General features: G+C 42.4%; 8 protein-coding genes and 1 long non-coding RNA gene across 25 annotated transcripts; 5 read left to right on the forward strand and 4 right to left on the reverse strand.

Annotated features, from left to right (window-relative positions):
* Window positions 1–3,689: 3,689 nt before the first annotated feature.
* ddit3 (DNA-damage-inducible transcript 3) lies at window positions 3,690–7,107 on the forward strand. The gene is made up of 4 exons (XM_053868565.1): window positions 3,690–3,834; window positions 4,858–4,920; window positions 5,206–5,414; window positions 5,539–7,107. The coding sequence occupies exons 3-4, from the start codon at window positions 5,259–5,261 to the stop codon at window positions 6,319–6,321; spliced, it is 939 nt and encodes a 312-aa protein (XP_053724540.1). The 5' UTR covers window positions 3,690–3,834; window positions 4,858–4,920; window positions 5,206–5,258; the 3' UTR covers window positions 6,322–7,107.
* Window positions 6,037–24,982, reverse strand: mars1 (methionyl-tRNA synthetase 1). 2 transcript variants are annotated; one of them, XM_053868562.1, is made up of 22 exons: window positions 24,781–24,982; window positions 23,624–23,714; window positions 23,009–23,081; window positions 22,636–22,767; window positions 21,281–21,356; window positions 20,812–20,996; window positions 19,436–19,545; window positions 19,149–19,265; window positions 18,815–19,018; window positions 16,792–16,993; window positions 16,424–16,498; window positions 16,166–16,336; window positions 15,101–15,196; window positions 14,294–14,411; window positions 13,997–14,210; window positions 11,814–11,945; window positions 10,334–10,438; window positions 9,987–10,182; window positions 9,203–9,274; window positions 9,045–9,071; window positions 8,695–8,823; window positions 6,037–7,754 (listed from the first exon to the last, which is right to left on the reverse strand). In XM_053868562.1, exons 1-22 carry the CDS (start codon window positions 24,881–24,883, stop codon window positions 7,605–7,607), a joined length of 2,778 nt encoding a protein of 925 aa, XP_053724537.1. In that variant the 5' UTR covers window positions 24,884–24,982; the 3' UTR covers window positions 6,037–7,604. The 2 variants fall into 2 exon arrangements, with proteins under 2 accessions (XP_053724537.1, XP_053724538.1); XM_053868563.1 differs by lacking the exon at window positions 9,045–9,071 and having other exon boundaries at window positions 6,040–7,754.
* Window positions 24,983–25,201: 219 nt separating this feature from the next.
* On the forward strand, window positions 25,202–64,744 carry arhgap9 (Rho GTPase activating protein 9). 11 transcript variants are annotated; one of them, XM_053867223.1, is made up of 22 exons: window positions 25,202–25,479; window positions 34,909–34,967; window positions 39,020–39,333; window positions 40,510–40,708; window positions 40,786–41,153; window positions 42,129–42,203; window positions 42,833–43,081; window positions 43,171–43,257; window positions 51,072–51,212; window positions 51,289–51,387; window positions 51,506–51,567; window positions 51,748–51,835; window positions 51,920–52,015; window positions 52,925–53,023; window positions 53,144–53,249; window positions 53,340–53,699; window positions 55,536–55,634; window positions 57,642–57,719; window positions 57,905–57,958; window positions 58,406–58,540; window positions 58,865–58,970; window positions 62,876–64,744. In XM_053867223.1, exons 3-22 carry the CDS (start codon window positions 39,112–39,114, stop codon window positions 63,060–63,062), a joined length of 2,910 nt encoding a protein of 969 aa, XP_053723198.1. In that variant the 5' UTR covers window positions 25,202–25,479; window positions 34,909–34,967; window positions 39,020–39,111; the 3' UTR covers window positions 63,063–64,744. The 11 variants fall into 11 exon arrangements, with proteins under 11 accessions (XP_053723198.1, XP_053723203.1, XP_053723196.1 ...); XM_053867221.1 differs by having other exon boundaries at window positions 25,203–25,479; window positions 40,510–40,717; XM_053867231.1 differs by having other exon boundaries at window positions 25,204–25,479; window positions 40,510–40,717; window positions 53,580–53,699.
* Window positions 64,745–67,001: 2,257 nt separating this feature from the next.
* On the reverse strand, window positions 67,002–96,646 carry LOC128760171 (zinc finger E-box-binding homeobox 2-like). 3 transcript variants are annotated; one of them, XM_053867234.1, is made up of 8 exons: window positions 96,498–96,646; window positions 76,728–77,009; window positions 73,299–73,508; window positions 72,768–72,961; window positions 72,506–72,617; window positions 70,204–71,504; window positions 69,411–69,594; window positions 67,002–68,635 (listed from the first exon to the last, which is right to left on the reverse strand). In XM_053867234.1, exons 1-8 carry the CDS (start codon window positions 96,562–96,564, stop codon window positions 68,103–68,105), a joined length of 2,883 nt encoding a protein of 960 aa, XP_053723209.1. In that variant the 5' UTR covers window positions 96,565–96,646; the 3' UTR covers window positions 67,002–68,102. The 3 variants fall into 3 exon arrangements, with proteins under 3 accessions (XP_053723209.1, XP_053723210.1, XP_053723208.1); XM_053867235.1 differs by lacking the exon at window positions 96,498–96,646 and adding an exon at window positions 80,552–80,665; XM_053867233.1 differs by lacking the exon at window positions 96,498–96,646 and adding an exon at window positions 80,548–80,662.
* Window positions 96,647–105,442: 8,796 nt separating this feature from the next.
* On the reverse strand, window positions 105,443–147,544 carry gli1 (GLI family zinc finger 1). Its single transcript, XM_053868845.1, has 13 exons — window positions 147,291–147,544; window positions 115,367–115,476; window positions 113,031–113,233; window positions 112,498–112,587; window positions 112,231–112,429; window positions 111,736–111,904; window positions 111,481–111,585; window positions 111,159–111,299; window positions 110,926–111,075; window positions 110,670–110,834; window positions 110,350–110,592; window positions 109,958–110,264; window positions 105,443–109,826 (listed from the first exon to the last, which is right to left on the reverse strand). The coding sequence occupies exons 2-13, from the start codon at window positions 115,435–115,437 to the stop codon at window positions 107,371–107,373; spliced, it is 4,299 nt and encodes a 1,432-aa protein (XP_053724820.1). The 5' UTR covers window positions 115,438–115,476; window positions 147,291–147,544; the 3' UTR covers window positions 105,443–107,370.
* Window positions 147,545–151,818: 4,274 nt separating this feature from the next.
* Window positions 151,819–164,292, forward strand: LOC128760735 (uncharacterized). 2 transcript variants are annotated; one of them, XR_008414862.1, is made up of 6 exons: window positions 151,819–151,863; window positions 152,987–153,196; window positions 153,281–153,382; window positions 157,022–157,083; window positions 163,356–163,859; window positions 163,925–164,292. It is a non-coding gene; the product is annotated as an uncharacterized LOC128760735 (long non-coding RNA). The 2 variants fall into 2 exon arrangements; XR_008414863.1 differs by having other exon boundaries at window positions 163,356–163,850; window positions 163,922–164,292.
* On the reverse strand, window positions 161,830–165,302 carry LOC128760733 (inhibin beta B chain). Its single transcript, XM_053868366.1, has 2 exons — window positions 164,830–165,302; window positions 161,830–164,121 (listed from the first exon to the last, which is right to left on the reverse strand). Exons 1-2 carry the CDS (start codon window positions 165,179–165,181, stop codon window positions 163,340–163,342), a joined length of 1,134 nt encoding a protein of 377 aa, XP_053724341.1. The 5' UTR covers window positions 165,182–165,302; the 3' UTR covers window positions 161,830–163,339.
* A 3,756-nt stretch (window positions 165,303–169,058) lies between these two features.
* Window positions 169,059–203,250, forward strand: LOC128760406 (R3H domain-containing protein 2). 2 transcript variants are annotated; one of them, XM_053867810.1, is made up of 28 exons: window positions 169,059–169,295; window positions 169,612–169,662; window positions 185,873–185,970; window positions 186,708–186,849; window positions 186,916–187,139; window positions 187,299–187,340; window positions 187,517–187,603; window positions 187,681–187,804; window positions 188,879–188,957; window positions 189,490–189,549; window positions 189,826–189,966; window positions 190,063–190,171; window positions 190,479–190,574; window positions 190,665–190,714; window positions 191,176–191,229; window positions 193,277–193,512; window positions 193,588–193,703; window positions 193,986–194,084; window positions 194,678–194,968; window positions 196,797–196,932; window positions 197,218–197,375; window positions 198,147–198,286; window positions 198,379–198,479; window positions 198,597–198,769; window positions 198,890–199,034; window positions 199,769–199,863; window positions 200,283–200,367; window positions 201,546–203,250. In XM_053867810.1, exons 5-28 carry the CDS (start codon window positions 186,981–186,983, stop codon window positions 201,932–201,934), a joined length of 3,165 nt encoding a protein of 1,054 aa, XP_053723785.1. In that variant the 5' UTR covers window positions 169,059–169,295; window positions 169,612–169,662; window positions 185,873–185,970; window positions 186,708–186,849; window positions 186,916–186,980; the 3' UTR covers window positions 201,935–203,250. The 2 variants fall into 2 exon arrangements, with proteins under 2 accessions (XP_053723785.1, XP_053723786.1); XM_053867811.1 differs by lacking the exon at window positions 193,986–194,084 and having other exon boundaries at window positions 201,546–203,249.
* Window positions 203,251–203,730: 480 nt separating this feature from the next.
* LOC128760715 (SH3 and cysteine-rich domain-containing protein 3-like) lies at window positions 203,731–210,736 on the forward strand. 2 transcript variants are annotated; one of them, XM_053868331.1, is made up of 12 exons: window positions 203,731–204,716; window positions 206,104–206,182; window positions 207,406–207,562; window positions 207,629–207,726; window positions 208,051–208,132; window positions 208,204–208,301; window positions 209,181–209,244; window positions 209,320–209,357; window positions 209,418–209,521; window positions 209,592–209,643; window positions 210,367–210,504; window positions 210,601–210,736. In XM_053868331.1, the coding sequence occupies exons 1-12, from the start codon at window positions 204,700–204,702 to the stop codon at window positions 210,697–210,699; spliced, it is 1,026 nt and encodes a 341-aa protein (XP_053724306.1). In that variant the 5' UTR covers window positions 203,731–204,699; the 3' UTR covers window positions 210,700–210,736. The 2 variants fall into 2 exon arrangements, with proteins under 2 accessions (XP_053724306.1, XP_053724305.1); XM_053868330.1 differs by having other exon boundaries at window positions 207,406–207,726.
* The last annotated feature ends 61,187 nt before the right edge of the window (window positions 210,737–271,923 follow it).

The following is a 271,923-nucleotide window of genomic DNA, read 5'->3' on the forward strand; positions in this document are numbered from 1 at the left end:
GCAGCTTCAGATTATCAGTGTCCGCCCAACACAAGCTTGGAAAGCTGCTTTTGGAAATAAACAACTGTTTTCAACCATTCTCTGCCTGAATGATTGATTCATTTTCACAACAGAACGAACATTAATGTTCATTCAACAGTCCTGTTGAGAGGCTCCATGACACTCACTGACAATGGCATTAAAAGAACATTTTTTTAAAGCTATTTCACATCACATTTATTTGTAGAATTTGAACTTTTACGTCTGTCAAATACATTTTTATTTAACTATTTAATTTATAAAATAAATATTTTTTTCAACATGCTAAATCAAACATTCCAAGATTGTTGTGTTGTAAATGTCTGTTTAGATGTGGCTGGATTTATCATTAGATTTTCATACTATTAAAACTGAAGACGTTTTTAAATGCGTCGTATCGTGTCATTTTACCAACAGTGGTGAGCAAAACACATTTTCCATGAGAAAATTACGTAAAACTTTTAAATTAAATAATACTACGTCTATTAAATAACACTAATAATATTTAATAAATAATAATGAAGCACTCGGCTTGCGTTTGTCAGCTTGTCGATATTTTCATTTGAGAAAAATATAAAATGTAAGTATTTGTAACACTGTGAAACCAAAGCTTTTTATTTCATTCAGCGACTTCCGTCGACGCTGTTGTTTATGAGTTTTGCGCGTGCGCGACAGCAGGTGGGCGCGCAAGTGGCGTTCACGGCACGAAATAAAACACGTTGTTTCATCAGTTGAACATGAACGAATGACGGAAGACAAACTTTGCTCGGGTTCTTTTATTGATAAGGAATTTAAATTCTGAGTAGAAAGTGAACAAACGTCGTAAAGGAAAAAGAGCCGCAGTTCGGCAGTAAATTGTTTTGGCGAATAGAAGCGGCACAGACGAAAGTAAACAAGGGTGAGGTGGGTGAGGCGGAGGGGGGAGAGGAGAAGGGGGGGGGGGGGGGGTGAAAGTATCCTGAACTACTCAGCAACAGCCACTCAAGTCGTGACGTGTTCACGGCGCCTCCTGCAGCTCTAACTCGGGTCCTAGAGACAGTAAAGCGGCTTTCGATTCGCTCCCCGCCGCTGTTGCTATGGGGCTGTTCACGCGCAGACGTGCCCGACTCGAGTGTGTATGTGTTTGGGATCCGGGCAGGAATCGTCCACGGTGCCTGTGGAATCACCCTCTGACACTGAGTTGTTGTTGTTGTTTTGTTTCTCCTTTTTGCCAAACGTGGTTTGTTTACGTCCGACCGTGAACTCAACAACCTCTCACCTCCGTTTAACGTTTCTCAGGTCTTTGTGAGCCTCAAGTTTGACTTTACTTTTGTTGTTTTATGAGGGACGGACTCACTGAAGTGTTCGAGATTACGATGGTGGCGTGAGCTCGTTGGGACAACTGCTGCATTCTTTTGTGACTGAAGAGAAATTCAAATGTTCAACTTTTCATCTTAACAGTAAACATATAACAAAAGAGTATAATATGTTGAGTCTCCAAACAAAGTAATGCAGTAAATGAGACACATTTTTGAATGACATAATAAACACTGACTGACACAAAGAAACAAAGGATAAAAGAAAAGATAACACAGGTGCAGGATAGTGCCGCAGAAAAGCACCTCTCAGCATGAAGAATTATGAAAGGTCACTCAACAATAAGCAAAATATGAAACTATAAATTGAATAACATGACTATAATAACAATCTGTGTTTTTCCTGATCTCTATTCTAGGTGTTAAACTTTCTTATGCAATAATAATAGCAATACATTGTGATTGATCCATTAATATTCTTGCATACAGGGGAAATTTAAAACATGTTTGATATAACTTTGTAAGAAATCAAATGTCAGGTGTGAACACACACTAAAATTGAAATGCAACATTGTTCTTAAGAATTCTAAATTGAATCTAGAACTACCCACGTTGGTGACAAGTATGTGATTTATTTCATATTTGAATTTATTTATTATTATTTTTTACATGTCCTGCCGTGCCTCGTCTTTGTTCATATTTGTGCTGCTGCTCCAGCAACATTTCAGTTGAAATCACTCACATTGCTTCAACGGCATCTAGCGTTCATTCACTTTTAATCTTAAAAAAAAAAAAAAAAAAAAAAAAAATCATAAACAGTCAACAACCAAACGAATGCGGTGGAGAGGAGCAATGAAATATGACAACAAACCATTCAAGTGGGTAGGAGGGGTGTGACGAGGCCGTGGGCTTCACATGAAGACCCCCACAGCAGCCGTCGCTTCCATCGAGTTTACCAGCATTCCTGGACAAATTCCACTTCAATGATACCATATGTTTATGACGCCCTCACATATTCAAAAAGTAGGTTTTATATAGTTTACATACTAGAGACATAAACCTATCATGATAAATCAAATCTGTTTGATGGATGGATTCCTCAACTTAGATGCTCAAGAAAGCACCACAGCAGTACAAACAAGAAGACCATAAAATATGATGATAAGACTCTGAAATCTGACTGCTATATCATTTTAATATTGTCATTCAGGTAAGATGAACACTTCAGTGATATCTATCAAATCTAAGCAAATATGATCCCTTATTTCTTTTTGGCTCAGAACATGAAAAATTTACTTAAAAGATAAACTAAAACCATAGCTTAAAAACATAACATGAAAAAAAAAAAGAAATATATTAAATATATTATGTACATGTACATAATATATTATCAGTTCATGTACATAATATATTTAATTTTTTGTAACAATTGATTAGTAGTGAAACTAGAATAAAAATAAGAGTATATATATATATATATATATATATATATATATATATATATATATATATATATATATATATATATATATATATATATATATATATATATATATATATATATATATATATATATATATATATATAAACCATCCCTATCGTGACTATTATTCCATATTAGAATCATGAGAGTTTTGAGGGTCTGGTGGGAGGAGGACACGAGACGCTTATACAAGTCTTCTTCCCGTCTGGTGGGGAAACGGCGTGAAACTTGAAAACAAAACAAAAATGTTATTAGCACTGTAAATATTTGTAAATTTTGATATCAATAAATCGATGTATTATGGGTCATAACGATGACGTCAGGGTTTGTTTACCTACCGTCTGACCATGATACACGTGAAATGTACAATACGGTAATAAAAAAAATAATAATCGGTTCATTGAATTCCTACTGAATATGAATATTCCCTCAAAAAAGCGCGGAGAAATATTTCGTCGCGAAATTAATTCATTCTTTGTTTCCCGCGGAAACAAACAGTTCTTCGACATTGAATCAGCGTGCATATATGTATATTTTTAGATTTGGCTGGAGCCAACAGGCGTTAATAAAACATGCTGTGATTCGGCTGGTGTTATCCCCAGCTCGAAACTGGTTGCCAAGCATTGCATCATTCCTTTCATGTGACTCCCATACGCCCCAAATTCGTCCTGGCCGTCTTACGACTGCATCACCGCTGCCTCTCTCACAAACTATATCGACCAGCGCCACACGTCCCGCCACGCCTAGTTTCTCTAAAACTCACGTTCTCATTTGATGTCGTCAAGGAAAATAAATTAGCGCGGCGTTTCCCATTGGCTGGCAGGAATGTCGCTCGCACATTCCACGCTCGGTTAAGGTGCCCGTGCATAGTTCGGTTGGCCACTCGCGGCATATATAAACTCGGCCGGGAGTTTCCGTCCAGCCACACTCAGCCGTCCAGACTGAACAATGGTTAACATGAGCGAACACCATTTTCTACTTATATATCCCAATACGAGCTCAAGACAGTCGAGAAGGCGAACGACGAGACGGAAAAGAGTAAGTAGAAAGCCTTGTCGTTTGTTCGCGTGTCATGCCTGGTTTTAAACAAAGTCGCCTGCCCACTTTTACACGCTATAACTGTCATTACGGTATTTGACAGTCGTTCTAAACGCAACACTACACTTATTTAATCGTTAAACGGTCTTTTCACGTGTATGTCATCCATATAGAAAGTTGTCTTCGGACTTTTGCAGATGTATCTTCGACGCTTTATCTGTGAAAAGTCAGTGACGCCGTTGACAGCGACTCTTCAATTAGATATGTATTTTAACGTCATTTAACTCAGGTCGTCTCTATTTTTACTTCCACATGAGAGTACGAGGGCTCACGATTTTTGTTAGCTTACAATGAAAACATGGTGGACGCTTCCATCACCTTTAGTTCGTTTTAATTCACCTTTATTTCATCAGCGTTTTTGCTTCAGCTGGACTTTCATTTCCATGACGTAACTGTCTTGGCTTACACTGCTCAAAGTCCGAATGAGGAAGAAAAGGTCAGGAATATTGGACTAAAATGTAGATATGACATTGAACAACTTAAAATAAATACATAGTTATGTTTAAAAAAATACGTGTGACGTAAGGTGAAGTCAAGTTCTTGTCTCGTAGCAACCACGCTTACGTTTATTTCCACATTAAATGCTATTGCATTGCTTTAAAACACGGGTTTGAATTTGCTTTTTTTTTTTTTTTTAAACACAGTTGTCAAAACCACTAGATTTTATTAATGAAATTGTTGACTCGCGAGTCTGTGTGCTGGACACATTGTAGACGACAGATGGCGCTGTAGAGAAGGCTCTTTGTTTACTAGAATGAAAACACACTTGGGTTTTTTTCTTCCCCTTTCTTTTTGGGGAAAAGCATTCATATTTCATATATAGACATTTTCTCAAAGAAAGAATTGTGCATGTCTAAGCAAAAAAAAAAAAGCTAAACTGAGCTATGATGATTTGTGGAATCTCCAGTTTGTGTTGGAGATGCTGTTTGAGGAATGAAATTCATGCTGCTTGTTGTCTTGCAGAATTGCTGGGACAAACTGTCGCCAACACATTGGCAGACTTGATTGACGGAGACTTGCTAAAAGGTACGCTTGAACGCAGTGATCGATATTTGACATTTGTGTGGTGTAAACTTGACACAGAGCAACTCTCCACTAGTCGTTTTAGCATTCACTTCATGAATAGTCCTCTTCTGGTCGTGTTTTGCTGCTGCTTAGTGTTGTGATATTTTAGCTTTTGACCGTCTTCTGAAGCCTGAGACTGAAATGTTATGCTGAAATTGCTGTGAAGTAAAGTGGGCGGAGCTAGTGCAACATGTCAGTGGTCGATCAGTGGGCTCTTGAATTCACCTGCGTGCTTGTCTTCCACAGGTCCGGTGTGAGCTGTGTTGCCGACTCTCTGTGCGTTGTGACTGGTAGCCAAGATGACTGCCGAGTGGCTACACCTGCCCCCGCCGTACCCCCCTGGCGTGGGGCCGCTGTGTGGTGCAGAGTTGGAGGCGTGGTATGAGGACTTGCAGGATATTCTGGGCTCTGACACGGGAGGGGCAAAGCTGGCACGTGCCCCAACATGCACAGAGGTCAGTAGCTCAAAGATCTGAATCTTGCGTTCATACTCGTGATGGCTGTGAGTGTCTTCATGTCTTTGTTCTTTTTTTTGACATTTTCGAACATGACGGTAACGTTTGTGTCGTCTACCTGCAGAAGGAGCCGGAGTTCCTGGATGTCCTGGAGAGTTGTTCTCTGACCTGGCTGACGGAAGGCAGCCAGACGTGGGGAGATGGTGTCCAGAGGATGACGCAGCAGATCCACAACACCCAACCTCTTCATCACACCTCATCGTCCTCCTCTTCCTCTTCCTGTATGAGTCCGGCCGCGGCTGAGGAGCAGCAGGCGGAAGCTGAGCGAAGCAGAAGCGGAGATGGTCAAACCGGAAGCAGCAGCGACCTGTTGCCTCCAGAGTTTTTCGAGATGCTGAGTGATGGAGGAGTGGGAGTGGTGGATCCGAGCGGGACGGTGATCAGCGGCGGCTATTACTACCACGTGCAGCAGCAGCACCACCAGCAGGCTAACGGCGCCCATCCGGCGTCGCCTTCGGCGAGCGAGGAGGAGCTGCCCTGTGTGCCCCATTCGCCGTCCTGCTCCTCCTCCGCCTCCCAGTCGCCCTCTCAAAACATCTCCTCGCCATCGTCGCCCGTGTCGTCGCCGTCCGTCTACCCGTCCTCCCGCCTGGGGAAACGCAAGAGGAGCACCAGCGAACGGGCCAACGGTGCCTTGTCCTCTTTCGCCTCCACCGCTCAGCACACACTGTCGACGTTTTCCTCAGCCAAAAAGAGTCGCAAAGAGCGAGAGCAGGAGAACGAAAGAAAGGTTCAGGAGCTGACGGAGCAGAATGAGCGCTTGAAAGCCGAGATAGAAAGATTGGGAGAGGAGGTGCAGCGGACACGTAGAGCGCTGATAGAGAGGCTGGTCAATACCAGGAAATGAAGAATCGGGATGAGAGACGGAGAAGACTGGCAATGAGCAGCGGCGAGAGAAGGCGGCGGCGGCGGCGGTGAGGTTTGCTTTAGGAGGTGTATGAAAACCAAAGATCATTTATTTACAGGTTGAGAGAGAGAAATGCGGCTGAAAATGCTCAGAGAGAAAAGTGATGAAAGTCAGGACAAGGAAAGGCAAAGAGAGAGGCTGCAACAGCACTGCGGCAAAGACAGTTGGAGGGAAAAGAGCTTTGTTCACACCACCGTTTGCAGTTTTAATGAATCAAGAAAAGGCTTCTGAACCGAACGTAGAGCAGGTGGATATTTGTAGTCGGGTGTTGTGTTCATAACTTCCTGCCATTCTGCAATAAATTGTAACTCCTATGTCAAGGGCTAAAATCTGGCTAGAGAGATTACCTGCCCCCCTGTGTGGAGAGAAGAGGAGCTCAGGAACTGTTGTGAAAGTGCCCCTACGAGTAAGAGATTTTGGTTTTTTTGTGGGTGGGGGGAATCATTTTGTAGCTTTTCTTACATTTTTTTATTGAGTGTTTGTCTACTCGGCAAGTAGGACCCGGCTATACTTTTCCAGCTGACCTTTTCTAGCAACACCTCCAGGACCCCAAATGACTATTTTTATATAACTCTGTAATAAGCGCGCTGACATGTAGCAGCCTGTTTTTTTTTTATTATATCTGCTTGCTTTTCATTAGCACTGCTTGGAAAATATGCATGGCTTCTGTCATTATTTATCCGTTATTGTACTCAGAAATTTGTAATAAAAACATCTGCGTTTTCACTGGTTGTTTGCGCTCTGACTGGTGTATGGGAGAACAGAATTCAAGTTAGATTGGGAGAGCAAATTTATTTTCACGAGTCCATCGTGTAACAAAAGGCCGAAAACATGATTTTGGAGGATGTAAAAAAAGGCTTTGAGTGTGCAGCACACCTTCAGAAGGTAATATGGTATTCTGACTTGATCACAGGGAGAGTATAAAATCAGTTTCTTTTGGTGTAGGGATTTAGGAAAAAATCCCTTCATTCTGTAGATGCATTCATTCAGTCTCTCTGTGTGTTTTCATTTCCCCGCCGGCCCATCCAGAATTTCATTAGTCCTTGGTGCCAAAACCACATTGTCTTAGATCCTGTCACGGCTTTGCCTTAAGCTAATACCCTCATCTCCCGGTGTACATCTTGTTCCCATTCTCCAAAAAAAATAAAAAAATGCACACCTCTTCCCTGTTGACTCCCCCCTAGTCTCTGACTAACCTCGATTCTTCCCCCTTTCTCCCCGTCTCACTTCTTCTTGCCTTTCTGGGGAGCGGGTTCTGGGCTCTTCCCCTCGGCCACAGCCAGCTGCTTCTTCAGGTCCAACAGTTTGGCCACTTCTGCTGTGACCACGGCTTTGTCTGCCTTCTGTGCTTTCAGGGCTCGCACCTTCTCTCCCTGTGAAGCAAACAAAAAGGCAACAATCTGTAATATTTCCATCCATTAGCTGGATTTACTAACAAAAGAACAGCAATATAAAACCCAGTGGTTCGGGTGCTGAGATTATAAAGCGCTAAATGCTCAACCAAAGGAAGAATTACACTGAAAAATATGCAAAATAAAATATAAACGCAAGGAAATATTGAGTTATTATCCATTATAATGATCTATAAATTGATTTAAAAAAATTGGAATTGCTTAAATTGGGGAACAGATAAACTATAAATGTAATAACCAGTAACTATGGTGTTGTTTAACATGAATTTACTGTGATAAAGTCTAAAATATATTTTGTTTTAACAAGATGCAAATCAGTACTATATAATGATTAATTACAGGATAATATGTTGCTAATACATCTATAAGAATAAGAATTTTACTTATGCCAGTATATGTGCCCTAAATTCCAGTGTAACCCAATTTTTTTGTGCCATATTACCATTCATATATTTCATACAGACAATATACACTTGAACAATGCAGTGCGGCAGAATCATCGTAGGGAATTAGAGAACAGTGAGAGATTTGAAAGATGGGGTTAAATAAATTCATGATACCAGAATATTAGACTGAGATTGTTAAGCAGGTTCTTTGAGTTAATATCATTTAACATGGTGTAATTTAACATGAAATAGTGTAGTCTACCAGCTGTGATAGCCTTTGGCCCATCGATATGTTCTTTATATCGACTCAGATTCATTTTATTTTTGTTCATCATCATCCAAAAATTGTGTCAGAAAGACCAGATATTATTAAACACATGTTAAACGGAGAAATTTCCGGATCAAACTGCAAACCTTTGTTTAGTTTAGCTTAGATAAAAGGGAATTTGTTCATGGCTGTCAGCTCAGGTCCTTTGAGTGTGATGTGAGATGACCTCGGTGATGACACCTCTCACCTGTTCCGTGACGGCCTGAGTGAGCTCTTTAGCTTTCTCTGGGTCGGCACCGTTCATTGTAGCAGCTGGGGAGGCGGTGGTGGTGGCGGCGGGTGCCGGCGTGGCAGCAGGCTGCATGCCGGCGGCGCTCTGACACATCATGGAAGACAGCGAGATGGTTATTACCTTCACAGATTACTCGCTTCATTCCAGACAATAAGACTGGCGCAGAAAACAGGCTTTTTGGATTCATGCTTCATGAGCAGGGAGCGAATGACACTGGACAGAGGGGTGAAAATCCTGACAGATGTGTTCGAGCTCGGAGCAAAACATGCAGCAACCGCGTGGCCTCCACACAAACAAGCCGGTACCTTTTGTCCCGGCTGCTCGTCGTCAGGCTGCGGGAGGATTATTTGAAGGATACAAGAGCGTCAGGTTTGATAAAGCCTGGGTTTTGCCACTGAAGATTTGACTCGACAGGAGGATGTTTAAGAGCTGATTTTGTTTCAGAGAACAATGACGTACGTACCTGCTGTCCACCAAACCTCTTCTTCAAGGCTTCAATCTGGTCTGACTCCAGCTTCTGGAACAGCGGACTGACCTGAGAATGGAGGGTTGACATGAGTCACTGAGCTGCATTTTCCAAATGATGACATAAGTACAAATAGAAGGAGGTAAATCTAGAAAGTTGTGAATGGCTAAAATGAAGTGGACGGTATATTTTCCCGCGATGAGGCCAGTTAAGGACAAGTGAGCCACATACACGTTTGCATTTCACATATTTTCTGCCCCAGTTTCAAAAGCACAAAACAACCAATGCATCATACAGACAAAGCATCTTAACAGCAAACAAAAACCTACTTAATTATTACTGACTTAAAAAAAAGACAGCGAGGCAAGGAGCCCCAAAACATCATCCCACACACACACGCTTAGACAATTAGCCTCAGTGACAGCAGCTATTTTAGCTCCCAGTTTACGCACAATACGTAAAATAATCCCTCCTTTTGTTCACATGAGGTGAAACAAGAAAACCCGGGACAATGTGACGGTCAATCATTAGTGGCCTGCTGGACACCGGCCTGGCCTCCACAAGCCCTGCAGGGACAAATTGCCGGAGAGAAACCTGGAAGGTCCCAGCCAGCGAGCGGGTCATTATTCTCGCATGTGTCGCGTTGCAACTCCTCCGCTGTGTTGCAATTTTGACACACGGTTGCATCTTCATTGTATCAGCCGGTGTCACCATTTCTAATATTCCCGGCGTCTGCACATGTATGAACCCAGTGAGGGTGTTTTTCTGGAGGCCTACTCACAGAGCCGATGGGGTGTCCGGCACCGAGGACACATACAAATTTGCCGGTGCCTTGCAGCACTGTGTTGACGCAGGAGTGAGGGGCGTTGAGTTGATCCCTGATGGTTTGGCTGACTGTCGGCATGTACGGCATCAGCATCACCGACAGCAAGCACGCGACATTCACAGACACGCCTGTGACCGTCCCTGCTCGCTGCCTGGAGAGGAAGCACAAACACAGCGCTCAGAGAGAACAAACAAAGAACCAGAAAGATAAAGAGTGGCCAAGACAGAGGATGATTAAAAATCCAATCTCTCGTATTTGTCACAAAGAAGTGCAACAAGTCGGCACATCTGTTGCCGTCTTACTTGTCAACGTCTCCCCCCTTGATCTTCTTCCAGGGTTCGTTGACTTGAATGTACTGGTTGCCATGGCGAGAGATGTTCAGTATGTGTTTCAAGGCGTCACGGATCCTGAGAAGATTTGGGCAACTATTAACACCTCAATTATTGAAACCTTATCAAAAGACAAAATTATCAATTTGCATTTTGCGGTTTTGGATTTTTTTTGTTTTTGAGCTCTTTGACACAGTCAGTAAAAAAATGTGAAATAGGAAATGATTACAAGTTAGATGGAAATTGTTGCATCAAGACGATGCAGCCTAATGCCAGTGCCGAATGAATCACCGGGATTTGAACATAGAGAACCAAATGTAGGGGAGGAAAACCTTCGGATGAAGACGTAGTGATGAATGATCAAATTACAATTTCATCTGAAGATGTGTGGTGAAATACTTCAAAACATTAGACTGTGATTCAGCCATCTAATATAGAGGCGCAAGCAGAAACCTGAGACCATTATAAATGATGGCCATTATTTACAAGTTGATCCTGTGACTTTCAGATGCTGTCAAACCAAAACACAAATGAAAATAAACAAGAACAAAACAGAAGAAGAATTGCAATCATAGCTAGACGTTATAAAAACAAACACCAAAGGATTAGAAGAAGATATCTATAATTCATAGAATAAATATGAATGGGAAAATCATGTATTATAGAGGATTATGTCTTTGTAAAACAACTGTGTTTTAAATATGGCATGACACAAATATAAAACATATTTTTAAGGACATGTTTAAAAAAACTCTACATATAAAGTCATGTAAACTTTAAATAACAAAGTCAATAACTGTGGTGACCGTGGAAAGACAAACACACAGCAAACGAGAAAAAAGAGAAAAACAAAATTTAAAAAAGTGAAAATATTAAACATAACTCACACAAAGCAAAGATCATTATTTCAGCTCAATTTTAAACATAATTTGCTTAAGTTCTACTTGATGTTCTTTTTTTCCTTTCCATTCATTGTTTTTGTGAGCATCTATTGTCCCTCAAAATAAATTATAATTGTTTTAGTTTGTTGCTTTAGGATTTATAGAGAAAAACATATATATAAAATGAAATATTGCAATTTTTAGCTATTTTTTCTACAATATAATTCTACTGATATTACAGTAGTGGGCATCCTTACAACATTTTATTTACTTTTTTTCCTTTCCATTTGAGTCTTGTTATTAAGTATCAATACTTAATAGTAAATTAGTAGTAAGTTTTACAGTAAGTTTTCCCTCATCATATTTTGATGAAACGGCCCCTCCAAAAGTTGCACGTTATATATAACGTGACCCCATGAGGAAAGTCAATAGCACAGGCACATGTGGCCCCTCAAAATTACTGTTCCAACACGTTAACTCTGCAGACTTCAGTCTGTCAAAACTAAAATGAGACTTCACCGAAACCCCTGACAAATCATCATCAGACATCAGTGGAGCTGACACCAACTCACTTGACTTTGTCCATGAGCTGGATGTACTGCTGCAGCTCCCAACCCACCAGAGCCAAAAGCTTCTTATCTTCCTGCTGGAGCTCCATCGCCGGCACACAGCCATCAAAGAACTTTGCAACAAACATGCCGGCCCTGGAGAACAAAAGACAGAACAAGAGCAGAAGTAATTGAAGGGTCACAGAGAAGGCGCCCGACTTGGAGAAAAACAATGAGAAGACTCGCCGATTGTTTATTAATTCTAGATCTTGCTGATGTAATGCCTTGCTCTGAAGTCAACAGTGCAGCTGTGGTATGGAACCACTTCACATCACGATGACACATCAGATGAGTCGAGACACAAGTGTCAAATCAAGACAAGAATGTCACAAGTGATGACATGAGCAGCAGAGACCAAACGTGCAAACCATCATCAGGCTTCGATAAATATTTCATGAGCCATAATTGCAGACCTCACGTGTGTCATTTAAAGTGGCAACACGGGGGTTTTTTATTGACACTCGGTCTCACAATAATTCCCGAAACTTCACTTTTTCTTCTAATTTTGAACCATTTCATGTAGGCCATTGCTCAGGTTCTTCATTCCACCCACCACAACCGTACACCACCGACACAAGACATTATCTAAAGTTCACTCCATCCATCCTCTACTGCTTATCCAAGGACGGGTCACACGGGCAGCAGCTGAAGCACAGAGACCCAGACTTTACTCTCCTCAGACACCTCTTCCAACTCCTCCAGGGGAGTACTGAGGCATTCCCAGGAAAACTGAGAAAGAGTCTTACCAGTATTACCCTAGGGCTTCCACATAATAGGTCAGGGAGAGGGAGCCTCAAAAAGTGGGCAAGCCATCTTAACCGGCTTCAACAATTCAACTCCAAGTCTCTCCCAGACAGCTAAACTCTTCACACACCACACAACATCACTCAATAGTCAATACGCGTCACCACGGTCAAATGCATTTTTAGCTTGAAGTAACACAGGAGCTGACTTAAAAGTGGCAACAAAGATGTGTCCTGAGTCCTCCTCGACCGATGAAACAGAGCTGTGCCACAGACACACTCTCCATTCAGTGGCATGACTCACAGAGACATGCAGCAAGAAATATGTGAACAAAATTGAATGAATGTGTTATGTTGTTACAGATAAAATGTCATGTTCAAAAACTGGACATTTTTCTCCCCAAAAGATTTGACTACAGTTCCCTTCATTTGAGGCAGCTGAGGAAAAAAAAATAAAGTAGATGCAGTTCGAATCTCAAATAAAACAGTAAAAAAAATAAATAAATGAAAGACTACTTGGAAATGCATCATTTCTTTTAAAAACGTCCCACTTAAAGCAGCTTGCAACCCAGTTTGTGTGCAGACCCCCCAGTAGAGAATCACTGATTCTAAGGTTTAGAAAAGAGGACATCACCAGGTGTCCATTCGAGTAAGAGAAGAGTCATAGATGGAGATGAGACGTTTGCACTGCAGCTCACTGTGTAGCAAGCTGCCGTACAAAGGGTTTTTGAAATGTATGTTCTGGAACGCTGCCATGACACTGAGATCATCATTGATACTTTCAATAAGAAAGGCATCCAATTACATCGGTAAAAATGCTGGAAATAATATTGGGTTAGAAAAATAGTTTGATATTAGCATCTATAGTGTCTAAAAAAAAAAAAAAAAAAAAAAAAAAACCCAATCTGGACATCGAGCTCCCACTGAGATGATCCAAAAAGGGACGATTTTCCAGGGCAGAATACGTTTTGTCATCGACACCTGCGGCTGGATGCAAACTCAACCAATTAAGCATCAAAGTTGCTGCCCGAGAAACAATTTTGAAGATCAAGGTTCTTTGAAAAAGAGCTTCACAGAAAGATCTTTGATGTGAGGCTCAACCCTGATCTTTTCACATCATCGGAGGCGATGTAATTGGGGCTAAATTACGCCATCCAAAACAAATTCAGAAAACTAGGGTGAATAGCTTTCGTAATAGTTCCAACTCTCTTTTCGACGGTGCAATACTTCAGCTGGATGACACTGCTGCTCTTTATTTACTTTGGGGAAGTTCCACTTCAAATAAAGGTGTCTTGAGGTGAGTTTTCAGTGTGCAAAACCAATACATGTCACCAAGTGATGTAACCCTCCACAGACATCGACGTTGTGTCATAGATTCACTGTCTGCGTTCAATAATGACCAACCTGTTGATGAAGTTGCCGAGGTTGTTGAGCAGCTCCGAGTTGTTCTTCAAAGCCATGTCTGCCCAAGAGAAGGCCGAGTCCTGTCCCTCAGGTCGCACGTACAGCAGATAAAACCGCCACACATCAGAGGGAATCCCGGTGTCCTTGGCCATGTCTCCGAAAACCCCAACACCACGACTCTTGGAGAACTTTGTGTCCTCATAATTGAGGTATTCTGAGGACAACAAACATGAATAATGTGCTTTAAAAAAAGAAGGCAAAATAAATTATAAAAAGAAGACTGCATTAATTTCCCACCGGTGGCGACGAGGTGGTTGACCAGCGTGTAGTTGTCCTGGGCTCCCAGCAGGGAGCAGGGGAACACCACACTGTGGAACGGCACATTGTCCTTGGCCATGAAGTTGTACAGCTCCACCTGGCGGTGAGGTCACACAAGTGCACAGAGGGGATGACATCATATTAGATCATCATGAGATCATCCAGTTCAAAGAGGACTTATCAGCTCTTCCCAACCCCCACCCCTATCTCCCTGCAAATACAGGCCGTCCCACAAACACGGCAGACACTCAATCCTGGGCTTTAGATGAGTCAGGGAGAGATATTCACGAGCGCCTGCGAGGGAGAGATGTGAGCTGCTACCGTTTACATGCGGATTTTTAAGCAAGTAACTAAGTGTGACAATTAACTCCTGTATCACACTTCACACACAAAATTCAAGCGGCCCCAACAGGCCTGACTAAAGACAAACAATGAGCAACATCAGGGACAATGAAAGTCAAGTAATCCCCGAGCAGCTGAAGTTGCCACTGAGAATTAGAGACGTGAAATGTTTCCATTTTCCTGTGTACACAAACAAGACGCCCTCTGAATCTGCCCTATTGTTTGTTTGGGTAATCTAGCCCGAAAAAGTGCATTAGAGAAATTGAACAAAGACTCAGCCAGCGCTGCCTTTCGGCCAAAATACAAAGAAGCGTCTGAGAGTCTGCGCTAATTAACGGAGTAATCGGCTGATGTGGATTTCAGCGGAGCTGGAGGTGACTCTTACGCTAGTGTCTCACTCCTGTTTAGAAAACAGATGGATCACGAGGATGTGGGACCTCGTACCTGTTGAGGATTCTTCCACCACTTTTCCCATTCACTGGTGTAGTTGGCAGTGATGGAGAGATAACCAATGGGAGCATCGAACCAAACGTAGAAAACCTGCAGGAGCAGAAAAATCTATAGTTCAGATTGAGAGCTCCAACACCACGTAGTACGAGTAGGTAGCTGTAGCTGTGTGATTAGTGCAGACATGCATTACAAACATTGGACAGCACAATACAAGACGGAATCCTTTCACCCTGTACCACCTCAAAAAGGCGATGCACACTTTCATCAGCACATGACTATAACGCCCAGTACATCATCTTAAACCACTCAGTCATTTCACGCCTTCTACTTCAAAACGCTGCCCGCTCAATTTTCAACATCATTCAGCGTCAGGACATGAGCGCAGTCGGCTCCCATTATAGGATTGATCTTAAACGTCTGATGTTTGTTTGCAAAGTCACTCGCTGCTTTGCTCCTTTTGATCTTTGAGCTTTTAACGGCTTGTGATTCAGCTCTACTGGCCAACGTCTCTCACCACGTTACACACAGGTCGGTAATCGGGTCTTTCTTGTCCCGATATTGCCCCTTCTCAACCAAGGATAGCAAGGATAGGGTCCCGTAAAACGGACAAAGCCAATAACCATAAAAGTTAAACACGTGTAATATTTACAATCAAAAGCCTTTGTGTGTAGAGAGAGACGCTCCAAACTTGAAAAATGAGGTGGAATGTTATGCAGCCAATCAAGAAGCGACCAGACTGCGACATAAGGAAGCAAAGGGGATGTTATTTATTGATTTGATGGCAATAAAAAACATTGACCTGATGATCCTGATGAGTTTATCTCACACCCAGTTGTTGCTTATTATGATCTGGTGTGACTTCTGGCTAGGAGGTCGAGCTTCATACTTTTTATCCAATTTTATCTCGTTTCTTGAAGCAAATGTAAAGTACTTGGAGTGAAGTGTTCTGTAACCCACCACTATCTGAGTCTTAAATACAAGGTGGCAATGAATTCTAAATTTGAGATAGAAATATGTGATATAACATCAAAAAATGTTTTGTATTTAATACCAACAGACCTTTTCTTTGTAGTCCTCATGAGGGACGGGGGTTCCCCACTTCAGGTCCCTGGTGATGCAGCGAGGTTTGAGTCCATCTCTGAGCCAAGAGCGTGTGATCTGTTTAGCATTGGCTGTCCAGTCTCCAGTGCCTGTGGACTTCTCCAGCCACTGTTCCAGCTGCTCCTCCAGCTGCACCAGGGGGAGGAAAAGAAGGTGCTGGATGGATTTTGCGCCACATTAAACCGGCAAAATGAGAAACCATGAAGTGAAACAAACCTTAGGCAGGTCCAGGAAGAGATGTTTGGAGGAGCGGATGACTGGAGTCTGTTTGCAGACTTTGCACTGTGGCTCCTGGAGGGAATAGTCAACGTTATGTTTTATTTCATTTGTTGTCTTGGTTTTCATAATAATATTTAACCAGGTCATTGCCTTTATTCCAGTTCTATCTTCAAATTATTTTGGAATAACTGTTTGCAGTACTTTCTGCCCTTCGGCATAAACATTAGTTAGAGGAAAAGACGCATGAATTTATGTGCAACGTCAAATGAAGGTCAAGTCCAGAAAAAGAAATTCTAGCCCTAATACCTCTCGAGACTGTAGGCCTAATGGCCTACAGTCTCGAGAGCTTCCACCTACACACCCACCCGGAGCTCCACTGCATTTATGAGGCGACCACACTTGTCACACTGGTCACCACGGGCTTCTGGGTATCTGCAATGGGGGCAGATGCCCTCGACGAAACGATCTGCCAGGAAACGCTCACAGTTCTCGCACCGGAGCTGCTCCACTGTGTCCTCAACCAGGAACTGGCGCTCGTGGAGCCTCCAGAAGATGTCCTGGGCTATCCTGAAGAGACGGAAGACGGGTGAAACGATTCAGTGAAGGCTGCTGTTGGACATTTGCATCCTTTGATCGGATGTTGAGGCACGAACAGAAATCACAGAGAGCCTACTAGACAGCATGTTTCATCTGTATAAAGCCTATATAGTTTAAGGATCATTGAATAATCTACCTTAAAAATGAACAGTCAGTAAAGAATGAAAGTTTTTTTTAATGAGTCCAGTCTAGAGTTTTTACCTCTGTGGGCTTTTTAAATGTTCAAAGACCAGGACTGGCGCCTCATGTTTGATGCCTTTTAAGTAGAATCATGCCAAAGCCAGTTCTCCACAACTAAAGTTTTATCTTTGAAATTCCCTCAGAAACCGCTGCTCGGGCTTCACTCAGAAATACTTCCACCAGGAAAGTACTAACAGTGTATGTAACAAACAAAAAAATCAACCAAAAATATTTCAACTAAGGCAGGGACCTCGACATCACAGACAATCACAGAAAATATTATTAATTGGCGCAATAAACTTGATGATTAACTTTTATTAACTTTAACAAGGAACATTTTCCCATGCGCCAGTTCCAGGTGCACCATTTTTCACAATGTAATGTCATGATGAAGGAGACTAAATGATTGTGCTGATGGATGGAGAAAAGCAGTAGTACATAAATGTTGTTCTGTTACATTATGCAGCAAAGATTTTGCGTCGCACCGGAGCATGTCCAGCCTGATGTTTTTTTGCTTACATGTACAACTTTGGATTGACCAGCAAATGTCAATCTTAACCTTCTCGAGTGACCAGAATTCTGGTAAGATCAAAAGCCTTCTTTGCTCTTGTTGCACTCGCTTTATAGTCCAGTCAACCACATTTAAATCACACCACAAGTTTTGATGGTCTCTTCTAAAAGTTCTAAAAGTCTAAAATCTTTCTTTGATGTGCCAACCTGTGCAGCCGCGAGAGAGAGGGCTTGTCACACTGCAAATCCTTTAAATATTTATATGAATTTAATCCACAGAAATAGCAGTTTCACAGGCCTTACTTTGGATGTAAAAACAAAAGTGTCTTTTAATAGTATGATAGACCATGGTACTTTTAAATTGTGCAGAGTCTTTAGCATTAAAATAAATCATGTGAAGCAATGTGAAGAAAACAGATGAGGTCTTAAGACCAAAACAACAAAATGTGCCCTCAGTCCCCTTTTCATTTTAGGGATGATGCACAGTAGCGGAGGGCTTGCATCGGGGGCAACACGTAGCCCGAGTTGGGCGGAGAGTATATTAAAGATCTTTCAAGGCAAAGGCGATGCCTTATAAACCATGTGCCAAGTCCATAGAGGGCTATGCATGTACTTATAGAACTGATCCAAAACACGGTTTACCATGAACACAAAATCTTTCTCAGTGAAAGTCATTCATCAAAACAGAACAACTGAAATAGAAGATCAGCTTCTGAGTACGACAAGAGTCCTCTGAATGAAGTGTTAACAAAAAAAAAATGTTTTCTTAATGACTATTTCTTTTAAGAAACCCTGGATAGAAACAGAAACGTATTAACCACAGTACTAATCTATGAGACCTGAGATTAAGTGAAAATTACACATCATAGTTGGGGTTTTACAGACCAGACGAGAATCTAATGCAGGATTAGGCTAATCCTCCGTTATGCCACTGAATGTGGTAATCTTATGAAAATGTCTGTTTGCACCAAAGATAGACCAGAATCTCTCCTCATACATATCATTATTTACTATCTACTATCGACTGAAATGCTAAGTTTGTTCCATCATGAGGTCTAGCTGGCAGAGAGCTCAGTCGTTTTTTTTTCGATCTAGACTTACTCGGTCTGCTTCTCAGTGGTGGTCCTGCCAAAGAAGTCAAAGTCGATCTGGAACCACTTGTAGATGTCAGCATGGACGGCATGGTACTTGTCACAGATCTGCTGTGGGGTCAGACCTTCTTCTCTGGCTTTGTTTTCTGTGGCGGTGCCATACTCATCAGTGCCACAGACAAAGAGAAGATTCCACCCGCGTATCCGTCCGTACCTGAGTCGGGATTTTAGAGAGATGTTTTAAATAGCATAAATATACAACAAGTGTTGATGCTAGGGTTCATTTCGTCATCCTTCATCCCCAGCATGAGCCTTTTAAAAAGTGCTTTTAAGTGCTACATTACCTGGAAAACACATCTGCACTGAGGACACAGCCAATGATATTCCCAAGGTGGGGGACATTGTTGACATAGGGCAAGGCACTGGTCACCAAGATGTTTCGCTTGCCCTCCTGTGGCAAACTGGTCACAGAGCAAAGATGAGTATGAAGAAACTGTTTATCATGTCTTGATCAAATATGAGCTCTTTTGGTAAAAGCAGAAAATTAGGGAAACATGAAAGAAGAAGACTAACTTTATAACTTTTTAACAAGATATAAATCTACTGTTTCTAAGTCAACACTGTAACTCACACTGGATGCTTCCGAACAGTTGCTGCAGAGCTAGTGTCTAATCCTTGGGTCCAGGTCGCAGCTGCTGCCTCCATTTCCTCCTCGGAAATCACTCGCTCAGACTCCTCGCCCTGAAGAAGTACCACAATGGTCGAGTATTCAAGATGAGATCAAAAGATACGCACTAAAAACAGGGGTGATTAAAAATTGATATAACTAGAAATGCACAGGCACAGCACACACTTCAGCCAAACCACAATGTTTCACCTAATCTGTGGTTTCCATGCACATAATATGCTGCATCTCATGTCTCTTAACAGTTTAACTTTAACTACAGTATGGACCAGTCTGGACACATTTCGTAGATGCTATTGAAGAAATATTAGAAATAATCTGAATAAATGATCATTTAGACATATTGTATTCTCAAAATCATTACACAAACTGCCAGTCCTTGTGCAATGAAAAACCTTTTCACAACTCTCTCTCCTAAATGGTTGTTTTTCATTGCCTTATTGAAGATTTCACTAATACTAATGACCGCTTTAGAATTTGTTGATGGACCCTAACTGATGCCGGGTCATAGCATTAGTGCTGCCTGTGAGAGAGTGTGTCCGCGATCCGTGAACCCTAATGGGGACGCCGCCACCAATAATGGAGCAAAGGTCTGTACAATATCCAACTATTTTCACCTCGGTGTTTTGCCGAGGCGCCGGTGCAGCGGGAGACCTGCATGTGTTCATGTGAACCAAGGCAGACGACTGGGTCAGAGAACCTATGAGGACCACTGCGTCTAATAAAATAAACACAGATCCAGAGACTCAGAGTCGACCAATGTCATTATCAAAGGTTCCCTGTATTATAAATAACTTTAAAACTATGTACGTTTGTGAACCACACTCTCCACACACTCTCTGCGGTATATCGTGTACGATAAGTTATCACCCATCCCTAAATAGTTAGTTTACTCATGTTACTTTGTTCCCCAATCGAAAGTGTTACCATAAAATCTTCATCTGATTTTAAAATGGTTACATTTCTTTAAAAAGTAACAAAAACGGTGTGTTACTTAGAAGGCCATGTGTATTATATACTCCCATGTTGACACAAGTAAAACTTAACCAAGCATAACCACAGCAATAAGCTCTGTATTGTGGACTTGAGACTGAGCATACTGAACTAGAGACTACAAAAAAACTGACTTGGCCATATGCAAGAATAATGGAAGTGACTTATTTAGTTGCACACTTTTATCAGATAAACTACAGACGCATGGTAATTACTATCAAGTTTCCCAAGTTAGGAGCCCCTCTAGTCCAAAGAATTAAACGTCCACGTTTCCCCACAGATCACACCGGCCTCACTTTAACCTGTTGTGTAAAAGGTTTGACTCTCACCTCAGCAGGGCTGCTGCAGCACGCCTCAGAGGATCTGCCATGGCTGCTCTGAGGGGCCGGTTGTCTCTGCATGTAGCCCTTCAGACCCTGCAGGCCATTTCCCTGTAGCACCTTCTGAGCAGAGGAAGAGCAACTGTGCAGTGCAGCCACACGCTCAAACCAAGTCTTCACTGACTCGTGTTCACCTGGTTTAGGAGACAGAGAAATAAATAAAAGACTAAAAGCCTTTCTTCAGACAATGAAAATAGTGCAGAAAATAAGGAACCAAAGGTGCTGTTTACTTCCTTCCAAGCCATGCGATCAGACACTTCTACCTGTTACAACAGCAACTTAAAATGAAAACCAACATTACATCAACCATCCACACTGTCGGGATTTATAGTAGTTCTGACCCTCTCGGCCTGTTGAAGCTGCTACCTCTCTATCATCAAATTTAATATGGACATACTGTTATCACTTAAACACTCACCCAGTGACAAAGAAGAATCCGAAACTAGAGGACATAGCGCAGCCCATAGGACAATATCTGCAACCGACACAGCATTCTGAAAAACAAACACATTGTCTGAAACAGAGTTGAGGCTTTAAGCTCAACCAGAGGAACTGAGAACCAGGAATACTAACGTCCTTATGTTCCACCTGATTGGACCAACTACACAGGCTTCCTGACATGAGGGTCATTGATTCTTCTGATTATTATTATTATTATTATTACAGTCAACACTGTACTACACGTTGTCAGAGGCATGACAGAGTGGCCAGAGTTGCGTGCTTCGATAATTTCAGCAGTTCTGTGGTCATCTGTTTCGTGCCTCATCAATACCACAGTATTGAATGAGATTGAATTTCAGTTCTTGTTTGGTTATGGTCTCGCTTGAAATATTCCACTTGTGTTTGTGACTGGCTTCTCTGAAGACTGTGAGCTGCTCACATATCGCGGCCATATCTGATGATAGTCTGCTGGACAATACACTGACAGAGTAGTTGAAAGCTGTGTGTTAATGTTAATAACCTGAACAGTTGTTACCAAGTGTATACTACTCTCTTGTTCGCTGGTATCGTTGGGAGGTCGCAACTTTCGGAGACAGGCAGGGGGAGCGAGGCAGATGGGGGTGTTCAGTCATTGTTTTCAAAAATATTTGTAAACACTATTACTTATTATTCACCTTGGGGCCCGGTTTCTATAAGTAAGGAATTTCCTAAGGGGTTTCCTAAGTATTGGATATGGTGGGTGTAAACACTGGGCTTGAACGGACAAAAAGCCTATCCAAAACAGAAATTGTGCAACAACAATGAGAACAAACATATCAACAGAGCAAGGAAGATAACATTCAGCACAATAACATGGCACTCCTCGCATCAGTGTCTCAGTCAGGAGTTAGTCTGAAATCACATGGTTTAGAACTCACAAGTTGAAATGCAGCATCTTCAGGGACAAAACGGTAAACACAAACAAGGTTCTAATTTAAGCTGCTCTAGACTCTTTGATGACTTTTCATTAGTTGAAACCTGACAACATAGTTGCATCGGCCATTTTTTGTAAGCGCAATTCCAGTGTTAAACAGATAATTTAAGCAAGTGGGCCATTTTGTCAACGTCAACCAAATATTGTTTTTAACCTGTCAATTACATTTTTTAATAGTGACTAGATGTTATTTTATTAGTATCTGACAGTTGATTATGCAACTTAACGTTTAAAAATGATGGGAAAGTGAAACTCCTGACAATCTGAGATTTTGGTTTTTAAAAGGCTGTTCAACTCAATTTCTGTCATCAGTCAATGTTTTCAAACAACAACACGGTCACAGGAACACTGCGGTTTACCCCATGTAGAAAGGCTGTGTTCCCTTTCTTCAAGCTTTGGTCCAGGTAGTTCAGAGGCTTTTCAAGAGCTTTGGGGACTTCAGATCTTTTGCCTTGCAGCACTGCCATGTGAAGAGCTTGTTGCAACGCAGGCTGAACAAACATGAGGGGAAAAAAAAGTCAGTTTCATCAAATGACCTAAAAACTTCAATACCAGTTTGTAAACATGAAAGAAAGAATTTTAATTATTTAGGATTTATTTTCACTTCAGCTGCGCATGCAAGCAGAATAATTGGATTGTAAATCAAGAATGGAGCAAAGAGGGAAACGAATTTGGAGAGGTTCAAGCTGACCTCATGAAAACAACACAGTTGTGTGTGCAACTTCAGCCAACCTGAAGATCTGTAGCTTCCCACTCCAGCCACAGTCCGCAACTCTCTTCATGACCACTTGACTCAAACATGAACCTATGGTCAAAGAAAACCAGCACATAAAATGGGATTTTTTCACATTATTTTGGCGGGTTGTTCAACTGAAAACCATTAGATGACATAATTTAACAATTTCACATAAAAAAATGTACTTTGGAGACAACACCAATCCGGCATGTCCCGTTAACAGGGACATTTTCAGAACTTAAAAAATAGAAAAACACATGTTTAAACAACACAACAGAGAATTTACAAAAATCATGCACAAGATAATTCAAAATTATATATAAAAAAATAATTAAAAATAAGATGAAGCGGAAACGTGATCTGTGATTCAACATGCTGCAAAATTCCACACCCACTGTTTACACTGTTGGGTTCAGTGTCAACTTGCCTGAGGTCAGTCAAAACAAGGGCCAGATTAAATTGCATTCTATTGTTATGGTTCTTTTTTGAAGATTTAAACTGGCCCAAATTTATGCCATCCCAAAACTATTTTAAAAACACACACATACATTTCACACTCCAGTAATGTACAGATTGAATCCAAAGAGCAGAACAAAGTAAAGGTCACCCACCGACAGATGACATTGGCACTGAAAAGGTGCTGTCCACTGGGCAAAAGCAGGGCTGGCACAGCTGGGCGGCTGAGAAAAGGGACCGTTTTCTCTAAAAAAAGATAAAAATACTCCTGGTTTGACTCAAATAAAACAAACATGCATGCAGGCACTTGTGACAATTATAGGACTTAAAGCAATCTTAAAAGTAGAAGATAATTAAGTGAATGTGGAGTAATTCCTTGTATGTACGTATGAGCTGGGAAATAATAAACAAGCACAAAGGTTGTGATTATGATCAAGGGTTTGATCCAGTAATCTAAAGTTGATCAGGCTTTGAAACAAAATAGGGGATGTTTCCCAGCATATTCGGGGTTTTGAATGGATGTTTTGTACACGCAGTGTCATGTATACGTTTGTAAACATATTATGTTTTTGCCGTTGTTTATAATACTGTCCTAACAGGAGAAACTTTTCACACTCGCAAGAAAACCTGCCAAATTATATGACAAAAGAGTTGGCTAGAACATGGGGGAAAACAGTGTGAATATAGAAGATTGAAGTGCACTATAATATTTGCATTTGATGAATACAGCTCGAGTGCTTAAGAGGCAATGTCAACGGTTGTCAATATAAATAAATATTTTATTAAGGAGGGGTAAGCCAGATTAAATAAAATACCTCGGCTAACTCTTTTGAAAACAACAGCAATCTTGAAGACATAATTAAGAATTAAGTAATGAAAACTTATTTCTTAATCTGAATCAGTTGTTGATCCTAACTGGTATTTGGGGAGAAAGAAAAAAAAATAATAAATAAAAAAAAAAAAAAACAACTAAAAGCAGACTTTGACAGGTTTCTTAATTATTTAGTTACTTTTGTTTGTTAACAGGAAGGATTTACAATTAATTCACGTGACCGATGTGTTTATAACTAAATCCAAAGTTACAAGTTGGATTACATTCTTGGCTGAAAGCTAACAAAGCAAGGATAGCAACACGTGAAAATGACAGCTTGTTGTGGGGTTGTAGTGTAGCTAGCTTACAACTTCACGCATATATATGTTGCGTTTGTAGTTCGCCCCAAGCAAAACATCGTAGAACAGACTTCATATTATGTTGCTATCATTTGAGCACAGTGAAATGTAATTTTAAATAAAGCTGAGAATGCGTTCTTACCTTCGTGGTTGACATAATGAACCTCACACTTAAACCCACTTTCTTCAGCGGCTGCCAGCACCTTTAGACAGTGTGGGTTGCCTTCACTTAAGTAGAGCTTCATAATGTAAACAATATCTTTAAGCAATAAAATAAAGTATAAAAACTTAGGAGCAAGACAACCAGTCGCTGCGTGGTAACTTTGCCGGTGATCCCAGTCAACACACGCTGATGCAAGCGAGACCGGATATAGACGATTTTTTTGTAGTCTTTCATCCGTGTGACTGTCTTTGAGTAACGTTAATAAATGCCTTCTCTTAAACTACATTTCCCACAATCCATTCAAAGCTAAATAAAGGCGTTTGTTTGCTGTTAGATTTAAACACCTTCGTAGGAATACCGGGCGGAGACATACCACGGCGTATTCGGCAGTCGTAGGCGACATATCACCACCCCTCCCGTCATTTGATTGGTTATATATGAAATGTAGATTGTGGCTAATACGCTCCAACGGAACGCTTGCTATGGTTCGCCCGCTTAAAGGGCCAGGAGGCAGTTCCGTCTCAGCGTGCTGGAACTGGGCAACTTATGGGACCGTTCGCATCCGAAACCGTGAGACTGGAAGCGAATACGTGAACTTTTGAGACCTAACACGGATAGCCGCCGGTGTAAACTCGTTCCTGTTACCGGAGTTCGGAGCTGTCATCGCCTCGCTGCAAGGTAAATTAAGTTCTCTTGATTTTAATGCATCCTGCTAATGTGCACGTTTGCATTTAACATATTTTCGAATCAAGATTTATCCCCATTGTGTATTCTTTCATATCAATGAAAAGTGATAAAGGTGAAACCCCCAATGGGTTTAGCACTAGCTGCCTACTTTTTAACTTGCGCTAGCACATCTGTCGAACCCTGGGAAACACTGTTCCTTTTTATTATGCTCGTGTTGTTTTGCACTTGTCCACTGTGACACGGAATTACTTTCTGCTACCTGATGAAAACCATGACAACTGCAAACTACTAAACATATGGCTACAGCCAGTCATTAAACATGGTGTCTGTGAGAGTATGTACTGAAGTTTAAATAGATCAATATTGGCTTGTTTCCCACTGTATTCTAAATGGTTATGTAATGATGTGCTTCTCTGACATGTTGGTAAAAAGTATTATTAACATTCCAGCTAATCTGTATGTCAATTCATTGTCTTCATTCCTGTCTTGAATTGATCTTATCTGATCTTTGTTAGTTGGAGTTGTATTTTTGCACTTGAAGGCAGTTTCACTATGCTGTCATCTTCATTTTGCCTGTGTTGCAAACCTGTGCAGGAACTCTTAGTCACGGAAATAGGTCATGCACTGCACAGGAAATATAACAAGCAAACTTTTTCACCAGTGCCCTGTCAAACAACAACACTTCTCATGTTGTCACAACCGCTGAGACTCAGCTCGGGCAGTGGTGGTTTTCACGCAGTAGCCTGCCACCATTTCCCCGAAAAAAAAAAAAAGAAGGTTTGTTTCTTGTGAAAACCCTTGTTGTCACTGCATGCCTTTTCTTCTGGTTAAGCTTGGATTGGTCAACCACCAGCTCCAAGGAAAACACTTGCTGACGTACTTGTTTGCCCTTTGGTAATCTTTTTTTAAGCCCAGGGAAAGCGGGGAAATTGTTCCTCCCTGCTCCAGCCAGTGACGACACAAGCCTGAAAGATTATACTCTCCAGTCGCATCCTTGCTGATTAAAAAGTGGCGTGGAGCATGTGCAGCATGAGCTGGCTGCAAGTTTGCCATAATTACTAATGTGGTCCACTGACTTGTGCTGGAATGCTGTGTCACAGAGAGATTTAGAAACTCAGCTGTTGTACATTGTGGAACGTTAGCGGTCAGATTAGTCTGGTGCTGCTCCGGGATATTTTAGCAATCAAGGGAATTACTCTGTATGTCTGCGCTCAGAGCTTCATGTCATATCTGGCTTGATGTGTTATAGCTTTCATGCATGCAATGCCGTGCAGATCAAGCAACCAGCATTGAAGAACCATCCCCATTCATGCTGAGCCTACACCACTGACAGTGGAGTTCAAATAGATAAGGACTATATAACACAACGCCTCAGCAGGAATACACTGTCAATGTCACAGTCGATGGAGCGTCACACATTATTCCATTCTTAATAATCGAATGAGCCTGGTCTGTCGGACGTTTTCCCAGGCTTTTAATCTACCTCCCCCAGAGACCTGAGGCTGGTTCACAACTCAAGCAAACACCACGTGGATCAATATATCCCGCATCAGACCAAACGGATAATCCAAACAAGAACAACTGCGGCTATTGTACTTTGAAAGCACAATACTACAGTATAGTCTCTCCACCTACATTCACATCTGGGCCCTGTTTTAATCCACTCTAATCCCTCATGTGCTTCTCTGCCTTGAGTTAAGTTGACACCACATTCTCGGTGTCACAGTGCAGTGTCTCGTTGAGTGTGTTGTTATTCGAATGGGTAGAAATAAGACTATTTGCATGTGTAAAATCAACTGCATATTCATTCAGAGATTACAGTGGAACTTGTTTGTTGAGCACAAGTAGGTCAAGCAAAATGTGTATTAGTTTAGCATTGGTAATATTGACGTTTTTGGAGTTCATGTTTCATTCTGCTCTTGAACACTGAAAATACAAGAAAAGAATTGAAAATGAAAGTCAGCAGATTGAAAATAGAACAGTACATATCCTGTATCAGCGTGCAATTATGTGTTACTGATGTCAATATACTTCTGAACAAAGCAGACTAGTGGTGTTCTCAAGACCACATTTCCATTCTTGTTTTCAAATTGCAAGTGTATGAAATTCTTGAATTTAACCACTACAAAAACTGCCATCTGAATACCTACAACGAGAGCACTTATTGCTTGTTAGTAGAAATAAATATATCTAAGATGTTGTGACCAGTTTTATAGTGTTAAATATTGTTTTGTATATTTGAAAGGTTTGGTTGACAAATGTTGCAATGTTTGATGTGTCCATTGAGAAATGTTTCTGTTCGTTTTGGGTTGCAATGTTACCGGGGCCTCAGCCATTTCACCCCTTTTTTTGGGCTTGTGCTAAGATAGTGATGACAAACACTCGACTCATGAATCCACTGGCGACAAGTTTAATTGTCGTTGCAGCCCGACTTTTATGCTCTTAATATTTTCAAGATGGAAGGAGATGTACAACGGAATAAAACATGCATGATTCAACATTAAGACATGGGATTTTCTGTATACAATAATATACTATATATGCTTCTGTGTTGTATATTCATTACGCCCTCTTGGTCTTGGTATTTTTGTGCTTTGGTCTGGACTGGGTCTTGGGTAAGGACGTGGTGTTGACTACAAAAAGTGTAGATGAGACCTGTTAATTCAAAATTCATCCTCAAACTTGATCAATGTGAAATCATTTCACATCCATCTTCACACATGGACATCAGACTGATTTTAACTCTTCCCTCTGACCTCCACTGTTTCTTATCTCACTCTGAACTCCAGATGTTTCAAACAGAACTATCAGGAAAAGATAAATTGTACGGAGGCAGTGGCCATACTGTTTTCAAGTCAATTACATGTATCAGTTTTTCGAATGAAAAATTCTGAGAATTGTTTTGGGTTTTCTTTTTTCCGAAAAGGAAAACTAGTGTCCAGTGTGAAGTAGCCTCTGTCAAGCTCCATCAGCAACCTATTTATCTGCTTCAGTACCATAGTATCTAGACAGACTTACTTAAGAATCAATAAATTCACAAAACAAGAAGCTGGTTAGTCTTGAGTCCAACTGCTCCTCGTTGCACCCTCACAGCATGGCGCTCAGCTTCAGCGGTGGAATGGCTCTTTGACTGTCCTGATAGCTTCTGACAGCTCACGCTCATCCCCACTGGATCAATGAAGCTCAGTGCTCTTCATTAGAGGCATCAATGCAGCGCACATTCCCACAGGCCAAACCAAAGCCCACTAGCTAGATTTATATTTCTCTGTTTTTTCCCATGTTTTTTTTTCCTTTCTGTTAATTTTTGGCATCATGTCTCAAAGTCTCGCTTTTAGTAATTGAAAGCTCATTTTATGAACTGCTTTTCACTTGCAGGGTGCCTTGCCATGCATTGCCTTACTTTTAACAGGGCACCTTGAGGACTTGAGATTTTTCCACCAGTGGTTTCCATGGTAACTTCCCTAACCGTAGTCCGAAAAATATTTTCCAATTCAAGCCTTTCTCACTGTTGCTTCCCCGCCGCCATGTTGCAGAGCAAATCCCGCGAATTGGGAGAGTCACATTTCATTGGTCAGAATCGTATGAGTGCGAGCACCTTTTAACCTAAGCATCAACAGGTCGTGTCAAAAAGCTGTAACCTGATAGTGCCTGGGGCCGTCTAACCTCCAGGCGTGAAACTCGCCCTGTGCAAAAAAAAACCCTAGCTAAAAGCCTGTTTCAGGATAACATGTCTGTGGTTGTCAAAACAACATAAATTGCAGTCCGTCACCACCGACTCGTTTTCTCCTCCTGCTAGAAAATAAACCTTTGAATGATGAAGTTGAACGCACACTTGTTTTACTGGGTCATGACATCGACATGAATTCAAAGGTATCTAGAATAAAAATTTGATTGTAGTTGAAGCTCTTTCCATGGATATTGACTCCCAAATCTAGTGTTTCAGGACTCGTATAGTTTTATCTGTTTTGGCCGTGACAAGTTTAATTTATTTAACTTTTTGCTACACATTATATAAGGTCTATATTATAAGGTTATAAGGTCTTTGCTTTTCTGTGACTAAGTTCTCACATCTGTCCTGCCACAAGTCTTTAATAATTCACTCTTATTTCCACAAAAGTCAGCTGCTATTATTGACCTGCGTTGTGGTGATGAATATAACATGAACTATGACAGTGTGGAGACATAGACGCAGTAAATTCATCATCATTGTTTCACTCTATACTTGGAAATGTTTGGTGTACTCTTCAGTCCAGTTTTTCCAGTGACTAATTGGTGACTAATTCTTGAACTATGACTTCATATTAATGATAACTAGTGAGTGGTACCAGTGCAGCGACTCATCATGAAAGCTCAGAATTAGTGCTTTTGTGTGAAGTTTTAATGTGCTTGCATGGGCTTCCTCTGGGCACTCTGGTTTCCTCCCAGTCCTAAATCATGTAAAAGATGCGTGAAATTACTAGCAAGCGATACATTTTCTCCCGTATTAGGATTTTCTAAATTTATTTTATAATAATAAATAATAATATAATGTAATATTTTTTTTAGCATTTGCTATATAAATCATACAAACACATTGAACTGAGCGAATTTGGTGGCGGTATTGCTCTGAAAATGAATTACACAACAAAGTAAACAAAGAAGAAAATTAGCAGAGTGAAAATAAGGAAAGTGAATCACTGTAAACTCAAATAGCATGACCAACAAAACGTGTTTTATAAATTTGATGTTTCTGATAATCCGTCTCAGCAGTAATCGAAGCGACTTTCTCCCCCGGAGAATAGAATACACTTAATTTTCCAACTCTTCTATCTTTACAGCTGACAAACTAATTAAAAATGTGTTGCTTTCTTATTTTTTTCAGGAGTTTGAAATGCCCCCTAAGCAATCCTGCTCTTCTTTGCCTAAGTGGCGAATCACTGGTCTGTCTTGTTTTTTTTTTGTTTTTTTTTTTATGAAAAACCAAGAGGAAATGAGAAACTCTCTGAAGAAGTTTGCGGTGTGTGTGTGTGTGTGTGTGTCGATGCTGGCTTCAGGGTTCATTGTAAACACAAGAATTGCATCAGTAAATGCTTGAAATGATGGCATCACACATATGAAATGCAAGGAGAAACAAAGAGAGCCACACATGGAGACAGAGGAGAGGGTCGTTGGTCACAGAGGTTGTTGTCACGATGATAGTAGCCACTGGGAGCCAATGGCTGCTTTCATGTCGGCGTCTGCTTCTCGATTGGCTTCTTCGCAGTTTACATAGCTAAGCCCTTTAGAGCTACTCAGCCCACCTTTTCAGTCACACACCAATTCAGCAACACACACACATATATTTACACATACTCTCGCAGGCAGGCAGCCGTCACACCGGGAAACGCAGTGTGTGTTTCAGTGTCTCTCTCTGGTCTGATCATCAATAATGCATGGCTTTGGGAGGATGAAAGACTGTTTTGGCTTCAGGCACGTGTCTTTTATGGAGAAGGAGAGGGAGCGAAAACTCGGGTGGTAGTTATAACTGTACATCCATAGACAAAGTGAACGCTCCATCACCCGGTTGTGTGTGAATTGACCATGAAGCTGGACTATATTTGAGTCAAGGCAGTTAACTCTGGTGCGACTCCCAGAATGGGGTGAATGGGGATTGTTGCATCAGCTTGGGAATCCGGCGTAAAACCTTGGCTAAATGAAAGTATGCATTCATGGCACAATAGCGGCTGTCGTTGTGAACGGAAGATAATTGCATTGAAATGCCCAACAAGAGGCTTGAAAGTAAACTGACCCATGATTAAGGAATGAACCTTTTGAAATGAAAAGGCCAATAAAAGAGATGTGTCATTTAGGTGCTAACAACAAAGGCCCCAAGAAAATGCATGAGTACCACAGTGGCAGCTGGTCTGGAGCCTGCCCTAAAGCCACCCACATTTATTATTATTGATGGTTTTTTTAAAGGAACATTTCGTTTTTCCTTTCATTCATCATCATTAATCATAACTGCACTTAAAATATAAGTTCAATTTTTGTAGAAACTGCTTCCACTTCATTACAGTACATACATCTTGTGGGCGCTGGAAAAAGTGCCCCATCCTCACAGATTCTCAGCCAATAATGGCGTGCTAAGTTTTGTGACTGAAACGGCCCACAAATTCAGAATTACTTCTTCCTATAATGGTTAATAATTATTTCTGACTCTGTATTGTAGAAGTAAAATATGGTGTATTTAAACTCAAATATATTGTATCGTTGATTATTCTAACTTGTAAAAATCTGATATTAACTCAAATGTGCGGTGGAAGTTCAGTCAAATGCCAGAACCTTTATCCCCTAGAGCTCAGAGAAGCAGAGAAAAATCAGGTCACGTTTGGATTTAGAAAATAACAAGGAGGAATAGGAGGTCCAGAGAGGGCAGTGGGGAGTTTAAGTCCAGCACTGCCTGGCAAAAGACGGCATATTATTCTGCAAAAAAAGTTAAACTTCAGAGAATTCAAAAGAAAGTACTGATGGAAAGTGTTGGAAGGGTCCAGTTTTGTAAGCTGGTGGTTGTGACCCCATAAGATTCTTTTGTTTAACTGCAGGCAAAATCAGCTGAAAGTCTGGAAAGTTTTGCCATCAAACTGAAGTAAGTAGCGACGGGGAATTTAAAGCAGGAAAATATAGTTATTATAAGTGGATTCATTAAAAATAAAAGAACCTTTATATGTCCCACTGTGGGACAGATTAAGGACACCCAAATCAAAATCTCCTCTAAATCAAATGAAATCTAATTTTGTGTTTTTTTTTTAAGTCACTGCTACTGTCCATTGAGCAAAGTTTGCAAGAATGTTTTGGGAGCAAACATTACACTGAACAATGAAGATGAAGCAATGTTAGCTTCTCTTGATATGAAGTCATCATTAGGGTCCGGTTTTATTTTAATCTGGAAAAAAGTGATTGAGCCAAGTGCTACATGTGTGTTTCCCTTTAATAGTAATTATATTTAGGAATATCTTTTTCCGTGGCATTGACTCACCTTTTCTGTGAGCTCGTGGAGTTTGACTTTGGGACAGCTTTGTCTTTTATGTGTCCTTTTCAGGGTTATCCCGGGAATATTTCAAGGTATTCACTTGAAGATATTTTGGCTCATACCTGAGTGAATGAAGCAACTTTTGCCTGACTGGTGGCTCTTCCTCTGGTGGCACGAGCTCTAAGGATGTAAACCTTCTGTGAGGAAGCAACTGAATGACTGTCACGAATCCCTTATTGATAGGCACATGTAAATACAGTCGATATGTGAGCGCATGACCATGTACTTTGATGTTCCTCATCCACCACTCTGCTCATTCCCATGTTCCATCTCTCTTTGAAAACCAGGTAGTAATGATTATAACAACCAACTGCTCTACGTTGCGACACTGAGAACGAGTTCAGATTTCTCCTCTCACCCACTGATGACTTCCATGTGCTGAGGTTTGATAAGTCACTGGCATCAAACGACCACTTGAGCGGAGCTATTTGAGGTCAGGTCTTATTAGCATATTCGTATGTTCCTTCATAGTTTCATTAGAGGAGCCGGTAAGAGGCGACATGGACATCTGATCCAGCGTGACGGTGGGAATCAGAGCACTAGCATGGAGAGTCTTGTTCATCATCTTGGGGTGATCATGTATGAGGTGGTGTTGTCAGTATGTTTTTTGGTCAGCACAGGCAAACCAGACCACCTTCTGCGTTCCTGAGTGCAGTCAACACTTGAGATGTGTTTGTTTAGGACGTCAACGGTGTCTTACTGAGCTGGACTTTTGGCAAGTCCAATTACCTGGTTTTGTTCTTGGAAATGTGTGAGAAGACTGGAAGTTGTTTGGTCCTATGGAAGATAAACTGTTAACACCCACTGTACATTTACAACTTTTTTCTGTCTAAATTTCTACATTCCATAACAGAATATAATCTAATTTCATTTCAATCAACATCATTTTAGGGACTTTCTGCGCACGGTGTTGATGATGCAGTAACAGTGTTAACAAACTGCCAAATCCTTAGGGTGTTGTATTGTGAGAACTTCTAGTTTCCACCATTGTAGAAATAGCTGTTGAACAAGATGCTAGTCTCAAGATGCTACTGGTATACATGTAAAAGTGTGATGAAATATATATACAGCAGTATACTGTGATACATTAATCTTTACTATCATATCAATATTTCATCTCTTTTTAAATATGTATTTATTATTTGGGGGAAAAAATTGTAAAAGTTGAAAATACAATACAGCGACATTTATTTGCTGTCAGTAATGAAAAGCTGTCAGTGCAAGTTATGATGCTTTCAATATATAACAATGAAGATAAAAGTAGAAAATGCAATTAATATCCAATTAGAGAGAAATACAATTATATTTTTTCAAAAGGAGTATATCTTTGTGCTTCAAAGAGTGTGCTTCACTGTTCTGTCATTTTACCACCAACTATGTTACAAAGTAGATAAAAATAAAAATGAATAATTTTTTCGTTTCATATATTTTCAAACCACTTCCAATGATTGAGGGTGATATAAATATATGCTCTGTCTTTTATCCAATTTTGATGCATTTTGTGCAACCCTTCAAAGTAAGATATTGAAAAATTGCATAGAAAATTGTCTACTACTGTACTGTTTTACTGTATGTAGTCATATATTACATTTCCTAATGCTTACAAAATGTATATTTTATTTCATTATTTTAGAATCTTCTCTGAACCGTGAGATGTATGCTTTTGTTTTTATTGATGAAAATTAATTCTACTTTTTACTTTCTGCTTTCTATTTTTTTTCGCACCTTTTATCTGCCATTTCAGCTTTAAAGAGATTGAATTCACAGACAGCAATTGCAGAACCAGGCATAAGGGTCCTTAAACCTCCGTAATGATAAAAAGCATCTGTTGGTGTAGCTATGGGTAGTGTACATAATGTAGATCTGTTACGTAACCCATCACATGGAAGCTCTGCTGTGCTGTCTCCGCTAACAGCCGACTGTGTGCACGGGTCAATGAGTCAATCAATCTACAGGACTGGTCCTCCATAAATGGACATGAGTTGTTTTATTTTTTCAATAGGTCTGCTATTTCCGTCTGCTGTTTATCTTTCTTAGAGACAAAAATATGCCCCACTTTCTTGAATGCATCTGTGTTGGAGGATGCTCTTACGGTTCCATTTCCGCTCTGCAAAACGTGTTGCAGATTGGAGAAGGTGGGGTCAGCCGGGGTTCAGAGAGTCGAGGGAGGAGGGAGAGATCATTGCACTCTGTAGGATTAACTGTGTTTGTGCTGATGAGAGGGGGGGAAGTGAGTGGTTTGATGCAAACGCCAGACGCACGTGTGCCCAGTTTGGTCTCCTCTCATGTGCTTAAAATGTCCTTCCAGGTGCAAGCTTTCCTCCAAATAGAGCCCAGTGGAGAGAAATGATCTCATTCATTTGCCTTTTCAGGTTGACTTGCTGAGTTAAATCCAGTGTGTGATGTTGACATCTCTCCAATCAGGACCATGGTGAGTTGCTCCTCTTCTCACTATCTCTACGTCTCTTCTGCTTTCACTCACAAGTTCAGACTCTGCTTGCATGTCAGTGCCTCACTCTCCCAAGGCTGCTCACACACAGCAAGGAGGAAACAAACTTCAAGATAAATCCCACTTCCCACTTCAATTTTCAGGATCCCCTGTTGTGTCTCTCATCCATTTTCGCCTGTGCATTGTTCATACCAAACCATAATCCCTTCATTATTCGTCCAAAAGTGCAAACTATTATTGTCTCTAATCACCCTGAGCCCGCACGTGTCGCTGACACCATATGGGCTGCTCCATGTGTATGGTTCTGACCCATCTCAGTACCATCTGAGCAGTCTGGCATTAGTTTCCTGTATGTGCTATAGTCATCCATATCAGTTTCCTTTTTGAGGGAAAGGTTGCAACACTCTGACCTTTTTATCATCAATATTTTCATGAAGTTAGGTTTCTCATTGCTCGGAAGCATGGCCTCGCGTTGCAGTTCCTCAGTCCAGTTTCTGTTGTTTAAACATTGACTCTTTCAATGTGCCCCAGCATCACAGTACATTTTAAATGTATAAGTTTTCACCGCCGCCGTCCCTTTAGTTTGATCTAAATCGATGGCGGTGGTGGCGACATCTTCCAAATAAATGAAACAATGTTGCTGCTATGACCAGCGCTTATCCATTTATAGTGATACATATCATTGATGGACCAATCAGGAGGCTGTATTTCCAGGATTAGGAAGAGGAGGGTGCTTTGTTTGTTTCTATTAAACTCTTTTAAATCAACTTTTAATTTAGACACTCTCTCGATGCTGCAACACAATCGCCACAATTTTTTGTTGACTGTGTGTGTTGTTGAGTTCTGGAATGCTACTGCCACCTTCTGACCATATTAGCGTGTATGAATTTAACTATTGTCGATAGCTGTTAGCTTTTAATGCTACAAAGTTATGCAATTTATATAGATATAGGTAATTCTTTAGGGCAATAACTTTGGTAGGGAAAATCTCAATATGAGCAGCTTGACAGAGTTCTGCACTCTCTCAGTGCTTTTCCTGTTCTAAAGCAGGGTTCTTGGCAGGATTTTTCCTCAGTGTAGGGGTGAAAGATGACAATATTGCTCCATCATGATGACTGACACCTAACTGCAAAGAAAACCAGAAGCATAAGCAGTGCCAAAATCTTGGCGCCGCCTACACTGCAGTGGGGCTGGCGAATATCCCATAAAGGTTTAAGTCGAAGAGCAGAACATCAAACACGAGTTATAGGCGTCGAGAACACATTTGGTGATTAAGATTGTACAATATACGTTTTATTTTAATGGAGAAGTCTATGATCGATATCATTATTTTTCACTTGTTACATGATAGATAATTAATACGTAAAATAAAGTTACATGTCGAATGATGCGACATTAAGTGAGCTGAATTTATGAAGGCCGTTTAGCCAAATGTCTTCAACATGCATTCTGGAATCCAGGGAATTGGCTTCAACAAAACCCGCCCCCCCACACAGCCGCCTCCTACACATCCACTACTCTTCTTGCCTCTTAGTTCCATTCTCATTACCTCTGATTTCCCCTTTGCTACATTTTAGAGCAGCTTTTCTGTCTCTCTCAGAAGTCATCGCTGACTATAAACACCTTTTGGCTTCAAATTGAACCTTAAGTCAGACTTGGGCCACTCAACAAGAGTCACCTCCTGCAAATCTCTCCTATTGACGTCACAGTGTTTGTGCACCTTCCTTTGCTTTTCTAACGTGAAACCATATTAAACCATTGTACTTTTGAGGCTTGCTTCAACTTCCTGTTATCTTGCTCATTTCAGACATCAATACTGCAGCTGGATAAGATTCTGGGAAATGATTTCACTAAAATGTCATCATTTGTTCTTCATCCATTCATTAGTATTAAAAAAGAAATCTGTTCTTTTTTTTTTTTTTTTTTTTGAGCTATTGATCGCAGACGATCACATAACCTCCTTGGTGCAGATCGTAAGCGACATTTCAAGGGTTGTTGTGGTGAAGCGGAGCCAAACAGAAAAGCTCTTTAACTGCTACCTTCACCCATAGCTTTGAGCAGTAGACAAGCTTGTGGGTCCTAGAGTTTGGGGTGGAAAACTTGTGCAGCTCTCAGTAAGCCACCTGCTCCTACTCACTGAGAGAAGCAAGTTGAGGTTGCACAGCTGTTCAAGACCAAACACGCATGTTAACTTTGCTCTGTAGCCTCTCGCTGTTCCCCCAGTAAATGCTGGTGGAGGTTCTGGGGAGAGAAAAGCCTGGGCCGCTTTGCTTGCACTCAAACAATGTGAATAATGAATAATAGCCTCCATAATACCAACAGCTGGGTGTCTTGGTGAATTGATTCAAAATGAATCCAGGATTACATCAAATGCGCATTACAGACAAACTAATTCATTTCAAGTATGTCCGATCAATAGCTTCATCAGCTCTTCTTGTTTCTCCCTGGAAGAGGAGTGAGTGATGATATCTTGGTGGAGCCAAACTGTAAATAATGAACACCTCAGTACAAGTACTCTCACACTGAACTCGTATATCATAAGTTGCGGACTATAATAAAGCCCCCCGAGTCTCAGTAGGAGATTTCTGACATGAATACATTGATGCTGCAGCACTGATATGGACTCACATCTTTATTTAAACTTTGTGCTCTTTTCTTTTCTTCTTTTTTAATGGGAATTGATGCAGGGAATGCTTCTCTGCAATCCTAAGAAATGTTTTATCTACCACAACAGAGACAAAAGCTTTTGTAAACAAACAGTATACCTTCTGGAGAATTCAGACAGGATATGACGCTGTGATGCTATGATGCTGTGGTCAAACTGTGTTTCCTGTTTGACTTGATGCACAACTTTATATGCACTGTTTTTTACTTATATGTTAACTGAAAGAAAGGAGAAATGAAATTCACACAACACCCACTCTGCTGTAAGTCGTCCTCCATACTCAAGAAACCTCAACAGGTTTACGTCGATGCCGCTAAACCACTACCTCCTCTATCCTTTATCTCAAGACTTGAAGTGCATGGTGACTTGTTTTTGGCATTTTTAGTACATGACATTTACAAGCAATAAGAAAGTTAAAAAAAGTTTAAAAAAAAAGAAAAGAGAATAAAGTTGAAGTGATGAAAATTTTTGTCAACAACAGTGCAATAGCTTTACTGCATGTTTCTCATTTGTATTGTATGTTCATTCCTTTCCATTGTTTTGTATGTATTTGTTCTGAAACTCCTGAGGCTGTTTAGGAGGTCTTTCTTTCTTCTTAGAAATGTTTTGACTAACTAGGCTCACTATTTCAAGCATCTGCAGGTCATTTGATGCGACTTTTGTTAGCGTTGTTCGTTGTATTTAGGGCCACAATGAGAAGACTACGATCGACTATTAAATTACTCACAGAAGGGATTATTAGCTGACCAGTCGTGACATCATATTTCAGGAGAAAGTCAAGCTTTTATTCGTGTTAGCTTTAGTTTAATTTCCGATGGCAACGTGAGACATACGAAGCCCAATGACAAAAGACACATTCCTTTCACACTAGTTTGAGCCATTATAATTCATATATATGACATTTCAAAACAGTATTTAACAATTCAAAAGTGTCAAATTTCCTGTTTATTTTTGCGTCCTCTCTATTTTCTGTCAAAAATTTCTGCCTCCTGATATAGGTTTTCGTGACGGGTGTCAGCTCAAACGTGTCGACTTTTGCTCGCGTGCGTGTGGAAGCGCGTTCAGAAAGGCTGCATTACCATGTGTCGAGTGGAAAGTTTGATCTTTGGTTATGTAAGTGGGTCGACGCCGAGAAGAGCCGGGGTGTAGCTCGGGCATGTAAGCTCAGGTGGAGAGATGGAAGCTGCATCTATTTTGGGTCTATGTTCCCTTTGTTACATCCTACGGCCACGCACATCTCTGACTCGCACACTTTCAGGGTTTTTTATTTTTTCCGAATAGATTTGAGGAATGTTTTCAGGTGCTGTTTGGCCCGAATTTTCACCAGTCACTGCAGATACAGAACTAGAGATGACACTCTGTGTTTCAGATAATGGCCTGGCTCCACCCTCACCTGATCTCCGTTGTCATCAGTTTGAACACTGACTGTGAACTTTGCTGAAGAGACCAGAGGGAGGGATCATGTTATCCAGTACATGGAGGCGTTCCGTCGGGCATCAGCAGCCCAACTCATCACCCTCTGTGAACAGCAGAGCGGTGACAGTGTGCGGGGTCCCCAGTGGGACGGTGGTCCTGGAGGCCCAGTATGACTACAACTACCGCGGTGCTGATGGGAGACAGGTGTGCATCAGAGAAGGAGAGAGATTCATTCTCCTGAAGAAGACCAACGCTGACTGGTGGCAGGTGAGACTTCATTTGTTTTTTTATATGTTTGTATTGACTCTGGAGACTTGTTTTACAAAGCATGTTGATATTTTACTGCTGCACAGTAAGTAGTGGTGAATGGGGCTGTGTATTATCTTACGATACAATACAGTACTGTAGGTTCAGCAATGTACTGTAACAAGAACCATCATTTTAAGGGGGGGATCAGATAATGAAGTACAATATCATGTGCATGAAAACTGCTTTATTGTTATACATCACTGGACATCAGTCCAGTTAGACTTCGAGTTAAATTCCGCAGTCCAACAGAGAGTTATTCCCTTCATCAACAAAATTGACAATTAACTCCTGTACACAAACCACCATATTATAAGACTCTTCTGTGCACTTCTTCTCTTCTGAACCCATGATTTGCCATCAGACAAACCATATTCCTTATTACATTTTGTCATTCTGACTCATTTCCACAATTGCCACAGAAATTGTTCTGAAGTTGCCTTTAAATAAGTCTAACCTAAGCAACACTGAATTCTCTGGCGTGTTTATTTTCTTACGCATAAATAGAGGAATAGCGAAGTGCTTCACATAGAACAAGAAACAACAACACCCACATGGTCCACTCTGGCTATTTCTGACACATCCAGTTCATGTGAAAGCCTCAGCTCCTCCCTCTGCCATGAAGTCTTGAATCATTCAGGAACTCTGCCTAAAAAAGAAATTGAAGAAAAGCTGCAAGTTAATGTGCTGTAGAAATCCTGACAAATGAAAACTGAGCCCGAAAATTACTAAAAAGAACTGGTAGAATTCTATCATAATTAATGAAGGGCTCAAATCAAGTATGTTATTATTATTATTATTATTATTATGTAAAATGATTGTACAGAGCAATATTAGGTAAAATAAAAAAGTTAAAAAAGAAACAAATTTATATAAAAAATATCAGATTGAAAATCTGCTAGTTTTCCCTTTTCTTTTAATCATTCCTTGCTTTATTTTTATCCTGGGGATACATTTCCCACAGATTTTAATTGACAATGTATTTCATCTTTTGTCGTAACACACAGGTTCATCTTATCTCACGTTTTTTGTCATCGCAGAATCCCACCAATGATATTTATTTGTTTTTTAAAAAAGTAATTTATGTAATTCTCCCAAAATGGTGCTCTGGAATTTAAAACAATTTAATTCACTCAGGTGCGGAGGATAGGAGCCGCAAGCAAAACAAAGCCACTGTACGTACCCGCCACTTATGTGACAGAAGTGCCGATCGCTCCGATGCCATCCACCCAGCGCATGGTCATGTCCACCTCACTGAACTCAAACTTCAGGACGCCGCCAAAAGTATTGCTCACTCCAAGTCCAACAGACCTGAAGGGGACTAATCAGCGCCAAGGTACACAAGGTAAACTGTACAGCAGAGGTGTTGTCATCTCTTCCGTTAACTTCACTGACACGTCTTTCTTCATTCAGTGAACAGAATCCTTTGCCGCTCCATGGAAAACCTCAACTCCCACAGTGCCTTCCACAGGCAGGAAAACACCAACACCAACAATGGTTTCTCCACGCCTCTCTCTGGTTTCGCCATCATTGCCAACGATTCCTCTTCGGGTCACCTCACCGTCCCGGAGTCCTCTGTTGGCGTCGCAGGTCAAACTCACAGGGTCGTCCCCATGATCACACGCAGCCAAAGCTCCAGCAACCTTCCCGAAAACTCAATGGAGAACCCGTACGATGAAGTGGGCGGGGGCATCAGCACTAGAGTCAGCCATAGATCCCCGAGGAAATCCAGCAGCCAGTGGGACATGGTGGGGTCTGCCTCCAAGAAAAACCACCTCCAGGTAGGACCAGTATTTTGACCACCTGATGCAAACTCTGCGCTCCAACTGTATCTCTGATTTTCTGGGTCATGTGAGATGGAAATAATTTTGCACCGATGAGCGGCAGGTACCGATCCGAGGTTACACGGTCTGGACGCGTCACTTAACTGCCCTCTCCTCTGCCATTGTAAATCTCTGTCATACGCACAAGAGACCGGAAGTTTGATACAATTTTAATCTCCAAAAATGAAGTCATTCATTTGTCCATTTGTGAAAAGTAGATCAGAAGCAATTTTGCAATCCCAGATATAGCCGCTGACGTGTTATTTGATTAACTTCTGTACTTGACCCAAATAAATTCTGCAGAGCTGCAATCATGTTCCTATTGTCATGACGACAGCGCATCACTGCGTTACATCAGAGATTATATAAGGCAACTGGAAGAGAAATAAAGGTTATCCGTCTCTTCCTCTTGAGTCCAAACTAGTTTGAGGCTCTAAAGCTGCTTGTTTAGTAGAAGAAAATAGAGCTCCAATTTGGCTGCAGTTTCTGTGCCAGTCTGTCTAAAGAACGTTATTAATACCTTTGGGACCGATTAGCTTGGCCGTTTTCTATTTCTCAGTTAAACGTAGCATTAATGTTACCCCAATATGTAGATGTCATTATTTGTCAAAGGCAGAAAAAAATAACAGTTCGGGGAAACGCTATACAAAACAATCCAGTATTTTGAAAAGGAAAACAGATTTAAATGCTATGAATGTCAGTAATGTTTTTAAGATTCTAAAAAAGTTCATCTCTTCTAAAACAATTAGATGAATAAACTGCGCAGTTGTTCCGGGCCCCTAATATATATATATATATATATATATATATATATATATATATATATATATATATATATATATATACCTCAACAGTAGTGGCGTCGACTCTGAGTTATCTATCCATTATGATGGTTTGACTGAAGAAATTAACTGACACATTTGCACATGACAGAGAGTATCTGCGGGGCCCAAAACCTCCTCCACCTCTGGCTGTTCCATTCCGGTCCACTGGAGGAGCCACAGAGAAGTAACTTCACAGATTCTTGTGCATGCACGAAGGAATGTCTGCATGCACCTAAATAATGAGAAGCATTGTCCACCTGAATTATTGCTGGACAATCAATACTGATTGTTTTTAATTTACTGAATTCACCGATAAACATGGCGTCATCCACCAGTCACTAGCAGCACTGGCAGAGTGTTACATAACAGGGTTAAAGCAGCTGTCCGGTCAATCAGGGAATTCATGCTATTGCTACTTTTCGTGGAAAGATGAGCTTCAGTACATGTTTCCTCAATTAATTTCTGAGGATTTGTTGGTCTCATGCCTTATGTCTGTCGGATCGGAGTGATAACATGCATCTCCATAACCTCCCTTAATCCAAAAGTGATGAGAGAAATGAGTAGCACAGATATATTTTTCCAAGTATCCACTGTGGAGGGCTCCTTTGCTTTTACATACACAACAGCAAAGCTGAGAGTCTGCTTCCCAGCTTTGAATAGCCGTGCTTGTGTAGCAGCATCGTCTTAAAAACAAAAGTTTTATTTCATATTTTTGTTGGTGAAGCCTGGCTATTTCCAGCAAGATATCAGTTTTGAACAACAAAACAGTGTTTTATTACTATATTTATGTGGTGTGTCTGTCCCCTCCTCCAGGTCCCAACAGAGTCTTATCTCTCCCAGCTGTCGTGGCAGGAATCCCCCCTCTATAATCAAATACAGCAAGAGAAACGTTCCTCCCAGGAGCCTCCGATGCCCAGCCCCGGTCAGCGCCCTCTCCAGATTATGGATCTTTGGGAACAGTACTTGGACCCGTCGTCACTAAGATGCTTCTACGTCAACACTGTCACCAAGGAGAGGTCGTGGAAACCACCTCGACGAGCCCGCGGAGTCAACACCAGCAAAGTCAGCGCAGTCCAAATAAATACTAAGCCATTTCACCTTAATATTTGCAGGTTTCTGTATTTGTAATGTACTTGTGTTTGTGTGTTCAGGAGGTCAGTGTGATGCAAACGCTGCCCAGAGATGCAAATCATCTTTCACTTCCTCTTTCTGCTGCTGGCAATGGAACCATGCACAGGGTAAGGTCCACAAACTGACTACTGCTACTAGAACTAGCCACAAAATTGTGTCTGTGTGGACTGTAAGACAGGGGCCAAACTCTAGGTCTGGGCAGCCAAATCCCTCCAACCAAGTTAGTTTATGTGACTCAGAAGAGCCTTAACATACAGATAGTTTGCTTAAAATTAAATGTATTACCAATTCTAAGAGCTCCAAGAAGTAAACTGTGTGTGTGTGTCTTCCAGTAGAGCTGGTGGAGAAGGGGGACAATATCGCTCTTAACACAGGCTGTGTGCTTCTTTAAGAGGAGTCACCGCCTGAATTAGGGAGAGAAATTAGAAATTGATCTTGGCATTTATTCCCTTAGCTCCTCTCCACATCACTCAGACTGTTATTTAAAGTATTTAAACTACGGGAAGATTTTTTTTTCTCACCAGTATGATGTTACAAAATAGGGAGAGTCGAGGCGTAATTTACAGCCTTAGCAACAGGAATGAATGAAAAGGTACTTTATAAAAGCACAGTAGAGAGAGAGTACAAGTACTTAAACAACTTGCTTTCACGATTTCAAGACCAATTTCAGCAATGTTAAGGCCAGGAATTTCCCATGTTCCCAAGCCAGAGTGGAAGTTATGTCTCCTTGTCATATAGTTCCTCCCAGGAGGATTCTCTTTGAAGGCAGACAGGAACCTCATTGTGTCCTCAGCTCGATGCTCTGTTTTATCATGTTTTTAATCCTGACCCGGAGATCTGGACTTTGCTGAAGTTGTAGGTGATTGTCTCCCGTAGAAATAGAGAATAGTCATCCAAGTGAGGTGGTACAAGCCCTCTACTGCAGGTTTTCATGCATGTCCAGCAAGTCCTTGGGGCACATGCAGAACCTCATGATTCTGAGGTCACGGCTGGGTAGGATGAAAATTTAATGCCCATAATAACAGCTGTTATGCCTTCACACATGTGCCATTAAATCGGACCAAATGGATTTGAAGTCCAAACAGAGCGGAACGTTGCCACTATTTATCAAACCAGTACCGGCCACGATTTGTCACCCAAAGTTCAGGGAGTGTGCCCAGACTTTGCACCAGAGTAAAGCCGAGCAAAGCCAAATTAAAGAGGAGATTACATTTCAATAGTCGCTCTATCATTTACAGGCCAACATCTCAGTGTTAGTGCTGTTTTTATTCTTTTTTTTTTTAGTCTTAATCCACCAGGGGAATAACAAAGTAATGCCGTAGATGAGCGCCGAGTCACAGAGGGGGGGCCAAGGAGGCTTTTAATAATCCCAAACTAAATGTCACCATGTGTAAACCACTCACTGAAACCTGCTATCAGCTCGTCATGACCCCACGGATGGCGTCACTCTTCTCTTCTCCTTGTGCATTCGTTTCCTTTCTGACGCGGAAATACAGCTGTTGCTGCAGATGTGAGGATTTTCGGGAGATCTCAGGGGCAACTGTCAGATTGACCTGTCGTCCAAATCATCGACCACGTCACTGTGGCGAAGCATCACAGGCTGCCTGACTCAGATTGTTAGAGATTAGCATTTTGCATCCAGGGGTTGCGTTACCCCAACATTGCGTCAGTATTTCAAATTTAATGTTGCTCATCAAAAAGAAAAAAAAAAAGTCAGCATGATCAAAGGCTGGATTCTCCCATCAAGCGAGTGTGAGCCGCTGCCCTGCGACCTATTTATGTCACTTGATATTCTCAGGTACATGTTCTATCAAAGAGCTGCTCAGCTGATGATATATAATGCACGTATATGTGCCGCGTGACATTTGCAGAGCGCGCAGGTGATGAAGCCCAAGTGACACGTGATCACACGCGACAGCAAACCGGCGGTGACGCTGTTTGAAGTCTCACCATGTCGATTGCTTCTGATTTAATGTGAGCATTTGCCAAAATATTTCTGATGTAATCGTCTGTTTTACATTCATTCAGATTAACCATCTTAATTTTATGGAACGCTTTTACTTACTTTACCTTTAACACGCTCCAGTAAAGTGCTGCCTGCTGTCTCCAGACAGTCACGAGTGTGACTTCTAAATATGAAATATATGGAGAGCTCACCTGATAAGTGACATTGAAATTTACTGTGTTATCAAGTTGTTTTCTTATTTATTATTGTATTATCCAGGTGAGCAAACTGATTGAGAAACTGAACACACACACACACAAAAAAACTGTTTTCTTTTTACTATTTGTGTTTTGCATCCATCCATCTGTCCAGACATAAAGCCTTTGACATTAGAACAATAAAGTGAAGCGCTCACTGCGCTGTTCGACCATGTGCATCCTTAACCGGCAGTTTCCACCTTTCCTCCGGTGCAGTGGTGCTTAAGACCGGCCGCCGAGTGACACGGCTACATACACAATGGGACGAACAGTAACTATTAGAAGTGAACTATTGGAGCTGGTTGATGTTTAAGAGCTGATTTCTCTTCAAGTCGCTGGTGGTTGGTTAAAATGTGCACGTGCACCGAGCCAATTGGGGCGGCGGAGTTATGCAGAGGAGAGAGAGAATGGATGCAGTGCAGGTTTAAATCTCAGGAAATTAACACTGTAGTCAGTGAAAGAAACCTGTTCCTTCTTCATTTTACCCTCATCCACACAGGCTCACATGAGGAGCAGTCACAGAATACGGTATATTATGATTCAGTTGAACAAATATGTAAATAATCTATACAATTCAAAGACAATTGAAGGAGTCTGTTTTTTGTTTTAATAATTAATTTCAATTTCACACAGGTTCTATTGCTTAACGTCAATTGTGAAAATTGTAAAACAGTTTTTATTTTTTTATACGCTATAATAAAATATTACAGCAGTCACCACAGCAACACAACAACAGGTGACCGCTCAGAGAGTTTGTGTGTTTGCTCAGACACATGAATTGCATTAACAAACGTGGCATACAAGGCTGAAGATGCCTTAAATGATGCAGCTAAATCATCAAAACATGAAAAATTATAGTTCAAGCAAATAATTTAGAGGATGTGCAAAGATGTAAAAGCTGAATGTTGGGAGCTAAGTTGTCAATGAATGTCCTGAGAGGCTGCCAGAAGCCAAAGCCCAAGAACTATCAGTGTGTAGGGCATGACAGGCACGTGGATCGACTAGTTTGGGGAGGAAAAAGAAGAACTTTCACTAACATTCATTTTTTATGTTGAGCAAGGGGCTGACTAACATTGTCCTACTATTTAGACCACACTTAAAAATGTGTTTAACCATGGAAATTTATTCTTTTTTATAATATTCCTCGGAAAATGTAACTTCATGGTGTATATGTCAACACCTCTACTCATAAGTTTTTCCAAGTACAGCATTTCACAATGAAAACATTGCTCCACTGTACAGGTCTCGCAGGAGAAGAGCTGTCATCAAGTCAGTTGTGGTTATTGTTGCAACATTGTTTAACGTTTGAAATTATCAGGTTCAGCTCACACCTTCCTGGTTGAGCTGCGTAATAGAAAAACGATGACCTCGCTGGTGTGGCAGCTTCCCTCTAGAAAAGGGAAGTGCGAGCCGATTCTGACATGACAGACTTTCTTTTTTTTCTCTGAATTTCATTCTGGGACAAATAATGAGACGTAACCATGGACCTGACGGATTCGTGCTCTGATAATAATCCTTTTAAGTTGTTTGACTGGAACTCGGGGACGATCAACTCAACTGCTGTAAGTTTTTGCTCGAGTTGCCAACACGGTTGTACGTGGAGCTCCGGCGGCTTTGTGGAGCGGTTGTCAGTAGCCTGTTATGATTGTGTTGATAAGAAGGTCCAGATATGTTGGACACTTGTGCGCTGCCATTTAAGGCGCATGCAGGACATGTCTGTAGTTTTCCTGTGACACCTGAGAACATTTGGGGGTCTCACAGTGATGGGCAGAGGATGTGGTTTTGGTTGACTGCCTTTGTGGCTAATCAACATCCTGTTTCATATGTTGGTTGATTTTTACAAGGCTCATGTTCAAAATGTTTTTAGAACCTGCTCAGATAAGTGCTTTATTATTTATTGTCCATTAAATGTATCGCTGTTTGTTAACTTTGGCTGTTTGTCCTCCTGTGACATCCTCCATCGTTTTTCTGTAGCTGTCACCAGATTTCCTGTTTGGTAGTCATCCGAGGAGCTCAGATGGTGGCTTGGCTATGAAACAGGTGAATCCAACTCTGCTTGTCACTCTAGTTCCAACCGAACCTGGAGATTTTCACTCTGCAATTTCGACTGTGAAGCCACAGCTTTATTGGTAAAAGGATCGCAGGACGCCTCTTTCCTCTGCTCCTTTATATTAGAGGAGACTTGACACCACTTTTTCTTGCTGATTCTGATCCCTTCTTTTTTCCCTCTCTTCAGTTATGATACTGGCTACATTCAGCATAATTGTCTGAAAACTCACGGAGAAATAAGTTGGCTGGCAAAATAAGTGAAGTTGTGCAATACTGCTATGTCTTCATGAATTATTCAGCCTCAACAGCATTTGACGTAGGTCAATAAGATCCATCAGAACTAGACAAACATCTGAGATGATTTAGAATGTATCGGCTACAAATCGTTCAAGAGTGCCTAATGGCACTACGAGTGCCATTCATTTCTGTTTTTTTTTTTTTTTTTTTACCCAATATTGTTTTACATTTACTTTTATATCATTTATATCATTCTTAGTGAGCTCAGTCAGACAGCTGGTGGTGGTAGCATCACAGAGCTGCTAACACACAAGGCCCGGACCTTTTTACTCTTCTTTAAATAAGCCAACTGTTGTTTTAGAAATGATATGGTGCCATTATAAGGGTTTTTGTGTGACCTTGGACGCAAACAAGCGAAGCAAATCTACATTTCAAACATTACCGTCACTAATACTTCCATGCGTTCTTTGCGTTGGTTTTGCTGTTCACCAATATATCCACCAGGGGGAGCAGCCCAAACTCAAACATTTATGAGAACAACAAACACCAATACAAACATGGCGACTCTGGAAGAAGCATTAATCATGTACCTCTTACACAAAAGACGAAACAGTGGCAGCATTGTAGGAGGCAGTGGTCAGTGAGGCTGTTAGGTATATGGCGACTGGAGGATGGACAGTTTCTGCCATTGTTGTGTCTTCTTCATGTCTCATTAGAGCTATGTATCCGGTTGTATTGCTCCGTTTGGTCTGTATTCATAAGCTTTCTGGAGACATGCAGAAATACGGACAAAATAATCGCAGAGCGCAGACAGAAGGCTCCGTCCCTATCCGGATCCATACGTAATGTTCAGCATAAATGGACCTTAATGGTGGTGGCCTTCTAAGGGCATGGCCACGGCCTTTTAACTGTGGAACTACTGATGAGTTTAAGCTGTTCTCTTACAAGTGACGCTTGCAGACGATTGTTAGTTTGAACAGAGGGATTCCAAAACGGATGTGATCAAGTCTCTTTCCGTGTCGCCTGATAAATCTCCTCGCTTTGGACACGCCTGTCACATCAAGCGGGGAAGAGACCTGGGAGCTGTCGGTCACTCTTAAGGTGACAGGCCAGATGGCTCAGAAGCACGAGATTAATGGTGAGCCGTTCTCATTTTTGCCCTCTGACTGGTTTAATCGCCCTCTTGCTGGTGATCATCTGACCCCTGGCTGATTGATTTGAAAGAAAGACGCCAGCTCATCATTCACAGAAGAGCTTGAAGGAGACTACGTGAAGGACAAAGGTCATATATTGCCGTTGCATTTGCGTGAAATTAGAAATGAACATGGCGCTGTACTTTTTAAAAACACATCTGTCCAATTCAGACCCGGGCAAAGCGAGACCAGAGGGCAATCCGAATAAGACTGAGTAAAGCAATAGAAGTACATTTACACTTTTTTTTCTTATTCCCCATTTCTAAGAACATTTCAAGTCTATTTTATGTGTGTGTGTGTGTATATCCCAGCCTCTCGTCCAATGACTGCTGGGATAGACTCCAGTACTGTCCGCATCCCTAAACAGGACTAAGCCCTGGTTCACTGACTTTGGCTAAATGATGAAGTTTTAGCACATCACGCCTTTTTATCCATCAGATTATTACTATTGACAGATAAATATTTTTTCACATTTTGCCCACATTTCTTACACCATGACACTGATGCCACAGATGTTATGGCGGATGAATATGTAAATAAATTCTACATCAGGGCTTCAATTCACTGCATAAATGAAGCCACATTACACAATCGGACGTCAGAACAGCGTCCATGATGAAGGAGACTAAATGAGATTTCACTGATAGACGGAAATTTAAGATAAAAAAAAATTGGACAGAAACACCAACAATTTTGTGCAGCAGACAGTTAGCCCATCGCTGGATCATACGGAGAGAGGTTTGACTTTCACTCCGACCTGGGAACGTTTCAGGACCCTCAGTGGAAACTTAATTTCCAGTGGTTTGTCCAAGATAAATGAATGAATTCCTCCTCCAAGTTTCCCCCAGACATAAATCTGAGGTGTTTCGTCAGCATAAACTCTGCCTCCTCATGAAAATCAATGATCCCTGGATGTAAAATCTGCACAAATGGCACTACCACTGTAAAGCTGCTGAATTCATTAAAGCCGCTATAGTATTTCCATTCTCCGAGATCAGCGCTTATGCTTATCAAGGTGGCGAAATCGCAACTCATGGTGTTTAAAAAAAGGTTGTTACCCAAGCACTTGGAGCTGCAACATGTTGCATCACAGCGGGGCGTGGGCGCTGGTGCTTATAAGCTCTTTTTTTAGGCCTCCTCTCTTTGCAAGGGAGCAGATTTGCTGGTAGTGTTTATCCCCCATGGATGGAGAGATGGCAAACATTAGCAGGGATGTTGAGACTGATGAGTTCTCTCTTCATTGAGGCGTGCCAGAGCTGCATGGTTTTACATGACGACGCGCATTTGCATGTTGCATGGAATCAGAACCGAGATGTTCGGCAGTTGGAAATTTTCGCGTGAATAATTGCCACCTCTGCGTCATTTTGCCCTTCTAAGGAAGTCAAGTGGAACCAATTGACTTCTCATTCCAGTGTCTGCTTCTCTAGTCAGTACAGAAATCAGTTGAGTGTGGAAGGTGTGAAGACGATGACTGAGGTCACTTGAGGTTAACGCTTCATTTTACTGAAACATCTAAAACATCTGGTCAAAGATATAAGCTTTCATCCATTCATCTTCCTCCACAAATCCGAGACCAGGTCGCGGTGGCAGCTGCCTGATCAAAGAGACCTAGGCTTCTCTATGACCAGTAACGGCCAGGTCTTCTGGGTAAATGCTCAGATAAACTGAGGGACCTAGTCGGAGGGCCTCCTCCCATTTGGACATGCTTGGAATACCTGACCATGGAGGCATTATAAAACTCTCACTGTGGACCGGCAGTCTCTCCAAGATGACTTAGCTCCTAGCCCCAAGGGAGAGTCAGAAACCCTGCAGAGAAAGACCACTGATCAGACCACTGTCAGCACAGACAGACGAATGGTCTCCACTCCAATCTGTCATGCTCACACTCCATCTTTCCCTCACCTGTGAACTAGACCCCAAGATACATGCTCTGCACTACCACATCTCTTCTATCCTTTCCACCCTTTCCTGATTTTTTTGTCCTCCTCATGATTGCTGTTACTTTTTACTTGAACTTTGTGTAGAAATGTATCTCATTTTGCACTGCAAATACTCCCTGAACTCACTACCGGCAGCTGAAGTCCTGATGCCATTACATGTGTGTATAAATAGTCCAAAGGTTTCAATGGTTGTGCTGGTTCTTTGACAAAACCGGACCCCAGACCTTTTATTTTTCACTCACTTGTCAGTAGTTCTTTTGCTTTGTCTGAACCTCCCCCCCTCGTTCTGTCCACCTGAAGAGCATGCAGCGCGCAGTCTCCTCTGACACCTTGTGCACGTTCAACAAAGTTGACACGCAGTCTCGCCAATCTGAACTCCTGCATGACATCAAGCCGCAGCTCTGCCACTCTCAGTCCATGGTCCTGCCTGACAATGGCAAGGTATTCACTCTTAACTCAAGAGCCCCGCGCTACAGTCACGAAGGCTGTCTGAAGCTTCCTCATCTTGTTTCTCCAGCTCGTCCAGCCGTGCAGAGATTTCCCCTGCAACCTCGCCAACATCGTCGTGGAGCCTCCCTCACCGGGAAGTTCGCCCGACAGTGACGGCAGCAGACCGGTCAGTGAAGGAAGCATCAGTGCTTTTAAGATTCCTGCAAAGCAACATTAATGTTAGAGTTGGTTGGTGTTACAAAAGAACAGTGACATTCTTCAGCTGACATTCTCCATTGTTTCAGGAGTTGGAAAAAGCTGGACTCCTCAACAAAACCAAAATCGCAGAAGGTGGACGCAAACTCAGGTGCCTTCTTGTTTTCGAGAACGTCCTCCCACAGTCCGTACTTTCATAATATACAAGCAGCTAGCAAGTTCCTGCCATTCCTCTCACAAGCCCCAAAGTGCACTGCAACGGTCGAACTTTTGATAAATGTTGGCAGGTGACTGTTTAAGTGATATGCCCCCCAAAACTGTCGCCCTGCAGGAAAAACTGGAGTCCATCTTGGGTCGTGTTGGTGGGAAACAGTCTGGTTTTCTTTAAAGACCCGAAGTCTCAGACGCCGTCCAGCTGGGTGGGTTAGCGCTTCATAGACTGAGATCATGGAGTGTTCACCCAAATGCTTTGAATAAAATGTCAAATGGCTGTTTAAAAACAGAAACCAGGCAACAGTCGACCGGAGAGCAGCGTGGATTTACGAGGAGCGCAACTTCACTGGGCCAATGAGCTTTCCAGCAAGAAAAACGTCTTCAAGGTAACAGTGTTTGTAGTTGAGGTACTGCTGTCACTTTTCATATTAGAGGCAATGTTAGTAGGTTTTGTTTAGCATTATAGCCACACTAAAGCTTGATACCTACCCTGGCTTATATATCCTCTTTCAAATAGTAGCTGTTTTCATATGAGGACTATAAAATCCCATTTAGTTTGTGATGAGGAAAATGGCATTCACTTAGCGCCCTTCCAACACAGGTGCTGCTCGAATTGCTTTACATGAAATACACATCAGGTAATGATTCAAGACAAAAACAATACAATAATTTGAAGAATTCAGAAACCAGCCATACACCCATGCAGTCTAGGATATACACACACATACACACATATATGTATTTGAGAGGATGTTGGGGACTGGCTGTTATCGTACAGCCTACACCCGGAACCAGATCAGGGGCCAACATGTGCAAGAGAAAAGCACCACCCAAATGCCCCCTATTTGTGGCCCAGGTTAGGCAGCCCCTAGTTGGGGAATACCCAAGATAAAAGTAGTAGTGAGACAGAAAAGTTCAGTCACTTCTGAGGAAGTAATAATACTGTTGTATGACAGTTATTTTCTGACGTTCTGTTACTTCTGTGTCATTGCAATGTTGTAAGATAAGAGTCAAGATGCCATACAAGGATTCAGAATTGTTTTCAAATCAAGAAAATAAATAAACATTCAGAAATAGATTTGTAATAAATACATTATTTCTGGACTTCATGATTGGCACCATAGAAACATGAAGCTGTCAGAGCACAGCTTGTGGAGCTGCAAATATACGGGTGGAGGACCACATGTGATTTCCGGGCTGCACTTGGAGCATGTGTGCTACCGTGTCACTGAAGACCGAAGTCTGTTTGTGCTCAAACAACATCAAGAGTTGAAGGTCTTTACGGTGTGTTTCAGTTAAGGACGGTCACTGGAAACGAGTTCCTGCTGCAGTCAGAGACGGACTCTCTGATTGATGAATGGTACAAGACCATCAGGAGTGTCATCGACAGACTGGTGAGACACTCAAATTACAATCTGTCAGGACTTGGCTACAGAAGCTGTGCCAGCCAAACCGAGGCCCAGACAGATCCACAGTGATTCCTGAGGGTTCACTGTTGTAATCCCATCCTCCAGGACCGTGAGAACCCTCTGGACAATGTCCTCCTCTACTCTCTGAGGAGGGCGGGCAGCGTGGAGATGCTGGACAACAGTGGAGACGAGGATGACAAGAGGACGACACGTAAGTTCACTTCATTCTCACTCTTTCATTCACTCCATCTTTCCCTCCATCAGTCTGGCTCTATCATTTCTATTTTCTCTCCACCTCCAGGCTTCCTCCACCCCTCCATACTCTCTTCCATTCTCTCCTCCATCCAGCCCACTTATATTTTCTCATGGCCACCGTGGCAGATCATCCCTCCCTCCGTTCTGTCACACCTCCGCCGTCGACCGGCTCTACCGCTCTTCATTCTCACCACCATCCCTTCTCATCTGCTGTCTAGCCCCGCTCGCAATCGCCCTGCACTCACCTGCTCCTCCCACTCCTCCCTCTCTTCTTCTCCCTCCTCAGTCCCCCGCTCGTCGTCCAACCTGGAGAACACGGAGAAGAAGAGGGTGAAGACGCGTCTGAAGAAATTGATTCTGAAGCGGCCTCCTCTGCAGGCCCTGCAGGAGAAAGGCCTCATTAAAGGTACAATTCTGTTTGAAGTTCCAGCTCCTCTAATGCTTCTATCCTTTATTTAGCAGCAGCAGGACTGAGCTTTCTCTTTCGTCCACGTTTGAATTTTACTTTTCCTATCTGAGGGAAGATTAAAACGTTGAGAATAATAGACTGGAAGAAGAAAGGTGGCTTCCCTGACTGCTGGTTACAACATTTTTCCAACTTTACACAAACTCTGGCAGTATTCAAGCACTAGGAGGCGAGATGGGATTTTCTTTTCTTTTTTTTATCTGAGTTTTACCCCATTAACTATCTACTCAACAAAATGGTTGAGAAAAAAAAAGACCTTTGAACACATAATGAAGAGGTCATAACTCCACTCTTACAGTCAAAGTCAAAATAAAAAAAGTTTACATTTTTAAGTCAATAAATTAATTAAAAAATCTAATTTAAAAATCCAATTGTAAATAAATATAAAAATAAAATATGTGTAATTGTCAAAGTCAATTTAAAAACTACGTATATTTATATGTGGAACATTAAATTCAAATAAAAAAATTTAAATGTAAATATGTAAAAAATGTCATTAAAAGAAACTAATTATGAATACACATAAAATTGTAATTAAAAGCAATCAGACTCTAAATACACATAAAAATAAAATCCTGGTGCAATGTTTTTTTGTGACTTGTTTTTAAACAATGGCATCGAAGCCCCGCCTCTCTATTTCACTGAGGCGATTCCCATCTGACCTGGGTGACAAATATTTTGAGTGAATCAGTGTTTATTTCAATTTTATTTCAATACATTTCAGATAAATTACAGACATTTCAAACGTTACGGTTCAATATGGTTAATTTTTTGGTGTTCCACAAGAAGTTCCCCGTGTTCAAACTAAACAAGCGAATGGAGATGTGCAGTTATACTGTGTGCTTTAAAGTCTTGTTACTTCCCTCAATAACCTGCTGTCATAGAAATATGGGTGGTGGTAATACAGAGTTCTGTCTATCATTCTTGCCTTAGACAGCATTATTTCCCTCCATTTTTTTAAATGCACCAAGACATTATATGGCAATGTTTATGTAATAAAACAATGCTGTTGTTTTTTTGAAGCAATATTGTCTTTTTTTTAAAATATTTTTAGCAACAAATACAACCAGTAAACTGTGGGTAGCCGGACAAGAGTATTGCATGCTGGGGGGCACTGAAAAAGAAATGTGTGAAGCACTTGCTCGGCCAAAAACAGAGAAATTGATGTTACGAGAACAGAATTTGATGAAAGATGGAATGCGGATGAATTAAAAAAACGCTTTAATGCTAATGGAAGAGCTAATTACGGTAAATTTAGCTTTAAAAAGTTAAAAGGTTGAACGATACCATGTCAGATTTTAGACTCTTATTCAAAGTTGAGGTTAAGGTTTTAATTTTCATTTTGGTCGCCATGTTGGTTTGTTTTGTTGGCTTTGAATACACATCTTCTTCTCTGTTTGAAACAAGGGTTTGCAGCGCCCCACAAAGGCCTGGTGGGTGCAATACAGCGCTCATGTGGACACACATTTTTTCCAAAGCGTATGGAGCACGAAAAAAGATGGGATCGGTAAAGACATGGTCTGAGAACACCCCATCCACAGGAGAGTAAAATGGTGGTGAAAGTTGGGAGTGAGCAGTTCTATAGAATGTACAGTGGCTGATGTCGGCGAGCTGCTGAGTTGCATCACCACCTCTGCTCAAACCCAGTTTCCTCCTGCAGTGAGAAGCAAACCCATCTGCTTTATTGACACAAATAAAGAGCTCTTACATCATGTCCTGGTACAAGTGCGAGTATTTGATGCCGAATCCTCCTTAAAAGCCGCTCTCCCTCCTCAGATCAGGTGTTCGGCTGTCGTCTGGAGATGCTGTGTGAGCGCGAGAAGAGCACCGTCCCTCGCTTCGTCAGGATGTGCACCGAGACTGTGGAGAGGAGAGGTAGGAGGAATCAAAGAGGTTTCAGCCTGAGAGGAATGTTTGCCAACTCAAACAAACAGAATCAGGAAGCTGACAGCTGACGGAGATCTAAATGGGAGAAAATGGACTTGTTTATTCGGAGCTGCGGATAAATATTTGATCGAGTGAGGAATCAGTCTTTTGACGGAATTGGACTCTCATGATTTTTTAATCTCTGCAGGGAAGCTTCATTTGCATTCTCACGATATAGAGGAGGAGATAGAAAATTAACCAAAAGGTCAGGTCATCTTCATGTTCATGAGTCAAATATGATGTTCATGATGAGTGAGATTGTAAAAGGGAAGTCTGATATCTGGGGCGGAACTGACAGTGCAGAGGCAGAAACCTTCGCAGAATCCAACCCTGGATGGCTCCCACTCATCCACGTACGTTGACTGACAGGTGAATGGAGTGAAATATATAGAAAAAAGAAAAGAAGAAAAGTGTGTCTCTCACACACCAAAGAAAGTCACCAAAGAAAGACTCTCCAGAAACCTCCAGTTTTCTGGGTTAATACAGAGGTATCCACGAGACAGATGCCTCCTCAGCTGACCTCCCGTCTGACCTGAGTCTCTCCTGGATGACTGAGGTCTTCACCCTGCCTCTGAGGGAGACAGAGCCAAGGCCTTTAGCTCAGCTATCTCTTTACCACGACAGGCTGATACAGACTCCCTACACCAGTCAGTGTCACTCCCCCACAGACACCTGAACTGACTGAGAGCCATGAATGTAGAAGAGCTGTGACTGTGATCTCATGGTTCGGACACTCCACATTGGTAGACAGATGCATGGTAGAAAAATGAGCTGGTAATATGCCGCCTGACATTGAAGGTGGGTTTTAACTCAGAAGGCTGTGAACAATTTGGTTGGAAATACCAGATCAGCAATGCAAAAACAATACTCCTCTGTGTAGACATTGTGTTGACTGAGGCAGGTGAAACCTTGATGGATCCACTAGTCAAGGGAAGTAAGAAAATAGTTAAAACTGAAAATGACTGCAGGTCAATTAAGTCCTTGTATTAATGAGCAAAGTTTGGACCAAAAAAATCCAATGTATGTAGTCAAATATGCATCTGAAATTTCAGTTATACTTTATATAAAGCTCTCATGATCCATCATACATTAAGAAGACATCGAAACACATTGATTATGTTTTAAATATGAGTTTATGAATGCTGACAATTATGAATGACCACTTACTAAAAGGTTTGTTTAGTATTCTAGCGTGCAGAATTTAAGTGAATAATGTTATTTGTAACAAGATCAGAGTTACGGTTCGGTCTTCTTCAGTCTTCATTAACTAGATGAAGATATAATTTATTATACTTAACGTTGTCATGAGTCACCAAACATGAGTATGAACACTCAAAACATGTTATATGAAGTCGTATGCATTATGATGTCTTATGAAGGCACTAATAATGGATCACACTGTGGTAGACCAAGGTATTCAGACTCTCTTGAAATGTGATATATTATCATAAAAATCTTGGAAAAAATGTTTTTTTTTTGTTTGTTTCTTTATTTGTTTCAAAAGCTGTGGCTACAATATACAGACATAAGCAAATGCAAGTGTTTTTCTTTCCTTGGTTGTTTACAAGAAAGACTAATAAAACTAAAATGTTGACAGTTTCAGTATGTCAGTTCTCAACATCGTCAGTTTCAAGTCAACAACTTTGGGTTACAGCAACATTTTTTTTGTTAAAGGAAGCCTAAATATTGCACAGAAATCCAGAATTCATGATGACATGAAGATGAGGATTGATGGTTGACGTGATCAAAAATATATCCAGCAAAAGACAAAATAATAGAATTGGATAGAAGTTGTGATTTAAAAAGAAAAGTATTTAATACATCTATATAATACAGTGAAATGTAAATGGTTATTTGGGAGTATAAGGCAGAAACCTTGCTAGAACCTACTCTGACTTTGAGAAAGACTCTTGACAGTCGATCTGCTGTTTAAGATCCTAACTTTTTCCTCCGCAGGTCTCCACACCGATGGCATCTACAGAGTTTCAGGAAACCTGGCAGTGATTCAGAAACTTCGCTTCCTGGTGAACCATGGTGAGAGCCTTACGGACCGTCGCGTGAAAATCCTGATCCTCGCGAGGCCCGGAGCTGTGGTGGAAATGCTCTGGTGTTATTCATAAATAATTGAATTAAAATATTCAAAAATAACGCAGCGCGTCGTCCGGATCTCTGCGTTTCCTCCGCAGGCCTCTGATAAACAAGGTAACTTTATTTTCCAGAGCGAGCTGTGACCACCGATGGCCGTTACATGTTCCCAGCAGAGTTGGTTCAAGGTAGATTTAGACTACAGCCGCCAGCGTCTGCCTGTGTCTCTGCCTGCTTTCCGTGTGCATCATGTGTCGCCCAGCGTCAGTCACAACTCATTCAGCCGCAGCAGAGATGAACTGGTGACGGTTGTTGCGGCCGTTTACTGAATGTGTGTATGTGCGTGTGTCTGCGTTCGTGCATGAGAGCACGCGTGCGTGTGATCCCTGAGGCTTCTCTGCTTCACTTTTCTGATGTAACGGAGCACAGCGGGCTGTTCAGCGGGCGCGGAAATCCGCTGCTGCCACCAAGTGGAAGAAAATGAAAACTGCATCTGATCTTTTTTTTTTAATACTCCGTTTGTTGGTGGTTTTTAACACGTTTTGTTTCGTGCCACTTTGTCAGCGTCTATGTCAAACGGCTTGGTGTCGCTTTCAGTTCAACAATAGAGTTTGAATGTCTCCCGTGTTTGTCAGAGGAGAAGCTGAATCTGGACGAGAGCGAGTGGGAGGACATCCATGTCATCACTGGTGCGCTCAAGCTGTTCTTCCGCGAGCTTCCTGAGCCGCTGGTACCATACGGCTTCTTCACTGACATTGTGGAGACCATCAGTAAGTCTTGGGCCCCTCTCCATATTTGAATGTCAGGTTAATAATCGTGTTTTATTTATGTGTGATTTCTGGTCTTAAATGCTAATTTTGATCAATGAAATGTATATCAGTTTTTCTCAATTGTTTAAGTTCATAAGCATCATATCTTATTGTCAAAAGTTCAATAATACAATACGATCTTGTGTGTTTGTCAGGTTTATGGCAGAAAATATTCTTTGATTGAGTCCTAATGATTTAAAAACACATATAATCTAATCATTGAATGTTGCTTAGCGTTGTGAGAGCTTGAGAGCCAGTGTGACTGTAGTGGACTCGCTATTGCAGAGATGATGGACTACATGGATAAAGTCGACCGTCTGAAGTGTCTCATCCTCAACATGCCGCCTCCCAACTACGACACGCTGAAGTTCATGTGCCGCCATCTGAAACGGTGAGAACGAAAAATTCAATTCATCTGACTCCGTCTTTCTTCTGTGGCTTTCCTGTGTCTCGTCGTCAAGATCAGACGGAAAGTCACGACTTCGGGGTGAAAGACAGTTGCAAGCTAGATGTAAAAATAGCTTCCAGTTATTTTCCTTAATAAGCTCATGTGGGTGGAGACTGTCCCAGCTACACAGGACTGGAGGCGGGGGACACCCTGGACAGATCATCACATCACATAAGCAGACAATGATCACAAATTAACCTGTGTGTTAATTTAAAAGAGAGTGGGGGAGGAAACCTGAGTGCGTAGAGGAAACACAAGGACAACACACAGTTGATGACGAAATCCGTTCAAGATTAAATCATTTAAATTTATTTTTTTTTAAATGAGGAAAAAGTCAGAATTTTATGTCACTGATAAAACTGAAGTTGAGCAAAGAATTTACTACAATTAAAAGCCTTAGAACTGATTAATTCATTGTAAAAGTGGTGGTATAAATTTAAATTTTGAGTCTACAAACGTTTGAATTATGTGATTAAAAAAAAAAAAAATGTTACCTTGGCCGTCGGAATAAATTCAAATCAGGAGGAAGAAAAGTCAACTTAAGGTCCCCAATAGTGTTTTTAATTATATATATATATATATATATATATATATATATATATATATATATATATATATATATATATATATATATATATATGAATGAAACAGTCATTGTATTGTTTGAAAATAATTGGACTTCTTCAGGCGTGAAAAAGACTATTTGGAATCATTAAATACAGAAAAAAATCAAAAATGAAAATGGAAATGAAGTATCTATAAAAGTAGTAAACATTGAGTCATTTAATGTGTGAAGGCTACAATTAGAGACATAAACTTGTGACCAGATTAAAAGTCCAAATGGGACCATTAACAAATGAAGAGGAATCCTGGGAATTAAAAAAAAAAAAAAAACTGCATGTTGGTTTTGCGTTGTTTCGGTTTACCCAGAAGACAAACAGCTTCGCGTCTTCATGACAAACATGAACCAGATGCTGCTGCGGAATCAAATACTTCTATAATCGCTGTTGAACTCTGACCACAAGAGGGGGTCGTTCCCTCGCTCTGCGCCGCCTGGAATCCACCGCAGGCTGCCAGGTCTGTATCGGGACCACGCTGTTGTTAAGTTTGGGTCCTCGTGAAGATGAAAAGGCTGGAGAGAGATGAATGGCGAGCGATGCTGTGCGAGCCAGTTCCTTCTACAGTACATAAAATGTGTGTTTTTCACCGCCTATGTTTTTTTTTTTTTTTTTCCCCTTCCACTGCCGGGTGTTCGTGTTCTGGGGCTGGTGTCGGTGCCAGGGTGTGGTGGGCCCCATGAATTTGTCAACTCCGTGTCTCTCTCTGGTTTCTCCCCGCAGCGGCTCCTCTCCTCCCCTTTCTCTGGTTCTCATTTGGAATCTCGCTGCTCAGTCTCTCTTGTCGCCTCTCCTCTCCTGCTGGCCTGCTACCAGCCTTCCCTTACTTCCCCTCCATCTCTTTTTATCATCTGCCCTTTCCTCCTGTTCGAGCCCTCACTTTCCTTCTTGGGAGGAAGGTCCCATGGGAGCCTTGTGGTTCGTCTGCTGGAAGGCATACCGACACCGCCGCCGCCACCACTGGAACCTCGCTCCTTCGCTCTGTTTGCTCGTTTTTTTCTCTCTCTCTCTCTCTATTTTCCTCCTCGCTTTTTAATGTGGAAGTTTTGAGCAATTGCTGGCTGCTCCTGTGGCTTGGTGGGAATGGCATTTTTAGAAGAATGCCTCATGCTGTGGCTTTAACCCGTTCCTGAGTCCAAAGACGGGACCGGGCCGGACACATCCGCACATGAGCATGTCGCGGCGGAGTGGTGCGCGCACGTGCGGTTGTGTGCGCGACGGCGGCCGGAGAATGAAGATGACAGTCCACAGACGCGCATCATTTCACTCTGTGACAGAGCGTCAGAGTTGGGGCGTAATTGCCAGTGACAGCATGGTAACAGTTAGACAAAAACACTGCCACACATCAGCGGGGTGGCCGCCAGCCGTCAGCAGAACATCTTGGAGGGACGTCGACTTTCTGCTACATGAGAAGATGCAGCTACATTTTCCATCCAAAGTGAGGCTAGAGTTATTGGGAAACCCTTGTAACATGGCGAGTGCATCGACCCGTATATACCCAACTCAGGCTCACCATCCCACTCCTGATGCCATCAGGAGCGCAGCATTTCTGCTGCGGAGGTTCAGCTCTCGTCAGTGACCTTGACTCCAGCGCGCTGGCCTTTTGCTGTGGCGGCGGCTACGCTAGCGCTACGTCACAGATCCTCTATTTGAGTCCAATATGGCCGCTGTTGCCAGGTTTCCCCAGTTTCATTTTGGGAAAGATGTTTCACTCTACTGGATTGTTGAACTTTGAGAACTTCAAGTTACCTTTGACCATCCTTTCAGAGCAGGCGCGACCAGAGTCGAGTCGGGCCCCTTGGTTGAATTTCACAAGGCTCCTGCCTCTTTCTTTATCTGGATGATGTAAAATTTAAACTAAGATAAAGAAATCAAGCATTAGCAATTTTAAACCAGGACTCTGTGAGTCAAAGTTGAACCTCTGGGCAACACGTTAAACCTGCATTTAATTTATGTGGGCATCAGGTACAGCGTTTGGCCTCTGCATATGCTGACCTCATCGATCCTTTGGAAATGTTTGGGCACCTCCGATGTTGCGTTAGCTTAGCAGGCTAGAGCTAAAAACATGATGAATTTACAGGTCCTAAGTGCGTTCGACTGTCAACACCAAACGCGACTCAGCAGCACTCGTGTCCGAGTAGTCGCTGGTTCCCACAACCAAGTCATATTTAGGAAGTAGGTCACTCTGCTGGGGGCGTGTCTGAAGTCATCGGGGAGTCAACATGGCGGATCAGAGAGGGAGAACTGCAGCCCACTAGCTACAGTGGAAGTCTGTCGAAGCAACAAACGATTTGGATGTGGCACCATCAGGTCCATCAGTTTCTCTTCCAATTCACGTAAAATCTGGACTCTTGATTGGTTAACGTGGTGCCATGTCACCAGAGTTCAGTTGTTCAACTTCACCAAAAGGTGCAGCAAATGTCGCCAGAAACATGTCGCTTGAAAACCTGTAGCTCCCTTATTGTGGCACGACAGTAGGTCGCATCTGATCTCGCTGCCTTCACATGTAAGTCAGTCTTTTTTGCCTCCTAAATTGAACACTGAGTCAGAACAATGAGAGATGATTCAACTGTTTGTCTTTAAAGACAGTGGTACTGGAGGTGCGGTTCTTGATCAGGGACCCCCACTGACAACCATGGAGCAGTCAAGTTAAACTGAAGGGCTTGATCCCAACGACTCCACTCTGACTGCAAGCTCCATAATGTGCTGCAACAGTTAAAACTTATAATAACAGCTAAAATTCTCACTTGAAAACTATACTGCCATTTGAAATCTGAAGCATCCCATCCAAATTTTCAGAAAGTAACCAGTCTGTGTACGAGCAGGAAAGGTTTCATCAGGCGTCAGAATGTGTTTTTCGGAAGTAATGATGAAGAGAATTATTGTTAAATGTTTTTTTTTTCCCCCTATAATTTACTTAACCTACTCAGACAAGACAGTTTGGGTCCCATGAGGTGAAGTCATCAGTGTTGTTGTGGCGCTTCACGTTTGTGTAGTTTGAGAATCACAAGAGTAGTTAGTGTGCCCCTCCCAGCACCTCCCCCAGCACTGGTGGCCCGCTGCTCTTCCTCTGACAAACCCGAAACACCGGGGTCCATTCGCGAAAGTTGCTGAAGTGTCTCCGGACCGAGGGAATGCAACTTTCTCCACAGAAAAAATGTTTTCCGTTTCTGAAATGTTTGGTGTGGCGACACTCAAACCTCCCCCTGTTTTTTTTCCCTCTCTCCGCAGAGTTTTAGAACATTCAGACGCCAACCGCATGACCACACAGAACATCGGCATCGTGTTCGGGCCGACCCTGATGCGCCCTGAGCGTGACAATGGCAACATGGCGGTGAACATGGTTTACCAGAATCAGGCAGTGGAGCTCATCCTCAGCGAGTTCGACCACATCTTCGGCACCAGAGGCCCCTCCTGATCCACCCGGTGCGGGAGGGGTGGTGGGGTAGGGGTGGGGGTTCCGAGCGCTCCTGCAGATGGGCCAAAACACAGCCGTCGTACTCGCCCCGCTGACTCATATGGTGTAAAAATGGATTTGAAACAATAATTACTGGGTGACAAAAAAAGACATGAAGCTGCTAATGGTGACATCTGGAGTCCACACTGGAGCAAAGAACCGGGCTGCTGGTTCTGCAGATGTGAAGCTCCTGATCGACATTTGGACGGATCGAAGCCATAAAAGTCAAGACTCTTCCCGGCACGTCACATTAGTTTTATATTATCGTCTGTCATGTGTCAGATGGAGGACGTTCCTCGCGGCCGCACTCACAAACTTAGAAACCATCTTACTGTGAAACCAGCAGCGGAGAGACCCGACCGCTGCTCACGTTGTAAATGTTTGTGCTGAACTGGAGTATAGATGTTACATGTTTTAGTGACCTTTTGAAGGAAGCACGTGTCAGAAATCATTTCATCACAAACCCAACGTTATCTGAGGAAGCCGCCAGTGTGCATTAAAAAAAAATCATCTTCATTAGTAATGAATATGGAAATTATTTTGTAAGTAATATACAATGAACAACAAAATGTTATCATTATATTAATATATCTAAATTTGAAATTGTCAAATATATATATATATATAATTTTCTTTTAAGTGGGGAAAAATAAAGAAATAGGTTGCCAAGTCAAAAAATAATTTGTAAACAATTATTTATCTAAAATAAAGTCAGTATTGTGTGATAAATCTAATAAAAATTCTAATATTTTTTGGGGGAAAAATCTGAGACCACATTCTGCTGATAATCCAAGATGTAAAAAAAATAAAAAATAAAAATAAATTTTCTCGTCACTTAAAGCTGCTAGAGTCTCAGGTTTTCAGTGGTCGTGACCAGGATGGACGAGGTTTGGATCCAGATTTTTACTTTCAATTCTCATATGGCGACTGAATTAATGGGACCGAACGGATTATTCAAAACAACACTGGACATTTTTGTCCAAAAATGATTGCGTTACCGCTCAGAAATAAACATTATTTGCAAATTTGAGATTAAAATTAGAATAAGTCAGACAAATATTGTAATGTAGATGTGGAACATAAAACCTCATGTTACACAGCAAAAAAAGTGAAAAACAGCAGTGACATAGTGAGGTTAGATTAAAATGATCACCATTTAAAAAAGAAAAAACATTGATTCTCTATTGTAACTCAATTAAAGTAAGACAATACATTTAGATAAATATTAAAGCATTTGGGAAAACATTTTAACAAAGTCACTTGCTAATATATATATTATGTATATCTCTATACATAAAAGTAAGTAAAATAATAATGGATTCAACTGGACACAAACTCAATCCATGAACATTTCAGTCACCACCTTGAGTTTCCTGTTTGAATTCGCACCTGGTGAGTGCAACCGAAATTGTCAAGGGATGAATGTGCCATGAGGGCGACTACGTTCCTTCCCGACGCTCCGACAGTAGCTGTACGAACCTTTTGTCTTGCCCTTCATCCTTTATTGTCCCAAACATTTCTTTCATCGGTCGTGTGACTTCTGGTGTCTCCCTGGTCAATTCTTACGTTGCTGAGTCATGATTGTGTCGTCGCTCACCACATGGACCTGGTTTAACTGCCCTACAATAAAAAAAAGAGAGAAATCATGTGACCAGTCGTGATCTTTGTGCGACGTGGACTTGCGTGAGAGATGGCGGGACGTGTGCGAGGGGCGGTGGCAGCGTCCTTGGCCATTAGTGCCAACGCTGCTTTTAATAATGGGAACTGGAAATGCATATACGCTTTATCAGGGAACAAAAGTGGCTTCTCCAAAAAAGCGCTGTGGTTTTCGGTAATTTCATATTGACTGTGGCTTTGGCTGGAGACGAAATAGAGTGACTGCGGAGAGGAGAGGGGCCACTGCAGGTTTTCAAGCGTCGCCATTTGCTACATGTGAAAACGCCTATCTGGAACTAGTTTTAGCAGCACGAAATTGTCAGACTAGTTCCGGAGTTTGCATCGCTAACTAGTAGTTTACTTCACATTTGACTATAAAGGAGTGTGAAACGTGACCTGCAGTGGATGCCAGATGTGCCCGGGCGATGACATCACTTCCGGAAGTCGCAGTCAGACAAAAAAAGATGAAACTTCAGATGAAGTTCAGATGATGGCACACGTGAGAGATTTCAATGAGCAAAAGATGATGCAGACTGCTGTCCGTTCAACTTCCTGGTCTGACGGCGAATGTATTGTGATCAGCTGACATCAAACCAGGAAGTAGCCCCAACTCATTCCGATGGAGAAAGGCTAGTCATTTATGCACTTTTTGTTTTGCTATATATGAATAGATTTATCTGATGTGTCTAGCAAGAAGTCAGTTCTGGTCTTTGAGCGATGGTAGTGTCAAAGCAATAACCTGTGCCGTACATGTCGGACATTCACGATGCCTTTGTCGTCAGACCAAGAAGTAGAACACATGCTTGACAAATACCGGCTTTTTCTAATGCAAATGTCCTGAGTGTTCCATTTGCTCAATATGAATTAAATTTAGACTCCCAGACTTCACCCGGCTACAATCCATTGGTTGGGACGCGTTTGGTTCCTATGCCAGATTTTGAACCTGGCTAAAGGGAAGCAAAGTATCCAAGCTGAAAGTGAGTTGAGCCAGGAGGCAAAGTGTCCATGTCTGTTTCCACCTACGTACATGGTGAACTAGACTGGTAGCTCTGCCATCTGTCAGGGACCTACAGCTAGAGGGCAGCGTATAAACAACGTTTCTCTAGTTGCATGAGGGATATTAGGTCTTTAGTCTCTTCATTTAAGTAACATTCTGTACATCTGAAATAACGGCAGCTATTTTTAACTGTTAAACCATGTAAATATGATTTTGAAAAAAAAAAACACTTTTATCATATTTTAATGTATATGTTCGGGGACAAAAACACTGTTAAAATGAGCGCTACCCATTAAGAAGTAAGCAACTTCTAGTTTAACTAAGAATTCGAATCATTGTTGTGCTTTTGCGCTGACCTCACAAGGGCCATGTGAATAGAGGGAAATGTCTGTCGCCTCTTAGCAGTTTCACTGAATTTGCCTCCATCAGATACAACATTTTGGAATCTCCCAGAATAAAGGTTGTGGTATTCGATAAAAATAAAAAAAAATCTCAATTAAGCGCTGTTTAATCATATAAGAATATTTGCAACAAGAAGGCACATTTTTTCAATTTGAATGAATTCGGTAAACAACAAAATATTGTTTATTTTGCATCAGTTTGACAATAGCACAATAAATCATGATGGTGTCTATATTCAAGTTTTTATATCACCTTATTAAAACTGAAGCTCTTTTAATGTCTTGAAAATATTTGTAGAAGAATTTCAATTTCATAGTAGTGGAAACCCTGGCCATTGTGTAGTGAAAAACCTCCTTGAACAAAAGCAAACAGAAGCTTTAGTTTGCTTTTGTTCAGGGATTCCTCCATGTTTGTTGTTGTTGTTTTCATCCTAGCTGCCACGTGTCTTGTGCATCAGTGTGATCAGTGGACCAGCAACTCCTGCACTTACAAAGCTTCCCTGTTGGCTGGAGAGCAAACTGTTTAAATTAAATTAAATTACATTTGTTGTAATTAATTATTTGTAATAATGTTGTAATTAACTAATCATAATTAACTTGATAAAGTCCCACCACTACCCAGAATCTAACTAAAAGTTTATTAAACGACAAAGATCAAACATGGTTTTGCGCAAGTAGGTGATCTAGTTCTCGGCGCGTTCTGTATATCAAATATACTAATTCGGAGTCAGATGTTGAATGAAGTGGGAACACGACCACGGTGTTGTGCGTGAGGGCTTGTTACAAACACTGTCGCTTGCCTTTTCTCTTCAGTTTGAAGAACTGAACTGTTCCAAGTGTCTGTGTCTAAAACATTGTAAAGAGCTCAGCAGTGAAGTCTGCAAGTCTATCGCAGTTTTTTTGGGGGGAAAAAAAGAGACTTTGTTAGCGAAGTCACCAGGACACTGGTCATAATTCTGTACAATTTATTACAAATATGCACAAACATGCAAAAATATATAACATTTACACTGAAAATTCTGTATAAAAACAGGAGGTGAATATAAAGATGGTGAGTGAGCAGACAAGGTGAGGAACTGCAGAGTGAGGCTGCACTTCAGATCTGTGAGAGTCACTGTCACACCTTCTTCTTCACCTTCTTATCTGCTCATCACTCACAAGGCACTTCTCAGGCGACACCAGAGTCAAAGCAGAAGTTAAAGTCCTGAGTCTCGGCCGTCTCTCCGCACCTCTACGGAGAGCGTGACACATCATCGTGTGAAAGAGCGACCGCAGCACGTGTCCAGCGGCGAGTAGAAGCAGACAGTTTTGCTCAATTATCATGCGGACATTCAAACAGTGCAAGTTTCTATTTTCCAATCCTCACTCATGAAAGCTATTTTAAAAAAAGTGCAGTCTTCTGCTTTATGTTTGCAAAATGAATAAAAACGATCCACATGCTTTTCATCACAAATACAAAGGGGTTTTTTTGTATCACATTAATGCTCGGAGACTTAAACCAAAACAAGAGAGACAACTTGGCGCGCAGTTCCGACCCACGTCCAACTGCTTTTTCAGCTTTGAACCAACTTTATGTAAAAACATTAGCCAACAGAAAAGAACCTCCTGGAGCCAACATCAAGGGAGGAAACCGAAGCTCCTGGAGTAGACCAATTATCGCAGGTCAGTTTGTGTTGAAATGAAATTCTTAGTTCAGAGAGGCGTCGCTTACAGGCCACTTCTGTGGTTTTCTGAGCAGAGGGAGAGCCTTAGCCGCTCTACTTGGTAGCATGTCGACACATTTTGCGACAAAAGGAACTTAATATTTATGAGAAAAGTGTCACGTAAATGGTAAATCCATCTTTGTATATTTTCAATTTTAAGGCTTTTGTCCTGTTCAAGGCCACGTGGTGAGATTATAGGGATGAAATGAGTATGAGATTATATACAACGTGCGCTGTTTTGAGCTCAAGTTTTTATCCTCGGTAGTTCTGTTCTGTCCAGGTTGAGTTCACATTTGTTCAAGTTGCCGTCCCAGATTTGCTCCCGATGCTTCCTCACAGTGCAAGTTGCCGGTTCCGCCTGTGACTCTGACGGACTCTCCTCCGCCTCGTCCTCCGCACCGTCGCCGGCCTCGGTCTCCTCCTCCTCCTTCAGATTCTCCGGCGCTCCGTCCAGACTGGAGTCGCTGAGGAAGGAGTGCGGGGTCTGTGTGTCCTCCAAAGACATCGGGGTCTCCAGCGACAGGTGACCCCCCAGGCTGCCGCCGCCTCCCGGAGTGAGGGGGATCTCCTCGCTGTACTGGTCTGGGTCCTGGTCTTTGCTGCAGTAGGCGTAGCGGTGGTTCATGTGCTGCGAGTAGGAGCCCGAGTGGGAGAAGCGTTTGCCGCACTTGTCACATTGGTAGGGTTTCTCTCCGGAGTGCAGCCGGCTGTGCTCGATCAGGTGGTGCTTGTGCTTGAAGGCCTTCTTGCAGATCTTGCACTCGTGTGGACGTTTTCCTGCGAAAACAGAGGCGTTGAACTCAGTCACTGCAGGGCCAAAGTAATGGAATGCAGCAGAAACTCTTGCAGTGCCTTATTGGACTTGAAGTTTCATCGCAGAACACTATGAATTCTAAATCAGTGGCTGTATTTGGCCCCCGGACCTATCGTTTGACTCGCCCGCACATGGACAACTGTGACAACTTGCAGTGATCCCTTCCGAGCGGCCGTTGTGGCGCCAGTATATACGTGATGGTGCACGACCATGAAACCGACCTTCGTGTACCGAGGAAGAACACAGATATCTGGGCGCCAACATGCTTTAGCATGGCACATTTGTCCCAGCTTGAAAGTGACCGCACAACAAGACATCAGATATTCCACACCTCTTAAAGCAAACTAACCGAATATAAGATGCTCTGTTTTTCACATACTTCGAATGCTTAATCTATATGAAGCTATATATTCAGGTGCACCTAGTAGTGAGAAAATACATTACAAAAAACACTCTGGGAGCGCAGACCTCTGCCTAGTGTTAAGGCCCTTTATTTTACCGAGATAAGTCGAACCTATTTTAGCATCTGAAATGTCGTTGATAGTAAGGAGCTCAATGGGACACAAGGTGGCAGTGGAGTTCCAGAACTTGCTCGTGCAACACGCACAGAAGGAGTGATTTTAATGTAGACCAGCACCAAAAAAAGTGTGTCTCTCAGGTGAGAATTGGGTTCATGTGAGTTGTTTTTGCAGTGGCAGCAGTACACAATACACTGTTGGCGATTTTAAAGCGACGCACCTGTGTGTTCGTATTTGTGCCGCAGAAGGGAGCTGCTCTTCTGAAAGGTCTTTTCACAGATGTCGCAGGCGTAAAGCCCCTCGTCGGTTTTCCTCAGCCTCTTCCTGCCAGGCCCAGCGTCACCCTCCAAGCCTTCTTCCATCAGCGCCAGGTAGTCCAAGGCTCCTCGGCTCAGCACCTCACCCTGCACAGGACACATTCTACCTTAGGCCTGGGTGATATGGTGTTATGTTACGTTACGTCTGGCTAAGTTTAAAAATGCATGTAAACAACCCGTTTGACTGTGTAGGGAAAAATTGGAAATTTTGTTGGTCGGACTACACTGCCACTTATTTCAACGAAAATGATTTAAATGATCCCCAAATATGTAGGAATCAAACAAATAAGTAATACACTTAAATGGAATGGGGGTGTTGCAAATAAATACGTTAAAAGAATCTAATACAAATGAATTCTGCTGTTTACATTTGGACAAACCACACACCATCAGTCAATGTGTTCAATGGTGTAGCACAGTGTTGCTAAGTGACGCTAGCACAGAGCATTGTTTTGAGATAGCTCTGGAGACTGGAGGTTTCGAGGAGCGACTCAAGCATCATACAGTATTGTTATGGTCTTCTCAAGCCTAGGTTTGTGCCGCTGCTGCAAACAGCCCTGCTGCGCCTCATCTCCTATTTGGAATCTGAAATACTGCCCGCTAAATGATGCATTTCTCCAGAATGAGCGCCTGCCGGTCTTGTTGAGTCCGCCATGTTTCAGATTTGTTATCGATATGCATGTTATCGGCACTCACCATGAGGGCTTGTCTCTCCTGGTGGATCTTCTGCAGTGCCGCTTCGGCCTCCGTCTCCATGATGTAGGACATGGATGAGAGAAATCCTGGGTTATTCGCTGGTGGGCTGAATGGAACCGGCGAGATGCCGTGGGACCCTGAGAGCCCTAAACCAGCCTGGTTGAGGATGTTAAACCCATTGTAGAAGGAAGCTGGAAACACCGGTGAGCCACTGTAGAGCGGGTGGTGGGGAAGAGACGGTTGAGGAGCACTGTGATGTTTCAGCTCAAAATCTCTAACTTCTTGTCTGCTTGAGTTCCCATTGGCGGTTTTACTTTTGGTTTCAGAAAACGGCTTTCTGAGCGAGAGGTCCAGAGGTTCGTTCTGAGCTGACCAGGGCTCCTGAGGTGAGGCCAGTTCAGGGGAACCCAGTCCAGAGGAAGAGACTCTTCTCCTCTGCCCTTGAGGTGAAGAATTGTTATGGCTTGGGCTTGTTTCTTTTTGGTGGAGCTGTAAGGACGAGTGGCCAGGTTGAATGGGGGAGTGCATCGCGACCAGAAGCTGCTGCGGAACTGAGCTCCAGGTCGGCTTCTCTAACGGCGAGCGGCTCCCTAGGAAGCCGTTGGCGCGGTTGCCCGCTCTGCTGTTCTCAGCTCTAAGGAACAGCGGCGGCGAGTGGGTGAGGTCTTTGCTGTGAGGAACGTCTAACGGATCACGATTCATCTTGCACAGGTAGCGCTCGTGCTGCAGAAGAACTGCCACGTTCGGGAAAAGCTGCGAACACCAGCGGCAGCTCACCCCCAGAACACCTCGTTCCCCCTCACCAGACCTCACCGGCGAGAACTTCCTATCAGCATTGGTGATCCCCTTCCCCTCCTCCACACCTTCTCCATTCTCTGTCTTCAAGTCTCTGTGCAGCATCTCCTGCAGCATCTGTTCAAATTTCCTGCCGGAGTGAAGGTAAGGGAGCAGCGTGGTCCCCTTGAAAATACTGGCCCTCAATGAGAGCTCAGCTGAAGGGTCCCAAAGCTGCGCCAGGTCTGACGGGAAGCCTCCGGCGCTCTGATCCTCCTCCAGAACTCTGCCTGACTGTTTGGGGTTCTTCTGAGATTGCAAGGCCACAGGTGAGCTTTTGTCAGTGCTGTTCCTCCCCGCGCCCACAGAGGGAGATGTCGGGAAGAAGTTGCTTTGGTATGAACTTTGGCTGTGCCCGTTGAATGTTCCTCCGTTGCTGAGGCACTTTTTGCTGCTGAGGTGAGAGCTGTAGGAGCCCGAGTGGGAGAAGCGTTTCTTGCAGTTGGAGCACTCGTATGGTTTCTCTCCTGAAAGACAAAATAAAGGCCGAAAAGATAAGTCTCAGGCCAGCGAAACGGGATGAAACAAGAACAAAGGAAACAAGGCTTGTATGAAGAAGAAAAAACAGGGCCGTTTCTGTGCACTTGGAGTAATATTGTGACGCGAGTCTGATGAAAATGCGGGAATAGTTCATTCACAAGATTGAAACGTGTCCCTCTGGACATCATGAGGAGAAGAAAAAGAGATTAAGAGTTGCTTCCACCCATCGGTTAGTCAACATTTTTGGAGGCTTTCCAAGTCAGAAAGAGCAAGCAGACAAGACTTAATAGATAACGCCTACTGAACTGATCGTGTTATGATCAGCTGTGGCGACAGTATTTCATCAAACTGAATAAAGGGGCCAGAATATTATGCACATTGTAAAGAGCGTCATTCGTGCAAGTGGCTTGGAGCCGAACTTGAGAATGGACCATCCACCAGCATCGATTAGGGAATATATTTGGCCATTTTCACTACTACTACCTTTTCATATGTGTCATAACAGCGCATCAACTAAGTTATTTGGTACTTTCTAAACTGTGTTCATAAAGCTCTTACCGTCCGCATTAAAACACTTGCTGACCTCAAATGGCCCACAGGCCTTGGGTTTGACATGAATCAATAAAACAATGTGTTCAATGAAGATAATGCTGCACATTCAAAGTCAGTTTAACAGCAATGGCAGTATTACTTCTAAACAACAGAAATGCTGAGAAACATCAGTCACTTGGAAAGAACTGCAGTTTTTTCTGGATGAGTTTAATTGTAATTAAAAAAATGAATCAACAGCATGTATTCCAGATGTTAAACACATGGAATATTGACTTTGCTTAATTTGAAATAATATATTATTTCACCTTACAAAAGTACCTTGATCCTTGAGTCTGTTGTGTATCAACTAACATGAAAACAGTTTTAACAGAGCGGAAAATTAAAAAAAGCATTGAGTGAGGTGGACGGGTTCGAAAAGCAGTGGGTGTTTTCTCACCGCTGTGGATGCGAAGATGTTCTTTGAGGTGATGCTTGTACTTGAACGCCTTCCCACACTGCAGACATTTGAACTTCCTGCTCTCCATGCCGGGATCCAGGCTGATGGTGCTCTAGAGTGACAGGCATTCCAATTCAATTTCTGTGAGGATTTCAGTTCTCACGCATTATTTAAGAGCAGCCAATATATACTTGAGTTTATCAGTCGTCCATCAATCTCTACTTCTGAAAGGAGAAGTCCGGAAACTTTGTGCTGAACTCACCTTCTCCTGCACTTGGTTGTGAAGCGCAAGGTGGCGCTCCATCTGTGCCCGGTGCGTGACAGTGTAGCCGCACAGTGGACAGACCATGTGACCGCTATCTCTCTCATGGCAGTATTTGATGTGATCCCTCAGCAAGGCACCACGCTGGAAGGTTTTGTGGCAAAAAGGACAGGCCTGCTGGCTCATCCTGGCTTCTGGAGAGAAAGGAGGAGCGTTAGGGAACCGAAAAGCTGCCCAGGCCCCTGCTTCAAGTGTGGCACAAACATGTCTGCCCCTGGCCTCCTTCCTGTTCTACAATCTGCTAAAGTGACTTTGACTCTGAGACCCCTTCCTCTCAGAGGAATTTTATTGGGCTCATGTTGCAGAAATGGGACCACATTTCATGAAAATGTATCACTTGGCTGTGCAGCTTTTATTCAAGAACATAAAATGTCAACTAAACTGAAGAAAGGGATCCCATTTATCCCGTTAATGTCATGATAGCATGTTTAAAAAATAAATGAATGTTAACATTGTAGTTCCTGTTCTGACCTGCAGACTCAGGTGAGCAGTGCTGAGCACCCGGGGACCAAATGGCAGGTGGAAGATCTTCATGTCTGCTGTCTGGTTGGTTGATGTCCGGCACACCGTTCTGAATCCGGTGATCTAAGAAGCCAGATGAAGACGAGGTCTTCCTCAGACGGGCCAAAAGCTCGTAGTGTGCCAGGTCTTCCAGCTCATGGTGGGAGTCCGAGTTCTTGCCTGCAAGACAAATGCACTTCAAATCAGGAGCTGTCACACATACAGTACAAACAACATTCTTAGATTCGTTGTTGCTGCTCTTTACTTTCGATCATCCCATTTTGTCCTGTTAAAAAATACTCAATAGTACTCCATCTTTACTTATATACCAAAATATTTATTTCTCATAATATCCACTCCATGTCTGTTTTCACTGTTTGTTTATTTACAGAACACACGTTTTCTTATTATGTTTTGATGATTTAGTCATTTTTTTTCCCGATGTGCAAAAAAAAAAAAGACTAGATTATTCACATCATATTTTAAACGTGTATCTTACGGGGGTTGGACAACATAATGGAAACACCTTAAAGCTAAATACGCTTTAAGGTGTTACCATTAGTTTGTCCAACCCCTGTGAATTATGAGCATTATGTCATGATATTCAACCCACTATAAGTAACATTATATTTTATTGCTTAAAAATCTTTTTTTTTTTTTTTTTACCATTTACGTGCACTTTAATCCCTTTGATATGGAAGACCATTTAGTTTTGTTATTGTATGGATTACAAGATCATACTTTTCCAAATGTATTGTAATCCTTATGTTGCTAATACATAAAGTTTACTTTCAAATTGATGAATATATTGCAAGTTCTAAACTTCATTTAAGAGTCCAACAATATGAGACCAGGCTGTTTTAGGTCGGGACTATTCATCACAAGACGCAGTGGAAGGAATTACACATGATACGTTTCACCTCATTACAATTCCTCTGTTTAAGCACAGGGTCGAAGAGAAGCCGCTAACTCAGAGCAGACAAAAGCAACAAACAGTTCACGTGAAACCGCAGCCAGTCCAACGAAAATCTGATTAATGTTGACATAATTGAACGGCTCTTTTTTTCCTTAACATCTGGCAAAGATTGTTAATTCAATCTGTCACAAGGTCGGCGTTTTGGAATAAAAAAAAAAAACAAGTGCGGTTTTATGATCCGGGATGAACGTGTTTGACATCATTTTTAGCATGTTTCGTTGAATTCTTGCAGCCTCTGTTTTGCTAGTGTCACTCATTAAGCTTCAGCACTGAAAGAATCAGAATTCTGGGATTTTACAGGGAAAGAAGTATTTATATTCACTTCTTCACACGGACGTCTCCCTGGCTGGAACCAGAAGTTGGAGACTGTCAGCAAAAGGCGGACATCATAAGAGGTTATCCAAAAAATATGAGACATTCTGAAACAGTGCACTGGATGAAAAATGTTTTTTGTCATTTCTTGGTCATTTAAAAACACAATCTTGCCTTTGTTGACAGGGGTACCGCACACATTCTGCTGACAGGTTAACCCTGGAAACCAGCGCATAAACATTTAAACTCTACTTTTAAATGCAAGACAAAGTTATAATCATCTAGATATCCAAACAGCAGTTTTCATACAGTGCATATTTTCCAGATATCGTGCGGCTATGTTAATATGTTTGTAGAGGAATGAGGCCACTGACGTCTGAGTCAGCGGTTAAATGGGCGAAGTGCTTTAAAGAATTAAACATTCCCGACCTCTGACAAGCAGACGTTTTGACTGTTCTGCCACTACAGGAGGCATGTCAAACGAAAGGCCCGAGGGCCATATCAGGGTGCAGCGACAATCGTATATGGCCCACAGGCAGTGAAGCATCTGAACTATCTCAAATGAAAATAATAATGAAGAATAAATATATTTTAAAACATTAAAAAAGCAAATAGCAAATGCAAATGAACAAAGCACAATTATGCCACAAACATTTAAATGTGAAAACTGTTTTTTCCCGATCTAAATATGTTGAAAATATAGGACACTGAGACTGTCCTACACATCCTAAAATATATATAGACTATAAAAATATATGCTAAAAGGTGAAAAAAAAGAATGTAATTCAGATGTAATGTTATGTAATTTACAAAAGAAACCATTTATTATTTTTAACTATTTTTACCGATTCACCGATTAGCATTAAATTCTGTTGTTTAAAAAAGACAGACAGTTATATTTCTTAATATCTGTGGGAAAAATAATGGCAAAATAGAGAGTGGTATAAGTAATGAAGGTCCTTCATGAAGGTCAAGTGAGACATTTAAAAAAGAATAAAACAACAAAATTTAAAGGCTACTGACCTTCCAGAATACAAATCTGACCCCCCTAAAAAAGTGCATTGAACTTCACACGTCACAGGGGAATGATGGCCTTCTTGTTTCAAGTGTGCTCAACATGTCTAACACGACTGCAGCTGGTCAGGAATGTGGAGAATTCAGCCTTCTGTCAGTGAAAGACATCATCATTGGCTCACACGTCAGGATCGCGAGCGTTGTCTGTCTTTTTCAGGGAACATTTAATTTCCAGGAGACACACGTACTGCGTCGCCATGGTGACACAACTCCTGCCAGATTTGAATCAGCTCATTGAAAACCTGTCGTTGATTGATGCATTTTTTTCAGCCTTGGTTCTGCGTTGCTTCAGTTGAAATATATTACGAAGCTGTACATTTCAACTCATACGAATAAAAATAAATCAGAAAAGGAGTAGCTAAAATGTATAAGGAGCCATTTCTCATTCTTGCCAAGCGGAGAGGGTAGAACCTTCAGATGTACTTAAGCGTGAGTGGATGCCTCCCACCTCGGCTTACAGCAGTCAGCTTCACTTTTGGCGACGGCAGGGAAGATTTTCAGAATGTTTGCAGCTGTTGGCATGAAGTGAGACACTTTCTTCTGTGGCTGAGGGACGAACCCGGGTCGTTGGAAGCGCTGCGAAAACTCAACGCAGGCGAGGCCCGGTGGTACCAGGCGAGGCAGCTAAGTGATTGTTAGTCGGCGAGCCGCGTGAGTCTTTGATCTGGCCCGAAGAAAAGGCAATGCCTCGCGTCGTGCTGCGCTGATTTCACCGCCGTAACGTCACCTCTTTGATGCAGGGAAACATTGTGACATTGTGTGGGATGAGTTCTTTTGTCATGCTTTCAGAAGGCTGCTTTTTCAAAGGAGACGGACGGCTTGTATGGGAGATGTGGAATCACAAGGAGCTGATATGAAGGTGTTTCTGCAAGGCTTTGAAGGTGTCATGGAGTGGAGCTGTGTTGCATCACTGTAAACATGTTTCCACACACGAGAGGGCCTGGAACACCTTCACGCAGGTCTGTGCGCCATTGATGCCCCAATATGTAGCAAACCAACACAGCGAGGAAATAACGTTTCTGATTTGATTCACTTACAGAACATGGTCAGTGGGTCCGGGTACCGCTCTCTGTCACCGGCAGCCGCATCTTCATCCGGGACCCCGACCTCTGGGTCGCCCTGAGACCAGCAGTTCCTGCTGCTCGGGCTCAGACTCTGCGGCTGGGTGGACAACGCTGGACTGCCAGGCTCCTCGGTGCCCTCGCTGGGTGTCAGGCTCGTCTTGTCCAGGGCCTCCTGGCAGTCGGGATGCTCCAGGTTCCATAGCCCCACCTCATCTTCGCCCTCGGACCCCAGCGAGCCCACCTGCTCAGCATCCACTGTGAAATCACAGACCAAAAAAAGATATTTTATTAAATTGTCACACAATATAAAACCAACAACAATCGATCGAAATGATCATTTCTCTTTTTTTTAAATGCGTATGGTAGTAATTCACAGCGATGCAATTCAACGCTCCCTTAATGGGAAAAATAAATAGCATATTGCGATTTAGCGTGGTGCCCGCTGCCGCTGAAATAAAAGAGAGCAGCACTCTTTCCCATGGCAAAGACAATATATGACAATCACTACCACATGCCGGGGATTTGTGCTGCAGGCTCCGATTTCCAAAAGGCTTTTTTTGAGGGGTCTCTGTTTTCCTCCCGCTGATTGGCAATATCTAATCACAAGCAAGTACCGGCCATTTAAGATCACAACAAGAGCATCCCTGCCAAGAGGATCTTTGAAAGGAACATCACAAGAGAAGACAGAGGATTAAGCAAGCTCTCGTTTTTTTTCACAGGAAATGATGGGTTTCTAATCTGATCAAAGTTACAACATGACATCGACATTTATGTTCCTGTTTTTTTTTTTTTAAACAAGATCAGACTTCAGAATAACTCCTCACTGCTCATTAAGTTCATGTCGTTTTTACGGTGCAATTATTAGTTTAAGTGTTGAGTGTGGTGCTTTAGTTCAATGAGCTGATAAAACAGTGGAGATCTGCATTAGCACTCAATTTATTTGTTATTTTATTTTATTTCCATGCCAAAATCTCACACTAAACTATGATTAATTCAGGTGAATGAAAACAGCATGTTTTCCTCCTATTCATTCAGAATATTTTGGTTTAATCCTATAATATTTTAATATATTTATAAATATATTTTGAGTTCTACAATTGGGCAACGAAACTGAAGTCAATTCGAGTAAAGTATATGGTTAAAAACAGATAAGGCTAAAACTGTGATCCCCTTTTTCCTCAGGTCTGCTTTACCTTATTAAAGTTTTTTTTTTAATATGAACGCTTAACTTGTGTTTCTATTACACAAATAATTCTATATGGTTAAGTGTTAAGTACATGAAGACAATTTTAAAAAAATTCTCACTTATCGCTGCATTCGATCATAAACTATGAAGTCCAAACAATGTACACAATATTTTATGAGGAATGGTTTTAACCCCCACACTTGAAAATTAAAGCAACTTTGAACCATGTGCTAAAAACTAACTGCATACTCCATGACAAATTGTTGTTGTTTTTGCAAACAATAATTTTCATTGGAGCGTGAAATACAAATCTAACAATTTTCATAATAATAATAATGGTGCTAGTTTTTCTCTGACATTTTCATGTCGCTGAATGATAAAAGCTGTTGCAGCGGTTGAGCCGCCAGCGTCGCAGGGTGTCCCGGTCCGCTCGGACAAACCACACTGGGCCCGAAAGAAGAAAAATCTGGTCCAGATTAGCATCAAATTGGCTCTAATTTCCCCTCCAATGAAAGTGAGTGACAGAGAGCCCGTATATGACGCTATTAAATGTGGGATGGCTTTCATTAGCTGTCCTGCTGATTTATTTATTTGGAACGCATCCTTCAAGAAAGTCTTTTGGTCTGAGTCTTTGAGGGCAGCGACTCAAGAAATTCGTGAAATGCTCACAAACCAAAGCAGCCGAACACTATCTCACATGCACAACTGTTCTGCGTGGGAAGACGGTGACTCAAACTGCGCTGCATCATGATCTGCGCCCGCAGCGTCGGCGGCTCTGGCTGATGCTTTGACAATGCTGTTTCCAAATTTCAATGTAGCAGCCCTTTTTTTTTTCGTGCGTATGTTGACTCATCAACGAAAAGTGGTCCAGGGTTCCCCAACCGTTTCAAAAGTGCTGACCTTTGCATAATAACTCCGTCACGTGTGTTCTAAGACTGATTTGCCCACATTAAAGTCAGCCATGTTTTTGTCATGGGGGTGACCCAAGACAGATTTGACCAGCGAATCGACGTCGTCTGAGGGTTTCTGTCGTAGACTCACAACGCGAAACACACCGCAAGTGAATTACATCTGACTGAAAGAATGAACACACAAAAACAAAGCGGCGAACTGCTGAGGGAAGAATAGTTTTGTTAGCATTTTAGCTAACTTTAAAAAAAAAACAGTTATGTAACAGCTTAGAAAATTAAAATAATAATAATAATAATGAAGCAAAATCCTCTTTCACAGTCCCTTCAATTCAAGTCACATTAGTGGTAAACAAAACAAAGGAATAACCAATTGAGGAAAGTGGAGTGTAAATGTTGTCGTGTCTTTGCCAAACTAAAAGCTAGTCCAGGAGCAACCCAAGCTACGATGCTACATAGCACAGTGGTCACCTGAACAAGCTAGAAAGTAAGCTAGCTCTAGACCAAGTAGACAAAATGTCCTGGACATAAACCCCAGAAGAACCAAGAAAAATGTACTTCTGAGTATACTAGCATGCCGTTACTTTTCAACATTTGAAAAGTAATGGAATTGACAGTACATAGACATTGACGGAATCGACTGTACGCCTTGTAAAATCGTTCCATTCAAATACACACAGGCCCAAACTAAATAGGAACGTCAGTTACAAGACAAAGCAGTTTTAAATTTCATCTAGCTCACGAAAACTCTTGAGCTAAAACTTGATGAGTGAATTCATTACAAAATGTGCAGGCACAGACTTTTCTGACAGCTGGAGATTGAAAAAGAAAACATTTATCTGCCATTTCAGTTCACATCCTGGAGGGCATGGCCACAAAGTGACACGCGGAGAGGCGGTTTACTTTACGACTCACATATGTGATCTGGTCTTCAGTCGCTCATTATGTGGCAAAATTGTAAGCACACGACAATTACTTAGAAATTAACTTGTTTGTTTCTTCCAGTCCTACGACAAACACATACAGCTTGCTCTCTTTTATTTATGGAAAACACCCAATTAAAATGTACAAGTAACTCAATACATAAAAAACACACTTGGATTGAATTTGGATTTATCACATGACGGTTCCTTTCCGAAATCCTCGGGCACTAGCTGCACTGTATTTGCACTAGAGTAAAAGTAGTGTAGTTCTTAAAGGATATCATCCAAACAAATCCAATAAAATGCATCTGTACTGACAAACACCATAAGAACTAGCGACAGGACCAGCTCAGATTCCCCTTGTTGCCTGTCAAAGACATAGCAAGTGATTTGAATCGACAAGCTGAGAAAACTGAACAACCCTCCTCCAAGAGAGTGAGTGGCATCTATGAAAAAATGGTTAGGGAGACCCTATGTTGTTGATGTTCAGCCATCGCCACTGTCGATGAACTGTGACGCACAAAAGAGGAACAAGCGCAGCTATGGTAGGTATTTATTACAACTGACTGCTATTATTGAGTAGACAATAAACACAACACACAAAATCCAACTCATTACATGAATCTTATCAATAGTGTTAGGGATTTGAACCGTTTTGTCATCACCTTGTTGGACTCGACTTGCGTCTATTATCAACGTGTGTTATCCGTAGCTACGTTCTTCAACATCCAACACATTTCTTCCATTCAAAAGCTTCTATTAGAAAGTTACTGTACCTACTGAAGCAGCTGAGAGACAAGACAATCCAACAATCATCTGAGGTGCATGTGGCTGACAAAACTTCCTCAAAATAATTTCCATAAATCAAACGGATTACAGGCTGAAGCTCTTCGCTGCTTGTTGTCTCACATTAGTGCAAAGACAGAGATGAGGACCGCAACCACAAGCTAACACCTCCCACCTGATCGCCTTCATCTCTGCAGCGGACTGTTTCTGGTCACATCAGACCTTTTGACAAAAGTATGCTTTTGGTTTTTTTTGGGTTTTTTTTGCACCTGTCGAAAGTCACGGTCGCGGTGAAAACACCAAAAGAACACCAGTTTCCAAATGATTAAATGTTATTACAGTATATGTCAGAGTTCAGAGTGTTCAATTGCTTTGATTGTCATATAGCAAACATTGCGATAAATAAAAGTTGCATTAGATGAGTAAGAATTTTGTTCTCGTAACTCATATGTTGACTGTAAATAAAATTATTTTAGGTGATCATGAAATGGAGGATATGCAATGTCTGTACGCAGTGAAGATTTATTCATAAATGGATAAATGTAATACGTGAAAATGGAGGCATGGCGTCGTAGACTGAGATCACTAGTAAACAGTCAAGTACCTAGTAGTAGTAGTAGTAGTAGTTAGCATTTTGTTATGTCAGGCACACAACTTCAAAACATTTCAATTAGACCAGTTGAATTTTATGAGATATTAGGGGAAAAAAAGCAGCTTTTATTTCAACCACATGACATAAATTTGATATCTTTTAAGATTAATTTTTATTGGGAATTTATTGAGTCATTAACAGCATGATTTTGATAGGATGTGAAGTTGTGTAATCATAGCAATTCTGTGGCAGATGAGAGGAAGCCTGTTCACTCTTATCTAATGATGTCAGTACTATTACTCCGATTACTAGATATATGTTTCAGAAAATGTTTTCCGCTCTCCTCATTGTGTTTTAGCTTCATGCCAGAGAGACAGACGCTCAAACCGTTGCAGTATTTGCCATGAAGAACACAAGAGAAAGATCAAAAAGGCTCAGGGGTTAAGAACTAAAGTGTCCAAATGAAAACACAACTCTCAAGGGTGAGTCGCTCAGCACAAACTGTGGTGCACACAGAGCAACTACTTGTATACTCTACACTAACTGGGCTGCAGTGGCCGACCGCTGCAGTTGACAAGAACAAGATCAAACGCATATTTGACAAGAATATTGTGTTTATTTAAAGCTCCAGTCAGATCGAGGGAGCAGCCACAGCAACAAAGTCACGGCCTGGTGCCTTCAGAAGCCCCACTTGTTAGGAGAAACCCCCCGACTGCCCACCATTTAGACTGAAATCTCTACCCCGCCGAGGGGTGATATCTACTCTGCAACAACGATCTGAAAACAATACGCAGTTCCAGACAAACAGAAAGCATTGTTCTGTTGCTACGAATGATCTAAATTAGAAGCCATGTGACAGACAAAAAAACAGGCATATTTTCTTCAAAGCCACCAATCTGTAATTTGTCAACAAGCTGCCCTTCTAGCTGCGACCGTGATGCTGTCAGACTTCACATCTGCACGAGCAATAAAATTTAATAAGAGTCGGCACAAATCAACACGCATGAACCCCAAACACTAACTGTGATGTCACATTTGTTTTAAAATCAAATCATGCAGGATGCATTCTCCGCGAGCAGAAAAGCTCTGACGGACACACTCTTCAGGCAGAAAGTCGTTTTTAGAAACTAAATAATGATATTTATGTATTAAAAATGGCATTTCCGCTAATTCAGTAAGATTAAAATACACCAGCAGTGAATTTAACTTTCCAACAGAATTTTATTTCTACAGTGTTTTGTCTGAACCGAACACTTTAAAGGTGTTGTAAATTAACTGACTTCTATAATGTAACAATAAATATATTTGGAATTCATTACAATGAAAAGTGAGTTCTACAAATGATGCAGGAAATGAAAACAAGAATGTGAGCTCATAACAACACACAGATTCCGTTAGTAAACAATTCTAGTATAAGCAACAGAGACTTAAAAACCATAAATACACACCGATGAATGAAGACCGAGCGTTATCCGTGAAAATATGGAGTATATTTGCGAGTTAGAAGTGATACTCGTGGAGCGGTGAGGAGAGAGAACGTGTGTCAGCCTTCGTCCCCACTTGCAGAATCCCACCCGGCGCATGTGTCGGTGAGTCAACTGCACACACTCTTGATATGATTTCGTGACCTTTTTCTTTCACACAAGATCATTAAAAGCGACAGTAGTTAGTGCCAGATAAATGCTGGCAGTTGCATCGATCATACTTTTCCATCTGTCTCCATTATCGCTTACAAAAAACAACCTGAGTCAGTCACTAACAGGACAGAGGAGGAGAGAAATCACTCTTTGAGTGAATCGGTATACAATTGACATTATAGCTTCAACTGTGTATTGCGCCACTAGATGTCACTCAAGTTAGGTTGAAGCTGGTAAAAAAATGGTATAAAAAATATTGGTAAATAATATAGTGATGAGCTCAGTGCTGTATATAGCAATCTGTTCTGAACATGACTAACCCATGAACATTTTGTTTTCAACTCACCTTAAAGTCAAGCTGAGAAATACAGCAAGTGAGATCAGGTGTGAAAGAAAAGGTGTGCAAAGAGCATCTGTGGTTTTCTCCACTCTTCCTATTGAGGTTTTCCTGTATGCTGCTACCTACATGTTCATGTTTCACCTGACCTGCAGACCACCGCTGCGACATTTACTCGTGAAAACAAACCGTAGGAGGTCGACTTGTGCAAGTGGCTTCTGCAACTTTTGGTCTTTAAGCTGCAGCACCAACTCACGGAGGGAAAACACCCAGGACAAGTCAGTGTTTCACATGGTATTGCAGGCACCTTGCGTTACCTAGTGAACAGTCGCGGGATAACAGGCCACGAGAAAGTTCAGTCATCATCCATCATTACAAAACTGTTATTAGAGCTTAAGGGGCTTTCATTTTCTGCAAAATCATAGTTCCTGGTGTCACACTCAGTTTCCCTGAGTCATTTAGCCGACGGCAGTTCATTATTCGGGTTGACATGTAAACTTAAAGGTCAACTAGTCAGTTTCATAGAAATCTGTGACACATAATGTAACCATCACTGAGCTACGGTTCTCCATCTTTTTTGTTTTTGCTTCATTCATAAACAATTGGCATTTTACCCAAAAGACAGGCCACTAGTTCTTAAACAGGGCCACTAGCTCTCAAACATTTAGTATCAAGCTTAGCGCTACATTCACAGAAATGGAATCTGCTGCGTGCAAACGTTGGAAATAAGTTGAGCAGTTGGTGGTTTGACTCATTTGTTCAGTTTTTCAGGAAAAAAAAGGTTGTTTATTTAAGCAAAATTAAATGACCAGTTAATGGCAAATGGAAACGGAACAAGCAAGAATGAAACATGAAGTTAACATCATCTGTGTCATACGATTTATGATATGATGTTTAAAACAAGGGTTAGGAGTGATTCAAAATATCGGATAATAAGAACATGCGCTTCTCTGGTTGAGTAGCTGCTTCCAAAAAAGCTATCTAAAAAATACTGGAGCTTTGATAGCACTCGGTACTCGGGTATATTTTAAAATCCATATAGAGATGCACAATGAAACGGAAAATATACTTCATATATATTTACTTGAGTTCAATGAAAAATGGAGTCATCTTTATGCATCTTATCTTTGTATATTTTAAACGTATTATTATGACATATTATTAGCCACGAAGAATACAAATAAAATGTTTTAATAAGAGACTTCTGAAATATTCAAGAGATAGATTCATGAACTACAGACTCCAATTTACACGCGTACGTCCATATCTGGATATTTCATCTGATATATGTGAGTGTGTTTTGGGCACAGCTCAGGTAACTATAAGTTCATCATCAAGTTGAATTAGATAAGGTGAAGGACCTGGTTTGTATTTACTATTTATTTGACTCCACTGTGATGTGCACCCAAACCCTCAGATGTCACCACGACGTCGGCGTACAAGTGATTCTCTTGGTGTGTGTTCTTGCCACCATGTTCGGGTGGAGTGTCAGCGCCATCATGTCCCGAACACATCTGCTGCACTGATCTCAGTGCTGATGTTGGCAGCGGAGGCGAGGAGAGACACACGTTCATTGGAACTGGCTCCCCGCCTCTCCATGTGGCCTCCGCTGGTTTCCGTGTAGCGAAGGATTGTTGCAGGAATGCAGTAACGGTCACAGAGGGACCCACGCACTCACCACACTGTGAATCAAAAGCAAAACTCTACTTCATTAGACGCCTGTCATTGTGGAGTCTCTCACACCACTCTATAAATACCCCTGTCTCCCCTCTTCCAAATTTGTTTTCCCTCTTTTTTTCTTGAGACATGAAAATGCTCAGGGACTGTTCCAGCTTTGTGATGTGGCTTTTTATTTGGTTCGTTGGCACAAGAAACCACACAATAGTGGCTCCTTTTGAATATTAAAACATTCTCTGACGAGCACAAAGGTTCTGAAGTTTTTTAATAGGGCTGCACGCTAAATAAAACTTCTCTTTGAGCTTAACAGCTACACACTGTGGGATTCGGTCTGTTTGACTAAAGCTGCGACTCGCAGGGACTTTTGACAGGAGATTTGTCTCTGGGCGGAGAAAAAAAAAGGCAACAAATATGCCTCTTATCTCGTCGGCTTTGGTGACTCCAGGCATCTGTGAATGGGATCTGGAGGTGTTCTGCTGGATGTGGTGTGTGTTCGCTGAATAAAACACCAATCCAACGACTCACTTCAGCTGTAAAATGCATGGGTTAATAACTCCTCTGTTATAAATGTGACGTTCAGGCATCGGACAAGCTCAAAAACGAGTGCATGCGAGGATAAAGAGTTGAAGTAATGTCATTCTTTCAAGGCATTTTTATGAGCTCGGTGGACCATGAAGCTCAATGCACTTTAAGATCCTTCTCAACCAACACTTTTGATTATTTCTGTGTCAGCCTTGTTGCTTCTGAACTAGCACTTTACAGGGTTAATGAAATGTTTTAAGAAGAGCTTTCATTCGACTTCACGGAGCTCTTCATCACGTAATGTGATTTAGAGGTTTCTACAGTGGAGTGTGAAACAATGCGGCTCTGCAACATCTGCGCCTCTCAACTTGAACGGAACCGCAACAGAAGACGGTATGGAAACAAACAATGGGTCACCTAAAGTGGAATGCATCCTCCATAAAAGTGCACCACTAAAGTAGCTTGTGGCCTGAAGCCTTTAATGTGCTTCTAGCTTTGTACTCTCACTGCTGTTGAATTTTACTGAACCAGTTGAACTAAAACTTGATCTGGTATCAGAGTACCACCCACTATGCCCTTTTCTTTATTGCAATAATGTGCAATATTATCAATATATACATAACAAAACAGATTCTAAAAGAGAATTTTAATCATGAACGCACTCAAAATTTAGTAGTCACTCTCTGTGCATGTGCACTTTTATCTAAAAATCACATCTGAAACCAATAGAAACCTGTACATTCATCTTTATCTATCATTTCCTGTGTATCAGAATGGCAGCACTGTGAGTCAGTGACTTCACAGCAGCCTGCAGCCTCCCGACAAGAAGGCCTCTGCTCTGCGCCTCCATCTCCGGCATGCAGGGAATGGAAATAAATGAGTGTTTATCATGTAACGTAACGTAAAATAACATGACAAGTTAAGAAGTCAGGTGAAAAGCAGTGTACATTGCAATGGTATGTCATCATGGTCATGGTTATTTTTTTCTACTTCCTCAAAATCAAAATAAAATTAGATTAAATGTTATATGTTGTTTTAAAATGGCTCAAAAGCTTGAAAGGGTGTCAAGGACTACAAAAATGGCTGTTGCCAGGCGCCGTCAAGTGAATTACATGTCATCACGGCAAGACATTTGCTGCTGCATCTCAACTGGTGAACATAACTTTAGGGGATAGAGGATGATTTAAATTTTGTATGTGTGACACAGTGTACGACGTTGAGTGCTCCATATGTATTTTATTTTATGTCAGCTAATGACCACTAAGCTAACACAGAAAATCGCGATATTATGGATGAACATCCTGTATTAAATACAAATTTCAACTTATTTATATGGTTATTATCAAGAAAAATGTCATGAAAAAAATGACAATTCAAGGTTGTCATGGGTCGCTGTGGGCATTTGAATTCTCCTCCTCCACACCCCAACATTGCCTATGGCCTATTTCTTTATCTTTAAGATTGTTTTCCAGAAGGCCATGTACTGGTTTGACACACCCTTGCTACAACATACCACCAACCAAAGCTCATGCCTCTCTCAACTGATCCTCATCTAACTGATGCTTAGCTCTTTAAAACTCTTCCACTTGTGTCAAGGAACTGATGATTTGAGTCTGTTAAACTTAACAATTTATCGTGATCGTAAGAATGTTTTAAACACACTTTGCATCACAGTAATTTCACTAAAATAGAATCATGCACACTGAGGCCTTTCGCTCCTTGTGTTCGCCAATGAGGTTGCACTGTTGTACCTGCCTGGCTGGTTAACACACAGAAGGGGCGCCACCCTCTGGCACCATCACAAACTGCAGTCACTTGATCAGAGCTGCTGTCGCACTGAAAACTTTAGACACTTCACAACCTTCTATTCTGTCCCCTGCTCACTTGAATTGCTTTACTGTCAACCTCCACGTACCATCCCCCTTTTCTTTCTCTCCACGGCCTCTTCTTCCTTTCATCGAGCGCACATGATAAAGAGGGACTTGTAAAAAGAGGAACACACACTTCAAGTTGTGGAGCGAGGCCTGAGTCGTGTCACGTATTAGCTCAAACCTATAGTCACAGGAAAATTAGCTTCAGCTTGGAGTGTGTGTTGTGGTGCACGTAAAACCTGAACAATCGCCCTGACAGAAAAAGAAAGTAATTAAAGTCATAGAGGAAAAAAAAAAGGCAGAGGCAGCAAAATCGAGAGTGTGTGCATGTCTTTACTGACCTGCCAGAGAGGGAAGAAAATGATGGAGGGACCGAAAAGTGGGGAGAGAAAGTGGGCGAAACCTTAACCAGAGAAATAATGTATATATATAAAAAAGCCTCAACAAGAAGAAAGGTTTGAAAAGCAAACTCGGGCAGTTTAAGAGGACCTTTGATGTGTATCAGAGGAGGAAAGCAGCCTCGCGACTGGGACGACAGTAATTTTAAGTCGAAGCAGAAGGCTGGCGGACTGGCTGCCTCGCTGGCTGGCTGGCCGACTGCCTGACTGACTGACGGAGCTTTGATGGCGCTGCCTGTTTGAAGTGGTTTTTCGGGGGATGAGAGCAGTGTGTGGTGTCAGTGGGACAGAGGAGGGGCTGGAAAGGAGGAGGGATGGAGGGGGGGGACATGATTGCAAACGTACAGCGATGGAGGGGAGGCAAGAGCTGGGTGGAGCGAAAGATGGATGGGTGGCAAGAGAGAAATGAGGGTCCACATGGAAACAGGGATGATGGAATTAAACAACAAGGAGTTCTAACACACAAATAGCAGCAAGATAAAAGCCGGCGATGATGCAGATCTCAAGATGCAAAAAGGAGGTGGCGACTGAGTAAACCGATGCAGATCTGCCGTCCCGCCGCGAGGCCTGGACACAATCACACCTTCCTATTTCTTGTATCGTTTAGATGACGTCACCGCCCTGTGATATGCTGCCCAGTTGCCTGACTTACTTCTGCTTTTATTCCACATGCAGGATTTAAGCAGTGGATAATCATAACTGTAACAGCTCTCCAGGGGACCATGGCTGACCACACAGCAGACAGGGACAGGAAACGTACATGGGGTTTGAGGAGATAAGAAGACAGGTGCTGGAAACATGACGTGCAGTTAACATCTCCTCGCCCTCAGAGACACTTGGACTTTATCCTTATTTGGTGACTTGTGCTTGTTGACCTGATGTCAGTTTAGCCAGTCAACGAAGGTAGCAATAAAACAAATTTAAAAACGCGTAACTGACTGAATGAAATAGGTGGAAAAGAAGCACACAGTGAAATCAGGAATTGTGTTGATTGAAGACGACAAGTTCACACTGTTTCCATGTGGTTACACTTTCAAGCAAAGAAAAAAAAAAAAAAAAGCTTTCCTCTGGCATAAACATTAAACCAGCTAAGCTGGGTGTTTCCCGAATGTTGAACTGTGCTGCGCTACAGTTTGGAGGTCATTGTGTTAAATCCCACCTCAGGTTACTTTCACCATCGCTGACAGTAGTTTGGGTGAGGAAACATGAAGAGTAAACCAGTCAAGGACATGCCTTCAGTGACAGTAGAATAGAGCTTTAAGTATTGTATTCCATCAGCAAATTCCCAACAAATATTGCTACATCATAAAAGAATCTGAAATTTAAAATTTAAAATTCAACAAAAACAATTCTCATAAACAGAGCAATAGAAACCATTTCCTCCACACAGCCTGGTCCAGGCCTTGAAGTGAACGTCTTTAATCTCTATGAGCAGCTTCCTGTCTGCAAGATTGAAGTCCAGCTCTATCTTAAGTTCAAGACAGCAACGTACTTTTAAACACATGGGGACAAAGATAGTGTTGAACTCTAATAATAGCAAAAGAGTTGTAGTTTGTCTGTCCACCCAGCCAAAAGTTGCCATGACAAATGACGTAGGAGCCAAATTGGGATTTGGGTGTTTAATAGGAACATTCTGGGGCAGTAGGTGAGCAATATATCATCGATGTATCCCTTTCTTTTTGTTCAGATAATCCCATAAATGACAAAGGCGTGTTTCGCAATGATAGGCTACAAAAAATGACCAGTCATTTTACAATGAGATATCAAAACGTCACTGCTGGCGAACACTAAAACATTATAATCTGGAATATTGCCTTTCTTGTCTTCTTCCCCCCGCTTTTTGTCTGTTTCGTCTCATTTCTCTCCAATGCGTCTCTCGGCTCTGCCACCCATATGGGCCTTGTAATACATGACAGCTGAGGCATCGTTTCCAAATTTAATTTGAGGTGTGTTAAACAGCACATATCTATAAATCGTGTGCCGAGTCGGCAAAGTCTGATCCTCTTTCTTCTCTCCAACATGTGCATTATATCAGACACATGATACAGAAGGAAGATGTGATCTAGAAATAGACTAAACGGGAAGAAGACAGTCCAAAAAAGCAGGACAAAGGGAGAGTTATTAATAACACTGGAAATACCATATGCCATGGATGAAAATTGATTGGTTTGTAACAGCCACAGCATATACAGCGTATGAGCTGCTTTCAATCAGACGAAAATCGCCTGAACAGGAGTGAGAAGTCACAAGACGCACAGTTGGTGCTGAATATCTTAAATATGTTGAACAACACCAAGTCACGCCACACTTTTTTATCACACATCACATTAAAAAGTAAGTGATCTTCTGACATCCACAAGTGTCTAATCCATTCACGATCTTTGTTCATTGTCACAATTGACACAAGACAAGATACAAGTTACACAGTCAGAGCTCAAGAATACGGCTCAATGGGTTCGCTTCAGTGACTCACGTCACAATGGTACACACCACAACTTTTAGTTCCCCTTGACATTTTGACACTCTGCGGTAAAGTTACTTACAGTGTAAAAACAATGACAACCTGAACTTGAATGAGTGAGAAAATACATTTTGCTACTAGCTAACTGGGGTTAATAATATGTGTTAACTGAATTGTTTTTTGGAGACTTCGGATCTACAGCTAGATTCAAATCCAGCCACACTGCTAAATACACACTCAAAACATGTTCTTGTTAAAAAAAAAGTCTGTCTTTTAATGCGTGAAAACAGAGTTATGCCTGTATAAGTGGAACATTTGCCAGGAGCTAATTAATACTAACACACGCGCCGTAACGAATCTAAAACCTCCATTAGTCACGGAAATGTGGACTAAAAAGAAATTCCTGAGATGCAGGTGGTAAAGTATTCATCCTTCAAACCTTCCAAAATTCACAGAGAATTTTCTGACTCACATCTTTGTTTCTGAGCTCACACATATAATTATTTCATTAATAAGTTACGTTCTGTTCATTGCAGTTTAGAGATATTTAGTGAACAATTCAATAGTAAGCATGTACAGAATGACTGACTTTGTATGTGCATACGTTCAATTTCCATCACCATTATTGTATTTTTTCGTGTCACACTTTTGTTGCTTCTTATGAGCCATATTCCACTACTGTTTTTGGAACACTTATTTTTTTAGGAGTTGAAAACCGTCATTTATTTTCACAATTATTCAAATGTGAATATTTTCATTATTTTTGCGTCAGTTTTATATATATGACGTTTATTTTTCCACAGTTCTTTTTCACAAATACTATTTATTGACCTATCTATCTGGCGTAGATTATTGCCATCAGACAAAGCATTGTGTGTCTATGATGTCCTTTACTAACCAGTAGGACAATAAGTGAAGTCTTTCTATGTGTCGCGAGTCTAGTTCAATAATACTGCAAAGGGTCTGACGTGTGGCGGAGACAAGCAGCAAGGCTGGGGCCTGATGAGCAAGTAATGGAACAGGCATGTGAAAAAATTCCAGAGGCTCAATCTAGGGATTCCCCATAACTGTTGTGCAGATCAGGAGATAAATTCATCTAATTTCTGAATCATAAACAAGATTAAGCAACAATAAGTGCCTTCAGTTCCCTGCCTTTGCACCTCATTCTCCATCCCCTGCTGGGTCACGCCAACTAGCTGCTCCCTCTGTCTCCATCCCTGTCAGCCGCATCAGCTCTCCACCGCTGTCATCTTCTATTCTTCCACCTCCTCACTCCACCTCTGACGCCTGAGCTGAGCCCCTTGACAAGTCCTGGTAATAAACCATGGTGCCTGGCCTCCTCAGCGCTGTCTCGCTCTCCACACCCTGGTCCCAGAGCGTCGATAGATCTGCAGCTCAGCTCGTCCAAAAAAACAAAAAAAGAAGAGGCCCAACCCCTGCGCTCTATACAGTACAAGCATCATTCTCGTTCCAAACTTTTCCTCCTTATTCTGTCTCTTTGCTGCTTTTTGTGTACAGTGTGATATGTTTGCTGTGGCAGCTCAGTGCCAGAAAAAAAAAAACCCCACACACACACACGTATGCTCACACATGCACAGCCACAGACACACAGCTGGGGCCCAGCTGCATACAAAGACCAGGGTTTGGAAATCAATGAAGGAGAAAGTAGAAAAGGGGGAAAGGAGTTTAAATAAATTGGCACTTGAAAAAAGAAATAAAATGAGCGAGGGAAGGGAAGAAAGCCCTCTTCAAAAAACAAAACCAAAAAAAAAAAGAAAGAAAATAAAAAAGCTAAATCAACTTAGACTCAGAAAACATAAAGCGGAAAGAGCTCAACTATGTTCATGAAAATCTGATTTCAGAGCAAAGGTTTAAGTGATCAGTCGTGTCGCTCTGGAAAATATGTCCGCTGACTTTGACAGGGAAAAACCCTAACATACCAGCGAGCAGATTTAATATTGGAAATATGAAGCCTGAAGCTTGAAGGCGTGTTGCCTTTAATTAACACTGGAAATTGTATTAGAGCTCACATAAATCCAAATTAGATTGTATTTGGGGGGTTATTTTCTATCAGTCACTGAACGGCTGATCATAATGAGAGCCTTGAGATACAGTCTGGAGATTGAAGAAGATTAAATGATCAGTGACAAATATACATCAGGGTTCTGTTGAATTCTAACAGGTTAGAGCTCCGCCTCTGTAGAGTACAGCTGAACCAAATAGCCGTCTCAGTGGTGCACATGCAGCCTGCATTTCCCAAGGACGCCCCTGGCTCACCTAGTTTTGAAAGTCCTGAGGGATACTTGTGGGTGCTATTGCTTAATGCATGGCAGCCATCATCTTGCCTTCATTGCCAAAACTTTACAGTTGACATGTAAAAAGGACATTATTGAGGCCAGAGAGCACTGTCACCCCTGCTACTGACATCCCACCTGTCAGACATCTGACTTCAAGATAAGTCCACATGAAGTCTTTGTGCCTGTGCCAACTGCAAGGCAACAGGAGAACCCATCCAGGTCTGCCTTCATGGTCCAAAAAACAAAAGCTTGTTTGTATTCCGATTGTTTAAAATTCAGATTTGACACGAATAATAAATATCTGAATGGATGAAATCCAAGATGGGATCGCAACAGAGCGAGACAGTAGACCCAAAGACGTGACTCAGACCAAACAGGACACACTATTTTCATTCCCCATCTCAAGGACTTCCACAGAACATGGTTCAGACTGGTGAGGCCATATTTGGGTGTCACCACAGAGAGTGCAGACTTTCACCAAGCAAGGAGACAACTGGTCTAATACAAAGACCACAAATGCTTTTTTCTCCAGTTGCCTCTTCCTGGATACTGATTGGACACAGGCGATCACATGACCTCATTTGCCGAGGTGATAATACGACCCATGTGAGTACATTATGACTTGGAATTTGTAATGTCAATGTGTTTTAAGTGACAGAAGCATGAAAGTAATTCTATCCTGTTCACAGACCAACTCAGAGATGGAGAAGTCAAGCTCACTCTGGCACGGGAATGTCTTGTGATCTTGCGGTCGCTCGAAACGTGAGGCAGCTTTGGTCCACCTTCCCGGTAAAAGTACATGTTTCTGTGTACTGTTGAAGCGGGGGCAACACAGTGCGATGGTGTGTTGGTGAATTCGTGCCGCAGTATCCCCTCTCTTATTTCAAACATCCCCCTCTTCAATCATGTTCGCACGACTGCTTTCAATCTGCCAGGAATGAGGAGAGGTCATTTCCTCACTTTGCGCGATATTGGAGAGCCATTGACAGTTTTATAGCAGGAGACGGAGACATAATCAATAGGCGCCGTGGGTTGAAAAAAAAAAAGTCTATGTCTATGTTTTTCTTCTCCTTCTTTCTTCTGGTTTGGACTGGATCCTCAAATTGCTGTCTTATGAGTCGTGCCTGCCAATTTCATTCGGTTTTATCAAGGACCTTTAACTCGAACACAGCATCGTCCGGATTCTCCACAAAAGCTTTGCACACTGACATGTAATGTTAAACACTCGCGCACATGCAACACGCTGCCTATTGAGGCTTTGATTTATCTGCCACAATACGTACTGATCCGCAGTAAAACAACTCAAAACTGTAGTACTCTAACTGCATCTATGAATATAAAAGCATCATGCTCATTGAACCAAACTACTGCTTCAATTAATGAGTCAGACAACATGACTTTGGAGCACTTTCAGACAAATAGACAGGAAAAGAAAAGCACATATCCTTGCGTGTGAAACAAATACTTAGTGGACAATACTTGAAAATGTGTTTTCACTTGTGAAGACGGCTCAGAGGACAGGAACACTCATGAATATTCGTCTCTCTGCAGTAAAGGTGTCACACTCAATCCTAGAGAGCGCCAAAGTTAAAAATGCATTTTAACACTTGCGCACATCAGGACTGACATGTATTGATATTGTTATTGCATTGCATTACAAAGTTAACGACAAGCCTCTTCAAGTCGCACTTTGGGAAGCTGTTTCCTGGATTCTATTGAATATACATCACACTAACAGTGTGATGATACATTGACTTTCTTCATCGTAAAGTTTGGGCTGTTAATTGAGATTGTTGCAGCACATTATGGGGCTTATAGGATGGATGATGGGTACGCTAATTTCACAACACGCCGTTTTATAAAAGACATTACATGAGCGTCACCTCATTTGACTCATTGGTATTTGCCATGAAATGAATTTGCTTTTCTACAGCCATCACTCTTCTCGTCCCACCGATTTTTGAATATAAAAGTAGGGATTTTTATTTCCCAACAGCGTTCATAAAAGTTACAGCCTGTTGTTGTGCAGTGATCCTGTGTCACCAGTTGGAATTTGTGGCATTTTACAATCATTTTTAATGGGAATCAGCAGTGAAAATGTGGTAAATACGGCCGTCGCCAGGCGGATCAGGCCAGTGTGGCCAACTGCAGCTGATAATCACTCCATGCTCATCTCTTTGACTGTGTTCTCGTGATCAAAGCAAGCTGAAGTGACAAATAAGAGCGGATTTGTGCGACAAACAGCCGTTAAAGAAAACTATTGCTTCAGAAAAACAGGGCGATTAGTAAAGCATGTGCACATTGCTATGCGCCCACACTGGTTCATACTGTAGGTTGTCACTGTGTTGTGTTCAGCAGAAAGCGTCCGTATGAGTTTGAAACGTGGATGTGTTATATTTAAATGTTTATCAATATTTATCAATTGTATTAGTCCCTACAGTAAGGGGCATCACATGATGCATGCTTCTTTTTCATTCTGGTCAATTACCTCTTTGTAAATGGACTTTTAATTGATTTAAAAGTATTTCCCCAAGCTTTTTAAACTTTTCTCATGTATTTACAACACAACCTACAAGCCTCGGTTTCTTGAATGGATCGCCTTTCATGATGCAGACCAATATGCGATGATGTTAGAGCGCTTAGAAGCTACTGGATTCCACACAGTAAAGATTCTAGCCACCACCTGATGGGCGACAGCGTCTTCGTGTGCCTCTGGCCCGGCAGCTTTCACACCAATGTGATGTTGTTGATTTGTGAAATAGAGTCCGGTGAGTCGACAAACTGCCACTTGACATTCAAAGGTGAGAGGTGGCGTGTGCTCACATTCACACACACACTCTTGGTCACCCGTTAACAGTCAGCTGCCAGAGAGGAGCTCGACTGAGCTTCACACCTCCCGAACTAAAATGAGGAAACATTTACAGCAAACTAATAAACCATATAAGTAAACAGGCTCCTTGCAGCGAATCGCTTTGTGGCAGTGAGACGTCAGATCAGAGACAAACAAGAACACTGTGTGGTTTCTAATTGCTTTCATGGACTTTAAATGAGAAATGTCTGTCTGACTTTGAGGACAAAATGTTCCTCTAATTCTAAGTCCTTTCTTGGATCCTGGTGTTATGACCAAAGTTGGTTTGATATGCTCATCCCGTGACTCTTCCCTCAGTCCCATTCCAAGACAAGACTAATTAGAAACGGAATCAACGATGCCACTCTGATTATAAAAAAAAAAAAGTTAATTTCATGTATTTTTTGGTCAGATATCCTGTTGCTCATGATCCAACTTTTTCTTTCCTTTTTGTATTTTATATGGCTTCCTCAATTCTATAATCTTGCTTTTTTTTTCCCACTGAAGATCAAGTTGTATGAAAACCGTGTTATAAGGCATCTCATTATATTAGGCTTGGTTTTCCAGGTAAGTGATGTTTAACAAGGAAAAGTAAATTACTAAATGTTTCATTGGATTATTGACTCCATTTGGAACGTTTATTTATCTACTCATTAATCCAACTCCAAGCTTTAAATGAAGACAGTTTCACTATGTGTTTTTTGTTTGTTTTTTAAGAATATTGCTTTATCACCTTTAAAATACACTTGCAGTTTGAACCATGTATAGATGAAACACAGAAGTAACATTTCTGTTCCTAAAGTCAAAAGTGTCAGACTTAAATAAAGTGAAAAACAACGACCTAGACATGTATTCATTTGCAAAAGAGGGACAGCTGTGGATGAATCACAATCTATATGTTGTTCACTGGGGCTACTGGCGAGACCAGAGATGAAAAAGTTGACTTTGTTTCACAGGTGGGTAACAAGTTAATAACGCAATACAATAAGTAACCTCACATAAACTTTGTAAACATGCGTGATCGGTTTTTTTTTCATTATTAAAGTTAAGAACAATTTGAAAACATCAGCAAGGAGACTCGACAGGACGGTAACGTCACACGTTAAAGAAAGAACGCCTAAGCATCTTTGCTCCGCAGCTTCACGAGGGTGCCGACTGGTCCCAACTCTTCCCTGATCCATGTTCAGTGTGGGTTTTCAACATTAAAAAAAAAATCCCGAGGCGAGTCATTCCTCAAACTCCCTTGTAAGCGCAAACATTTACGCGCTAAGTTGTACCCAAACTTTCCACGCGCTCTTACCTCGGTTTCTCCTCGGGTTCGCCTGTTTCCTCCGTTTGCCCCGACTTTCCCCTGCCATCGTGTTCATTTAAACTTGTCCCGGTTCGGTTGGTCGTGTGCTTGTCCGGAGCGCCTGTGTGAAAAGAATGAATGATGGTGTTGCTCATCGGCTTCGGTCACAGTGGGACACTCAGATGGGACTCGGGGCTGTGGGGAGGAGTGATGTCAGCGACAGAGGCTGGCCCTGAGGTCAGCCTTGGCATCACTCTCTCTCTCTCACACACACACACACACACGCTTTCACTCACACACACCTCTCTCTTTAACCAAGCGCTTCAGATCGGACCGTTATTTTGGATAAAGTTGCTGCGCCTCCCTTCCAAAAAGGGAATCCCGGGAGCGCATGTGGAAATTCCCTCATTCATTGCTCCATTTTACAATCTGTACCCATGGAAACATTTATCTTTTATACTGAGCATATTAAGTATGAACCTGTTTTGAAGCTCATGAGATCTTACGGTTTTAAAAACCGCGCGTAAAGACCTGTTTACTGAATGGAAATGAGCCTTAACAAACCATTAGGATTCTTTTGACCTTTAACGTGAGCAGGTATATCGTTATTCACGTGCAGTCTCACCCCTCCCCCTTTATGCCGCCCACCCCTTCATGTTTTATAACTTCTTTACAGGTCGCACCTGCGGTCGGGGACCCCGGAGTGGACCCCGTCCTGCGCCCCCATTCACCCCTGGATGGCTGTAGGAAGTGGTGCATTGGCAGTCCTTTGTTTGCAACCTGCACGGTAATCTATTTTGCAACTGAAAAAAACATCCGAAATAAAAGTCTAACGGTGCGTTCAGGACCCCCACCTTGGCTTCTCTGGAGCCCCCTGCCTTTCTGTAACCTCGCTGGACAAAGCCGGCGCATAATGTGTCCTGCAGTCAGCAAACAAACCGGGACGTGAGACAGATTAGAGAAGCAAAAGGCAGATTAACAGAGATGATGTTTCAGGAAAACTCTCTCTAAGACTGTTTTATCACAGCAAGGACATGAGTGCGCAAAGTTTGAGCCGCTGCTGCCCAGTCTTTCAGTTACCTGCAGTAGGTGTGGAAACACAAGTGACATCATCATTTTGTTTTTATTTATTTATAACAGATTCAAGGCAAATGATTTGCCCGTCTCAGTAGTAAAATGTAGAGCTGTAGTATACAAATATATAAATTACAAATGCTACAATTCAGTTCAATCTTGTGCTTGGGTGAGTTTAAGAACACCTGAGCGCTTTTTATTATTTAAATGAAGTCCTTTTCCCACTTGTTCAAGAAAGTGAAAAGCTGTAATGTATTTCATGTTTTGACGTTTTTGACTACATTTAGTAGTTTTTCATACTAATACTCTGCTTTCTTTCACAAGCAGTTATTTGAGTTCTGTCCTAAAAGAATAAAGCAAACCTACTTGTTTTGTTTGGTTAATAAAGCAGTGCAAGTTTTGCTATTTTCTCCCATCATTTCTTTAAAAAAAAAAAATCATTTCTGCAAACATGCCACTGCTTTTTCAATGAATAAAGAAGCCCATTGTGACGCTAAATGTCCATCAATAATATTGTTAATGTTCTTGATGTTTATTTATTATCATATTATTTGTATCTGTTGTATTAATGGTTGCGATTATGTTTACCCTACTTTTTTTCCTTTTAGTTTATCAAACACTTTCAAAACGTGCGCTCTTCACATGTTGTATTTAAGCACGTAAATAATGTGTTCACATGCACTTTCATGTGAATATGCTTCGTTGTTTGTTTGTGTGTTCAATACAATCTTGTTGAAAACAGTTTTGCAAAACACCTTTGTCTCTGTATGGCAACGTCACCGAAAATCTGCCCGTCAAAAGCAAACTTCTAAATGTTTTATTTGTATTTTGGGGGTATGTATTGTACCCCAGACATCAACGATGAGTTGCAAAAGAGGTTCTGCCCATTTTTTTGTTGTGCAAATGGGAAAAACATGCAGATGTGAGACGCCATCAGTCATAGACGGAAATGCCCTTCAGCCCCACCGCAAGAAAACTTGAGAACCCTAGAAAATAGTTTACCAACACAGGATCGGCTCCAGCTCACATGGCACAGAGGGGAAAGATGATGAATATGAAATAAAAAAACAACTGATATTATGGTGCCATTTCAGGGTTTGTCTTGCATGTGTCATTCAAGGCAGAAAAACACTTTTCTGCCAACATGATTGATTAGTTTTGCCTCAAACAAATGAAATGTTTCAGTTAGCAAACCTCCCTGCCTTTGTGCTGTTCACCAAAGAGAGATGTGTGTTCTGTTTTCACGATACCTCTCTTGTGCATTTGCACTTTAAGGGTGTCCATGTTGGCTAATGGCTACTGAAAAATAACAATTGTCGTCACTGTGATGCTGTGATTCAAAGGCCTGAAGTGTTCTTAGTCTGTGTTGTGTCTGTGGGCAAACATTTTGCTTTTTCTAGGATTTGCGAAGCAGTTTTTTCAGAAACACAGTGACGATATCTTACACCTTCTGTATTAGCTTTGATGACATAGTGGAAGAGCCATGGTTGGCTGCTAAGAAGTCAGACAAGTTGGTGAGAGTTGTGTTTCAGTGCGCCTAACTCGGACACTTCAGAGTGGACACTGATAGACAGCGAGGTGTGAAGGCTAAATACTTGTATTTAAAAGCCATCATGTTGTGCTTGAGAAAGTGTGGTGGTGTTGAGAGACACCATGCGTACACGCTTTCACACACACAACACTGCTGGCGTTTCCTAGCAGAGTCTGGTAGAGAAAGCATCCTGACGGTGGGGAGGGCGTGCAGGGATATAGAAAGAGGGACAGCAGGGTCATCACGGCCTTTTGTGCTGGGATGGATGGAGGGAAGAAAGAGGGAGGAGAGGTGGGGGCAATAAACTTACAGATGAGGGTCACAAAGGTGCAGAGGTGCTTCAGAGGTCCTGGGAGCTTCTTTTGGGGGGTACATTCATATATGCTGGCATAGGTTTTCAAAAGCTTTGTTTGCTGCTTGTGCCCAGATTCTTCTTACTGTTCATCCCAGTAAATACTGGACTGAATGGTAGGTCATCAGATCACATGACATTCAACTGGACTTGGATGGACGACTGTTGCACATGCAGATGGAGACGACGAGTGAATATTTGTTTGGGTAACATAAATACATGTATCTCTCTCTTACACTCATTCACACACACAGAGGAAGCGGTCCCACTGGGGTTTTGTCCTTGTCAGTGGTCTATAGGTTCAAAGCTTCTACCACGGGGAGGAGAGCCCTTAAACAGCATATTAAGCAGGAGTTAATTATATGCCAACCTGAGTGACAAAAGGGAAAGAAAAGCCTCGCTGTGAATGGCAGGACAAGAAAAGAGGAAAGTCATTATTCTACCCACCTCTTTGCATTTGAAAACCTCTGTTCTTATTTCGGTATTTCCATTTGTAACTCAGCAAAGTGGGGATCACGCTGTATAGAAGGCTAGCGCTGACTTTCCATTAACACTGCTGGACAGTTGGAGGCCCCATGTATGTATGTGCTGGACACACCTGCCAGCACATACATCAGCAGGAACTTTAGTTATCGATATCATTTTGTCTATTCCATCACCTGAAATTCCCCCTCCAACTGCTGAACTTATCTCCAACCCATTCACATTAGGAAACCCATTACCGCCACTTTAAAACTTTCAGGCATGACCTAGAGACTATGACCCTTGGTGAGGCGCTTCGCAAGTTCTCTGATCCAACTCAAGTCCCCTCGACTAAGAACACAACAAGAACCCCATGAAAACCTCAATTTCAGGCAACAAATGGAGCAGGTTCCTTTAAGAATCGTGGCCTGAGATGTCACACTCCAAATAACAACTGGGTTTTCAAACACCTACTCAACTATCATTCTACCAGCAGTGGCAATAAAAATAAATGTTACTCCAATCTAAACTAGGTGTTTTTTGTTGTTCTTTGAGGTGTAACATTTTAACTCAATCTGCAGTTAAAAGAATTTCCAGTCATGGTGTTTTTATTACCTGCCTTAAAGAATGTTTAAAAGATCCACTCCAATGTTAAAAAATAACTTCTATTCACTGTTGGAATTCCTGCCACAAAGGGCTGTTTGATGGAGGGCTGCCGCTGGGCCCCAGGCCAGATGTTGGACATCCTGACCACATGACAAGTTCTGTTGTGGTCCATGCAACGCTCAACATTTTTAACATTTGTCTTTTAAAAGTAAATGAATAAAGTTCACTTAATTGTGACAAAATGTAAAGGGGAAAAAAATAAAAAAAAGGTGTTTGTCAAAAGAGGAAACATGGTGTTAAAAATAGAAAATGAAATTTAATAAAAAATAAATAAATAAAAAGTCAATATGTTTTTAAATTTTGCACAAACAATAAAGGGGCAGGAGTATACAAATAAACAAAGACCGGGCACGACTGAACATTAAACGTGAGTAGTAATGGAAAGGTGTATTTATATACACAATTTAATGTTAAATAAAGCAAAAACCAGCAGACAAAAGAATGATGGAGTATTAGTTCACTGTAATGCAGCTAACTGTAGGAGCGGGATTTCGTGTGTGTCGCTGGTGATGTCACATGACACTGAAATGAAATGCTTTATGTTTGTGTTATGAAACAAAATATAGTAAAGTTAAATTAACCATGACTCAATGACTTAAATATATTAGGAAATTTCATTTCCTGAGAGAAATATTTAATGGATAATTTAATAATAATTTAAGGGGAAAAATAAGCAAAAGTCTATTGACGGAAAGTTGTATGGTGTATAATAATCTTTAATGAAAGTGAAATATGAAAGCCACTATTATTTTGCAGTTTCACGTAAAATCCATCGCAACACAGAGGCCATGCAGGAGCTCTTGCGGGGCCCCATGATTATTTTTTGATAGCAAACTTAGAAAGTGGAAATATAATAAAAGTAAAATGCTATACTGAAACCAATGTCAGTGAATGTACATAACGTCAATGTAAGTTTTTTGCATTTCATTTTGTGTTTTATGTTGACTTAAGTATTTTTATAGTTTGATAATAAATATTTTAAAGGACAATTATTACGAGAAAAATAAGTTTGAATAGTAAAAGTGACTTTTAAAAAGGGTCAGAATCTTTTGTTTTTCTCAGTGTAGTTCTTGCTAGAACTTGCTAATTTACTTTTTTGTTTTTCTTTTTTTTCAGCCAATAATTTGACTTCCTGGGACGTTATTGTATTCCAGGCGCCACTCCACTTGCTGTATTGATAAGACAGTGTTTGTGTATTGATAGCTGCAGTTGTCAGCCAGGAGGAAATATAGTAACATTTGAGATAAGGATGTCCGTTAGTGTGGTCGTGATAATAATATCATGGTGAGACACAAACGGAAATCTACAATGAGACGGCTCACCAAAGTGTCATTTCAGTTGATGGTGTCTCTGGGAGCTAGTGCAATGTTCTTACCTTACTGACAGGCGTCCAAGGAAAACAGTGCCATAACAAGGTGAGGTCTTCTTACTGAGATATGAAGAGGAGACCCGCCTTATTTAGACACCGTTTTAGTTGCAGAAGCAAAATTAGGATGTTAATGCAAATGCTGACACATTATTTGAATATCATTTACAGTAATGCTGTGACATCTGGTCATGTTTTACATGCTACTGCTCAACCAGAGGGACAATTGTAGCTCCAAAAGCTAGATGCTGGCTCGGTGGAGTGATGCACATTTGTTGGTTTTGAGCTTTTTAAATCCAGTATCCCCTAACATGAGTGGATTTTCAGCCTCGCGACTGTGGTCACATGATGCTGTGCGTGTCCTGGCTTCACACTGACGTCACTGAACGTAATTTCCCTGCACCCAAACCTGCTTTGATCCACACATCCGACGCCAGTGCGTCTCCATTAGGTCAGACGGCCGTATCAGAGATTCTGACATTTTTATTGCCTCCATAGGTCAATCACCCACAGACATTAGTGATGGTGTTAATAATAGTGACCTTCTGATCTGCCAACAAGCTACGAAACATGTGTTTATACAACCAACCACACAACCAACGGCTCAGCTCATATTTGCACAGAGATGCATCTCTTCCGAGCCATAAAGCGCTGCGTAAAAATGGAGCGGTTTCAAGCCTCCTCAGAGAAACAGTGCAGCACACATAGCAGGCCTGTGTGTGGCGTAGTGATGCTCCAGTGACAGACAAAGAGGACAACATGACGCAACTGCTGTGCGGCCCGGAACTTACATGTCAATGATCAATGTAATGGAACTACCTAGTTCAGCTACCTCCAACAGGACAAAAGGCAAATCTCACAACACTAATGCAGTATAATGGAGCAAGGGAGGCATCGGCCATAGTTTCTTATGTTTTAAAAATGGTAGCCACGAATGGAGGACACGCCCATATGAAGAAGTCAGGCTGCGGGAAATAATCCTGATCTTGTGTTTGTTTGATATAAACAACCTCGCCACACCTTAACAGGAATCAAACTTGGTGACTGAGATGAAAATGTTTTTCTTCCACATTGCATTTTTAAATCAAATATTTTCTGCTCTCTCACTCTTTCTAGACTGTATTGCAAAATTAAAATCAAGCTAAAATTTATCGCTATTTGGCCAAATAAATGTCCAGGTCTAGGTTCATTTAACATTCAGAAGTGATTTTTTTTCCCTATATTTTTCTCTTACAGAATAAATATTCTTCAATCTTTGGTCCTTCAGTCGCTTTTTTTCCATGTTTACTAAGAAAAAATTAAAATGTGTTACTTCAGGTTCAGACAAATGTAGCTTTTTTTTTGAGTTTCTGAAATGTGTACTTTTGTAACTTTTTTTAAAGTAACCATTCTTTCTTTTACTTTAAAAAGAAAGTTTCAAAAATGTGATCTATTACATTGATCAAATAATAAAACACATAAGACTGTTTTTCACCACATAACATTTAACTTCCACATAATATGTCTCATGGTTGTTCAAATCAAATGTCATCATAAGATTTGCACATGTTCGAACCAGTTCTTGAAGATATTGATTTTCCATTATGAAAGAAATGACATGAACAATAATATTTTAATGTCTTTTCCATAAAAGTCACTAGTTAGGCTCTCAACAGCCCCAGCGAAAAGTGACCTCCACACGTTTAATTCCAATCTCTCCACAACATATGAAATATTTGAGGGAGTTTAAACAAACTGCCTGTAATAATTGATATTTCCCGTCATAGACTGTGACCATCGATTCTCCACAGCTGCAGAATCATTCAACGTGACCAATGTGTTTTTCGTAGTAAAAAGTTAAATATGTAACCACTATAAATATCCCAAACTTCACATAACACTGTGGGAAGGAGCCTTAAGTCCCAACTCTGGTCCACGCCGCCGTATCCTGTTGTGGCTTCACGAATAAACATGACATCACATGAAGGGGTCACCAGCCAGGCTGGACACAACCAACAGCTCTTGCACTTTCCATTCACAAACGTTCAGCCTCACTTCTCTTTTTAAACGCTTGGATGTCATGTTGATAATATTTTACAAGCAGGAGTTATGCACTTTTCCCTCTCAAAGCATTCACCGGCAGCGGTGCCAGTCCTGACCACAGAGAGGCCGTCCAGGTTCTGATGTCACCGCGGAGACGCCATATTTAGCATTCATTAACTTCTCCACTGGAGCAGCTCCTTAATACGTTTGTGACGGATGCAGTTTCATCATATTCATAGCGCAGAGCTTTTTAATCTGCTTGTGGGAACAGGATCAAACAAGTTACATTTGGATGCTGGTGGGCTGGTTCATTTGGAGTGTCACAAATTAGGGGGAGGGAGCAGAGTGCGGCAGGATATATTAACTTCTTTAAAGGGGTGACATGTTATGTGCACCATGCAGGACTGGAAGTGCTCTCATTTCAGGAAAGTTAAGTAGGAAAAGTACAGGCCAACAGCCCCAGTGTGTTCTCAAGCTGCACTGCTCTCTGTTGGAGGATGAGGCTTGGTGCATTAGAGCCCAGATTCAAACTATTCTTCATCAAATTATTATTTTATTTTAACCCCCCCCAAAAAAGAAGCTAATTTCTTTGGTGTCTTTGCAGTAAAATGGATCAGAAATGTAGAAAGTTTTTTTTCTGTACAGTGTCACCACTCAACCTATTATTTTGAAAATAAATAAATACTACATAGAATTTAGCATTTTTGTGAAGACACAAACAAGTGCACACATTTAAATAGAAAGCACATAACTATATAAATACATGAATGAGAGGGATAAACATCAGGCTAAAACTGCAAAAAAAAAAAAAAATCAACTTTATGTTGAAAATGCTGCTATATTTATGGGAAAAACAATCTGTAACTATAACAAGGAAAGTTCAAATATTATATTTTGGAAGTACAATAGTTAATATGACGCCACAACGAAATAAAATAAAAGGCAATTTGATTTAATTTTTTGTGCTTGTTTCCTAACTCTTTAGGGAAAACCTTTTCGAAAGAATGAAACATTATCAACATCAAGAAATATTACAACAAAAAAGCAAAACTGATGTGAAGCCAAACTGTAAAATATATAAAAAATAAAAATACATTGTTAAAATGTACCCCTAGCAAGAAAATCAGAGAATGTTACAAAAGAAATTGAAATAGATTTTTACACCTGTTTAACCCCTAAAATAATAGAAAAATTACAGAATAACTGCAAGAAAAAAACATCTTAAAGATAACATGAATTAAAATATTAAATGAAGAATTATTAATGTCTTCTGCTCTGACTGGTCTCAGTTTGTACAGTTATTACAAAGTAAATTCCCCATTTGGGATTCGTAAAGTAAATGTATGGAGCTATCTACCTAGAAGACATAGCAATTCACATTGAAGATATTCTCAAAATAGTGAGGAAGAAATTTAAGACGACCAAAGCACAACACAAAAATATCAGAGACTCGTGATAGTTTCCAAACTAAACAGGTTTATTCATGAACATGTAAAATATAGCACATTTGTATAAAAATGTAGAAAATTGTACACAAAATATAACACTTTTTTTGTCTATTGTAGTTAATGCTACTTTTACAGATTTATTGCTAAAGGTGATGTTCTTTTGCCAGCAAAAAGGTCAGAATGAAGAGTTACAAAACAAACACACGCACACACACACAAACACAAAGAACTTCATGAAGTTCGTTGATATAAAAGGACCATTTTGTACAAAACGTCTTATACATTCTATAGCTCCGCACTATGTCCATGTCTTTTTTATTGCCCGTTAGTGTGTTAGAATACTTTGTGCTTCTCAGTCAGTGTCTTTGGTAGGTTGTTTGTGTTCAAAGGGGCTGGATTAGAATTCAGGCGAACCATTGTTGTATGAATATTTCGTCATACTTTTCAACGCAGCACCGACCGGTTCTCATTAGCTAAAACAACTTGTTGAAATATACGACTCAAGCGAGAGACGCCGCCTTCCTCACACTGAACCATGTTTCATGTGAAACCACAACAACACGCTGTCTGCTTGTGCACAACACAACTCCTCAGCGGCACAAACGTACCTCAGCGCAGCCATAAAACAAGTATTTTACAGCGGCTCTTTCTCCCCAGCTCCTGATTTGCTTACATCTTTGGGATTAGTGAGGATTCACGGCGGCGCTAAGCTGTACCTTATTCTCGAGCGAAGATAATTATCAGAAGACACATGGCAGTTTTATTGACCTATGCCATGTAGAGTTGAACATCTGAGCTAAACTTTCATTATTAAGGCTCCAAGTGGAAGGAATAGCTGCAAAGAAAAAGGTTTGTCTGCCATACTTGTACCTTGCAAAGAGAAAGGCACAGACTTATGTACAGTTAAAACCAACAGCTGCTTTCAGAAAATGTACAGTAAACACAAGGAGTGCAAACTCTCTGTCAGGAAAGGCAATCATCAAAGTGTCACACACGAACAAGTCCTGAGGGTTTGTGTGTAGGTTATACGTGCACGTTTATTGCGTGATGTCTATAATACTGATATGCCACGGTGTTGAACTCAAAGTATATTAACGCGTACATCGCCTCTTCTCAAGCCCCGTCAGGTGATCTAGAACAAGACAGATTCCATCGCTGTCTCATTGTCATGTACAAACATATATATAAATGTATATAAAAACATCTATTTACACAGATCCTTCTATTCTCAGCAGACGCTTGCCACTGGAATGCCCGTTTGGAAATTCCTTATCTGCCTGTGACAGTAAGGCACAGAAAAGACCAAGTTAAAACAGAGGTGACACGTCACAGGAGGGTCACTATAGGCACCTTTGGTTTGAGTTTCTCTTGGCCTTCGAGCCAGATATTCATGCTTGCTGCCGATTTTTTTTACTCTCTTGAGTTAAAAACATACCTGTTGTGAGAAATAAAGGACCATTTTTTAAATGTTTATGAAATGGTAAAAATTTGGCAAAGGCCTATCAAAGATGAGTGATCAAGAATTCTGAACTTAAAAATGTTTGAGATGATCTTGAGGCAACAAAGGGAAACTTAAATAACCTGCTCAATTATTTTTGGCAATGATTTTTAGCAAGCTGGGAAGAATATGAATCTAAACACCTTCTGTGGCAAACTGTGTTGCGATATTGATCCATATAACATTTCATTGATAGTTTTTTCAGTACCCCCCCCCAAAAAAAAAAAACTGTTTAACTCACAACGAATGAAATGATAAAACGTGAAGTGACTGTGGGCTCAAGAGAGGACCCTCAATGATGCTGAGAAATCATTTACGAATACTGAATGTGTTTCTTAATAGGATAACCCATTTATGAACAATTATAAAAGGAGCCTTTATAAGGAAGTGTTTCCACCATTAAAGTATCCCAGTTCAAACATGACCTCAAACTTTTGACCAACAAAAAAACCCCTCTATTTTTCTATGACAGTGTATTTAAGTATTTGTTCTCTCCAGCCAGTGAAGTCAACATGGATGTCATGTCACCCACAGCCATGTTGGACAGACTGGAGCCGGCGGCCAGGGTGACAGAAGTCTGGGGTGTGGTCAGTCGTGAGGACGAAGTACCTGGCTGACCCTCCAGAGGATTAATCGGGCTGAACGAAGGCGGCTCGGTGTCGTCGATGATGGAGGTAAAGTCTATGCGAGCGTTGTCCAAGTCCAAGTTTTCTAAGGCATTGGAAATGGGCCCCGACTCGGAATAAGGCGCTTTCGTGCCACTGACTGGATCCATGTTTGACCCCAGGCCGTGTGGCTGGTTTAGGCAGCTTTGAGGGTCCATGTGTTTGTCGATGTTGATTTGACCTGAATAGTACAGGCTGTTGTTATTGGTGGGTGAAAACATGTCCTGCTGCGGTTGCTGCGGGTGCTGCACTGGAGGCAGTCGGACTCCTCTTCTGGGGCTGGCAGTGGAGTGGACGGGACTGAGCTGCGGCGGACTGCCTAAAAAGCTACCGCCCACTTGTGACAGGCTGTTCTGCCGACTGAGCGGTTTCCGCCCTTGAGGAGGTCTTGGAACCACCATTTCCTGATTGTAGCACGACCCTTGGAGACTTGCTCCTTGTTCTTTTGGTGTCACAGAGCTGGGCGCCTGAGGGCTTATGAGCATGTTCTGATTGGGGTATGAAGGATACTGCTGGCCAGGGTAGAGATTCTGGTTATGGTGCTGTGGACTGTGTTGCATCATGGACGTTTGCCCGGTCATGTCCATGCTATCCGACAGGGGTGGAGGTTTGATCCCGCCCGGCTGCTCCTGCTGCTGCTCCCACATGAGTGCCTGCTGAGACTGCACATAGTTCCTCACCATCATCTCCTTCACCTGCATCATGGGGGTTTCTGACCGCTGGCCTTCGGAAAGAGCATTTCCAGCACAGCCTAAACTCAAGCCCCCGCCGCCTGAAAATGAGTTTGGATTCTGTCCTTGAAAGTCGCAACTGGGAACACCAGAATTGCTCATCATCGGGTGCCCCGTCTGCTGGGGGTATCCTTGAGTCTGCTGCTGGAGCATCCGCTGCTGTTGAAGCTTGGCACTCTGACAGGCGTCTCTACCCCCCATACCAGGATGGAACTGCTGCTCGGGCTTGATGTTGAGCTTGTGGGTTCCATCCATGTTTTTATAGAGATTGTTAAAGTGGGCCTGTGTTTGCTGTGAAGGCACATCTGAGTAGGACATCCCTCGCTGGTTCTGAAGAGCATGGCTGTGTGCGTCACTCCATTGCCCAGCAACTGGCCCACCAGAACCACCCTGCCCCAAGGCTGGATAATGAGGAGCTGAGGGACTGAGTTGGCAGGTGCTCATACCATACTCCGCCTGTTGGAGAAGTGTATTGGACACGCCCTCCGCGTGACTGATGCCGCCCGGTCGGGAGGAAACATCCCCTCCCTGATAATGTCCTTGCATGAACCCTTGGTCTGGACAAGCCAAAGAGTCATGGCTTGGCGACAACTGGTTAGAAAGCGGTGCAGCGCTCCCACCAGCATGATTCTGCTGCTGGTATCCCATGAAGTTCCTGTCACTAGGGGGCATCATCAAAGACCTGTCTCTGGCCTCTGCAGGTCCGAGGTGAGACTCCATGCCCATGCTCTCCATCATAACGTTCTCCGTAATGCTCGGTGGTCGGGGGGAGTACAAGTGACGGGAGAGGCTGGTTTCGGAACCACGGTGCTGCAGTGCATTCCTGCGTCCCATCATGGACACATTATTAAGGCTGCTGAAGCGTTTGGGGGGAGCTTGCGGATCAGCTACCGATCTCACCGGATCGCTGGCTCGTCTGCTGCTGTTGCCTGCTGCTTGGTGTGGATAGATGACTCCTGTACCATACTCGGTGTTGGCACTGTGTCGACGAGGACCGCCTTGTTGAAGGAAAGGAGGCAAAGGCTGCCCGTGAAAGTCGCCTAAAGCCCCTCTTCTCCCTGGGGTGACTGGTTGCTCCATGTTGGGTAGAGGTGTCGGTGGTGGGCCGCCTGTGGCGGCAGCATACTTGGCCTTGAGGCTGTATTGCTGAGCAGGTGTTAGATTTGGCAGACCTGGTAATCCTCCCGCTGCTGGACAGGGTGCGCCCCGGCGATTGGTCTCTGGAGACAGCGAATCTCCTCCACTCTGATCCGGCCCAAGGAGATGACACCCAGCCCCGGCGCCGACACCCCCCATTTGGGACACCTCACTCGAGCGTCGGCTGGAGAGATACGGAGACACCATGGAGGAGCGACGGCTCACGGTATAGGCAGAGCTCAAGCTGCTGGTTCCACTTCCTCGCCTGTCATTGGCATTGCAGCCAACTGAGGTCCCACCTCCTAAATCATGACTGGAGAGCTCCATTACACGACGGTTTGAGATGAGTGGAGAGGGTGCACACATTCCCATGTTGTCCCCGGAACCTAAGGATATAGACACATTTATTAAATTTTGGGAACACTATCAACACACATTAACAAGAAAAGGCACAAGATTGAGACATTTTAGAAAAGAAATATGATTGATAAGCAGGGTTTTCGATCATGAAACTTACAAGGAAGCGCAGGTAGCTTGGTGTTCAGGCACCGTGAGGGCGGAGTAGGCCGACGTATTTGCTTAAGCTTGTCAATCTTGAGGTTCTCCAATCTCTTCAGAGCCTGGGCTGACATCCCGACAGTGCCAGGATCGCCTCCCCCTCCCCCAACTGCAGCAGCAGAGCCGTCCTCCAGAGCTGTGAGATCCTCCAAACTGCCTCCTGCGTTGAGGTTCATCTCCACCCCACTGTCGTTGTTGTTGGTGCTCCCCAGTGGTGAACGTTCGCTACTGCATGAAGACTGACCGCCAGGGCTGGGCTGTGACTTCTGGACATGACGACATCAGGTGGTCATTCAGGAGCTGAGTCACAGTTTACATTGGTGGAAGCAGTGTTTAAAATGCATCTCTCACCAGAGCGGTGTCAGGTGCCAACAGCTTGCAGTCCTCTCTACGGGTCTCCTCTTTCTCCAGCAGCAGTTCGGAATTGGTGCCATTGGGAGTCAGAGCTGATCCCGGCGGTCGAGGACCAGTGTCCCCCCGATGCTTCTTTGTGATGTGGGCTTCTGGGCCATGCACCGTCTTCACATGTTTGCGTAAAGAGCTGGGGTCTGTGTACCTCTTGGTGCAACCGGGAATCTTGCAAACGTATGGTTTCTGCATGCAAGACAATGCATCAGCCAAACCAAAATGTATGAACTGAAACTAGCAGCTATGAACTGCATTGATCTTACCTCATTGGAGTGGGTCCGGTTCTGATGTTTGGCCCGGTCAGAAGCGTTGGAGAAGGCCTTGTTGCATCCCTCATGCTCGCAAACATAAGGCTTCTCTCCAGTGTGAGAGCGCAGGTGGGTCTTTAAATTCTCCAGACGGGAGTAGGCTTTATTGCAGCCCTCAAACTAAAATAGAAATACACCAGTTAATTTGAGAAGTGACTCTAATAAAAGCACTATGAGGTGGTAGCGAAGTGAAGTGGGCATCGGGTCTCACAGTGCACTTGTGTGGCTTCTCTCCTGTGTGTCTCCGCATGTGAACGACCAACATGTACTGGGCTTTGAAGGGCCGTTGTTCTCGTGAGCACTCCTGCCAGTGACACACAAACTCCTTCTTCTCTCCGTGGATGTGCTCATTGTTGATGTGCTGCAGCAAGAAACAAACAAACAATTTTTAAAAAAATGCTTCTCCGGATTTGATTTGGTGCACAATTTGTGTTCATTCCTCACATGAACAAGTTGATCCTGCGTGTCGAACTCCTTGTTGCAGCTTTCCCAGCGACAGTTAGTTTCATAAACGGCCTCCGGTTCAGGCTTCCCATCGTCCTTGTCCAAGTCGTCGCGACCGTCCAGCAGACCGAGCAGGGGATCCTGTTGAAAACACATGCCTCATTCAGAATGGACATTTATTTTGCTTTCAAAATGCGCACCGTATACAAACTGAAGTTCAACGAAATAATGAACAGTAATAACCATAAATAACCTGGAGGTAACATGAAACTATCACTGTTTCCCTGCGGATGTTGTTTCTGTAAAGGTGCTGTGAAAGTACCTGAGTACCAGTCGACGACGGGCTGGCCACGTCCCCCTCTGACCTCTCCTCCAGATTTTTTACATTTATCCCGTCCATCAAACCAAGACCAGGCTCAGTCTTAAGCTGAAAAAGAAAATACAGATCTGAATACCGGGACTGACTCACTCTCTGTCATGAAGTGGAGCAGCTCCCATCTCTCATCCGCCGTCAGCTGTCAGGAGCAGACGCCGCACTGATCACCAGTAAAAGTGTCCAAATAAAGTGAGGTCTTACGTGTCCATGTTTGGGTGGAGCAAGTAGGCGAGGATTGTGCGGAGGTAAACGGGAAGCTTGGCAGGGCACCGGTGTGTGTCCCCCCATTGGCGTGCCTCCACCACCTCCATACACGGAGCCCTGTCCCCGAGACTGGCAGTTGATGTTGTTGGAATACCCAAGCGATGGACTGTAGGGGGCAACAACAAATGAATGCAAATGCAGGTCTCTCTTCATAATAATATAAGTCAATAATATGTATTACCACGCCGCAAAAACAGAGATTGCTTGACTGCTACATCAACCACATGTAAGCCCGAATATGGAATAAACAATGACCTGTTTTCACTCTTCATTTGCTACACTTATAAACATGAGAAAAACATTGGGCATCTGATGCAAGGAAAACGATTGACAGAGCTCTTTAGTGTATCAGCTACTACTAGTTGATCTGCCATGCCAAACCTGCAGCAGCAGGCAACCTGACATGACACCCGTCGTGTGTGACTGTCCTACCTCATCGCGCTGACAGAAAGATGCCCGTACGAGCTGGCGCCGTTCGGGTTGCAGCGGGAGTTAACAAAGGCCACGAGAGAGTTGGGTGAGGTCCGGATGACGGTCTGCAGGTCAATGCTTGCATCCGACAGAGGGGAGATTGACAGAGCTCGCTTTTTGCTCAGCTTCAGCACAGAGCGAGGAGTGGAGAATCTGGAGCCTGAGGGGCAACAAGGTGCATGAACTTCAAAGGTCCTTCACAGAATTAGATTCGATGATTTTCTTTACCATCTCCCATCTGATCAGGTCCGGGAAGCTGACAGAAGTTGTGATGGGAGGACATCATGTTGTTCTGGTTGCAGTAGGGAATGTTGTTTCCTGGAGAAGCAGGCCAATCATTTTTATATGAAATACGATTAAAACACATGCAACTAAGGTTGTTAGAAAATGTCGGAATACTGCATCGATACTTTAAGTGTTCTACATCAATATTTCGTGAATTCTTTTAAGTTGTATTTAGGCAACTATAAGTCGACTTCCCCCTTCAACAATGAGAGCTTGCGATCTGAAGCTCTAACTGGATTAGTTTGTAAAAGAACGCCAGTTTTTATGCACATATTATTGTAGTTTTTCTACGTAATATAAAAATACTGGCTCTAGTCAACATACTCGCAATGTATTGTTTCGTCGCTCCTGTATTGGGACACAGCCCTGCTTGCAACTAATGCAGATTACAACCAGTAACCACTGACTTTATAAAGCGTCAATCCAGGAAATACCTGCGTTGAGTTCTACGCATTCAGCAAGGGGCTCTAACTCACCCTCAGTCGGGGGCATCCTGCGGTGGCCCATCATGTTGAGCTGCTGTGGGTTCTGAGGCGGCCTCATGTACGGATCCATGCCAGGGCCCATCCCTGAGCCGGATCCATGCGTCATACTGGGGTTGTACATGGGCCTGCAGTCCTGCGGCGGCCCGGCGAGGTGAGGGCCACGCAGCGACGACACATCGCTGTACTGGTCCAACCTGGTGATGGAGACACGGCAGAACCTTGAAAATGACTCATCTGCTCTGCACTTTTCAAACAGTAAATGTAATCATAATGAATTAATAATATTATCGTTAACATAAGTGAGGCGTACTTCATTTGACTCATATGTGCATACTTGCTTCTTTTTCTGAACTTCATGAAAGACGAGCGGCAGTGATTCGCTCTCACCGCTAGATGGCGCACGCTCACCACCTTGCCCTACTGCTCTGCACTTCATCCATCCTGAGCGTCAGTGGCGACTTCCAGGGTTGCCTACTATTCCATCATATTCCTTATTCCTTCCCTTTTGTCACATCATTCCCTCTTTCCATTGCTTTGCCCAGATGCTTCCTCCATTTCATGTATCTCCCCTTTCATCCTTTCAGATCTTTAATTCTTTCAACTCCCAACTGGATCTTAATCTGTGCTCTCTAATCCACAGTTGCCCCCCTCCCCTCCCCTTGAGATGCGATCCATTTATTCTGAAATACTCTTCATCACCCTTCTGCCTCTGTGTCCGTCCTCCCTCTGTGCTGCTGTCTTTCCCCCTCATCCTGCCTTCTGCAGGGCTGGGCCTTCTCTCTGGGTAACTTGAGCGGGGCAGTCATGCAGAGAGCAGCTCGGCCTGGTCAGCCTGTAATTAGCAGCTGTCAGAGAGAGGCCGAGTCCACCCGCAACCTGGGTGGCATGAGAGAGAGAGGGAGGGAGGGAGGCCGAGGGGGAGAGCTGGCCCACGACTGAGGCCGTCCGGCTTCAACCATGTCCACAACAATCGCAAGAAAAGGGCCTTCAGCGCCGATGCTCTGATTAAAAGTGGGGATTTTTTTGGACCCTCCGGAGGGATCACCTTACTTTTTTGAAACAATGGACGCACAAAAACAAGCAGGACAACAATATGAAAGGTGCAGGTTCGCTGACACCGCCAGGTTTCCGCCGCATAGTTTCCTGCCGGGTCAGATTATCGTCACTCGTCTTCTTCTACGATGGTTTTGTTTTTCTTGTCAATGTCAAATACCAGAAGCGAGAGAGAGATTAAAGAGAGAAAAATCAAACCTTTAACTTCTGGTATTTTCTTCAAAGTTAATCTTGCATTACGACTGTTTCTTGACTTAAAATACAGAAAACACCTATTTTAGTGTATTTATATTGTTAGACAACAGTACACAAAAAGTATGTTTGTTTCTTCTTATGATTTACAGTTTATTGAAGAAATAGAAATCTAATTGTTTCAGACGTTTTAAATAAACGTTTTTTTTTATTTTATAAAATATTTTAATTATATATGCATTTTTTATCATTACATATGTTTTCAGTAACTGCTTCTAGCATAAATAAACAAAATCATAAGAAAAACTTTGCAAGAAACCGCAAAAGAAAGGTTTTGATGTATTTTGATGACTTAATTGTGGCGTTAAATACTTAATTTAATTTAGCCCATTTCAATAGCATTTTACTACTTTACTTTAATATTTTATTTCATGTCTTCCAGTATTTTTCTCAGTGAATCAATTATCTATGTCAGTACACATCATTCAGAGCCAAAAACTAAATTAATTTGACTTTTACACACACATATCTCCACTGAACGGTGTCTGGTCATTCTTTAAAACCAAAAGCAAACCATTTTAGACTATTATATTCACAAGTTGTAATTTCAAAAATTCATCATCAAATTTAGCCTCTAAATCGGCTACGGTTTTCAATGAAATTTCTGTTCAAATATCCTTGAATTTTAAGTTCTTCTTGCATTTTTACGTGACTTTTAGGGTTATTATACAAATGCATTAAAAGCCATAATCCAAATAAAATAATCCCCATGTCGCCACCAACGTATTAGCATCTGATGAAGGACTGTTGGGAACGCATAACTAGCCCAAACCTAATATTGTTTGTTGTTATGAATCCAACAGTTGCTAATAAACACGGAGAACAGGTGAAAGTATGCGAATGGCTCAGTCTATAGTTAGAAAATGTGCCCAGCGACACATTAATAGCTGCAATGGATCCCAAACGTGACAGGTATTTCGGTGACAATGCTGTGTTTAGCCCTTTCTTTCCACTGTGGCGCCTTTTTACTGAATCAAAAATGGTCGATTTAAGAGGCCCTAGCGTGTTCACGGGTGTCTTACCCTCTGGGCGGCTGGTTGGGGGACGTCTCGTAGTGATACAGCCCCTGGTGTGGCTGCATGTCCACTGGCATTGGAGCTCCGACACCCACTGCTCCCCTTACACCCTGGACCTGCCACACACACAGGCAGACACACTCGGTCAAGAACACAGACTTCAGTATGCAGAAGAAAGAGCGCGACACGAAGAAGACAACAAGAATAGTGATAAATAATACCAAAGTCCATGAGAACAAAGAGCGTCCAGATTCATTTGGATCCTTTAACATGGCTGCGGCAATGTTGAACAAGCCACAGACATTATTATCATTATTTCAATGATGCTAGTCAGCAAGATGCAGTTTAAATTGGAGTGAACTTCACAGACCGTAACATTGGCAATATAAATAAACTAGAGCTGATAGTTTGTCAATTTAAATGAATAATATTCAAAGTGCAGCTGAAAAAATGTTTTTTTATGGGGAAAAAACAAGAATTGGATTAAACAGATTTTTTTTTATGTTATATTGTGATATTTGCTCGCAATTAATGCAAAATAAATGTATTCTTTAAGGTTTAAGAAAAAATAGTATGATGATTTAATGTGTAACAAAATTCTAATATATATTTTTTGAAGACTTATAAACCTAATTCGTCCCTTTTTATTGCAATTTGTATGCCAATATGCAGATTATATCACTGACTACCCAAGTTTATATGTTTATTTGGTATGTATTTTTTTATTAGTATATTCATAAGAAATTGTGAATTTTCACATATGACCACTAATAACAGGGTACATTAAGTAACATAAGGCGCTGAATTTGAAGCAGTTTTTTGTATTTTACTATGGGGTTAGGCCAAGGCTTAGTGTTATGGGTTAAGGGCTCTTGAGTCTTTATAGCTGGATAAAGTTAAAGCCACAACTTGATATTTCACAAACCTTGTCAGAAGTTACCATACATGATTATAAACAATAATAACATCTTCTATAAAACCTTATTAATGCCTTAGGAAAGTAGTAATAATGTACTTTAGATGAGATCTTAAAGTAAGCTGCTCATTCTTAGTCACGAACCCTGTTTTACACTTATGAATAGTTGATGTTGATGTGGCTGTATGAAGACAGGTACATGACTAGTGTCTGAAGTCAGGTGTAAGGATTGTGACGCACCGCACTCTGTAATCTCCCTCCTCTTTTAACACAACTTACAAAAACAAACACCGGCGAAAGACGACAAAAACCTGCCACACTTTCCCATCCTGGAAATGTGGCATTCAAACAAGAGACGACAAAGAGAATCGAGACACATTCAAGGATTCCCAGCAACACAAACAGTGAACAGAGCGGCCCTTTGTGTCAGACACATATTGAGTCGTCGTCTTTCAGCGAGAGTGTATGTTTAAGGTAATTCTAGCTGAAGGAGCTCGGGAGCAAGCACCTGCTCATTACGTGCGACCACATCAGGGCTGACACTAATGGTCCCGGCCCAGACATCTGCACTGGGACGCGCGGTTCATCACAGTTGCCACTGAAGGCAGCGGCGGTCACACTCATCCTTAAGTTCAGTGGATTCAATTCAAGAGGAACCAACATGTCACATGACTTGATCAAGATCCTTTATGGGAAACACATAACACTGCAGTTCACCTTAAGATAGACCTAATTCATAATTCATAAAACGGTCAACTTATAAAACATAATGATTTTAAGTTGCTTTTTTTTAAATTAAATTTCCTAAATATATTTGTCAAATATTTTCCAGTTTTATGAATACTCAACAAAACTATATTTTTATGTAAACAAAATCATACAATTTGCTGTTATTTAGACTTCAATTATAATCAACATTGGTGTTATTATTATGATAAATAATGATAATGAAGCCTGTTAATGCTGCTGCAGTCATTTTACATCACTGATGGTGAGGTTATTGTTGGTGACAACAGCCCTAGTTTTGACATCATATTTACACAACAGGATCATCTACTCCAGTTATTCGATTATTTAGGTGTATGGTTGCATTAAATGATTCATGTCTAATTTGTGTAAACTTAATTAACTTACTTGTACTGTGTTGTATATAATTGAGACATTTTACACAAATTCAACCGAAGATGTAAAAATAATTAGCATGTTTTATAGAATTCACCATGATTCAAAATGTTTGCAAAATATTTTGTGTTGTGCTGTGTAATATGAAATAAAATGCAATTATATAAGTGGTATGAGAAAAAAATAATAATTAGTAATACATTAATAACTTTATGATAGGATAGATAATTAAATCAATGTATTGGTTGCAATTCCAGCACAACACAATAACCTGCATATGTCACTTGGGCTGTGAACGGCGCATCTCACTATGAAGTTGCTGCCGTTTAAGCGACAAGTGTTGGAAGGCGAACCTGAGGAACTGCTGTCCGCCAGAGATGAAAGCTATGTGTTCGCGGCGTAACAGCTTCTCAGGACTGTTTTCAGGGTTGCACAAGTGTTAAAAGGCCAGCGGGGACCTTTTTAATCCCTCAGGCCAACAGAGGGATTTGGTACGCAAAGTTAGCAAGCGGCTAAGTGACGTGGGCGGTCTGGTGCTAATTGTGTCGATTCTGCGCCGGCTTTTTGGATGTGTGTTTGATAATTAGCCGGAAGTGCTAAATAGAGATCTCGCAGTGCGCATCAGCTGTCCAGAACTAATAAATACCAGGAGGAGGCGGAGGAGGGGGGGGACCACAAACTGCCTGGTATACACACTCACACATGTATTAGCGTACACACACACACCTGTCAGTCTCGCCGCGAGCGATGATGATAATCAAGTGGCCATCAAGTCTGGAGAGCTTTGGCGAGAAAAGCTGGTGTGAGACTTTACTGGAGCAAACCTCAGTCAATAAAGTGGAGAGAAAGTCACATAGAATGCTGTTATCAGGTGCGTTTTAACGCACAAATCTGCTAGGCATCTCACCATATACTGCAGAGTGAGCTAGAGTAATGTGAGAGAAAGGAAATGCCCGGTTTTTACTACCCTTCACTAAAGTACTGAGGGGTATCCGTGAACCACAGATCTATCTTCCAATTGACTAAACATCACCGTCAAGCTTTCTTCTTCTTAATATCAGGCTGCTCAGCTGCTTGCTAGTGTAGCAACAATCCCTCCAAAGACCTCTTGAAGAGTGCAGAACCTGCAGAAGACATGGCGCTGCCTACAATGTCTTGCCCTTTCGAATCATACGTACAAGTCTGGGGTGAACTGGAAAGCAAATAACGCAACATAATGGCTTGACTCGGGTAAACTAACCCCCCAACAGAGTAACACATGAGTTGCTCACGCGGGTACACCAGTTTAAAGTTTGACAATAGCATATTTACCTGACTATAAAACGCCATTTTTTTTAGATTCATTGGTCCTGCGACTTTTGCTCAGGTGTACATAATTGTGTACGAGTGATAATGTTCTTAAACACTTTTTCACATTGACAGACATGATCAAGGAGTAAACGTTATGTCCATGCTGCGCCCCGATATTCTAGGTTCTGTTTCTGATCAACACACGTAAAATATTCGTAAAACATTGATGTGAGGATAGTGGACTGTAGCGTCCAATGCTGACGCCGAAGGCAGCCTTCAGCGTTGCATGTTGACGCATTAGGTTTTAAATTCAAGCACGTGTCCTTGCGCTGCATATACTGTCGCTGTGAGCAGTGCAACCCATATAGGAAAGACAGTGGTTGGAGTTAGCCATGGGAATGGGGCTCCTTTCATTCTATACTAATAATGTGTATATTTTAAGCCCCTCAAACAGCAATGCGTTTCAGTCTCAGAGAGCTGCATGTGGGGCTACATGTAGCAAGAGACCGTCCGATGTAAATGAAGAGAGCATCCCAATTTCTTTCCAGTGCCACACGCTCCACAGAGAAGAAAATGTTTTTACTCCATTGAAACAGCTATGGGTCAACATGCAACGCGAAAGGCTGCCTTTGGCGTCAACATAGGACGCATAAGTCCACCTCCCAATGTCAATATATATTACGCCATGGGAATGAGGACGGGTTGCAGCGTTTGAGGTTGTACCGATAAAGCATCACAAGAAGGAAAACACAACATGCATCGCAAAAATTGACTCGAGTGTGGTGGTTTCTTGTGTCTTCAGATGGGAAAAAAGATAGAGAAACCAACATAATAACAAAAATAGCAGGAACACTACTGCTGTTCGTGAAACTAAAGCGTGTAGCCCAGATACCTGAGGGAACACATTGAGGGTGAGAGTGCCTGCAGATAGGTGGTATCTATTTATGCCTCATCAGTAAGAGCTAGAATCAGTCCAGTAAATGTCAAAAGTTCCTACCTTTGTTTCTGTTTTTTTTTGCTTCTAGATTGGCAATGTTTTGTTTCAAGTCACGTCAGGATCCATGAATACAAAATCTAGGTCGGAAAAATACAGTAGTTCTTATATTAAGACGTCCGTTTTTAGAGCTTGTACAACTGTCAGAGACTCAGTGAAGAGCTACTGCTGCTTTAAGAGAACATCCCGATCCATGAGCGCCAGTAGAAGCTGCCTCCCGCAAAGGGAGTCTGGAACAAGAGAATGAGTGATTGAACACAATGGCTGCTCATGTAAGTTTATCAGGTATGGAAACAAAAACGTCACAGATCAAAAGGTGTTGATCCAGGTGTTGTGCTATTTCGGGGCAATAATTTGCGAGTGTTTGCTCAACGGTATAATTTCGTGGTGCGTCTGGTTTGAGAAGGAAGGAGATGCAGCGTTTAGAAAAACCTAGGCCATAAATCAGGAAGCTAACCAAACATGGACGGACAGCAGGATGGGAAGCTGCCGAGGATGAGGACAGGATGTCCAGCTTAAGTGACCAGTTCAGGTCGCTGCAGTGGTATGAGGCTCACCAATAACCTTCACACCTAACTGCGCCCAGCACATCATAACTTCTCACCATACCACTTTCCACGGACTGAGAGACCAGAAAAGACAAATAATGGTTAAAAAAAAGTGGAAATACATGTTCAATGAAATAACATGGGATTGAATTAAAATGTCTTCAACACATTTAGGATGACAAAAAGTAAATCAAGACTGGGCTACAAAACCTGCTATATGTGGGTGTGGAACTTTTTTTATCTACTGGATTATTAATAACAGAGTAAAATCAAGTTCAAGACAGGTCAATAGTTTCATTTATATTCATAAAAAATATATCAATTATGACCACAAATACGTTGCCAACATGGACCCCAAATAGAGTCCTTTATTTGGGCATTTTCTTATTCAACTGTCTTTGCTTTGGTAGCTACAGTCTTTATTCTAGTTGTTTTACATTTATTCTTTTCTTTTTGAAAAGTTGTTCCGTCTCAGAACAGACACAACACAAACCAGAAACCAGCTGGGTAGTTGTTGACACAGGAAGTTGGCCCTCAGTGGGGAGGAAGTTTATTTTGCATCTATTCGTTTTTATTCCCTCCGTAGTTTAATGAAGCTCTCAGGTGACAGTGGTGCATTCAGGAGCCACTTTGTTTAGTCTAGGATATTTGTGACATTCCCATAAAGCGTCTTCCCTCCTCCCGCTTGCGAGGAATTCTCCAGAGAGGACAGACATTTCTACAGGTCACTGGTCATGTCAGACAAAGGCCTCACCCGACCCCTCTTATTGGGTTCCAGCTACACTCACATATGTCTTCGGCAATATGAGATGCAGGGTTTGCAAAAAGGCCTGCTCGCGACAAAGTTCATCAGGAGTGTGTGCGGCAGGCAGGCTCTTCCATTGCGTCAACAACAGTCCAAATAAAACAACGGCATCTTGTTGAGCAGTGTAAACATCTGAAAGTATTTTGTTCTCCCCTCCACCCTTTCCCTAGTTGCTACTTTTCCTCCTTGGTCTTATCTGGATATCTCCCTCATTCCTTCTCTCTCTCTCTCTCAGCCCAGTGCCGCGGCCTCGCCCCTCCCCCTTTCTGCAGTCGAGGTGGGTGTTCTCTTGGCTGTTATGACTTGAGAGACGATAATGGCAGCTATAATGTAGCCAGCCGTTCCTGATGTGGCTGGGCTTGTGGAGGATTCTGTTGTGTTAAAGCTGGAGACGGAGCGGGCGGGGCGTGCGGGGGCAAAGGCAGGGCCGGAGCCCACAACCAACCACATCCCAGATCCCAGATCCTGCCTCGTCTTCGCTCTCCTTTTTTCTCTCTTCTGTTTCTTTCTCTGCTCACCCACTGACTTTTTCTAGCCACGCTGTTTTCCTTCAGTGGTAAACTTTGTTTTTAAATTCTGGTTTTGTTTTTGTAACCCCCACCCAACACACTCTCTTCCCCTGCTCCCCATGCACCCTGTGTTTTTTACCCCCCTTCTCCTTCTTTTTTTTTTTTTTTTTACTTCGCTCCATGAATTCCTCACAGCAGCCGTAATGTGATGGGGGCCATGGTGTGACCAGTGAAAGGCCACTGGGCTGGAGACATCACTGTAATGTACAATAAGCTCTACTCACTGACCTGCTGCAGGGAAGATTAGTGTCATATCTACTTAACTACGATGGCTTGGAGTTAGATTTGAACCGCTCTCACTGCCTTTTGAAGGCCAGCACGATGATTTATGAACACAAAGCAATGATAGCGCTCGAGATTAGAAGGGCTCCTATTGTGTCAACAAAGGCACAGATTTAAGGTGATCAAATAAAATCATAAAAATAAACATTTTTGCCACAACTAAAGCAACTCCTGAAGAAGTTGACTGTGACCCACTTTCTACCACCACAGTTAAGTAAGGGACTGTGTTAGAGTTTGTCATATGCGCTATTAGAGTTCTGTAATGCTACTACCACCTGCTGTCTGATGGAGGTCATTGCAGTTGGTGATATTTCAAATCCAAATTATAAGAGTAAAATAAATGTAGGCCCCTAATATTGGGTGCAGCGGCATGACTCGCCGGAGAGGCGTGTTCTCCGTTATTCAACGGGATGGGTGGTATATCGCTAGACTCACTTAAAAATACAGAAAATATGTGTTTGCTCAGATAAAAAATGAGTCATCTTCGTTCAAAGCACCATCCATTGTGCAATGTCGTCATTGCATCACCATCCTCAGTGGATTAATGATGGCTGACCGGTTGCTTCACGGTCCAAGGAAACCGAACACCCGTGGCCCCTCATTGGGTCCTGGTTTTCCCAGGCTGAAATAAAGTATACTCTGTGTAATGCAGTGTACACTTTGTGAGATCAAAACAGTAACAGTTTCACTCTGGAAAACTATGGAAACGTGGTGGCAAGCTACACTTGTACAAGCTCTATACCGTTGTGTACTTGCAAATAGTTCAAAATACTTTGGAGTAACTTGGGTCAGAAAGCTACACAGACACATATTATACCCTGTTCTTAATGATTCCTTTTGCCCTTAATTTCAGTATTTGTTTTTTATTTACAGTGCCGTTCACTGTTAAATAACTATATAACCCTTACGCTATTTGAGTCATTGGCATTTCTTGGAACTGAACAGACAAAAATCTTATTGCTGTTTGTAAATAGTTCAAATTCACAGTGGAATGTACTGGACGTTTGAGAGCCCAAAGCAAAACCCAAGCATTCCTCTTTGGACAACCTTGACTTCCAAACTTTGACTCAGAGGCAGGACTCCAGAACAGACTTGAAAGTGAACCCACTGCAGTGTTACAGAAATCCAAAACACATCTCACGTAACCATCATGGGATTTACTTCACTTGTATCAAGATATCATTCACAACTTCTGTACAGATTTGATTTGTGAGGTCTTCAAATGGCATTACTATCTATCAAGCTGTCAAGCGACCAGATAACAACACTCACTTCAAAGTAAAAGTTTACAGTCCAGCAGCCAGAGTTGGGTTTCAAATAAAAAGCTGCCATAATGTGACAAAAGCAACTGTCATCATTTTAAGTCAAACACGTCATGTGTCAAAACCCTGAGAAGCTGAGAAAGGAGTGACACTGGCTAAACAGGCTCACCGGTTTAATATGGTCCACCCCATAAAGCGGGCGTCCACCCCACTCGTCCACATCACCCTCGCCTCCGCTCTGTAAACTGCGGAAGCCGTGGTGCTGATTTCTTACTGCAGGGGTTCTCACCTTGTCGAAATAGAGGAATGAAATGTTGATCCCTTGTTGCTACACACACAGAGTGACTGATGATAGACATACACACGAGACGGGATCCCGACACAAACACTTGGAGCACAGTTAAGCACAGAAGACAGAAGCCACCTCTGAAGATTTCAGTGATGATTATGCTCATGTTTGTTTGATGAAAGCGGAGCATCAGACTTGGGGGGTGAAACTCAAATAAACCTAAACAAACTGTCAAGTCGTGTTTTCATCACGTACTTTATATATATATTATTGATAATAATAATGACATCTAAGGATGTAAAAGGTATAAACTTCAACAAAAAAACACTTTTACAAGTCTAGTAGTTTTGACCACAACTTCATCAAATACTGCCAACTTTTCCATATTAATTACAGTGTAATTCAGCGGTCATACACATCTCCACACCCACACCTACCCTTCCGCCATCTTTGTTTTTACGGCCGGATGGTTACTCGATCATGTTTGTGTTAGGATTAGGAGCGGTTCACCTCCATGTTTACTCTTGTCGGGACAATCCCGGAGCTGTGCCGCTGGCTTACACCCTCCCTTCACTCGAGCTGCTGAGACACCCAACATGATGGAGTTTCACCCAGTGACATTGGGAGAAATGAGATGTCACCGAAACATCTGACACTTCCTCTTCAGTGTCCCCATGTGTTGCTGCTCCTTCCCTCCTCCACCATCCCACTCTTCCCCCTGTCCTCCTCTCCAGGCCACCCACCCGCCACATACCTGTGGTTTCCTGTTCCCTGCTCCTCCTCAACCCCGCGGCCTTTACCTCCAGACTTTTTTTAATACCCAACTCTTCTGCCATTCAGGACCGTTGTCTTGTCTCCGTTTCACCTGAGCTGTGCGGCGGCGCTTCACGCAGGTAGGTAATGACCTAACCACAAATATTTCTTTGAACTCCTTTTAGAGAGAAAGGAAACAGGAGGAGGAAGGGGGGGGTGGATTGATAAAACAGATGAGGAGAGGTTGATTCACACAGCTGGCCTCCAGCTGGAGAGCAGGGAGCTTGTAGCTAAAGTCTCTATAAACACACGAGGTGCGCGCACAGTTACCTCAGATTTGCTTTTCTTTAAAGTGTAATGAAAAGTGAAGATATTGATAAATAATACATGATGCCAGTCTGCACCTTTAAGAAGCAGAATCAAAGCGATTCCCTGCTACTTCATAGATGGAGGTTCAATAGTTTCACTTCATTTTCCTAGTTGAGTTTCATACGCAGCTTGAGTGAAAGAGATTTTCTTAAATCATACACACAAAGGCAAGGCATTCAAACACAAAAAGTTACGTTTTAATGTCTCAACATCACGTAAACAAACTTAAAGATCTTCGGTAAAGTCTCAAGTGGCTCCATGATTTCCTGTCAGTTTTATTCACATAAATATTCTCCTTCCCCTATATGTTCTCTGCATCCTGCTACGTAGCGGCTCAACAGTTACACGACATTCAGGGAGGAAAAAAAAAACCACTGAAACACCAGAACAAAAACCAGACGCTAATCTGTGCGTTTATAGAATCACCGCAATGATTATAAGAAAAATAATAATAATCCTAGCAGTCCTGGGTGGGCAGACGATATTTATAGCCGGCCTGTAGCTACTTATATTCCAGAGCTGTGCAACACAGCTGGAAGCGCGGGAGGAGAGAGGAGGTGGAGGACTTGTGAGGAGACCGAAGGGAGACGGGAGACAGAAGAGCTCCAGGGGACGTGGGGGCGAACACGCAGCGCATGTGTGTGGCAGACAGCGCGACAGACACAACTAAAAAGCCAAAAGAAAGACAGGCATAAACAAAAAAAGTACACAGCGTGAGTGTGTGTTTATGTGTTTGTATGGATGTTTGTGCTTGGTGAGGTGGACAGACCGCAGTATGAGGTGCGGGACAACAGATGAGAGGGGAGTTTAAGAAATTGAAGGCAAATGCCGGAATAAAACACTATAATCAGCTTTTGTTTGTTTCTCAGATTGCCCCGGAGTTTCATGTGTTCATTGAAAAACTCACTTGAAGTCGTTGTCATAATAAAAAATAGGCTGGAATCAGAACGCAGTCACTGTAACAGTCGACACCAACACCAATAAACACAACCCCAAACTTATTATATTATATTCTCAGGATGTCATATTTGATAATATCCGTTTATTACTTCAATTGAGCTTCAACGGTCTTGAGTTGTGACTTGCTGGCATTAATCCTGGATACCAATTTTTCGCTATGCTTGTTGAAAAGAGTAGCAATATTTATTAGAAAAAACCTTGAATTTAGAACTAAACCTACGCAACTTTAAGTCCTATTTTTGTGCCTTTCCTTATTGTCGTTTCTCCTTCAACGCAAACTTTGTTTATCTTGCTGTAGACGTATTCTATCACCTCACAAAACTGAATCCACCAGTCTTAATCTCCCCCCTTGTTCAGCCATTTCAAAACCTATTCCACCAATATAAACACGTCATCGCTGTTGGCAGACATCACATTACACGGGTTTCAGGTAACAGTCACCTTTAGCCATTCTGGGCTCTGGAGCATGTGTAAGTATTAAGTCGTCTCAAGCTCCAGTCCAAACTGACGTCTTGCCGTTAGAGCAGATGTCGCTCGTAAAATATACATGTGAGAAGTTCAGATATTAATATGATGGCTCTGTCAGCTGACACCTTGATGCGTGGTGGCGCTGGCGAGGGAGTGAAAATCAACAGCATGTGTCCCAAAAGATGTGTCAACTCTCAATCGACTTTTTGAGTCAAGCATTTGTAAAAAAAAAACCAAAAAAACAACGAATGCTTCAGCTTACTCTACATGAGTGTCTCTTTTAGCAAGTCATCCAGACAAATGTCAAGTCTACAAGAGTCATGGTAAGGTTCTGGCCATCATCACCAGGACTGTAAATAGATTAAAAAATAAAAAGTAAACTCCGTAATCCCATGATGTTTATTATCAACCCTCATTGTTCAAGCCCATATTGCACTGCAACAAATGAAGCTTTTATAAGGGCCCAATGGACGCAATATCAAGCATGTTCCGGGTTCAACCGGCACTTCAGAAACATCCATGACTGTAAAAAGCACTTAAGTAAATAGCCGCAAGTTGACGAGAATTGACATGAAATCAGGTGATACTTTTTCAACAAACTTACACTTGGACTCAAGAGAACACTATATAGAGTAGCCATTGTGATTACACTCACCAGCAGGAAATAAGTCATCTTTTTTGTGTGTGGTCCTCTCAGAGCTGCTGAGTGCATAACTAATACATTGCAGCCATTTATTTTAATATCCAGATGTTCGCAGGGGGAAAAAACGTGTGGACCTGCGTCAGCTTTTAATTGGAAGGAATCCTAGAGCTGATGTTTGGGGCTTAATGTGACTCAGGGAGGAACGCAGCCACACACACACACACACACATATGCACACACTTTCCATGATTGAAGGGGAGTTTCTCTTACGTCCACAGAAGACAGAAACACACACACTCACACACAGACACACACATCTGAGGAATACCTGACAACTCTTTAGTGCAACTTAAAAGTCTGTGTGTGCTTTCGGTGACAAATTGTAGATTCACGAAAGCAGACTGATTGTTGGTCTGTGAGCCTGTGTGTGAGTGTGTGTGTGAGAGTCCTGAGTTCCCACCAGGACTGTAATTAACTGGCATTAGCATTACCAAAAGGCAACAGATCAGCTAATCAGTAGGTTGTGTAATTAGAAGGAGGGGAGGGTTAACAGACACACACACACACACACACACACGTCTACACGAAAAGACCAACACACCTACTCTTTCAAAGATCCGGGTTGAGCCCTAACTTTTTTTTAAATGTAGTCCAGCTCCACTAATGGAGGGATCGCCTGGAGGAAACCCACACAATGACAACAATAAATAGCAAACCTCTCCTTGTCGTAGTGTAAACACAATCACACAAGGCTAAATAAAGTCGCAAACAGAACAACGTTGAGCCACAAGTGAGCGTAAATATTTAAGTGTTTCCCTCGATAGAAAAACCTATATCCTCATGAGTAGAACATTTGGGGAAAGTCCTTTCAGTTGCTTCGCTGGGAGAGCACAACACGAGGACAGTTTTAATGCACTAACTATGTCAGCCGAAATGTTACTGGACCTCAAACTGCTAGTCTGAATGAAGCCACTCAAAGAAAAGCCTGTGTATTTATGAGTGATTCCATCTCATGCGTGAGGAAAGAGTTTCCTTTCACTGCCCGAAATTCCAGTTCCTATCTCCGTGCTGCACTCAGTGATGCGCGGGGAGCATAAGCACGCATAGTTGCATAAACATTCATAAACATTCTGTGAGAAAAAACACACAGGCGCACTGCAGCAGAGTTCGCATGCTGCCCACTTATTCGCAGATAAACTGTTTAACGTCCATTGATGGGACATGATCGCGCACACACCAGCGTGGATATGTAAACAATGTACATCCAGACTGTGAATGGTTCGCTACAGACACACAAGTCTCCAACTACAGTTCATATTTTCACATTGTTTGGATGAAGGTTTAAGGGCCACAATAATAATAAAGCCAATGTAATAACAGTTGTGAATTACAGAACAGAAATAGTGTTTGTAGCCGACAGGCAAGAGTCAGTGTTGCGATTCAAATCTAGACGGGCGGTTTTTGTGATATCTAGACGCGACAATACAGTCGGAAATGTGTTTTCCATCAGGTCTGTGTTAGTGCAACGGAGAGGGACTCAATATATTAGTGTTTTGTTCTCTGGTCAGTAGAAGTCACACACCCTTCAGCTTATGAACAAAATCCTCTTGAGCAATCCTCACCATTTGTTATCACTGATCCTCGCTTTGTTCCGTAAGCAAAGTAGGGTTTTTTTTCAACAGCTTCTCCTCACCATTGCTCAAGAGCACACAGCATCACATGGAGGAATGAGCAAGTGATGCAAGTGAAAGGGGGTGAATCAGACATGAGAACCTCCTTCAAAGATAACTGACTGGAATCTTAAGTTTGGGTATTGAAACTGAACATGACACATGACGCCAAGGGTAACTTGGTCCATGTAGCTAGTCAATGTTTAACCCAGCTTCTTTACAACATTCACTCTGTAAAGCTGGACTCTTTCCGAGCTAAAAATAAAGTCGCCCTCTGAATTTAACTTCACAAGTAAGTACATTAAGAATCATTTCGTGCCCATAGAAAGAGGTCAACCGAATTTATTGAATGACTATTCCATCAGTGGATTATTCTTCCTCCATAATGGCTTCTATTCCAAGACGACAATGCCAGGATTCATCGGGGGCAAATTGTGAAAGAGAGGCGTAAGAGGCATCATTTTCAAACATGGATGGCCACCACAGAACTCAACCGCTGAAGGTGCTGAAGAAGGTTTTGCCTGGTGGACGGACTCTCCCGCCATCAACTTTTTTTCAAGGTGAATTGACAGGCCAGGCATAGTGTAACATGCGGTGATGGCTTTCTCTGTAGGTTATGTTTTGGGACACTAAGGAACTAAAATTTGAGAATAAGTAGAACTGCACGTGGTTTCTCGGGCTCAAGGGTCTCCAGTGAATATTAGCGAAGAAAATCTAAGAGTGGCTGCAGAAACATAGAGAAACCGCGATGCAAAATCTGTGTGTGGTATTCATGACAAAGAGAGTACGAAGGGAATCAGGAGGGATCGGAAGAGAGGAAATGACAGCGAGGTGGAGAAAACCAGACAAAGACACAACAGAAGAAAAAGAGAAATGATGGAAGGAAGGAAAGAGAGAGAGCGCAGCAGAGCGGGGGAGCAGCGTTGAGCAGCTCTATGCTTCAGCAGTCCTTTTGACGGACAAGAGAAGGCTATTGTTGGAATCCCATTCCTCACTGTATTGTCCGACCCTATCAATGAAGGGTCACCAGTGAGCACCGGCCATGGCTTTCATTCGCTCATGTCTGTGCTTGGCCAAAATAGAAAACACAGGTGCTTGGTAAAGTCTTTAAAAACTGAAGAATCCCAAATTATATTTTATACATTATATAGCGAGAGGGAGTGCAACACAATGTTGTAAAGAAGGTATGTTGCATTCCGCTTCTCTCTATTCACTGTGCAGGAACTCAGCCCACCTCTATATAAAAACCCACCTGTGCCACAGAAAACAAAAACACCCTCATTTTCCTTTAGGGTCAACAGACGTTTCTTATTCATTAGCAGCTATAAAGTTGGACAAAGCGAAGGCTCTATGCCCTTCATCTCCCTCCTCACTCCCTCGCTCCTTCTCTCTCTCTCTCCACTCCTCATGAAAAAGATAGGAGGAATCATTCAGCGGCTGAAAAGGTTAAAGTCTAGCCGAGGGTTCCTGCGTCTGCCGGGGGGCACCTGAAGAGGGGCAAACATTTACGGGCAATGAAAAGAGGAGAGAGAAAAAAACCAACAGTCGGTCTGAGAGCTGCAGGGTCGACGCTGAGCGCTGCTGTAGGGCCCTTAGAGAGTTTGTCTTGTAATTGAGTCAATTGTTGACCCTCTGTTCAGCCTGCCTCTGCAAATCTTGGTCAAAAGCTTTGCCCCGAATAATTAATGTTCTCTCTCCTTCTCTCCTTTTGCTCTTCATCTATCCATCTCCCTCTCCTCTTCACCTTCCCCCTCTCCTTGCCTTGTTTTCTGTTGTCTCGCTGGATAATTGTGCAGTGAGTCAAAGGGAGGGGACTGTTCCCAGATCTGCTGAGGCTTACAATCTTCTTTTCACCCCAAATCTTTCTTACTCCCCCAACTCACTCTCTCCTCTCCTGCACTCTCCCCCTTTTCATTCCTCCTTTTGTTTGCACCGTGGGATGAATTCTAATCACTCCACCTCCAATCAGAACCCTCTCGTTTTCTCCCTCGGTTTTAACTTATAAACTACGTCTCACTTCACCAGTGAGACGGCAACTGCCCTTTGAAGACGGGCGGAGGAGTTTGTCACTCTGCAGTTAGCGCGGGGCCAAATGTTGGGAACACGTAGTTTGGAAGTGGAAACAAGGCAGTGAGAATGACAAGAAGGAGGGAAGAGTTTAAGTGGGTGAGTGCGAGAAAAGCGGAGGGGGACAGGAGGAGAGAAAGAGGAGGATCACATTCTGCTTGTGGAGAGCCATCATTTTTAAATGCCTCCTTCATTCAAGAACACTTTGTTTGCACAAGAGCTCTCCCTTTGAGGCAGGCGGGGTCGAGGGGGGGGACAGTGCAGGCCAGGGACAGCGTCATCATTTGCATCCAACACTCAGTAAACCTAACACTTAGCAAAGAGCAGATGCCAGCCAGGCTAATATGACTTTAAAATGCCCAATTACAGAGCCGTAATCATCACAAGAAATAAATCAGGTTGTTACTGAGGGAAACGGTCACAAAACAAGCAATTATGTTTACTGCCACCGAGGCGTATTTCCTGTCTAAGTAGCTGAACATTTGCCCTAGTCTGCCTCACCAGGACTGACGGAAACATTTAAAGGAGACTCCAGAAATGTTTCTGAAGATTTCTCACAAAAGTAGGACCCATACATTGATGCACTGGAGTTTACAATACTGTTTGAAGCAGAAATAGACTAGAAACAGTTTCAGCCATGCTTCCACAAAAGACAGGAAAGTCTGAAGTAGTCAGGGGAGAATGTAAACATATTGGCTGAGTACTACCTACTTACCTAATAGTACCACAAGAGGACAATGGTTTGCAAGATACATCAGCAAGACACCCAACAGGTTAGTAAGAGTCGCAGATTTGGGAGTGTGCTGTGCAAAACACTGGTGATATAAACCGCATTAGCAATAGATTTGAACAGTCATTCTTAACCACAGGGCCGGGGCCCATGGCACCTCCTATATGTATGGAGGCAGTAGTGTGTCTGAATTGACTGAATTGACTTGACATCATGATCTGTGATCATTACCAACTATGAAGAAGTTCCTGAAAAGAAAAAAATGATGAAGAAAATGATGGCGCCCCCAACAGTAAACTGTTCATGAATTAGCACATTTTGTGGCAATACTTTCATTTAGTTATATCTTCTTTGGAGTTTAAATAAAATATATTATTTTTGTTTTATGATATTTAGACATGTTTTTTATTTATTTAATTTATTCAGCATGTTATACAGTTTCTCCAATTCTCTCAACAGTTTGCATGAAGTGTATTTTTTTCTTTTTTTCTTTAGTCAATTTGATGATTCTGCTGCTGGTTGGACTTGAATGACAAATAAATATCTTTGCAATGATCACATGGTTTAACGTCATTTCAAAAGGTTTTGGTTTGTTTACGTGCAAGTGTATTAAATATGGTTGTTGATCACAAATGAAATCAAGAGTAATGAATCAGTTCTACTACTTGCAAGGGCCCTGGGTCCATTTGCTTTGGGAGAGGTGGGCCCGAGATCAAAAAGTTTCAGAACCTCTGCATTTGAATGTCCAATAAAATGGAATTTCAAATCAGTTAAGTCAAACAAATAAAGCTTGTTTTAAACAGCTATGATTTCATGTTGAAATGATAGCAATAGAGTCCAGTTTCCCGTCTACCACACTCTCTCTCCCACTCTCTCTCTTTTCCTCCTAGTGGAGTGTTTGTTAGGAAATCCTGAACAAACTGCGGCTGTTTGTCCTCTCTTTGTCAATGAAGGGTTTTTATAGACTTGTACTATTGACAATTGCACGACTCCTGATGGCCTAACAGAAGCTGGATAACACTGAGCAAATATGTGTATATGTACACACACATCCACAGTCCGCCTGGAACAATCTCGCGACTTAGCCCCAATTTCCCTGACAGAACGCAAGACAACGCAACACACATCGTTTTGATCGGTGGTCTCGATAGCGACACTAAAGGGATTAGACCCTCTCGAGGAACAAATAGATGACTTGGATGTCAAAGAAATTTGGTGCCATCATGCAAACATGCCGCCTTCCATACAAACACCAATAACATCTAGTTGTTTAGTTCTCAACTGCATTCACGCAGCGACTTGATATGGGCGCACCGAACTCCTCACATTCTTGTGAAGATGGGGCTCTAAACTTAAAAGACACGGTGAAAGTGAGAAAGACAGAGAGAGTTTGACAAAAACAGGGAACGAAGCAGGGCCTCAGTGTCAATGGAGGAGATCATGGATGCCAGTAGGGGGCTCAGCCTGAAACACAATAGACCCCCGACTGAGGCAAGACCCTTAATACCCATACTCCTATTTCACACATCTTTTCAAAGCACCCATACAATCCTCCCCCTCCAGCCTTAATTCCCTGGCTGTGCCCTGCGATTGCAGACCAGCGACAATAGCCAGGGAACCTGCGAGTTGCAACCGGGGGCCGTCCAGGGCCATCAAGGGCCATCAGGACACCTTGTCTTTGTGTATTGGAAGACAATAGCGACAAGCCACGAACGGCAGTAAAAGCTTCCTCTGGCCTGGCAGGGAGCTGTTAAGAATGACAGCAGCATCAAGTGTCAGTGATAAATGGGCCATTATCATTTGATACGAGGAGGAGTGTGGTGCTGATAATGAGCCTCTGGATCAAAAATCACAGTCGGTCGTAAAAGGGTCAGTCGGGCCCCAGCTCGGATGGTTCTGGTTGGCCACATTAGCAGTCTTTTAGCAGGTAGAAGTCACGTTGGACAAAGCTTCTGTCAGTTCGGTTGGTGATAATCGGTTCTTCGGAACCAATTGAAGCGGGAACTTGGCGCTGGAGATTTAGGAGGCACGTTGTAACGCAACGTTATTTTTTAAGACAAGAGTGGCCTATAATGTTTACAATGCTTTGCATTTTGCATGTTCTAAAAAAATGAAGCATGTTCTAAAGAATATCTTGACAGTGTCGGTCATGTTGGGTTGTTGTAGTGAACACGTGTTATTGGCCACTCCTGTGTTGATAAACTCTTGTGTTAAATTACATTTTAGTTTTTTTTTTTTAGTTAGTTACCAAAAAATGTAGGACTTACATCAGCTCAAACAGCTCAGCTCAAGAAAAGAGAACTTCAAATTGATGACTAAATTCTGGGCTTATTTTAAAATATGGTTTGTTTCTGAAGTTGTGTTATTCCAATGCAGGATGAACTTGCACTGTATATCTTGGGATTGTGGTTCCCTGGAGGCAAAAGTTACAGGGTGTCTTTTTTCCTGGTCTCGTGCTTAAAAGGCTTTCGGTTAAATGAATGAGTCACGGACGCCAAACGGAGGAAACTTAAGAAAGTTGGTCGCTGAAGTTCTGCTGTCATTGGACGAAAGAGAGTCCAGTTATTTCTAACTCAACCAAGTTCATTTGTATTGACATTTTTTTCGTTAGCATGAAAAAAAATACGTGGGTTTATGTGCCACAAGCAAACAACTTTATATCCAGAACAAATATAATATATATTTTGTGTACAGCTAATTTCCAAAGCAATTCATTCAACAAACATTTCCAAATCTTGTGGATGTGATCTGGACGGTGTAATGAAGCAGACATGAAAACATTTCTTGACTGCCAAAAAGAAAACACCTTGAAAAAACTCATCACGAAGGAAAAATATACCTCAACCTCCACGGCGGCTCGAGGGGAACGCTGGCTCAAACCCAAACACAGAAAAAGCGGGTGAAGAAGGCCGAGCTTTGTGGAGTGGAGGGGTTGGGAACACAGCGAGGGGCGTTAGGTAGCTGAAGGATGATTTACTTTGGCAAGAAATTCACATTCAGATGATTAAGGGACCGTTTGAAATGAGACTTCAGGGTGCGAGCAGACAGGGTTGATCATTCACTCGCTTAGAAACATGTTAAACTTTTGATTTTCCTCTTAATTCCCCATCAGTTCTGATAGCATTGGTAGCCCTGCTGTATTATGAGCGGCGACCTTAGCTTAGCTCCACTGGCCTCTCAAACTAGTTCCAGGCCTCCACTCAAGAACCCCCTCCTCCGTTTACAAGACCCTTCAGTAGCTGGCTGGTTGCTAGACAATGTGCTTGGTTATGTGGGTTATGTAAAGACCCTCCTGCACACAAAAGCCAATGTGGGCGCTTGTTATGTGCAGCCCTTCAGAGCCCCGGGTCAGTTAGCAGAAGAGCTCTGGCGTGAACACTCCAAGTTAAAAAAGTTGGCTCTTCAACATGTTTAATGAGAGGAGACAAGAGATGGCTCGGTGAATTATCTTCCACTTCCGAATTTCACATCCCCTCAGCTTCCAAACGCCACTTGACTGAGGTTAAAGCAACTCCCTTGTTGACCTGTGGTCACATTAGCTTCATTAGGACGTGGTCCTATTAGCCACTTACTGTTGTATTTACATTCTTAAAGTGTCATCACTACCTATTTACATACCGTACTCAGCAGTGCCGAAAGTCACTTTTTGTGGTTCTGCTGTCTTCAAACTGACAAGATACTGTTCACAATATTCCATAAAAAGCCATGATGTCATCACCAAGCAACAGGTTCATACACAAAGTTGGATATGAATGTTTCACGTGTAATAAAAATTACACTAAAACAATAAAACATTCCTTGACTGCCAAAAAAAAAACACCTTGAAAAAACTATAGCTTAAAAAAAATGTAACTTTATCTCCACGGCAGCTCGAGGGGAACTGTGGCTCAAACCCAAACACAGAAAAAGCAGAAGAAGATTGCAGAGCTTTAAAAATTATAGTAAAATAATAAAACATTTCTTGACTGCCATAAAGGATGGATTAATAGTAAAAAAATACTGTTAATTTAAAAACAGTGTAGCACATAATCAGAAGCTGGCAGCCTGGACACATGCGCTCAAACACTTACACAATATAGATCTTTTTGTACACACAACTGTAAATGAACAACATATTGTTAAAAAAATGCACACTAAAAAGTACAAATGAAGTTTAGCAATTTATTTGAAGAATAAGGCGACAATCCTCACCTGCAAAGTTCAAAGGTCCTGTCAACTTCTTTTAACTTAAACTACTGTACAGTGTGGTGTATTCATTAGCTTAGATATTAGATATTGACACCCTATTGTTCATTTATTTAAGCACAGATCTTTCCTAGTGAGGACCGCTCTGATCATACTGATCCTATATCTTTGGGGTTTTGCCATCCCATGAGTTCACTTGTTATTCAGCCTCCTGGTGTCACAATCGCTCTGTATCCATCAGCAAAGGAAATGCACCATTTGTGAGTGTGTGTTAAGAGGTGACAAGAGACCCCCCGGCAATGACATGGTGGTGAGCCACACACCTCAGACGCGCCAACAGTCGGCTCTAATGGCCGACCAGCGGGGTAAAAGAGGGACTGAGGTGAAGCTCTCCACGCTGTCAGGAGGTTGAACTTCTGACACACACGGCCTGTTGACGTTCCCCTGCCGCAGACTGACTAACATACAGCCAGCAGGCCTTCAGGCATGATGTGAAACCACAGTAACATGCCAAAACCACTCCACAAAATCATGAGAGGAAACACTTCAAGACGCCTAGTGTCGCAATTCATATAACATCACGCTACCGCGAGAAATAGTATGGCCACAACTATAATCCACTTATCGATTAGTCGCCAATTGCCGAGGACAACAAGCTATTCAAACCACATTTTGAGGAATTAGAATGTTTTGTTGTGTAGTGTTTCCTATTTACAACATTACAATCAGACAAGTTTCGTGTTTTGCATTGGATGAAGAGGGTAAGAGAGGGGTAAGGGCCACAAATCCCGCAAACGTTGGGCGACAGGATGTTGGATGGGTAAAAAACGTGGCTAACAGTGCCTGAGAGGAGGCCAGCCGTCGTTGCTTCGTTCTGTGGGGATTCAATTCGGACAAGTATAAAGTTGTCACAGTGCCACCTGTTGCTATGGAGGTGACATCAATGGCAGCAGTTGGACTTTGGGGGCTCCACATTCGTCAGATCTGTTAGCCAGAGTCACTAGCCATTGAACTCACTGTGTGTGTGTGTGTGTCGTCTTCTCATATAAACACAAAGGCTAAGTGTTGCAACCTGTTTATTTTCCACTGCAACAAGCGACAGTGAAAGCATTACAGACGGACTTCTACTGGAGATAAAACCCAATGAAGACAAAACGTTATTTCGCCAACCTGAGCTGAACCTGGACCCACGTGAACCGCAGCTAATTACATTTTGTCATCCCTTCCTAGACAGTCACCTCCACCCACTGTGAGATAACTCCCACACACGTACACAGAGTTTAACAAGGAAGATACACACAGACCTATAGGCACTTAGACGCACACTTCCACAGCAAATCACCCTCCCACAAACGGAGCCCGACAAGCCGAAGCATGTGTGACAGGGTGAGCTGGTTGGAAAGAGACATCTCGCTGCCCTGAGGCTTGGCTGGATCCCACAGGAAGCCGGAGTGTGAGCTAGGACACACAAGACGAGGGGGCGGGCGGAGAAACTATATAGGAAACAGTAAGTGCATACAAAGCAGTCTTAACACTCCGCTTGGTTCCTTAACTGAACTGTTTTGACAATTCCCCCATGTAACATTGAAGTACAGGGTACAATCTTGGAAAAGCATTGGGATTAGGGTCAGAGGTCAACACTTCCTTCATACTATGAAACAGCAGTGCAAAACGTAACCCGTCTCAACGCTCATATTTATAGACTCGTCATGATATTGCTTCCAATTGTATCTCATTTTTACATGTTTTTACTCAATAGAACAAGTTTTAACTGTATTACAGTGTTATTTTGACAGCAACACAAAGCACGTCAGTATATTTTACAGATTTACTAGCCATGTTGGTTTTGCATATTACTTTGCAACGCAACTGTCTTTATTCAAATATGAATTTGTGTCTCTGGTGAAATATTTACCCAGTTGAATTTAATTGCAATATGCAATATGCAACAAATATACATAAGGGAGATTTGAAGTATTCCCATGTCTTGCTCTGTGAAATATATTTCGTTCTTTCTACACGAGACAGTTTCCTTTGAGTATCCAGCAGCACTTTCAACACCATGGCAAACCTTCAGATGAGCACAGCAACAAGTTCCTCACAGAATAGAACAATCCAGGGACGCTACACAAAACACATCTGGAACTCTTCTCTCGCTCATCACAGCCCCACAGACACTTCGACACTCACTAAACATATAAGTTCTCACCGCATTTCTGCCCAACAGCTGAAGCGGAGGCCCAGAGTTGATAAATAGCCACTTTGAATTGGATCCTGCGGCTTGGGATGGTTCTCCTCCACAGCCTGACAAATTTCCGTTGGTGTCCCAGATGAAGAGAGTCTCCCACTGCACTGAGATTTTAGAGGAGCTGTCTATCTGTACGTCTGTCAGCAAACCGGAGCTTTTAATGGACTACAGGTGCGGACTAATAAGGGCCAATAAATGTGCCAAAGCAGAACAACTGCCTGTCGACTCTGGAACACTGGGAGTGGGAATGGCAGTGGTCAGTGACGAGGTTTGGATGCGGGGCTAGTCAAAAGCCACGGAAGAGTATTTGGATTAAGAACAGATGATTGTCACAAACGGATCTGGTGCCTGTCATGATCAACAGTTTGGTAGCAAGAAATGAAAACCACGTTTCCAAACATCAATGTTAACAATTAAAAAATGTATTAGCTAAACCTTTTTAAAAAAAATAAAACTAAAGAAGCACGAATATTACATTACATTGAATTACTTTGCAGAAAAAGTTCTGGGAAACAACTCAGAAACTACTTGAAAGCTTCAGGAATACTTCCTCCAGCTTTGTCTTTACGTTTCATATGAAGCGGCAGGAATATATTCAGTTCCAGCCAGGAGAGAGGGAATCAAACAGGTTGCCAGTAAATCACAGGGTGACATTCAGCGTAGCGTGAAAAGAAAAGTGAGTGTGGATCCTCGTTGACCTGCTGTGTATTCAGCTGAGTCTGGTCCCATAAACCCGGCATAAATGCTCAGCATGGCACCTCACACTGCCCAAAGGCCGACAGACACTCGCAGTCCCTTCCCTTTCACCGCGCTCTCGCATATGGACAGTTTCTCTCCCCCGCCAGTCACTCTCCCCCTGTCTCACGCTCCCTTCAAACTTTTGGCTGGCAGGTGCATTACTGCTCACTCTGCTTTGCAAAGTGATGAACATCGGGAGAAAGGAGTACAGGAGGAGGAGGAGAGAACGACGACCAAGGACCTGAAAAAACAACAGCTGCGACAGTTGCATTGTCATTCTGACATTTGTCCCATGCTGAGTGCAGCAGCAGGTCACATCACGGCATGAGAACTAAAACCTGATGCGGATATTCACACTCACTGGTTAAATAATGGCTCAATCATTTATATTTATCAGCCCACTGTTGTTCAACCAGAGCCTCAGCCACAGTAGCAGCAGGTCGGTGTGACACCCGCCGCTGCCTTTCTGCCTTCTTTCCAGTAAAAACATGCAGGTGAGCAGAATGTCTCCTGCAAGAATGACCTGCAGGGAGCTTTGTGTGTGGCCAAAAACATGGATGAGAAGCAGAAAAACAACAGATTTTTACAAGATGTGAAGCCAGCAGCTGTATTTTCTGCATCACTCTACTCTTGATTACAAAGCTTGGGATTTTACTAATTGGAAAAAAATTTGCTTTGGGCTTCACTTTAACTAGAACCAAAAACAGAAACAATACTATAAGGGCATAAATAGAACATTCACATTACTGATCAGTTTCACTAAATTTAATGGATGTATTTGGCGCTAGTTTGGATAAAGAAAAAAGATCCACGACAGATGACTTTCAAGGTCAAAGTCAGCAATATTCTTCTTCAGAATATCTGAAATACTCAGCAATTTCAGGAAAAAGAATCAGTGTGATATTCATGATGCATAGCAACATATAGCAAAATTGCTTCATACATTATAATATTTAACTGCATTACTCTAAGCTAGAATGAAAAATTCAAATAAAAAATGAATGAATGAATTTATTAGTAATATGGATGCATTGATGAATTGATGACGAACTGTATCTTAAAGAAAATAATGAAGTAAAGAAATACCATATTGTACGGACTACAGATCACGCCGGAATATTAGCCAGCGCCCACTAAATTTAAGAAGGAAAACAGATAAGATGCACCTGTCTACCAGCCGCGGTTGCAGTGGTGCTGTCTGCGCTGTAGGAAGGACAGTGGTGCGCCCAGCTTAAAAATGCACGAGGTTCACTTCTGAACTAGTTTTGAAAACAGGGTCTGATTCACGAAACAAACTGGGCAATGTTCTGCACTTGAATCATGAACGCTTCACATTTTTCTCAAACTGTGCTGTTTTCACCTGCGTTGGCGAAGTTCCGACAAGAGACCGGCTCGGTTGGACAAGATAGGTTTGATGTGACAAAGCTCAACATTTTGCCAAAATTACTCTCTTTAACCTGTTAAAATCCATATATTAGCAGCGTCGTTGTTTAAACCGCAGAGTTTGGACTGCAAGAGAAAAGTAGCGGCTTATCGTCTGGAAATTACGGTGAATAAAATACGGAGAAGTAGTTGAGAGTCACCAATCACCTGCAGGTCTACTGCCACAAACCACTGCCAACCACTTGCATGGAACAGGCTATAGCTAAGTTTTCCGGCCTCCTAAATATGGCCAGTAGAGCGGCAGCAGTAGCGGGGATTGATGGGCCACTTTGGTCCGAACAGGAAGTTTACCTCACCAATAGTGGGATGACTTGAAATAAAGGTATAGAGGAGGAAAAAATCTCTGTGTGGTCACTAAAAAGACATTCCGATGTTAGATGTAAAGGCATCAGCACTATGTTTAACAACTGCTCCAGCAGACCAGTGGCCATGCATCCTGTTTGACCGCACACTCTATAATCACATATACGTGTTCGCGTCCTTCTTTACTCGCTCCCTTTTCGCCGTTTATTGGCTGGCAGGAAATGAAGGTCCTCCCCATCTAATTAATGGGCGAAATGATGTAATTGAGCGAGGGTCTGCATTTCTTTACAAACAGGACCAGATGTCCCTGGGGTCTGCTTGTTTGGAAATTCATCACTTACAGTGGAGGTCACCGGCGGTGCCAGGACCTAGCTCGCCCCCGCGCTTTTAGCCAGAGCTGCTTTTTTTCTTTTTTCTTGTAAATAAAGACTTAATGGTTTACAAGCCGTCCAATAACCGTAATACCTTCAGAGCGAATTAGGCCACAAAGCAGCCAGACACACAGGCTGGAATAAACCGAGACTGCTGGGAAGATAAAAACACTCCCACGTGCATTTTTTTTCCTCCTCAAAGGCACAAAGAAAAGCTTGGTGTAGTTCGCAGCGGTGCAACTCTTAAAACACTGGATGACTTTTAGCAACAATATCAGTTTTTTTCCCCAACAGCCTTGTGAGTTTGAGTTGAATTTTACAATGCCTGCCGCCTCTAATGTATTTAAGCCCATGACAAGTAGAAACGTTTTCTGACCAGTCTCTAACTAAAATTGTTTTGTGTTGGTGGGACATGATGTTTCAAGCATCCGCAGGCCCGCATCCTTCTCATGCAGGGCAAAACAAACCTGCAAACCGAGGATTAAGTTTTATCTGATCCAAGATTCAGAGACGGGAGTGGAGCGGCCACTAAAACAGAGAGTAGCTTTCTCTTCCAAGCACGATGTAGTTGCGCGAGATATCGAAGACGTTTGTGTCGAAGGGGGTTTTTCAGCAGAAAAGACAAGTCAGTCAGTTGTGAATATGTTCCAGCAGGAAAAGCCAAAGCTTCAGAGCGAGGCGAGCAGTCTGGAGTCGGCAACTTTCCCCTGCTCCAGCTAGCGCACCGCCCTCCCGGCAGCCCACCCAAGAAGCAGCCCATGGGCATAAATTTGAGAGCCTGACTCGCTGCAGATTTAAAACAATGTGCATCTCTCTCGCTCTCTCACTGGCTGCCCCACTCGCGCTTACTGTGAAAATCTTTCTGCCGTTCACCTCTAGCTTCTTTCCTTTCCAGCAAATTCCAATGTTAATGAAAGCGGAAAAGAGCTTACTTATTATTTATGAAAAGGCTGAATTATGTTTGAAGATTTGCCGTAAATTTACGCTGCGGGTTTTAACTCACAGTCAGACCTCAAAACCTCAACCATATTCATCTTTTTTAAAGGTGCAGCATTTGTTTGATGCACAATAAAAGTATGATAAAACGACATTCCTCCACAGCCTTCAAAGGAGGTTAGAATTAAATCACGACTTGACCGTAATAGGTCACTATTAAGCATGGACAGATTCTGTATTTAGATTTTTGGCAGCCGTCAGTCAATGTCTGGCATTCCTCATGGAGCCTGAAGTCTGATCAAACATCTGAGCAGACGACTGTCATGTCAAATCTGTTGTAGTAAATATCAGGCTGTTTGACTGAGGGAGCAGTTACCTTTGACCTACAGCAGATTCATGTCGGTGTATCGGTGACGGCTCTGCCTACATTTGGCTTCCACGAGTTGTAAGTCATTCTGGTGTCACCATGCCACGTCCACACATGCGGACTGACTTCCTGTTATGGCATCTGATCTGGTTAACATGGCATCAGCAATCCACTGCAGCTCTCACAACTGTCACTCACTGCGGGGGCAGAAAACAAGGAGTGGAGGACAATTCCGGCAACACTTGGGAGTCCATTGTGCGTGCAACATGGAAAAAATGACTGTAAAATCAATAAACCAACTGCTCCTCTGATGTGGCTCTGGAGAAATGACACACTTGTCTTCAGTGTCTACTGCAACACAAGATGACTTATTCACTGTTGATGATTTATCTGAGCAATTCTGCGCTTATTTAACAAATGTAATGACAAGTCAATGATAGTTGCAGTGCTAAACTCCCATTAAAAGTCACCAATAAGCCAATTTCAACCAACAGGCTACCTCTTCTTTGGCTATTTGTATGAGCACCACTATCGTGACGCCGTCGGTGGGGTGCCATGTAAAAGAAGAATGGAGGTTGGTTGGAGGTGGAAGCAACTATGTCTCAACATGCAATGCGCAAGGCTGAGTTTAGCGTCAGTATATGACGCAAAAGTCGCACACGCCACAATATATTACGCAATGGAAGTGAAGCTGGGCTGGTCCATTGGAAAATACTTTCAAAGTTTGGGCCTCAATGGTCCCGGACTCTATTCCATATGTATCCTCTTGTGTTAAGTCGTGCACAAGCGGAAAAAGGAGAGTGTTCTGACTTGTTTAATAGAGTAGTTGCCGAACCACAAACACTTAAGTGGGGAATAACATAAGGGATGATATAGTTGAAGTTGTAGAGTTCATCGTAAACTATCAGCATCATTCCTCAAACCAATAATGGGAGTGTTTGGTACGTGAGACTGAGATGTTCAGGAAATCTGCCAATCCACTGGAGCTGTTATCTAACCTCAGATAACAGAGTTGTTGTTCACCATTAACACACGCAATGTTAACGTCCAAATGCTAGCCGAGCTTCAGTCTCCTTATTTTTCTTCTCCCTGGCAAAAGGAAAACTAACACTTCTTGTTTCATTGAGAGGCAGTGGTGCATTTGAATCTTGAGGAACTGGACTTGAAGGGCGAACAAAAACGCTTCCCAAACTGCCACAACGATGTCCAATTTCAAAGGCCAAGTGGACAGACCCTGCTTAAAACCCGTCACTGCGATAGAGGCGGTGTACAGCGGGGTGAGTGTCTGACACGGTGCAGTAATTACACCGATGATGGCAGCACCCGAACGCACCGTGGCTATGGCAACATGATGAAATAATAAACACTGCCTCCTCTTCACTTTCTGCCTGCCGACAGAGCAGAACGCTGTGAGTCATCGCTGGTGAAGAACACACACATTGATGCACACTTTTTTAAAACCCAGCGCCGGCAACTTGTTGCATTCAGCATCATTCTTTCTCGAACCAGTTCACTTCAAAAACACCCCAGACTTTTTCTTTGCCATCTTCAGCCAAGGCACATTAAAAAGTGAAAATACACCCTGGTTAATATGAAACAGGTTGTTATTAGAGTAGCTAATGATTCGGTTTCGCTGTAGTTCGTGAACACAAAAGAAAACCCACCTGGTGCTTATTAGGAGCAGCTAGGTTCATAATATCAGCCACATACGGCGATTGGCAGCAGAAAACACATCTCACTCTTCCTTTTTTAAAATCAGGTTTACGACCAGATAACTGCAACTGATGAAACAAGACAAGAGTTTGTGATTCCAAGATGCTCAACCTCTAACGGAACCTGCCAAAACTTGTTATAATTGGACCTGAGGCAGAAAGCAAATAAATACAGGGCTTCAATCTTACAAGACAATGATCGGATGGTCTTATGTCACAGCTGAAATCAATTATGGACCCTTGGCTCTGCTCAAGAGCTCCCTGAGAAACCTCATTGGAACTGGCTTCATTCCCTGGAGTGACCATCAATGCAGTCATCAGAGTTCCTATTGATCTTTGAGATTGTTTACCTGCATAAAATGCCAGAATTCTGGGGCCAAGTACAAGACCACAAATGTTTCCAGCAAGAGAATTTCATGACTTCTACGCCATCCGCCGACCAGCTTTTAGCAAGGAGAGCATTCTGGAGATGCCTTGCAGACAGAGGTATGGTGTGTTCCAATTGTGCCTGGACCTGGGGAATTTGCAGTTACACCCCCTGCTGATGTCACCTGATGCAAGATGGCGGGAGAATTCTCACCACCCTGACAACCCAAGATGGCCGAACAAAAACATTCTGTGAACTTGCTTTTTCGCTTCATCCTGCAGGTTTTCTAGTCGCAAGCGGAGCGCGTATTACTCAAAAAGTTACTTTCATCTGATCAAAGGATGGGTGTGAATAGCCTTCGTGGACGTCAATATTTTGTTTTCCCCAATAACTGGAATGCAGCATGAGACATCTTACTTTTAAGCAGAACTCCCTAGATTTCCACAATGACCTTGCTTTTTGTGATCAACACTGAACAATTCAAGGCGTCCTCTTCTCGGAGTTAATAAGCCATTGAGCAACTCCGATCACTCACTCAGACCACCTTTACCTGCCAGACTCTGCTCATCCGCAACAACAGCTAAAACCCCAGAAACAACAGACCCTCACAATGACAAAAAATGTGACCAGACTGTTAATACTTGACACACCTTAGCATTGTGTTGGACTGATAAACATATCCTAAAATGTTAAATAATAATCTGAGCCGTGCTGAATGTCAATAAAAAAGTAACAAGATCATTTGAGCCTTCATCGATAGCAGCAGCTCTGAACACGGATTGCTTGAGGAACTTGACAGTCACTTCTGGGTTTAAGATTCCGTGGCACGAACAACAAAACAAAACAGACTAGAGAGCTAAAACAGGGCAGTCGTTCCACTTCTGGTTATATTTCCCATGACGGCAACATTTCCCATCTATTATGCCTTTTAAACAGGGGAAGCTGCCCGAGGGTCTAATGCCTTTGCCCTCTGGTGTCAGCCCACCAGAGCTCCAGCTAATTCCTCATCCTCATTCTAGCATGCGATTGTTCAGCAGTGATCAATGTCATCCAAGAACGCGAAGGAAGAAATGATCTGAGGGAGCGGACGGGCGTCCGGATCGACAATTAAAAGAAGGCGACCATCGAAAAGATCAAGAGAATCGAGAGGCAGCGAATGAGGGGGAAAAAAAAGAGTCGGTTCTTTGGAGCATCCCCGGGTGTTTCCCCTCTGCCACTGATCAGGTCTGCACTTTGTGGGCCGAGCCAGCACAGACAGACAGCTGCTATTAAACCCTGATTGTTTCAGGTTCACAGGGTGTGAAAGGGTCTGATTGAGGGGCTGTGATCCCAGTGAGGGTGGTCTCTACCTCCTCCCCCCTTCGCTCCCTGGAAGATGGGAGGAGGGTGTAAAGCAAAAGTGTGTGTGTGTGCCTCGGGGAGGCGGAGGTGGGGGAGCAGGAGGGGATGGTTCAGGGATCACGTGACGCATGTTTCTTGCTGAGAGGACCAAAATGGAATCTGGACAAAAACACACCACTTGTTGCTGCCTGCCTCTCGTTACTCGTGCGTCATGTGAGCGTCGTTCGTACACCTTGAATGCATCACAGCGCAACACTTCAAGCGTCGCACGTGAACTTCATGCGTCCGCTTAAAGCTACTGGTTGTGTGCGGATCCAGAATAAGCCACATTAACTTAAGTGCCGTGCTCAAAGCTGGAGTTTAGTTGATCGTCTGTTGTACTGTTATGATAACAATTGTGTAGCTGTGCATTTTCTCCAACAAACTAGGTCTTTGCAACCTCGCCACTTTGAGCCTAAAATCTCCCATCGTCACTTACACCTTAGTCATAAAAGGACTCATCGGAAGTTTGACTCATTCACATCAAAAACAGTCATTTACCCTCTGCTGTTGCTTTGTTTCCTCCTCCATGTTAGAACAATTATATGAGAACACATTTACCAGATAGTTCAGAGACTATTGAGGAGTGATCTGCAGAGCACAAGGGATGGAAGTGAAAGAGTACTGATGGTTTTGGGAGCAACCTGTAAGTTAGTTGACTCCGTCCATGAGCAGCACACACTTCAAAAGTGGGACTAAACCAGCTAAAGCTGCTGGAACCAGACCATTTTTGATGTTGTGATCTCAAGGAATACTTTTTTTGTGCCCTCACCACATTTCGCTGAATAGCAAAGCAACCCTCACAATTGTATTCCAGCTGATAAAGACTTATCTCGCCCCTGATAAAGCGGTTCAGTCGTGTGCTGCGGCTGCTAATAGGAGAGGGCTTCTTCCTGTATGCTCTATTTGTTTAAGGGCATTCCCATTAAGGAGCCTTTTGGCCTTAACACACTTGATAAAGACCTGGGAGGGCGAGGAAGCTCCCCTGCCGAGCTTTTCTCATGTGGCCAAAGGACAAGTGCACTTTCCACCCTAAATCTGTCCCCAGTCTCAACCTTGAGATTGATTTACGCCATCTAGACAAGTACAATTTCAAAACTCTGATCCTTGTATGAATAACTTATCAAACGATTCCGATTCAACCTGAATGTTTCAGGTCCCCAGTGAGCTGCGTCTTTGTGTGTTCAGTTCTTCTCACTGGCATAAATAAGAGTGTAGATCTTCTTCTGAGTTCAGTGTCGACGCTCTTCACGACACATGAACACCACCAGCATAATCTTCCCACATTAGCGGCAACAGTCTTTAGTGGTAATTAGATTACCAACAGTAATCTGTCTCAGATTAGCGCAGAAGTGTATGTATACACAAAGATGTTTATATGCGATTAATTTCAATAAATAAACAAAATAAAACGGCATTTTAATTGAATTAAATATATTAATTATGAAAGATATTTACTTAGATTTTCCTATTTTTATTATTTTGCCATCGTGTTTGTTATTATATACATTAAATTTGTCATCAAATAACTCCTACGTTATTTCCATAGTCAAATTGTCTATGGAGCGTTTGATGGATTCTCCTTGTGTGTATTTGGTTGCGTGTCCACATATGACGGCTTTCACAGAGGAAACGATCTGTGAATATTCCACCAAAATATCAACGTTTTCTTGAGTAACACAAGACTAAATCGGAGTCAGATATGCTCACACTTCCCTTCTGCAAAATTCTTTCTGTGACCCTGAAGTCTCGTAAAGTCCCGGGATGATGTTGTTCTGTGGGTGTTCTGGGAGAAGCGCACATTTGGAGAAGATATTGGCACCTCAAGTATTTCAGGTTACAAGAAACAGCTGTTCTGCACTGACCCTCACGGGGCCAGATGATTGTGAAGCCCCCAAATGAGTGAGCGGATGGGAATGAGTCCAGTCATTTTAAGATCACATGAATGAACGGACTTGCTTGTTGGGTTATGACTCAAAAGGAAACTTTTAATTGAACTATACACCCCACACTACACAAGATGAAGTCGCGCACAACCTTTAACTCTTTTAAACTTTAACTCCAGACAATTGCAGCGAAAAAGCGCCGCATTTCTACATAGTTCTCCACTGGAAACTTTACCGCAGCCGAGTCACTCACTTACCTTCAGGTGAATGCAGCGATGTTCAGCATGAAACTTTTGGACTGGACTCCCAGAATCCTGGGAAGAAGAGCCGATCGGTCCAAGGATCGAGAAAGTCTGCGCCCCAGTCAAACCTCAGTCTGCGTGGAAGTCTAATCCCGGTCACTTTATCCTGGTTTACATGTACTTTTCCATGGCGTCTTCCCTCACTGTCTTGGTTTCAAAATTGAACCCCATGTTCGGCTTCACAGTCCCGCAAAAGCGCCGTGGATTTTGGTGGCGCAGCCAATGCGGTAAAGCGCACCCCCTTCTCCCTCCTCCCCTTCCCTCCTTCCCCACAGTCTGTGGACCACCCCGAAACAGGAAGCTCGTTTTTTTGTTTTTCCTTAAAAAGGGAGCTGGCTGCCTCATTTTTCCCGTCCACCACATATTCTTCATCCGACAAGGCCAAACTTTATTCAACACGTGTTCCATTTTGATGATTCAATGATGAGTTTCTATTTTTAACAGTGCAGCAGCATCTTTGTTCCACTTCTGTATGCACATGTCAGAGTCCATATAAAGCAGGATCATGTCAAGGAACCCAGATAATGTGTCTATTAATGTGTGTGTTTACTCTGACGGTGTAAAGTTGAGGACAGCGTGTGTGGCTGGATGCTGGAACCAGACTGAAGAACTCCAGTACGCCGCAAATCCCGGACCGGATCGCTCTCGACGGACCTGGTACCAAACAGCAAACAGCGCGTTTTAAAAATGAGGAATTTGCGATAAAAAATTTTAAAAAATTTGTTGCGAATGGAATTGAAATTTCGGCATTAAAAAGATGGTTACAGGCATCAAATTTAAAGCACAACCAATGACCTTTATTCAGATAAAAGAAGGTAAAAAATCTACCAGGTAAAAATCAATTCATTCCATCTATTCATTTTACTTTAAGTGAACAAGCTGCGGCATCAATAACCCAAAATATCCTCTCACAACCGTCATAAGACGATTATTTTTTGTATCAGTCATTGATTTATTAGCTTACGCTTATTCCATTTACAGTGTCACAGTATACCTATCGTTAGTTTTTTAACTTGACTTTGCGGATACCTTTCTGTTATGTCGCAGGAGCAGAAGTCTTTCTTCTTCAGTGGCACTGAAACTGCTCCCTACTGACACCCTGAGGACTCCCATGTTAATAGCTTTGCTTATCAGTTGCAATCTGACATGCAATACATTTAGTTTTATTAGAATCGCTGGACACAATATTATGGAGACTAAAACACATTTTAACTGTCAGAAAGAACAAAAATGTTCTTCATATGGTAAGAATAACATGTTTAGTGAAACCTTTTTGTCTCCCCTTCTTTTTTTATTGGCGTGTTTGCGCTGCTCTGGATTTAGATTTGAGAGAATCGAATGATGTCATGCTTGCGTCTGTCAACTTCTTTATCTCCTGTGACAACTTTGCTGGTGTGTCCATAGTAAAAAAAACATTCCCCCTTATTTTGTCGCCAAGATTCATCTATCTATCTATCTATCTATCTATCTATCTATCTATCTATCTATCTATCTATCTATCTATCTATCTGTCTGTCTGTCTGTCTGTCTGTCTGTCTGTCTGTCTGTCTGTCTATCTATCTATCTATCTATCTATCTATCTATCTATCTATCTATCTATCTATCTATCTATCTATCTATTAACTAATTCTGTCACGGTGACCTCTGACCATTGACCTGTTGTTGCTTTCAGATAATCCAAGGATATTTAATCTCACGTCTCAGTACCTACATGTGGGATCATCAGCATTCCCACCTGAAATAGTTTTTTTATTCTATTTGCTGATTCACTTTCCTGACCGGCGGCAGGTGTGCTACCTGCTGCTGCTGCCTTCTGTCAGGATCAGAATACTTAAACCTTCTTAACTGATTTGATAGGTTCAAGCGCATTGGGTCCTTCAGCAAAGGCCTTGAGACTGATATGAGGATTTGGTGAATCCTCTATGACTTGTCTAATGTGTTGGAGATGCTGTAGTTCAAAATAATCTAAGGCTGTTGTGGCTTTCTTTCCAGTCTGGAGTTGGTTGTGGTTTACTGCAGGCTCCAGTGTGATCCCTTCTGTCTGTGTTTGTGTATTTGATGGTTTGTGGAGTGGTACTGCAAGAAGCATGAGAATGGTGTTTTTCTCCAGTTCAAATTGATTCATCTTTGAGTCTTTGACTGAGTTGAAAACTTCACTGATTCTAGAGTACTCACAAAACAGTATTCAAGTTGGGGCTACTTCTGTGTGGGGCGTTTGGATTCTGGATTTGTATATGTTTCTTTCAGCCGCTCCGTTTTGGTCCAAGGTGGAGTGGTGATCTTGACTTTTGTATTTGAGTACGTGAGTGGTTGTTGGTCAATGTGTTCCCCTGTGACAACCTTTCCAGGTTGTTCCCCGTCCTCCACCCATGGTTGCTCTGACAGACTGTGACACTGGCAATATTGACAAGAACATTATAATAGAATATATTACCATGTATAAACAACTCCTTTGTGCTTGTATTAGCAGCATGTTAGCCTGCACTTCATTATTTTATCATTATAAAACACTTATTCGTGCCTTGTTAAGACTGACTACATTCTACTCAGGAAAGGACACCAAAAGTTCACTCTAAACATCATCAGAATTACTCTTTGTTGATCGTTTATAAGCATAATATTAACAGTCAATATGCGTCTAACCTCTTCACACAGCACCTTTTCAGTTTTGAACAGAGCTGAACTCCTATTGGATGATTTCATGTTTCAAATATAATCTCAGAAAATGTGTTGTGAGTATACCAGCAGTTTACTTCATGCCTGGTTGAGACTCGGAGCAGAGCCTTCTCACCTCAGCTTTGAAAGTAGTCGGTGAAGATGATCTCCAAACTAACTAGCATAGATGGAGCACTTCCTGCTGGGAGGATTTCACTGGACAAACCTCTGATCTTATCCATATTTCATAGCTCTACACAGGCTCTGGCTCCCTTGATCAGAGCTCACTGCAGTGGTCTGCACGTCTCGCATCCTCTTACACCCAGTGCCACCCAGTGCCACCCAGCGACTGATGAAATAATCTGTTAATTTACATATGTTTACAGATATAAAGCGCAGAAAGCTGAAGCAAAGCCGAAACAGTTGGTGACCTGGTTAAAGACTCTGCACCATTCAGAACAAACCGCCAGCGATTAAATCTGATTTTGTCAATGAGAGTCTTGGACTTCACTCCCAACATAGCCAAGAGTTCTTGGATGTTAATGGGCCCACAGATGCTGGAGCCATCTGCTTCACCTGAGAAAGTCCCACGCTGGGCCCCGTCGGGATTGTCAATGGAAGCCATCAAAGCAGAACTAAATACAAAAACTGAGATCAGATTCTCTTCGGTAAAAGCAAATTTGAATCTTAATAAGGAATATATTAAATAAATGTTTTTTTTATTATTTGACAAATTTGACAATCAGAGGAATATATACTTTGAATGGTATTATCTGTCCATTTCACAATCACATTTTATCCCAAAAAAGAATGTATAAAAATATATTATTGCTGTTCAATTAGTATTTTATTAATTTATTCATACTATTATTTATCATAAAACAAAAGAAAAATAAAAGCAAAAAACAACTAAATTTTGTGCCTTTAATCCAGGGCACATGTTATACATTTTCTACCTTAAAGGATACAGATTGTTTTGAATGTTGTCATATATCACTGCCACCCTTATTCTGAGACCAACAGTTTTACAAAGACAAACATCCTGTGTACCAGGGCCAAAGGTCGTGGTGGATCATCCTGGTTCTGGAGAGGAGGAGAAAACTCACCTGAGGCTGACTACAGTCTTACTCACAGTTTTTGATAAAGGATTCTCATTCAGCCCAAACCAGTGTGTATTTCTGAAAGTGACTTCAGACCTTTTGACCTCAGGTCAGAATTCTAAATTGTTGATCATGACTCACTAATAGATATTTTTGAACCATCTATATATTTCTCAGGCATCTGTGTGAAACTCTTTAAAATGTTTGGCTTAAAGAAACACAAACTGCACCATTTGTTGCTTGTAAACTTAAATCCACTCTTCACAAGATTTCACTGTAATGTGCTAATTTGAATGTTCTATTATGTCGTGACAGATTTTCCTTCACTTTTTTTCCTGCTCCAGCAGATGTCTGCTCTATCTGTGGTCAAGATTGATGATGATTGAAGTTGATGCAGCTGCTTCTTCAAACTCAACAGACTTGTTCTTTCATGATTTTGATCAGATTTGCTTCTGTCGCTGAAGCACTTGAATGTGTACAACAAAGTCTGAACTGCACTTCCCTCCAACTGACTAGTGCTGCTTCAAGTCCAATAAAAAAGCACTTTTAGTAACAGCAGTTTTGAAAGTCTCTCACTTGCATCGACACCCCGTTTTTCTTTTCATTTCTTTCATTGTCCCACACATATTTTAGCACTATATTTCAAGTTAAATATTCTGTGTGCAATGAGCACAAACGGACAGCAGGTGTCAGTAGCGCGCGAGTTCATATAACCCAGGAAAGACACTAAGAAGAAGTCAGCTGAAGGAACTGAATGAGAGGACATCGAAAACGTAAGTCAATCCATGTTTTATCTATTATACTGACGCGAAGGTTTGTTTGTTCCAGTGATTGAGTTGCATATTCTGTTTAAATGAATTAAAATGTCTGTTTTAGTGCTGGTCACGTGACCGGATATGGTTTTCATCTCCTGAAAAAAGTCTCATAACAACGCTCTTAAAGTCAAATGAACCCTGAACATTTCATTATAATACATTTCAAGTTGCTCACAAATGAAAACCGCTTCTGTTGCAACCTCAGAGGATATTTGCTACTTTGGTGACATTACCTAACAAATTCAAAAATAAAATGTAGAAGGCAAATGTCTTGAATGACAAACAACAGGTGAGTTTGACAACATGAGTAGTGGGTGTTAAGATGAGCACATTATCAGTGCAGCCTGCAAATCCAAATTGTCATCAGAAGAAATGAACCTCAGCATGTTATCAACAGTTGGCTGTGTCATCATCAGCCTCTGAGCTGCAGGGAAGTCAGTACTGGATGTTCATAGTCTGACAGCCTGCTGTTAAAGCTGCGGAAAATCGCATCCCACAGCTCTGACCCGGTGGGATGCAAGCACGCTCTTCCCTCTCTTCTCCTCACTCTACCAACACAACTGCACCTGGGACGACCAAGTGTCAAGCGCCTGGCGTCCCTACAAGACCCTATTGTCATGGTGCATCCAGCTTCTTATTGGCAGACACTACCTCTGCTTAAAATTCTGACACTTACCTGAAAGAGAAACACAGATGACAAAAAGATTTTTGAGCACACCTTTTACAAAACAGTCTGTATCACTTTAAACTGATACCTGATTTGTTGACAATTTTTTTGCATTAAAGCAGTAAGTTAATAAGAGAAGACGGTGTCTGTTCATGAAGGGGAAGGATGAATGAGACAAAAGTTGAATGGGACAGAGATAAGACGTGCAGATGTCGACCTGGTAAAAAGCTTACAGGTGGATTAGTACGAGGGTGAATGAAGCTCCTGGTGAGTCGGGGTGAAGAAAGAAAGATCATTCAATTAAACTGATTCAATGAGTGAAAGAGACGACAATTCACTGTCCATTTCTGTCCTACACATGTTCATTCCACTTTATTGCAATGCAGTTTTTTGCATTATCATCTTGTTTGTTAGTCAACCATAGGTTTCCAACTCCGTCGCAGAGCTTGTATTCGCTCCTTGCATGCCATTTTGGTGAAGAAATATTGAGGTTTGGAGCATCTTCTGAGCTGGAAGTTGAAGCTAACTGGGATTCCACACTGAGAATATTTCGGGAGGAGGCAGAAGAACAGTTGAGTGGCAGAGAAAGCATCTGTTACTAAGTCTGACTGCACCTGGACACCAGTAAGAGCCACAAAATCTTCTACAGGATTTGTTTTTCCACTGCAGATGGTCCAGTGAACCTGTTTTCTTCTCATTGGTCTGGAGTCCACAGGTGCTGGTGCTATATATAAGAGTTGCCTCGGCTCGTGTACACTTTCATCTTCTCTCAATGACCTGGAGGAGGACGAGGAGGAGGCCAGCAGGAAAGTAAGTGGTCGGGTAAGGTGACATAAGTGTTCCCTTAACTATCACTGTGCATGTTGCATTTCAAATAGTTTAGCACAAACCCTCTATTATGGTTAAAAGATTTCCACTGTGGATTTGCAGAAATATTTCAATAAGTCTTACTCATCCAGGAACGGAAAATAAATTACACATTCTCATTGGCATATTCTAATGTACTATGTTGTAAATTAAAGTTTAAATTGGGCAAATATATATTTATTATTAATTTATTATCAATAATCAAGTTTCAATTTCCAATTTAATTTAACTATAATAATTCCTGAAATCTCTTCACAATGTAATTTTCGCCCACATTATTTATATACAGCCATACAATATATTACATAGTTGCACGTGTTTGAGTGGTGTGTCTGTCTCTATCTGCCCTGTGACTGTTGACTATGAAAGGATCTGTTTGTGGTTTTTGTATGTATTTATCATCTATACATTTAAAAAGGTAAAAAGTAATTTGTTTTAAAAATTCCTTATTTAATACATTGCTGTAGATGGGCAACATTTTATTTGCCTTAGTAATCTGTTTTCATCTGAATTTTTAAAACAAATTCTTTTTTTTTCTTTATAGTTAGATTTATTCTGGTGTCTGACTGAGACTCCACAGTTCAAGGTAAAAAACTTCATGGAGGCTCTAACAGGAAATAAATGTGTCCTGTAGTGATAGTCTCTACCACAGTGTTGTGCATTTATAGTCCAGACTTTTGTTTTGACTGGATGACGCACTTGGACAGTAACACAATTTAAACTTGCTTGAAACTAAAGACATTTTTACAATTAATTGTATAATGACCATTGTTTTTTGTACCTCTATCCAAGTGTTTATGTTAAGATAAGTTTTCTTATAATATTATAGTATACCTTAGTCAAATAACGTGAAAACGTAAACAAGTTTGTTGGCACACACCGATCTACTGTCAAATAGTGCACCAGTCGAGTTGACGTGTTGCAGCCACTAGAGGGCGACATTGAACAGGCTTGAGGACAGGGCAAGCGCGCTCTACCTCTACCTCTACCTCTCGCTTTGGAGTCTTTAAATGTGATGTTTCTATAGATTCTTGAACTATTGTTGAGAAAGTCTCATCAGTGCATGAAATACAGCCAGTTCTCATGAAAGGTAATATATTTATATCTTATTTAAATATACATTTATTCACCTAGTTGTCTTTTAATTGAAGTATTAAACACACATCTCCATTTCTGGCTCCACTCCGCAGTCATATGAGAGACAGGACAAGATTTGTTCATGATTTGAAAATGCTTGCTGTGTGTTTCAAATGTGGCAAAACATTGTTGGATATGATAACGCCACAGCTCGTTGTTGTGGTTTTAACGCTGCTGAAATACACTATATGACCAAAAGTATTTGCTCACCTGCCTTGACTCACACAACTTAAGAACTTACTAAAAAGTACCATCCTATTCCTAAGCCATAGGGGTCAATATGATGTTGGTCTACCTTTTGCAGCTACACCTGTTTCAGCTCTTCTGGGAAGGCTGTCCACAAGGTTGAGGGCTGTGTTTATAGGAATTGTTGACCATTCTTCCAAAAGTGCATTGGTGATGTCCCACACTGATGTATCCCTCCTGTAACTCCTGAAAAACAACCCCACACCATCATTCCTCCTCCACCAAATTTCACACTTGGCACAATATAGGTCCAAATGTACCCTTCTCTTGGCAACCTCCAAACCAAGACTGGTCCATCAGATTCATCCCTCAAGAGAAGGCTGCTTTACACCACTGCATCCACCACTTTGCATTGCACTTGGTGTTGTACGGCTTAATTCAAATGCTCGTCCATGGAAACCCATTCCATGAATCTCTCTGCGTACCGTACTGCGGCTCATCTGAAGGCCACATGAAGTTTGCAGCACTGGAGCAATTGACTGTGAGAAAGTCAGCGACCTCTGCATTATGTGCCTCAGCATCCACTGACCCCCTCCGTCACTTGGTGGCTGAGTTGCTGTTCTTCCCAAACTCTTCCATGTTCTTATAATAAAGCTGACAGTTGACTGTGGAATATTGAGGAGCGAGGGAATTTCACGGCTGGATTTGTTGCACAGGTGGCATCCTATGACAGTTCCATGCTGGGATTCACTGAGCTCCTCAGCTCCTTGTCAACACAGCCTTATAGTGCAGGTCAGAACTGTCACATTTGTGACATTTTCTATGCCTTCACCAACACACAAGAGACAAGAAATACCAGCTGATGTAACCACTGTAAACCTCATCAGACAAAACCGCTTCCACGATTTGACCTGAATATAAAACTATAAATAGACATTACTGTTTATTAAAGAAACACAATATCAACATGATGAGTCACAGAGTGAGCGCAGGCAGCTTAATGAACTCTGGAGTCCAATTACCTGATTAGATGTTGTTCAGTCTTGGCTGACAGAATTAGGTCCCCACAGGAAACTGTATGCTGTAAGTCCTGCGCGAGAGTTAAGGTGGACCAACAAGCACTGTGACATTAATTCCCTGAGCTGTGCTGATGCAAGCTCTTTCTAGATCACGGGCTATTTAGATGCAGAAGCCCCCGGCCGCAGTGTTGTGGGGCCCCACGTGTGCTGTGACGGTGCCTTAAAAACAAATAATTCATAATCATGCGCCTTTTTAATGTTGGGCTTGACTCCCCCACCTGGCAGCTACATGTAATTACAATTTACACGTCTGCAAGTGAGGTTCAAGCAATATCTAAATAAAAGAGAAATTGGAATGGAGCTTTGTTGATTTTTTTTTAAGACAAGACTTTGGACCATGGACTCCTCCAGTAGGTTTGTCAGGTCACTCTGGTTTCCTCCCATGCACAATGGTTCAGCGATTTCTCTGTGCATTTGGTCTGTAAGTGCTCTGGACTAAAGACAGTTGGAATCATTCCTGCAGCCTTCTAGCGGCGATGATGTCACTTCACTCTCCTTCACACAGTGACAGGTCAGATCCGTTTGTGAACACCTTTTGAAGAGTGAGATGCTTAAGCTGTCTGTCATCTCCCCTTTGTGATCGAGAGGGTTCAGAACCTGTCCCGGGATGTTGTCTGGGCTTGCTGCTTTTCAGGGATGGGTCTCGGATGTTCACCTTCCATCAAGTGCAGAAACACAGTGGGACACCTCTCCTGATAAAAGGGTTCAGGTAGATTCAGAAACGCCAGTAAAAGACTACCTGGGATGGAGGCTAGTTTCACAAAGGCACCGGAGCTTTCCATATGTGGATGACACAAGCACTATGAAGGTCTTGACTTGCCAGTCAATAACAATAGACAGGGATCCAACACTGACCTGTCGATACCTCCATGTGCTTCTTCGCTGGTTTTGGAACCTTTAAGGATCCAAAGGGGAAAAAAAAAATCCCTTTTGTTCAGTCTGATTGAGAGACATACTGGCAGTTGTTACCTCACATGTCCTCAGTGTACTATCCTTCTCCAGCAAACTGGCATGACAATGTCCTCAGACATGCAGTTGACATTTTCTCGTTTTTTTGTCCGGCCAAATACACTCAACATAGGAACCGGTGAAATAGTGACTTAGTTTTACCAGTTATCGCTTCTGAGGTGTGCAGGTTGTATGACCTTTACTTAGTGAGCTGTTTGTCATTTCATTTCAGAGACATCATCCTCTCGTTGCTTGGAGACACGATGCATTGTGGATGGGAGCCCAACTTGTCAGGTAAAGAGAATAGCATCAGTCTAGTGTCACGGCATTCATTGTTGAAGTACATAGCTTTACTGGAATTTTCTGCTGGTGGTAAACATTCATATTTTTATGGTTAAACCACTCTGTAGTAGTAGGAGTAGTTGGTAATGTTACTTTTTTCTAGCTGTAGTTCAAAGGTTCTTTCTCCGGGCTCCAACTACAACAGTTGACTTGAAAACAATGAGTGAAACTCTGAGGTTTTTAAATATATTGGGGTATCATTGATTCTCAAGGGTTTCATGTTTAGTTACGACCATTAAAATGAAGTGAGATGTTGACTGGGAAAACCATAATCTGTACCTTGTCAACACTGTGGCTCAGTTGTGAACCAAGGAGAAGGACTATACTGCATATAAATGAATTCAAATATTGAGGAAAATACATATTGTTTCTTGACTCCCTTCTGAAGACTTTTCAAATCGGCTGACAGTCACTATCAACTTTTCCTTGTCCTGTTTTAATTGGATTTAACCGTGTACCCGGTTGACGTCGATCAGGCACAAACAACGCCATCGTGTGGTTGAAGTCTTTCAACCAGCTTAGTGGTAGGGGCGAGGAAATATGATACACCTATTGGTGAAAATGTTTCGCTTCATATTTATCTGATTTCAAGTTGGCTTTCAAAACTAGAATTTGATGTATGAATGTTAATGCAAATGTGAGATTTCATATGCTGATCCAAAATGTGTTTACTCTCAAGGGTTTATATTGTGAATTAACACTGAAATTACTCAGTGAAGATCGACGCTCACTCAGGTGTCAGAGTTGAAACTCAGGTAAAACTAAAGCACTTGGTGAAGGTTCCGCTAAAAGGTGGATCTGATGTAACGCGTGGAGATATAACAGGTAACTGGGTCTTTCGTAATGGGATCATCCTGTGGATTTAAACGTTATTCCAACGGTTGCGTACGTGGAAGCGGGATGTGCAGGAAACAATAACAGTTAAAGTTGAAGATTTCGATTTGCCGGATGGTGTTAAGAGATTTAATTTAGTCCAACATTTATCCTACAGCTTTTTAAAAGAAACAAAATGTATAAAGACAGTTTATACAGTTTGTGTTTACTCTCAAATAAGATGTTGTTGTTGTCATAAAGTGCAAATGTGACATTTGTTACCGCACACAATTAAAGCGCCTGAGTGACATAACGTTGTTGACACCTGTTGTGCGGCAAAGGAGAGAGTGGAAAAGCAGGTTCTTCCCAGGTTGTCCTGTCGCCACAGGGGGACGAGCCTGACCCATACTTTAACCTTCCCCAAAGGATTTGAGGGATTGCGTGGTGTGAAGGATTACAGCTTTAGTGGCAAACAGTGGGTCTGTGGGTCAGTGTGTCAGTATATCAGTGAGTCAGTAGGCTTTTATTTTTCCTTAGAGTAGGTCAACTCTCAGCTCTCAATGAGCAGATCTAATGCAATTAGTTTGTGGTCACAAACAGTCCTCACCTTGCAACATCCTCCAGCTAAGACATCACACGTGCCCGCACCCATGCCTTGATGGGAAATGCTCCGTTTCACCTGCCACTCTTCTTTTGTGTTCTCTTTCATTTTAAAGTGGCCGACGTGTAAGAGTGCAAATCCATAACTGTCCATTACACCATGACACTGGAAGAAGACTCAAGAAACTATTATGGACAGGTTGAAATAGACAGGGAAGCTGCAAACCAGATAACAACCCTGAACTGTTCACTGGTGACTGATCAGCTGAGGACGTGCCACCATTAAAGTGTAAAAGTCCAAGGGTCTTTCATGGGCTATCTACGGTCTGCATGCAGCCCCCCTAGTGGCCTGTGGGGACGCCACACTTTCTACTCTTGGATGCCAACTAGTGGAGGAGTGTTGCTCCTGGGTCATTCTGTCTTGATTCCGTCCTAACATGAGACCGTCTGAACAGTCTGGTGCTGTGATGGATGAGTTTGGTGGACCGGTAGCTTTTTTTACTGTGTTCTCTGGTTGAGATAGTCCAGCCAAGAGGAGCGAGTTCCAAATGATACAAACCGTCAGCTTCCATACAAGTTTTTCAAGACGGAACAAAGGTGATGTAGATCAGATGGTCAGATGTAGATGTTGAAAAACCGGACCAAGCGAACACAACTCAATGTTCTTAACCATAAACCAAAGCTCAGATGTGACGGGATTAAAAGCGATACTTAACAGTGCGTGGAAGTCAACAATATGGAGTAAGAACCAAGGTTATAATTGTTTTGGATTTTTCATTCGTGTTTGTTTTTATTTAGGTTTGAATTTTTTTCTTTCAAATTCAGTTAGTTTTTAGAGTAGGTTGGCTAGTTTGAGTTTTCATTTTTGAAAAATGCTTAGTTTCAGTTTAGTTTTTGCGAAGTTTAGGTTCAGTTTTTTAGTATCTATTTTTTTTTTTTTCATCCAATATTGGATATTGGAACAGGAATGAAGATTGAAATAGGTAAAAAAAAATAGTCTAAAACTATACCATGTAAAAAAAATGCATTCAGTTTAGAAAGATGATGCTAGTCAGAGTCTTGCTAAATTTGGATAAAACAGAATTGTTTATTTTTCATATTTAAATATTCATAAATCTATATAGTATCTCTGAGGATTAATGGAAATAAGATCTTGATGAACCACTCACATGGAAACAGCATGTAGCAAATATATCTAAAAAATGGAAATAAAAGTTTATTTGAATGAAGGGCACTAAAATAGGGTAAGTGGAAATAAAAGGAGAGGAAACTGTACACTACACTGAACCACTTTACAACTGAAGTTACATTTTGGAACTTGCTAGGATCTGAAAAAAAAAATTTAAAAGCCAAATGAAAAAATAAGAGGATATTAAAAATGTGATAAGACAAGTAAGAGGCGCGGCTGACCATGCATGTCACTACACAAAACACCAGCTCAAAAACATCATAACAATTTTAAAAATGAAAAGAGAGATGTAAAAAAGTCAGCTGTTAAGGAAAGGTAAAAGCAAAGGCACTGCAAGTGTGATGCTGATTTGCCACGTATAATGGAAGTGGTCCCTCAAAAACTCGGGGTGCCCTTCCGTTGGCCTCGGGAACACCAGCCTACGTGTGCGTGGAGGGGACTATGCCTGTCCTCATGTGGTCTTTAACTCTTCCACTAACAAAACCTGCACACAAACCTCGACACCAAAGAGCCTGCTCATTTGTATGGAGGTCAATGCTCAGGCTTAACTCCATCACAAAAGCACTGACCCTGATATAGCTCAAAGCATCTTCAGCTGTCCAACATGCCGATTTACTCAATGTTGATTTGAGTGTAGGTGTAAAGAATGAGTGCTTCTTCGAGGAAGCTTGAAGGAAAAAAGACAAATAATGGATGGATAATGAGCTGGCTAAGGGAGAGCACAGAATATGAAAGAGTGTGAAGGGTTGAGGAGTTTTCCATCTCCTGAAATTGAAAACATCTTCTACAAAGCTGCTCTGCACCTGTGGACATTTTAAGTTTGGATACGTTCTTTATTTTTCACTGACCCTCGGGTTTGTTTCGTAGCTTCCACCAGACACGATTGCCTTGTAAATCACCCACAATCTGAAGTTCAGCCTCCCACACAAAAGTTTCAATCGTGCATGCAAACCACGCAAATATCACTGTCTGCAGTCAATTTTAGAGATGTGGTTTACCTGGCATCAAGGCAGGAAGTCAACATTTGTGTGATTGGCCATTCGTGTTTCCTACTGATCCAGTATGTTGATGGAACTTCAGCAGGTTGCTGTTTACAGAGTGACTCATGGTATTTTTCATTTGATCTTTGTGGTTTCCCAAACAGAACTGTTTTTCCAAAACTAATGTCTTCATTGTTTTGCGTTATTTTGGAGCACAGTGTCGTAATCCATTACTAAACTGTGCGGTTTAAAACAAAGCAACATAATAAACACACGGCTAGGAATAAAGAAAATGACGTGGATAAAAAGTGGGCTTGCCTGATGTAGAAACGATGATATGCCAACGAGACTAGTGTTTCGGACGTCAAACACAGACAGACGATAAAGTCACTTCCTCTATTTGTGTGCGCAAACACGCCCTTTGCCTCACTGATATTACCCCGGTAATACCCGAAAGTGACCTCAGAGGCATAAATGAAATGGATTAACTCTCACTCTCTGTCCCTTATCTTGACTTTAATCAGGTAAACATAAACTTATAATGCCACAAAATGTAGGATTTTGACTTGAAAGTAAATTATTTGATACATCAATTTAATCAATATTATTCACTATTCTGATTTCTACTGCTAGACTCACCAAAACTTCCAAAAGGAATAAACAGGAGGTAAAAGAAATCATAGAATATAATGCTAATATAATATAATATTTGTTATTTAATTTATATATTTCATCACAAGTAGTGAGAGGTGAAATATGCAAGAATGTATATATTTTTTCCTATTTATTTTTCTATATTAAATGTGAGGTAGTGTTTTTATATTTACAAAACTACAATTTTCTGTTGTTTTTTTTTTGGGCTTAAATTAAAATATATTTTCCTTTTCAATATAATTGCATAATTTCATTTTGTGCCGTAGTATATGTTCATCTTATTAATTTGCTCAAATCCATTTTACCTCAACACTGGAAGAAATGATTGACAGCCTGACTTTGCGGTACACAAGAAATCTGTTCCTCAAAGTGGATGAGTAATGTGTATTTAAAAAGAGAAAGAAAAAGCTTTTAAATATGATGTATTTATTTTAAAAAATATATATACATTCTCTACCCGAACAGATTAACAGCATGTTTGATGTACACAGTAATATATTTACAGGCAACAATGTCATAAAAGTGAAATCATTACCATCACACATGAACACAACTTGAATGCACCACTTGAAGGTGACAGAATTCCCTGCAACAATAGTGTGTCCTGTTGCTGTATGTGCAACAGTTTCGAGAAAATAACTTGATTCGCATTCACTCTGACTGAAGCCGCAAACAACGTTGCGCCTATATAGTCGAGTGATAAAGTGCTTTTGTAAGTGAGTGGCACTTCAGGACAGGAAGTGCTAAAAAGGAAAAAACTGCATTTAGAAGACAAGGTTAGAATACAAGTGCAGCTTTTGGAAGAAGAGGACATCACTGGGTGAATAAGAGGGGGAATGTAGTTCACATAAAATGACATGTATTTGTGTACAAAAGCTCTGCACTCGTATGACTATGAAAAAGCAAAATCACAAGAAAGTCACATTTCAGACTTTTGTTTGTTTTACAGCTATTAAAAAAAAGAAGTCATCCATTCAATGAGTGAATTGATGACTTAGTGTTAAGCACTGTGAGTCCATTAAGTTTCTAAAACCTCACAACTTCCATCCAGATCAAAGCAGACCTATCTGTGGTCTGAGTGTATTTAGTAATACAGCTATTTTAAGAAGCTGTTGGAGCCAGGTTATAGATTTTTGTGTGTTAAAACCAGATAGATTTTAAAAAGTTGCACATGGTCAGTGACCCAACTTCCCCACAGACCTTCACATTTCATGACACTGAAGCAAGCAGGATGTTTGCTCACGCTGCGCACAAATGACCCTCCGTTCACTTTCCGTCAGGATGACTGTTGCTCAACTGAGTGAGGTTGCAAATAACAGAAGAATCATATTTATTCTGCCTGAGTTGCGAGCGAACAGAAAGTAAGTGGGTGTGACGGTTGAGTTTTCTGCTGAGTGATACCTTTGGTATTCTGACTCATTTAATCCAGAGAAGTACACGCGGAATTCTGCACACGTGAAGGCACATATTAAAGCTAGTGTCTCTTTGTTTGTCTCACAGGAATAAATAAGCCAAAAATCAAAACCTATTCTGAGTCACCGACAACATTAAGTGTTATATTATTAAGATCTGTGTTTATTGCACATGAATCTTTTATACCTGAGACACCTCTCATTTCAGATACTTCCTGATATAAAATTCATTCAGACCTTTCCATAAAATCTCAGGAGCAGTTTGACACAGCGGAACGTGATTTAAAAAGCTTGTTTCTCGTCTTGATAAGTGACTCAACAAATGCCTGAGGAATTGCAACGATGCCACTAAGAACGTCATGCAGAGAAATTGAAATTGTAACCCAATTAGATTTATGTATTGAATGGCCTCTTACTGGGCGTAATTCAACAGGGACCTAATCTGATTGAGATTGAATCTGTCATATTTGGAGGGAAGTTTCCATGCAGTTCGTTTCAGTTGCTGCTCCTCAGTGTCCATCCTTTTGTTCCGGCTTGGAGCGGCCTGACAGCTGTCTGTCTCATGTGCATCCGCAGGACTCCACTATCATGTCTGGGACGTCTGTTTTTACGATGCTGTGCTGGGAGTTGAAGTAAACCATGGAGAGCGGCCGTCGTTCAGTGGGGACACAACAGGACGACGCTCCCGTGTTGATGCCATTGACCTTCAGCTGGCTCAGGACGGTGGCGTGGAATGAGGATGCAATCCCTGGCGAGCCCGAGAGGTGTTGGGGGCACTGACCCATGCAGTAGTTCATGTGGTAGCCCTTGGGAGCGATGATCCAGTCGTGCCACTGGATATCCTCAAACTTGATGTAGAAGTCTCTCTTGCAGCACACGGTGACATCATCGCCACAGCGCAGGGACCTCTTCCTGAGAAGGTGTTTGCTGTGGTCGTCACGGAGACGCACCTGCGCCACCAGAAAGGGCTTGAAGGGCGTGTCGGACGACTTGTCCAGGGAGCAAACGTTTTTCCCACCGTCGTCACAAACGACCTCCAACCTCAGATGGTTTTGCCCTCCGTCCAGGAAGGTCTGCAGGGTGCGTGTGATGGGGAAGGTGTGCCAGTTATTCTCTTGGACTTCCAGCATCTTCTCTATCAGCAGGGTGCGATTGGAGGCGGAGTCCACACCGTCTGCTGTGAGGAAGACTCGGGCAGGAAGCCGGGAGTTCCTTCTGGGGTCGCCGGAAGACTGGACGTAGATCCAGAGAGACGACTGCAACACCTGGATGCTCTGACCGTGCTGTTGGAGAAACTGGAAGGTGAGACTGAGACTGGCCTCATCGCCTCTCGCTGAGTCATCTGTGAACACATGACGAATAATGGACAGTTAGCTTTGGACCGTCTCTGTTCAGAATCTCGCCAACTTAGGGACTAATATATAAACACAAATTATTTGTATTGGACCCTTAAAGTATTGTGTATTCCCATTCTGCTCCTGCGACGCAACAAAGATGGACTCTACTGCAGCAAAGCGGCCCTTTAAAATGTATGACTTTGATTAAAAATGGTAACACTGATGTTTATTATTGTGACTCATTGTCACTGATTCCTCTTTTAACTTGCACACATCTACGTATCATGCCTCCAGCTTTTCAGTGCACCTCACTGTATTTACAAGTGAACTAGATGGAGACGGAAAGCGAAGCCATGAATTGAAATTTCAGCTTCTTTTGTGAATATTTTATATCTCTGTTTAAGGCTGCTACCCTTTGATTTATGAGTAATTTATCTATATTAATAATAATTTATTAGACTAAAAAGTAAAACGTAAGTTTTACGTATGTAAAACTACTATGACTAAAACACGTTAATTTAGATTTAAGTTTCTACTCTGGTTCCACCGGAGCAGAATCAGTTGCATCGATTACATTTGGTACCATTGGGGGCTAGTTTGTCTTTGCTACTGAAAATAATCCACTAGAACATGAATAAAAACCCGTAAAAGTACGCGTCATCATTTCCAAACGAGAGTCATTATTTCTTCCAAACAAAGACCACAACACTTACTTATATCTGCAAAGCTGACAATTTCATATCCTTGCTCTTTGGTCGGTGTGTTATTCTCAAAGTCAACACTCCCGTCGTGTTTGACGCGTCCAGAATGGAGTTTGCGCAGCGCAGTGAGGAGCGCAGCTCGGGGCACCGTCTGCGTGATGTTCGGTCTTTCTTTCAGGTGCAGTTTGTCCAAAAGTTGCTTTTTGGCGATTTCGATCAGCAGCATTTTCTCGGCGTCTTTTTCCATTGGTGGAAAGCCACACGACGGGCACGCCGGAGATGCGTTCACACTGACGCGCATCCAGAAGATGAGCGTCAAAAACAGCCAAGTTATGCGGCAAGAGGTTTCCTTCAGAGGCTCCATCGTGGCGCGCGTAAAAATGCGACCTGGTCGAGTCAAAGCCTGAATTGTGTTTTATATACGTGGTCTGAAGCCCGCGTTGACAGCTGTGAGGGAGAAGGGAGCGAGGTTTCTCTCTCTTGGTGGTGAGGATATCTGGGGTAATCCACAAAAACTGGTGACACGTTGGAAAGACGCACCAATGAGCGCATCGGGGCACAGAGGAAGGAACTGGCAGCAGAGCATCCGTCCCGTCCTGCACTCTCGAACACTAAATACACACTCTTCACTTTAACAAAAGAGACAAGAGACAACTCGTTACAACTAGATCCGTTTTGCAGAGGCCCCCTGAAAATTGAAGTCTCGCTTGATCGACCGGAAATGTCTTTTCAAAGATGCGCAAAGTCTGCGCCAGAAATTCTCCAGGGTTGCAACAGCGTTGCAACAACTGCAGCGACTTTGACCAATTATAAATCAATCTTGAAACGTATCCACTCCGTCCTCACACAGTTTGACCATTCAAGTGGGTTCTGAGCGCTGAAGTGCTCAAGGCAATGAGGCGGGGATCTGTTGGTGGTATTCACACACGTCCATTCATGTTCTCCACCCGATAGACACTGCTATAATGATAGGTGTGTGTGACAGTACATTAAAGAAACACAATTCCCCCGTGTCGTAGCTTGTTATTTTGGCTTTCTTTTGTCCTCAGGTGAATAAAGGCGGTCTAACTGACTAAAAATCCAGTGGCATCTGGTGGCGGCTCCTCAGATTGCAGTACACCTCCATACAAGCGTTTGAACCAGAAAAGCTTCAGAAAATCCTGAAAAGTAGCATAATCCACGAAGCTCTCAACCGCAGATGGAAAAAACAAATCAGGGATTAGTACGTCTCGATTACCAGTGAATCAGATAAGACAGATTGATGAAGACATATTAAAAACATCTTATAAAATGAATAATAAATGATATTATTTGAGCACCCCGTACACAGACACATCTTAATGCCATGGCTGGATAAACAATAAATGACACTCCTTAGTCTGTGCTGAAATTGTGAAGAACAGAATCTTTGTCATTTGTAGTGTGACACATAGTTAGATCTGTAGCTATGATTCACAGAAAATGCCTTTTTCTCCTATCATTAAGACAATAAACACCTTCACTAATGGCTATATACTAATTTATAAAGTGAGTAGTGGTTGTAAGTTTGATTCCAGCTTGAACTTGTGTGTGGATCCTATAGTCTCCCAAAGCTTGTGTGTTCCCTCCAGACACTCAGGTTTCCTCCCATAGCACAGAAAGGTGAATGGAGGGCTCTAAATTGTGTGTGCATGAATTGCTGCTGGCCACGACAAGCTCCCGCACGCCACAACCGTTTCAAGCACCATTATAAAAACAAACAGACGTCATGTCAGCAGGTCAGGCAAAGTGAAATCAAGTATATTTGGGCTTATGGATCAGATACCCAATACCTGATCCAGTAATTTTGTAATTTTTGACGCAACACTTGTCCCAGTGATAGAAGACAAGCATTTGAAGACATTTCTGTGATTTAAACTGTTAATATGAGAACTGCCCGAGTTGAATGACAAAGTGGAAAAAAAAAACGACTGTAAGTTCTGGTCTTACTCTGTCACCAAACATTTTTGTTTTAATAATATATTGTTGTGACTCAAAAGTATATTTACTGCACACAAAATAACGTCTTGTTTTTACAATGTTGGCACTGCACGAGTGTGTTGAAACCCACTCTGTGTGAAATAAATGGTAAATTGCTTCCAGCAATGGAGTCGCTACTGGTGAGTGATGTTGGACGAAGAATGAAAGTAGCTGAAGGGAAGAAAGTCCTGCTGATTTTTGTTAGTGTTTGTTAGTGTATTGTATGGATCTTCAGGGACCATAAAGTCTGCAAACTTGACCCAGGGTTGGCCTTTTGAAGATCTGACTACTTCCATGAGGTAGGGCTACTATATTTTCTTGGTGGTTGGCAGTGTGAGAAGTTTTCATTGTCAGCCTAGAGGAAGTTGGCCATGAAAAATGGAGGACAAAACAAGAAACTGGCTGCGTTGCGGAAAGTATGTAAATAAAAATGGTTGCATTTATCTGTACCTGAGTTGTGTCAGTGAAGCTGGGTTGGAGAATGAATGCCTTCATCCCATCACGCATTTGACTTATCGCATCACCTGACCAAGTGAAACCGGAAACAGGGGAGTGCAGGTAAGTGTCCTTATTCTACTGATGTAGTTATAAAATCTATTCAGTTTCAGCATACTTCTTAGGAAACTGAGAGATGCATACATACCAGAGAACCTGGAGAAAACCCACCCGCACATGGGGAGAAAGAGAGAGAGAGAAAGGCCACCGGTCGAACATGCAGCCTTCTTGCGACAAGGCTTTGTGGACCGGGAGATGCACTCATATCAGAATGTTTTAAGTTAAAAAAAAAAGTAATTGCAACTTTAAATTAAGTTTAACTGGTCTCATTTTAATTCATGACATACTTGTTTTGATCTGGTGCAAATGTTTGAGTCCAGGTACGAGGCTGCTATCACATCATCACGCTGTTGAACATCGGTCATTGAAACTCAATGTGGACAGCGATAAATACAAGGTCATTATTCATAGAAGCACTGTGATCTTTGCTACATCAATAATCCATAACATTATGACCACCTTTCCCTTACCTAATTTTGAGGGGGTCCCAGATTGTAATTGTCAGAAAATGTCAAAGGAGAAGTGGAGACAGATAAATGCAGTAGATAAGGAAAGAGCTTGTTCAACAAACAACTTACCGTAGCTCAAAGAACTGTCAAGGCTAGTCCTGGCCCAGATTCAAAAGTCTCAGAACCAGGACATCCATGTTGACCCTGCTCATCACTGAAAACGGCATCGGGTGCATAGCAGTTGTATTAGGTTCATTTACATCTACATCATAAGTTTAAGTTTGATACCATTTTGTTTCAGGTATTTTGTACTATGCTTCCATGCTTCTTTACAGAAAATACTATCATGTCGCAGAAAGGATAGCCAGGCAATGAAGAAAATGGAAATGCAAGGTGAAGACAAAAGAATGGCAAAACTTTTTTTTTAACCAAGGAATTCTAAGTGATGTGTATGTCTTTGTTTCTCTATTCATACCATCAAGAGGAGTGACCATCTGAGAATAAATACTTTCAGACCGTATCAAATGGGGGAGCTGTTTTGGGTGAGCAAATAGATGAACCAAGTCATGAAATAAACCTGACAGCAGCATACACTCATTGCAGATTTAGGTGGAGTTCAATAGGTTGTGCTGGTTCATCTCTGCATGAAGAGATAGTCGTTCCTTGATCAAGATCCTTGAACAGCAAACCAACCAACAGTTGAGGATTGGGTTGAGGCTTGACTGTAAGTTATCTGAGCCCCACTTCAGTGCCTGTCTGCCATCATGTGGAGAGTTGGCAAAACTGCATCCTATTCTCGAGTCACTCTTTCTGCTGGTTTCAAGTCGTGAAATGAACGAATCCTCTTTGTACTTTACGTTTTGATGGCTGAAACAAAAATGCAGCCTCGAAAAACAGTTCCATCCACTCACTCCTTCATCTTCCCTCCTTGTACTAAAAGGCAACTGACAGATTGGTCACCCATAAAGTGAGTAAACACTGAAGTTGACCTTAATAAAAAGACATTTTATTTCTCAAATGTGATAATGATGGTGAGAAATATCCAAACCATTGACATGAATTTTACTGTTCCGACATTGACAGCACGTGTTCATTGTGAGCTGAAACCACCAGTGCTCCGATCATGTCGACACCTTGTAGCTGTTGCCGTTTGTATGTTGCATGATACCGAGCCATGATGCGAAACTCCCAACCTGAGGGGTGACGTCGCTGACGTATCTCACAGTGACGCTGGTACACACACACGCACGCGCGCGCGCACATTCACAAGCCGGAGCCCAAACGGGGAATGGCGTTTTGTTTCTTTTTTCTTTCATTTGTCTCCTTTTAATCGATGACATCTCGTCCACGCTTTGTTGTATTCTCCTTCCTCTCCGGATATTGTTACTGAGCGACACGGTCCATGCTGCTGCTGCTACCGCGGCGCTACTTTGACAGTCGGGGTCGTAGTTAGCAGCACCATCGCGTTTAGCACGGGTAAGTCATTTGAAAAGTCGCCGTTGGAACTGAATAAACTGGGACTTGACAGTCGTCGCCTACCATTCTTTATAGGCGCGCGAATCGAGAACCCACTAAGACGAGTGGTTTTGTCGAAACGTGGCGTGAACGCTGTAGTGCTTACTGAAAATAAAGGGCTAGCTCGTATGCTAGCGTTAGCCTAGGAGGCTAATTATACGCACCGGAGCAGCGAGCTAATGCCGTGCGCTAGCTATTGTTAGCGTGTGGGCAGGGGAATATTTTCGGTCAACTGTGCCGTCTTTGCAGTGACCATCTTGCCATCTGTTCCTCACAGAGACAACCTGGAGGATTCCCAACGAGGACCTCGACAGACGGACTCAACACGGTGAGCTGAAACCCTTCTTCAGATGATCGTTCAGTCAATATGTAAAGCACCATCTTTAAAGTCCGAGCTGGCTCTGTCGAGATGGGTCCTAATCTAATCTTAGATGAGGGTTTGAAATAGATGTTCGAGTTAAGCGACGACAAAAGTGATTCGATTGACTTGGCAATACATGTGGGGGGTGGTAAGTAGTTCTTTGTTGCTGTTGTGTTTGTTGCTGTAACACCGTTAAGAACCATCGCCTGAATCCAAAACTCTTTTATTGATTCTCTTTTGGCTTCCAGTATTTATAGTTGGCGTTTCTTAGCTAGTAGACTTTTTGATATTAGATGAACGATACCCCCCATTTACGAACGAAGCATTCAAACGCAAACCAACAACCCGAAGTATTTTCATGCTAATGTCACCTCCGTTGTGATTCAGTTAAGCCAAGCCAAAGTGAAGTGACCACCACTTCAAATGTCGATCCTTAAAACCCGTCCACAATAGGGTCACCCAAGAAAAACGTGGTCAGCTCAAGACAGCAGTTTCTGCTGTAATTGTACGAATATCTCTCTTGAGCATACTGTGGCTCAATCGAGGTGTAATCTAATCACTGGCGCAAAGCATGTTTTACTTAACTGGGATCATGCTCAATTGGTGTGATCTGCTTCTAGCTGAGGTTGGAAGAGTGCAGGTAGTTCCGTCAATGCCAACCTCTGCGCTAAGAAAATGTATTTGTGTGCAGTCATGTTTTGATTTTTAATCCGGTTAAGTTGTGCATTTTTGTCAGAATGAGCTTTGTTTTAACAAGGATATGCAAAACACATGTAAAGTCTCCCAAGGATTCCGTCAAGTTTTAGGCATCATGCCCTTTATTTGTTGCAATGCAATATCGATTCCATTGTATGTTGTAGTACCTAATTTAACAGAGATGCACGCTAGTCTGTGAATTGGCACTTCGCTCTACATTTTGACACCTGAGCTGAAAATAGATGCCATGACCGTTGTGTCAAACAAGCTGGGATCACAGCACTTTCTGGCTGAGCTGTGATTAACATCTGCTCTGGGAAAAACGACATGTGCGCCTGAAAAATCAAAATATGAATTTCAGCGGGTAAGATGTGGCCATGCTGGGATTCTGATTGGACAAGGAGTTTGTCGGCACACTCATTTGTTTTGGATGACAAGATGGCTTTTTGTTGAATTTTTGAAGTGTGTTGAAAGATTGATCAACAGAGAGCAAACGTTTTCTATGGTGGGATTTGATAGAGGTGACTCATTGAAACAACAGTCTGCTGTTGCCATGGTCAACTTGAGAAAGATGGAGTATCATGGCTGTCGATATATTCCTCTGTCAAACTATACTTGATCATTCTTCTAACAAGCGTCTTTCTAACCATTGCATGGCTGTACCCCTGCTGACGTATATATCCTAGTGTTCAAAAAACACAATGAACTACACCCTCATCACATGTGCCTTATCAGGATCATTCTTCTGCATTAGATCAAATATTTCTTTGCGAATTTTGCTTAATGACAATTGGGTTTTGTGCAGCATCACAAATGCAATGGTTAGTTGTGCTTATTATCTAATAAACGGTTCTCGGTTTATTTTTGTACCTGGTATCCGTAGCTGCTTCTGTCTCTGAATCTGTTTGCAGAAGCAGAAGAGTGGCTTTTTCTAGGGAGATTTGAAAAGCTATTTATAGCTATCTGCCAGAGCGCCATGCGTGGTGCTATTGCTGCTGCTCCTGTCTCTCTCTTCTCTTAACCACTCCTGCTTCTGTTTTCTCTGTTTTTTCGATCCTCTATTAGCTTCACAATACATTGGATTTCAAATCTGTTCCACTGTAGAAGCTGGCGGTCTTTTCTGATATACTTATGTGCAGACCTTGACTCCCCAATTTTCTCATTTGTCTTTTCTTTTGCTTGGATTTTAAATTATTGATGATCGTAGAAGGGAGTTGACTGGTTCCATGGGTTTAATCTGATCTCAGATTAGATCTGACTGCTTGACTTGCTTTAGTGTCATCAATGTAAAGCTGGAGGGTTCTTGCATGGTAGTTCAAAAGGAGAGAGACCGGAAATTTGTCGGGATCATATGATTGTGTTCAAGGCTTGAAAGGGAAATTTTTATGGATGGTTTCGTGTTTAGCATGGTAATCCACTATGTTTGTGTTGTCTTTGCCATTGAATTAGCATTCATTAAAACATGGTTAGCTTCTGAAACCTTAAGGACTAAAACATGTGGTATGCTTCAATGCACGACCATTGTTTTTCTTAGTTGCATCTGTGCAGAAATAAGTAATCTGAGAATGTTTGAGTAAGGCATTGAGTTATGGTGTCCACTGTGCTTAACAGTTTATCTGCGGTATCTTTGGCTACTGATCCTCTCTTGACTCCTCCTCTTTCTCCTTCCATCCTTGTAAGCCTTTTACTGCTTTCTCCAGTGAATTGTGAGAGAGGTTACCTGGCAGCACAAATAAAGAAGCAGCAGCTTGACTTAGCTGAAGGTTTAAGAAGGTATTAGGGCCTTCATCTCAATCTTGTAGTCAACCTGTTTGTCCAGTCATATCCTTACAAACTTCAACAGGGGACTTATCGAAATGACGAAGCATAACAAACTTTGCTCTAATGTAGTGTGAACACTGAAATTACTTGAAAGTACGCATCCCATGGTTTACATTTGGCTGTAAATTAACTTATTAGACTCCTCCGTAGTTGCTTGAATGACATGGACAATTATCGAAATATTGTCTTGGGTACCCTTCAGACTCTCTTTGAACGTAAATAGTAGGGCAAAGAAATGTCAACAGATAGGAAGACAAGTTGACATATCAGTGTTGTTTAACACTTTATGTGCAGAACTTGCAGAACCCAACAGTGAAATAAAAATCAATGTCAAAGTCAATTGGTCTTCCTTTAAACTGTGCCCCATTTCTCGCCCTAAAACTAGCACTTAACATTTAGCTCTTGGTTTTGAGCGCCCTCCACTATGAAGTGCCCTCCGACGACGAAGTGAAGTGATTCATGTCCCTAAGAATTGGACTACACTTAATGACGTCACGCGTAAAGACAACTTGTCATTGGCTCCCGTGCTGTTTTGTTTCCTGCATATCGAGTATTGGAGACGTTTTGTAAATGTCATCTCCAACGTTTTTGCAACCGTTTGCATCTGTGCTGATAATCACATTTGTTTTGGTGAACCAAACGGAGAAGAATTGGGCAGCTGAAGCCGGCTTCGCCGCTATGTTGCGGTGATAGATATGTTAGTGGTATGACTATGTTAATGGTAGCCTAGATGCAAACCGACAGTTGTTTGTTAAGAAGAAATAACAACATACTGTTGTACATACATGCTGTATTGTTCATGTTGCCGGACACGGTAGACTTAAATCGTGAATAATTGCTTGAATGATCTGATTATGATATGAATCAAAGTAATCACAATGATAATTTTTGCCGTAATTGTCCAGCCCACACTGACGGCAAATGCTGATATTATTACAACACACAGTGGATTAGCTCGCATTTTTACTTGTTCAAATTCAAAATTTGTATTTCCCGTTCACGAACGCATCCTCGTTTGTCTGTGCACTCGGAAGACGTGAAACTGCTCCACCTTTTGCGTTTTCTGCTGGCTATTGTTGCTACACCAGACCTGGCACCTGAGAGGGAAACATGAAAGATAATGAAAACAGTTTTAGACTGGGATTAAATCAAGAACACGGACTGATAGAATTTGATGAAATTAATTTGTTGCCTTAATATACATAAGCTAGCATGAGTGCCTCTACTACATGGCACTCGTGAAGCAGCACTGCACATGATTTGGTTCATTATTTGGTTAAAGCATGTTGTGAACGTGATAAACCAACTGTTAAAAAACCTTCTGCGAACTCAAAATCAAGCCTTGATTGGTGAAGAGATGTGGGCTACTTTGACGTTGGCTTTGCTAACGTGAGTGGCATTACATACGGAACAGCAGTACTGGTGCTTTGATTCAGAGCTTGTTTATTCAACTTTCCAGTCAAAACTGCCGTGAAAATGTTGAGTGATTGCGTCAGGTGATGTTTGAAAGTCTCGCAGCTGCTATACGGCGCATCATTGTTAAAATCGCAAACCGGTGTTTTTCTGAAGCGGTCATGGGAGCGTTGCATTTAATAAGAGCACGTTTCCATCATGATCAAAGTTTAACAGACAAACTTTGACAAACGCACAGCGCAGGGAGTTGGCAACGGTGTTGTAAACAAAGTTTCCCGTTGGCCTACAAAGTATTGCGTTTTTTTTGTTATCACTTTATCACTGTTATCACGTATCACTTGGCCCAGCATTGAGACTGATGGTGAAAACCATCTCTTCTTCTCTCTATATATATATTTATTTGGCCTTGTCACATCAGACCAATGAAATCACGTTTTATTGACGTTGTGTTCAGTATTCTGTTTTTGCTTCTTGTATGACAACACTGAGCGCTTGGTGTCAATGTAACGTTGGTGATATTAACTGATCTTATGTCACGAGGCACAGTATCTTGGTGGAATGAAGCCTGTTGGCGGTAACTAGCCATACATAAACCGCAGTGTTGTTTAAGTCGCTGGAATCGATCCATAAAATAAGTTGCATCTTATACTCTGCATATTACAGTACTGACACAGTCACTGATGGGGGAACCAATTAAGGGAACAGTATAATAAAATGAAAATATGATATCTGTTGTCGTGTTTCGAGTTGTGTTTGTGCAGATACAAACCAAAAGGTCACAGGTTAGAATCTAGTTTTAGGCATCTGGAGATGGAAACAATCCTGGGTACTTTCAAGTACCAGTTAGTTGTTTGCTAAACCCATGCTTGTGTAAGATGTGGCCGCTCCGGTTTTCTCCCAAAACATACTAGTGAATTACTCTATTGAAGTCAATGTAGATTTTTCTGATGCACTGATGTGCTAAAAATGTACATCTGCAAGATCATGGTTTGGATCACCAAGAAAGGTTTTGGATCAAGAAGAAAAATACAACTTAGTCCAAAAACACTTCAGTCCCTTAAAAAATCATTTGAATGACGTGAAAACAACTTAAAACATTAAATAAGGTGTGAGTTCTTATTCATGAACTTCCTCTCAGCCTCTGCTTCTGTCAGTGTGGATCAGATGTGCGCCTGTGTCATAATGGGTGTTGAGCATTCGTCTTGTGAAGTGATGCCGCTTTAAATGGGTGAGCGTGGTCATGGGCTGAGAAAGATTATTAACATCAGTATTTTTGAATGTGACAGTTTGCAGTGAATGTTAACTATTTAGATGTATGTGTTTTTATAACTTGATTTGTGGGTTTTGACTTGTTTCCTGGTTTTAAGTTTTGGGGTTGCAGCAGTTACGTGTGCGTGCCAGGCTTTTAACTTGAACTAAGATTTAAAACCATAAACATTTACCCAAGAAAACAATTCTTACCTGATTTCCTTTCAGGAAAAAGCTGATTGTCGTCTGCCTTATGCTCTTCATTTTTCACATGAAGATTCTCGAAAATAAATGTCGAATCTTTATATAGCCTTTACATCAATTTGATCAGTAACAACTGTAAATATTTGCATATAATGTATGTACACATTGATCTTCAGTATTCACATTTTTTAAACAAATTGAGAAATATGTATGAAGGCTTGCTGCTTAATTAAATAAATAGAACCATGAATTTTCATCCCCATGCTATTTTAATGGCATCGTTTAATGCTTGGCGTTGAGAAATGGTATATTTGATCATATTCAGGCAGAAACACCATTTTCATGGAAACCACTATGATGACACTACAAGTAGGGTATTACACAGTAGGGGTGTGAATTTGATTCTGATTTTGGGGGCCACAGTTCGATTTAAAATAGCTTTTTTCAAAATGATTTTATTCATAATCATTTCTGATGTGATTTCTGATCATGATCAACTATCAGCTTTGCAGACAGAATGACAATTGGAGGCATTAAAGTTTCTCTTTTCACATTTATTACATTCATCTATACATAACATTGAATGATGGCAACCGTTAACACAAAAGGAATATCTCACACTGCTTAAGTAAGTAAATAAAAATGCATCTTCACATAAAGAACGTCAGTTAAAACTTACGGGCTCCGCTGTCTGTGAAGCAAGGCGGTGCTCGGCTGACGGTTCCGTGTCTGTGCTCTACGGATCATGCCTCGCAATACGAGCCGGTGCATTTGCTGTGTTGCAGAGGTACTTGGTCTTAGTTATGCAATGCTTGAACAATTTAGCCAAGCATTTTGATAGCCCAAAATGATGCCACACGCTAGATTTCAGGAGCTTAATGTGACACATTCCTCTCTAGATCAAAAATTGAAATGGAGATTACTGCCATCCTTAAATACTTTTTTTGTTGTGTAGATATTGCCTCCCACTTTCTTATTTGCATGCTAGGAACACAGGTGTTTATATCCAATGTAGGATCTATCTTACTCTGTTGGTTCCTAGCATCAAAAAGAAACATAGGAATCAGACCCTTTCACATCTGAGCTATTGATGGGTAGCGTATCTCCGTGGCACGAATTCTATCTGAGTGTGTACAAATGTTTTTGGAACCGCATTACTGTATGACGATATGTGTTGACGATAGCAATCTGTAAATGGACCAGTACTTAGTTTCCAGACAGTTTGCTGCCTGGAAAGTAGCTTTTACTGCAAGACACTGTGTGGACTGTTGCCATTTTGTCATTAATTTATCTGTTGATAATCTTTGATGTTGAACTTTGGTCACTCCCCATATGTATTTGTGCCACCACTTGTAGTGAGAAGAGTTGAGAAGATGCAAATATGTCTTGGTGGGGGTTTGGGTTCACTACAGTTAATGAGGTATTGTGGTTATTTATATCCACTTCTTCTCCGTAACAACCTATGTTTCATAATTTATTTATTATTAAAAACCGATTTAATATTCTCATATGTGAGTGATAAATTGTCAGCAGCAGCATATGTGTGTGCCTAAGGTGCTACCAGCATGTAAGATTTGTTATTATTTATTACAATGAATCCTGATTCAATACATCTGTTTAATGTTTGGTTTTTGCAGGTTGATGCACACTTCTGTTTCAGAGGCACCAACAGTGCCTATTAATTTCTTTTCACGAGAAGCAATTCATAATGTAACATTCTGGCACATTAGCAAAGGTGCACATTTTGTTTTGTCCGCTGTTGATTGAGTGGAAATCTTGTAGAGCATGGCTTGCATGGACTCATGTTTTTTCACGAGTCTCGGCATCCCCAGACGTTCTAGTGACTAATCCCTCATTTTTAAAACCAAAGATCAAACAAACTCTTGATGGTCTAAACATTTCTATTATGTGCCTCTCAATACTTGACTTGCAATCCAACTGAATCAAGATGAAATGTTGATTCTAAATACAACTATGCGTGTCCTATAGTAGTATCCTTGTTGATTTAAGCAGCTCTTTGCACAGCAGGTGTTCTTACAAGCCTTGGTTTGCCTGTCACCGCAATGATATTGTAACTCAGTGAGGGAGAGAGCCAAAGAGATGTGTTAAAGGTAGAGAGAGCCCACGAGAATCCAGAAGCAGGAGGAGAAGCGAGCAGTACTAGTTGTGCGTTTTGCAGGACCAGCAGGGAAAGAAAGCAACCAGAAAGGATGCACTGCTCACATACCGCTGTTCTGCTGATGTTTTATTCAGAAAAAAGAGCATTCAAAATCGACAGTTTGTGACGATTTATAGTTTTTGCAAAACTGTTGGATCTTGCAGACAGCAAAGGAATCGAGCTGTATGGACAAGGATGTGAAGGAACTGAGTTAAGAAGATGAATGCTGTTGAAACTGAACTTGGCAGGAAATGGGACCTATATATTCTTTCCAGTTTTTAAACAAGATGTGGATATGTGCTTCTCTGAGCCTCAGGATTGGACTTTGCCAGCGATCTGAACTCAAAACACAGTAAGCGTGGTTGGATATGCTTGCCTGTGTGTGTTAGTTTCTCTCTGAGTGATCATGATCTTTCTTTTAATTCTTCGTGGTTAAGTACATCATGTTGTAATGCACTGTGAAAATTGTTGCCTGTAGTACAGTTAAGTCTGTGGCAGAACCCAGTGGTAATTGTGATGTATTTTGTCACTTTATTTGCACACTTAATGTGATCAGTGAGGCCAGTTCTGAGGAACAAGGAATTCCCTTCCGCTGTATTCTGTCGTCGGAGGAGGGTGGAGGTGGTCTAATGGGGGTGGAGAGTGCGGGGAAGTAGGCGTCACTCTGCAACGCTGACATGCTCTGAAAAAGCGGGAGGGGTGCAGGAGAGAGGGACAACCTCAGAGCTTACGTAAAGCTGCATGTGGGAAGTCCTCTGCTAAGAGACCATGGAGTTTATCTGCTTTGCTCATCTCTACTTCAAGATTGTGGTCCCACATTGTGATTATGGAAGTTACGTTACAGGCTTATCTTTTTAGCGACGTGGTGCATGATTTATACCCTTTAATTTGTGGAATAAAATCTATGGGAACAGACAGGAGAGAAGAAAGGGGTGAAACTGAGGCAGCGCAGCAGCGTGAAAGCACAACAGCAGAGCCCTCTTGAATAAAAAATCCATTGCTATAAATAGCACACCATCCTCACGGACTGTTTCAGGTTGAGGAAAGCTTTTCCTTCTATCCGCTCATCGAATGGCTCTGTAGGTAATCACTGGTGTTGTATCTATATTAACTGTCTTAACAAATGCATGCGTCAGATGGTTTGACTAACTAAAATAGACTAGAATAACACCATTTTGATTCAATCCAGATCAACTGTCGTTGTGCAGTCCAAATTAATCAGTGTGATGTGCTGTTCGAACTGTCAATCCCTGAGTTGAACTTTTTTTAAAAGATCAAAACATGCAAAAATAAATGATCAGACAAATTCGGCATTTTCCACTTGAAACCCTTTGCCACCATCTGACACTGAAGCAAACCAAGCATGTGTGCAAAATAAAATCTTTTATTTTACCATCTGAGGACTTCATGCTGTATGATAAACGTGTCCAAACTCCGTGAACTTGGAGTGTGAATATTATCAGGAATTCTTCAAAATTTGCAAAAAATAGGGAGATAATCTGAAGGGGGCCCCTATGCTGATGGAGTGCTGCGTAGAACCCTTATATTGAAGTATTTTATGTAAAAAAAAGACTATTGCCAGATTGTCATCAGTATTGTCATCAGTATGTATTGTCCTTGATAACCTTGTCTGGATTATATTATAATGAAGGATTGACAATACTAAGAATGATAATGCAATGTCGAGGTGGTAGTTTGTGAAGGGGCTAATATGTGTAGCTTCTTATAGCCTTTTCACAGCGACTTGGTTCTGGTTCTGGAAACAGTGCTGTTTGGGATTCTCACATCAGTGGCTGTGCGAGGGCACTAAAAAGCGTCACTGAGGCGTCCCTTTGATATTCTGAAAAGGTTTGGTACTTTACTGGGTACTTTATTTAACTTGTTTTCATCCATCAATCAGTATGCGATTACTTTTGATGATGAGAAGAGATCACATCTGGTACGTAAACAGATGCGTGTGTGTAGGCCATTTGTTTTGCAGACTCATCTGAGTTCATGTGCCTGTCTCATGCCAGTGCGAACAAAGGATATATTTAACATAATTTCCAGTATTTCCTCGACTTCTCATTTTGTAAAATGAGAGTACGACACACCCACCATTAATGTCACGGTTCGCGACCAACATTTGCTGGTTCCAGCCGCAAACAAACTTCCCAGGTATTAGGGTTCGCAAGTGCATTACGCTTGAATGGCAATAGCTTAGACTGTAATTAAGCGTCAAACTGCATCAATTAAAACATCAGAGACAAGTAAAAACTACACCCGCTCACTGTTTATGACAAACTAATATATATTTAAGTCTGTTGTGTACCCATGAACTTTCTACCTGCGGTCCTACTGAGATTGCATTTAGGTTTTTTAAACATTTCTTCTTCAATTCTAATGATAGATCCTGTGTATTTATACTGCAGATAATATGCCTTGAATGTGTTACATATTACAGATTGTAGTTGAAGCTGGGAACTAAACCAATAAGTGGAAATCAGGACAAGCTCGTGAAGATGAGTGGGGTGAAATAAATGGCTGTGTATTGACAAGCTTGTTTCTAAAACTCTCATTGTGGAAGCTAATCTGTGCAGGATTCTGTTTCTGTCTCTTGACAGTTCTGTCCCTCGAGGATAAGACTTTGGGGAAGCAGGCAGTAACTGCAACTGTCTCAATTAGTTAGGTCAGATAAGACCTGGAGGGAGTTTAAAACAAGTCTTGGATTCTGGTCATTTGGAAATGGAAGCCTTTATTGTCAGTGGAAGATGATTGCACACGTTGATTATGCATTCTCATTGTGAAAAACTGAAAAGAAAATCCATATTTTCACTACAACAGAGAAATGATCAAAAATGATTTTGAAACTTTCACAGTGATGCTTCTTAATTTAAACTAATTATAGGCATTGGTTTAAATCTGCTTTTCATAGTTGTGCCCCATTTGAAAGCCTATCATTACTTTGCTCTTTGGGGTGACTGGCTGCAGAGTTAGACAAACTAGAGGGCAGTCAGTTCAAATTTGAATAAATGTGAACCATTTGAACGGTCTGTTAGTCCTCTTTACCGGGCAAGGTTGTGTGCACTCCAGCAGGCTTCAGTTGTCATCATATGTGGATGTTGCAAGTGAACTGCTTTCAGGTGACAATATGTACCACCTTCTTTTTTGTGTCTGCATATTTGCTGTTGATGTGTATGCCTGATCGGGAGAACTGCATAAAAAAGGGTAAGGAAGAGGGCTGAAAGAAAGGAAAGTAGAGAAAATATGGGGGTGTTAAGGATATGGTTGCTTTTCTCTTGGTGACAGAGCTTGTTGCCATGGAGCTGGACCTCCCATTGGTTGAGGTCTAGTCCAATCACTTAACAGAACTGATAGTTTCATCATTGAGAAGTTTTTCCTCTCTTCCTGTCTCACTAGACAGGAAGAGAGGAGCCGTTACTTGTGCATCATTCTATTTTTTCCTGTTTAATGTCTCCTTCAGTTGCCCTCCCTGATACCTTACAGAGAGGTTTAGAGTGAATGCAGGAGCACTAACGGAAACACCTACAGAACAGTTTACCAAGTCTGGCTTGCCCAGATGAAAATATGAATAGCTTTTGTGTCATCTCTGACATTGTTTCCCCTGCTAAATTGTTATATGTGTTTGTGTGTTGTGCTTTTAGGAAAGCAATGACTTCCATGAATAATGATCTGCAGTTAGATGTCTAATTATTTTAACAGGCTGTATCTAGTGTTATATTTTACCTCGCCTGTCTTTCTACAATAGTCCAGAAATATGCTAAAGTGCTATGTTACAATGTCAAAAAGTCGATTAAGCTATTCAAGCCTGACCAGATTGTGTCTATGTAATGGTTTGATAAATGAAATGTAAAATGTGTTAAATTATTTTTTTGAACTGGACCCATTTGTCATTACAACGCTCGAACAATAACCATGATTAGTCGAAACCTGTTGCATGACATTGTTTGGACCATGAATTGTATTTGATGGATGGATGGATTGGATACAATGATGTACCGATCCAACTTTTATGGTACCAATGCCTAGTCTTTGGGTATCTGCTGATCTCATACCATTTTTTAAGCGTTAACCTCCTTTCCTTGCCGTAGGATAACAATGGTCATGCTTTGAGTAAAAGGCAAAAGTGTTTGCTTTGCTTTTACTTTGAGAGCAAAAGGGAAATCCCACCATGAGACACCAAAGTAAGGCACCTGGCCATTCAAGTGTGGATGACTGTAGTTTTGGTCATAGCATAATTTTATATTTCACACAATAGACTCTCACCAGTTGATTTTTGACAAAATCCATCTGCATGTCTGTCCCACTGATGAGCTGATTTATGACTTGCTTCATCACTGCTGCGAGAGAAACACAAACCCAGACGAAGCAGCATGAGGAGATTCAGAAGGATTTTTTGTGTATGATTGTATTTTTAAACACATATTTCATTCAAGAAAACATTTAACACTGATATCCATAGTTAAAGACACTGGTGATTTTATTTGGTCATCTGCGGATCTGTATTGGATTGTACATTGACACGTGATCCAAGCTTGTTAGTTCAGCGTTTTGCATGATTGTATTCTAGTAACTGAACTTGTATCATGCATTTTTTATTATTCATAATCGATCACTCAATGTAATACTTCCCTCAACACACATACACTCAGCATGTGGTGGAAATTGGTGGTAAAGAGGGTAAAATGTTTCCAAACAGCTGAAACATCTGATCTGATCTCAGTTGCAGCCATGTTGTGATGATGATGGACGCTGTGTGTGACGTCTACTTAAGCACTAAACATTGACCTTCTTTTTTTTTTTTTACCGATACCTGATCCCACTTTAAGATGCCGGATGGGGTCGATACATCCCTAGTTTCTACCTTCACTGCTAAACATTGGACTGTAAATACCTGGCCCAAATTACCATGGTGCTGAAAAATGAACAATGAAGGAGAATTAAATCATATATATACATGAAGATATAAAGCATTTTCACAATTGAAGCGGTGTTAAGGGTATAATTTCCACATGCATGTGAGGAAAAGCAAGGGGGGCATCATTATGTTTCAGAGTTCAAACTTGCCACTAGTTGGACTGTGAACCTAATTTACCTCTCCTTCTACCTCTGTTGTTTACTAATTTTGGCATTTTTAATTTTACCATTTTTAACCAATACATTATTTTAATTTTCTGCTCCTATGTTCTCATGTCAAGTTGTCATGTTTAATTGCTATCCTATTGACTGTCCAATTCACCTGACTGCAATAATTGTTGTCATTGCTTGATAAAGATTGATTTTAAGAAATTTATAGCAAGGTATGTTGGTAGGTAAGAAGGTAGGGTGGGGAGGGTGGCTGTGCGAATGAGTCATAGTTCTTCCCACAGGACTGAGTGGGCAGGCTTGGTGGAGGAGGATGGCGTCAGCATTAGGCCTGACAATTTAAGGAGACACATTAAGGAGGAAGAAAAAGAGCAAAATGCAGCAGAGGTGAGACAGGTACTGTGATGGGAACATTTGACAGGCAGCAAGGGGGTCCCCATTAATGTTGAATTGTCCTTCTTATGTCACTCTTGTCAAAGCTTCCCATTATTTGCTTTCAACCCAGTTTGGTTTAAGGGAATTATTCCGAAGATAATCATAATGAATTATATGTGTCGTATTTTACCTGTTCAAGCGTTTGTAGTATGTCTTCCTCTGCCACGAGCCCTTCCCTGGATGTGATTGTGCAACCGTTGCAAAGGGGAATCCTCTCTGACACAAACACTGATACGTACATGGCATTCACTGCAGATATACAAATGTGCAGACATCGAGCTCTCACCACTTGACCATGAGAACACACAGCAGCCTGCACTCAGTAAAGACAGCCTCGCTGCCTTCTGTCGAATGGGTTCTCTGACGTCAATCGGACAAGGTGCGTGGCTGAATACAGAGGAGATGAATTGGGTCAGGCTGCCTGGTGTCTCCCACTATCGTCAGTGGGTTTGTATGCGCCTGCTCACTCTTGTTTGCAGCTTCATTTTCTTCTTCGGTTTCATTCAGTAGTTCTTCATTCAGCTTTTGCCGAGAAAATGGAGAGTCATTTCTGACTCTCACATGCTTCGCCATTGTGAAATTTGTGAAATGATTCATAAAAGGGACTTCTGATGACTGAGGTTGTGTTGCAGAATTATCACAAACATGACAGATTGTGTTGTAGGAAAAAGAAGGATACAAAGACAACCATTTTGGGTTATGGAAGTGATGGAGGACATGAAGAGAATATATGTGACTAGAGAGGATGTGCATGATGGGCTAAACTGGTGGATACTGACTTGCTGTGGCAACTCCTGATGGGAAAATGCCAAAAAAGGAAGACGTTTTGTGTTGCTTGTCTTGTTCACTGTGATTATTGACAGACAATGTTGGTTTAGATGGTCACTTTGGAACATGTACTCAAAAATGTTATGTAAAAACGGAGCCTGAATCGTGACGCCTGAGTCATGATCGAAATGATTACAAATAAATCATCAACTTGACCCAGCCTAGGATTTTTCTATAAACCTCAACTCACCCTGGCATGGGTCACCTGTCACATGTGCTCTGTTAATTCTTCTATTTTGAGAAAATAAGCATTTCATTCAAATATTAAGCTTCAGCTTGTGTCAGCTTGCATCTCAAATGTTACATGTGGTAGTAAATTCACTCTACTTCACGACTTGTCTACCTCGTTGATAAAGGACTTCTGATGCGATTGTTCCGGACACATCAGTGTGAATCTGCTGAGGTTTACGATGTACATTTGTGTCAACTTGGTGGCAGTTCTTGATTCTGTGGATACATGGACATATAACATGACCCATGACCCTGCAAGCTTCTATGTTCAGAATAAGAATGCTTCACGTGTTTCCATCTTGTCCCGTCTGTTGTCTCGGCCCTGACCTAGTCTGACCCACTGTGTTGGAATCTAAAAATAATCATAGCTAAGCATAGAATATTATGTTATTTTCCTACTAGTTGGCTGTCTGTGGTGATTACACCATGTGTTCTTTATATATGTATACAACTCTTGCCTGATGCCTTCTTTCACTACACATTTTTTTTCCTTAGTTGCTCTGTGGGGCATTCAATTATTGGCATTGGCAGTGTTACAAGTGTGTAACTCTTCTGGATGCCTGTTGTCACGTTGGTGATGTAAGGGTTGTTATGTATCTGTATTGGGTCATCGTGCCCTTTTAGCTTTGTGACAGCTAGTAAGGATCAGTTTGTGTTAGGGAACATAAAAACAATGTGTAAAATTAAGATGGATTTATTTTGTGGCGTCAATGTAATCTTGCAAGTGTCATGATGTCAGTTCTTTTTAAATGTAAATGTTAAAATAGTAGTTTCCCTATTGGTCTTGAATGCAGTATTGTTCCAACGACTGTTGAAATTTGCAAAAAAACGACCATTCTCCATGTTGATGCCTCAATATTTTGTCCGAGTTCTATTCTGCTGCATGGAAGGCTTGTGTGAGCAAAGTAGATCTGGAGCACGTGGGTGTCCTGGTTAATGATGCGGCATAATGCTGATGCTGTTGCATCGTCTAGGTCTTCCCCAAGCTGCGAGTCTTTTCATTGTCTTCCACTCATCTCAGATTTCTGCGGAACATGCATGAGTAGGTGTCATTACCACTGTACTAATAGATGCTCAGGATTTCCACCAGGATTTTTTAACCATGCTGGAGTAACCCCTCCCCCTCCCACCAAAAACCGGCAATTAAGCAGCAATCTTCTTGACAGAGAAAGAAGGAAGCAGATGGGGGAGTTTAGACATTTATTGAATTGGTGACAATAAAAATGCATTTTTAATCCTGAGAAAATGATTTCTCTCCAATCTGTGTGACTTTAATTCCGCACGCAGTTATGTTTTTTTTGTGATTGTTCCATTAAATTCATGCAGAAAACCACCATAATCATGTCCACCACATGTGAGGCGTTATTTTCCGCTTGTTTCGATATTTTCCCTTAGTTTTAAAAGGGAAGTTAGAAAAATTAGCCATTATTCTGAAGGCATGGCAACTCTCATTTATGCTGTGGCGGTTTTCCATGATTGTTTACATGTAACAGAAATCCTGAAACAGGTACTTTTTAAGTTCAATCTTTTTAAGTTGTTCCATGATTCTGTGTGTTCTCTCTTGTATTTTGACAATGGTGCTTTAAATTTGTTGCATAACCAAGTAAAAGACAAATGTTGAGTCTATTGATTTTGTCTTGTTTCACTACATGTAGTTCACACAATGGTGCTTGAGGAGATTGTATAAGGAACTACTATGCCATTCTATGTTTAGAAACCAAACAATGCATCAACTCTAGAAACAACAGCTCAATTAAAAGTTAATTTGAGGTGCAATCGTGAGCAGCTGCTTTGGAACACTTTGTAACAAATAATCACTTTTCTCAGAGGGTGTGGTTGTTATGAGGTAGGCATGGTGAGAAATTCAAGGTGAATAAATTGCAGAGGAAGGAGAGTGACATAGTGTCCTTGATTTCAAGCTGTGGGTTTGTGCTTGGTCTCTGCTTTCAGCAGCTTTATCCTCAGCTCTGCTATAAGCAGCAGCAGCCGCCGCAATGAGTCACTGTGTGTGGGAAACCTGACGTCATTCGTGTCTTCCTTTTCTGCTCTTGTGTACAGGGATACTAACTAAAGTACAGACCATGCTGCTGCACTGAGGCTCAAGGCATGAAAACGAAGGGCCCCAGAGGACTGCTGAGGTGCTGACTGGCATTTTGGTATGCTGTTTTCACCCTGCATATAACTCTACGTTTCCTTACACACCATTTTAAGGAGCTGCAATGGTGATGGTGAGGTTTACTGCTTTATCATTAGTATTCTGCACTCATGACATTTGTGCACATGGAAAATGGACATCAACCACAGTCTTAAATCAGCCCAAGACAAACTCGGTGTGTTGTGGGTTTGAATAACATGTATTTTTGTCATTCACGTTGTAGCTAGTCAGTGATCTAATTATTGTCTTGAAGACCAAACTTCAGGCTGCTAAATTTAGTTTGAGTTGTTTCGGTCACATCTTGATCATTGTTTGTGACTTGGTGCAGCTGCTCTCCTGGTTCTGCAAAAGATTTCCACCCAAAACATTGATTTGTTCAGTATGACGCTAATGCTAGGTAATAACTCCTAATAGACGTGTCACAATTGTTGCAAACCTTCGCTGCAGATGTTTTGTGCTCTCCAGCAAAACAAGGATTTGTGTTGCATGTGTATTTCTTCATTTTTAGGTTTTGGGTTCAAAAACAGGTTGTTTTATTTTTATTATATTTTCAATTGAAAGTAAACAATAATCGCTTTCCACATTCCTTTTGAAAGTGAATAATTGTGTCACAAATGTAATCAATTTATTATGACAATGGAATTATATTGAGGTTTTGTGTTCTCCTTGATAACATCAAAAACATGAGTTCCTTGGACCCACACTCATAAGCAACTATCCTTTTTTGTCACCTGGCAGAGAAATTAAGCATCTGCTATGGGCTGCACCTCACCACCAGCTGCAGCACAGCCAAGATCACAACCTTAGCCGGCTCCTTCCTGTGCGTGGTCCCCATCCCAACTCACTGTACAGTCCAGCGTACATTTGGTACCACCGAGAGGTAAGCATGCAACACAAACTTCCTGTTGGCCTCAGTCTAAACTAATCTTGGCTACTTTTGTCTCAGCCACTCCTGGGTCTTCACACCCAACCCCCACCCTTTCTCCCACCCTCTCCCCCTCCCCTAAGAAGATGTCAGTGAGCCTGACAACAGACATCCAGCTGGAGGGAGAGAATGGGCCGCTCATTGAGCCCTGCAGCCGAGGCAAGACCTCCCCTCAACCACAAAGTAACAAGGAAGGAACAGGAGAAGGCCTTGAGCCAGAGGATGGTGTCCCCCAGGATACACAGGTGAGGGTCCTGATCGAACATTAGCAAGAAAAAGAACCCCAGAATTTGCTTTTAAATCTGCTTTTTCAATTTAACAATCATACAATTATTTCAGCAATGATCATTTATAAAATAAAAGTGATCAATGATCTAATAAAAATTGAAAATTATCCTCTGCAGAAACGAGTGCCAAATCACAGTCATGGCAGAAAAAGGGCCAAGGTGAGTTTTTATTTTGTCAGAATCTGAACATTTGTATTCCGCAGGGCATATTCCCTGTACTTCTTTATTGCTATTCTGGTTTTGTTCATTGTTCATCAAGCATTGCTCTTGGTATGTAAAGTATTGCAATGGTGGATTTGTTGTTTTTAATGATCCGCTCATTCGTTTTGTCGCAGTCAAATGCGAAACTGAAGCTGGTCAGGGGCCTTGCTGTCTGTGAGGAGTCTTCTGGTCCATTCTCCACTGATGGGCCACCAGATTCGGTATTTCCATACTCGCCCTTAACAGCACTATTTCTGTTGTTGAATAAGTAAATTATGAAAATTGTTTTTTGTCCCAGGACATCATTCAGCTTCATATCAGCTGTCCATCTGACAAAGAAGAAGAAAAGTCCTCAAAGGACGATTATGAAAATGAAGAAAAAGAAAAGAAGGACAAGACTCCTCGGAAGATGTTGTCCCGTGGTGAGTTACATCTTGATACCGTCATAATTTTTGTTTGCCGCTTTGCTTCTGTATTTGAAAACCTGTGTTTTTGCTTCCTCTTGGCTTGTTTGATTTTGTTCAATATTCAGGTAGTATTATGCTTCACTGGCTCGTATGTCCAGACTTGATCTGTGTCATTAAAAAGCATCAGAAGTGATTAAATAGATTTTCTGAAAATTCAGGACGGAAATGGCAGGAAAAATAATGATCTTCAATGCTCGGAAGGCAATAAAAATCTTGTAAATTTGGTGGAAGAGAACATTTTTATTTAAATTATTTAAACATATTAGTCTGATTTTGATGGAATGTATAGTAGAATGGACAGGCGCAACACTGGATGCTTGTAATGCGACGTGCTGTGACTGTGAGCGTGTGCTGTGGTGAACGGACAGAAAAAATATATGACTGAAAAAACGAAAATGCAAGGTTCTGCAGATGTGGTTGGAGGATGATCTACCGTAAATCCCGGACTTTGGATTACACTGGAATATAAGATTCACCCACTAAGTTTAAGAAGAAAAATGAAAACTGAAGCAGAGCGTTGGACTGTGATGTTTGGCTTGCAGTGGGGAAGGAGAGCAGCATCAGCTGCTGGTGTTTCCACAGTTTATTTAATTCGAGGTGCACTGTCACCGACACATGCAGGTAGTTTGTGTGTATTGCAAAATGTACCTATAGGTGACTGCAAAAAGGGACCTACTACATACTCGCGCGACCACTGAGCACACAAAACAAGAGCTCCGCAGCGCAGTATAATAAACATTCGGATCGTTACAGGACACACAGCCCCTCTAATGTTGCTATTGAAATTTAATTTCAGTGGTCTGATGTTACAAAACTCATTTCCGGTAAAACTCCATATATTAGACGTGTCATTGTTTATGCTCCAGGGTAATAGCTTATCGTCTGGAAATTATGGCATTTAGAACCTGGTTAATGCCAGTCAACGGGAAACCGGTTGTGGCAGGAGAAGAATATGTGGGATTTACTGATAAGCACTCTGCATTTTTTTTATTGATTTATTGATTGATTTCTACTTTTATTTACTTTTAGACTCCAGTCAAGAGTACACTGACTCTACGGGCATCGATGTTCATGAATTTCTGGTCAATACACTGAAGAACAATCCCAGGTATCCCCTAAAATGTTCCAATCTGTGTATTATTTCCTACACATAGCTTGCAGTAACCATTATGACTTCTGAAATTTAAATAATTATTCTCAGCTGCTTTATACTGTATGTAATAGCAACACATTTTTTCTAAAAATTAAAAGGCAATCAGCATGATAATAAAATTCTACACTTCACTGTTGTAGTCAGGGTTTATTCTAATTCTTTTTAGGACCATTTGGGTTACGTTCACTCAATTATTATTATTGTTGTCGTATTGATATTATTGCGCATTATGTTAATAAATTTTATACTGAATAGGTGGTCTCAAATCAATCAATTTTGTTAAGAGCTAAAAATTTCATATGTTTACTGAATAAACAAAATGATATCATTCATTTATTCAATAAGTCACTAGCCAGTTTAATTTTTATGCGCAAATCTGGTTTGGACTGACATGCTGTTAGTGTCAACTCTTGTTTTGTCAATCAAGTCTGCGATCTTAACCCCTTGTGCCCTGCCCACCTCCCCACACCCTCTTTGGCGAATACAGGGATCGAATGATGCTGCTCAAACTAGAACAAGATATCCTGGAGTTCATTAATGACGACAAGTAAGTCAAATTCTTCCAGGAGCTGCTAAACACCAGTTCCTGTCCATGTATAGACTGAGGTATAAATGTGAGAGGCTGAGTGCAACAAATATAGTATATTTTCTTTTTCCACCTTTCGTGAGATGTACTTTATATAGCCATGTATTTATATTTGCTCAAATCTTGTTACCATTGTAGCTAGCAGTTCTTCTGAGACAAACTCTATGCAGTCTGAATTTGCCTTTTAACCATTCTGAAATTTGACGAATTATTGTGATGAATATTTTGACCTTTTAGCAATCAGTACAAGAGGTTTCCTCAGATGACATCGTATCATCGTATGCTGCTACACCGCGTGGCTGCTTATTTTGGAATGGACCACAATGTGGATCAGACGGGCAAAGCTGTCATTATCAACAAGACTGGAAACACACGAATGTAAGTGCGATCACCGACTTCGATCTTGAATCTTCGTCTCTCAATATTGTCAAGAATTAAAAGGTAACCGCTCATCCTTTTTGCCCCCTTTTGTAGCCCGGAGCAAAGGTTCTCCGAACACATCAAAGACGAGCGGGCGATGGACTTCCAGAAGAAATTTATTCTGAAGAGAGACGACGCAAGCATGGACAAAGACGATAATCAGGTAGAAATAAAATGTTCTTCCAGATGTGATACAATTGTACAAATTTGCATTCTGTTTTCAGATACTTCCTCTGTCTGTTTTATCTTCATTTCATAGCGATGAGAATCATGCTAGTTAAATGTAAACAAGACTGGCCATTAATCCCCACTGTGGGGATCAGTGCTGCCAGATTTCCTCTTACCTAGTTGGTGTGACAAAAAAAATCAAAAAAAGGAGTTAAATACAATTAAATACAATTGCAACATTTCCCCACTGTGGGATAAATAATGAGTACTTAATCTAATACTTCTGTGAACCCCAATATTAGATCCGTGTGCCGCTGCAGGACGGGCGGCGAAGCAAGTCTATTGAAGAGCGTGAGGAGGAATATCAACGGGTACGAGACCGGATCTTTGCCCGAGAAGTAAGTTTTTCATGTGAACAGGAATATGGAGCCAAATATTTTGTTACGTCAATATAATGTTGGACGAGTAAAGGTTTTCATAATATGTAGGTTTCCTTTTTTTTACAGTCTTCTCAAAACGGTTACATCAACGACAACAGGTAAGATGACCCTTTCTTCCAATTTATTAGTTCCCTACAGTAATGCATGGTAGATGACGGCTCTTGGTGCCGTTTCTTAAAAAAAGTGTTTACAATCTAGTTAAAATCTTGCATGTTTTGTGTCTTGGAAACCTGAATTTCTTCGACAAAAAATAATAAGATATCGACTGGATCGACAAGTTTGTATCCAGCAACCTTATATGGAGCTTCAGATTTTAGCTCGAGCAGCAGTAAACGGCTCTCCTTTGCTTCCGAGCATAGAGCAGAGATGTGCTGAGGAAGAGAATGTGTAAGCATTTAAACTGTCAAATATCTGCTGTCACTGCACTTCTCAACCAGTTTATTCTCATGGGCCAACCAAGCTTCTTACCTCTGCACATCATACTACTTTCACCCTTCGTTTACTGTGTGTTCTGTGTCTTCTTTAACACCCCCGTTCTCTCCTAATGTTAACCCAACAGACTTTCCACTGAGGGCTACTGCTCTAGCTCTCAAAAGAGGAGGCAGATCTTTAGGTACTGGGGTGCCGTTACAATCTGGCTTGTTTGTTGCCATGCCCATTACTGAAAGTGGTTTAGTGATAATGGTGGTGACTTGTGATTATTATTATTTTTTTTCTCCAGTCTTTGCTTGGCGTGGTCAGCTGATTGATGGCTATTTCAGCACTGCACTGTGGGGCTCCCCGTAGCCCATGCATGGCTGCTTTGTGATTCAATGGGGAATAACTGACCTCGCTCCCCTCTCACCCATCCTTCTTCAACTACATTTTTATATGAAGTGACATCGCTTCCAGTTTGTTTTGTGGTTGACTTGTAGTTCTTTCATTGACATGTCAACTGTTCCATTGGAATGAAAAAAAAGTGGCCATGTTGTATTCTCGTTGGATATTACATCGTTGCACTTATTGTTGCCCAAGGACAGCATACCTCATTTCTAAGTTACATGTGAAACCCGGATTACCCAGAGTGTTTGACAGGATGGGGTGAATGAATTTAATTTCACCTAGATACTGTGTACTATAGTGTCAAATTCAGTTTTTCTAGATATGAACATAGCTCAATTCAAAGCTTTAAATATATCCCTCAAATCAGACTTCTTCAATTATGTTTTGAATTCCCATACTAATTTTTATGAAGCTCTACTATTATTTGTCAATGAGAAATGTTATTTCATCACAAATCTTAGAACGCGAGCACGCAACACCAAACAGAGCAAACCAATGGGATAAGATTTGAATATTCAGTTGGCTTTGTTCCAGCCTATAGACTATATTCACTCAGTTAAGTCTTGGTTGTCTTGGATATGGATCCTAAAGAAATCCTTTTGATTTTTTTTTTATGCCTGCGTGATATGTGAAATTCCTGATTGAACAACAGAGAAAGCCTTTTGAGCTTCCCTGGTGACTGTCTGCGACTGGGGATGCTGTTGTGAAGCAAGCAGAGAGGAAATATCATGTGATCAACGGCAGATTTCTCCTCCTACAGCTCTGATCTTTGTCTGCAGAGTGGCGTGAGCATCTGCCTCTTCAGAGAACGGTGGAGCACCCACCCTTCCTCAAAATAGGCTGTGCAGAAAGAGTGCTTAAAAATAGATCCTCCATTAATTACAGCCTCTGAAATATTTATCAGCCATTGCTACCTTCTGCCCAACTCACTAGAACGATGCTTCTGCAGCTCTGAGCCATTGCTTTCTTCAGCGTTGATTCCCACAATTGTTCTTCAGTAGCTTCTATATTTTCTCTTGTTGACTACTTACATAATGTAGGCTTTTGGTAACTCCACATTGTGGAAATGCTTTTCAATTGAAATCAATCACTGCTCTTTTCAGCGGGTGTGGTTCCTCTGTTGACGGCTGTGCTTGAAATTGGAGCGATTTTCATGGGGTTGAGGGTTAAAGCTTCCCCAATATATATTAATCCTGTGTGCGAGATATTTGTGTAAATCTTTGTGAAAACCCTGAGTGTCTATGTCCATATGGTAATCTGTTCAAGAATCCTTTGCAATGCAAAACCATCTGTTAATCTCTTTGATGATGTGTACATTTTGTGAGGTCTAGAGTAAACATTTGCCTGACTGTTGCATCATCAACATTGTATTTTCTCTTAGAGTGTCTGGGGTGGTTTTTCCCCCTTCTCATTGCATGCATTTCCCGCTATCATTGTGTGAGTGTGGTTAAATGCATCACAACAGATTGAATAGTTTTTTGTGGTTGTTGCCTGATCTGTATTGTAATCCAACTGATTCTAATGCATCACTGTTGAATGATCAACTATAATTCAGTGAAAAGCAACTATTGAGATTTTTCTTGCCTATTTTTACCCCAGCTCACCTCGACCTATTTCTTCCTTTGCCTCCCCACTCTGTTTGACAACACACATTTCTTTTCCACGTGTTACTCACCCCAACCCATTTTAAACGCCGACTCTACTCACATGCCAACTGTCCTCACTTAAACTCTCATATTAACTATTGACGCTCTGTTTCTTTTTGTGCTCAAATTAATCATTCTATCCCCGTCATTTCGTTTTTTTTTCTTCCCACATTTGCATTTTGTCCTCCTCAGAGGGAATCGAGAGAGCTCAAGTCGGGCATCCAGCAGTCGTCAAAGCAGCACAGACAGTGACATGAAATGCCTGGACCCTCGGCCCTGGAGTAGCACTGATTCCGACAGTTCAAATCGCACGCTGCGGCCACCTGTCACAAAGGCCAGCAGCTTTTCAGGAATCTCCATCCTCACCAGAGGAGATAGTCTTGGCAGTAACAAAGGCTCTCAAGGAAACTGCAAAGGCTCCCGCTCCGGTAAGACATTAAGGGGAAGCTGTATATTGAATTGATGACGCTAATGTAGTTACTCTTAAACTGATCCATCTACAGCCTCTCAGTCCAGTCGTAGCCTGCTCCCCTGCCCACAGCAGCAGCCCCAGCCACCCCCTCAGACAGCCCTGCTGCCTACGCCTCAACACACAATTGGAAACCACATGATTGCTCAGGTATGTCCTGAACCAGCTCAGTGCAGCATTGATGAATCAGGTCCACTTTTGTTCTGACTGTATGAGAAGCTACATCAAAAAGGCATTTTATTTCTGCATGGGTTTAAACTAAATGCCATTTTCATTTAAGTCCATCTTCATTAACAAGTTTCCTGTTATCTAACCCTTATTTCCTCTTTGGTTTGCCCCTCTTATGTCTCACCTGCATATCCTCCTCCTGGCCTGCTTCTCTACGAATTCTGCCTCTTTCCCCCCCTTCGCACTCTCTGATGGGATGTACAGCCAGTGGCATCTCTACAGCCCTCTCAGCCTGTCTCTTATGCCAGCCCCTCCTGCCCCCAGGTTCTCCTGCCAGTTTCTCCTCCCCAGCAGTACACAATGGTACTGAAACATTTAGTGGCTTCATCTCTTTTGTTGTTTTAATTAAAGACCTGCCTTACTGATGTTTCGCAATTAGCTAATGTCTCATTGTGTTACGCACTCTCATAACCTCTCGTCTAGATTACCTCAGTATTGAACTAATGTCTTTGCTGCGCTGAACCAAGACTGCTTTGTTTCATGTTGACTGCCAATTTGCCGCTGCCTTCGAGTTGGAAGTTGACGATTTGAAGTCCTTAATGTTGTTCTTGGGAGTGAATAAATGTTGATTACTTCATAAATTAACTTGAAATTATTGTAAGACAGAACTATTTTTCTGTGGTTTGGTCATCATATCAGTCTTATTGCATAAAGGATAGTCAATATAAAACACAACGGATAATAGTGAGACAAAATTACAATACAAAAAAAATTAACGAATTGTCCTGACATTTTAAAGTCTTAAAATGTCTATACTGCATTTATTTAATGCAACTGATGTTGAAAGTATTTAAAATCATCAACTTTCTTCTCGTCATTCTGTACGTCTTTATGCAATACAATAACAAATATGATATCCTCAGCTGCACAGAATGATGTGATTGCCCTCCTTCCAGGGAGAAGAACTGGCCCCCCAGTTCAGCCAGATGACGCTGAGTCGTCAAAGCTCCAATGAGAATCCAGAGCCTCCCCAAATGTACCAGGCGACGCCTACTGTGCTGTCTCAGCACCCGCCACCTCAAACCAGTTATGTCATGGCCACGACTGGCCATCCGATGCCTCCGTCTGGATACCAGCCGGCTGCTGGGCATCCCCATCCTCCACCGCCGCCTCCACCTCCATCCCAGCAGGTCATTCAAGCCCCTCCTCCTCCACAAGGATACATGCAACCGCCTCCACCACAACAGGTACAGTGTCATGTATAATATATATAATATATAGTATAATATATATAGTATATAAGAGAAAATGGGGCCTTGGTTTAGCCATCTGTACCTTTTGAGCAGTCTTTTGGATGCAGAGTTCCAAAGGTTATGTGAGGTGACTCACCACTCGCATCATATCATCAGCATCATATCATCGACTGTAAATAAGCAACCAGTTTTCTACAGTCTGTGACATACTCTCCTTCAAGCATTTCCAAGTCAAAATCTTGATCTTTGAGTTAGTCAGTGAAATGATAAATTATCATCACCGTCATTGTGCAAGTTCGAAGGTCAGACTTTGTTCTAATTAATAGATTCGACAACGGAAGATTGTATGACTGTTGTGTGTGCTTTTTCAGTTGTGTGTTATAGTGGGGTTGTTGCTTCAAGTGTCTGCATGTGTGTGATGCGTTTGGTAACATTGGACTTGTGTATATTTCTTCTAGTGGTCTTCGAGTCTGTGAAGTTCTTTGCAGTTTATCATCCTCCTCTCAGACAGAACTATTGTCCTCTCCTCTCAGACACAACTGTCTTGGAGAGAAGGATGACATTGTGCTCACTGTGTGGGTGGTCAACAGTCACTTGAGTGCAAATATTGACTTAGTTTGACACTTTGAATGGGTTGGATGCTGCCGTGTATGCAGATGAAGGTGGAGATTGAAGCGCATTGACGAGGACGTATTGATCCAGCAGTGCCTCAGTGCTTGGTGCACGACTGTTTGGGCATCAGCCCCTGTTACATGTAGTGTGTTGTATAATCTCAGAACTCTTGAACATTCTTATTGACTTTTTCCCTTGAGCTCGTCCACTGTCGGTATTATTTTTGAGCACACTAAGGCTCACACTAAACTGGGCTGTTTTTAGGTACCATGTTGAAGCAGCTTTAGTAATAAACCCACAGAGACTTGCACATCTCTGCCGTTATTCAACCTCAATTTTACATAAGATGCTGCTCACTGACTGGCATTCAGTTTACAATTAGAAACCCACTGTCTGCACAATGACGCAACTCTGCTGTAATTACCTTCTGCATCCTGTCATGCGGTGTAAGAAGATTAAACCTTGCATTGCTTTCATTGATTTTTAAGTGAACTAGATCATACATTTGGCACTTCTTGCTATGCAACAGCAAAACAGTTCCTTCTCTTGAAGTTCATTATCTCAACTCTCATGAACATTCACAACATTTTGTTTTCTTTACTGAATCTTTAATTCAAATCCTATTGAAATCCTATAAAACATCAGTGGTGGAAAAAGGTTTCGGGCACCCTTTGCATTCTACTGTTTGCTGATGGCTGGACTACCAAACAGTTATAATGATGGTTTTGTGTTCAGTTTTGAGCATATTCTGTTATTTGTTGACTCTGATACCAACAATCTTGAGAACTGACATAATAAGGCTATATATTTATAGACATTTGTTCAGTGTACTGACATAAATATGCTCTGAATGGATAGAAGGCAGGACAATTCACGACACACAATATATTGATCATAGGAGGTAGTTATACAATTTTATTTTGGAATATGCCCTGCTGTATGTATGTTTTTGTCTTCTGTTTTGTGTCAAATAAATCCAAAAATAAAAATGTTGTTGGAGCAGCAACTATTGTAGGGTCTTACTCAGTTCTACTCACTTTGTTTGCACCGCATTGTTGTCTCCAGTATGCTGAAATGATGCTTAAATAACGGGGAACGTAGAGAAGTTCAGCTGTCATGTTGCTGTCAAGTTTTAAGACTTGATATACACTGTTTGGTGGTATTTAATAGTGCAATTCCATTAAACAGAATCTTCTTTTTTTTTCTCCAGATACAGGTGTCATACTACCCTCCTGGTCAGTATCCGAGCACCGGCCAGCAGTACCGTGTGCCCCAGCCCATATCGCACCAGGTGTCTTATTCTGCTCAGCGCGCACAACCCATGCCTCAACCCACACAGCAGTCAGGTACCTTCAAGTTACCACCATGAATTGTCCCTGTTGTGCTGTCAATAACTTCAGGAGTAATGGAGAAAACAATTCTCTGATCAAGATATCTGGCATTCTATGATGTTACTCGAGTCTCTTTAATTCCTTTGTTGATGTGCCTAATCATTTTTATTTTTATGTTACTAGTTGAATTTTATTTTACATGATTGGGATTGAATCCTTTCTTCCAAATGAATGTTTAAGGTTTTTTTCTATAATTCTGTCTCTTAAACAAATGTCTGATATTTTGTTGATCACCGCCAGGTCTCCAGACTATGATGCCCAGCCAGCAGCCAAGCTATCAGGGCATGATTGGGGTGCAGCAGGCTCCAAACCCTGGTCTATTAAATTCCCAGAGGGCAGGAATGGGAGGACAAATGCAAAGCATCATGGTTCAGTATCCTCAAATGCAGTCATATCAGGTAAACTACTGTTTTGACTGTGAGAGCTCTACGGGCTTTGTTTTTGATTCAGCTGCTCCCTCTGGTGGACAAAAGGAGAAAAGGGATGTTAAAAAATACATATGCTGGAGGGAGCATTGGCCTGTTTACTAATGTGGTCTGGGTACGATATGCACGATGAATCGAGTAACACACAGTTTTGTGTTTTGTCAAATGACTTCTCTGTGCTGAAAGCTTAAAAGATCTGGGATCAGCCTCTGCAGCACTGTTGAGTGCTGATCCACAGACCAAGCTGCTACAAACAAAGCTAACTCACATGGCTAATACTTCAAAGAAAACTGAGATCAAAGATACTCCACTGTCACAGATTTGACGTCTGAAACTACTTTAATTTGTGTCGTAAGAATGATGTAATAATCAGGGCAAAACATTTGCACTAGCATCAACTAGATGCCAACACAGTATGTCATGTATTGCTATGCCAGATCCTTTTTCATTTATTTTAACCAAATTGTATGCCAGAACAATGTAAAATGATGCAGTGTTGTATTTACCACTGTTGTTGTACTTTTTATACTGAAAAAATAACAAATTGTGAAACTGTACTGTTGAACAAAAGCAAGCCGTGAATTCCGACGCTTATTTTGTAGTCTTTGTTGTCACAAAAGTCAACGGATGCGTTTTGAATGATGACTATGGTTGAATATGCCAAAAAATATGTTTTTTATTCTTAGAGTTTTCTGTGTCTCATCTAACTTTTTGTCTTCCTTTTCACCTTTCATTGTTATTCAGGTGCCAGTGGGAAATGAGAATCAACAGGTGGTGCAGCAGCCGTATCAGCAGCAGGTGATGGTGCCGGTCAGCCAGTCTGTCCAGGGCCCCATGCCTGTTTACTACAGTGTTATCACACCCACACAGCAGAATAGCACAAGGTACGTGTACTTCATCACTTATGAGTTTATTTTTTTACATTCTTTTGTGTGTGCATGTTTCTCAGTACTGCATTTGTCTTTGATTTTATCAGCCCGTCAGTGGGTTACCTACAGCCGCCCAGCTCAGAACAATATCAAATTACACCCTCACCGTCTCCGTGCAACCCTCCACAGTTGCAGCAACAATATTCAGGTCAGAGTTTTGCCATCGAACATCTGCTGTATTGTGATTCCAGTATCATGACTAAAGGCTGAATTTAATTATAACTCTTGCTGTAAAAATTTTATTAATATGTGTTGTCACATACAGGAGTTCCTCCTCCCGGGCCTGGAGTAATGGTCATGCAGCTCAGCGTCCCCAACGGACCTCAACCATCCCAAAATCCTCCTCTGGTGCAGTGGAATCCATGCAAGTACTACAGCATAGCAGAGCAGAGACCCAACAAACCCGGGGAGCTGTACAAACCCGACAACACTCCTCAGGTAAAACCACAGGTTAAAAAAAAAAATAAACAAACCCATGTTCCCCGTCATTTCTGCACTCTCTCATCATCCTTGTGCCTGAGTTGGTCTTGAATTTTCCTCTACTTTCCTCGCGTCCAGGCCAGTAACCAGTTGACGAGTCCCTTGGCCTCTCCCACTCAGTCTCCCACCCCGTCTCCCTCCGGCAGCGTCAATAGTGTATGTCCAGGCCTGGGGCCGTTGCCCCTAATCTCCCAGTATCCCCGGCCAGGAGGACAAGCTCAAGGTATGGCAATGATAAAAGGTCTTGTAGATGCAAAAGAGGATACTTGAAATACTCCAAGTGGTACCGGAGATGGGAAAATATATTTGCTTATGTAAGGCGGTGTAATTAATACATTTTTAAAGTTATTATATTATTGTGAAGCATTACCTAAAAAAACTATTCAGTGTCCCTTATCTGGATAGTTTGATCCCACCTGGGTTGGTACCGATCACCCAAGGAAGAAGGCAAAAAATGGCGATATTATTTCGAAGAATAATAAACAATATATGTAGATGTGATTTACATCCATAGGTTTACGTACACAACTCTACAGAAATGTAATAACATAACTAAACTTAGTTCATTTTGGAAAACGTAACTTATTTATTTTTGTGTAGTTGTATTTGTTGAAAGTTTAATCTTGCTTGAAGAATGTATGCATCAAAAAATGGAAGCCATGGAACTCTTTTGGTCAGTGCAGTTTCATCAATAGTCAATGTCATAAATAACCTGAATAATCTATACCTGATCTGTTGCATGAACATTTGATGTCAGTTTTTTTCCCAATATCGTGCAGCCCTGTTTCCACTATTTCCTGGTATTGTGATCTTTGCTGGAATTGTAATGGTCATTTATTGTGGTGCAATAATCGACTTGTCTCAGTCTCTTTTATATTGTAGCATGTGAGAGTAATACCCTCTCCATGTGCTGAATAATGGGAGTTCTCATTCCTCTCTTCCCCTGTGTGTTTGCAGGTGACAGTCGATACTCTCTATTGGGGCAGCCTCTACAGTACAGCCTGTGTCCACCTCCCCTCATGCATGGCCAGTCCTCCTATAGCTCACATCAGGTCAGTTCACCCAAGTGTTAGTCTGGAAGTGCTTCAGGTTTTACTTTCCGCTCTTTTCCTGCATGCTGTATAAGGCAAAAAATGGTTAGACTCAAATGCCTGGAGGGTTTTTTTTCAGATGATCGAACCCAAAAACGTGTCATAATACCATTGATAAATGCATGAATTAAGATTGTAAATACCATTTGTCTTCATGCTGTGTGATATATTTACCAAAAATGTCTTTAATGTCACTGACATTTCACTACATCATTTGGTTTTGGTTGAGGTTAGTGAAACTTGAGACTTGATTCGAATTCTAAACAGAAATGCCATCTATTCTTAACAGTTTTTCCCCCCTCCAACGATGGCTCACTCCCTCCATCTAGTGTAGACATGTGGTATTGCATCTCAACGGTCCCTCTTCTGTTGCGTTTCAGAGCCAGGGAGTCATGAAACATGGGGCCAGAGGGAAGAAACAAACACTCAAATCTGCATCTACAGACCTGGGCACCACGGATGTTTGTAAGTTCAGGACCTCGTCTCAAACTCTTGTTTCCCGTATTTTAACCCAGTTGCTGAAGTAGATAGTTTACTCTTATGCATGAATTAGGTGTTAGATAGCATTTCCAATATTGTGTTTGATGTCCATCAGCCTTAAGGTTAAAAGCACATTTACATGTGTGCTCGGCCAAGTGGATGCTTCATAACTCAGACATTTTTCTGGAATACAAATCCCAACTCACTTGTCGGAAATCAGCACCTGCTCCAGTCCATCAATGGACAATACACAGCAGCGTTATTTTTAAAGTGACTGACCTGAATCATAGTCTATACTCTAAGTATAGTTTTCACTCATCAGTAGGGATGCTCTGATCAGGATCTTTGCTGCAGATCACCAATACCGATCAGTCAGAGTGCCGATCACCACCGATCACATGGATTGGCACTGAATTTGTAATGTCAAAACGATGAGACCTTCTGTGCACATGATGTGAAAGTGAATCATTTTAATCCAGACACGTTTTCATATACCTCTTCAAGGTGGCAAAAAAATAGAAAAATCTTGCAGAATGCAGCAACAATTCTGTCAAAAGGACGACTGAAAAACGTTAAATTTCATGTGAGACGTTGCAGTTTGGTGAGACTCCAGAGACTTTGCTGTGTCCGTAAAATATTTACATACTGGCTGCTTGTAGCGGGACTCTGAGACAGAGAGCACTGCGTTTATGAAAGTTTCAAAAGTTTCACATTCAGGATCCGGTTGTTTCCGTCTCCGTGACACCTGAGAAAGGCTGCTCATCTAGCTCGGTGAAATTAATAATAAGTTCTTATCATTACGACTGTCACACTCGGACGGCGGGTGTTGCTAAGGGTCAGCTGCATTAACAGCCTGCTGCTGAGGAACCAGCAGTCTCACTTTAAATGACAGAAGCTCCACAGCTGACATGCTGATGCAGAGTGAGCAGCAGGTTGGGAGGAACGGACACATCACAACCAGCAGGGCTTCGTCTGAGTGAGGTCACGTGATCGGTTGTTGTGATCGGCAATGACAGGCAGTGACCGACATTCGCCGAACACGCTGATATCGGCCGCTCGTGATCGGTGACCGATCCCTACTCATCAGTGTACCAAGTCTGTGTGGGTGGCTGCAGTGGAGAGAAAAGAATTCACCGAACGCTTCTCTGCTGTTTCACGCGCAGTGGTGAGTCGAGTGCTGGAAGTGACGGACCTGCCAGAAGGGATTTCGCGTCCAGAAGCTGAAAAGCTCTTTAACCAGCTGTCCATGTGTGGTGCCAAAATCCAGTGGCTGAAGGATCCGCAGGGGGGCCGAGGAGGCACGGGACCCTGCCCTGGCGCGTGCCCTTCCGTGCCAGGAGCCTCGGGCGGTCCCATGATGGGGGCCGGAGGCGTGAAGGGAGATTGTAACGACCCGGCTCACCTCTACACGGTGGTGGCGGTGTTCCCCAGCACCATGGCCGCCCAGAGTGCTTCCTTCAAACTGAACAACAGCGCAGCCAGCCTCTTCAAACTGAGGGCCGCCAAAAAAAACTATGACCTGCGCGTGCTGGAGAGAGCCAGCTCTCAGTGAAGGAGAAGAGCCAGGGAGAGAACGGATGAGACAGACAGAGAGACTCTTGGTGGACGAGAAGAAGACCGGACCGGGGAGGGGAGGGGTCTGTTGAAGTGTACCACAAAAGAAAAAAAAGAAGAAAAAAAGATTTAAATAATGTGTCAAATGTATAAAAGGGAAGAATCAGGTGGCTGGTGTTTGGTTGCAAATATAATTTTGTTTTTATTCAATGTTTTTGTTTGGTATTTATATCGCAGAATAGCACACAAGACACGCGAGCATGTGTTTCACTGTTGACGTCGAGTTTGTGCTGCTGAAACAACGGATCAATAAGAAACACTCACATACATCCTGGGAGAGACCAACTTGGGCAGGAACAGGGTCACGTAGCACACCACAGAAACACACGCACACACACACACACACAGACACACACCCACACTGGACAGTCGACCTCAGTCCACTCCCTCCCCGACCCCGCGCCTCCTCTTCCACCGACAGCTCTCCTGCCTCAAGCCATCGCCCCGTCGTCTCACATATTTATAAACTTTCATACGCACAGTTGCGCACTCTTTCTGCTTTCCGCTGCTCCTTCCTCCTTTCTTGCCATGTGTCATCCTGCTTCTCTCACGTACGCTCTCACTGCTGTCTTGCTTTCTGTTTGCCTTACTGCTGTTGTGGGTTCCTGTAACGCGCCCTCTTCTTTTCTAAGACCTTTTTGTTCTTTTGGGGTTCAATATATTTATATAAGTGATGTAAGGAATAAAAGAAATCTATATATTCAGTGATTTATTTTCTTTCTATCCTCCGAGTGAAAATGTTAAGGCCTTTTATTTATCCCGCCATCGCTCCCCCGGCCCCGACAGACATTTGTTTTCCTCCTGACCTCGGCACGTCACTTCTTCTTCTTCCCTCCTCTCTTCCTTCATCCCTAACAATCCCTCCTGTTGTGTTTTTCGTTGACAGCTGTGCAGAAAGTTTCAGAAGAAGTAGTTAAAGTGCACAATGATTGCATATGTCTACTGTACATTTTATTTAATCTGTTATTTTTCTGTTTGTTTTTAAAAATATAAAAGTCCAGAAAAAAAATCTATGAAAACATCAGCTGTGTCATGTGATTCATTGTTTTGCCCGTGAGAGGATGAGAAACGAACACGATGCTGATTTAAGCCGCCAGAGCTCTCTCCACGTGAGCCTCGACTTTTATCTGGCTCCTGCAGTAATTCATGTTCAAATCCAGAAGGCTTTAAAACGGCGCGGTTGTTTGAAGACACAGCCCTTTCTGAGGGAAGCCTCTGAATCGCCTCAGTACTGTCCACTGGCCAAGCTGGCGCTGTTCGGACCTGGTAAACACAAATGTCTTTAAAAGTGCTTTTTTTTCTCTTTTACTTTTTTTTTATTCCTTTGAAAAAAGTTAAAAATATATATGCTCAACCTTATTTCAAAGTTTAAAATATGAATTTTCAACTTTTTTAAAGATGGCTGTTTAAATTGCATATTATTACTTGTGGAGCTATTTTTTATCTGAAATGTGTTTCACATTTTGTGTTTTCTATTTATTCTTTTGTATTAGTAGTAGGCAAAACAAAATTATTCATTATTTGTCTATTGCATTTGTTTTACTAGGTGTATCTTGTTAGGGACATAAAAATATGAAGATATTTTTTTGAATTTTATTTAAATTCTTCAAAAGTTTTGTTTTATTCATTTTTATGAAGAGATTTTATTCTCTCTTTTTAAAATAGATGTTTCACTAGTATTTTGACATTTTTAGTGGATCTTTATTATTAAGCACATGAAACACTACATCTTTTTTTATATCTTCCCCTTATTCTATTAAAGTTTTTTATATTGAAAAATTTCCCCCTAATTTTCCGTTGTTCTCCCCACTGTACATTTATTTTCAGTTCGAAATGTCACAGCCACAGTTGAATCCAACCGTATAAACTTCCTTCTGTGCTTCCATTTGTGGCCACTCGTGGCTGTGCCACCTTCCTAGTTTCTTCATGTCTTTTTCTAAAAAGACCGACACACGTCTTTTGACCCATAATGCACTGCAACACTGAAAAATCCACAACTGTCAACCTGGTGTTTTTCATTTGTGGCCCCCTGTGCCATCCACATTCACGTTCCTGCGCTTGGTTTCCCTCCCAGGCTCGACTCGCCTGTCTCACCTGTCGTCAAACCAGAAGAGACGTGACCCGTATCACAGTGGCGGAGCGAGTGCCAGGCTGGATTAACATGAGTGTCGGACGCCATAACATAATTGCTAGATTAATAAATGCTCTAATTGAAATGAACTTCCATCAGCGTTCAGCCCAAACAAGATTCCATGACTGTTGCCGCAGTTAGATTATATTCTCACGTTACTCTTTTACTGGGCGACCAAAACAGAAGCAGAATTTTTTTAACAGTCAGCTGGAAGCTTCTCGGCTTTTCAAGTTCGCAGCTGTCCCAAACACTCACTGACACACACACACACTCTGGGGCTGGTCGGGGTGTTCCCCCGCTGGCAGGACAGTTCCCATTCTCCCACCTGTCCCAGCCTCATTTTGGAAAGTTGTGAAGCGACAAAGTGGTGCTGAAGAAGATCGGAGGTCCAGTCTGAAGGTCGGTCTCTGTCTGTAGTTCATCAGGAGAAATTATTGGTTAACTATATGCAGATATGTAATTCAAATGCTGATTTGAATTTGTTTTTTTCTTCTTCATTTTTGTCCTAAGACTCTTCTGCTGGTTCCATTCCCAACATCAAGAAGGAAAAAACATCTTGCTCAATAGCCTCCATGGCCAATTACGATTCGTGAGTCATTTTATGATTCTCATGGGACCAGTCTTGTACATGAATTGTAGATGAGTGAACTAGGTAATACATAATGATATTGTGCTCCGTTAAAACCACACTACTCTGAATATTTCTGTTCATAAATAGTGTTTTACAGAGTTTTTTTTTTTCAGTAATGTTTTGTAGATGAAAACAGTTGAGGATGAATTAAGAAGAAAACAAAAGTATTTATGAAAACATAATGATAAAAGTAAACTAAATATTAAAGTACATGGAAAAATGTTTTTTTATTTTTATGTTAATTAGATTGGAAAAATTAAATGTTCTCATAAAGTTGGCCCAAATGGTGACTGCTTTCTGTCATAAATGTGAATGATGAAAATAGAAATGAAATATTTTTATATGTACAAAATAAGTAAAGAATAATTTTGCAATTAACATAAAACACTGATGATAAAGTCTCCTGTTTGATTCAATTAATATTGTTATTCTTGTTATAGATTACATTTTACTATTACCAGCATAATAGTCAATGTTGAAATATGAGTAATGCAAATCACAACAGCTCATGCGTTCTCTAATATTGAAAAATATTGTTAGGATATTGTTGAAATATTGAACATTGAAAATATGTGAAGGTGGTGTTTTTAAAAAAAGAGAGAAAATTATTTATTCTAGGTGCCAAATGATTATAATTGCTATATTAAAAATAAAATTACATATTTACCAACACAGATATGTGCATAACAAGGGTCTTAATTCATCCATAATATGGTAAGTTTGATGTGTACCACAAAAAAAAAAAGTATGTAGTTAAATTGTATAGAGTGATACAAAAAATTGTTTAAATTATTTAAATTTAAATAAAATTATGAGTAATTTTTATTCTACTTAATGGGTGAATGAATAATAAAAGAGATTAAAAATATATATATGATGCGAATGATGATGTGATGGTAGCCTTGCAGGAAAAACCCAGCTGGCTTGAACCTGTATGTGGAGCTCATTCACCTGTTACAGACCCAGAGTAGAGCTTTCAGTCATGTGACGGAGCCTTGTTAGCGTCTGAGCCTGACGACCTCCCATGAGAAGTGACTAGTGAAAGCTAAGTTTGGAGCTCATCATAAAACCAGAGACTTCTGAATCTGGAGAGACTCAAATGGGTTTGAGCATCAACAAGAAGAAGCCGTCCGAGTGTTTTCATGTCCGTCGTGAAGACGCCTCACAGCCCTGCTAAGATTAGCCTCCGCACTCCCAGAAATACACCGACAGGAGCCTTGTGTAAATAATGGCTGCTGATGTCAAAATATCTTCTGCTTAGAGAGATAAAATATAATAGTCAGAGTTTATGTTGCACATTAAACATTTGCTTCTTTACGTGACATCGGATCTGTGGCGATGACAGGCTGGATGACAAGGACTCGGTGGATATTCACGACAACCCCCCGGCCCCTGATAACGTGGTGAAAGAGGAGGACAACACGGTGAGTCTCTCTGAGAAGAACTTCTCACACTCGGATTTAAATGGTAGAGAAAGACTGCGCGCTCATATATGTTTGAAACGCCGTGTTTTCCCGACAGCTGGACGGGGCACGGAGCGATGGTGTGATAATGTGCTGTGTGTTTGTTGCCCGCGGTGCAAAGCTGCAGCCTAATCTCACGGCTGATGGACGGCTGGAGCCGCCTCAGTCCTGCAGGAATCCCACTCACTGCTGGTGCGCGCAGAGCTGCTGCCCAGCTGACTACGGTGTAGATGAGGAACCAGGAATGTTCAGCTTTGATGTCGTCCGTCAGGAATTCAGGAGCCATTTAAGTGTCGATCTGTGTCCCGCCAGAGTGGGCACACGCCTCACGGTTATTCCAGTATCTGAGCATATCTTTTCACCTCACTGTGCTTCGCTTTTAAACTTGACTGATTCAGTGTTGAAATGCAAGTGACAAGCGAACATTGGTAACACAAAATTACATATTAGAATGAAAGAATATGAGCAAAAATAGACACTTCAAAGGCTTGATCCCAACACAGGCCCAAGAGACAGGGCGACACCCAGGACAGGCCATAAAGGGACAGACAACCACTCACACACGCACACACACACACACACACATATATTTGTATCTTAATCCTTCTGGGGACCTTTCATTGCCATAACCCTTTCCCCAGCCTCTCACACTAAACCTAACCATCCAAAACAAATGGCTAACCTTAACCAGGACTCTGAACCAAACTGGAACCCAGTTATAATAAACTACTTTCACTGACGTTTTAACTCTCTGTACCTTGAGGACAGGCCAAAATGTCCTCACAAGACGGTGGCTTGTCAAGACTTGGTACACACAAGTAAGGCAAGACCCCTACAGTTAATGGGTGATGACCCAATTATTGTGATGTTTTTTCTTGAAGTGTGACAAATGAAAAGAAATGACATGTCTGTATGTTCCTATTCTCTGATCCATTATTGTTCCTTGAGTCTCAGGAAAGTCTGGACTGAAATCCAAATCGATTGAAATGCTATCAGAATGTCATTCACCAGTCACGGACTGTGAGTAGAGCTTGGGTCAGTGTTCAGCTTTTTGACTGTGGGAGGTAAACAGAGCTCCCGGGAGAAATGCATGGGGAGAACATACAATCCCTGGGGCGGGATCTGAACCTCCGCCTGTCTCCTCCAGCTGGTAGCATGCCGTCATCCTCTCACCTGTGTTTTAGGTTTACTTCATCTACGATGAGGAGGTGGAAGAGGAGGAGAAGGAAGAGCCAGCTCCTGTGGAGCCCGTCCGACCAGTCAACGACCGACCTCACAAGTTCAAGGACCACTACTGCAAGAAGCCGAAGTTCTGCGACGTCTGCGCTCGCATGATCGTCTGTGAGTTCCAGTGGACTTCAAAAACGCTCATCGTCGTCTCTCTCACGGAGGATCTGTGTTTCTCAGTGAACAACAAGTTCGCTCTGCGATGCAAGAACTGCAAGACCAGCATCCACCACCAGTGTCAGTCCTACGTGGAGCTCCAGCGGTGCTTCGGCAAAATAGTGAGCCACACATTCACTACTCTGCAACGGCCAGGTCCTTTCATGACTCGGATTAAATATCATTTTTACATCTCATGGCATGTATTTCTCACCTTTTCCCCTCAAAAATAAATAAAAAAAAATGCAGGTTAATTGTATAAAAACCCCTGAAAATTAAATAAATCTATTGGCCTACTGGAAAGACATAATAAATGTTGGGTCACATGAGTCACATGACCTCACAGAATTTGAAATCGAAGAAAAATCTAACTCATGTAAATCTAATTCACCTATTTTGAGCCTTCCAAGTGCTGTTTCTTTTAAGCAAGGTGGCTCTGTCTTCAGCCTCCAGGATTCCGCCGAGCCTACAGTTCACCTCTGTACAGCAGCCAACAGAACGCCACCGTCTCACAACTGCTGCCGTTTTGTGAGTTCAACTAAGCCCAGCATCTGCAGGCGCCACTGTAAACCTGACGCTGTCGTGTGTCTGACCGTCAGCACAGTCCAACCGCACCGACCCTGTGTTCGAGACGCTGCGCATCGGGGTCATCATGGCCAACAAGGAGCGGAAGAAAGGGTCAGAGGACAAGAAGAATGTGAGTGTGGACACACAGAACTTGCTTTCATTGACCCCAGAAAGCAGGTTTGACTCGGCTGCGAGTGTAAAGACGGATGTTAGAAGTGAACAATACAGTTTTGGGTCAAATAAGTTGGATTCCTCGCCTGTGAACACAAAATACATCAAGCAAGATGGTAGTACCGGGACTGGTGACCTGTCCAGGTTGTCTCCTGCCTCTCATCCCACTTGACTAGATAGTTTCCAACCTCCTGCAACACTTTGGGGTTCGTCCCATCTGTGCCTCTTTTTCAGAATGTTTTGACACATTGCTAAATAGTGAGGTCCTCACCTGCAGTTTCAACAGTAGTGTTGTCCATTTCCTTCACCAAGTTTACCTCTAAACCACTTACTTATTTGCTCTCTAACTTCAGCTTGGATTTCATAACATCTGCTCCGCCCTCCTCAGGAGATTTGACCAATCAGAGGACGCAAACAAAACTACACTTTTCAGGTCAATTCTATTACAGAGGGACTGAACATGACTCGAGAGGATTTATGTTCAAATTAGGTTTTGTTATGATAATGAATTGTCTCCATGGACCATGATGTTTGCTGATGATTTAGTGATCAGCTGTGAGTGTTAGGAGGAGGAATTCAGTAGTTGCAAGACAGTACATGAGATGAGAGACAAAAAGAACAGTGAAGTGTGAGGAATGAAGATTCCAGTGAGACAGACAGAGGAAGAAAAAGGTGAAGAAGTGGAGGAGAAAGAGCAGCAGTAAAAAGAAGCGTTTCACAGTCCAAAAGGAAAGAGACGACATAAAATAAAGCAGAATAAACTACACAAACATTAGTACAGAACAATGATAAAAATGATGTATGAAAAGTGTGCATACTTTTTTTTAAATAATTTTAGATGATGATGATGATGGATGAAGATGAGTCTCAGCCGAAGCAGGAGGGTGATGAAAGTGAAGGAGGTATGTGAAGTGCCTGGGCGTTTCATGGAGTCGTGACAAAATATTGATGATGATATTGATGATCTTCTCACCAAGTGAACACGGACGGCGACAAGGCCCCAGCGGATGACAAGGTGACGGAGACACTCCACAGGTCTGGTGGCTAAATGACTGACCTGGCGTTTGTGATCCAGAGTAAGAAACCCCAGCCTGGGAAGATCGGCGTGTTCAGCCAGTCGCATTACTATCTGGCTCTGTATCGCTTCAAGGCCATCGAGAAAGACGACCTGGACGTCCAGTGAGTAGATGCTGGAGGGTCGTCTCTGCCGGAGCTCAACATTCTGACATGATCTTTGCTTGTCGTTCAGCGCCGGCGACCGGATCACGGTGATAGACGACTCCAACGAGGAGTGGTGGAGGGTAAGACCCGGTTACTTTTCTATCGTTTTGAACTATCACTGACTGGACTGGAATAGACTGGAAGGCAGGGACAGGGGGACAAGGTGGAGGTGGAGGACAAGGTCAGATGTCCCTGTTGCTGTACAGCAGAGGTGGGCACTTCAATTTCCTAAGGGGCCAGGTTATATGTTTTGATGGTTGAGAGGGGGGTAAGAGAAAATCGAAAATAAAAATTAAGTGATGACATCATTTGTGATTATGAAATGACATTTGCAAAATGCACAGAAAATGTTGGTTTGTTGTGTTTTATTTCACTTAAACCACATTCCATTGAAAGATTCTCGATGTCTCTCATACATTTCAAATTGTGATGTATTTTAAGGGACAAAAACTAGTCCTCAAATAGTCAACGGAAAAGACGAACAATAAAGAAAAATAACCAAATGAGAAAGTTATGTTTCAGCTGCATCATTATGAACAAAAAACAATGCAAAAGACAAAAATGTCAGAGAAAATGCCAGTTTTATACTTTTACTCTGACTCCAGAGGGGCCACCTAAATACAGTCAAAGGCCGCATTTGGCCCCCGGGCCAAGTACTCACAGGCAGCAGATTCAATGTCAGGGACGGCAGACGAGGTCAGTTGCCAGGGATCAGAGGTGCAGACCGCTTCCTTAAATTCAGCCTTAGCAAAGCACAGAAATGTGTGGTGACACGCCTGAACTTGTTTGTTATAAACCACCAGGGGAAGATTGGCGACAGAACAGGCTTCATCCCGGCCAATTACATCATCAGAGTTCGGGCGGGGGAGCTGGTCTACAAGGTGACCAGGTCGTTTGTCGGCAACAAAGAAATGGGCCAGATCACTCTGAAGAAAGACCAGGTTGGAGCCCACAGGCACACACACCAGCACCCAGCGTCACTCGCTGACTAAAACTACCCACACACTTCCTGATCCTTCTCCTGTGTGTCGGCTCAGATCGTCGTGAAGAAAGGTGAAGAAGTCAACGGCTACCTGAAGGTCAGCACCGGAAGAAAGATGGGCTTTTTCCCCTCAAACCTGCTGCAGGAGATTTGAGTTCGCGCTGAAACGTCTCTGTCACTTCTGTTTTCTTGTACTGAATATATTTTTGACAAATAAAGATGTCGGTTGTAGAGAAGTGTGTCAGGGTTTGTGAGCTTCAGCGCCATCTACTGGTGCACTGACCTGAGTGAGTATTCAGAGGAATGTGGAGCCCCTTGGTGCTGCGGGAGTGTCAGGCCTGGGGATCAGGGCGCAGGAATGAGGGGAATGGCATCCATGAGTCTGGAGAGACATCCCTGCGGCGACTGTGGGTCTGAGTACCAAGACAAAGCTTCACTCATCTTCTCATGGCAGAGTCATTTCCTCTGTTTACCTCCCACCCTGCGTCACTGTCTGGTCTCCTCTTCCTCCTGGTCTCCTTGTCGCTCTGTCCGCTCAGAAGCAGCAGCTATCAGCAGCCCTCTGATGGGGTGAGCAAGCTCCCCTTCAGACACGGGCCACTTGGTTCTGCAGAGGAAATCACAGCTGCCATGTTGTCAGCCCCGACCTCCAGACTCTGCCAGCGCAGACAGGCGCAGTGGAAGAGGGTCAACCAGACACGAGTGAGCGTGCGGGCGGATGACTTGCTACTGTATGTTTGTCTTTGAGAGAGTGACGGCTCAGCGCTGTAGCAAACCATGGCTCTGCTGAGTCATCACTCAATAATAATAATAAAAATAATACGAATAATACTTAATAATAAGAATACAGTACTACTTCTATGAGTACTACCACTTCACTTCCACTACAATTGCTACTACTACTACTGCTCTACTACTGTGGAAAACCGTTCTCATCATCTGTGATGTCAACTGTGCTTTAGCACTACAAGTACCACATTTTCAAGTCCTAGTCCTAGTAATTCATTTTCATTTATTAGTGCGCAAGTACAGCGTAGTACATTGAAAAAGTGTCACTAGTATGACTAGTATACCAGGAAATGTCACTAGTACTACTGTTGCTAAGAAATGTTCGGTAATAGCACTGGTAACAACTTTTAGCTTTAGGAGAGGGACCAGTTGAGGTGGCTCGGGCATCTGATCCGGATGCCCCCTGGACGCCTCCCTGGGGAGGTGTTCCGGGCATGTCCTACCGGGAGGAGACCCCGGGGAAGACCCAGGACTCGCTGGAGAGATGATGTCTCCGGTCTGGCCTGGGAACGCCTCGGTATCCCCCGGGAAGAGCTGGAGGAGGTTTGTGCGGACCGGGAAGTTTGGGCTTCCCTGCTCCGAATGCTGCCTCCGCGACCCGACCCCAGACAAGCGGCAGAAGAAGGTGAAGGTGAAGGTGACAATCACTCCAAGTACTGAGTCTTTTACAAAACTCTCATCTGCATTACTGCTGCCAACAAAAATAGTCCTAATACTGGGGCAGTATGGTGAAGCAGAGTGATCTTTGGCTTGAATCCAGCTGTGTGTGGTTGAACAGTGGTTTGTTCCTCTTCCCAAAACGAGACACAGACGCCGCACTCCGCAGGAGTTGCAATACACAGCCAGCAGATGTCGCCGTTGCATCATTTGTCTTGCGGTGCGGTTCCCCACACTCCAACCAATAAAACCAAGTACTGAACTTCAGTACGCACAACTGACGCCGGCGATGGAGTCAGAGGTGAGTTTGCAGCGTGTGTCTCTTCCCTGCACGAATGCTGATGTTGTCACGCCGTTTAAAGGGTGATGGACTTCTACACCGTTTGACATGAAGGTGGATGAGCAGAACGTTCACTCAGTCAGCCTTTAAGAGATGTGTGAGGGCGCACTAAGGTATATGATGTTCCTCTGGTTTGTCTCATTCAGATTTCCCCACTTATTCATGTCACCTTCAAAAGGCTCCACCAGCTATTTTAGGAGGGTTTTGTCCACGAGATCAACCTGGTTGGTGTGAAAACAAGTTGCATGCTAATGCACCGGCGCCCACAAGTTTCACACTTCAGACGGGCGCTACTTAGCTGAAGGAACTGGACGAGCAGGCCGTTCATAATCTGTGATTTGAGGGTCACACAAGGCCCATGAGATAAATATGAGTCTCTCTTTGATACTACGAAACGTTGTCCATAATACCACCGCTGAAATTCGGTAGCACACAGCAACTACTAAATGCAGCGATGACTGCGTTTGAGAGAAGTTTTGTTTTAGTGACGTGGACGTGGTTGTTTCCAGGCTGACAGCAGATTGTTTATTTCACTGAACACACCTTGGTGTCACTCAGTTGTGTTTCTTACACTTGCCTTTCTGCTCCTAATCCTCCACTTGAGCAGAACAACAAACCATTTTCTGATCGTCATGTAGAATGTCAGCTGCGCCAGCCTAAGTCCTGAAGAGCAGTGAACATCTGAAGCTCACCCCAGACAGGTGGAGATCAAGAGCAGCAAACAAATCCGCATGTCCTTGTGCTTCAGTCGCCGTCTCTGCTGCTGAGCTGGCCTCAGCTGCGGATCCATCCATCCATCTATCTTTCTATCCATCCATCTGTCCATCAATCCATCCTTCCATCCAACCATCTGACCATCCTTCCGTCAATCCTTCCATCCGTCCATCCTTCCATCAATCCTTCCATCATTCATCCATCCATCCATCATTCTTCCTTCATCCATCAATCCATCCATCCATCTATCTTTCTATGCATCCATCATCCTTCTGTCATCCATCCATCTGTTCATCAATCCATCCTTCCATCCAACCATCCTTCCATCTGACCATCCTTCCGTCAATCCTTCCATCCATCCATCCTTCCATCAAGCCTTCCATCATTCATTCATCCATCCATCCATCCTTCTTCCTTCCATCCATCAATCCATCATCTATCTTTCTATGCATCCATCTGTCCATCAATCCATCCTTCCATCCAACCATCTGTCCATCCTTCCGTCAATCCTTCCATCATTCATCCATCCATCCATCCTTCCATCAAGCCTTCCATCATTCATTCATCCATACATCCATCATTCTTCCTTCCATCCATCAATCCATCCATCCATCTATCTTTCTATGCATCCATCATCCTTCTGTCCATCCATCCATCTGTCCATCAATCCATCCTTCTATCCAACCGTCCTTCCATCTGACCATCCTTCCGTCAATCCTTCCATCCATCCATCCTTCCGTCAATCCTTCCATCATTCATTCATCCATCCATCCATCCTTCCATCCGTCCATCCATCCATCCATCCATCCTTCCATCAAGCCTTCCATCATTCATTCATCCATCCATCCATCCATCCATCCATCCATCCATCCATCCATCATTCTTCCTTCCATCCATCAATCCATCCATCTATCTTTCTATGCATCCATCATCCTTCTGTCCATCCATCCATCTGTCCATAAATCCATCCTTCTATCCGACCATCCTTCCGTCAATCCTTCCATCCATCCATATTTGTGTCGCTCGATCATCCATCCTTCCATCAATCCTTCCATCGTCCATCCATCTGTCATTCATCATTCTTCCATCCATCTATCTGTCTATCCATGCATCCACTCTTCCATCCGTCTGCAGACAGACACCAGCAGGAGTGCGTTCTCATGCGCCAGCTAAAGACGGCGCCGACACATGCAGGCCATCAGAAGTGTACCGAGTGGCTCAGGAGCAGCGAGCTGCAGAGAAGATGGCTGCCGGTTCTGAAGCAATTAGGCCCAGAGAGGCCGGCTCCACCTGCAGCGCCGGGCCCCTCCGGGGGACCCAGGTGACAAGATGAGGGATCATCATCATTACCTTTATTTATTTGCTAAGCAGAGGCCGACTGTGGGGCCCCATCTAATAAGATTCAGGAATTACAATCAGACGCAGGTGGAAGGGAGGAGGGCGGCTGCCCCGACCGACGCCTCCATATATTAGGACACGTTACCCCCGAAACACATTGCATTATAAACTCCTTCACATCGGTTATGCAGAGGGCTTTTCAACTCATCGATACGGACCGTGATCAATAGTGACACCGGGTTTGTAGACCCACATTAAAAATCAATGAAGGTTGTTCTGGTCAGGTTCTAACCAGATGCTGCTGCGTTCAGTCTTTTCTGTAGAAATGAAAAATGAGGTGACGGGAATTTGTGTCTTCGTGATTCTGCTCAGGTCGTGGGGGCAGCAGCTGAAGTGAGAAACCCTCCTGTGGCTCGTCTCTGGGAACCAAGACATGTATTCTCTCCAGCATTTGTGGCCAGAGGTGAGAGGAGAGTGAGACTCAGTTGGAGGCTTCATGACTGAGGACTCTGCCCGGATTTGTTGCTTACACTTTCTCCCCCTTTCATCCATCCATCCATCCTTTCATCAATCCACCCATCGTCCATCCATCCATCCTTCCGTCAATCCTTCCATGCATCCGTATTGTGTAGATCGATTGATCCATCCATCTGTCCTTCTGTCAATCCTTCATCATTCATCCATCCTTCTGTCATTCCATCCATCCATCCATCCATCCATCCATCTGTCCATCCATCCATCCATCCATCCATCTGTCCATCCATCCAGCTTTCTGTTGATCCATCCTTGTATCCATCCATTCATCATCCATCCATCATTTTGTCGATCCATACATCCATCCATACTTCTATCTGTCCATCCATCCATCTATCCATTCATCCTTCGGTCCATCCATCCATCTGTCCATCAATCCATCCTTCAGTCAATCCTTCCATCATCCATATTTGTGTCCGTCCATCCATCCTTCTGTTGATCCATCATCCATTTGTCCATTCATCCATTCAACCTTCCATCTGTCCATCCATCCATCCATCCATTTGTCCATTCATCCATTCAACCGTCCATCTGTCCATCCATCCATCCATCCATCCATCCATTTGTCCATTCATCCATTCAACCTTCCATCTGTCCATCCATCCATCCATCCATCCATCCATCCATGCATCCATCTGTCCATCCATCCAGCTTTCTGTTGATCCATCCTTGTATCCATCCATTCATCATCCATCCATCATTTTGTCGATCCATACATCCATCCATACTTCTATCTGTCCATCCATCCATCTATCCATTCATCCTTCGGTCCATCCATCCATCTGTCCATCAATCCATCCTTCAGTCAATCCTTCCATCATCCATATTTGTGTCCGTCCATCCATCCTTCTGTTGATCCATCATCCATTTGTCCATTCATCCATTCAACCTTCCATCTGTCCATCCATCCATCCATCCATTTGTCCATTCATCCATTCAACCGTCCATCTGTCCATCCATCCATCCATCCATTTGTCCATTCATCCATTCAACCTTCCATCTGTCCATCCATCCATCCATCCATCCATCCATGCATCCATCTGTCCATCCATCCATCCATCCATCCATGCATCCATCCATCCATCCGTCCAGCCATCCGTCCATCCATCCATCCGTCCATCCATCCATCCATCCATCCATCCATCCATCCATCCATCCATCTGTCCTTCCATCCATCCTTCCATCCATCCATCCACTAACTATCTACCATAACTATCGCTGTACAACACCATTTTAGGCAATGAAAATGACTTGGCAGAGTGCAAGTGGCATCCCTCAAATTACCTCCAGTTCATGGTCAGTTTTGATAGAAAACCTTTGCTTTTAGAGAAACAGTCTGCGATAGACACAAGTTTCAAATAAACACCTCATAATGACTGACAAACGTTGACAGGTAATGTACACCCACTGTGCGTTTATTTAGATTTGAGATGAAGTCCACTGCCTCAATGTTTACAGGTAAAAATGACGTTGGAGGATAAAGAAGTTGACCTTGAATTGTGATTCTCCAAATGTAAGTACGGCGGCCTCAGCAATTGTATTTATGATCAATGGCTGTGTCCTTTCTTCTAACACAAATGGTTTGCATTGGGGAGCTGTGTGTGTGTTTGTGTGAGAGAGAGAGAGAGAGAGAGAGAGAGAGAGAGAGTGTATGCCCTCCACCATCCATCTGTCTGTGGTAGTGGTCTTGTTGGAGTGACCATAGTTAGTCCATAACTCATGATGCTCTCCATTCAGACGACACCTTAGGGCCCGAATTACACCCAGTGAGACTCAATCACAACCTACGCAAAATCGATAATCCGGGAGATAGTTGCTAGTCGGCGGGGGAGAGAGAGAAAGATGGAGAGAGTGTGGCTGCAGGAGGGATAAGGAGGAGAGAAGAAGACAGAAACCCCAAAGAAGAAGCAGCATGAGGAGGGGGGAGGGCGGGAGGGGTGAGGATGGGAAGATGAATGAGAGCTGGTTTTCCCACAAACTCCCAAAGGCCTTTTTTTACTGAGTGTGTTTTTATCCGAGGATGAAGCGACATTGTTGGTGCGAGGGAAAGAAAATACAGTTGAAACCTCGTGAAAATCCAGCTTCTAAACTTGCTTTTCTGAATATGCTCCATGATTCTATTTCAGTTTCATGTTTTAGCGCTATTTTCTGTCATGAATTTATCAGCTTGATCGTCTCCCGTTTTTGCACTAATGTGCTGCTGTCAGTACCAGTGTTTTTATTCATGATCTCTATTTGTATTTTCTTAATCCACAAAAAAATCTGTGGAGACTGGACCTATAGCACAAGTTCTGTAGCTACTGGCCACTCACCAGATCGCTACAGAATCAATGATATTTCAAATCTATGACATTAAATACATTAATTTAAAACATTACATTAAATACATCAAATAAATATTAGACAAAACATACAGTGTTAAATGAGCTGCGGAGATCAGTCACAGCCAAGAGAGACTCCTCGTGGTGCTGAAGCATGAGCCATTTTCCCTGCGTGAGAAAAGTGCCCTTTTTGCTGGAGAATTGTGCCATGTGGCGACCGTGGCTCACAGGCCCCCTCACTGGCCCCTCCCACTTCTCTTCATGCAGTGACAAGTGGCCAAATACAGCTCCTCTGACCCTCGGCATCAGGACCAAACCAGTGCGACGCCATGTCGCCACTACTAGCTAAAGTAGCCACATTAGCGCTGCTGAAAACACAGTTGCTACTGGTCTGATGCTGCACAGGCTCATGGCAAAACACATGAAATGAACAACATGTGTTATCACAGTATATGTGTTTAAGTGGATTTATTTCAGTGAACTGTTTTGTTCTATTAAGTAAAAAAAAGCTAATCCGAAGCAACCAACACAACTCTACAACAACAAAAAAATTGGCAGTAAGAGATTTCTTTTTGAGATGAAGCGTTGGATGAGCTGTTGGAGAGGTTTTCTTGGCTCGTCCAAGCAAATGGTGACTACCAAGGCTGAACCAAGACATGAGGATGGCAGAGAGTCTCTTGTGATTCTCCAGCTAAAAACAATAAGGTACGTTTACTCTCACACTAAAATACTTACATTAAAATGAGTTGAATTTATGCCTTTCTTCAATTAGAATCCGCATTTTGTTCTGTTCTTTTTTGTTTAAAAGCAAAATAAATCATGATAATTTAGTTTGTTATTCACGTTTTCCATTTTGAAATGAAAAACAGTAGAAGAACAAACCAAGCAAACTATTGTTTGTTTCTATGTTTGGGCCTTTCCACTGCTGATTCCCTGGACATTTCCAGTAGAGGAGCAAAATTGACAATAATAATGCGGCCATACTTTGCTCTCATAAAAAGGATCTTTTTGAAACACATGGCCAACACACATAACTCAGCAGTATGAGCAGGTGTGGCCCTATAGTGTTCTTAGTTTGGCTTTTCTTCTCCCTCCAACTTTTCAACTACTGTAGGATCAAAACAAAAACCAGTCGTTTATGTATATCATTCCATCATTTTCCGGTTTTCATCTCCAAAAACGGAAGAAACAAATCACAGTTTTTCTGTTTTTGTTGCCCAAGAAAAACAAACGCAATGATTTGATATTGAAACAGAGCTCTCTCTCTCTCACACCGTTTCATCGCTGTGGAGAGGCGGCTGATGTTTCTGTTGAAAACTCAGCTGGAAAGAAAAGAAAATGGCAGGTGAAGAGAGAGAAACAAATAAAACGGTGGATGGGGCGGATTGTGATCCGCAGCGACCCGGCAGGACTCTTCCTCTTACCATGTGACAATCTGAGGCCCAACTGGGCGACACAAAGAGGTGGACTTATCGAATCATCCGTCTCTTCCTGTTCCTCTCCCCTCATCATCTCACCCTCTCCTCGCTCTTACTCACTCATCTACTCTCTCCGTCCCGCACCTCCCGGTCTCCTCTCCTCCCTCTCTGTTTTGCTGCTGCTCGTGACTGATGTGTGGCTGATGGCGAACGCTGGGCGATGACAGATGGATGTGACAAACAGATGGTTTTGCTTGTCGTCTCTTTAATCACACAAATTCAGTCGGCCATGAAGCCGCAGCTCAGTCTTGTCAACGCAACACAAAGTGGAGACAAATTTATCCCCAACGTGTGAGTGTTTGTGAGCGGAGGAGTGAGAGTGGAACAGTGTGTTGATGTCAGATCTGATATTGTTTGATGAACGTCGGCGCCTGTTCACTCACGCGGCGGGAGCTTGAACTTTTAATGTCAGAGGAGCGAGTCAGCTTTTCTGGAATCGCTTGACGAATCGTGAAGGGAGGCCGGCGGGATTCACAAACCCATGAGTCAGACTGGCTTCCTGCCAACACTCGACTCACCTGAGTCACCAGTCTCAGAGCATCAGATTTGCTGTTGGTGACACGTTCGCCTCAGGTCGAACTGGCCTTGGCATTTGTATGTTAACCTCACAAACCTAATAAAAGAAGAATCACAATTGTTGTAGTGCATTATGTGACATGTCACATGAGTGGTGAAACTGCTTTTGATTGGTGAGGCAGCAACAAAAGATAAGAATATTAATAATAGGTCAGTTACCAATAAAATTGGACATAACTAGTGTAGGGTGAAGAAGAGAGTGCAGGCAGGGTGAACAGGTGAAGATGACTGACAGCTGCCTTTGTTTTCCCTTTTTGTGCAGGAGATATGTTTATAATACTAGTTCACAGTTTGTTTTGGAGCTTGTGGTCGTCATGAACTGCTGACTCTGAGCTGCTCCACCTGGTGGACATGTTGGTGAACTGCAATACCAATGCAAGGAAGCGTGGGATGGGTGATGGATAACAGACATAAAATAGGTTAAAGATAAACAGGAAGCTAAAGACATAAAACAAGGAGTTTTATTTTGAAATCAGATTGTCCTGAATGTTGAAGTAAGTACCAGATCAATTTATAGTTTTGTTGTGACCTCATTGAAGTTTCTGGAGTCAGAGTTAGAAAGATACTGAGGTCATGATGGGAGAAAGGACTCGATCAGAAGGAGCAGTTTGGAGAAGAAGTTCACATGCTCCATGGATGTTGTCCATGAAGAAGAGGAAGACAGTCAATGAGGTTGATGAAGGAAGAGGACAGGAGAGCATGATCCAAGTGAACCAAGTGTGGACTGAGGACCTTGCTTTGACGTGGCTGCCTCTGAGACCCATTAATGTTGAGGAGAAAAATGTGTTATAACATAGCAAAGGTGTGGTCTGGTCGTTTCATTCAGGACACACCAGCCCTTGAAGTTGGTTGTTTGTTGACTTGCATTTGCATTGATGTTGAACCTGGCCTGAGTGACCGGGACATTCTCAACTTAGGAGTCATGTTTGCCCATTGAAAATCGAGAATCAGGACACAAACTCGACTTGGAAGGAGTTCAAATAATTTCATCCAATGATGGAGAGGTGAGTCCCGTCCCGAGTTACACAAATACAGTCAGGGCCAGCAAGGCTTCTCTATTTATGGGCAAACTAGCTTCAGAGCAATGAAACCACAGATGTTTGGTGACAGTCCAGCGGGTATCGTGCTCGCTCCTGCACACCGGTGAGCTGACCAGACGGAGAAAGTTCGCCACTTCCAATGAAGTGGCTACCGCAGGCTATCTCAAACGTTTGAGATATTTGTTTTGTTCATGTTTAACATGTTAGTGACGGGGCACACTGGTGCAGCAGTGTGATTCTACTCTGACATGTTTCTTGTGCTCCTGTCTGCAAACTGTGGCCGCCTGGTTGGAGTCTTTCTGATACGAAACTGAGAATGTGCAAACGAGTGTACGACAGGTATACAGTATAAACTCGCCTTGTGGAGCGTCACATCTTCCATGAGAGCCGCCACGCCACCAGAAAACTCTTTTTAATGATGAAATCTCACAAGATCAAACCTATTAAAACCAAGTGGAAACATCAAAGAGGTGGTCTTCCTGAAGTCCGTTGCCGGCGGAACTCAAGTCGCAGTTTCCCTCCGGACATATGAGGAGACTGACCACTGCTGTTTGGAGGCAGATTTACTTCTCATGATAAAAAAAACTATATATATCTATATATATATATAGATATATATATATATATATATGTGAAGGCCTAGGTGTAAAATGCGCGGCCTGCCACTGCTCACATCCAACATCTGCCAGTGTGGACTCGGCAGAGACTGAAAAAAGCAGTTGTGTAATTAACACCTGAACATCCAACTCAGCAGAAAAGGCAGGTAACTGTGTGCCAAGGGTTAATGACACACACACACACACGGAGTGGGAGAGCGGCTGCACACAGTCGCCGCCCCTCAGAACACGTGAAGAGGCGAGTGATTGCTCCGCCGGCCTGCAGATAAGACGCCGTCACTCTCTCCATCTCCGCCGCTGACCCCGTCCTCTTCTCGCCGTCTCCACTGCCAGGCTCAGGCTCAAGGTCGCCCTGACAAGGTCAAATTGACTCTAGATTAATTAAGTGTCTGTCCGGAGAGTAATTGTTTCATACTCGCCACGGGGAGCGACGGAGGGCGGGACCGGCCCCGGGTGGAGGAGAGGAGGGCGGCGTGTGTGTGTGTGACGCTGTGTGTTTCATGTAACGGTCAGTGAGTGTGTTTCACTGTGTGTAGTCAGTGTGCATGACTTTGAGTGTGGATAGCTGTGGTGTGCTGAGTGACAGTCAGTGAGTGTGTTCTGTTTGCGAGCCTCGGAGTGTATATGTGTTCATTTGTGAACGTTTGTTCATGTTACTTGAATCACTGTCGATTCAACATTATGTGTCTCAGCGTGATAACAAATATCCGGGGGTCAACAAAGAAGTGTGATAGAGTGTGATGGAATGTAAAGGTGTGTGCGAGTATGACTGGCTAAGCATGTGAGTGTGTCGTAATGGGACACATGGGTGTGTCATTTTATAACTGTGTCTCAGCGTTTGTGTGGTTTTTTTTCATGCCATTGTGAGGTTTTAAGGTGTTTTTAGGTTTGTGTCATGGTGTCAGTGCCTTAGTGTTTGTGTGGGTCAGTGTTCCATGGACACACAGTGACTTTCTCATCAACACAATGTTTCTTTTGGCCGTTCTGTAAGTATACGTGTGTGTGTTGTGTAGCAATACTTGTGGGGACATTGAGGACCGGCAAAAGGTCCTCACAAGGTGTAAGTCTCAATTTGAGGATTAAAACTTGACTGGGTTCAGAGTCCTGGTTAAGGTGAGCCATGTGTTTGCGATAGTTAGGTTGAGGGGGAGAGACTGGGGAAAGGGTTATGGCAATGAGTGGACCCCACAAAGATGCTGAGACAAACCTGTGGGTGCGTGTGTGTGGGTGTTTTGTGGGGAATTGAGGCTTAACCTCATGAGGACCGGCAAAAAGGCCCCACACTGGGGTGTTTTTCCCCAGACCGGTCCTCACTAGGATAGACATTCCTAAACACACACAGACGTAAATATTTCTTCCTCTGGTTTCTACGTCCTCACTGGAATCAACATTCACAAGTGAATCCAGCAGAGGATGAATGGACCCGTCCAGCACCGGCATCAACTAAGGAGGAGATGAAAATGGAATAAAAATGAGAAATGCCGGCTGGAAATCAAAACAAAAAGATGGTAGACATGAATAAAAGAGACGGGGTGAGGCCGTGCGGGGAACGTTGATGAAATGGCGGTTGCCTCTTGCTTGCTAATGGTCGGCCTGGAGGGTCGTCGGAGACTGACGTGCGGCTCAGCCCTTCCTCCCCCCCCTCCTCTTCTCACCAGCGAGGCTTTACCTTTGCAGATGAATGCAGATGTTCTACTGAGACAAGACGACATCCATCAACACATGTTCCATAATTCATACACAGAAGCTGCAAACGGAGCAGCTGTGGAGACGTTTGTTGACGCACACCGAACATCACTGAGCCCAGAACAAGTGTCACTTAAAATCCATTTTGGTTCGACTTTTGTCTTCAGCAGTTCCGTCCTCAGTGCGTCAGGAGAACAGGAAGTGAAGGGAATCAGTTGGGACTTGTTGGCTTTCCCAGCAGGTCAGTCAGAAGAGTCCTCAGTCTGGATCCAACTCTTGCCACCAACATGATATCTTACTGTGGAAGTAGGGGCCCGTGATACACACACATGCTATATACCTCAGGGTTAGTTCATCTTACTTTCAATCATCGTATTATGGATAAATAAATGTCGACTGAAGTTTTATAAATACAGTCCATAGCCGTGGACTATAGCAGTGTTGCTGTTACTACTGGATACGTAGCTCTTATGCGACGCGAAGAAGACAGAACAATGGAGGAAATTCTCCGTCGCCTCACTGACCACCACCTCCAACAACACTGTCTCCGTTTCACCTTTTGTGCAAGAGGTACATCATCAATACTTGGTTTTGGAGTTTGTTGTTGCCATAAACTTAACTCTGGGCTGCTCCCCCTGGTGGATTTATTGGTGAACACCAATACCAATGTAAAGAACGCATCGAAACATGTGATCAGTGACTGTGACATTGTATGAATTTTGTTTGTAAAGGGAGCATAAATAGGGCTTAAAACTTATCTCAAGCAATTATGAGTCGTAACTGCACATTTTTAATTTAAAACCATGTCACGGGACGAAGGGACGAGGGAGCTAAAAGCCCACGTATAGAGGACGAGGGGCTTAAAGGTCACGTATAGTGGACGTGACCAAGACCCAAGTGCGAGTGGTGAAAGGCACTGGAGGCAGGACGGAGTCAAAATTAGATGTTTAATAATTAAACAAACAACTGAATCACAAACTGAAAGCGTCACCGAACCGGGAGAAACTAAGCACAAACTGAATATACAATGAACAGAGAATAAACTACAAAAGGGAACAAGAAACACATGGAGACTGGGGAGAAACAAAACACTAAGCTCAGGGCACCAGGGTTAAACAGAGAAATCCAAAAGCTAGCTAACAGAACAGGAGAAGCCGAACACAGGAAGAGACACGAGAACCAGGAGTGACTACAAGAGCTAGCAAACAGAACAAAAGAGGAGCCGAACACAGGGAGAGATACGAGAACCAGGAGTTAAACGAGCTAGCTGTACACAAAACAAGAAGCTTAACAGAGAGGGAGCGAAACGAGAACCGGGAGTTAAACAAGCTAGCTAGCACACAGAAACAAGACAGAACAAAAAGCCGAACACAGGGAGAGACATGAGAACCAGGAGTTACCACAGGGAACGAGAAGTCCAAAAAACACCGGAACGAGAGGAATAATCACAGGGACTTCCGGCAAACACAGGGAACAAACAATGGGATCAAAAACGGTCTGGCACAAGTTGCTGGAGCCCAGGTGTTCTTGTAGACCACCAGTCATTAGAGGTCAATCGGCTCCAGCCGTGTGCCAAAGGAACAGAGGGGAAAAACCAAAACCAGGATTCGGAGCCTGGAAGCGGAGCCATGACATTCCAAGCCTTAAAATAGGCTTTTGTAGGAGTGAATGTAGAGTGTCTGCTGCTGGTGCGCTGTTCGTCTATGTGTGTGGCCGCTGCATGTGGGAGGAGTTGCTGAGTGAGTGAGGTCTCTCCAGAAGTGAAGAGGTGCCCGGTGCGTGTCCAGCTCTGAATGTGCGCTTCTGTGCAGTTTGGCTGTGACAAAGTCATAAACCAAGTAACGCTCTGTCCCAGACTCGCCTCATCCCTGTCCCAGCTCCAGCCCACAACAGGACATCAAACCCTGGAGTGAGCGCTCCAGCCTCGGAGGTGTGGAGAGCGAGCACCTCCCCTGTGACACACTTTACACCTCAATATGAAGAAAAAACAGTCAGTAAATGTAGCTAACAGGACACGTCTGCATACAGAGGCTGTGTTATACACAATAACAAACAGCGTCGTGGGTCAGATGGTCGGTCCGCGCGCATTGATGTTTTTTTCCGGCTTATTTCGGGGGCGTTCGAGTTCTGGATTTTCGTTCGAAATCCAAAGCAAATCACCACCGTGTTCGAAAATGGATTGAATGAACTGAATCACTAAATCCAAATGTGTTTGCCCATCACCATATGCCAGTGAGTTTTGTGATGCCTGGATTTAGCTCAGAAATCCACTTCCAAACAGACCTACAAAATGGAGCATGGAAATATGGCGGCACCTATGGACGCCATCCTGTGTGCACATGGATGCCTCTGTTTCTTGTTTGGAAGATGACCATGTAATAAAAGGATTTGGCTCAAGAAGAGACGCAGCTGAGGAGGTTTGAGTGGGAACTCTGGTTTCCTCCCATGACTCTGATGCACCTGAAGAAAAAAACCTGGATGGAGTGGAAGCGGAGGCTCTTGCTGTCTAGATGGACGCATGCATGTGTGACACTAGATGGACGGATGATCGACAAATGAGTGAATGATGGCGAGATAAACACATGGTTAGATGAAGGGCGGGACGGGAGCACAGATGGATGTGCTGATGGACCGATTATCTGAAACATGGAGCTCATGGAGTGGAATGGCTGCATTGTCATGGGATGAACTGATGAATAAATGGGCAGGCGGAGAGGTGGATGGTCGGGGGGGGGTTGATAGGAGCTTCCCTCAGTGGGCCACCTGCATCCTCGGCGTTTAGGGACGGACTGAGCACAGATACTCCACTGATAGAGGTAATGGAGCTCAAAATAAACTCACCAACAGCTCCATCTCTTCTTCCTCCCCTCACACGCTGGGAACGTTTGGGGCTTTTGTGGTACAGTGTTTCCAGGCAGGAAAAGAAGGATGTATATTTACGTGACATGTTGGGCGTAAATAAGAGCCAATTAAAATCTCACTTCAAACTCCTCCGCGTGTGAGACGCTGCCGACCTTTCGCCTCAACCCGCCACCGAACAGAATACACGTATCGCGTGAATGATTGACGACGGTTAGCATCAGCTCATTAGCATGTCCCCCCCTCTCATTTCATTTAATAGTCACCTCGCCCGAGTCGGACCGACCCCAGTTATGCTAATGGCATTTGCCTGGTTTCATGTTCCTGGGCTCTATTGATCCTCACTTAGCTACAAATAAATGGCCTGATTTTTTTTTTTCTTTGCTCTGAGGCAGGAACTGGGAGGAGAGAAAGTGAAGCGTTAGCATTTAGAGAAGAGGAAATGAAACGAGTCGATAGAGGGGAAGTTGTTTTGTGTCTGTCTAGTGAAAAGTTAGCCAAAAAAAAAACACATTCTACCTGAAAATATCTGAAGCGGGCAGGAAATATAGCTGGAATAGCACATTTTTTTTGACTGATAATATCTTAAGAAAACGTGATGTGATGTTTATAATCTTAACTTCTGTCCTCTGGTGGACGGACGCTGCAGTGCATCTAATATAAACTGACTTTGGGCCTGGCTCCACCTGAGGCTGTGAATTGGCAAAGTACAATTGAATGTCATTGCTTTATGAACTGTTTATTTAACCGTTTGAGCTGAAAAAATAGAAGCCCGCGACAGTAGGCGCCTGCTGTCCAGCCTAGCAAGTACACCGCTAGGTTAGCACACTCCAACGTCACATGACGGTGCAAAACTTTTCTTATCATGACCCAAATCCTACACTTCAGAAACTCAACATCTAACATTTAAACGTCTACAACCTGTGTACTTCCAGGTTCAAGGTGCAGAAAATTCATGGTCATGTGACATTGTTGTGTGCAGATGTAAGTGAAAGTAGTACTGTGACTTATGGTGATTGCGCTATGAAAACTGCTGACAATGTTCCCATGTTCCTCCTGGATGACAGAGCAACTCAGGAAATGTCACATGAACTAACCAAGTCGGTTTTAATCACATGAACTAATGTCCCTGGAGTCACCGACTGAGAGAAAAAGCCATATAATTATTGTTAAAATCAGCATTAAACATGATAATAACCCCCTCAAACTCAATAAAAAAGTGGGAACAATCTTGCTATCAAATTGACCTTTCGCCTCCCATTTTTGGAGGCACGGAGTTAAAAATGTGATTGCTAATATGTCAAAAGTCAAAAATATTTTCCAAGTAAATTTAAATCATCAGATATTTATAGGCAAGAAATATATAACTCAGAAAATCTATCTGCTGTTTACCAAATTCTTCTTGTCAAACGTAGACTGGTTTTAAATCCATCATTTAGAATTGTCATGTAAACACAAAACACACCATTTGTGAAGGGAACGTATCATCACCCAAGTCGTCGAAGCTCCTCCTCATGTGGCGCCCTGGACAACAGTCATGTGTCTGCTCTTTCTCTTTTGTTCCTGTGGCCTGTACGTGGGGAAGTGCACAGCTCCTGGCTGTCAGTCATGATTCAGCAGCGCCATGTAAATTTAATCGGCAGGTCCTCACAGGTCTGCCCCGGCCGCCTCCACCGAGCGCCATAAAGCTGCGGCGCCTGTGATGTTGACAGACTCTAACAAGTCTTCCTCGAGTCAGCAGAGGACGTACGTGTGTTCCATTATTTCACAGGACAACAAGGTGGGCCGTGGTGCCGTTCCCACTGTTCCGCCTGGCCGTTGTCGGCTTATCTTTGCTCACTCTCTCCGACCAATTTGTTCCATTAGACGTCTGCTCTCCGGGGAGCAGCATGTTAACCAGAGCTGAGATCGTCTGGGAGGTTAATCTAATTTAACTCAAGGCACAAGGACAATTTGGACGGGAACCGTGTTAACACGCCTATAAATCTTTCTTATCTTTGAGCCGATACGTGCCTGTGTTGGAACACACACTCGCGTCACTTTAATTAAAACAAGCAACCAACACCGAACAATATCCTCACCGACTGTTTGCAGGTAAATTAACTTCATACTACTTTAAAACTTCTTCAGGCTTCCTGAGCAGGTGGGCTGTATATAATCAAAAAGTAAACACACTATCGGGTTTTGAGGGTCGGTCATTTTCAACTCTAGTCAGTGAAATAAAAACAAAACAAGCTCCATGTAGTCCCTAAAATTGATGAAAATAAAACAACATTTTACAACATTTTAAGTAACATCCTTCTGACCGGACCGGTTCCGACCAACCCAGTCGGATTGGACTTAAGTCGAATGCCATTCAAAGTAGCCGACAGAGGGTTATAGCTACTACTGTAGAGGTAGATGGCTGTGTGAGAGTGAGATGCTGGGATACTGTGCTGACGTAACTGTCGTACGCGTTGCCAGGTTGTCACGTGTTGCGGTACCAGACATTGAATAAAAAAAATAAAAAAACATCTGCTGGCTGTGGTCGTAAGTACGGGCGGATGTAAGTCAAGCAGGTCGTAAGTCGGATGTTAGTAGTACTGTGTAAAGGTCTGAGGAAAAAAAGTATAAATGGAATATTAACAAAACAAAACAGATAGATCGGAAATTACTATAAAGGAAACAAATGAGTATACAATCCAAGATGGCGTCTGCGGTTGTGAAGAGGAAGTAGAATGTTCTATGAAAAACGCTAACACATTGTGTTTCCTTGTCATTGGGCAGGTTTTCTACCTGCAAACAGGGTGTACCTATATAGAAGTAGCTTTTATGCATGAGAAAATCTCTTCTTCCGTCGCTACCCGAATGGGCTGAAACTCGCCTGTGATGTCATTCGCAAGACCGAATACCAGGGCTACACAACATTGCGCCAAGATATATAAAAAAATCACAAAAAAAAAAGGTGACTGAATGATCACTTTCACACTGATCCCATACGGGGCTGAATAAGTTTTGGCAATGGTCCATGTGGGGCCCCGAGGCCATGCTTTGCCTAACCTATAGTACAGTTCTCTCCAGTCAAGGTGGATAATTTCACAAGAGGTCAAAGTTCAGAGTCATCAGTAAGGATTCAAATCTAAATAAATGTAGAATTAAATGAAAAAAAAAAAAGACTGGTGATCGAGGTGATGGAGGAAACATTAACTTTCCCACTGATTGCTTTTGTCACCTTTCAACTCTCACCGCTGGATTCCATCCTCACATTTCCTCTGATACTTTCTTTATCTATGGTGGAGAAACTGTTCAACTGAGGATTGATAAAATGCCTGATAACATCTTGACTTTTCTGGTGACCTCTGGGGAATTTTCTACATACTGTCTAAAAGAGATGAGATGACTTAATATCTTTACATTTCATATGAGTCGTTCTTACAGACAGCAGCCACCTGCCCCTGGTGTTGCTGTTTATTTCCCCATAACTGCAAGTGTTATTACACGGAGGTCAAGGTCTGGGGTCAGTGTGACCTCAATAACCTGCTGCCAGATTACTCTGCAACTGTCCATAACTCAGACTCTGAGCCGAAATGTCACGACCTTAAAGATCATCAGTATCTTTGTGTGAAAATGGCTTCATAAGTTTGGCAACTTTTCAATGAAAGATAAAGTACTTTAATTTCATGCTGGATGAGTTGGATGATGTTCACTTGCTGGCCACAAGTGTCAGTATAATGGTGGCCTGTCATCGTCTCACTGTTGCTCAGATGAATAGTTGAATACATGAATCAGGACGCTGCTACCAGCTGCAGATTTTTTTTGCAAAAAGGTAGAATTTGTAGAAACATCTTTAAAGAATACTCATAATTTATGATGCTCTTTTTAAGCAAATAAAATGTCTGTTGACGTCTAAAAAAATTGGACGATGAATAAAAATATTTTAACACTCAGATATTAATAAAATAAATCTTGGAAAAAAGTTCCAGCTGTTTTGCTTCATGATCGAAGTATGTATCCGGCACAGTCGCTATATTGACGTGACATGCTCCCTGTGGTATTTGCTCAGCTTCACCTTCATTCCGATCATTGAAATAAACGGCAGCACTACGTCAATAGAACACTGTCAGACTTGTCTTTGCCGACGACACGCCAGTGTCCCGCCGCTACCCCTTTTAATTATTCACCCACAACCATCACGCACCTGACTTCCTCTTCAAATCTAATCGGCCTGTTTACTGACAAGCATCTGTTAGCAAAGTGTGAACACAGCGAGTCACAGAGGAGGGTTTTGAACCTGTTTAATAAAGTGAAGCTGGAGAATTGGCTCCAGCAGCTACAGGGGGTTCAGGTGACACATGCTGACAGGAAGTAATGAATCAGGAGGAACCCTCTGGATGTTTAGGAGATGAGGAAAGTAAAGCCAGACAGGAAGAAGAGCGGAAGATGGAGTGAGGTGAAGCTACAGAGGGGACGGTGAGAGCCTGATCACGGCTCACTTGTTGGAGCGCCTGATAGTCATATCAAGAAAAATATCACAATATCAAGCATTGCTTCTCCCCTCCCTGCGACTGTAGGGGAAACTGACTTCCACTGCTGGAGATTTTTAGAGCCTCAGCATGAACATGGAATATGAAACAAACCCCAAAAGTCATGCAGGGCTCTCTTTTACATGTTGGCCACCAAGGAACGGACAACATCCAAGACCAGTGGGGGGTGTTTGTCTAATGCAGCGTTTTTCAAGCGGGGTGCTGTCAGGTGTGCCGTGGGAAAATGATCCAGTTTCACCTCATTTGTCATCTCATTGAGATAGAGGTGGGCGATATGATGACATTAAACTGACATTCTTTCTATCCACTCTACTGTAGAGCTACAGTGCGGTGGTGCGCTGATCTGTCCGTCAGTCAAAGCAGCGCTGCTGTGGTGCGCGGCACTCCTCCTCCCTCACACTCACAGGGAAGAAGCCGCTTACATGCACAACTTCAAGCTGTTTTTAAACGTGATGCGCCTCTAACTTGACCACACACTTTCACCACAGAACCATGGAGGGAGGGATCCTGGTCGGACCCGCCACGTCCCACTTCAAAACTTTATTGATACTCATGGACTGTCAAAGTTTGCGCTGTGGTTTAAAAAAAATGCTTCAAAATGTGAAGGGATAAAGAGTCATTGTTTTTATGAGGCAAGTTCAGGGAAAGAATGTTGGAAACTCAAAACTACAATAAAATCATGCAAAAGACAAGTGATAAAATCGAAACAGTTATTTAAAGTAAGTAAATAAATAAACAAATGATGATATATTTTGTCATATTGCCCGCCCCTTTCTGGACACATTTGAAACAAATACATTTTCTGCTTGTTTCCGCAAATATCCTGGCAAAAGTGTCAGTAGTTACAGTTTTTCTCAAATTAATAGGGATTTTATATAGGACTTTACGCGCAAGTGCACTTTGGCCAAGGTTCCGATGGTGGTGTGCCCCAGGATTTTTTCGATGAACACGGCTATAGAAAGGTTGAAAAACACTGGTCTGATGGATCCAAAGGCATCTTTTTATGACTGAAAAATACAGAACTTGTAACCAGTAGTGGTATGAAGATTTTCCACTCTTAAGACAAAACAAAACCATGACATACACATAGCTAACACATGCAGACTGACACCGACTGGAACTCCTCAGAACAGCTCACCAGGCTCATTGAGTTTGGAAGCGCACACTTTTGATCAGTCTTTCTGAAACCCTGATGTTCTGAGTTATATTTTGTTCCCCTTTGTTTTCCTGCTTCGCGTGGCTTCCTGGTTTTCGCTCTGTTACTGTTTTTTCCTGCTCGTGTGTTCATTTTGACGTCCACTGTAGTTAGTTTGTGTTTTACTGTTCATTGTGTTTATTTTCTCTATTTACAGACTTGCTAGCATTAGTTCTCCCTTTTCGGTGAGGTCTTTTGTTGGACTTTTTCCATTGTGGACTCATCGCGGTTCTGTGACTTTTAGGATTTGTGACTTTAGTTTATTTCTCCCGGTTCGGTGACGTTTTTATTTTTTTTTAAATTGTATTTGCTATTTGATTCTTTGTTCATCTGAAAACTGAAGCTTATTGGACGTAACTTAAAAGAGTGGAATCCTTAAGCCAAAACTGTGTACAGCAGCTACTTCTGTGTTTCATTTCCTCGTCTCAGCCGGCCGAAACCAAGGCAGCCCCTCAGTCAAAAGTGTCTGCGCTCTCCATCAACTTCATCTTCAGTATTAAGTCTATGTGAAGTTGTGCTGTATCACAGTGGGTTTCCTCTTCGTGTCTTGCCGTTCCTGAAGTCAGCGCACGGCTCTCCTGGGAAAACCATCACCGAGTGACAGGCAGAGATGCGTCAGATCGTCTTGAGAAAAAGAAGAGCAGAACATCTGTTCTCCTCATCACGAGTCCCACTTCTATTTAGCTGCTTTTGCCGTGGTAAAAAAAAAAAAAAAAAGACAAAAAACGATCAGGATCCAACATTGTTTGTGGGTAATATGGCAGAAATGTGTTTTGTCTGAGCAGATTGGAGACTGTCATCTGTGGGAAATAGCAGTGGAGTTATATGTCAAAGCTCTCTGCAGTTTTTGACAATGATGTGGACGGCAAGCATCCCTCCCCCAGATGAACTGAGGCGCCTGCCATCTATACTGTACGAGTCCATTCTAGCTATGAAATGTAAATACAAGTTTTTACACTTGATAAATAAAATCTGTAAATTCACGTGGAGCGCAACGGAACGGTGACGGTTTTAGGTATGTGGAACGGAGCTGGCTACAGCATCGAGTCTAACTCAGTAATGTTCTGAACTTGAATCATGCGCTAGTATGTAGTAGTAAGTAGCGGCTTGTAGTCCCGAATAAATATATTAAAGATGTAGTCAACTAGATGAGTTCACGCTGACTAGACGTTTTGCTCATACTGTCGCTCACCGGGGGGACTATCTGTCATTTAAAGCAAATAAACAATAAAAAAAAAGGCAACATGCTTAATACTAAATAAACGTTTCATTCCCTTTTCAATGAACAGACGAAACCCACAATGTAAACTTCACTTGTTAAATACTGGAATGTTGCCTTATAGCCTAACAGACTGCTCCTCTTTTCATTGACTTCATGTCCAGTGAATGAGTATCTGGGTCTTCAACCACAGAACTCGGCTGCTCGTCCAGAACAATAAACTCCATTAGCATTGGTTTCGTTTGCGGTTAGCTACGGTTAGCATTTGTTTCGTCTGCGGTTAGCTATGGTTAGCATTTGTTTGTTAGCCTCTTGGTAGCTCTTGATGGTGATTTGAGGCTAGGTGTCTTGTTTTAATGCTGTGTAATAACATTTCTTATCATGTTAAAATATAAATAGCACCTTATTAAAATAAATAATTCACAAAAAAATCGGCTTATACTTGTCATTTGATCGGCCGATCATGATGACATCATACATGGGCAGTGCCGATAAATCGGCCGGCGAATCTATCAGTGCCGCCCTACTCATTTGACTTCTACCTATGATGTTTGTGTGTGAATCCGATTGAGGTAAACTAAAGGTATCAGTTATAGAGATTTACTTAGAAGATTCTCGGATTCTGGATTGCTCCAAGGTGCTCTACTGACATAATGCCAGATTATTCCAGATGCGCGAATATGTATATACAATGTATAGAGTGAACACCTTCTTGGACTTTTGGCACATCAACCAGGAAAGTTGGGATCCACAGACGCAAGCTCACCTTTCCATGTTGTCAGCCACTTCAAACCGGATTTGGAGCTTCAGCCAAAGCGCTCTTGATTCCTAGACGCGCACTTGTCTTCACATGTCTACACAACGTACTGCGTCACCCACTATTTCCAGAGTAAAAAGGGTTTGTCCTGCATCGTTGCTCAGCTTGTTTCTGAATGTACTTCTGTGGGTTATAAAAGCCTTCAAAGCTAAAACGACCTTGATGAACATTGTAGGATTTTATGTTCACATCTGCTTTGGCATTTCAATCCAGCAACAATCTGTTCCGTCAAATGTTGGCGTCCACTTAGCCACTTTTCCTTCAGCGTGTGTAGGCGAGCTGAAGCACATCCATTTCCTTGATGTGCAAAAACGTTGGGTTGGCAGAGAGGCACCCTCTAAAAATGAAGTAAACCGCAAGTCCTTTTAGTCAGTTACGACCGTTTTGTTGTTGTTGCTCGGTTTGTGCGACTTTTGACAGCAGAGAGGGAGGAAGAAATGATGGTGATTTAATAAGAGGGACTTCATCTGACACTACATGAAAGATTTTCAGCCTTTTGTGTTTGCTCCCGCCACTGTAGGCGTAAGTGACCTCTAATGCACGCAAACTTTCGCAACCTCAACAACGCACAAGAGAGATTAAAGACAACGCTTTTGAACAGTTCCTCTCTTTGATTTCAGCTTTCAAACGTCCACTCTCGGGTTGTGCGAAGCTTTATCCCAGTTTAAAAGCAGGAAACGCAGCGCATACCCCTAATGATGTGATCCACATCAACACCCATGTAAAGCCTCGTGTTCAGTCTGCTGGAGTAGAAGTCTTCACTTTCAGACGTGCAAAAGTGACACACAGAAATCACAACGTGGAGTGAGCCTTTACTGAACCAGGTTGAACAGGAGGTTTGAAATTCTGTGCGGCTCGAAGCTTCCTGTTTTGAAACCCATTCTCTGCCTCGCACTCATTGAGCAAACCCTTCAGGTTCCAGAGGCGGCGTCACCTCCTAATAAGAGAACAGTCCCGACCTGCAGACTGTGGACGGCGTGAGATTGTTCCATCTAAATTCTCTGACTCCATCTGCTACACTGACTCTCTCCAGGGGCTCGGCTCCAGCGGTGTTACCTGTCACCGCCACGCTCTCGCGCCCCATGGACCGACCTGCTGGGACCAGAGGGTCACCTTCTCAAACAACAAGCTACTTGTCCTTAAACCTGCTCTGTATTTTGTTTGAAAGATTTTAAACAAAAACAGACAACCATTGATCTGAACGTTGAGGCTGGCAGAGAGCAGTAATTCATTTCAGCTTGTGAGAAACGTTTGATTGATTTGCTGATCAATACTGTAAACCGTTCACTCAATAGGTACATTTGGTGTCGATTAGGAACCATTTGCGTTAAACCACAACAATTCTCACTTGAAATATGCGACGTAGCGCCTCCCGTCTTACCCAGGCATTCTTTGTTCTTTGGCTACTTCAATTCAAGCACACAAAGAAGACACAAGTGCAGATGATCCTGACATACAATGTCCATACCTACTTCTTCACACCCATCAGACGAACATACGTTTTTACATCACATCATATAATTTTAATGCTTGGATAATGAATCCTCCACATTGTTCAGTCATCTAGTGAGTTCAGCCTTTGTACTTTACAGGTCAGGCACATGTATCCTGTCTAAACTGTATATGTTTTCAACAGTGTCATTCACTGAATGGTGTATAATCTGAGGTGTACACTACATCAGTGTTTAAGCGCATTCACTGTGTGGTGTTGTGCAGTGTAGATCCAGGCTGTCACCTTCTGATGATGTCGTGCTTTTCAGTTACAGGCATGGAATTCTGAAATATTGTTTTATGTCGCAGGAAGATACAGTACTGGCTGCACTTAAATATGAATAAGATCATCAGGCATCAAGAACCGATACCTTTTCAGAATTGGGTTTCTCTTATCAGTTCCTGACTGATCTCCGACTTCACTCGCTGCTGCCTTCATGGTGCAGTTTCACCACCGGCAACAGTGGTTCACAGTTATGAAGGAGTTTGTGTTACAGTTCTAGACGCGGGCCGGGACCCAAGTGCAGTGTTGAAAGAGTCACAGGAGGCAGGAGCGAGTCAATACAATAATTTAATCACAAGATACAAAAATATATCACAAAAGGCATCACTGAACCGGGTGAAGAAAACAGAAAACAAATCCAGAGAGTCACCAAAACTGAATTGAACGAAAGAAAAAAAACTGCAATGAGAGTCTGTAACAGGTGAGCAAACGCACAATGAGCAAAAACACAAAGTCAACTATCGAGGTCGTCAAAACGAATGCACAAGTAGGAAGTAACAGAAACAGAGAGAAAACCAAGAAGCCACACAGAGCAGGGAGAACAAAGGGAGTCAAACTACAAAAACTCCGAACACCAGGTTTTGAAATAACTGAACAGAAGATAATTCAAAACGACGGATAAATGTACGCGGGTAGAGAGGAACGAACACAGATTACCAGTAGGAGCAAATGAAGCAAACAATCTGGCACACGTTGCTGGAGTCCAGGCGTTCTTATTCACAGATGGCTCCAGCCGTGTGCCACAGGAACAGGAAGGCAGGAGGGAGAAAGCAAAACAGGACTCACGTGACCAAAATAAAAGCAGAGTCATGACAGTTAGAGTGGTGACAGATCGCAAAGCGCTCGCAAGTATTTGTTTGTGTCTTTAAGACGACCGAACCCCTTCAACGTCATCGTATAATCGTATAGACAATGGTTACGAAACGGTTTGAGCGAGTCGTACCATAAATGGATTTGCTAAAATCGAAAATGATACCCAACTCTATTGATAGAAATTGACCTGTTTCTATTCCTTTTTTCCCCCATTGAGCATCGATGAGAAAACAATCTTTGTTGTGTGTGAAAAAAGTACAGTTTCATTTCAAAGTTCTTGAAAATGTATTTCAAACATGTGAATATTAAACTAAAGAACGACATGGGCCGTCCCTCTGCAGACACACCACCCGCAGAGGGAGTCATAGAGGTCGGGTGCAAAGAGGACTAAGTGGCAGTCGAGGGTGGGGGACCCGACGACCTGGATCGTGTGGACATTCTCTGGCTTTTGGAACATGGAATGTCACTTCGCTGGGGGGGAAAGAGCCTGAGCTTGTGCAGGAGGTTGAGAGGTACCGGCTAGATATAGTCGGTCTCTCCTCCACGCACAGCCTGGGCTCTGGAACCCAACTCCTCGAGAAAGGCTGGACCCTCTACTTTTCTGGAGTTGTCTGTGGGGAGAGGCGGCGCGCTGGCGTAGGCTTGCTCACAGCTCCGCAGCTCTGCAGCTTCGTGTTGGGGTTTACCCGGCCTTCTTAGAGTCACTGGGAGGGGTACTTGACAGTGCACAAGGGTGTCCATAAGTGCACATGGCACCAGGTGGGAAGGAATACTCCGAGGGTCTCCTCAATCCCGCTGTCTCGTCCGTCTTCCATTGAGGAAGCGGGGGCTGAGGACTCGGACGACTCTCTCATCACCCGGGCTGAAGTCACTGAGGTTGTTCGTAAGCTCCTCGGTGGTAGGGCCCCGGGGGTGGATGAGATCCGTCCTGAGTATCTGAAATCCCTGGATGTTGTAGGGCTGTCGTGGCTGACACGTCTCTGCAACATTGCAGCGTCTCGAGGGTTCATGGGGGTTCGCCCAACCAGTCCACATGTGCTTTGTGGATTTGGAGAAGGCGTCCGACTGTGTCCCTCGCGATGTCCTGTGGGGGGTGCTCCGGGAGTATTGGGTACGGGGCCCTCTGCTAGGGGCTGTCCGTTCCCTGTATGACCTGAGCAGGAGCATGGTTTGCATCGCCGGCAGTAAATCAGACTTGTTCCAGGTGCATGTTGGTCTCCGCCAGGGCTGCCCTTTGTCACCGGTTCTGTTCATCACTTTTATGGACAGAATTTCTAGGCGCAGCCAGGGGTCGGAGGGGATCCGGATCGGGAACCACAGAATTTCATCTCTGCTATTTGTGGACGTTCTGCTCGCCGCAGACTGACCGGGACCTTCAGCATGCGCTGGGGCGGTCTGCAGCCGAGTGTGAAGCGGCCGGGATGAGGATCAGCACCTCCAAGTCTGAGGCTATGGTTCTCGACCGGAATAAGGTGGTTTGCTCTCCCCGGGTCGGTGGTGGAGTTTAAGTATCTTGGGGTCTTGTTCTCAAGTGAGGGAAAAGGGGAGTGTGAGATTGATAGACAGTTTAGTGCAGCGGCAGCAGTGATGCGGTCGCTATATCGGACTGTCGTGGATGCCCGGAACCAGCTGAGGTGGCTCGGGCATCTGATCCGGATGCCCCCTGGACGCCTCCCTGGGGAGGTGTTCCAGGCATGCCCTACCGGGAGGAGACCCCGGGGAGCCACAACAAATACTGCACTTCAAGATAAGGGTCTGAAAACTGACACACATGGCAACATATTGACATGAAAACTGATCTTTTTAAGCATAAAAATTCAACACAGAAAAATGTCACGTTGTCAGAGACAAAAAAAAAGTCACACATACACTTTATCCACACAACACGTACCGACAACGGTATCCACAAACCCCAGGAAGGATTGTCGTGTGTGTGTGTGTTCTTGTACTTCTATCTTTGTGAGAACCTGTATGAGTGTTTAATCAACAGAGTGAGGACATTTTTGCAAAGTGAGGACATTTTGGTTGGTCCTCACTTTGTCAAGCCCCAGTCTGAGGGCTAATACTAAAAAAAAATACCTAGGTTATTATAATTGGGTTTTAGTTTGGTTAAAAGTAAAGGTTAAGCTTTGCCATTTGTTTCAGGTGGTAGGTTTAGGGGGAGTGGCTGGGGAAAGGGTTATGTCAATGTATGTCAATGTATGTCAATGAAGGTCCTCACTAAGATAGGAAGACAAAAGTGTGCGCGCGTGTGTTTATCTTACTTTGTGATGACCATTTCTTGACAAAACACTATCCTAGTTAGGACCATGTGACTTTGTGGGGACACTTGGCCCCACGTGGTGAAGCCTCAATTTGAGGACAAAGATTGGTTCAGAGCCCTGGTTAAGGTTAGTCAGTTGTTAGGTTTAGGGTGAGAGGCTGGGGAAATGATATGGCAATGAGAAACCCTACAATGTTCCCACATGGATAGAAATACAAACAGTGTGAGATTGAAACAACAGTGAACTAAAAATCTACTCGACAACAGTTAGGAAATGAAAAAAAATACAAAATATTTGAATATTAGCCACATGAAATCCCATTCTGTTATACAGGCTTTTTACACTTGTTTCAGATTTAAAACATTTTAATGTTTTTCATATTAATCGTGGATTATTACCATAGTTACCCATTATTTATGGTCACCACTCCGTACAGAATATTGGGCTTTTTCAGGTTGTCACAACAGTATTTCATTCAGTGATCAGTTACTCTCACACAAACCAACTTTGTCCTGGAATTGTGTCAGCGACCTTAAATCTAGTTGAATACACCTTCCTTTTTCTTTCATGTGCAGAAACTCTCAGCAACTGAACGGTCATAATCACAGCTGTCAGCCGAGCGAAAGATGATCCAATCATGCACTTGTTGTTGTTTCAGCGTGTCGCCCTACATCTCAGCCAATGACTCCGCCATGAACCACAACCCCTCGTCCGCTACTCATTGTTTTTCTCGTGGCTCCCTCCAACATCCGACGTGGACGTCGCCTTCTAATTGTATTATCTGGCCGTGTTAGTGGAGTCCCGTGTCATCGCTTGTGGTCAGAGCAGAAATAAAGATGACCCCTGTCAACACCCCGAAACATTTTGGCAGTCCTGACTCCTGCCGTGAGTCTCACAGAGAGGAGCCTCGAACTGCACAGTGTGTTTTAAGAGGATGATTCCACAAAAACATTTCACTTGACATCTATCGGCGAAAATCTCCTCAGTAGCCACAGTTTGGGTCTTCACAGCGCTTTTATTTATACTTCAGAAAAAGGTGTAATGATCCCAGGATCTCCACCAACATCAGACTGACGATGCTGGTGATTGATTTTAATAATGGCGGCGAACTGACTCGCATGATTGCGCGTGTAAGAGGCTGATTAAAGGGTCGAGGAGATGATTATTTTAGCTCCTATCTGGGAAATGGTGAGTGTGATACAAGTGATCCACACAAAAGTAATCGCACCATTAAAATATAGCTGCGAGCGGCAGCAAGGGGCTCAGCAGTCTGGCAGGACACTGTCGCCATGGCAACCGGATGTCATCCTGGTAATAAGGCTCTATACCGCAGACATGAGCTCAGGTGAGGGGGATGAACTATTTAAATACATTTGAAAAAAAAACACGGTTTGGTCTTGTCATTCAAAGTCCAGTCGCCGGGACATTCAGAGAGGTAGAACATCAATATTTCACTCATTTCCACTGGAACTGTAGGTTGGGCGAGGTGAGACAGAGCTGTCCACTGTTCACAAGCTTGAGAGCTATTTTTAAAATGATCATCTCTTTTCAGTTTATTACCCCGAGTTACTTCTCCTATCTACAGCCATGCTTGCTTTGACTCAACCACGATAGCTGCTAACCAGGTGGAATGAGGCACAGAAAACAAAATGCAGCTCAAGTTTGAACCTGTAAACAGGAACCTCATGGCAAGAGGTGTTTGTTGAATTCAAAAAGCAGTGTTTACTTCCTTACAGAATTCATTGTTTCTTCTTACCGCAGCCCAATGGAAACACCCTCCACCACCCACACAGCTATTGTCGTATACAGGTAACGTAATTTCGGTTCTATAAGACGCTATTTTTTTCTTGCGGTCCGAGCCCTGTGGCTTACACATCAGCGCGGCTAATATATGGCTAAAATATGGATTTTTACAGGCTGAAAGCAGATTAAATCTGAGGCGATGAAATCAGGGCTTTTTATTCACCCTTAAAGTGCTCAAAATGCTCTGCTTTCGCCCGTGTGTCCGCAGCTACGGCAACAGAGTTGATCTCCTGGAGGTCTGGAATGAGGAAGCAGCTGCTGAGACTTTGGGCACGTGGGCGAAAACAGCGCATTTTGAGCGCCTTAATGTGAATAAAAGATGTGGGAGAGTTCATGATTCAAGTTCAGAACATTGCTACGTTTGTTTCATGAGACAGTCTCGATGCTGGACCCCGTTTTCAAAACTAGTATTAAAACTTCCCTGTCTCCGCACTTGGACCGTGGTCGAGTGTGACACGGGAAGTGCTCGGTCTCCTGGCTCAAGCGCGCACTCCAGGGTTTACTGTCCGTCAGGGCCAAACTGTACATGACTGATCATCGGCTTATAGACGATCAGATTATAGACGTATGAGTAAGATCTATTTTCCTTCTTAAATTTAGTGGGTGCGGCTAATATACCGGAAATTACGGTAATTTGGCCTTTATTTGATGCACAACATCTTCATGTATTGTCATTGCTAGTATTGTGCCTATCATTTTGTGTATTTGAACTCAAAATAATATGAAATATGAATGATTATAAATTTCACTTTCTGTATTTTACTCAAAATAACATGAAATCTCTCTCCACAACTATCAAAAATGCACTCATTAAACGGTTTAATTCTTTATAAATCAATTCAAAACGAAAATAACTATAATTGTTGGTCTGTCACTGCAAGACAAACTTTTAATTTCCTGTTTAGTGAGTTTTCAGGGAACGGAAAGTCAGTGACATGCTGTCACTGTCTTGAACATGACAACGTATCAATTCGTCGTAGATAAGGGTGGAATTGTAGGAAAAGCGAATTTTGAATGAAGAAAAAGGTGCTTTTATTCAGGGCCTGATGTGCAGTGACTGGCAGCGTAACTACAGAGTCCTCAGTGGCGGCCAGAAGAGCAATAGTGAGCGTCTTAAGACAAATGAATGAGTGCTGTGTGCAGACCAGACATAAAACTGGGACGGATCATTATCAGCAAAGGGAATGTGAACTGGACGTCAGACTAAAGATGCTGAGCCTGTGGGATTTTAGGCCCCGCATTCATTAGCATCATCAAACCCTGTTGTTGTTTCACAATATCACGCCCTGAACATGTGATTGTATTGTTACGATTGTGGTGGCTGATGGCTGCGCTACAGCGCCCCCTGTCCATGTGCCTGACCTGTCAGCAGTTCAGCCACTGCTGCTCAGCTTGTTCCTAACTGCAGTGGATGAATGTGGTAAATGTGTATTGCTGGGTCGAGTTTCGAATGCTAGTTGCGCAGCTCTTCTCCTCATGAGAAGAGCTAGTTCTGTATTCACAAAGGTGGATGTGAACGATCAGGTAATTCCACACAACAGAATCCTTTCCTATGTCTTGGGAACCAACGGTATGTTCTAACCAGTATGCAATACCAGAATCTTAGATATTATGTAACAGCATATATGATATGTTAGTTTTCTGTGCTTTTATTCTGTCGTTCCCCGCTTGTGTGTTTCTTTTTCTTGTTTCTTTCCCTCCAGATTCAAACAACACACCCGGCACTAATTCTCAATCAACTTGGGGTCAAGGATGAGTGCCCAGGAGATCCAGGAACGCTCCTTGGGGCCGTGCCCCTCCCTATCTACGAGCTACTGGAACCCCCGGGCCACAACATCTACTATCGTTGATTTTGTGGATGGTGTTGCCAGATGGTTACTTCACGTTCCTGCGGTAATACTCTCCCTCTCGTGACTCTGATTCTCTCATGTTTATTGATTGTTCTGCGGATCGTGCGGATCGTGCGGATCGTGCGTACGTGCGTGCTTGACTTTTTTAGCCACCTTCTTAGCCGATTTCCTTGCTTTGTTTTCTGTTTCTAGTTGATTGCTAGATTCGGGTGTTCTTGTAACTCACCTTTTGTTTTCTCCCGTTAGATTCCTTCCTTCTGTGTGTGTGTGTGTGTGTGTGTGTGTGTGTGTGTGTGTGTGTGTGTGTGTGTGTGTGTGTGTGTGTGTGTGTAATTCCACCACCGAACACATTTTGTTATTTTGGCCTTGTGAGTTCATTCCGAGTGCGCTTTCGTTGTCCCCGTTATTAAGGCTTGTGTTTAGTGTCCTCCGCTCCACGTTTTGATGTTGACGTTATAGGTTCCTCGTTCCTGTTTGTGCTTTATTTTTTGTATATTTGTATTAAAGGAATTCTTTATTCTTACTCTGGTTGTTCCAAGTCTTCTGTAGACGATTAATGATTTAGCACTTGGCTCTGATTCCTTGAGCCAACATGACAATATACCTAGATCAGAATCAGAATCAGCTTTATTGCCATTGTCAGCAAGGATCCCACCAACTAGGAAAGTACTTTGGTACATTGTGCAATAATGAACAAACTGCACAGGCAAAACTGGAAATGTTGAAAATGAAATCTGTAGCAGTGGTGTCATGTTTGTTCAGGGAACATTTGCAGAAAAAATATTATAAAGCGTTGTCATGGTATTATTGAATCCTTGCAGGGAGTTGGTATCGGCAAGTACTCAATTGTCGTAATCTGTCGGACGTGCCTCTTTTCAATGTTCGCATTTGTCAGCAAATGTCGCCTGAAACATGCTTTGCTTATCACACCCTGCCCTCCCATATGGCAGTGCACAGGCAAAACTGGAAATGTTGAGTTCTGTTGTTCCACAGAACTGCGACACGTCGCTGACTTCTCATATCATTCACTTGCTTTCGTTGCATAGACGGTTGTGAATATTCCTTCGTGTTATTTGACTAGTTGACTCAACAAAATGTTTGATGATGTACGATTCGCTGGTCTTGGCCCCAGTGAGCCCTCTAGCGGGCATCGTACAACTGGCCGCGCCCTGCCTCATTAGGTATTAAAAGCAATACGTGTGATTCGCAGGTATTGCTTTGAATGCGTATATATCTTGGCGGATCGATCCCGTCCGTCTTGTTCCGTACTATTTAGAAGTTAAATGGTGCGGAGTTGAAGCACCGTAAAGCTGGTTATTATTGTAGGTCCGCTGCTGGGAGAAGCTATTAGGAACGAAGAGATGTAATTTCTACTTTCAGAGACTCACCACGGCGCCGCCTGAAGACTCTGACTTCTGTCGGCTCTGGGCAATTCCAATTTGTTGGCAGCGTGTTGCTCGTTGGTCACAGAAAGTTAATGAGGCGCGGCCCAGAGCTCTAAGTCATCCTGCCACCGCCACTGATCCCAGAACTGATTACTGTAATGAAATGTTGGAGAGATTATTAACCAAACGCTGCTATACATCCAGCCACACGGTCAGATTGGATCTCAGACGCTGAGAGAAAACAAGACCAACATTTACAAGAGAGCAGAGAAAACCAGTGACACACAAGTGATAGAGATGATACACGAGAGAAGAGCGGCTCTAAATGAAGAGTGTCAGATGGATGAACTGCTGGGAATAAGAACATGTGGTTGAACATCATGGACTGACTAAATGAATCTTTGTGCATCCCTCAAGTTTATAGCTGTGACCGTAGAGAAAACTGGTGTCAATTTGCAATGCATACAGCAAAGGACCATGGGGCGCCAAATGGAAAAAGGAAGATTTAGCAAATATTTGTTACATTGGAGACACTACACTTTAACGTTACGTCCCATTGTTTCATTTCTGTTAAAACTAAATGCTAAATATTAAATCAATATGTACATTTTAAATCAAAATTAAAATCCAAATCTAAATCTTAAGTCTCAGTTCTATGGATTTAGACGCCCATTTCCTCCAAGTGGAGATTAAGACGCCCTTTTCTTTGGCAAGTGGAAAGCGCTATTGTGGCAGGCGTGTGAGCTGCTGTACAAGGTGCTGGCTTCATTCCTCCGCAGTCAGCATCACAGGTACAAGGTACCTGCCGCAATAGCACTTTCCAGTTGCTGCTGGGTGGACACTTCAAAATCACAGACTTTCAGTTGCAAGCCTGCTGAGCAGAGGAGCCGAGGAGCAGAAGGGAGCGTCTAAATCTCCACTTATTCCACTCATTTTGATTTAGATTTAATATTTTGATTTAGATTTAGATTCAATATTTAGATGTAATGTTTAGATTTAGATTCAATATTTATTTAGATTTAATATTTAGATGTAATATTTAGATTTAGATTTAGATACAATATTTAGATTTAGATGTAATATTTAGATTTATATTTATATTTAATATTTAGATTTATATTTAATATTTAGATTTAGATTTATATTTATATTTAATATTTAGATTTATATTTAATATTTAGATGAAATATTTAGATGAAATATTTAGATTTAGATTTAGATACAATATTTAGATTTAGTTTTAATATTTAGATGTAATATTTAGATTTAGATTTAATATTTAGATGTAATATTTAGATTTAGATTTCGATACAATATTTAGATTTGAGTTTCAACACTTACAGAGATGAAACAATGGAACGCAACAATACGTAAAGTGTAGTGTCTCAAATGTAAGAAATATTTGCTAAATCTGTGAAAATATTGCCAAAGATTTCTGCTAAATCAGTAAAAAAATACGTGTGTCTTCATTTTTACATTCGGCGCCCCATAAAACACTGCCTGGTACACCTGTCCATTTTTGGAGAAAACCCATTGTCAAGCACTAATACATTTTATTACACGACAATAACCCAAAGTGTCTGTCCAGCACTGCGGCTCAGATGCAGCCGCATCTATTGAAAGGTTAAGCAAAGGTGGTTTGCGGCTGATGATCTTCTCCACTATTTTCCACGCAGCAGAATCCCGGCCCCTCCCACCTCTGCTCCCACTGAGAGCCAAAGGTATTTTTCACCAAATTATCTCCACTAATGACCAAGGGATTGTAATTAAAGACATGATTAGGGATCGCTCCCGAGCACCTTATTGGAAATTAAGCACAATCCATTTGCCTGACAGCCAGTTTGCAGAGATGCAGCACAGCAGATCAGCAGGTGAGAGCCAGAGCACAGGTTCCATTTTCTGTGGATGTCGTGAAACAGGGTGACCGAGACGCGCACGTGGAGCCACTGGGTTCAAGTGGGTGGAAGACAGGAAGAAACACGACCCGACTTACATGAGATGCTAAATAAAAGCATTGTATCGCCCTGGTCTTTGTTACTTGCTGGCACCATCAACTTCAGTGTTCCTTTGTACATTTGGTCTTGAGATGAAATAATAGCAGGAGCTGGAGTGTGAGATCTGTGAACATGATACCTATGCTGTTATCACCTCTGATGTTTTCTGCTTGACACATCGACTTCTGTGTCAAAGTGATGTAAAGCAGTCATTCTTAGCCATAGGATTGGGCTGCGAGCGCCTCCTAGAGGGCTGAAAGGTTTTACACCTTTGGGCCGTGACGGTCGTGAGACGCTCAGTTTTAATACATTAGCCACAGTAGTGTGTCACTGCATTGACTTGACAGCTGCAAATCTGTGATAGTTAACAACTATGGAGAAGTTCTTGAAAAGAAAACATGCTAAAGAAAGTGATGCTGCTCCCCCGAAAAACTGTTCATGAAAGCAGTTTTGAAAATTTTTGACGATACTTTCATTTACTCGTATCTTCTTTGGAGTTTTAATAAAATACATTATTTTTTATTTTCTAGCATTAAGACATGGTTTTATTATCAAGTGTATTTTTTTCTTTTTTCCTCAGTAAATTTGATGAATGTGACTTGCACCTGGTTCTGCTGCTGGTTAGACTTTTCAATGACTATCTTTGCAATGATCACATGGTTTCATGTCATTTCACAGAGTTTTGGTTTGTTTACGTGTAAGTAGATTAAACATGGTTATTGTTCTCAAACGAAATCAGGAGTCGTGAATCAGTTCGATTCCTTGTATGGGCCCCAGGTGTTCTGGGAAAGGTGGGCCCTGAGAGCAAAAAGGTGAATCTGTCAGAATGCTGAGGATGTGCTGAATTAGTGCTGTAAAATACTGTCAAAATTGTGCACATCTCTTATGGACGTTGGGAATTCCACTTTGTAAATGACTGATAATACACAGTATGAGTAGAAAACTGTATTTAGGTTTACATGTCTTAACTCCCAACATTTCCTTAAGCAATGGGTTGTAAAAATCACAGAAGTCGAGGTAGTGAGTGTAACTCTGAATGTCAGCGCTCTCTCTCCGTCCGTTGTGGAGGACTCCTCCGTTTAAGGTAGAAAATTAAGGAGGACTGTGAAGGATGTACAGTGCACTCTGCTCCCGTCCTCAAATCCCTGAGACAAAGTAGTAGCCTTTATTATCATGATAAAAGCTACTGTACAGTGAGAGCTAATCATCTCTATCAGTGCAACATGTTAAAAGAAAAATAAATAGCAAATTATAATAAGAGATTAAAAGGTTAAAAAGGATTTAAAAAGGTTACACAGCATTCTGGGCCATAGTTAAAGTCTATTGCTTAGTGGTGTGTTTAGAGGTGTAGTGGGGGCAGGGGGGGAGACCAGGGGGCGTCGGGCTGAGAGCTATCATCTTGTTGACATTGCAAAAAGTAGGGAAAGTAGACTTTTGTGTCCTATACTGACAAAGGCAGCCTTCAGCGTTGCATGTTAACCCATTAGGTTGTCCATTGAAGCACATGTTCCATCCCCTGTGGCAATGTGACACAAGTAAAAAATGGACAGAAGTTGGGGTAAGGCATCCATGGAGATGGGCCCCATTCATTCACCGTGTAACAATGTGTCAATTGCGATGTAAAGCTTGTTCAACAACTTTCTTTGCTGTACGCCACATAAGTAAGAGGTTATTAATAGCCACAAACATCCAATATGATTCAGTCAAGAGAGCTTCCGTATGTCTCCCCGTCCCATGCTCCTAGCGCCCCGTGATCCACAGCCAGGGAAACTGGGCCTTGCGTATGTATCCACGTTCAAATCAGAAGGCTGTCCTTGTCATCAGCATACGAAGCAAAAGTCCACTCTCCCAACATCAATATATTGAGAGTGAGAATGGGTTGAAAACACCTTCTTCTTTACCTCACCATTTCCCTCTCTTGCTTTACTTCATTTCTGAAATGATCACTTGCTTTGAGCTTCATATCAACATCAGTGTTCCCTCAGAATCTTCACTTTCATTCATTGTAGAAATGACTTCCAGTTATTCTCTTCTCATCTCATGCTCGGTTGCCAAACTCAGTAGTAGTCACACTTCGTCGAGAGTCCCCAACCTACTGGTTTAAAACAAGCATGCTATCTGCCACACGTGTGCCCACAGGGAGTGTAATGACCATCGAACCCCAGTATCATCTGTACACACAACACAGTTCTATTGTTGCCTATTGATCTGCCTCGTGTAGCAATAACACGAGGCAGAATATTGATTCCACTCCCACTGCAGAGGCATGTGATTTGATGTGCGACTGTCTCGTGAAGATTCTTCAGCTCTTCCATTTCTTTTTGTCAAATCACGACATACATTTTCAATCAACAATGTATGAATATTTTTCTTGTTGTTTTTTGTAATTCGTACGAAGCTTATTTGGAGTTAAATTTCAAAATAAACTTGAGCTAAAGTAACAATGAGACTCAGGGCCCAACGATCCACTTGTAGACGTGTCAAGCCGAGGGATTTCATCCACACAAAACCAAGAGTTGTACAGTTGCAACATCTTGCCTCCACCGGTTTTGTGTCTTTATCTGGTCGACCAAAGAACAACTTTTTGAAAATGCTTGTCTGCATACCTGCACCACCTTTTTACTCATGTGCCACCTCTCCTTCTCTGTTTTTTTGCGGGGGTGTCATAACGACTACAGGCCTGAAATGACAACATTGCAGTGAAAAACACAGGATAGGAAAATTTGTGTTTTCATGAGGACCAGGCTTCAGTCCAGCAGACCCACATAGAAGCAAAGGAAGCGAAAGCACCAAGGCACCGCAAACAGCTGTGGTCACTTGTTATCAAGTCTCCAGTTCACCCCACATTACATTATTCTCAGTGAAACCAGATAAACATGACCTTTAAAGATTACTGATTCTGAGTGAGCATGTGTGGGGGAGCATGTGTGTATTGAATTTCTGTTTTTCTAATCGGCTGTGTATGATTTTGGTTCCACTTTGATGCTATGATTTAGAGTCCTGTCTGAATCTGAATAAGTCACAACACAGATCTGTGTTGTTGACTCAACAACGCCGCTGCTTCAGATGCAAAGAAAAAAACGATCCCCTACATTGAGCAAGTGCTGAAGGAGCTGCAATGGAAGGTCACAAAGAAAAGCTCAAGTGATCAGGGAGCCGCTCTCCACCTTTTCAGAAAGGTACAGCACAGCGGTAGAGCAGGATTCATTATGCATCTATGTCAGTTCAAAACGTTTTGACGCTGTTTTTGTCAGAACCGCATGTGCTGCATGTCTCTAGCTTTGGAGAGGACGCAGCAGGGCTTCACAGAGCCAGATGGGGCTCAACTGATGTTGACCCCCAAAAATTAAAAGCACCCACACCACACTCAGGACCAAAACAACTACCGTAGTTTCTGGACTATAAGCCCCTACTGTCAACCATGCGGCCAAAACAATGAGGGGGCTTATGTACGGACATTTATGGGCTGACATGCTTCATGCCACCAATGTATCAACCCGGCGTTTTATTTACATTATAGTGCATGATGTACATCGCTTCTCTGATGAGCTGGGAGCTCCGCCGCCACAGTCACCAGGTACAGTGGGAGAAGTGGCCGGTTGTAATTGAATTTAGTGGGTGTGGCTTTTGAGGATCAGCACCTCCAAGTCTGAGTCCATGGTTCTCGACCGGAATAAGGTGGTGTGCTCTCTCCAGGTCGGTGGAGAGTTCTTGCCCCAAGTGGTGGAGTTTAAGTATCTCGGGGTCTTGTTCTCGAGTGAGGGAAAAGGGGAGTGTAAGATTGATAGACAGGTTGGTGCAGCGGCAGCAGTGATGCGGTCGTTGTATCGGACCGTCTTGGTGTAGAGGGTGCTGAGTCGCAAGACGAAGCACTCGATTTACCGATCGATCTATGTTCCCACACTTACCTATGGTCACGAGCTTTGAGTAATGACCAAAAGGATGAGATCGCGGATACAAGTGGCTGAGATGAGTTTCCTCCGCAGGGTGGTTGGGCGCACCCTTAGAGATCGAGTGAGGAGTTCGGTCATCCGGGAGGAACTCGAGGTGGAGCTGCTGCTCCTCCACATCGAGAGGAACCAGTTGATGTGGCTCGGGCATCTGATCCAGATGCCCCCTGGACGCCTCCCTGGGGAGGTGTTCCGGGCATGTCCTACCGGGAGGAGACCCCGGGGAAGACCCAGGACTCGCTGGAGAGATTATGTCTTCGGTCTGGCCTGGGAACACCTCGGGACCCCCAGGGAGGAGCTGGAGGAGGTTTGTGCGGACCAGGAAGTTTGGACTTCCCTGCTCCGAATGCTGCCTCCTCGACCCGACCCCAGATAAGCGGCAGAAGAAGGTGAAGGTGAAAGGTGGGTGTGGCTTTTATTCAGGTGTGCCCAATAGTCTGGAAATTACGGTACATGTGAAGTACTGAAAAGTGAAGCACACTTGAAACATATGCAAGAAACATTCGACATGTGACCGGGATCGGTTCCGACCAAGTCAGATTGGATGTAAGTCGAATGCCATTCAAAATAGCTGACACAAGGGTTATAGGTGCTACTGTAGTGGTAGATGGCTGTGTGAGAGTGAGATGCTGGGAAACTGTGCATACTGGGATACTGGACAGCACAGTATCCCAGCATAGCAGTAGCAGTATCCCAACATAGCAGCCCGTAGCGGCATGGGCTGCTACGGGCTGCGGTGCCAGACATTGAATAAAAAAGTAAATAATCATCTCCTGGCCGTGGTCGTAAATCCGGGTGGACGTAAGTTGAGTAGGTCGTAATTTGGATGTTACTTGTAAATTGATAATAGTGAACTACCTGAACTCACTGATCCACTCGGAAAAACAGTATTAATTCAATGAAGTATCTCGTGTCAAAACAAGGAAACTCATCCTCTCTCATTACTCCATCGCTCAGGTTTCCGACAGTTTCCCCAAAAGGTCACTTCTGTTGGAAACGAAAATCTTCATGGAGATGCTGCTTTACCCTTTTGTAACCTTTAGACAAGAAATGACATGGCGCAGCCTCGTGGCGTGGCGGTGACGGCGGGAGCGTTCATAGATCCATATACGATGGAATGGATGTCTGTAATCGATACCTGTTGGTGCCTTGTCTTGTCCAAACGCCTGGTCACACCCATTGATCACGACAGCTGGGTCAGAAATGAAGAAGCAATTACCAACAGCACCGGCGGAGAGATGTGTGTGTGTGTGTGTGTGTGTGTGTGTGCATACTTGAATCCAGTGCAGCTGCACTTGTGGCTGTATGTGATAATTGAGCTGCTGTGGCAGTGCATGGCTTCTTCTGTTTCACGGGCTGCAGTGTGTGTGCAAGTCTGAGTGTGTGACAGGAGGGGTCAAACGTTCCCTGAGGGCTGCAGGCCCCCGCGACCCTCCTACAACACCAATTTGAGCATCAGTAAGTCGTTACGTGGCATGTGGTGAGATGTCGATGGTGGGCTGTCGCCGCGTCTCAGAGTTGGCATGTGTTCCGGCCACATCTTAACGAAGTCTGCTCCTATCAATTAAGGCGAGACTGGCGAAAAGGCTCAGGCGTCCTGGGGAGCGGCGCTGAGGTTCAGAAGAGGCAGAAGGGTGGTGCAATAATGGAGCTCAGATACGAGCGAGATTTTCATAGCAACCGTCTACTTTCTGTCACTGATCGTAATGGCTCGTACGTACTTGAGTTTTCTCTGCCGTGGACTGGCAGCGCTGACTGAAAGTGCTGAAATTTGAAGAATCTTTTCTTCTTCTGGTCCTGAATTGTTGCCCCATGTGAGCTTGGGAGACCTGGACAGGTCACCTGCACATTGCAAGGCTTTGGTGAGGATTTTTTCTGAGGTCGACCCCTTACCCAAACCACAAACTTGGCTGCCTAGGTACACGATGGGTTGTTCACACCGTTTCTCCATATTTATGACCCGAATCATATGCCATTGGCCTCCTCTTGTCTTAGATTTTTGACCAATGAAATGCAATTCTCATCACTACTAGGCTTGAGTCTGCAAATCTTTTTTCAATCACATTCAGTGAACAACACCAATTAACATGGAAGACAGGGGTGAAAAAAAAAACAGATTGTCCTCAAGTCGTCCTGCCTAAAAGTATGTCCTATTTTTGGACCGAGGGACACCCTGTTAGCGAAAAGCCTGGACTTCACACTGTTTTCACTCTATTTTTCTTTCATAGCCTCTTTCGCCGCAGCTCCATGTGCCGCAGGGTCTTGTTCACAAGTGAGGGTGAGCTCGACTGACGTTTCAGTGCAGCACCGAGGTCTCTGTCGTAGTGAAGAAAGAACCGTAACAGAAGGCAAAGCTTACTGAGTCATGTTTCTTGTCTCTAGTCTCAACACGGGCAACACCTGAAAGACAATAGCGGATAGAAATTCACCAAAATGATATTACTCCACAGAGTATTTGGACCCTAAGAAAATACGCATAGAATAGGCAACACTCATTGAGCAGAGGACAATTGAAACAGAAAGTAGATGGTAAGGTAGGAAGTAATGTCTCACAACTGTTTTATACCCATTGATAGTTGAGTCATTGAACATGTCACAGAGTAGACACTAACGTCAAAACCTTTCTTGGTCAGCAGACTGTAACGGTGGTATGAGTTGTCCAACCTGTCACTGTAAAAAATCCCTTCTGTTTATTGGAGTAGCTACTAGGACAAGGATGTCTTGCAACTGAGACCACAGACCCGGAGGAGCTCAGTCATTCAGGACCGATTTGGAGTAGACGTGCTGCTTGTGGGTCTGGCATCTTTATATCCCCGATGAAGAACTCTTGGTGAGTTCTAGTTAAACTGGGAGCCTGGAATTACGTGTTATGAACGTCGCCTTCTTGCGATCCAACTGGAATGCGCTGACCAGCTTTGACTTCCAACGTGACTGGACTGCGCCATCTGTACATGTCCAACTGGATGCAGGCCTCAGGCCAGACCCGGCATGTCTCTCAGTCGGCCTGGGAAAGCCTTTGTATTCCCACAGAAGAGCTGAAGGAGAGGACAGCCTGGGCCTCTTTAGCGTCATCTACTGCCCTCTTCACCCCGCGTGGATCAGCACTGAATATGAAAGGAGAGAGGGAGGCATTATCTTTTTTTGTCAAATGAATGGTGTACACCTTCATCAAAAATGCGAAATGTAAAAATGTTAAAGGCCATCAAACTCTTTAGCGCGGGATTTATCACACTGTCGGGCGACCCTGGGGGGAAGCGATTACCAGAGCATGAGCATAAACCCACAATATCCTGAGTTGGGACGCCGCTCAGGTGCCCGAAGGACTTTAATGCCCTGAAATGTTTAATATTTCCCCGTAATTGATGTGAATTTGGCTGATGAAAACCTTCATTAAAGTATCATTACAGCTCGCTCATTTAAAACCCACCAGGATTGCGGGACGACGGACGGAACCCGGAGGGCTGATTCCTCACCACCGTTTGAAGCGGCCATCTTTTTCTTTTCATCTCCATTGTTTTTGTTAAAAATTGGTTCATTGGAATACAGCCGAAATGTATGATTTATTTGTTGTATAATTGACCCAGCCTTTGTGATTCATGTAGGTTCATGACCAATCCCCTCTCATAAACAGCAAATTCATTCATTTCATTCCAATATTTCTCCTGCGCTGTAATTGTGCATGAATGATTTTATCAGGCCGGTTTAAGCTTGCGCATCATGCTGGTCCTGTTCATAGCAGCATGGAAATATGATATTAAACTCCTCCTGTGTACCAGACCTGCTGTTGGTGAGGGCTTTCATTTTTAGAAACATCTTTCTGTGCTCAATATTTAACTTACTACATCTGAATAAGTGTGAATCCCACTTCATTTACCTGCTTTATTCATGCCCTTTATTAAAAAAAAAAAAAAAAAAAAAAAAAAAAAAATATATATATATATATATATATATATATATATATATATGTCAGTCAATGGGATAAGGAATGGATGACTAAATTTGGTAGTTTCTATTTGTCCTCTGGATACACAAATCTTTCAAAGGATTCGTCACCAACTACTGCTGCATGAGCTCCCGTTCTTTTTCTTTTCAGTTTTACTCCTGGCCTCAAGACACATTATGAGCTAACATGCTGCGCAACTCACTCTTCATTGTGAGCTGTGAGATCGGGTTCCACAGCACTGCTGCCACCTGCTGTCCAATTGAGCTCTGACTATTAATGCTTTTTCAAATGCTAAACAGAAAAATAACTGCAGTAATATCAGGTAAAATTTTAGTTACACTGTTGGCATAATGAGCAGTGTTGTGGAGGTGTGCGCTTTCTAAGTACTTTTCTAGTTCAGTTCTAGCATTATTTTTTTTGTCCTGAAGTTTCTCTTATGATCAATATGTAGAGCAGAACCCAATTGCCTTAATAAGGGATTCACAGCAGGCAGTCAGCCGGCAGAGTACAATACAAGTAACATGGTCATGGTAACATTGGTAACATTGGTCGGAACTGACCCCGGTCGTAAGTAAGTTTGGACGTAAGTTGAATGCCATCAAAATAGCCGACGCGATGGTTACAGGTACTACTGTAGTGGTAGATGGCTGCGTGAGAGTGAGATGCTGGGATACTGTGCTGTTGTACGCGTGGCCGGACATTGAAGAAAAAAAAAAAAAGGCATCTGCTGGCCGTGGTCGTAAGTACGGGTGGACAAAAGTCGAGCAGGTCATGAGTCGGATGTTACTTGTAGTTTAATTTAACACAATACAAAACCAACTACAAAAAGCATCACCGAACCGGGAGATAAACAGAAGTCGAAGAATGGCCATAAACCGAAAACGCCCCCGAACCAGGAGGAGTCCACGGTTGGAAAAAAAGTCCAACAAAAAGTGGCTACTGAACCGGAAGAATAAAATGAACGATATCTGTAAACAGAGAAACAAAAACACAATGAACAGCAAAACACAAACTTACAGGAAAAGAGACAGGCAAAGAGAAAACAAGGAAACCACACAGAGAAAATTGAAAACAACCAACAGTAACTCAGGCACCAGGGTTTCAGAAAGAATAAACAATAGAGCGAATAAACTGGCGAAAGAACAAGCACAAGCACATTGCTGGAGTCCAGGTGTTTTTAAGGTCTTGATCAAGATGAGTTGAGTGTGTGTGTGCGCCATCAACCAAGGAGGAAGGAGAGGAAACCCAAAAAAACGGAAGTTACGAGACAAAAATAAGAGCGGACCATGACAGTTTCACTCGTGTGCACTGTGACAATACAGTAAAATCATCACAAATAACTGCTGTACAGCTTTCCATTATAATTATACAGCAAGGCAATAATAAAAATAAAAGATAGAACATTTAATACAAGAAATTCTCTGCTGTCCTTGGAGCGGGAAAAGCGTCATCACATGAAATCTAGTCCAGACCTAACCCTAACCCAGAATAAAAGATGAAAATAAATAAATAAATAAATACACACATTAAAATCTACATATGGTTTTCGCTGAAATAGTTTTTGGCTCTGAACCACCAGGGGAGAGAAACATCAAAAATCCGAGGCAAATTAACATGCAAGGCTGCAAACACATTTATCACTTGGCGTCTGAATAAACATACATTTAAAACATTCGTAATTCTTTCTTGCCAGATTTGTGATAACGTATGACTCCATTGTTTCTGTTTTGTTTTTAGCAGCGGCGCTCCCACGGCGGCGTCCACAGGTTTGCCACTCGGCAGACGAATGCGCTGACACGGATGAATGCGGAAATATTTTGAAAAATGGAATTGTGAAAAATGGGTAATTGCATCAGCACTGTTTATAACATAAAAGTTGACGTCTTAATACACAGTGAATGTTTAATGGCTGTTCCATCACAATCAGTGTGGGACGTAGATGTAGTGTTCTTGTTGTGCATCAGACGGCGGCTCATCAATCTCAACAGTGCTGTCGTGCAACAAAAAAAAAAAAAGGAGAGGAAAGCAAATTGCAGTATTTAATTAATGCACCGGCGCCTTTGTTACGCTGCTGCTCAGCATCTTTTCCTGCACAGAACAAGGGGAACTAATTCACAACGTGCTGCGCAAACACACCCAGAGAGTGAAAGGTAAAAAGATGGAAATGGAGAAGAAAGGATGAGGAGGGAGAGGAAGGAAAGGGCTGTAAAAAATGAATGGCCGAGCAGAAGCGGCTGCATCCATCGGCAAACTTTGTAATGAATGTCTGAGTTTGGCAAGCATGATGGATGAGAGGGGAATGGTGTTTGTCACAAATGCAATCTTCTTTGAATCGCTCGGCTGTTTCCCGGTTCAGGGCAACGTCTCGTGCTACATCCAAGCGGCGACATCGTGGCTCTAATCTGGTCATTAACTTTTAATGATCTGACAATTACCTCGACGGCTGCGCCGCACGCACTCGGAACAAATATCGCACATCATCCAGAGTAGATGCTCATCTCTTTACACTAGTTTATGGTAACATATGGGGCGATTACCCACCACTGCTGAATATTCAATGACCCGCCAGTGATGGGGCCCGAAAAATAATAAATAGATAAATAATAATATACATATATTCTCCTGTAACATTATCACGGCCACCTTTGTTTTGGAAATGTTGGTGCAACCATCACTGGATTATCAACCTGGTTCTGAGTTTGGACCCTATTGGTGGAGGAGAGCTTCACGTCAAATGGAGCTGGTACCATTCAAGCACATGCTTCTCTGGCTCAACATAATAAGGCTCACAATGGAACAGATTGTTGCAACCTTAATTCTGAAGACTATTCACAAAGTCCATCATGTTACGCCACTTTTCATCGAGAATTGCAGTCATCCATCTCTAAAACATGCAACATTTAAAAACACAAATAAAAGTGATGCATTGCGCTACAATTGAACACAGCATTCAGTTAAATGAGGAAATTGGGATCATCACAGATCAATTCTGACATTTTCGCGCCACAGTCACTTGAAAGTTAATGTATTTTTTCTTTTCTTTATTAAGTTAAGTTATGTTTCCCATTTTTTGGCTGGTTCTAAAGGGAGCTCAACACATGAGCTGAAGCAATAGATATAATATTTCAATCTCAATATATAGTGTAATATTTTTATTTAATGATTTAAATATTTAAGTTATTTTGCAAACAGATTTTTGTTTTTGATTTTAGATGATGAGGAGGGTACTGGGGGAAATCTTTTAACCAAACTTATACAGCAGTTTCAACATCCTTTGCGTAAAAAAAAAAGAAAAAACACACACATTAAAGTCACATTTTATTTATTTTATTTCTTTATTTATTTGTTTTCCGCCAACTTTGGGAGTTTATGTGACACAGGTCTTGACTTGATAAAATCCAAAGCAATAAAATGGAACTGATTCCATGATGCAATGACTTCAAAGATGGCTGCTTATAGTAAGTTCTCTTGTGAGTAAGACAACTCTTTTGACGCACAAATAACATTAAAGCCAGTACGATGCATCCTTCCCATCTTTGCTGCACTCCACTGTTCCCAGAGAGGGTGGGTGGCCAGCTGCTGACCCACATATCAATATCATGCAACTATGTAGCAGTGAGCCTGCGTTCGTGTCCCCTCCGATCGATAACCAACAGATTGTGCACCCCGCCACCCCCCACCCGCCTCCACTCTCGCAGGGATTAGTGTTCACCTCCTCTACATCATTATCATATATCCTCTCTTTGAAAAGGGCAGCCAAATTGCTGAGGGTGCAGAAATCCTATTGACAGGATCAGTTCAATAAGATACAACAGCTCAGGTAGTTAAGTGTATCTGATAATGAAGCGCCGCCCGCTGCGTCCCTGCGCGTCTCTAATGAATCGTGTTGCTGGCAGCAGTTTTGTTATCATGGAAACCGTAAAAATAAACCCGACTGAGTCAGTTCTGGTGTCACACACATTTTAATTAGATGAAGAAGACCAATAAGTGGGATGGAAGTTAGTGGGATGTCTGGGACGTCAGCAGCAGAGGCCTGATGACTGCTGCAATAGAACGTGCAGATGAAGTCCCTTAAAGCGGTGATTCTGAACCATAGACGGCCGCTAAAAGTTTTCTTGTTTTACACCTTTGGGCCCTGAGGAGTTTTAATACATTAGCCACATATGGAGGCAGCAGTGTGTCACTGAATTGACTTGACAGCTGCAAATGTGTGGTAGTTAACAACTATGGAGAAGTTCTTGAAAAGAAAAAATGATAAAGAAAGTGATGGTGCATCCAACAGAAAAAAACTGTTCACCTGTTGAAGCAGTTTTTAAAATGAATTAGAACATTTTGTGGTGATACTTTCATTTACACTTCACTTATATCTTTTTTGGAGAATAAACGATATGATTTTTATTTTTTTGATATTTAGACATGGTTTTATTATATTTTTTTATTCAGAATTTTATTCAGTTTTTCCAATTTTCTCAACAGTTTGCATCAAGTGTATTTTGCTCTTTTTTTCTTTAGTAAATCTGATGAACATGACTTGCACCTGGTTCTGCTGCTGGTTGGACATTTCGATGACAAATGTGTATCTTTACGATCACATGGTTTCACGTCATTTCACAAGGTTTTGCTTTGTAAACGTGTGAGTAGATTAAATATGGTTATTGATCGTGAGTGAAATTAAGAGCAATGAATCAGTTTGATTACTGGAATGGGCCCTGGATCCATTTGTTCTGGGAAAGGTGGCCCCAAGGTCAAAGAGGTTATGAACCCCTTCTTTAAATTACAGGAGGTTTGTTGTTTGGAAATTCACCCTCTACAAGTTAGATCTGACTTACAACCTGCTTGACTTACGTCCACTCGTACTTACGACCACGGCCAGAAGATGCTTATTTTTTTCTGCCACCGCAGCACATAGCAGCCCGGCATTATGTATGACAGTTACGGCAACACAGCCATCTACCACTGCAGTAGCACCTATAACCCTCGCGTCGGCTAGTTTGAATGGCATTTGACTTACGTCCAATCCTACTTGTGACAGGTTGGTCGGAACCGATCCCAGTTGTAAGTCGGATCTTACTTGTGCTTCCTGCTTGAGCTTGTATTCTCCAGGAAAAGAAAAGCTCCCCCAGAAACGGCCATCTTGGAATGGGATGTCAGACGTCAAAGTTCGGCCCACGTAAGAACATTGAGACTGAAAATGTTGCTGAAATGTGGCATTAACATTTGTGTTGCACGTCTTGCCATGCAGTTGGACGTCGGCACCAGTTTTCGAAGGCATGACGAATGTGGGGCAACAAAAGTTTAGTATCGTGGGATGAGATTTCATGAGAGTCTACAGACGTCATCACTGTGTCTATTGCTAAAGAGTCAAATCTCCCCATGGTGAAAAGCACTCCCACGACATGCACTTCATGTCGCCGATTGAATCCTAAGCCTTTCGCGATGTTCACAGCAAATGCAACTTGGCGAGATGTGCCATGCTACTTGTACCTGAGCAGTCGCACCAAAGCCTCTTCCCACGGCTTCTCAAGTTGCATTGGTCTAAAGTTAGTGGAGAGGCAGAACTGTGGTTCTTTATTTACAGAGGAAATCTATTAAAAGCCCATCAATGAGCCCATCAAATCCATCTGAGGAGCTATCAGCTTGTGAGTCATGAATTCCAGCAACCACTGCGGTCCAATATTCGTCTGTACTGGCTCGCTTCTTCTATTCAAATTTTTGAATTTCAGCATTTAATGCAACACGCATCACTGGGAAACCACTGAAGCTGTGACCCCATGGGTGCAAATGTCGCATCCCCTGCCCTCATGATGGAGAACACTGGTGGGCGCATGTAACCGCGGCTGTGCATTGGCTCTACATGCACTGTATATCAGTTGCCCTCGTCCCATAGAAGGCGCTTGGTTTGACTGCGCCTTTATGCAGTCATTAAAAGAGACGTCAGTAAATCTGAAAAAAAAAACAAGTAAACCAGATTAAAAAAGTAGAGATTGTACACCCTTGTACTTCACTTGATCTCATATTAATGTGATTCTCTTTTGTGCTATTTTTAAGGGATAACTAGATGAGCCATCAGTAGAATGGAGCCCATAAAGTCAAGCACTTTATTAGAGGTGTGCGTGTGTGTGGTGGAACTTTGTGAGTCATATCTGTGATACTGACACACAAGCATCTTCTTGGATAAACAAAAGACAATTATTTTATGCACGGCAGATCAAGTCACCAGGGCGACTTTCACGTAGCAGGAAAATCACTCACCGGGTCAAATCCACCCAGAGGAGACGGAGCCACACGCAGACTTGGTCTCTGTGGAAAAGAGGACATGTGGGATGAAAGGGGGAGAGGGACGGGAGGAAGGAGAGGTGTTCACCTTGAGCGCGCCCATCCATTACAAAAAGGCTGAGGCTCGCTCCGTCACACTGTCACAGAGATGCCACCTCTACAACACCTGAAAGGTCACCCCTCGCCTCGCAGCAGTGGCTCACACGCACGCGCGCGTGCACGCACACACAAACACGCAAACACACAGACTTAGCCGTGCATTTACAGAAATGGACTCGTTCCCATCTGCCGCTCCATCACTGGCTCGTAGCAATTGTGCTTGGTTAAATAAATACCATTTAGGTGAACAGAATTGTAATTTTTTTGGGCTGTGTAACATAGAAAGTACACTCAACTTTTCAGGAGACTGGTGCCTGTGACAGGAATTCAGTGTTAAAAAAACACCCTCAAAATTTTCTCTTCAGTGTGTTGTATGTGTCTTAGTATGAGTGGTTTAAAGACTTAAAAAAATATTGTGGACCATTTATAGTATAGTACAGTATAGTATTGGTCCTCAGACAATGAATTGGAAAGGGTTGGTCTTGGTCTAGGTGCTTGGCCTGAGCAACAAAAAGAGACTTGTCACAATTACTTGGGTGAAAATAACAAAAAAAATAAATAAATCTACAGTTTGGAAGGTGTCCAGGTAACATTCATGATTTGAAACCAAACAAAATGTCACTTCAGGGTGTCTGACTTATTCCATGAACAGACTGTGAAGCTGAGCTCACACAAAAACGAGTCTTTCATTGGTCATCTTTCCATCTCAGGTCGGGTCGCAGGGGCAGCAGAGAGAGCAAAGAGGCCTTTGTTTCACCCGAGTAAGATCCTCCACTTGGTCATCATACTGGGGAACCTGGCATCTCCTCCCTGTTGGACCTGTCACCTCACCAGGAAGGCGATCAGGTGTATTCTGGGATGCCCTAGCTATCTCCAACCACTTTGAATGTCTCCCTCCACCATGCGCTCCTCCACCATGACAGACTGGTGCAGTGCCGTCATGCATGAGGACCAACTCATCTCACAGTCCATTCATCCTTCATGCATGAACAAGATCGCAAGATACATTTTAATCTCCTCTGGCTGTGGCCGCATCACACATGTGACCTTTCCTGACCAAGACATAAACGTACAGAAACCATATTTGGATAGGGGGACAGATCTGTGTTCAAATATTTGAAATTTAAATTATTATTTGGAATAAAACTGAAATTCTTATACAAATATTTTCAAGACATTAAGAGAGCTTCAGCTTAAATAAAGTTATTTAGTCGTGATTTGATTGTGCTATTGTCAAGCTGATGCAAAATAACAATATTTTGTTGTTTCAATTCAGATTTGGTTATATACCAAATTCATTCAAACTGAAAAATGTGGCTTCTTGTGGCAAATATTCTTATACCAATATATATATATATATATATATATATATATATATATATATATATATATATATATATATATATATATATATATATATATATATATCTCAAGTGTAATTGTTTTAATTGCAGTTCTTACACCGTTGCAATTCAAGTGGTTCAGTTCAACACTGGAAGTGTTGAGTTGTATCCGCTAAATTGCGTGTCATTATTAACACTTCTGTATCACAGGAACTTCTGTTTGAGTTAAACACTGTGCTAAGTGGAGGTGAAAGGGAGCAACAAAGGGTGAGGCAGGAGGCATTTTCATAAGTAGGAGGTGTGAACAATGTGGCATGGGATTCATACACTTTTTTTTCTGCACAGAGAAACTCATTAAAAACTAAATAAGAAGCTGTTTTTTTTGACAGTCAGTTGACTGTAGAAAAACAGCTTCTCTTTCCAAGTGTGAGTAAACTTCCACCAGGTCAACTAAACCTGCCCAGAGCGCTCCACCAAGCAGCTCCTCCTGTATCCTGTGTTACATGAAAGTCTCACATGAGGCACAGTTAGGTTTTAGGTAAGACTTTTAAGATTTTTTTTTACTGATTTAACTGTACGTTTTATAAAGTGTGTTTTTTAACTCCATTTTTTTGCCTCTCTCTGTGAATGTGTCAGCATGAATGTGTCTCTCTGCCAAGACACATCCATTGTTATACATTGACCTGCCATTGTTTTGAGGCACCAGTCTGCTCAATACTGTACTTTAAGGCCTGTTTTTTGGCAAATTTGCCATTTGATTCAACTGCTGTCCGCAACGGGTCAGTATTCCAACATATACAAGGAGAGAGAGAGAAACCGAGCGAGTGATAGAGATGGTACGAGGGCAGTATCACTGCAGCGAACAGGTGGTGTTGTGATGCCAGGGTAGTACTTCAGAGGCCTGAGTGTCCACCTAAGCGGCTTCCTCCGCATCTGCTGTCAGAGAGGAGCCTCGCAGCAGCAGCAGCCCAGTAACCGCCCTGCAGCCGGGACTGCACCATTAGCTCGACGGTCTAAACTGTGATGGTATCACATGCTTCTGTTATAGAGTCTACAGATGTGTGTTTTCTATACATCATTTTGAAACCATTAATGTTTAATAATAACAATAATAGATTTTTAAATATAACAAATTTGCACTGTTGTCAAACAAAATTAATGAAACAGCTGAAAAGAATAACATTTTATTGGGTAAAACTTTTTGTAGAACAACAGGTATTTAGAAAAGAACATTACATTATCAAGCAAAGTGATAAAAGGAAGTGAAGAAAAAAGGAAAAAACAGTAGATAATTGAAGTGGTCGCTCAGGTTATTAATATCAAGCGCATAATATACTAAAATTCAAATTTCATGTATATTTTTTCTTGTTTTTTTTTTAAAGGATTGTAATTTATAAATATAAAAACAAGAAAACCCTAACTATAGCACTATATGTGCCTTGAAGTTAAATATGATATTAAGCCATTTTATCAAGAAAATTACCTCATTGAAATATAGGATAAAACAGAATACTACATTTAAACAGTAACTTGATAGGTGTGGGTAAAAAATAAAAAAAAAACCCGCAAGAAATGGAAAATGAACTACAAACATTTAACGCATTATTCCAGAAAAAAAATACATCAGAGCCATCACTCTGATTCATTTATCACTAAACAACAACACAGCATTTTTTAAACAAGACAAATAAGTCTGTGAAGTGAGACGGAAAGTTAATTGAGTCCAAGAATACTTTGGGTCATTTGCATTTTTCATCATTTGCTGAAGCTCCTCTCAAGGTTTGGTGACCTTTTGTTTGCTACCCATAGGAAGCGTCGTGATAAATCACAGGGCGACGCACCTCGTCCCTCTCTGCTCGAGTATTTACTGCTGCTGGAAGTCCATATGCCAAGTCCCTCTTGAGTCGTCCTCCCTCGCGGTGTCTCTCCGTGCTGGGCGCTGCATTAATAACACTGACACTCCAAACAGTGGAGATAAAGGGAAATGAAGATGGGAACCAGGCTCTTTCAATATGTGCACTTCATCAACTGTCACAGAGTCTGAGAGCGGTGCAGCGGCATGGAAGGGAAATCCAGGGAAGAGCGGGACGCAGAGAATGACGTAGTATTCAAAGAAGATGTAGAAGTATCCATAACAAGTGTACAGGCCTCCTGTCCTCTCTCCGAGCTATTGGGCTCATTGAAGAGCAATTTGACTGGCAAACTTTATCGATCACTCTGGTTTGCAAATTATTTACAGATGTGGGCAAAAATGCTGACGCGGCAACTCTCAGCCTTTTGTTCATCTTATCACAGTTGTTTACACCTGAATTGTTGCCTTTTTTCTGCTGCCTCTGTGTCGTGCGTTTGTGTGTCAGAATCAGAATCAGCTTTATTGCCAAGGTCAGTGAGGATCCCACCAACGAGGAAAGTGCTTTGGAATAACATGCATAAAATAAAATAAAATAAAATAAAATAAATCTAAGCAGCTGCATATGAATTTTAATATTTGAAAAATAGTCAGATGTGCGTCAGGCCTCCTCTATCTATCTTTATCTACAGGATAGTGCAGGCTGTCCTACCGTCCTGCGAAAGGAGTGAGACTCAAATATTCATTGACTCAACTTTAAATGGCCAATTATGACAAGACCTCCGACCCAGATTGGCCTTTTTATCATTTTTACCAGCATGTTTGGTGTCAACGTGCAAAGTGATTCATAACACACAGGACACGCCTTTTGTTTACGAAAAATATAGATAGAAAAAAACAAAACAAACTTGGTTTTCACAGTGGAATGATGAGATTTCAGACTATTTAGCACAGTCTTGAACAACTTCACCAGTTTTTAATAGTATATACAAAGTAGTTTTTAGTTTTAAAATCCATTTACTATAGCATCATAAGTTCAGGAACTCAAATCATATGTTGAATCATCCATTGTTTATTGTGATTTCAGAAGTGTGCACTGACCCCTGTCCTTCACCATCACTGGTTGTTCGTCCTCTTCTTCCTCTCCATGTGTCCAAATATCCGGCCTCTCTAACTTGCTCACCATACTTCTCCCACTGATAGACTCACCTGTGTCCTTCATCAGTCAGCCCCAAAGTGAACTTCTGTATCTGCATCAGGGCGACTCTCACAAATGTAATTCACTTTATTTAATACTTTCAATACATAACATATAAATCCAAACGAAATAAAGAGGTCTGTTCAGTGCATCTTGGGTTGACTAATCCACCTGCCATCATCTCGTTTCTCGCTCTCGGAAGCCTGTGGCTTAAACATATGAGGAAATTTATGGGCAAACTAGCTTCAGAGCAATGAAACCACAGATGTTTGGTGACAGTCCAGCGCGTATCGCGCTGTTCTCCGCCCCTGCATTTCCCTATCTACAGCGGCGGGATAACCAGGCGGAGGTTTGGTGAGTGCACGTTTGAGATATTTACCATATTTTCCGGACTATAAGCCGCAACTTTTTTCTCACAGTCTGAACCCCGCGGCTTATACAATGATGCGTTGGATGTGGATTTTTACGAGGGATATCCCAATCGATCGGCCACCGATTATGAAAGGCTGATCTCGGCGTGATCGGTGAATGCAGATCACTGCCCGTCATTGCCGATCCGATCACATGACAGCCGGCAGTCTGATGAAGCCCCGCCCACAGTTTGTGATGCGTCTGCTCCTCCCTCCCTCCCTGCAGACTCGCCGCTCGCTTGGCAACGGCATGTCTACTGTGGAGGTTTCTTTCAGTCTGCCGGTCTGAGCCTGACATTCAGAACACGAAGCATATTGCCCAAGAAATAATCAATAATTTTGTTTACGTTTTACATGTTAATAATGGGGCAGTGTGATTCTACTTTTATATATATATATATATATATATATATATATATATATATATATATATATATATATATGCCGTGCCTCACCGGCCTCCCCTGACTGCGCATCACTCATATATACCTGTGTATGTGTATATATATATATTAAAATCCGCACAGTCCGCCACTGCAAAAAATACAAATCAAATATTGCATTTTTTCAATTCGCCTTCCTCTCCTTTAACATCCGTCCGCCCCATCAATAATTCTATAGAATTAAAAACGTGTCTATCGATGCTCAGAAAACAAATGTTTTTCGTCCCTCGTTCAAGTGTTTCATCCCTCCTATATTGTGGTGAACGATGAAGCAGCTGTGTTGTAAAAAAAAAGAAGCAGTGAACAGTTTGTTTGCGAGCACAGATTGTTGAAAATTCCTACCCGTAACTAACAAGCGTGGCGGAGAGGGACGGATCCTCAGCGACTTTAATTGGAAGAGCATCTCACATGATACAGAAGTGTCGAAATGTTCGGAGCCCTCCTCGCTCTCCCCCACGCACGCTCTGTTTTTCCCTCTTCTTTGCCTTCAATTAGCATCCGCATCACTGGCCCAATTAGGCCTTTTGGCGACTTCTTGCTTCTCTGTTCTGGAGCTGATGCACATTCCAACAACTTATAATTAGCAGTTTATTAACGTGGATTAACAGAGTTGAGGTCAGGAACTGGGAACATCTCGCGTCTTCTCTGAGAGACATCGTAAAATATACTTGCTGACCTTTCAAAGGCGCCGCAGTTACGAGGTGGGGGTGAAACGCGTTGGACAAAAGAGGATTCATACGCCGCCCGACGGCCTCGGCGGCTAATATGAAGACATTCTCCTGTTGCTAATCTCCGCCGTGCAACTTCTGTCTGCCGCATTCCTTCGGCGCGGGGGGCAGACAAAGCAGAAGCGATGAGTTGAGGCGGCGGAGTGTGAGCTTTGTTTGAGCTGGAGGATGCTCAATGAGACGCGCAGGGTGTCATTTCTCAGGCCTGTCCCGCGGGCTCGCCGCGAGGGCAGAGAGGAGAAAATAGAAGTGTAACAAACAAACTGTTCAATTAGAGGCGGGACGCTGTGAAATTGCCTCCAAATGATAAGCCTCTATTATAGCTGCTGCCGTGTACCTTCCTGACTGGTGAGTTGTTATGTGGCTAGAAAAAAAAATTGCACAAATTTCAGGAATGTACCCGCAAATGTATCTTCATGACAGAAGAGGCTGAATAGGGAGAGCGGCGTGAAAGTCAGAGAATGTGGTGAATGCAGATAATGTCGAAAGTGAGACGCAGCATCCTGCTGGTTTTTTGCATGTTTCAATGAACGACAAAAATGTTATGAAACAACGGCACTTCAGGTCCGGAGCTAATTCATTTGTCCTTCACACTGAGGGACCTAACTCCGACAGCAAATCCATTTTAATAACCTTTTGCTGGTAACCATGCGGTTTCTGGCTGGAGATGCAGGTTTGCACACAGGGTTAGGGGTTGTCTTTTGTCTTTGTTCGGAATTCCGAGGTTCTCCCCATGCCTGTATGGGTTTCCCCAGGCACTCTGATTTCCTCCCCGGTCCAAAAACCTTCGGAAAGTGTGAGTAGTTGTCTCTCCACAGTACGTTTCCGATGATAGATTTGTTACCTGTCCAAGTCTCACCCCAAGAAGCTGAGATGGACTACACAGTTACTGAATTCATTCAGCCTTCTCGGCGACATGGGGTAGGAACCAGGGGTAGGAGTACCAAAAGGAAACTCACACAAGCACTTGGGAAACATGTAGCCATGCATTTTCCCTCCATTTTCTTACGCTTATCCAAGGCATTCCCAGCTCAATTGGGAGACATAATGTCTCAGACAGATGTAGCACGATCCTGGCTGAAGATGCTCCAATAGTCAACCAGATGGATTCAGGCTCCACCCTTCCCTCAGTCGTACACAAAAAATTAAGGAATGCAAGGTTGTGGATATTTAAAAAATTATGATGATGATGAAGATGAAGATTATTGAAAAAGTAAATATGTGAAATTTGGGGAAAGCGGGAAAAGCACGGAGATAAATATTAAACTTCATAGAGGCCTTTACGTTTGAAAAAAATAAAGATAAATTCACAGTCAAACATATACTGTATATATCTATAACAAAGTCATTCAACTGAGGTCATACTGTAAAGCAGACAATCTGAAGTGCAGAATAAATGAAGCCAATTCAAATTGATAACAGTCCTGTCCTGATCATTTGCTTCCTCCTCTACCTCTCCGGACCCCCACCGACATAACGGATGGTCAACCCTGCAGCCGCACCTCCCATCATGCATCACCAGATAAAGGTTAAGACATGGTCCTCGCCAGAGACTCACAGTCCAAATGAAATATTTAGAGAGGATTGCAACTCGGACACATCAGTCTGCGCTGGAATGTTGTGCAGGAGCTTGTGTAGATGGAGAGTCTTTTGTATCTGGACAATTGGATTTCTCAGTTCACTCTCTCCACATTTCATTAGCTTGTAAAGGAACGTGCTCAATTTCCCTGAGAGGAAACATCCAGCATAGTCATGTCAAGAATTTAGCTCCACTATCATGATACATTGACACTGGTTCAATGTATTTGTCTTGAATCATGGTGGACAAAAATCTCAAGCAGTGTTTAGATAGTTGTTTTTGTGACTGCTTATGAAACTGCATTTTCCAAGTATGCATGTTCAACATTTTTAACATGTGTCCTTTTTACCTGCCTTTTTCAAAGACACGTCTTTTGAAGAATAATGATCTGGTGCATATGACTGGCCTGTAGGTGGCCTTGAAATTCTCTATCAAAAATGGAAAAGAAGGACCACAGACACAATAACAAACGTAGCGGGGTACACATTACATTAAGATCAACTGCTGTATAAGAAGGAGCACTACTCTGGAGTCCACCATGGTTGATGTGAAGTGAGTGGGTGAATGACTGAGACTAGAGAGTCGACTATGAAATCAAGTTGCGCTTTGATCGTAACAAACGTTGGTCGTAACAAACTTCTGTAGAGGAATGAAATTCATGCAGGTACAGATCACCTGGTGTGATATCAGTCCAGCGAATTTCATCCAAGAACGGGTCGAGACTCTGAGGGTCAAGTCGAGATTAAGACCGGGACTCGGTTTGTTCCAATGACTGCGTCTCAGTTCTTGATTCAAAAGGTTTCACAGGAAGAAATCGTTTTTCAAGAAATTATTTTCTTTTGTTTTTTCTTTTTCTTTTTGTAAAATGCTGCCCGCTGAAAAAGGCCACCACAGGAAGTTGGTCGGTTTGTCATTGCCTAGAACTGTAACTGCTGGCAGACATACTCCAGATATTCACTGCATTACTCAGGTTGCGCATTCAGAATAAGATCAATTTCAGTCTTTCTGGGACCTCAAGTAACCATGGTCATTGCTTGGCTGTGACACAACAAAGGTACAGTCATCATTTTCAAAGTCGTTTCAAATTGAAGAGGCAACAATATGATACAGATCTGACATGAATTCCCAACATTGAAGACACTGATCAGCCAACATAGAGTAGTGACACATTTCTCCCAGCAGACTGAAGAGCGGAGGGTTGGCCCTCTTTTGTTGCCATACTTGGAGACACAAGTTTCAATTTTTGCCCTTAAAAACCAAGTGTGTTCAGTAGTTCTAACTGCAACCGTTGCCACTTTAACGCTACTTAAAGCTAGATTCATATCGCCCCAACCAGCATGTATTATTGTTGAGGTTCTGCTATGATATTGCAGGTCCTTTTCCGACTGTGAGGATCTCTTGGAAGTTCAAGTGCAGATTACACTCCACCGCCCTCATGATGTCTTTCCCAAAAGCCGGCGATCGCCTGTCACATCCCAGAAAAAGAATAATTAGATTTTTATGGATGACTTTATCGAGCCGAGTGACAACAGCTCACACTAACAACACCATGCAGGTATGATGTTTAAATCCCCATCCTGCTGAAATCAGCAGAGTGTAGCGCCGGTGTTTTTACTCAAGCAGCTCCCTGACAGTGAAAAATGTCGGTATTCTCCGGTTCAGACTGTGTGTGTGTGTGTTTATGAGATGAGGGAGCAGCGGTGGGAGCAGTGAATAAAGAGCATCAGTGTATGTTCAGCAGCCCGTGGGCCAGTTGGATAGATTGTGTGCGCCCCTCAGTCGCAGACCTGGGGCAGTGAACTTCTCCGAGAGGGAACCCCCTTCTTGCTTGGTCAATAGCATGAAGTGACAAGATGGGTCCCGCTACAATGCTGATGGTGCCATATTCACCCCCAAACCAGATGGCCCTTCCACCCCCACCAACCTTTGACTGCATATGTGTGCGGTTCACGCTCCCCGACACTTTCTAACAGATGGAAGAAAAGAGTAGAGAAGGTCTGCAATCACTCTGCAGGCGATAGAATCCACAAGATTTATGCCTAACTGTTGTGTTATGCATTCCTAACGCATTATTCTCTTCGGTTCCGCTCATTTGCTGGGTATGTTTGTTTACGCAAGTTAATAAAACTGATTACATTCGGCTGGTGACCACAGGAACAGTGCTCCATTAATATATTACTGTCAAGAAATACGTGTGCTAAAGTCTGCGCTGGAATTTTTGCTAACTGAGCCCCAAAGTCAAAAATAAGCCCAAATATTTTAGGACTGGAATTGAGCAACAAAGATCCATGTCTGCCCTGTGAAAGTCTTGAAATCTCTTGATGCATAATGTCCATGAGCTTGACAACACTGTAGGGATGTTGGGGCTACAGTGGCAGTGGTGCAGTTGAATGATGTCTGGATGGAAACAACTCCATAAAGAGCCTTGTTAATTTTGGACCTTGATTTACTTATTTCCTATGCACGTGAAGACATCTGTCAGAGACCCATTGTCATGATCCGCTTTTACTTTGTCACTTCCTGTGTTCCAGTTCCTTGATTTCCTGTTTGCTCTCTCACGCCCTCCAGCTTCATGGCAGCGCAGCTGGTCCTCATGCCACTGATTGCCTCTGCAGAGATTTATACCCTGGAGAGCCACCATCGTTTTGTGTTCTCATGGTGCGTTCTCTCTTGCGATAACTCTTTCCCTGCTTTTGCTTCCTGTTTCTCTCCGCGTTCTTCTCCTTCGCTCTTTGCCTTTCTCTCCTCTTGTGTGCTTCTAGCGTTATCTCTGCAATAGCTTCGAGTGTTTGTTTTATTCGCTCTTTTAGTTCTGCTTGTGTGCGAGTTACTTCCTCGGTTTGAGTGTGTGTTTTTACCTCTTTACCTTTTAGATCTGAGCTTTCTGTTCCCCGTTTTCAGAGTTGTATATTCACAACTGTTTTCTGTTCCAGGTTTTTCCCTCTCCCTTTGTGTTTGTCCTCTGTGCTCCGCTTTGGTGTCAGTCAAAATGTCCCTGTTTGCTTCTTGGACGGCTACGTTCCATCCCACGTCGGAGTTGAAGTCGGGATTGTTGCGTCAAACACGTCTTTAGTCAGTCAATCTCGATGTTGTGATCGCAACTATTACCACAATTTCAACCAATCCCCTTGAGTTCTGTGCGGTGGTACAATTTTGTCCAATCACCATGGCTTTCCTGTGAATTCCACCAATCACTTTCATCTCCTTTCACCCACCCCTCTACGTGACATGTGCATCGTCATGTTCACTCTCACCTTGTTGAGATGAAGTCACGCCCGACGCCTAAGGATTTGCCCACAAATATTGCGGTCAATGGTCACGGTTTGGACACGAAAGATTCTGGTTAGATTCACTAATGTTTAAATACCAATTATTAAGCTTGTATTACAGACACGGAAAAAAAAACGGAACCCACCAGTGCAGCACGCTTGTCACCCAAACACTACACAGGACGATAACACATCCCCGCCTACATCTCTCAGACTCCACTCACCCAAATATCCGTCAGTCTCCCCCCTTGTGAGGACCTCATAACAAAACAAGTGCTCACTACACACTCTCTGCCCGGAAACTACCCATGATAAAAAAAAGATGTGCTTATTTTAGCTTATTTTTTATTTATTTAGCATGTACTACAAACTGCTTTTTGCAAATATTTGGTTAAAATCTTTGGACTTTTTTAACACTAAAAATAGACAGTAGATAATAAATAGATTATAAATAGAGACTAGATTTGTTGTTGCAGGTGACATTGTGATCTGTGGTGAGAGCAGGGAGCAAGTGGAAGATAAGCTAGAGAGGTGGAGGTTTGCCTTAGAAAGGAGAGGAATGAAGGTTAGCCACAGTAAGACGGAATACATGTGTGTGAATGAGAGGGACGCAAGTGGACAGGTGAAGTTACAGGATGTAGAGATAAAGAAGGTTGGTGGATTTGAAGTCCAGGGCAATGGAGGGTGTGAGAAAGAGGTGAAGAAGCGGGTGCAGGCAGGATGGAATCAGGTGTGGAGGTGTGTGGCAAGCAAGGATGTGTCAGCAAGGATGAAAGGGAAGGTGTACAAAACGGTGGTGAGGCCAGCAATGTTTGGAAACAGTGGCACTGAGGAAAAGACAGGAGGCAGAGCTGGAGGTAGCAGAGATGAAGATGCTGAGGTTCTCTCTGGGAGTGACTAGGATGGATAGGATCAGGAAGCAGTAGATCAGAGGGACAGCACATGTGGTCAGGTGTTTAGGAGACAAAGTCAGAGAGGCTAGATGGAGATGGTTTGGACATGGACAGAGGAGAGAGAGCCAGTACATTGGTAGGAAGATGTTGAGGTTGGAACTGCCAGGCAGAAGGTGGAGAGGAAGGCCAAAGAGGAGATTGATGGAGGTGGTGAAGGAGGACATGAGGTTTGTAGGTTTGAGAGAAGAGGAAGCAGAGGACAGGGTGAGAAGGAGGAAGATGATCCGCTGTGGTGACCCCTGAAGGGAGAAGCAGTAAGAGAAAAAAGAAGATTTGCTATTGAGTTAATTTACAAAGGTCCTAATTTCCGAAACGTTCCATAACCATAAATGATCACAACATTCACTACAATTAAAAAAAAAATCTGATGCAAAATAAGGCATTTTTGTCCCCAACAAATCAATAAAAAAGTCTGCATAATTCAGGAGGGAGAACAGTGCACAGTAGTGTGTTGCAGCCCTTTCTCTTTCTCATCATCCCCCTCCAAACCTGTTCCACACCAATCAGGATCTGAGTCAAGGTGCATATAACTGTGTTGGATCTTCTTCCAGTCCGGCTTGAAAATCAAATCTTTAAAGATCCAGATCCAGATGTACATTGTCTGCACTTGCTTTTACCTCAGTTTACTTTCATTTTATTCCCCACTCTCAGTAGAAGCTTGAAGAGAAGTTCAGATGTAGCTGTGTTGAGCTTCCGCAGCACGCGTCAAACTCAAGGCTGAATCTGCTGATCAGACTCACCCTGTGTGTACA

This window comes from Synchiropus splendidus, chromosome 6, assembly GCF_027744825.2.
Source record: "Synchiropus splendidus isolate RoL2022-P1 chromosome 6, RoL_Sspl_1.0, whole genome shotgun sequence".
Lineage (NCBI taxonomy): Eukaryota > Metazoa > Chordata > Actinopteri > Syngnathiformes > Callionymidae > Synchiropus > Synchiropus splendidus.

Coding starts and splice junctions, on each gene's coding strand:
- LOC128760171 (XM_053867233.1), bottom strand. CDS start 80,632: ATGGAAATTATTTTGAGGAAGTTTTGTCAGCCACATGCACCTCAGATG. Junction 73,509..76,727: donor GGACCCACTGACCATGTTCT/GTAAGTGAATCA, acceptor TTTGTCTTGCAG/GCAAGAACTCGGACTCCCAC. Junction 71,505..72,505: donor ACATCTTCGCATCCACAGCG/GTGAGAAAACAC, acceptor TTTGTCTTTCAG/GAGAGAAACCATACGAGTGC.
- gli1 (XM_053868845.1), bottom strand. CDS start 115,437: ATGCCAGTGGACATGCAGCCACACCAGGGGCTGTATCACTACGAGACG. Junction 112,430..112,497: donor ACCTGATCAGATGGGAGATG/GTAAAGAAAATC, acceptor GTTGCCCCTCAG/GCTCCAGATTCTCCACTCCT. Junction 110,593..110,669: donor ACCGGACCCACTCCAATGAG/GTAAGATCAATG, acceptor TCTTGCATGCAG/AAACCATACGTTTGCAAGAT.
- arhgap9 (XM_053867221.1), top strand. CDS start 39,112: ATGTTATCCAGTACATGGAGGCGTTCCGTCGGGCATCAGCAGCCCAAC. Junction 40,718..40,785: donor TCAGCGCCAAGGTACACAAG/GTAAACTGTACA, acceptor TTCTTCATTCAG/TGAACAGAATCCTTTGCCGC. Junction 57,720..57,904: donor TCGCTTCCTGGTGAACCATG/GTGAGAGCCTTA, acceptor TTTATTTTCCAG/AGCGAGCTGTGACCACCGAT.
- LOC128760733 (XM_053868366.1), bottom strand. CDS start 165,181: ATGGAGCCTCTGAAGGAAACCTCTTGCCGCATAACTTGGCTGTTTTTG. Junction 164,122..164,829: donor TGTCAGCTTTGCAGATATAA/GTAAGTGTTGTG, acceptor ATGTGTTCACAG/ATGACTCAGCGAGAGGCGAT.
- ddit3 (XM_053868565.1), top strand. CDS start 5,259: ATGACTGCCGAGTGGCTACACCTGCCCCCGCCGTACCCCCCTGGCGTG. Junction 5,415..5,538: donor GTGCCCCAACATGCACAGAG/GTCAGTAGCTCA, acceptor GTCTACCTGCAG/AAGGAGCCGGAGTTCCTGGA.
- LOC128760406 (XM_053867810.1), top strand. CDS start 186,981: ATGTCAGTGAGCCTGACAACAGACATCCAGCTGGAGGGAGAGAATGGG. Junction 189,967..190,062: donor AAGACTGGAAACACACGAAT/GTAAGTGCGATC, acceptor CCCCTTTTGTAG/CCCGGAGCAAAGGTTCTCCG. Junction 199,864..200,282: donor CCTCCTATAGCTCACATCAG/GTCAGTTCACCC, acceptor GTTGCGTTTCAG/AGCCAGGGAGTCATGAAACA.
- mars1 (XM_053868562.1), bottom strand. CDS start 24,883: ATGAAGCTCTACTTAAGTGAAGGCAACCCACACTGTCTAAAGGTGCTG. Junction 19,266..19,435: donor ACTGTTCGGAAGCATCCAGT/GTGAGTTACAGT, acceptor CTCTGTGACCAG/TTTGCCACAGGAGGGCAAGC. Junction 16,994..18,814: donor ACCACTGAGAAGCAGACCGA/GTAAGTCTAGAT, acceptor CCGTCTCTTCAG/GATAGCCCAGGACATCTTCT.
- LOC128760715 (XM_053868330.1), top strand. Junction 209,644..210,366: donor CCAACGAGGAGTGGTGGAGG/GTAAGACCCGGT, acceptor ATAAACCACCAG/GGGAAGATTGGCGACAGAAC. Junction 210,505..210,600: donor TCACTCTGAAGAAAGACCAG/GTTGGAGCCCAC, acceptor GTGTCGGCTCAG/ATCGTCGTGAAGAAAGGTGA.